General features: G+C 43.6%; 1 protein-coding gene across 2 annotated transcripts; it reads right to left on the bottom strand.

Annotated features, from left to right (window-relative positions):
• Positions 1-59,027: 59,027 nt before the first annotated feature.
• LOC146026512 (histo-blood group ABO system transferase 2-like) lies at positions 59,028-187,912 on the bottom strand. 2 transcript variants are annotated; one of them, XM_083157252.1, is made up of 4 exons: positions 187,728-187,912; positions 133,553-133,699; positions 116,502-116,630; positions 59,028-60,916 (listed from the first exon to the last, which is right to left on the bottom strand). In XM_083157252.1, exons 1-4 carry the CDS (start codon positions 187,793-187,795, stop codon positions 60,232-60,234), a joined length of 1,029 nt encoding a protein of 342 aa, XP_083013378.1. In that variant the 5' UTR covers positions 187,796-187,912; the 3' UTR covers positions 59,028-60,231. The 2 variants fall into 2 exon arrangements, with proteins under 2 accessions (XP_083013378.1, XP_083013377.1); XM_083157251.1 differs by lacking the exon at positions 59,028-60,916 and adding an exon at positions 80,210-81,539.
• Between the last annotated feature and the right edge of the window lie 100,446 nt (positions 187,913-288,358).

Below are 288,358 nucleotides of genomic sequence, written 5' to 3'. Positions count from 1 at the left end.
TCTCACCAGTCATGGTGATTAAGGGCTCTTATAAACTTTTGCTATTTGGCCTCCAAACATTTCGCTAGTAAGAAGTGAAACGCCATGCCCTCCAATACATACAATATAGAATAGAATTTGAAAAGATAAAAAAAGCTCACTTATTTAAACAATTCACCTGAACAATGCCCTTGATAATAGCAGCATCTATTCATCGTCAAAGGCGAGGTTATAAAACTGAGATAAGCAATGTACTGTGCGGTACTCACTTATTAGTTTCTAGGGCAAAAGCCTATTTATTCTTAGTCATTCTGGTCACTTCTGACCTTATTTTTATTCATCTTTTCTGTAACAAAAAAAAAATTCATTTTTGATATATTAAGAATAAAACAATCCCTTCAATAATTAGTATTCAAATGTATAATCTGTAAAGCAGCATGTTATAGAAGTATACAAATCTAAAACAAAATAGGCACTATCATTAACAACCTACAGACACAAATTAATACCCCTTTCACACCGCACTTGTTAAACGGTATTTTGCCGTTTTTTTTCCCATTTAAAAACGTTTAAGGCTGCAGTGGGAAAGCGCCAGAGTTGATTTACCGGTTAAAGATAACCGGTATTTCAAAACGTTTAAAAAGCAGAGTCCTACACGTTTCAGAGCCGTTGTTATGCAGTGAGAATAGCTCTGACATGGTATATAGTAAAAACAACAGATTACAGACCTGTGATAGGCTGGCCCCTGCATTCTGCCTTGAAACATGTTCAGGGGATTAAACGGGTTGACTGATGTGAATGGTATTTAAAACGGTAATCTACTGCAATGTGAAGGCTCAGACCCGTTTTAAATACCGTTTCAAAATACCGTTTTTTAGAACGTTTAGGCAGTGTGAAAGTGGTATAAAAGTAATATTCCTACTGTATGGAGAGTTTATTAAGATTAGATCCAGCTGTAAAAAAAAACTATACATTTTTGCCTCAATAATGAAAACTTATTTTTGTTCCATCTTAACTGTTCAATTAACTTGATTTATGATTCATTCCAAGCTGTGAATATTTTAATATTTTCCCATTTCTGGCTGTACACTGTATTGCAAAAACAATTTGAATGGCTAATGGGGTGACCTTTTGAAATGTTTTATTTGAATGCATCATTCCATAAATGAAAGTTTATTTTTACAAAAGACATTGTTAAAATCATGGTATCCCTCATCGATGGAAATAACAGTTTAAACAAGGGAAACAAAGTAATGTGTCTAAAAAGAATTGACCAATAAATATTTTACATAATCTCCCCATTTCCATATGTGTGTCAGCAGGGACTAAAAATACAAAAGTGTAGTATAACCAGTGCACACTTTCAGACAGTCTACAGATAACATCTAAATGCAATGTATGCCAGTTCCATAGCCTATACAGGTTTAGGGGGGTATTCAATCTTGGGCACTATTTCCGCCGGGGGAAATAGCGCCTGCTGCCTATTCGATGATACCGTTTCCGACTGGAAGGCAGATTTCGACAAAACATCCTACTTTTAAAACAGTCAGATCTGTTTTGTCGGAAAAAGCTAATTCACAGCCGTTTCTCGACAATCCATTTTCATCCCCTTATCGCCACGCCACAGGTGGAACATTGAATTTTGCCTGTCGAGTTGCAGGCGAGCTGGACAAAAATGGCCCAGGATTCTGACTTTTGGGACGTTCCGACAGTTGGAATCCCACATTGAGGGCAGGATGTATTAACATACATCAACGCCCCCGCCACGATGCTAGCGCTAGCGCATAGGTACTAACATATCTGGCTGGCATCGCGGTGAGGTGACGGAGGCCACCCGTGATACCTGTGATGTGGTGTCACCTCCTGGGCTCTGTGGCGGTACCCGGCGTCTCCTCCCCCCTGCAGCCAGAAGGACATCCCCGGCTATGACATGCTGCTGGGGGAGGGGGAGCAGCACGAAGGATGGGGAGGGGGGTAGGAGTCTGCGGCGGATGGCAGGCAGCGGGCGGCGATAGAAGCCCATAGGCTTCTATATGGTATCGCCACCCAAAGGTGGCGATACCCTGCCCTGCGATGACGTGGTGGCCGGGTATTAGTACATTTGAAAATGCGGTAAAACAGGGGCTGACCATATGGAACACCTGACTCCACAGACTATGGGCCTAATTCAGACCTGATCTGCTAAATTTCAGAGCCCTACAATCAAGCAATTACTGCCTATACAGAGTAAAATGCCGCCCTGTGAATTGATTTGCAAGGCTGCGAATGGCTTGCAAAAACTATGCAGATCTGCGATTAGCAGCAAATCCATACCCAAGCTGCTCACATTCTAATCATTTTTACTGTGTGCAGTCTGTAAGTAGCCCAGGATGTACTCGGTGGCTCCGATAGAAACAGACTGATCTGGGCTGGAGCTGACATCACAGGACTTCTCTTCAAATGCCTTGGCACGCCTGAGCGTTCCCTGACACTGCCAGAAAACGTCCGGTTAACAGCACCAAATGCCAGCTTCCTGCCAATCAACTTGCATACAGACAGCGATTTTATTGCAGTATGAGCCATACATATGTGTACAATGATCTATACGCATGCACTGTATATCGATAATCTCCGGGCCTGCGAATTTGCAGCTGTGTGATCAGGCCTGTTCAGGGTAAACAGGGATTGCACCACTAGCCGCACACACACACACACACACACACATCTCAGTGGGCCCAACCCAAGGACTCTCTAATTGTTAGGCCACACCCTCTCTGGAGACTGGCAACACCCCTAACCATATGCCCCTAGCATTGCATTCCCCGGTGGCCTCTTCTTGCCACAGTCCAACACCGCAAATAACCCCCATAAATATTTTTTAAAACTATAGAAAATAGGACTTTTCAGTCCCCTAAATGTGCTGTGGATACACATATTTTGTGCTGTTAATTAATACTAATGAGGGGATGTTTATTAACATTCATGAAAAAAAGTGCTAATTATTTCTTATCCAGATATCCATGTGCCAGAAAGCTATCCATCAATATGTGTGTGACTCTAGTGAGAGAATCCCTTCGCCCTTCCACAGATGTTTGTATTCCTGTTTAACTGTAATGTTGCATTGCTCATCAACCAATATTACTGTACAAGGAAGTTAGTTGTCAAGGCAACGGTATGGAATCGAATTATTAAAGCACCTAGGACCAAAATTTTTCTTCTAAAGCATATATACAGTGTGCACAATAATGTTAGAAATACGACATTCTCAAAACTATTTCAGTTGAATATTCCTCATTTTTACAATTGCCATTCTGTCATGATGGTTTAAAGTTTAATCAGGGTACAGAGCATTTTTGAGAGAATCGGGGTATGAATCACCCCCCAAAAAAGGCTGCTAGTCAGGCTTCTATTGCCAGTATTTAACGCCATGGCAACAGCAATTTGTACCCTTCTCCGTCAACTGAACTGACCCCAATATCTTCATTAAGCTACAGTAACTGTGTTCGTTGTTTTTTTCCCCTTTTTTTATTTATATTTTTTAGCACATACTTGAAGCACTAACCTAGAACCCTTGAAAGGCGCACTATAGTTTATAAAAAAAAATGAAACACTTCCTTTTTATTGTTTTTTGTTGTTTATCTAGGAACTTATATGGGATTCTCTTATAGCCTGGCCTTGAATGCTGCTGGCTTTTTGTCATTAAGACTTATGGGATTGGTGCACACACTGTATTACATCCACTTTTCAGTAGCGCATGCTGGGAGGTTACTAAGTACCAAGAAAATCCACCTAACAGGAAAATGGGTTGTCCGACGTTGAGTGGATCCAATTTTATAAAATATAGAACAGCCAGTGGCGTAACTATAAATTTTGCTCCCCCCTGCTAAAAAAATTGTGGCGCCCCTCCCACACACAAATATATATATATATATATATATATATATATATATATATATATATAACAACATAAAGAGAAAAGACATGGGAGAGAGAGGACAGTGGAGAGAGAGATAAGGACAGCAGAGAGAGAGAGAGATAAGGACAGCCGAGAGAGAGATAAAGACAGCCGAGAAAGAGATAAAGACAGCCGAGAGAGAGATAAGGACATCAGAGAGAGATGAGGACATCAGAGAGAGATGAGGACATCAGAGAGAGATAAAGACAGCAGAGAGAGATAAAGACAGCAGAGAGAGAGATAAGGACAGCAGAGAGAGATAAGGACAGCAGAGAGAGATAAGGACAGCAGAGAGAGATAAAGATAGCAGAGAGAGATATAAGGACAGCAATCATCATTTAGACAATCAGTGTACCGTAGAGGCAGCGGCCATTGTCCCGTGGAGGCTGCAGTGGGAAGCAGGGCATCACATTAGGGAGTGCAGGGCAGCAGCGACGGTGGGTCATGTGGACGGTGGAGGCATCAGCGGTGGGTTACACGGAGGCTGCAGCGGCAGGTCCAGAGCTGGGGAGCGGGCGAGCAGACCTTCCGGCGCCCTCCTTACGCCCCTGCTCCTGTGCCCCCTTCTCCTTCAGCAAGTGGCTGTGGGTCCCGGCTGCATCTTCTCCTGCCTCCTGTACTCTGCCGGCTCGGGATGTGACGTGCTGGCATCACACCGCGCTCTCCCCCGCCCTGCGCTGTACTGACTCAGGAGGAGTACAGCGCAGGGCGGGGGAGAGCATGGTGTGACGCCAGCACGTCACATCGTGAGCCGGCCAGAGCATTGATATGGGTGGGCTGAGCCAGCCACCAGCTGACTCGACGGGCGGTGGGTGCGCAAGATTTTCCGTTAAAGAAAGTGCTGGATGCCGGCGCCCACACAGACAGCGCTGCCACTCGCTCCCCCAAGCGGTGGCGGTGGCTGCCTTAGTGTAGTTACGCCCCTGAGAACAGCATTCTGTCACTGCCCCCTTCATTTTGGGACATCCCAACTGCCAAAGCAGCACATAGGGCCTTATTCTGGTTCACTCTTAGGGCCAGATGTACTAAGCTTGAAAAGTGATAAAATAGACAGTTACAAACCACCATCCAATTAGCACCTAACTGCCATGTCAAAGGCTATGTTTGATAAATGACAGGTAGCAGCTGATTGGCTGTTGGTTTATCACTCTCTATTTTATCACTTTTCAAGGCTTAGTACATCTCCCCCTCTGAGGCAAATTCTTCTTAAATGGACAAAACCATATGCACTGCAGGTGGGGCAGATATAACATGTACAGATAGAATTAGACTTTCTTCAAAGTGAGATCTTTATTGCAGTGTAGAAATAAAGCAGTCAGTATTTTCCCTGTACAGAAACATAACCAAATCTAATTCTATCTGCACATGCAGTGGCGTAGCTACGTTTTGGGCGCCCCCCCCCCCGTCGCCGCCCCGCCGAGCACCCCTACCCCGCCGCCCCGCCACCCATGCAAACCCCCCCTCAATCCCCCACAGCCTTACCTATCGTGCTGGTCCCGGCGGCTCCATTCTTCTGCTGAGGACCACCAGAAAATGGCCGCCCCCATACAGCAGACAGTTTCAGAGAACTGTGTGCTATATGGGGGCGGCCATTTTGTGGTGTCCTCAGCAGAAGAACGGAGCCGCCGGGACCAGCGAGATAGGTAAGTCTGCGGGGGATTGAGGGGGGGTTTAACTATAGCACCGCAGCCCCCGGCGCCCCCACATGCACAGCGCCCCCCGCGATGGCGGGGGCTGCGGTGCTATAGTTACGCCCCTGCCGTCCCTCTCTATCACTCTGGGAACTGCCTGTCAGCACCGCTATCTGCTCTGCCTGCTGCGTAGCTCTGCAATCTCCAAACTCTCTCCTCAGGACTCTTTTGGCCTTTAACAGCTCCTGCTATTTATAACTTTCTCCTTGCGCACCACACGATCTCCCGCTCTCTGCACAAGCTTAAAAACTTTATTCATGTGTCCATCATTAGCTTCCTTCAAATCCCCCTTTTGCCTCCATTTGGCAGTCTCTAGTTGGGGAGACACCAACCATACCCACAGGGGGGGGGGGGGGGATTTCAGTATATTAAATGAATAATAGATGTCTTGCTTTCAATGAAAGTCTCTATTGCCTTCTGTGGCAACAGTTACATATATTGCAGTCTGAAGTTCTCCCATGGGTACAGCACAAATGACCAACAAGAAGGGTACCTTATGTTAAGAGTGTTTGGTATGGCATCATATGCCTACAGTCTATTTTGTGCACCTGTAGAATCATAAACATTACATCTCTACCATTTATGGAGTTATCACACCTGTGCTTTAACCCCTTCCCGACATTTGACGTATATATACGTCATGGCCGGGATGTACTTCTATAGACGCGGTGACAGTTTAAACATGTCTGCTGTCCCTGACAGCAGACATGTCCCTGCATGCCCAGGGGGGGCGGCGATGCCTCCCCCCCGTCGGCGATCGCTGTGATTGGCTGTTCAATGTGAACAGCCAGTCGCAGCGTTTTCCTGTGTTACCGGCGAATCAGACGCTCGGTAACACAGGGATCAATCACCGCCGGGTGGGAGGGGGCGTGAGGGGGTCACCGGTGATGACCACACCTCACCCCACCTGCCCCCAAGGCTGTGATTGGTCCGTCGGACCGACGGACCAATCACAGCCATGGCGCGTGATTAAAACTAACGGTGACTGCGCTGCAGACGCCATTCCGGTCTGGAATTGCATGCAGAGCGGTCACCGTGCCAATCTGTTGTGATATACTGACCTGATCCTTGCCTGATACTTACCTGATCACCGCTGGTAGCGTGCTGCCAGCAGCTGGATGCTTCCTGGATCTTGTGACTTCCTGTGTGCTGCTGCTGCAGTGTCAAAGAGTCACAGATAGTGAGAGATAGTGAGAGATAGTGAGAGATAGTGACAGAGAGTGATAGAGAGTGCTATATTTTGTGTCTGCTGCCCCCCCTTTTGTGCTGATCAGTATATCTGTGCTGATCAGCAACTTTTTGGGGGTGCAGGTTTTTTTTTTATATATATATACCTGTCAGTTGCACCAAAGGTTGTGCTGCCTGTGCAACTGACTGCTGCCCCCCCTGCTGCCCCCCCTTTTGTGCTGATCAGTATAAACTAAGTGATCAGCACCTTTTTTGGGGTCCAGGGTTTTTTTTTTTTTATATATATATACCCTGTCAGGTTGGACCCACAGTTGTGTGCCTGCTGCCCCTCACTGCTAATCAGTGTTGCATCACTGCATCACTGATCTGCAGTTTTTTTTTTTTGGAGAGTGCAGTGGGGTTTTGTTTTTACACCCACGTTGCTTTTGTGGGTGTCCTGTGGCCGCTGAGCGCTGATCAGTGACATACATCACTGAACAGCATTTTTGGCACAGGGTTGATATAATTTTTTTTCTGCAGTTTTTTTAAATTGTTTTTTTTTTTTGGAGAGTGCTGTGGTTTATTTTTTTTAAATTGTTTTTACACCCACGTTGCTTTTGTGGGTGTCCTGTGGCCGCTGAGCGCTGATCAGTGACGTACATCACTGAACAGCATTTTTGGCACAGGGTTGATATAATTTTTTTTCTGCAGTTTTTTTAAATTGTTTTTTTTTTGGAGAGTGCTGTGGTTTATTTTTTTTTAAATTGTTTTTACACCCACGTTGCTTTTGTGGGTGTCCTGTGGCCGCTGAGCGCTGATCAGTGACGTACATCACTGAACAGCATTTTTGGCACAGGGTTGATATAATTTTTTTTCTGCAGTTTTTTTAAATTGTTTTTTTTTGGGAGAGTGCTGTGGTTTATTTTTTTTAAATTGTTTTTACACCCGCGTTGCTTTTGTGGGTGTCCTGTGGCCGCTGAGCGCTGATCAGTGACGTACATCACTGAACAGCATTTTTGGCACAGGGTTGATATAATTTTTTTTCTGCAGTTTTTTTAAATTGTTTTTTTTTTGGAGAGTGCTGTGGTTTATTTTTTTTTAAATTGTTTTTACACCCACGTTGCTTTTGTGGGTGTCCTGTGGCCGCTGAGCGCTGATCAGTGACGTACATCACTGAACAGCATTTTTGGCACAGGGTTGATATAATTTTTTTTCTGCAGTTTTTTTAAATTGTTTTTTTTTGGAGAGTGCTGTGGTTTATTTTTTTTAAATTGTTTTTACACCCACGTTGCTTTTGTGGGTGTCCTGTGGCCGCTGAGCGCTGATCAGTGACGTACATCACTGAACAGCATTTTTGGCACAGGGTTGATATAATTTTTTTTCTGCAGTTTTTTTAAATTGTTTTTTTTTTGGAGAGTGCTGTGGTTTATTTTTTTTAAATTGTTTTTACACCCACGTTGCTTTTGTGGGTGTCCTGTGGCCGCTGAGCGCTGATCAGTGACGTACATCACTGAACAGCATTTTTGGCACAGGGTTGATATAATTTTTTTTCTGCAGTTTTTTTAAATTGTTTTTTTTTTTGGAGAGTGCTGTGGTTTATTTTTTTTAAATTGTTTTTACACCCGCGTTGCTTTTGTGGGTGTCCTGTGGCCGCTGAGCGCTGATCAGTGACGTACATCACTGAACAGCATTTTTGGCACAGGGTTGATATAATTTTTTTTCTGCAGTTTTTTTAAATTGTTTTTTTTTTGGAGAGTGCTGTGGTTTATTTTTTTTAAATTGTTTTTACACCCACGTTGCTTTTGTGGGTGTCCTGTGGCCGCTGAGCGCTGATCAGTGACGTACATCACTGAACAGCATTTTTGGCACAGGGTTGATATAATTTTATTTCTGCAGTTTTTTTAAATTGTTTTTTTTTTGGAGAGTGCTGTGGTTTATTTTTTTTTATTGTTTTTACACCCACGTTGCTTTTGTGGGTGTCCTGTGGCCGCTGAGCGCTGATCAGTGACGTACATCACTGAACAGCATTTTCGGCACAGGGTTGATATAATTTTTTTTTTTTTTTATTGGGATCAAATTCCTGTATAAAGTATTTTTTTTTCTGCACTACATACACACTACACACTACATACCCCCGTGTTGAAATAAAGTTTGTACCCCCCCTACACTATACACGTGTTGAAACATTACACTTACAGAAACACAAAAATAAAAATGGCATCCCAAATGTCATCCCAAATGTCATCCCAGTCATCCAGAAGAATGTATTCAGCGGAGGAGGCATATGCCATGCTTGCCTCTGACTCTGACACAGCCAGTGATGCAAGCGGGGAATTTGAAGGATTCGTCTTAACCTCATCTTCCTCCTCTAGTGATGAGGGACCCCCTCAAAGACGCCCCCGTAGAGCAGCTGAGACCCCCCCCCCAAATGATTGATCCCGTATGGACCCCACCACCAGACAATTTAGAGCCCCAGGTTCCTGAGTTTTTGGCCATCCCAGGAATCCAATTTGATTCAACAGGTCTCAGAGAAATTGACTTTTTCAAATTATTTTTCTCTGATGATTTTATAAATTTAATGGTGGACCAAAGTAATTTATATGCCCAGCAGTTTATTGCTCAAAACCCCACGTCATCATTTGCTAGGTGGACCCCTGTAGATGCAGTAGAGATGATGACGTTTTGGGGTCTGGTGTTACATATGGGCATAGTAAAAAAGCCAGAAATTAGGCAATATTGGAGTACAGATGTTCTGTACAGCACCCCACTTTACCGTATGGCCATGACTCGGACTCGTTTTGAAACAATCCTTAAATTTTTACATTACACCGATAATGCACAGTGCCCACCCAGAGATGATCCCACCTTTGACCGGCTATTCAAAGTCAGGCCGGTCATTGATCATTTCAGTGCCAAATTTGCAGAGTTGTACATCCCTGAAAAATTTATTTGTATCGACGAGTCCCTTATACATTTTTAAGGAAGGGTTAAATTCCGCCAGTACCTTCCCAGTAAGAGGGCAAGGTATGGCATAAAAATGTATAAACTGTGTGAAATCACCTCAGGGTACACCCACAGGTTTAGGGTATATGAAGGGAAGGATTCAAGAATTGAACCGCCAGAATGCCCCCCCTCCCTCGTAGGTGTTAGTGGGAAAATTGTCTGGGATTTAGTGCACCCCTTCCTGGATAAAGGTTATCACCTCTATGTGGATAACTTTTACACTAGCATCCCCCTGTTTAAGGCCCTTGGTTCAAGAGGTACAGCAGCTTGCGGTACTGTGCGCAAGAACCAAAGAGGCCTCCCAAAAACGCACATTGCCCAAGTACTGAGAAGGGGTGAAAGCAGGGGAATATGCACCGAAAATATGTTGTTGGTCAAATATAAGGACAAGAGGGATGTCCTTATACTGACAACAATTCACGGAGACAGTACCACCTCCGTCCCTGTACGAGGTACCAGTACCCACACCTCAGAACCTAATTGTATCCAAGATTACAATAAGTACATGGGCGGTGTGGATCTTTCAGATCAGGTACTGAAGCCGTACAGTGCCCTGCGGAAAACAAAAATCTGGTACAAGAAGCTGGCCGTGTATATCATCCAGATGGCACTGTATAACGCTTACGTGCTATTCCGTTCTACCAGCCAGAGGGGGACATTTATGCACTTTCAAGAGGAAGTCATAAAGGGCCTAATATTTGGGAACCAGCAGGCAGAGGGCCCCAGTACTTCTAGTACTGGCCCCCGTATTGTACCTGGGCAGCATTTTCCTAACGAAATCCCCTCCACTGCAAAAAAGGGCAGGACACAAAAAAGGTGCAAAGTTTGCTATAAAAAGGGAATAAGAAAGGATACTATTTTCCACTGTGAAACTTGCCCCGACAAACCCGGCCTATGTATAAAGGAGTGTTTTAAAATATACCACACATCTATGGATTATTAGGTTCATCATTTCACCGTGCTTCGGGGGTCTTGCTAATGCCACATAGCACCCACCATTCATTCCACCAGAATCTGAGCTGCAAAATCCAAAAATCACTCCTTTAATTTAATTTTTCATTTTCACTGCCCAGTTGTACCACAATTGGTGAAACCCCTGGGGGTTTGAAATGTACACTATACCCCTAGATGAATTCCCTGAGGGGTGTAGTTTGCAAAATGGGGTCACTTGTGGGGGGGTTCCACTGTATTGGTGCTTTGGGGGTCTTGCTAATGCGACATAGCACCCACCAACATTCCACCAGAATCTGTGCTGCAAAATCCAAATATCACTCCTTCCCTTCTGAGTCCTGCCATGCACCCAAATGGTATTTTTTGGTCACATGTGAGGCATTGCCGTACTCGGGAGAAATTGGGGCACAGATTTTGGGGTGCTTTGTCTCCTTCATTCCTTGTGAAAATGAAAATTTTTGAGCCAGAACTGCATTTTTGTGTAAAAAAAATTATTTTTCATTTTCACTGCCCAGTTGTACCACAATTGGTGAAACCCCTGGGGGTTTGAAATGTACACTATACCCCTAGATGAATTCCCTGAGGGGTGTAGTTTGCAAAATGGGGTCACTTGTGGGGGGGTTCCACTGTATTGGTGCTTCGGGGGTCTTGCTAATGCGACATAGCACCCACCAACATTCCACCAGAATCTGAGCTGCAAAATCCAAAAATCACTCCTTCCCTTCTGAGTCCTGCCATGCACCCAACTGGTATTTTTTGGTCACATATGAGGCATTGCCATACTCGGGAGAAATTGGGGCACAGATTTTGGGGTGCTTTGTCTCCTTCATTCCTTGTGAAAATGAAAATTTTTGAGCCAGAACTGCATTTTTGTGTAAAAAATTTAATTTTTCATTTTCACTGCCCAGTTGTACCACAATTGGTGAAACCCCTGGGGGTTTGAAATGTACACTATAGCCCTAGATGAATTCCCTGAGGGGTGTAGTTTGCAAAATAGGGTCACTTGTGGGGGGGTTCCACTGTATTGGTGCTTTGGGGGTCTTGCTAATGCGACATAGCACCCACCAACATTCCACCAGAATCTGTGCTGCAAAATCCAAATATCACTCCTTCCCTTCTGAGTCCTGCCATTTTTTGGTCACACATGAGGCATTGCCGTACTCGGGAGAAATTGGGGCACAGATTTTGGGGTGCTTTTTCTCCTTCATACTTTGTGAAAATGAAAAATTTTGAGCCAGAACTGCATTTTTGTGTAAAAAAATGTAATTTTTCATTTGCACAGCCCAGTTGTATCAAAATTGGTGAAACCCCTGGGGGGTTGAAATGTACACTATGCCCCTAGATGAATTCCCTGAGGGGTGTAGTTTGCAAAATGGGGTCACTTGTTGGGGGGGTTCCACTGTATTGGTGCTTTGGGGGTCTTGCTAATGCGACATAGCACCCACCAACATTCCACCAGAATCTGTGCTGCAAAATCCAAATATCACTCCTTCCCTTCTGAGTCCTGCCATGCACCCAAATGGTATTTTTTGGTCACATGTGAGGCATTGCCGTACTCGGGAGAAATTGGGGCACAGATTTTGGGGTGCTTTGTCTCCTTCATTCATTGTGAAAATGAAAAATTTTGAGCCAGAACTGCATTTTTGTGTAAAAAATTTAATTTTTCATTTCCACTGCCCAGTTGTACCACAATTGGTGAAACCCCTGGGGGTTTGAAATGTACACTATACCCCTAGATGAATTCCCTGAGGGGTGTAGTTTGCAAAATGGGGTCACTTGTGGGGGGGTTCCACTGTATTGGTGCTTTGGGGGTCTTGCTAATGCGACATAGCACCCACCAACATTCCACCAGAATCTGTGCTGCAAAATCCAAATATCACTCCTTCCCTTCTGAGTCCTGCCATGCACCCAAATGGTATTTTTTGGTCACATGTGAGGCATTGCCGTACTCGGGAGAAATTGGGGCACAGATTTTGGGGTGCTTTGTCTCCTTCATTCCTTGTGAAAATGAAAAATTTTGAGCCAGAACTGCATTTTTGTGTAAAAAATTTAATTTTTCATTTTCACTGCCCAGTTGTACCACAATTGGTGAAACCCCTGGGGGTTTGAAATGTACACTATACCCCTAGATGAATTCCCTGAGGGGTGTAGTTTGCAAAATGGGGTCACTTGTGGGGGGGTTCCACTGTATTGGTGCTTTGGGGATCTTGCTAATGCGACATAGCACCCACCAACATTCCACCAGAATCTGTGCTGCAAAATCCAAATATCACTCCTTCCCTTCTGAGTCCTGCCATGCACCCAAATGGTATTTTTTGGTCACATGTGAGGCATTGCCGTACTCGGGAGAAATTGGGGCACAGATTTTGGGGTGCTTTGTCTCCTTCATTCCTTGTGAAAATGAAAATGTTTGAGCCAGAACTGCATTTTTGTGTAAAAAATTTAATTTTTCATTTTCACTGCCCAGTTGTACCACAATTGGTGAAACCCCTGGGGGTTTGAAATGTACACTATACCCCTAGATGAATTCCCTGAGGGGTGTAGTTTGCAAAATGGGGTCACTTGTGGGGGGTTTCCACTGTATTGGTGCTTCGGGGGTCTTGCTAATGCGACATAGCACCCACCAACATTCCACCAGAATCTGTGCTGCAAAATCCAAATATCACTCCTTCCCTTCTGAGTCCTGCCATGCACCCAAATGGTATTTTTTGGTCACATGTGAGGCATTGCCGTACTCGGGAGAAATTGGGGCACAGATTTTGGGGTGCTTTGTCTCCTTCATTCATTGTGAAAATGAAAAATTTTGAGCCAGAACTGCATTTTTGTGTAAAAAATTTTATTTTTCATTTTCACTGCCCAGTTGTACCACAATTGGTGAAACCCCTGGGGGTTTGAAATGTACACTATAGCCCTAGATGAATTCCCTGAGGGGTGTAGTTTGCAAAATGGGGTCACTTGTGGGGGGGTTCCACTGTATTGGTGCTTCGGGGGTCTTGCTAATGCGACATAGCACCCACCAACATTCCACCAGAATCTGTGCTACAAAATCCAAATATCACTCCTTCCCTTCCTAGTCCTGCCATGCACCCAAATGGTATTTTTTGGTCACATGTGAGGCATTGATGTACTCGGGAGAAATTGGGGCACAGATTTTGGGGTGCTTTGTCTCCTTCATTCCTTGTGAAAATGAAAAATTTTAGCCAGAACTGCATTTTTGTGTAAAAAATGTAATTTTTCATTTTCACAGCCCAGTTGTACAACAATTGGTGAAACCCCTGGGGGTTTGAAATGTACACTATAGCCCTAGATGAATTCCCTGAGGGGTGTAGTTTGCAAAATGGGGTCACTTGTGGGGGGGTTCCTAACTTTTAGCATCTTATGGTGCCTAGAAACCTACATGGTGCCTAAAAAATATTCTCATAAAAAGGAGGCTCCAAAATCAAGTAGGTGCTCCTTCTATTATGAAGCCTGTGGTTTGGTCAACGTGCACACTAGGGCCACATATAGGATATTTATGAAAACAAAAGAATTGCGGGAATCAATTTTTAGTCACATTTCTCTAGTAAAATCTACTGTGTTCCTTAGAAAAATGTATTAAAATTGAAAATCTGCTAAAAAAATGAAATTTTGAAATTTCACCTACACTTTGTTTTAATTCCTGTGAAACACCTAAAGGGTTAACAAACTTCCAAAATGCTTTTTTGAATACTGTGAGGGGTGCAGTTTTTGAAATGGCATCATTTATGGGGGTGTCTCACATACAAGTCCCTCAAAGTCACATCAGAACTGAACTGGTCCCTAAAAAAATCAGTGTTTGAAATTTTCTTGAAAATTTGAGAATTTGCTATTCATATTTTAAGCCTCCTAGTGTCCAAAAAAATTAAAAGGAGGTTGTAATAATGATGGAAACATAAAGTATACATATGGTCTATGTTAGTTATTAACTATTTTGAGTGGTATGATTATTTGTCTCACAAGCAGAAAATTTAACATTTTGAAAATTGCTAAATTTTCCATTTTTTTACGACATTTTGGTATTTTTCACAAAAATACACAGACTGTATTGACCCAAATTTACCACTAACTTGAAGTACAATGTGTCACGAGAAAACAATCTCAAAATCACTGGGATAAGTAAAAGCAAAAAAAAGTTATCCCCACTTAAGTGATACATGTCAGATTTGAAAAAAGGGCTCTGTCAGGAAGGCAAAAACAGGCTGCGGCGGGAAGAGGTTAACAAGCTTTATTTTTTTTATTTTTAGAGAGGGAGGAGGGCTTCCATCTTCATGAGAAGCTGAATCAACAGTCATTAACATAGGTCAAGACCTTAGCCTTTCCTTGCCACTTCCTGTTGTAAATAGCCTGTTGCCAAGTTACCGTTTCTCTGTAGATAGTTAAAATTGTATTTGGGTTATTAATTATTATTAAGTTTAGGTTGTTGGATTTTACCCTCTATGATATTGTGCATCGGCCTGAGCAGACAATGTTGATGGACTTGCACGTCAGTGTCATGACTGGTGCCAGTAGCTTCAGCACTAGTAGTAGGAATTGTTTCCTGATATTTTATTGTTTGTCCTCCATTCTGTATACTGAAATGTGAATGTGACAGAAAAAAATAAAATAAGACGCCTTACCCCCATACTCAAATGGGCAGGATGGAGGCAAAGTCAGATCCGCAATACTGTGTGCACTTACACACTGTAGTAAATCAACTCCTCATTAATGTCTTAATGCTACTTTCTGGTGTTACAGGTCCAGAAGACATATTTTTAAGATGACTACACTAAGGGCCCTATTCAGGTTGATTTGTTCGCTTACACACTCGCAAGCAGATGAGTGAATGGTCCGCACACCCACACGGGGAGTAAAGGCACGCCTATAAGGCCAGCAAACCCGTTCGTTCGGATCCACACACAAAGGGGAGTGGTGTGCTAATGCACGTATTCTAACGTGTTCATACAGATCTTAGCCTGTGCACTCAGACTTCCAGCATGTGGACGAGCGGACGGCCAGGCGAACAGGCCCTGCTGGTGTTTTAAACGCCACAGCACGAATCCGCTCAGAAGTAATGTTGAAACCATTGACCAACTACCAAAGTGTATGTTGTTTATTGCATTCAATTAACTAATTGCCTTTCCCAATTACACAACAAATTAACCCTTATTACATGTGTATTTCTTGTGTTCTGAATGTGGCATTTTCCTAAGTAACTCTCCTTTTTGACTGTTTCAAGAGACAAATCCTATTATAGAGGATCTTTTTATTCCTTCAAAGAATTGACGTTTGCAGCGCTACTTTCACATTGAACTGCTCATTTTCTGATAGGATTTTATATGTTGAATGTGTGTTTGTGAGTTACATAGTTACATAGTAGGTAAGGCTGAAAAAAGACTTGCGTCCATCTAGTTCAACCTGGTATAGATATCCATTGCTGATTTGGTAGGTTCTGGTATTTTACAGACAAATTATATTTCTTATTTGTACCCATGGATGTTTTTCTCCAGTAAATGTTTGTCCAACTTTGCCTTGAACGCATTTAATGAGCCAGCCATTACCACCTCTCTGGGAAGAGAGTTCCAGAGTTTGACTGTTCTGACCGTAAAGAAATTCTTTCTACTAGCTGAATGAAATCTTTTTTCTTCTAATCTATACTCATGCCCTCGCGTCCTAGATTCCTTTCTAGTAGAAAATAGGGTGTGTGACAGTTCCTTATATTGGCCCTTGATATACTTGTACATGTTGAGCATGTCCCCCCTTAAACGTCTCTTTTCTAATGTAAATAGTCCCAAATTGCTTAATCTCTCCCCGTAGCTTAAATTCTCCATTCCCCTAATAAGCTTTGTTGCTCGCCTTTGGACTTTTTCTAATTCTATGATGTCCTTTTTATAGTGTGGGGCCCAGAACTGTACTCCATACTCTAGGTGAGGTCTCACCAATGCTTTATATAGTGGCATAATTACCCTTGAGTCCCTAGTTTCCATTCCCCTCTTAATACATGCCAGAATTTTGTTGGCCTTTTTTGTAGCTACATTACAATGGGCACTACATCCTAGATTGCTGTCTATTTGGACTCCTAGATCCTTTTCAAGTATGGAATTACCCAGTTCCTCTCCGCTAAGGTTGTAACTTGCACACTGGTTGTGTCTCCCAAGGTGCATAACCTTACATTTATCTACATTGAACCTCATCTTCCATTTTTTAGCCCACTCATCTAGAATTGCAAGATCATTTTGAAGCATGGTGACATCTTCTGGTGATTTGATGACTTTGCTAAGTTTTGTATCGTCCGCAAAGATGGATACATTGCTGAGTAACCCTATCCCAATATCGTTAATAAAAATGTTAAACAAAATGGGCCCCAAAACCGAGCCCTGGGGCACTCCATTTAGTACCGGTATCATATCTGATACGGCACCATTCACAACCACTCTTTGTTCTCTATTACATAGCCAATTCCCTACCCATCTGCAGATATTTTCACCCAATCCTAGGTTCTCCATTTTATTAATCAATCTCTTGTGTGGGACAGTATCAAATGCTTTAGCGAAATCTAGGAAAATCACATCTACAGCATTTCCATTATCAAGGTTTTTGCTAACCTCTTCATAGAACCCTAGTAGATTAGTTTGGCATGAACGATTTTTCACGAACCCATGTTGGTTAGTACTGAGTAGACGGTGATTATCTAAATATTCCTGGATACCATCCCTTAAAAATCCTTCAAATAGTTTACCCACAATTGATGTTAAACTAACGGGTCTGTAATTAGCGGGATCTTCCTTTTTTCCTTTTTTGAATATTGGCACTACCTCTGCTATTCTCCAATCTTTTGGTACTATACCTGACGATAGTGACTTGCTAAAAATATAATGTAGGGGGGTAGCTAGTTCATCCCTTAATTCCATTAATACCCTCGGATGAATCCCATCTGGCCCTGGTGACTTATTTGTTTTGAGTTTGCTTAGCCTCAGTATTATTTCCTTCGGCGTGAAATCCACAATGAGATCTGGCTTATTTGTCCCGTTTGTGGTAAATGTTCGTTCCACAGTCTGCTCTCCCTTAGTAAATACTGATGAGAAGAACTCATTTAACAGTTTTGCTTTTCCCTTGTCCTCAGTAACACTTTTTCCACTAGTATCAGTTAGTGGGCCTATGTTTTCCTTAATTAAACGTTTACTATTTATGTATTTAAAAAACTTCTTTGGGTTGGTTTTGCTTTCAGTGGCTATGCACTCTTCATATAATATTTTAGCTGCTTTGATTACCCCTTTACAAGTTTTGTTTGATTCTTTGTATTTTGCGAACGCCTCCTCATTCAAGTTATTTTTATAGAATTTAAAGGCTCTGGTTTTATTGTTGATAGCTGACCTTACTTCTTTGTCCAACCATGGTGGCTTTTTTTTGTTGAATTTACCTTTAATTACTTTAGGAATGTATTCAATAGTTAGTGAATCAAGCACCTTTTTTAGAGTATCCCACATTTCCTCTGCATTTTTTCCCTCCATAACCGTTTCCCACCCAATTCCTGTAAGGGCTTCCCTGAATAATTCAAAGTTCGCTTTTCTGAAGTTTAGTATTTTGGCAGATCCTTTTTGATGTAATTTACTGAAGTTGATTTCCAGTGAAACCATATTGTGATCACTATTCCCTAATTGTTCAATTACTTTTGTGTTTGAAAGTAAGTCTGTGTTATTTGTTAATACTAAGTCCAAGAGCGCCTCATCACGAGTTGGAGTTTCTACCGTTTGTGTAATAAACTGGTCTTTAAGTAAGCTTAAGAACCCATTGCTTCTTGCTGATTTACCTGTTTCGTTTTCCCAATCAATGTCGGGTAAATTAAAATCCCCCATAATTAATACCTGACCCTGATTTGATGCTTGTTTGATTTGGTTTAAAAGAAGAGACTCTTCCCTTTCATTTATATTTGGTGGTCTATAGCATACCCCTATTATAAATTTGTTTTTTGGTTTCTTATTATTGTCGGTTATCTCTGCCCACACTGTCTCTGAGTTGTCGTCTTCCAGGTCTGTGCTCATATTTTTCTCACATGATGTTAAGTTATTATTTACATATAGGCACACACCCCCGCCCCTTCTATTTTCCCTGTCTTTCCTGTAGAGTGTATATCCCTCCATGTTTAATGCCCAGTCATGCGACTCATTACACCATGTTTCTGTAATACCAATGATGTCGTAGTCATCCCTACTGATCACCGTTTCAAGCTCCCCGATTTTACTCACTAAGCTTCTTGCATTAGCCAGTAAGCATTTTAATTTATGTTTATTTTTAGATATGGCTCTAATATTGTGATTAGTTTCACCCCAGGACCCATTTGAATTCTTTACTAGCTTCCTCTTTCCCCTCTCCCCTTCAATAGACTCTCTACAGGCCTCCCCACCATGCACACTGCCTGCCCTCTCCATAGTTCCGGGAATTCTTCCTCTGTCATTCCCTCCTTCCCGTATACTAAGATCATCTGTACCTAAGAACTGTAATGGGGTAACGTGATTTTTACAACATAACATTTTATTACATGACATTCCTGATGCACCCTGAGAGTTACCCCCGATTATACCCTTGTTATGTCCCAGGGCTTTGTCTATGTCTCCGTCCCCCCCCCCATCTCCTTCCCCCATATGATTCCTGATCCCAGTCCGGCTTCTCTCCCTGATGGTCCCATAATGTCTTGCTGCCCCCACCCCCCCGTCGCCTAGTTTAAAATCTCCTCCAACCCTCTAACCATCCTTCCCCCCAGCACCGCAGCCCCCTCCTCGTTCAGGTGCAATCCATCACGGCAAAAAAGTCTGTCTCAGTATATCGGTATTAGGCCACACACCCTCTCCCCTTTGTTTTCTTTCCAAGGATAACGGATTATTATTAGTTTATTGAGAAATAAATGTTTTTTATTCACTACAGAAAGTGTCAATGCGTTATTCCACTGGTATTAAGTGGTGAGGCTCGCGCATATTTTCCCTCCTCAGTTTTTCTCCACTGTAAGCTACAGGGTATTATGTAGTATACCCTAGGGAAGTGCCGCAGCATACAGATGGAGCTCCTCTCGCTCTTGCCCCGCCAGCACCAGAATCTGTCCGCTGGCGATCACCGGCAGAGAGGGGCTCCATCTGACTGAGACGCTCCATCTCACACGCACGCGCGTCTCAGTTTCCCGTCGGCGGGGGGGACGGGAACCCTCTCCGTCTCCACTGCAGGGAGACGGACAGGGTTGGGGGGGGGGGCGGCAAGGTGGCGGGGACCCTGGGCGACCCTCGGAGAGGCGGCGGGGACCCGGGGGAGCCCCATTGTAAGGCGACGCACGCGCATCTCGTGCGCGCGCATCCCCTTACGGCGGCTGGTGGGGGATGGCGGATGGCGAATCTTCCGCCATCCCCTGCATAGACGAGACCCGCTGCATCTGCATATTATACACATATTTGAACATGTATGTTTATATATGCTAAGTGGTTCCCCCTGCACGATGGGCCCAATTAAGACCTGATCGCTGCTATGCAAATTAGAAGTGGCCAGGAAAAAGGTCGATGCTGCCCCAATATAGTGAAATTCTGCCTTGCGAATTGATGTGCTTGCTTAGCGAATGGATGTGTACTGCTTGCAAAGACTTCGCAGCTAAGCGAAATGCCAAAATCAATGCGAAACAAGCACCGTGTAGACAAGGACTTACTTGGCGTCTGCGATGAATACAGGCTGATCGTGGTCCGAGTGGACATCACACGCTCTCTTCTAAAATGCTTGGGCACGCCTGCGTTTTCCTAGGCAAGCCTGTGTTTTTCTTAGCAGTCCCACTAAACCGCCGGGTAACACCCCAGATGCCTACTTCCTGTCAATCACCTTGAAAACGACTAGCGAAGAAGAAAGCAGCAGGTTTCGCAGTGTATCAATAACCGGCCAATGTGAGAGTTTGTACAGATGCATTCAGGTCTGAATCAGGCCCTGTGTGGTTGGCATTACAGCCGCTGCTCACAATTCCATTCTCATTCATTCACAAAAAGCAAGATAAACATGCTGCAGTAAACGGAAGAGAAGAGGTATGCCTCTATCTTTTATATATTATATCTATCTACTGTATATAGATAGATATATATCTATCTATATAGCAGGGACTGCCTGCTGACTCTCCTTTTAGATAAGCTAATCTCTCTTCCTCCAAACTTCATAATTAAAAAAAAAAAAAAAAAAAATTTTATATTGATATTTTTTTATACAGTATATGCATATTTTTCTAAATTTTCCTATGTCTTTGTTTTACTGTTTGTATCATTAAAACTCATGCTCTGCTATTGTGCACATTTTTTATAAATATTTTTTACCTTTTTACAAGAAAAATCTGGTGTACGGATAAAAAGTAGCTGAAACCCTATTGTTTGTTTTGCAATTTAGGGGGTACCTGATGCCCTAGAGCTAGAAGGGCATACCTGCACGTCTCTGTGGTCACCCTCTGTAAAATAACTCAGAGAGGATTGACAGCCTTATTGGGACACAAGTGGCGCCTTATATTCCTTTCTCTTTCATATCTATATATCTATATATACAGCATATAGATATATCTATATAGATAGATATATAGATATATCTATCTATATAGATAGATATATCTATATAGAAGTAATTCAGAGCACTCACCACTTCTTTGCAGATAAAAGGTTATTTATTTGTATCCTTTACATGGATGTAGCTGCCAATGTTTTGGGCCTCTGTAGGACCTTAGTCATGGCTCTGTTCATTGTGTGGGTGTGTGGGTGTGTGAATTGACTTTCTGTTAGCATCGATTGGCATGTTGTACAACCTGTACACCATGGGGACTTAATGAGAATAATTCATTAAAATGTTTCCTCTGAGAGACTCAGTTTTTGGGAACCCCCCCAAGATTTGGGATATCCCCAATGAAGAAATTGCTTAAATCTGCAAATAAACCAAAAATATGGAAAATATATAACCAACTACTGCAGTCGGATGGGGGGGGGATTGGACGACTTGAGAGAGAAATGGGAGGGTGACATAGGTCCAATAGCGAGCGAAGAGTGGGCCAGTGCGATGTCATCAGTATCAAAAGCTACAAACTCAACTAGAGTACAACAAGTACAACTGTTTGTGCTACATAGGGCATATCTAACAATGACAAGATTGAGGAAGTTTGGTGGAAGGGCCTCGGACAAATGTCCAAAGTGCCATAGAGCCGTGGGCTCATTTTATCATCTGGTATGGGAGTGCCCAGTAGTGCAGGAATTTTGGGAGAAAGTAAAACAATCTTTGGTTGATCTGGGGGTTAACAGGGAGTGCCTGACGCCGAAATGCTGTCTTCTGAACATATTAGGGGAAGGAAACGTAGGAAAGGAGGATAGATCCCTTATTATCAATATATGCGCCCTGGCCAAGGTAATGATTGCCAGGACCTGGCTGGCAGACAATGGCCCAGAGTTTGAAGGCTGGAAAAGGCTGGTAGAATACACAGTCACACACGAAAAATACGTATATATTCACAGGAACAAGATAAGTAAATTTAATAAAATATGGAATAGATGGATAAATAGTACTAGAAATACATAAATAGGACGCATAGAGTCACAGGTAGAAAACACTGTAATACACGGGCAAACGCACATATATACACAGAGATATGAAAAGCAAATTTAAAAGCACATTTATACACAGAAACAGGAAAAGTTAATAAAAAATAAAAAAAAGAAGAGTATGTACAAGGGATAAACTTTAAGGGAATTATTAATGGAAGATATAGATTCACATAAATTTGGGAAAAAGATAGTGATCTCTTTCTCCCTCTTAAGATTAGAAATAGAAACCACCGCCACTAAAAACACTAGGATATATAAGGAAAGAATTGATTTCCAGCTAGGTCAAGAACAAGAAGCCAGGCCATAAAGGCTGAATATTCCAACAATAGCCTAAAGCCATCAATAGGAAAGTGAAATTCAAATGACCCGGGCATTTATGGAACGGTAAAATCAGGGTCCACTCAGCTAAAACAAATATACAAAAGGGGCGAAGATATACAGGGAGCGGTAAATGGGCCTGTGGTTTGGGCATGGGAAGGGGAAGGGGGGGGAGCATGAGCGGGCAAGTTATGATGTATTGTTGTCAGCTATGATGTCTTAGGCCTCACTGCGTACTTGGGTCCGATATAAAATATATGTGCGATATTCATACTGAAGAGAAGAGAGAGAGAGAGAAAAATAGATAAATCACAGAGAGAGATTAGGGAAACATGATGATATGATATGATATCATAATGACATAGAGTTTTCTTATAATTGATTGTAGATCCAGTTAGATGGATCAACCGATTTTTTAATAGTGTGTATATGTTTGTATGTTTTTCCCATAACCACGATGAATAAGTGGTAAGCACACACAGGGCCGGCAACAGAAATCTTGGGGCCCCATACACTGATATTTCTGGGAGCCCCCACCCCCTCAAGCACTAGTAGTTGTGTGGAGCAGGGAGGAATGGTGGGCATATTGGTGGCAAGGAGTCCCATATAATTGCTGCCCCCAGCGCAGATAGTCTCACTTCTGAATTGACAACTAATACACATTATGCCACAAATCGTGATGCCTACTACATATTATACCACACACCTTAATGCCCATTAGACAATTGATGTTACGCACCATGGCAACCGCCGCACGATGATGATGCTAACCAGGGTTGCATCACCTTTCAAGTGGCGTGAGTTAAGGTAACCGGCAGGGTAGGATGACGTCATCAGCGGGCGCATCCACTCTGTACGGATGATGCGGGGGCGATGTTCTCACTGGTGCTGGTATGATAAAGGTATGTTATTTTTACCCGTGTATTATCCTGATGACGATGTGGTAAAATACATTGAAAACATTTGAACTTCAACTGCATGATTTCCTTCTTTCTTATCCATGTGCGGCCTTTGTGGAGTGTATGTATATATATATATATATATATATATATATATATATATATATATACACACACACACACACACAGACACACGTGTGTGACCAAATTCAGATATTTACTGCCAGTTTGAAGCCATACGTCCTTAGAGACCAATTCAAGTGCAGTATGTTAAATCAAAGCATTGACAAGAGACTGCTATCCAGACCTGAGCTAACACTAGACACGGCCCCGAGAAGCAGCAGTAGAGACCCAAAGTGCACCCCACATATAAAGATTTCTCACCTTAGATGCTGATGTTTATAATGAGCACCAACAATGGGCTGGGGACATTCGCCGGGACACGCAGCTCTTGGCTGCCGCGCAAACAGCCTGTGGATGGTCCGCCGGGACACGCAGCTTCCGGCCGCTGCTTAGAGACACTGACAGCACTGGCTCATGTCAGTGTGTGTAAGCGCCGGCGGCCGGAAGCTGTGTGTCCCGGCGGACCGTCCACAGGCTGTTTGCGCGGCAGCCAAGAGCTGCGTGTCCCGGCGAATGTCCCCAGGCAGCCCCCATGTACTGCAGGCTCAATTGTCTCAGCGGCACCACGGCCACGCTAACAGATGAGTGGCCCGGCGGACAAGCGGGGGCTGAACTTGGGGCCCCTCTGATACTCGGGGCCCGTCACAGCTGTACCCTTTGACCCCCCCTGTCGCCGGGCCTGAGCACACAATAGTGACATATATTTATAAGGTGAACTGGTTGGTATACTAGAGCATGGAGGATGCGACTAGGTCATTAATGAGGTGACCACAGGTGTAGATGATTCCTCATTAGGGATGCTATACATGTGGTGTAATGGTGGGTAGTAGTCAGATGCTGTTTGGTGCAGGAGATGTGAACAGAGCCATGACTAAGGTCCTACAGAGGCCTGAAATGTTGGCAGCTACATCCATGTAAAGGATACAAATAAATAACCTTTTATCTGCAAAGAAGTGGTGAGTGCTCTGAATTACTTCTATTTGGATTTTGTACCACAGAGGAATCGTGGGATACTGGAGCACCCCATGAAAGAAAAACAACCTGAACTGTGAGTGCAATATAAATTGGTATATATATATATATATATATATATATATATATATATATATATATATATATATATATATATCCATCTATTCCCCGACACTCAGTATCTGATGCATTCTCCTTGCTCCTGGTGCCATTTACAAGGGTAATAACCCCTCAAACACACAATCTCACAGAAAGAAGGCACTCAGGAGACTTTTAGATGAAAGTGAAAAAACTTGAAAAACTTCACTCACATTTAATTCAAACAATCATGTTTCGTGGACCGCATTCACATAGTCCTGAAGAAGTGAATGCGGTCCACGAAACGTTGACCTTCTGAATTAAATGTGAGTGAAGTTTTTTATTTATTTTTCACTTTCATCTAAAAGTCTCCTGAGTGCCTTCTTTCTGTGGGATTATTTATATCTATCTATCTATCTGTCTATCTATCTATCTATATATCTATATATCTATATATATATATATATATATATATATATAGGCAAACCAATAACAGGCGGCACTCCAAGGATTTTTTTATATATATATATATATATATATATATATATATATATGATATAGATATAGATATCATCACCCACATTGCCTTTGAGAAAGCTTTATGAGCGAAACGCGTTAGGGTGGTATCTAAGCCACAGTGGAGGAGGGCTACAAGCCCCAGTAGAATACAAACCTCAAACCAGCTGCCCGAACCAGCCTGGACGGACCAGAACCCTATTGCCCACCGAACAACATCAAAGGTGCAAGCCACACCGCAATTGGATATAAAAGGGACATTTGGACCAACTAAAGGAACAATCTCATCATCATTTGGATCCATGCTCCAATCCTACAGGTGGACGGTAAATATAACCACTCTAAACCATTATAGAGGTGGTCCATTGATTCTCCAGGCATTACTAGGAACGGCCAGTGAGGACATACAAATACCCACTTAAAGAGTCCCCCTACCACGTTTTTAGATGAGATCTACCGTGTTTTTTTTAAACAATGTTTTTATAGTTGTTTTTTTTGTGATATATGCCATACAAGTGTGTATTAAATTTACATGTATTTTAAGAAATATAAAAATTTGTAAAGTCAATCCAACATAATTGGTACATTTTTTTAAATCAGCTCTGCATACCTGTTCTTCTGTTTTTTTTTGTTTTCCCGTTCCAGGATTGACACACCTGGTTATTTGCAGCTGCTACTTAGTGTGGCAGCTCTTGTTTATTGCGCCCCTACGGGGACTCTCTCTGGCCTAGCCATAAAGTGGTACCCCAAAAACTCTTTTTGATATATATAGATATATGCTTTATTTATACTGTTTTTATATTTATTGTACACAAATCAAGATTGCTAACACATCAGCAATACAAATACATAACAGAATCTAATAACACAAGTGTGGTGTACATACAATTTTTGCAGAATCCCATGTCTTATACATACTTATAATTTCTATATATTGCCATTTTTATTGAGCGGGTATCTTTCATCTTTCAGTGGGGCATGACGAGAACAATTTGGGGCAGGGGGATTTGGTCAATCTTTTTTTTATGATTTCTTTATTTATTATTTTATAAACATAAAGCATAGTCCACATATATCACAATGATGTCAGATCAATGTTTCCATTATACGACCACAAACGGAGGTACAAACAAATAAGGGAGAAATATACATAATAGGTCTTCACCTTTACTGGAAACATAGTGATATAGTATGCAAGATGTGGAGATGGGAATAAACAAATCGATTATTTCCTTATTGTGGACAACAACGAAAACCAAAACATTAATGAGATATCTGACAAACAATTTCTGAAACGGGGAAGACAAAGGTAAAAAAGGGGGGAGGGAAGGAATAAGTTAGGTAGAAATGAAAATCATGCACTGAGGAAAAATCACAGAGCAAGGGTATCAGTGGTGTGTGATCTTGTCATAGGCTACCATAAGCTAGAAGGGTGCAAAGGCAGAGTAGGTTCTTGAGGTCTTAAATTCCATCCAGTTAAACCAGATGGAAGTATAGTTTTAGTGTTTCTCTAGTACTGTGAAGAAAATGTCTTCCATACACATGTACAAGTCTGGAATCATTCCCAGACTGTCGGTTTATCTGTAATGCACCAGTGCACTGGGAGGACAGCTCTTGCTCTTGCTGCATTATTTAGATGTTTCAAAAGAGATTTTTGATTTTTTTGCTAGGGGCATATTGGAGAAAGAGAGTAGCCAGAAGTCAGGGCCCTGTGGGACTGGGAGTCATAAAAACTTTCATTGACAGTTCCATAATCTTGTTGCAGAATGGGGTTATTAATGGGCAGTCCCACCAGATATGGATTAAAGGGCCTCTATCTTTACTGCATCTCCAACACAAGGGAGAGACCGAAGGGTAGAATTAATGTAATAAGGATGGGCTCCTATACAAGCGTGTCAGTAGTTTATATTGTGTTTCTACCACTTCAAGACTAGTGGAACAGCGAGCCATTGTTTCACTTAAGCTATTTTTTTATTTTACCTTAATTTAAATTTTTATACATACACACAGTAGATATGTTCCAAATATCCATTACATATCCACTGCATAACATTACATACAAATGAAACAAAAAAGTTACATAAAATCAGGGCTGGATTAAAGTCTTTGGGGGCCATGGACAAAAAATGTCTGTTGCCCCCCCCGATGGGGGCATCACCCCCCCTCCCCCAGATGGAGGCATCATCCTCCCCCACTCCCTCCGGATGGAGGCATCACCACCAGCCCCCCCAGCCCCCCCTCGAACAGAGGCATCATCCTCACCCCCGCCATACCTGGGCAGCGTGCGGATCCAGGAAGCGGGGTCTGTGTAGCACTGGCGGGCAGGGGGTTTCTGTGGCGTATGGGCAGTCAGTGGCGGGATCCCTGCGGTCGATGGGAAATAGAAGTGCTACTAGTTCCCATCTGCTGCATGGATCCCCTGCCCACCAGCGCTACCCGACCCCATGCTGCCAGACCTTGCAGCCTACCACCCACCCGCCACTGCAGCAGTGGGGTGGTGGGTGTGGGGGCCCCAGATGTGTGGGTGCCCCGGGGTGACCACCTCTGGCTTTTATGCAGTGGCTTATCCGCCACTGCATAAAATTCATCCTAACAACAAACATACATTCATCCTATTCCAGAAACTGTATTCTTTATTTCTTACAGGAAGTCAGATATTTATTACTATTTTCTCTGCCTTTTCTTGCCTATTCTTTCTATTTATAAACTCTCAAATTAGGTTCTCCTCTTCCACATACTTTTTCCTCATATTTTAGTTTATAATTAGCCTATTATTGTTAATCCAGTCTATTGTCTCCATTTATTTTATTTATTATTAATGTTTCAGGTGGAATTTGTTCTTGTTTCCAATATTGAGCTACAGTATAGCTGTTTTGTTGCTATAAAAATATGGTTTAAAAGGTATGTGGAAGTCGACTTATATTCTTTTGTGTATAATTCTCTAGATTAATATTTAACACCAATAGGTAATGCCTCCTCTCTGATTTTTATTTATGATCTTATTCATTTTATTATTAGGCAGCTGTTTCAGTGTATCGTCGGATGAGGAGAATTTGCTAAGTCAATTTCTAATCTGTAGATACTTATAGAATTCCTTTACCGGGATTCCACATGTCAGTTGTATCTGTGTAAAGGATATCAATACTTTATCCACTTATACATTTTCCAATGTTTTTGTACCTCTAGATATCCATAAATCACGACTGAGATCTGGGATATACTTAGTTATTGTCTGGATTTCTAGATATGTCAATGGAGTTGTAACTTGAGCTGGGGTATTCAAAAAGTGATACTTTAACCCCATGAGTGGTGGGTTTTGCTGGGGCAGGGCAAACCTACCAGGGCAGGTTTGCCCTGCCCCAGCAAAACCCACCACAGAGCATAGGCTCCCTGCACCCACTTGTCCGGGCACCCCCCTCACCTCCGATCTGGCGTTTGTATGCTGGAGGTCCTCTGTCACAGCAGTGACCAAGGCGGCAGGTTTTGGGATGTTTCGGGGAGGCTCGGGAGGACTCTGGCACCTGATTTCTTGAGTCCCCCTGAACATCCCTGAGCCTGCAGCCTGCTCCCTGCAAATAGTGGAGGCAGGGCCAGAGGCAGGGGAGCTCCGGCGTATGAACGCCGGTGCAGAGAGGTGAGGGGCAGCAATGGGAGGGGAAAGGAGGTGGGGGGTGCCTGGACAGGTGATGTGTCAGTGGTGCCCAGCTGCGGGCACCACTGGCGCACACCTTGATAATAGTGGTATGCCCAGAAAATTTCCGGGCATACCACTCAAGTGGTTAAGTGTATCCTTTATTGACTTGGAGATATCTTCAGATATTCTTCTATTATTCTGAGGGATCCAAACTAATTATTTTATATTACATTGTTCCAATAGAGGATGTTCTAATTGTACCCAAGGTTTATTACCATCGTTACTGATGCCCTCTGGGACTTGATTAAGTATACAAGAATGTTTATATAATTCTAAATTTGGGAGTGTTATTGATATAGGCCTCACTTAATATTTCTTTGCTATTTTGGGTTTTTTATTTTCCAAAAATATCTATTCATGATTGCAGTAAATATTCCTATCCAATATTTTGGGAGTAATCTCAGTATTGGCCTAAAGATTTAAACTATCTTGAGTAAGAAAAACATTTTACTTGTTGCTACTCTGCCCATTCCGGGAACTTTGTGGTTTATCCAATTTTAACTTTCTTCTATAGGTGTTTTAAAATTGGTATATTATCATAATCAATCAAATTCTCTTCTTTATCCACCAAGTTTATTCCCAAATATTTTAGTGTTTTAGTTTTCCAATTCAATTTATGCCTCATGCTTCTCTTTTAATAATAATAAGTCTACCAGTTTAACATTCATGGCTAATATCCCTGTTTTTTTTAATTTAATTTATAAATTCAAACTCTTGTATATCCATTTATAAAATGGACAAGGGTGGGTAGGGAGCTTTCAGGTGTGGTGAGTAAAAGAAGAACGTCATCAGCATATAATAGGGTTTTTATGTTGTACGTTATTACTTACAGGAGCTTCTATAGCCTGTGATCTACATATATTTTTTACGCAAAGGGTTCTATGGAAAGAACAAAGATAATTTACACTCTTGCAGGGTCCCATTCATAATTGGGAATCTAGAGGAAAAACATCCATTACAGTAGATGTGTGCATAGGGAGCTGAGTATAGGGCTAAGATTGCTTTCAGAAGTCTACCCCCCATCGTGAATTTCTTTAATACTGCCTCCATATAGCCTATCAAAGGCTTTTTTGTGGGTCAAGTGACATAACCATCAGGGGTTCTTCTTTGATTGCAAAGTGCTCCATTATATCTATTGCCCTACAGATATTCTCTGTTCCCTGTCTGTTGCTAACAAATCCTACCTGATCCAGGTTTACCAGGTCAGGCAAAAGTTGTTTCAGTTGGTTGGCAATAATCTTTGCATATATTTTAATGGCTGTATTTAACAGGGCAATATAGTTTTGTGTGCACTTTGGAGCTTTCCCCTCTTTAGTTGTTGTCACCAGATGCTCATCGAGCATTTCTGCTAGAAATGTCTCTCTTTCTATTGCCGCTTCAATGTATAAAACAGCAATGGGACTAATTTTTTCTGGAAGTTTTTAGAAAATTCATAAATAAACCGATCTGGGCCAGGTTTTAATTGTCTCTACTATGTCTTGGGATGTCAGTAGATTATTCAACTTTATACTTTGCTCTAGATCTAATTTGGGTGGGTTATTTTAGTTAAAAACGCATCTACAGTATCTCTCCCTTTGTAGGTTGAATAGTATATTTATCTATTCTAAGAGTATATACATGTTTATAATATTCAGCACAGATTTTCGGAACTTTCAATGGGTTTGAGACTTTGATCTCTTTCCTGGTTTTTTCCCTTTTAATTTTTCTTTATTCCCTTCACTGCTATAGTCTTTGTTGAAATCTCTCCATACTTCTTGTCAATTGTCTTTTATACTATTATTTTCAATCTCTTCCCTTACTTTAGTTAATTTTCCCTTATTTTGTCATCTTTGGGGTCATCTTTGGGGTTTTATTTATGTTTTTCTTCTAATTCTTTGGTTCTTGTGTAGTTTCACGGCGCCATGCTACTTCTGGGTTGGGTACGCTCACCAAACTATCTAAAATAAAGTAACTTAACTCCATGCCAACGTGGATAGTTCATACCCCCACTATCCACATTGGCATGGAGTTGATTTTAGATAGCGTGGCGAGCGTAGCGAGCCACTGAGCCCGCAGCGTGGGCGAGCGAAGCGAGCCCCGCAAGGGGACTCAGACGCACCATGCTGGCGCTGTGAAACTACACAAGTATCAATTCTTTTACCTGATTCTGCTGCTTTATCTTGTTTTTCCTTCTTCTTTTTTATTTGATAATTGCTTTGAGAGTATACCAAAAGTGTATTTGGTTTGTTTCTTCAAGGTGATTGTACCTGCCAAATTATTCTAAAGCTTCTTTTATTTGACGCCTACAGTAGTATTTATTTTCTTAAGTAAGTAAATAGTACAGTAGCTTCCGTGTATTATGTCTAGGCACTATAGCTGTATTGTCCCATGTTATTATTACTGGCGCATGGTCTGACCATGTTATTGGCAATATCTGTGCCTTTTTAATTTGTTGGAGGGTAATTCTATCAGACAATATGAAGTCCAATCTTGAATATGTTTTATGTGGATTTGGAAAGAACGTGTAATCTCTTATTGTTGGGTTTTTAACCCAGTGATGGGGAAAGAAAAGAGTGTCTTTTTTGTTGGCGCACAGAGGTAAGTTTTTAACCCTCCAGATGTCATAGAGCTACGCTTCTCCCATTAATATTCACTTTTTTTTAGGTATGTATGACTGTTTGGGATCTTTTAGTCTGTATAGTGCTAGATTTATCCATAAATGGGTCTAATGTAACATTAAAGTCACCCAACATATTAACTGTCTTTTTTTCCAATTTTCTCTAGTTCTTTCAATACTCTCTTAATAATTTTTTATTGTGTGGTATTAGGGCATATATTGTTAAAAGTGTTATTTCTTACACATTTATTAATCCATTCAACATAATATACCTGCCATCCTTATCCACTTTTTGTGGTTCTAGTTCAAAATGTATGTTTTTCTCAATAAAAGTAGGTACTCCTCTTTTCCTGGATTCAGTATGAAATCCCGGTGGTCGGGATCCCGGCGTTCAAAATCCCGACGCCGGAATCCCGACCGCTGAAATCCCGACAAGGGGGGACGTGGATCGCCCCCCCTTGCGGCCTCGCTGCGCTCGCCACGTGGATACCCCTGGAGGGAGAAAGTGTCGGGATTTCGGCGGTCGGGATTTCGGCGGTCGGGATTCCGGCGTCGGGATTCTGAACGCCGGGATCCCGATCGCCGGGATTTTAACTGCATCCCCTTTTCCTACATATATCATTTGCCATATATGTTTTGGTGTAACTATGATCCCCTAAATTAGAGGTTTATTCTTGAAATGTGTGTCTCTTGTACCACTGCTGTATATATTTTTTGGGAGTATAATTATTGTAGAACCCCTTTCCTCTTTTGTGGTAAATGTAGTCCCTTTGCATTGATAGTTAATATTTGTAGCATTTTATTTATTACCCTTTTTTTATAGTCTTCTTCTCTGCTCCTTTACCATCCGTAATATAACTGACTCCTGCATTTTTCTACTTTATGTAAAACCTGAAATATCTAATACTCACATCCTGACAACAATTCCTGCATACAAGAATACAAAACATTCAAAACATTTAACACGGTACTTGCTGGGTGCGATGAGATGTGCGCTCCCACACACATCTCATCACACAGCTCAAAAAGTATGTGCTGCACATATACATACATATCTAGATCTATTGTAAGAGCTTAATTGCTCTCTACATCTTGAGACGTTCATTTAATATTTAGGGGGTAGTGGTTAGTTTACCCATCACCTCATTTATTAACCCTTATTTTCTGCTTCTTTCAGAATTTTTTTTTTTCCAACCCATGATGGGAATAACAATAGCATTCTAAAGGGAAATACTATACTTAAGAGGTGTCAATTCATTTTTATCTAATCATCATAAAGAATATTTCCCCTACTAGGTCAATTACATTTTTATCCAATCAAAAGGATCCTTAATCCGGGCTGTGCTGTTTGGGGTCGCAGTTGATTGTAGCTCACCTATCTGAATTTTGGACTGTGCTGCAGTCCCACATCTGCAACTGCCACTGGCATGGATGTCCAGAAACAGAGCATCTTGTCCCTCCTGGAATGGGTCATGTTAGGAGGTATGTGTTGATGGGTTGCATAGTTTGGTAACAACCTCTGCATCCTCTGAGCTAGGCAACCTCGGCGCTAATGAGCCACGTCAGCCGCCCTGGAACATGTCAATCAGCAGAGGGTGAGCAGGCGGGTGCTGCACCAGTCGGGAACTCAGAGCCAGCGGTGCTCACATTTGGCTGGGAGGCATAGACCAATGCCCTAGGCAATTGCCTAGTCTGCCTATGCCTAGGGCCGGCTCTGCATTGTATCTATATCAATATCAGTATCTGGGGAATGAATCAATGCTACTAGTCACCCATTTGAAAAGGCTAGGTTTTCCAACTGAGTGTTAGCATACTCCTCTTTCCCCGAGAACAAGTCTATTAAATATCGAAGGTGTGAGGCTAAGCCGTTCAAAGTTTGGGAGATTAATTCCACTTTTCACTTTGGGCTGGTGGGGTTTACAGACTTATTCTAACCTTTTTCCCTTCCCAAATGAATGTTTATTTAACCAAACTAACTTATTTCCTTATTGGACAAGAAAACTGGGAGTGTCTGTATTTCAGGAATATCAGGAACGCAATCATCGGTACTTATGTAATATCTGGGCTCCCATTTTTCTTATGAGACCGCGTCTCCTCGCGGGGCTCTCTGCGCTCGCCATGCTTCGGGCACGGTGGCTCGCTGCGCTCGCCACACTATATAAAATCAACTCCATGCGTAGTTGGATAGTAGGGGTATGAAAAAATGGGGTGCATTTAACATGGGAGCCCAGATAATACATAAGTACCCAATCATCTTTATTAAGTTTATTTGTCCTATAAGAGATATCGGCAATTTAACTCACCCCTCGACTTCTCTTGCATAATTTTTAAAATTGCTACTTTCATATTGAGATCATATAGGAGCCTAAGATCTTTGGGGAGAATTACTGGTATGTCTCTCTCTAATAATCACATACAGGTAAAACATCACAGTAGTTGGAAGTGTCATTAGAGGAATGGCTGTATCTATAAATCACGTACAGGTAAAACATCACAGTACCTTGAAATGTCATTAGACGAATGGCTCTAGCTATTAATCACATACAGGTAAAACATCACAGTACCTGGAAATGTCATTAGAGGAATGGCTGTATCTAATAATCACATACAGGTAAAACATCACAGTACCTGGAAATTAGAGGAATGGCTGTATCTATAAATCAAGTACAGGGAAAACGTTACAGTATAAGGAAATGTGATTACTCCTGTATAAAGGTCCATTTCATTGTCCATCATGAAGGTTGCATTACGGTGATCAGTTCATAAACAAATGTTTCAAAACATTGTCACATTACTGTCAGAATAATGTACCATATATCTCCTCACAGTGTACATATTTTACACCTATCCGAATATGGCCAGATGAAGAAAGCATTCTAGGAAAGGAGTCACTTAGCCAATAGCATTTTTTAGTTCCTCACTTCATTGTGAATTTTATGAACAGCTAGGAACCGCCTCTTCTTTATAAATTCGCCATGGGGCAGATTGGTGTCCCACAGATATTCAGGAGACAGCACCTTGGTAGGTTTATTGTATACCAGATACCTGTTGAGGTGAGATTCCTCCTGCCACACAGCTTCTATAGACTTGATCTGGTCCTCTATGATGCCTTTCTGACAAGCCAGGCTGAGCTTGTAAATTTCTTCCACTTTTCCACCATATAAAGCTGCCATGTAATAGAAATCTCCTTGGCCAGGAGGTATGTATGCTGCAGAAATTGGTCGACGCTCATAAGTAAAGGACTCCAGTTTAGCGAGAAAGTATCCTGGGTGGAGAGTGGCTACAAGGTCACCAAGAATTTCAACTCCCATGTGATCATTAAACACCATATCCACATCGGCACATATCAAGTAGTCGATCTCTTTCGGCATTCGTTCCTTAGTGAAGATTGTGAGTGCCTCCATCCTTCTCATCGATACATCCTGCCAGCGTTGGTCGGCGGTGACCTCGTGAAGTTGTAAGATACGATCATTAGCCAGTTTGGGTTTAACCACATCGCTGACCTTGTCGGTGAACACATAATATGTGACTTTGTGGCCAACCATAAAGAAACGTTCTGCGGAATTCAGGAATGGCAGAAGGAACCGGATATACCTGGAAAGAAATACTTTATCATTGCTCAAAACATACTCAACTTACGACACCAAACAAACCCAGGAAACACTAGTGATCCACATTATATTAATGCTGTGATAGGGTCAGCGCCACTGCTGGTTATAAATGCGTTTACTTATGACCCTTGATAGCCTAGAGAAAGCATAGTGATAGAGATGTTACTTCATAATGTTTGTAGATGCTTGGTAGTGATAGCAGTCAATTAATAATTGACATTACACTACATGTTGAGCATCCCTTATCCAAATATCGGTTATCCAAATTATTCCGAACACCATAGTCTCCAAAATGTACTTTCATTTAGAAAAAAATTGCTAATATCCTACTGGCTATATCTGTAACTGGCACTACTGGGGAAATTGCATGTAACTGGCACTAAATATGTGCAAGGACATGAATGCTTGGCATTCAAATTCAGTGTCTGAGATTGTATACAAACTTTGTTCCATGTTTTAAAACCAAATTTCATGCACAAATAAGATAATACTGTGTGTATGTAATGTGTTTGATGTGCTTATACAACATAAATGCAACTTACCTGAAGATACCTCATTCAAATATTATTCCAAAATACGGAATAATCCGTTATCCAAAATTCTTCTGGTCCTGAGCGTTTTGGATAAGGGATACTCAACCTGTATTTGTACCAGTGGTGTATTTATAATGAGTACCAGAGGGGCCAACACCGCACACACTGCACCCATTTTATTTATACTTACCCTGCATATATCAGCGGCAGCAGGAGTGTTGCGGAAATCCCAGAAAAACTTGCGCTGTGCCCATTTTTCGGGGATTCGCACATGCGCAGTAGGATCTGAGCACTCTAGTGCTCAGACCCTACTACACAGCTACGCTGCTTCCAGCAGAGAGGAGAGGGCCTGGCAGGGAGGTTTCCTCCACATAAATGGAGCATGCAATAGGCTGCAATATATGTTGCACAGGTCAAACCAACAATTAATGTAAGGAGTTGGTTTAGACTAGTAAAGCAGTAATATAGTGGGTGGCATTTAGCCACCATCCTCTTCTCCAACGACTGGGTCACGCCAAGGAAGGGTCCCCCCAGACATGGGGGGAGGCAGTAGAGATTGCTGGTATCCCACAGCCCCTCCTTTGGCAACGGTTGAGAAGAGGTGAAGGGCACACATCTTAGAGGCACATAGATACTCTAATATACGGCCTCTCTTAAGGACACTAGAAGATATATGCCAGACAGCCCAATTTTTTTGTAAAACTGACAGACAGTCATAATAAATAGCCCTATCATGGACAAATATGTGGGCAAATCCCAAAAGGGCAGAAAAGGGAATACTTCTGCATGGTCAAAAGACAATAAAAATAAAGGTCAGTCCTTTAACAGCCCTTCATCATCTCTAATGGTTGAAGATATATCATAAGATATATCTGACTTCTAACAGTATAGTATGTCGTCTGTTTCAAAGGCACAGGAGATATCTGATATACTGTCCCCCTTATTGAACAAAAAAATGGCAGGCCTCAAGGAAGCCATAGACTCTGTGGTTGCACAACTTAAAGAATGTGGTGCACGCTTTGACGAAGCGGAGCAATGACGAGCCAGTGTAGACGAATATCCAGCAATAGCTAATGCTACTATAGCTGCTCAAGAAACATCTCTGACAGCTATACAATATAAATTGGAAGAGCTAGAAAATAAAAATCATCGAAATAATATACGCCTGATTGGCTTGCCTGAGTCAGTTAAAAACAAGGACCTGATGGAAATAGTCTCAAAGTGGCTTCCTAGAGAGTTACAATGTTTACCAACATGCGGCCACATTCTCATGGAAAGAGCACGTCTTATAGGCCCAGAACAACAACCAGATCGAAGCAGACCACGCCCAGGACTCTTTAAACTTCTGAATTTTACAGATAAAGTTATTATCATGGACGCATTCAGAAAAGCTTGTGACCTGGAATGCCAGGGGGGAAATTACTGCGGTTCCATGATTTCTCCAACTAAGTGGCAATGAGAAGAAAGGAATTTACACCTGTATGTAATTCATTGTATAAAGTACAATTTGCACTTCTATATCCTGCAAAGTTAAGGATACATCATAATGGGAAGCAATATGTTTTTGACACAGCTCCGCCAGCCCACTCCATTCTGGCTTCCTTGTCAGACAGGCAAACAGATCGTTCTGGGATTACGGACTTGCAGGGACATGCAAGTATAATTTCACTCACAAGAATTGATAATGAAAACTGACAAAAACCATCAATTGGTATACTATGTTGTTAGGTATATTCTTCTTTTCTCTTTTCTTTTATATTTCTCCCTTAGCCATTTAAGAGGGTATTGGTATCACTGCTGTCACTTACCAGAGTTGATAAAGAAGACTGATAAAAATCAACAATTGTTAAATCATGCTGCTAGACACTTTTTTCTCCTTACTATTATTGCTTCACAATGACATTATTAGTTAGGGTAAGACACACAAAAATTGAGAAAATACTAGTCACAGATCATGCCCCCACATGGTTAAGCAGGTGATTGACTGAGCCGCCCCCCCCCCACTCCCTCCTGGAGTTCGTCCCCCCCGTGCTGGTCATTGTCAGCGGCGGGGGTAGAGCCCACAGCAACCCTCCTGGGGCCCATACGGAGCCGCATCTCTAAGCCCCCCCCCCCAGCATCTCCCGCTACCAACTCTCCCCCCCTGTGCAGCCGTATCTCCCATCCCCCCTCCCATGGAGCGCGGTGGCAGGAGCCGAATCACCCAGCCCCCTCCCGTGGAGCGCAGTGGTGGCGGCGGCCGCATCACCCCCGCTGCCCGTGGAGTGTGTGAGCGCCAGGGCGCCCCTCCACCTTGGGTGCTCTGGTGCCTCGCACCGGCCCTGGTTACATCTAAACCAGTTCTTCGGGGTGATATCATAGCATATGTAGCAGCCAAACATCAGCAACTAAACAATGAACTTAGCAGAGAAGTCTCTATTTCATATTCTACTATGCTGGGTAATAATACATCTCACAAATCATATGTAGAAACAAAAGCATTGTATGATACACTCTGTACGGAGAAAGATCCAAATAATCTAGAATGCCCCCAAAAATCAATACTTTAGATGGAGGAATAAGGCGGTTAAGTTATTGGCCTCTTTAATTAGAAGCAAACGTCCAATAAAATGTATACCCAAACTAGTATTAGGGTCACAACAGCTAAATATGACAACTGATATTGCTAATTCTTTTTTAAAATATTATTCTCAAGTATATGAAGCACCTCCTTATAATCCCTCTCTGGGAATGGATTTTGTCAAAAGATCTAATGTCCCAAAGTTAATACAATCTGAAAATATGGATCTGACAAAACCTGTCTCAGACAAGGAAATAAGAACGGTCATTCGAAATTCTTCACCTACAGCTTTTTTGACAAATAACGGTATGAATACAACAGACTTTACCCTTTATCGGGGCACTAGGCAGGGTTGCCCCCTATCCCCTTTGTTATTTGACATACAGTAGAATTAGATCCATTGATAAGTCATTTTTATTCAAATGAATTATGGCAAGGTATACAAATTGGTCATAATATATTGGTATATAATATATTGAAGGTATCGGCATTCGCCGACGACCTCTTACTATATTTTACAAACCCACAAGAAGCAATCACAGGTGATCCGAATATTAGAAGAAATATTTTTAACGTGTTAAAGCTAGCACTTGGACCAGCGAAATGCATTGGTGCAAATCCGGATCACTGCTATCCCAATTTGGAATTCACCTGCTTATTGATCTGACCACTTGGTCCCACACACTGGATGTCTTTGGTGTTATATCCTGAAGAACTGGTCACATTTACTTGTGAGGTACAGAGTGGTCCACCATCCAAACACAGGACAGCTCCCTCTAGCGATTCCCAGGACTTATAGTGCCAGACGGACTCCTGTTAATTGGGACTGCTGCTATTGGACAGTGCAGATTATATAAACGTCCACCTTTGGGCTCATTATAATATAGCTTTTTGATCTGGATTCACTGTTGTTTCTTATTATAGATTTTTAATATTGTGATTTATATGTGTTTATTAAAAATGGTTATTTAATTTATTCACTTGGTATAGTTCATTTATGTGTGCTGTTTATCTGTTTTTCTTTTTTCTTTGTGATCCTAATATTATTTGATTGTGAACAAGTGTCAGGATTCAGGATAAAAAAAAACAAAAAACTAAGGCACTAGTATTACATACCAAACAGATACATTCAACAGATATATACAATATTACTAGGTAATTCATCGCTCCCTACGGGCGCTCTTCACACTGTCGTAAGGGGCTCTGCCCCATTAACCTGTGAATGTCTTTATTACATGAAATAGGGTTTGTGCAGGAGGGGCGGGTCTAGTATACTGTGCCCCCTTAACCTGTGAATGTCTTTATTGCTTTATTATATGGTTTGTGCGGGAGGGGCGGGTGGGGAAGTAGAGCAGGTGTGGGGGCGGCAGGTGTGGTGTTTCAACAGGTGGATGTGGTGCTGCTTTGGTTGGTTGAGTGCCCGGTGCGGTGTTGATGTGGGTGAGAGTTGGGTTCAAGGCTGCCGTGGGTGGGGGTGGTTGCAGGTGCGGGTGGGCTTCGTGTGGGTTGGTGGGGTGTACCGGTTGAGTGAGGGGCAGTTGAGGGGGTGCTTTAAGTGCGGTAACAATGGTGGTATGGCAGGGTAGGTATGGGAGCGTGTGTACTGAAAATGGGTGATGGGTGGGTGCTGGGTTGGTTTGGCTGGGTTGGGGGGTACTGCGGGTTGAGAAGGTCCGGGTGCAGGGGTGCCGTGGGTGAGTGCATTAGTAGGGCGGGTGGGAGAGCAGTGGGTGCTGAGTTGCTGCAGGTGGTGGAGAGTGTCCAGTGATGTTGTGGGTGTGGAAGGGGTGGGTGCGGGTGTGCTGCAGGTGGTGGAGTTGCACTAGCAGGGGTACTGTGGCTGGGGCAGGTGTGGTGGTGTTATGGGTGGGCGAGGAGCAATTGCAGGGATACTGCAGGTGGGTGAGGGTCAGGTGTGGTTGATTAGTGTGTGGGTGTGGGTGTGCTGCATGCGCAGTAGGTGTGGGTGCGGTTGGTGGGTGCAGTGTTACCGGCTTGGGGAGGAGCGGGTGTGTAACTGGTGTGTGCAGGGATGGCATGGGTGGGGGGGTGTTGTTTTCGGGGGTACTGCAGTTGTGTTTGGGTGAGGTGCAGAGTGGGCGCGGGTGGTGGGAGAGGTGTGTGCAAGTGTGCTGTGGGTGGGGAAGGGGTGGATGTGTTGCTGATGTGGGTGGGAGGTGTGTCCATGATTGCTGTTGGTGTGGGAGGTGCGGGAGTGGCAGATGCGCTATGGGCATGTGCAAGGGTAGTGTGGGTGTTGAGGGGCCGCTTTGGTGGGTTGTGGAGGTCCATACTGTGGTAGGGGAGTGGCAGGTGCCGTTCCAGGCTTTTTTTCCTGAGGGCAGCCTGTAGGATGTCTGTGAGCAGGCTGCAGTGAAGGGAGGATGGTGTGTAGTAAGTGGGGCAGGAGGGTAGATGATGTGCAGTCAGTGTGGCAGGAGGTAGAAGATTTGTGAATATTCAAACTATAATAGCTCGTATACTGGCAGATTTTAAATCCTGGAAATGCCTTCCTCTTTCCTTTATTGGGAGATGTCATTGGATCAAAATGGTGGCTTTTCCACATTTATTATATTCTATACAAATGCTACCGTTTATGCCCTGGGAGGAATAAATCTGCTTTGTATACGCAGCTATGTTCTGGCAGCCAACTATCGATATGCAATAGACTGGATAAATAATACCGATAATTATGAAAGCATTCTGCCCAGACATCCCACTAGTTTACTACTGTACATATGAGACCTTCTAAGTTTCCATCTAATGTCTCAGACAATCCATTATTGACCTCCACTTGTACTGCATGGAGATCCGCTCGCTCTAGGTTGGGGTTATCCTCGTACAAATCAATAAGAGCGGCAACAGCGGACTCCCGGAATAATATAGGGAATATACCCATCTGCATTACAGTGTCTGTGAATGTGACAGTCATGTACAGATGTAGCGGGGGTCATCTTTGCATGGCGGCCGGCTACCGCCAGGGGCGCGCACGCATGAGACACTTGCGTGCCCCTAGACAACGGAACCTGCCGTTGGTCCCCGACGCCTCCCCTGTCGTCGCCGACATTCTGAACTGAATTGTATGTAACAAAACATATTTAAAGTGTTACATGGTGTAAATTTTAACTGAAAAATTTCGGTACTCTTTACCTAGAAGGGCACCCGTCGTGGTGATCGCGGGCATCGCGGGCAGTACATTAACGGCCGCGACGCGATGCCCGCGATCACCGCGATTTCCCATAGGGTTCAATGTTAAATTTTGTGCTGACCGCAATTTTACATTCAATGCTTCAATGGCCGCGATTTGGCCATAGGAATCAATGTTAAATGGGCTACAGAGCCCAAATAGGCACAATTAACCCTTAAATGTCCCCCCAAATTTGTAACGCCACCCCACGATCCACGCCAACCCGAAGCGTGGCGAGCGCAGCGAGCCCGCGAGGGGCGGCGGTACGCGTCCTCCGACCTTTTCATGCCCTACTATCCACGTCGGCGTGGAGGTGAGAATAGAATAGTGTGGCGAGCCCGAAGCGTGGCGAGCGCAGCGAGCCCCGCGAGGGGACGCGGATACCTTCACAGTTATACGCGTCCCCTCGCGGGCTTTACAGGTGTCCGTGGCGACGCGGACACCTGTGAAGTCCGCGAAGGGACGCGTTTACCTGTGAAGGCATCCGCGTCCCCTCGCGGGGCTCGCTGCGCTCGCCACGATTCGGGCTCGGTGGCTCGCTGCGCTCGCCACACTATTCTATTCTCACCTCCACGCCGACGTGGATAGTAGGGCATGAAAAGGTCGGAGGACGCGTACCGCCGCCCCTCGCGGGCTCGCTGCGCTCGCCACGCTTCGGGTTGGCGTGGATCGTGGGGTGGCGTTAAAAATTTGGGGGGACATTTAAGGGTTAATTGTGCCTATTTGGGCTCTGTAGCCCATTTAACATTGATTCCTATGGTAAAATCGCGGGCATTGAGGCATTTTACAATAAAATCGCGGTCAATTATCCTTTTTAACATTGTTCCCTATGGGAAAATCGCGGTCATCGCGGGCAGCCGATTTTTATGTACCCGCGATTTACCCGCGATGCCCGCGATGACCGCGATTTTTTACCCCCGACGCCCGCGATTCCAATCGCGGGCGCCCTTCTAGGTAAAGAGTACCAAAATTTCTCAATAAAATATATATGGAAAAAAAAGAAGTGTCCTTCAGTCAGAGTATTGGAGGACAGAAAGATTAATACTCTTTGCGGGGTTGCAAGATTATACTTGAAGAGATGGCAGAAGTACCCTATACTTGTAGTTAATATTTTTGTTCAGACCATTTGGTGCTATGGTCTCCAGTTTAAAGATGACCTTTTTCTTTTGAGTAGTTCTTTGTTATTGACCGTGCCTCTGATTCCCATTTTAACCTTTTTTAAGGTAGAAGACTTTTAGATCATTGTAGATTCTGTGGTGCTCATAATGAAAGTATTTTGCAACCGTCGTTAGTTTTTTATGCCATTTCAGATATCTTGGTGCCATTTCGTATTGCTCTAAAATACATTGCTTTAGTGGTATTGAGGTCATCACTATGTACATAGTTTGGCAAGAACAGGTAATGCAGTAGGTTACATTATTGGTGTTGCACTTGAAAAGGTCCTTGATTTTAATTTCTTGATTGTATTTGTCTCTGATGGAGGTGATATCGTTCTTAACATGCTGGCATGCATTGCATGTTCCAAAATGTATTGTTACTGTTCTCTGTGTCTTCTTACGAGGTGGGCAGTAATGGCTTTGTACCAAAGTATCTCTTAGGTTTGGTGACCTTTCTTCTGTGTCTTTCTTCTTGAATACCAGGGTTTCTCTGTTGATTGTCAGGCATTGATGTTGGGCTAGTTTTATTGATCTTCTGTAGGAAAAGTGGACCAATCCCTATCCCAAATTCAAGATTTACAAAGAGAAAGTTTATTTGTCCTGAAGGAGAGAAGAGATGATCAAACTGACAAATTCAAATGGTCATTTGTAACCAACTATTCATCTCAACATAAAGACCTTAAAAATATAATTGGGAAACACTGGGGACAAATTGGGAAAATTATTGGTATAGAAATTCCACCAAAACCCGTGTGTATATTCATAAGGACCTAACTTAAAGTCAAACTTGTCAAGAGCTTATGTCCAGTGTCCCCGAAAAAATCCACGATCAATAGGCTTTTATCGCTGTGGAACATGCATGGGGTGCAAAGCAGTTACAAATAACTTCGGGTCAAAAATAACAGAGGTTATTATTAACGGAAAAAAACACGTCATTAAAGATTTCTTGACTTGTCATTCCTATAATGTAATTTGTGCCATCGAATGTGAGTGCAAAAAATTTTATATAGGAAGAACTAGTCGGCCCTTTAAAATCCGGATGAGCGAGCACTTACGGAACATCCGGAAAGGGCTTGAAACGCATGCCCTTTCGATGCAAGCTTACAGGGAAGCCTGTTACATACCATCCGCTTAATTGTCTACACTTGTGTTGTGGACCAACACACTCGGTGAGAGTCCATTGTGCTATACCCCAAATTTTATGATGTTATTTTATGAATAAAATACGGTACAGTCTTTTTCTTTATATATGCTCACTGGACAAGTCTAAAGCCTTCACGGTGACGTTATTGCCCCCTGAGGATGTGCTAATTGTCTACCCTAAAAAAAGTAGACCACCTTGTAAGAGTATGAGTCCAGTCAAATATAAATACTCTGGAAAAAGGGTTTTATTAGTGTGTCAAAGTGTATTACACTATTGTGTTCTCTTTTTTCCTTCTCTTTTGGGTTAAATTGAGAAACCTGGAAAAGTGAATTTGGTCAGCCCCCAGAAATTGTCAGTATCTCTTCTTGTTTTCACAGTAATGGCTTTGTACCAAAGTATCTCTTAGGTTTGGTGACCTTTCTTCTGTGTCTTTCTTCTTGAATACCAGGGTTTCTCTGTTGATTGTCAGTCATTGATTGGGCTAGTTTTATTGATCTTCTGTTGTATCCTTGCATCTTCAAACATCCTATGAGTTCCTTGCATTTTTATTATTTGTTTTGAAGTCTGAACAATTTCTCCTATATCTTTAGGCCAATACTGAGATTACGCCCAAATTATTGGATAGGAATATTTAATACAATCATGAATAGATATATTTGAAAAATTAAAAACCCAAAATAGCAAATAAATATTTAGTGCAGCCTAGATCAAGAGGAGTAATTTTCCCAAATTTAGAATGATATCAACATGCTTGTATACTTAATCAAGTCCCAGAGGGCATCAGTTAGGATGGTAATAAGCATTGGGTATAATTAGAACATTCTCTATTGAACCAATTTAATATAAAATAATTTGTTTGGATTCGTCAGAATAATAGAAGAATATCTGAAGTTATCTCTAAGTCAATAAAGGATACACTTAAAGTATGGAATCGCTTTTTGAATATCCAAGCTGGATTTACAAATCCATTGAAATATCTATAAATCCAGACAATAATCTATAATAATCTATAAAAGTATATCCCAGATCTCAAACGTGATTTATGGATATCTAGAGGTACAAAAACATTGGAAAACTTATAAGTGGATAAAGTATTGATATCCTTTACACAGATACAACTGAAATGTGGAATCCCGGTAAAGGAATTCTATAAGTATCTATAAATTAGAAATTGACTTAGTAAATTCTCCTCATCCAAAGATACACTGAAACAGCTGCCTAATAATATAATGAATAAAATCATAAATAAAAATCAGAGAGGAGGCATTACCTATTTCTGTTAAATATTAATCTAAAGAAAAAATGAAACTCAAAATTAGATGGGAACAAGAGCTGATTGTGTCCTTGGATGAAGGGGAATGGGCAAATTTGTTTAAAACAGTATACCTGTATAAGACATCTAAATCAATTTCACATTTTGAAAATATTATGAAGCTATCTATAGAACATATTTGACACCAGAGAAAATTTATCAATTCTGTCCTGATAAGATAAACTTATGTGGGAGATGTATGGAGGAAAGAGGAGAGTTGATGCACATTTTTTGGACATGTATTAAATTGAAAGATCTCTGGAGAGAAATCGAGAATTGAATCTTTCAAGTAATGGGGATTGAAATTAAATTATTACCCCAGATGGTATTACTTCACTTCAGTCGAATATGTCGACTTCCATATCCTTTTAAACCATATTTTTATAGCAACAAAACAGCTATACTGTAGCTCAATATGGAAACAAGACCAAATACCACCTGTATCATTAATAATAAATAAAATAAAATGGAGACAATAGACTGGATTAACAATAATAGGCTTATTATAAAATGGAATATGTGGAAAAGGTATGTGGAAAAGGAGAACCTAATTTGAGAGTTTATATATAGAAAAAATAGGCAATAAAAGGCAGAGAAAAAAGTAATAGATATCTGACTTCCTGTAAGAAATATAGAATACAGTTTCTGGAATAGGATGAATGAATGTATGATTGTTAGGATTAATTTTAAGTAACTTGTTCGTTTCAATTGTATGTAATTTATTGATTTGCAATGGATAGGTAATGGGTATTTGGAACATACTGTATCTACTGTGTGTATGTACAGCATGTATAAAAATTAAAAGTAAAGGGAAAAAAAAGATAGACCAAATTCCCTTGCCCACAAATGTTCTATTACATGCGCTGTTGAACGATAACCGCTCAATAAAAATGGCAAAATATAAATATTATAGATATGTTTAAGCCATGGGATTCTGAAAAAATTGTATGTACACCACACTTGTGTTATAACTTATTATATTCTGTTATGTATTTGTATTGCTAATGTGTTAGCAAATGCAACTTTTGTACAATAAAGATATTATATAAAATAATAGGTAGAGGCATACCTCTTCTCTTCTGTTTACTGCAGCATGTATCTTGCTTTTTGTGAATGAATAAGAATGGAATTGTGAGCAGAGACTTCAGTGCCAACCACATAGGGACCAATTCTGTGTCTTGCCCGCAATGTGTGTGCGCAATGCCAGCTATCGAAGAAATCCTGCTACTTTCTTCTTCGCTAGTCGTTCTCAAGGTGTTTGACAAGAAGTAGGCATCTGGGGTGTTACCAGGCAGTTTAGTGGGATTGCTAACAAAAATGTAGGAGTGCCAGAGAAAACGCTAAGTGTGCCTAGGAAAATGCAGGCGTGCTAAAGCGTTTTAGGGGAGAGTGTGTGAAGTTCGGGCTACGATCAGCCTATATTCAATGCAAATACAGAGTAAGTCTTTGTCTACACAGTGCTTACAATGAGTGGTGACCAGTGGAAAAATCATTAGATGCTGAGCTATATTCCCATGGATTTTGACATATTCACTCGGCTGCGAAGTCTTTGCTAGCAGTATACATTCATTCGCACATTAATTTGCATGGCAGAATTTCACTATATCGGGGAGGCATCTCCATTTTTGCTGGCTACTTCTAATTCACACAGCAGCGATCAGGTCTGAATCGGGCCCATAGTGCAGGGGGAAACCACTTAGCACTGGGGTAGCCAACCCTAGTCCTCGAGAGCTACCAACAGTGCATGTTTTGCAGGTCTCCTCACAGAATCACAAGTGAGCTGATTAGCTCCATCTGTGTATCTTTTCAAATGTGTCAGTGATTAATGAGTGCAGCTGTGCAGCAGCTAGGTTGTCTGGAAAATGTGAACTGTTGGTAGCTCTCGAGGGCTAGGGTTGGCTACCACTGCAGGCTTAGCACATATAAACATACATGTTCTGATGTATAGAATATATGTGCTGGCTGGTTCTTCTGGGATCAGCAGTGCTGGGTGCATTTGGTGAAGTGTGGCATCTGGGACTCTACATATGGCATCACACTCCTTGTAAGCACGCCCCCAGACTAGGCCAGTCCCAAGATTCTATCTACAGTATTATCATCTAGAATTTGCTAATTAAATAAGAAGTAGAACTCCCATCTTAGTAAACAAACCTCGTAGTGTCATCTGAACTGTGACACGAACAATACCCATTTGATTCTTATAGAGTAAACAAAATATTTTTATTGTTTAATCAAATTTAATCAAATGTATATACATACAGGGGTGTCAACAGCAGTGTAGACCCCTGGGTATAGCAATGTATTGGGGCCCCTACCGTTCCTCCAGCAGTAGGGGTGGGGGAAGCTTTGATGTCCCGCAGGTGGTAGGGGGTATTATATCAACCACTCAGCATGTAGGGCCTCGATTTCCACTAAATTACCCCTTTACTACACAGATGGTGGGAGAAGGGGGCATTGGGCTGAATGAAGGGGCCCTGACACATAACTTCCAGGGTGGTAGAGGATGTTTAATATGCAGAGGAGGGGTGTATAGTGAAGTGGGCTTATTATTCATAATTTTCTGGTGGGAGGACAGCTTGCTTGACTGCACATATCTCCTGTTCCCGGAAATAGATTTCTTAGATTTTTTAAAGGAATTAAAAACTAGAGAATCCCACCTACCAAATGGTATTGGGGACTAGGGGATCAGAGTTCAGGAGGCAGAGCAATCTGCCAACGAGTATATAAAACTACATACCAGGTGTGTGGAGCTGGAGCAGTAAAGAGCTGCTGGAAGGTTGATATCTCTGGTTCTGGGAACAGTAGAGACAAGCTACTAGTGTCCTTCAAAGGGGGAGAATCCCAGCTTTTGGAAAATACTCTCAGAAAAACTCAGACAAAACCCTAAATATCTGACTGGAAATAGCAATTAATAGACTTGGATGGGGATCACTGCTTCACTGCAAGTGCCAATTTTTTAAATCCTTGTACCCATGGAAAGAGGGGACCCTCAGCTTTCAGCCTAGGACCCTTAGACTCCTGGGGGATTTCTGGGTACTCAGAAACCCCCCTGCGTGCGCTACTGACCTGTCCTATTGAGGTAACCTGGACGTGGTGGACAAGCCTATAATAATGGCCATCATTATTCTAAGAACCTCAGAAATGCAATATAGCAATGATATTAAAAGGTCTAGCATTTATAGTTAGTGTGCACCTGCTTGCTGCACTCAGGAGGTAGCATCTCATATGTCCAGGGTGTGCAGTTTAGGGCCCCTCCCCCTATACTTCTTGTGATGTCAGCGGGTTATTCAACTTTATACTTTGCTCTAGATCTAATTTGGGAGGTTTATTTTAGTTAAAAAGGCACCTACCGTATTTCTCTTTTTGTAGGTTGAATAGTATCTTTGTCTATTCTAAGATTATATAAATGTTTATAATATTCAGAACAGATGTTCAGAACTTCGAAGGGGTTCGATACTATGACTCAGTGTACATTATACACTTCTTTAATCTCTTTCTTAGCTCTCTCCCCTTTGATTTTCCTAGCGAATAATCTTGACCCATTATTCCTTTCCCCAGTATAGTCTTTTTTTAAATCTCTCCATATTTCTTGTCAATTGTTTTATACTATTTTTTTCAATCTCTTCCCTTATTTTAGCTAATTTTACCCTTATTTTGTCATATTTGGGGTTCTAGTTATGTTTTTCTTCTAATTCCTTTACCTGCTTCTGAAGCTCTATTTGTTTTTTCCTTCTTTTTTATTCTAGAATTAGTTTGGATAATGTTACCTGTCAAAGCTGCTTTGAGAGTACACCAAAAGTATGTTTTGTTTGTTTCTTCAAGGTGATTGTTCCTACCAAATTCTTCTAATGCTTCTTCTATTTGTCGCCTAGTATCTCTTTTTTAAGTAAGTAAATAGCCATGTTTTATGTCTAGGCACTATAGCTGCATTGTCCCATATTATCATTACTAGCGCATGGTCTAACCATTTTATTGGTAATATCTGTGCCTTTTACATTTTTTGGAGGGTAATTCTATTAGACGTCCAACCTTGAATATGTTTTATGTGGATTTGAATAGAATGTGTAATCTCTTATTGTTGGGCTTTTAACCCTTCAGATGTCATAGAGCTACGCTTCTCCCAAAATGTTCTATTTTTTTAGGTATGTATGACTGTTTGGGAGCTTTTAGTCTGTATAGTGCTAGATTTATCCATAAATGGGTCTAATGTAAAATTAAGGTCACTCAACATATTAACTGTTTTTTCTTCCACTTTTCTCTAGTTCTTTCACTACTCTCCTAATAATTGTTATTGCGTGGTATTAGGGGCATGTACTTTATTGTTAAAAGTCTTATTTCTTGTCCATTTAATATTCCATTCAGTATACTATACCTGCCCTCCTTATCCACTTTTTGTGATTCTAGTGAAACATTTATGTTTTACATATATCATTTGCCCAATATGTTTTGGTGTAATTATGACCCCCTAACTTATGAGGTGGGGGGAGGGGGGGATTTATTCTTGAAAAGTGTGTCTCTTGTACCACTGCTATATCTATTTTTGTGAGTATAAATATTAAAGAATCCTTTTCCTATTTTGTAGTAAATTTAGTCCCTTTGCATTGATAGTTAATATTTTTAGAATTTTATTTATTACCCTTTTGTATAGTCTCCTCCTCTGCTCCTTTACCATCCGTAATATATCTGACTCCTGCAATTTTTCTACTTAATGTAAAACCTGCAATATCTAATATTCACATCCTGACAACAATTCCTGCATAACAAAATACAAAACTTATCATTTAAAACAATAATTAAAGAATCGGGTCCTAGCCATAAATTCTACATATTTACAATACACCAACTTTCTTTCCCATTCTGGATCCTATTTGTCTAGTGCTCCAGAACCAGAATACATTCCTACATAACAAAAAAAATTAAAACATATACATACATATCTACTGTAGCTCTATTGTAAGAAATTAATTGGTTTCTACACCAGTGGTTTCCAAACTGTGTGCAGGGGTGCCTCAGGTTGGTGATCCAGGATCATTTAAAATTAATTAGGGTCAATGTAATATGCAAAACCAATACTTGCGGCTAGAGCCGGCCCTAGCCTAAATGACACCCTAGTCGAGCATTTGGCTGGTGCCCCCTAGCACAGCCACTAGTTCCGCCTCTGACCCTGCTCCCCTTTCCCAGCACCATCAACCTTCATCATAGCAGTCATCATTTTGGTGCTCCTACCCACAATATTTTAAATAGAAACATAGAAACAGTGTACACATTCGGTGCGCAGCCCAAACAGGGGTGTGTTCTTGCTGGGAAGGCGCATGGCCACACAATAGGGCAACAACCCCAATTCAAATGATGCTACACAGTAGTGCAACTTTATTCCCATTATATCATGCGATGGTGTCCCTTATTCACGTTACATCACACAGTAGTACCACTTTACCTTATATACATTACTCCTCACATTATTCACATTATACCCTTAGAGAAAAAATCCTGAGAAAATATTGTATTTTAAGCACCTCCATGGCCACACTGCAACCCAGCACAAAGCAGTGTGTGCTGGGCAGAGGAGAAGAGGAGCAGCTGCTGCTGTCACTTAAGGGGAGGGGGCCCAGGGCCCCCACTGGGCCCTTCCATCAGACTTTGGCCTGGGTAATTTGTACCCCCTACCCCTTTCTCTCGGCACCCCTGATAATACCACACAGTAATACCCCTTACACATGACACACATTATTAATGTCCTTATAAACATAATGCCCCTTACACATTATACCAAACTTTATTAATGCCCTTCATACACATAATGACACACATAATGCCCCTTACATATATGTTGCACATTATTAATGCCCTTATACACATGACACACATAATGCCCATTACACATATTTTGCACTTTATTAATGCCCTTATACACAAGACACACATAATGCCTGTTACACAAATGTCGCACATTATTAATGCATTTTGCACATGACACACATAATGCCCCTTACACATATGCCGAACACTATTGCACAACCAACCCACCCGCAGACAGCACTCGCACAGCCGCTAACACTGTGACCTCTGCCTCGGCTTGGATACAGATGTTTCCTCATATATCTTGCCTCAATAGGCCATGCAGCTCCTTGCCAGTTCTGCTAATGTTGGGTGCATTCTTTGCAGAAAATTCATCTTTTTTTTTTTTTCAAATATGTTTATTGGAGTTTTTCAAATATAACAATCAATGACATAAAACATGACCATCAAGTATAGGCAATACAATTGGAAATGAGTCACTTGTAAATAGAACAACTATAAACGAGCCAATTGTGAGTGAAGTGACATACAGCTGGACTTATTGCAGTCCTAACATAGTAGAACATATAAAATGAGGTAGTAGAAAGCATCAAATTAGCCATCTAGAGAGTATAATATTATTGTCTAATGATCATGTATACATCAATATCTATAACCATGACATGAATTATGAATGAGGGGGGGGGGGGGGTTTGGGAGATTGGTATGGGTTGTCAGATGGAAAAGTAGAGGATAGGAGGGGGAAGGGGGGATGTCATTTATCTGCTATTCAAATTTTATTCTTCACAATTGTAAATAACAGTAGTAGTATTGACCTCTATGGACAATCCATCGTAATGTCAGTCCGTCATTTGTGGGAACAAGTTGCCTTGTACATTCATACATACTGTTCTTCCACTATGGGGTACCAGCGCTTCCAGAAGCCCGATGGGTTGGCTGTGTGCAGCTGAATATCATATCTATCATAACTAATACGGCGAGTGAGGTATTGTGTGAGTAAGGTCAACGAGGGGGGGTTATGGAACAGCCAGTTTTTCATAATTAGTATTTTAGCCACAGTGACTACAATTGTTAGGAATGGAATTGCCTTCTTGTCAAGTACACTTAATTCCCATGCATCAAAATTAGCTAACAAAAGGGGGAATGGGTGTACCGTCACCCTAGTGCCTAGAGTGGAGTTATTGTAATTCACTACTTTGTACCAAAACTTTTTTATCTTTCCGCAGGACCATAGATTATGAATTAGAGTCGCTGAGCCAGAGGCACATTTTGGGCATCTCCCCGTCTCTTCTTCTACGAAATGTCGCCGCTGTGCCGGTGATATATATGCACGATGTATTATTTTTATATGCGTTTCCTGCAAAACTGAGGAGCGCAGGATTCGAAGCGTTGTGTCAAAGTGCCTGAATATTATGTCCTCAGATGTTATTAAAGGGATGTCTCTAAGCCATTGTCTCTGGTTTGTTCATGTAGTATTTCTACTTTATGTGTTATGTATAGACCATATATGAATTTAGTTTTAAAGTTAGGTTTGGTGAATTTCTCCATCAGGGGATATAATTTGTTTTGTAGGGTTGGTTCCACGGGTGGTAAGGGGGGAAGGGATGACACATAGTGAAGCAACTGCATCATTGGGAATACACTTCGAGCATCTAAGTTGAATTGTATTTTCAGCTGTGTAAAGCTCATTATTTGTCCTCCTGGGTCAAAGACCTGCGAGGTCATTTTTATGCCTTTAGTGTATATTTGTCGAAATGCCGAATTGTCCATCCCTGGGGTAAACATTGGGTTGCCTCCTATCGGTAGCCATTTAGTGTGATGTGGGGAACTCCCCAGTAAGTTGCAAGTGTGCCACCATGCGTCGTAGGTGTCTCGAAAGATTAGGTGATGTAGTAGATGTTTGGGGAGTTGTGCCTTGGGTGTGTGCAAGAGTACCCCAGGGGAAAATGGGTAAAAAAGTGTGCAGTCTAATTCGTATATGGTGAAGTTGTTAGTTTCTAAGAGCCAGTCCATTGCATATCTGGTTAACAGTGCCCTAGAGTACAGCATTAGGTTGGGGAATCCCAGGCCCCCTTCTGCCTTCGGCAGTTGCAGTTTGGCCATAGAAATTCATGGTTTACCTGATTTCCAAATGAACCTAGTGCATAAACTCATCAGTGTTTTGATATCTGGGCGGGTAATTTTGCATGGCAGTAATTGTAATATATAAGTTAGCCTTGGGAGAATTATGGTTTTTATCATCTCGATCCTACCCAATAGGGACAGGAGAAGATCTTGCCATACTTCCATTTGTTGTTTTGCTTTTGCAATGGCTGGGGTAATATTGGCTTTGTATAGGGTTTCTGGTTTGTTAGTAATCTGGACCCAAAAGTATTTAATTTGGGATGATTGGTGTTTAATTGACTTCAGCTCCATAGAGGATGTTAAGTCTGGTGTGGGACCTCGCAGTATTAGTAGCTCTGATTTACTAACGTTTACTTTATATCTGGAAAAAGTGCTAATATGTCGTATTATGTTCATAGCCGTAGGGATAGAATGTTCCGGATGTGAGAGAAAAAGAAGCATGTCGTCAGCAAAGAGGGATACCCTCATGTCCACACCGCCCACACACACGCCCTGGTATAGTGGGGATTCTCTCAGAGCCACTGCCAGATGTTCCAAAGCTAGTGCAAAGAGCAGTGGGGACATGGGGCACCCCTGCCGCGTGCCACGCAGAATTGGGAAAGGTTCCAAAATACTCCCATTACATAGGATCCTAGAGGAAGAACCTGAATATAGTGTTGATAGCCAGTTTACAAATGTTTCTGGGATACCAAACTTTCTCAGGGTGTAGAAGAGGTGATCCCAGTGCACCATGTCGAAGGCATTTTCAGCATCTAGGGATAAGATCGATTTGGGCATGTTCGACACAGTACACTGGGAATCACACACCACAGAGAGGACCCGCCTTATATTAGTGACAGACTGCCTCCCCATCACAAAGCCTGTTTGATCTGGATGAACCAAGTCTGGGATAATTACTTTGAGACGTTCTGCTAATATTTTAGTTAAGAGCTTGTCATCAAGATTAAGCAGGGATTTTGGCCTGTAGGAGGCTGGGTCTAAGAGGTCTCTGCCTGGCTTGGGGAGGACGCGGATATTGGCCATGTTAAATTCATTTGGAATACTGGAGGCTTTTAATATTGAGTTAAAAACTTTTACTAAGCATGGGGCTATCTTGTGATTTAACAATTTGTAGTATTCTGACGTAAAACCGTCAGGGCCTGGTGCCTTTTGAGGTTTCAGTTTAGATATGGCCTCTTGCACCTCTTGGAGTGAGATATCCTTGATGAGGTTTAAGTTTCCTTCCATGGACAGTTGGGGCATCAATAAGTTTTCCCAAAAGGCCTCGCTCTGAGCAGTGTTTGAGGAGGGTTCTGAGTACAGGTTTTCATAAAAATAATTTAATATGTGGGCTATTTCTTGATTTGACGTTGTTTCAGTGGCATCTATTTTTTTCAGGGGGTGAATGATGGCAGGGGGTCGCTGACCTTGTAGGAGATTCTACATGAGTTTTCCTGACTTATTGCCATATTTATGAAATCTGAATTCCTTTTTAAAGGACTACCATGATTTCATTTTCGAGATTATCTTCTCGTAGTCATTTCTAGCCTGCACATAGGAAATTTTATTTGGCGTGGTAGGTGATGTTTTGAACATTTGAAATGCGGTTGTCAACCTGGATTGGGCCTCCAGGTAACTCCTCGCATCTTTACTTTTCTGAGAGGCCAAAAGGGATATGATTTTGCCTCTTATGGTCGCTTTTGAAGCTTGCCAGTATAGTATAGGGTCGTGATCTAGGGTTTCGCTATTATAGGTCTGGTAAGAGTCCCAGGTTTTCAGTATTTTATCCTGAAGTTTACGTGATGACGCCAAGGAGGATGGGCAACGCCAGGATATGTTCTCTGGTTAATCTAAGTTTAAACCACACCACAGCGTGGTCTGATATAGTTATTGGCAATATATTCACTTCTTCAATGTTGGGGAGAAGAATGGCAGACATGGGAATATAATCTATTCTTGATAATTGGCCTGTAGAGGCCGATAGGCATGTGAATTCCTTCTCAATTGGGTTAACTGTCTGCCATATATCTAATAATTGCAGCTGGGTTGCTAGAGCCTGCACTCCAAACTTAGGGAGCTTGGGTCTTCTGGAGTTTAGTATTTGTCTGTCTAAAATAGGGGATGATATTAGATTAAAGTACCCTCCCAGGATGATTGGGGTCTCAAGGTGCGATGTGAGTAGTGAGATTACCTTTAGAAAGAATGGCTTAGAGTACACATTGGGTGCATAGATGTTCATGCACATGAAAGATTGTTGTTCATATATCAAATGACACATTAAATATCTACCACCGGGGTCAGCCACCACATCTGTTACCATTATAGGCAAGTGCGATTTCACCAGCACTGCTAGGCCTCTGGCCTTAGAGTTGTAAGGGGCTGCTGCTGCCAGCCGCCAGCCCAGCGAGCCCAGCGAGCCCAGCTTCAATGACTCTGATGCACTCAGATGTGTCTCTTGTAGGAGAGCCACATCTAGTCGCAGTTTATTAAGGTACAATAGCACTTGTTTGCGTTTTCTGGGGGAATTAATGCCCCCTATGTTCCAGCTTCCCAATTTAAGAGCCATTCCCGTGTCTTAAAGAGATTAAGGCAATAGAACCAATCAGGATAGGTGTCAGATTAGGCGGAGACATCTTAATGAATCTATGTTGAGTTATCAATTGCAATGAAAGTATGAGGTAAGCAAATAAACTTCCTATATAGATATGTAAGGGGAAGTCAGAGGGGAAGAGGGGGAGAGGGATGGGGGAAAACAACAGAATAATAGTATAATTCAACTTCCGTGATATATCACGACAATTTTGGATCAATATAATCCAACATCAAAATGGAGAGGCCTGACTCCTAAGGTCGGCCGCCCATACTAATAAACTATAAAAATATCAACCGTATAACTTTTTTCTAACAATATCAATGTCAGAGTCCTGCAAATGAGATAGGCATCTGAAGGAGAGAGACATGAAAAATATACTTGCACAGGCCTGGGAAAATAAGTCCCGGGCGTCTAGGTGTGTAGAGCAATTTCTAGGCAATTCTTTACCATTACCGACATCATACTCTAGTGCCAAAATTCCCTGGGTAGACCAGACAGACCTTAAGGAAGTTAATTGCATATAGGATAGCGTGTGGTCTCACATATCATCTGGCAGCTTGTAAAGACTGGAATGCTGGACATTATGATTTAAATCAGGTAATAATAAAGCAAGCGGGTCCCCAAAAGAGTCATGATGGTACTGAGACATGTCTGGCAGCTGTAAAGTCCTCTGTAATGCTGAGACTTGCCTGAAAGGGTGTGTTTCCTCAGTCACAGTCTGACATGTGTGGGGGGTTCATGCAGGAGTTGCTGAGTTCCTTTTAGTAAGCCTCGGTGTCATGAACTGACATGAAGTCTTTGATCTGTGACCCCTCAAAGAGCCTTGCTGGGTATAGGAGAGCAAACGTTCGGCCATCCTGAATCAATTTTGTGCACAGGGGGGAAAAGTCTTTCCTTGCCTTGGTCAACTCTGCAGAGTAATCCTGGAAAAGTAATATCCTCTGCCCCTCCCATAAAATATCTCTCTTTTTCCTAGAAGCAGCCCAAAACAGTTCTTTATGCAAGTAATTTAAGGTTTTAAAAATCACTGCACGTGGCCGTGCGCCCTCTTGTGGTTTTAGGGGGCCAAGTCTGTGGGCTCTCTCGATCACAAGATCATTGCACCTGTCTTGTATATTTAGGAGATGTTAGGAAGCGTGATTTTGATGAAATCGTATAGCTCTTGTCCCTTGACTGTCTCTGGGAGCCCCACAATTCTCATATTATTCCATCTGGACCTGTTTTCAAGGTCCTGGACCTTATTCTGGAGTTGTTGAATGGTCTTAGTGTGATCCTCAGTAGTTTTCTTAATCTCAAATACCTCTGCAAATGTTTCACCCACTCTCTGCTCTGTCTCCAAGACCTGTTTCTGCAGTTGCGCTAGCTGTTTGTTAATATCTGCGGTTTGTTTTTCCAGCAGCGGGCTGACAGCAGCTCTCACTGCCATTATTAAGTCTCCATATAGCACAGGAGCTGTGGGGTCTGGGCCGGGGGCTGAGTAAAGCGGGTCTAGCATATTGTGCATGGTTGTAGGGGTAGTGCTGAGGGAGTGCGGTGTCGCATTTACCTGCGTGTCATCCGCCGTCTGTTCATCATCGTCAGATGCCTCAGTGCTGTGTACAGGGGAGTCTGTGAGAGGCACGCTGGCGGTGTCTGGTGGCGCCATCTTGGATTTTTTCTCTCTCCTCTCTCTCTCGCGTGTGGCGCGGCTCTTAGTGCTGGGCATGACAGTAAGATATCTGTCCATGCAGCGCCTGTGGTCTGCGGGTTGATTTGGAGGCTTTGTATTCAGTTAGCAATTAATAAGGTATAAAAACAATTGTAACAAACTATTAGTTAATATATTCGAGTGAAATGATTTGGGTTGTATACTTAGTGGTATGGAGTCCCGTATGGAGTCTCAATAGGAAATTCCTGGAGAAGGTAATGTTCCTTGGGCAGGTCCTTTCTTAGAGCAGGGTAAGTGTTGGGTCCATAAACGTTGCTGGATTTTGAGTTACGCTGGAGGACATGGTTGAACCCGGTTGGAATCGGGGTGTCCTCAACAATAATACGTACTTGTAATCTGCAGTTGTGCAGGTGGTGGAGTCCCAAAAGTTGTTGTATACAATGGTCTCTTTTGCCAGCTGGTAGCCCAGAATTGATGGTAGTAGAATGACCTGCATAGAGTAGGGTGTCCAATACCAACCAAAGCAGCCCAATAAGAATAAAATCAACAGGTGCTACCTGACATGTTTAGCTGCCTGGCTGACCGCTTTCTCAAAGGTTTTTATTCTTATTGGGCTGCTTTGATTGGAGGCCCAAGGAACATTACCTTCTCCAGGAATTTCCTATTGAGACTCCATACGGGACTCCATACCACTAAGTATACAACCCAAATCATTTTACTCCAATATATTAACAAATAGTTTGTTACAATTTTTTATACCTTATTAATTGCTAACTGAATACAATCCATTTAATAAATTAAATATACAGTTTTTTTTACAATTAACCAGTTGATCCATCTTTTTTAGCGCTCCACCCTCTTGTTTTTTTTTATATTTAAGAGGTGTCAATACATTTTTATCTAAGCATGATAAGGAATATTATATCTACTAGGTCAATTGCATTTTTATCAAATCAAAGGGATCCCCAATCTAGAGATCTCTATAAATGAAATAAGTAAATAAGTATATAATCATCCATAATAATATATATGACCTACTCTGACTATGCCCTTCTCTTTCCATCTCCTAAAGGGGTTGGCTGCCTGCTTGAAAGCCAGGATTATCTAGGAAGGTTAAAACTATAGAACTCTTAGAATTAATTTTAAATCTATGTCCAATGATGTGCCATGTTCTTCTCGTTGACATAAGTAATGGGTTCCCAATTGTATCTATATCAAGATCAGAATCTGGGGAGTGAATGAATGCTACTAGTCACCCATTTGAAAAGGCTAGGTTTTCCAAATGAGTGTTAGCGTACTCCTATTTCCCTGAGATCAAGTCCTTTATATATCAGAGGTGTGAGGCTAAGCCTTACCCTTCAAAGTTTGGGAGATTAACTCCCCATTGCACTCTGGGCTGGTGGAGTTTACATACTTATTCTAAGCTTTTTCCTTACCCAAATAAATGTATTAAATATTTAACCAAACTCACTTATATCCCTATTGGACAAGAGAAATGGGAGTGTCTGTAATAGGAATGGCCAACGTTGCCATTGCCATCGATAGTTGCCATCGATGGCAATTCTGCAACTGGGCATCGATAGTGCTAAACTATGCAATGGATGACCATCGATATTTTTACATATCGATGGTCATCCATTGTCTTTGATTGATTGACCTGTGCATCAATCAAAACGAGGGGGGGGGGGCGGTGGGGCTTAGTGGGTGCCGAGCTTTGCTCCGTGTCCCGGCACAAAAAAAGCAAAACATTGTTTTGCTGTTCCATCGATGGAGGGAAACTATGTGGTTCGCCCCCATCGATGGCAAAAATATTCGACATCGGCCATGAACCATCAATGATTTCGAATCAGCCATGGTCGATGGCCATCCCTAGTCTGTAAGGGGTATTGGAATTTCGGGAATGCGATCATCTTTATTACATTTATTTTTCCTGTAGGAGATATCGTCAATTTAATCCACCTCTCTTGCACATTTTTTAACATTGCTACTCTCATACTGAGATCATATAGGAGCCTAAGATCTTTGGGGAGAATTACTGGTATGTCTCTCTCTAATAATCACATACAGGTAAAACATCACAGTAACTGGAAATGTCATTAGAGGAATGGCTGTATCTATAAATCAAGTACAGGTAAAACATCACAGTACCTGGAAATGTCATTAGACGAATGGCTCTAGCTATTAATCACATACAGGTAAAACATCACAGTACCTGGAAATGTCATTAGAGGAATGTCTGTATCTATTAATCACATACAGGTAAAACATCACAGTACCTGGAAATGTCATTAGAGGAATGGCTGTATCTAATAATCACATACAGGTAAAACATCACAGTACCTAGAAATGTCATTAGAGGAATGGCTGTATCTATTAATCACATACAGGTAAAACATCACAGTACCTGGAAATGTCATTAGAGGAATGGCTGTATCTAATAATCACATACAGGTAAAACATCACAGTACCTGGAAATGTCATTAGAGGAATGGCTGTATCTAATAATCACATACAGGTAAAACATCACAGTACCTGGAAATGTCATCAGAGGAATGGCTGTATCTATTAATCACATACAGGTAAAACATCACAGTACCTGGAAATGTCATTAGACGAATGGCTCTAGCTATTAATCACATACAGGTAAAACATCACAGTACCTTGAAATGTCATTAGAGGAATGGCTGTATCTAATAATCACATACAGGTAAAACATCACAGTACCTGGAAATGTCATTAGAGGAATGGCTGTATCTATTAATCACATACAGGTAAAACATCACAGTACCTGGAAATGTCATTAGAGGAATGGCTGTATCTATAAATCACGTACAGGGAAAACGTTACAGTATAAGGAAATGTGATTACTCCTGTATAAAGGTCCATTTCATTGTCCATCATGAAGGATGGATTGCGGTGATCAGTTCATAAACAAATGTTTCACAACATTGTCACATTACTGTCAGAATAATGTACCATATATTTTCCTCACAGTGTACATATTTGACACCCATACTAATATGGGCAGATGAAAAAAGTATTCTAGGAAATTAGTCACTTAGCCAATAGCATTTTTTAGTTCCTCACTTCATTATGGTTTTTATGCACAGCTAGAAACCGCCTCTTCTTTATAAATTCGCCATGGGGCAGATTGGTGTCCCACAGATATTCAGGAGATAGCACCTTGGTAGGTTTATTGTATACCAGATACCTGTTCAAGTGAGATTCCTCCTGCCACACAGCTTCTATAGACTTCTTCTTGTCCTCTATGATGCCTTTCTGACAAGCCAGGCTGAGCTTGTAAATTTCTTCCACTTTTCCACCATATAAAGCTGCCATGTAATAGAAATCTCCTTGGCCAGGAGGTATGTATGCTGCAGAAATTGGTCGACGCTCATAAGAAAAGTGCTCCGGATTACCGAGAAAGTATCCTGGGTGGAGAGTGGCTACAAGGTCACCAAGAATTTCAACTCCCATGTGATCATTAAACACCATATCCACATCGGCACATATCAAGTAGTCGATCTCTTTCGGCATTCGTTCCTTAGTGAAGATTGTGAGGGCCTCCATCCTTCTCATCGATACATCCTGCCAGCGTTGGTCGGCGGTGACCTCGTGCAGTTGTAAGATACGATCATTAGCCAGTTTGGGTTTAACCACATCGCTGACCTTGTCGGTGAACACATAATATGTAACTTTGTGGCCAACCATAAAGAAACGTTCTGCGGACTCCAGGAAGGGCTGAAGGAACCGGATATATCTGGAAAGAAATACTTTATCATTGCTCAAAACATACTAAACTTATAACATCTAACAAACCCAGGAAACATTAGCAATCCACATTATGTTAATGCTGTGATAGGGTTATATGTTGCTGTTAAAAAAAATACTAAAATTCATAAACAATTTTAGGAAATCATTGTAATTCATTGCACCCATTCCCCAATATGCTAGGCTCTGTCCATTTGTCAACAATGAATGTTCACAGCATGTTGATTCCTGGGCATCATATGTGTTCAGCACCACTGCTGGTTATAAATATGTCTACTTATGACCCTTGATCGCACATAGAAAGCAAAGTGATAGAGATGTGACTGTGACTTCACAATGTTTGTAGTTGCTTGGTACTGATAGCAGTCAATTAAACATAGGAATGAGCGAGTTTGAATTGGGGGAATCTGGACACCCCCAATCCGAACAGCTTTTCGAGCCTGTTTGGGATTTCCCACCCAAGCTCACGAGATCCAGACTTATTGAAAGGGTGGGCGGACGGGCGCCATCTTCACTCCAGTCTCGGAGAGTGAAGGAGAGGCAGCGTCCTCTCTGTCGGCCTGCCCGCCTGCTGTCCCGCAGTCTCTAGTCCAGTCCAAATAGTGCTTATAGTCCAGTCCAGTGATAGTTCTGTTAGAAAGGGACAGGGTAAGGTTTGTCTCGATGTGGTGCACCAGAAGAGAAAAAAACGACGATATAATATTTTCCCTTTTAATTAATTATTGTTAAGACTGTGAAATATAAAACCAACACAAAACATATAACACAAACAAAGTGAATAAGTGCATGTTAAAAAAGCACATGCGGACTCGCCATGCGCCTAAAATAATCCTCCTTAAATTGGTTTAGTGTGTCGCAGATAGATGTGGGTCCCTTATAATACCTTGTCTTCCTTTGATAAATATGGCTTAATTGACTAATTCCCTACGAGAAAGGAGAATTCTGTACATCAGGGGCTTACTTACCTTATTTCAATGTGTTGCTGTGTGTTGGTCTTGCATTAAATGTAAATTGATCCCAGATTAGTAAGTATGTTGCCAATGCGGTGTGGGCCTGTTACTATGTTGCTATTAAACTATCTGCCTGCTGTCCTGGAGGTATTAACCGCAGACAGTACACATGTAGATTCAACACATTTAGCTCTTAATACCTTCACTATTTATAAGATATAATTGTAAGCCGCTCACTGGGTTCCTACCCTGGCTCTAGTGAGTGCCAGTATCGTGGTTGGGCCTGGTGCTGGTTCTTAAAATACAGGGGGACCCCTAGTAATTTTTTCCCCAAATTTGGGAACCAGTACCGGCCCTTGGGCCTGGTGCTGGTTTAAAAAAATCAGAGGAACCATATTCAAAATTTTTCCGGATTTTTTACAACCAGGACCGGCTCTGTGAGCCTGGACTGGTTACGGCCAAGGCGGGGTGGGGTTTTTTTCACAACGTTTAAATATTTATTCATTTTTCAATTTATTTTTTTTACACTGCAGATTGCATGGATCTGACTGATCCATGCAGGCTTCCTATACAAATTCATATTAGCGGCTGTATATACAGCCACTAATACAACTTGATAAGCCATCGGAAAATACAAAGCAGTCATATTTGACGGCTTTGTAAATTCCACTATGAAATACAAATTTGCATACGTCTATAACAGCCGTATTCATTTGTATTCATTCCTATTAAGTTTAAAAAATCGTATTCATATTCTTAATACATTTCCCCCTATTTATCTCACAAACAAATAATACTTACATTTGTAACATCATTTAGGGCCAGATGTACTAAGCTTCAAAAGTGATAAACTGGAGAGTGATATACAACCAACCAATCAGCTCCTGTCTGACATTTTTCAACCACATGTGACATGGCAGGTAGGAGCTGATTGGCTGGCTGTTTATCATAAGTGCAGAACAGAAGAAAGGTGCCAGAGTGGTATAAACATACATACCACTAAATAAGATGACAGCAGAGATAGCTACAGACTCGCTGGCTCCGCAGAGTGACTCGAATCATTCAGCTGAGCTGGTGAGTTGGGTCACTCACTGCTTACTGGGGCGAGTCAGCAGCACTGCAGCAGTAGCCCCACCCCCACCTCTCTCAGACTGACAGACTTGAGTCAGCATGAGCAGCGACTCCTTCCTCTCTGCGCCGGAGCCTGGCCGGGGGTGTGCTGTGCAGTCATGGCTACGCAGTTCCCCCCACATGTAACACAACAGTGTCCCCTCCTCTCTGGTCATAGCAGCACATATACTGGGGAGGCTGCAGCAACAGATCACCCCTTACCTCCCTGTCACACACACACACACACACACACACATACACACCAACAGTGATCAACTGGATTATGTAATAACATACATAACATGGAAATACAGCAGCATACAGCCACTGCCCCCTGTCACTTGGCAAGTGCTCCTTCCCATGTAACAATGTGCATCACTAACTGACATCATCCTGAACAGCAGCAGCCATGTTCACCGCTTAGGTAGATGGCCCTGGTACCTCAGTTTGGGAGTCAAAAGGGCGGGGGAGGAAGGGTGTGTGTTAGAGATGGGTCGTTCGTGAACGAACCGGTTCTTTTGAACGGATCCCATTCAAGAACGGGTGAGCCGCCAATCCCAAAAAGGTGATCCGTTTCAGTTTTGTTTTCCATTACAATGCATTTTCTTGATCTCAGTGCTGCCACCTGTGGCAGCTGAGATGTACTACCTCTGGTGGCTGAGTACAGTGCTTTGACTACAAGTGATAGAAAGATTAGCTGCTGCTGCCAGGGATGGCCATTGGTGCAGACGCCATCGATGGTTGCCATCGATGGCGATTCTGCACCCAGCCATCGATCAGTGTTTTTACTCGGCCATGTATATTCCCCTTCCCTTAAAAAGTGATCCGAGGATCAGTCTAAAAGATAGGTATCTTTTCACTGAGAGATCTGTCGGGTCCCGGCTCAGCTTAATGATCCGTTTTTGACCATCTCTAGTGTGTGTCACTGATGCAGGGCTACGGGCTGAGCTCATCTGTTATTGAACGGGCTAACCTGGCAGACACCCAGTGGGAGGGAGGCAGGGAGCGAGCAATTATTATTGGCTGGCAAACCTGGGAGGGAGACATCCAGGCCAGTGGGAGGGAGGCAGGGAGGGAGCAGCTGTTATTGGCCGGCAAATCTGGGAGGGATGATGGCTCACAACTCACTAGTGAGTCAGGGGCAGGGCTGCTGTGCCTGAACAAATCCCTGAGTCTGCCAGTGAGTTGAGATTGTTGTTCATCAGTTATTCAGTGACTGATCAGATTCATGCAGCAGTGCACTAGCCTTCACTAGATGGACCCCTGCAGTACACTCACTGCTCAGCTAACTGCTACTGCTAACTGTGACTGTGGCACACCCCTGCCCTGGAGGCTAGCAGTGGGTGATATAATAAATCTAATTATCCAAGCACACCAAAAAAAAAAGTAAGCAAAACAAAATTTCCCACAGGAGAGAGGAGTCCTGTATACTCACAGATGTTTTATGAGGAATTTAGCATTTTGCAGTTTTATTTGACTTAGTTCCAGACTGAGGGGTAGATTTATTAAGCTCGTGAAGTGATAAACTGTCTGTTTTTTATCACCAGCCAATCAGCTGATACCTGTGAAGTTACAGGCTTCGTTTGAAAAATGACATGCAGGAGTTGATTGGTCGATGATAAAATCCACACAATTTTTTACTTCATTGAGCTTAATGAATATACCCCTGAGTGATATGTGTTTCATGGCTGTTAAACTCTCTCCCCTCAGCCAGAGAAAATGTGCATATTCAGTAACTAAGATGCAACCAATGATTAGTAATAATCAGGGCTATTTTTGTGCAGGCTCCAGCAGGAACTGAGGCCCTTATTCTAGTTCACACTTTCAGACAAAATATTTCTTAGATGGACAAAACCATGTGAACTGCAGGTGAGGCAGGTGTTACTTGTGCAGAGATAATTAGATTTGGGTGGGGTTTTACACCTGCCTCACCTGCAGTGCACATGGTTTTGTCCATCTAAGAAATATTTTGTCAGAAAGAGTGAACTAGAATAAGGGCCTCAGTTTCTGCTGAAGCCTGCACAAAAATAGCCCTGGTAATAATATATCAACATAACACTGAATCTATGTTAGTATATTATTAGCATTCATTGCACTGTGTAGCTCGGCGGGTAGGTGTTCCCTGTGTGATAACTGTACTGTCTCTGCTTATATTGTTACCTACCTACCTACCTGGCTGCTGCAATGACCAGTGGCGCCACTGATGGCTGCCTAGGTGCTGTGCAGTTTGGCGGGTATGTGTTCCCTGTGTGATAACTGTACTGTCTCTGCTTATATTGTTACCTACCTACCTACCTGGCTGCTGCAATGGCCAGTGGTGCCTAGGTGCTGTGCAGCTTGCAGGGTATGTGTTCCCTGTGTGATAACTGTACTGTCTCTGCTTGCATTGTTACCTACCTGGCTGTTATTGCAATGACCAGTGGCGCCGCTGATGGCTGCCTAGGTGCTGTGCAGCTCGGCGGGTATGTGTTCCCTGTGTGATAACTGTACTATCTCTGCATGCAGTATTACCTACCTACCTGGCTGTTATTGCAATGACCAGTGGCGCTGTTGATGGCTGCCTAGGTGCTGTAAAGCTCGGCGGGTATGTGTTCCCTGTGTGATAACTGTACTGTCTCTGCTTGCATTATTACCTACCTGGCTGTTACTTGCAATGACTTGTGGTGCCACTGTTGGCTGCCTAGGCGCTGTGCAACTCAGTGAACATATGTTCCCTGCATCTACAATCCCCAGGGCACATCGAGCGTATACATGTATGTGTTATGTATATCTGTACTATCACTGTTTAACTGTCACCTAAACGGCTGTTGCACAGCAATCCAAATCAAATTCCTAGTATACGCAAGTATACCTGGCCAATAAAGCGGATTCTGATTTTGATAAGCCTCCCCCAGATGCACTGCACAATCAGTATTAAAGCTGGATAGCCAATCCACATGCATAGCATGGAGAGCAATAAGACCTAAATTACAAATCTTGAGCTCTGTATCTGTTTCTTTCATTATGGGGCAATCCCAATTTCACTCCTCATAAGATTTCCCTAATATTCCATTTGTGGTATAATGGAGGCCTACGAAATCTACATCATTTCCTTCAACAAAACACGATGACTCTCCATAAACATTCCCGTATAAAAGAAAAATATCCCTTACTAGATATTCCTATATTTCCGTTTTTGCAGGCTATAAGTTATGTGCAAATGACCATTTCTTCCCTGACAGAACTCGATAAAAAGAATGGCCTAGATGGGGCACTAAGACATAGAACAGAGAAAGGTTTTTCCACCTCATTAATATATGCCCACTCTCGATCACTGCTAAATATTGACGCTGGCACAGTGGGATTGCTACGGTCAACATAAAATGATACAAGTAGTTGGTGTCTGTCTCATATTCAAAAATGCATCATAACATTTTACACAGGTCCTACTACACACCAAAATTACAGTTTTTTATAGGAGATCCCTATAGGCTGCCTTTGGTCATATCCAAAGGTCCAAACATTATGGCATGACCTTCAGACTTATATTTAAAAGGATTTGAACATATCATTTCAAATTAACAAGATGTGGGCATTTTGGGGCATATACCCTAAAACTCTGTCCCCTACCCTATCTAAGGGCAACCGCATCTTACTTCATAAATTGGCTGCCGCAACCAAGAAAACCATTCTTTCTCAAAGAATTCAACCTGACTCGATCCCATTAACTGTAATGCATCCTTGAACTGCATATATGTTCTCTATGGACTGGACAGACACCACACTTCAGAAAGACAAATTGACAGTTTTTTTTTAAACAGGATTACCATATACAGTATACATACACTGTCATCACCTATTAAAGATGCACAGTGGCGGATTCAGGGGGGGGCACCTGGGCACGTGCCCCCCCTGTCATTAATTTTGTAGCTGAGGACCAGGGCTTTCCAACGAGCCCAGCCCCGTGTCTCTAGCCTCCCGGGAACCGGAGATATCGCCTGGCAAAGCTGTAACTTTTTTTCCCCATAGGATAATATGGGACCCGTCAATTCCGACCTCCCCACCCGGTTCCGGCGGCTGCCAGTTCCCCCCCTGGCATCGCAGAAGCTTGTGGTTGATCTCATTCCATTCCAAATCGCTGGGCCTTCAATATGATACCAGGCTGGTCCATATCGGTCAATCGGTTTCAGAGATATTGCATGTAAACCAATTTTTTTATTTTTGAAATGTAATTTCATGGCTGTTCATGTTCTTTGAGGGCAAATTACTCTGGAACCAAACATTCCAGTTTCACTGGACCAAAATCATTCAAAGCCCACTCAAAAGTTCTTCAATATGATATTTGTCTCATGTAAATGGGTCAGTTGGTTCCGAAGATATAGCCGGTTAAATTAGATAACTGGTTAAAGGGGGGAAGGGGTGGTTTTTTCTCCCCCTCACACCAGAAAATGCAGGGACTAGGCTGGTGTAAAAGGGGCCAACCTGGGAATGCATTTTCTGGTGTGAAAGGGGTATATTTTCAAATAGCCGGGACCTGCAGTGCTCTGAATACAGCCAGGCTCTGACACTGTCAGTGGCTATCACTTCTGCCTTGCGGCAGCTGTCCCCGTTTACCGCGAGCATGTTTTCCCCCTTGGCAATGAGCATGTAATCCCACATGGCAATGAGCATGGAACCTCTGGCAATGAGCATGGAACCCTTGGCAATGAGCATGTAGAGAAGCAGCACTTATGTAGCATAATTTTTAATAGGCATTATGGTGTTTGGCATAATACATAATGGACATAATAGCCTGTAACTTAACGTGTAATGGACATTATGGTGTAAATGTTTAATGCGCGCCTTTGGCGCACAATGTCCCTGTTTATGAAGCGTATTGTGAATTTTGGCTTAATCTGTGTGGCATTATGTGAATTCTGGCTCAATCCATTTGGCATTATGTGAATTTTGTCTCAATCCATTTGGCATTATGTGAATTTTGTCTCAATCCGTGTGGCATTATGTGAATTTTGGCTCATTCCATTTGGCATCATGTGTAAGGGGCAAGTATCATGGCAGTGGCGGAAGTTCGTCCCAGTTGCCCGGAGGCAAGATAAATATTGGTGCCCCCCTCCCCAACACACACACACCATCTTATATATGTATGTATGTATGTATGTTATGGATATTATGTTTAGAATAAAGAGTGTGTGACATCTATGGTCCTGCTAGGAGGAGGAGACAGCCACAGAAGTGATATCAATGGCTTTCAATTAACTGATTCAAACTCACAGTGGAGGAGAGGTGCCCTCTTTGGAGCAGGAGCCCGGCGGCAGATGACTCCATTGTCTCCCAGAGTTCTGCCTCTGTATCATGGGGTGTAGTATTTTGTTGCATAATGTGTAGAAGTTGTATATGGTGTTGTACACTACACTCAAGGACACGCCCCCTGTTGAGTGGCCACACCCCCTTTCCTGGAGCGCGCCTCCGGCGCGCGCACAATTGCATCCTTCACATTTGTCGCCATGGTGAGCCTGCGTACTTTAACTGCCAGGGCCTATTTTTAGTCCCATTCCCACCCTCTCTCTGCCACTCTCTTAGCATGTACACTGGCACCACTAACACTGCCCCTCCCCCACCTAAACCCTCTTTTATCATGGTGCCCCCCCTGTCATTTTATCCTGGATCCGCCCCTGAAGATGCACTTCATACATGCTTTCAACTTACCACTTGTATAACATGGAAGTGATTGCTGAAGGTATCCCATTTCGACCTGTTTAACAACCCATTTCAATTAATTTCATCTATTTTTTTTTTTCAGATTTCATGAAGGTCTGTTTTAGTCTTGTTTTATTAAGATCACACTTTGTCTTGTGTATATTTTATGTGATTACCAACATTTTATTATCACAATGTTTACATCAATGTCAACAATTTGTTGTACCCGTTTTGTGTCTTGGACATGTATTGCTAACATTTCTGTGATTATCTGTCAATAAAATTATTTAAAAAAAAAAGTTGGATAGCCAGCAGCAGTGAGCCGACTCCCAGAGAATTGTCACTGAATCACTTCCTGGTCTGCCAGCTCTCTGAGTGACTGAGTTTCTGCAATTCACTGAATGTGTTGTGAGCCATGGCTTTCTCGGGCGCAAAACCAAAAGAACCGTGACTCGATTCACTGAACTGAATTGGGCCATGTATCTCTGTGAAACACTTTGCCCATGACTGGATGGCTGTGGGAAATATTAAATATATACATACTATTACACTTCCTCTAATGTATATAGATTCTGGGGCCCGGGAATGGAGATGGGACTTCTGGGGTGAGATTTAATAGGATGAGAGATTCAAAAAGTGAGAGATTTGGTAAGAAATCTCCAGTTTTTTTAAAGCGGCAATCATTTACACTGCAAAACCAGTTTGATTTTGAAGTGTAAATGATTGCCGCTTTAAAAAAACTGGAGATTTCTTCCCAAATCTCTCACTTTCTGAATATCTCATCCTATTAAATCTCACCCCTGGTGTCATCAGATGCGGGTCACGTGGTCTGATAGCGCTAAAGAAAGCGGAAGTAGACTCAATAGAAGAGAAGCTGGAGACTAGCTGGTATTAGTTAAAATGCTACATCTTACTCCAAGAAGCAATTTGATAGGCTGGATGTAAATCAATAAATCGACAATCAGGGAGATAATGGGGGAACTTTACTAAGATGTGTATTCTACTTCACATGTGATGTTGCTATGAGCAACCAATCATATCCTGTCTACTATCTCCTAGAAGGTGCTAAATAACAAAGTAGATTCTGATTGGTTGTATTTTCCCTGCATAGAAACAAAATAACTCACCCAAATCTAAATCTCTATGCACATGTTACATCTGCCCCCCCCCCCCCTGCAGTGCACGTGGTTTTGTCCATTTGAGAAGGAATTTGCCTTTGCGAGTGAACCAGAATAACACACCTAGTGAGGAGGTTGATATGACGTGAGTGCAATTTTTTTTTTTTTTAATATCAAGGGATCTATATTGCAGCCAATGTGCTAAATTATATAGAGACCCAAACATAAGACCCCATGAGCATTATATAATATATGAGCGTGGGGAGAGTGTGAATTGTAGACCTAATACCCTATATTAACATACTATTTACAAACTGATGGGTCTCTCAAGGGCAAACTGGTCCAACTTGTCCTTAGGACAATTCAAAGCATTGTATGGGGGCCTTTACAGCCTTTAAATACCCCTTTCACACCGGGCACCCAGCAATTACCCTGCATTTTTAAATTCTGGGTAATTTTGCCTGAGTGCAGACGGACCCCATTCACACGACCCGCAAATTACCGGGTTAAAGCTTTTCAACCCGGTCATTTGACAAAAAAAAACAACAAGCGATTTTACAGGGTGTGATGCCATTTAATGTACTATACACTTGTATGACATACAATGGGATTTAGGCACCCCCCCACCCCACTATTTACGCCACCCCGAAGCGTGGCGAGCGCAGCGAGCCCCATGAGGGGTGGCGGAATGCGTCCCTCTGACCTTTTCATACCCCCACTATCCACGTCGGCATGGAGTTCATTTTATATGGTGTCACGGGCGCAGCAAACCACCTAGTCCGAAGCGTGGCGAGCGGACGTGGAATACATGTAATTTGCGTCCTCTAGCGGGGCTCACTGCGCTGGCCACACTTCGGACTCGGTGGCTCGCTATGCTCTCCACACTATAGAAAGTCAACTCCATGCCGACGTGGATAGTGGGGTTATGAAAAGGTCAGGAGGATGCGTTCCACCACCCCTCACAGGCCTCGCTGCGATCGCCACACTTCGGGGTGACGTGGATAGTGGGGGGGGGGGCCTAAATCCCACTGTATGTCATACACCCCATGGCACCCTATAAAATCGCATTCGATCGCATGCGATTTTATGTGCGGTGCGATCGCATGCGATGCGCTCATCGCACAGCCAAAAGGCCAGAGAGCAGTGAATAAATTACATAGAAAAATTGCATTGCCTCGCATGCGATCGCATTGCATGCAAAAACGCATGCGATGCGATTTTCTTGCGCAGAATCGCCCACTAAGCTATTTGCTTCATTGGGGGCCCGGCAAATACATAAGTACCACAGACTACCTAATATTCTAGCACAAAACCCAGGAATTTAACACACTCCCAGATAGCAGAGAATTAAAATTATTCTTGCAGAATAAGAAAAAAATCTGACAGCCACCTTGACATTTAAAAAAAAATTCTATCTTTTTGTAAGCACCCATGTTGATTTGTCGTATGATGTCATGATTTTAACCCCTAAAAATTTCACCTCAGCAAACAGTAGTTTGCAGGAATCTATGGCCTGCAAACTTTCTTTGTTCTAGGGAATAGGCTAGAGCATTATGTTGGGGTACACCAGGAGGTGATAAATTACGTTACCTGAGAGGCGATTATATTATGCAAATGAACAATCCTATTAAACAGCTGGAGATGAATAGCTGTGAGCGTATGCGATTCCAAATTGAGGCTTGGAACGCATGTGTTAAAATGGCCGCCGGAGCCTATAAATATACCCATCTGATACTGAGGCTTGGAACGCGAAACCAGGAAGTGGGGGCGCAATGAGAGCGCGAACGGGAGCGCTATAAAAATACACATCACTGATACATGGGCTCAAACTGAGGAAGCCGCCGAGCGTGTTTTCAGGCGGAGAAACGCGTATTGGAGTGAGCCCCATATTGCCTGATCCTGCATTTGTATTCTCAAAGTCACCAGCGCTATATGTGGATTACAAATACCCGAATTGGGGTGCCTGGAAGCAGGAGTAAATCTCCCATTGGAAAAGCTTATCCGGATACTTATCTGGTAATTAGAGAGACTGATCCTGTTTCCTATCCCACAAGCGTCTGACCTAATAAAAGGGTCCCTATTCAAGTGCAGGACTGGTAACTATTAATGCCTCATAGCCTCATATATTGTGAACTGCAATTATAGCCTCAAAGCAAAAATTATATGCAAAACTGCAGTCTCTATATGTTACTTGTTGTATGTCTAGTCTGTCTATGTTGATATTGTGCACAATTCTATAATGAAATAATAATATATGTTTCTTATATTTTAAATAAATATTTTTTCATTTTTTACTAAATATCACTGTGTCATAATTGCTGAGCAGAACTGCGCTTTTTAAAAGCAACATACACCTAGGTGTCGGTTGCTTATCCTCTATCTTCTAGGGAATAGGATTGCCACCTCGCAACAGCTGGTGGGTTAGGCTGGCAAGCCTCCCGACTGCGCGGAAAGGTAAAGTGAAAAGATTTTTCACTTACCTTTCCCCTGATCTAGGGAGTGGGTCCGGGCGCCGGGCGCGTGCACGTTTCTGGAGGAGGTCTGGGGTCCCTTGGAAACAGTCTCTGGAGAGGTCTAGAGGGATCTTGGGCCCCTTGCGCAACTGATTGACTAAAGGGAACCAGATCCTGGAGGGCCACACTGGGTAGACCAGGATTATGTGGGGTACTTTGTCTATCCTGATCTTTTGGAGGACTTTTAGCAGTAAGGCTGGAGGGGGAAATGCATATGGAAGGGAAAGGTCTGTCCATGGGAAGGACATGGCATCCATGTGTGATGCTTCCTTCGTCCATACCCTGGAGACAAAGGTAGGAACCTGTGCATTGGATGGGGTCGCAAAAAGGTCTATCCCCGGAATTTCCGAACGTTTTGATAATGTTCTGGAAAACCTTTGGTCTGAGGGATACCCTGTCTAAAGAGAGATGGTCCCGGGATAAAGAGTCTGCCAGTTCGTTTAATTCCCCCGGTATATAAACGGCTGTGAGGAGACTGTTCCTCTGGACTGCCCAATTCCAAATCTCTACTGCTTCTAGACAGAGGTGGAGAGATTTGGTGCCTCCCATCCTGTTCAGATACGAAACTGCCGTCCTGTTGTCTAAGCAGATCTGTATAGAGATCACCTGAGTGTGGGGAAGAATGAGGGAGTGTAGTGCTAGTTTGGCCGCCCTCAGCTCTAATAGATTTATGTGGAACCTGGTTTCCTGGGTGGACCAAACGCCTCTTATTGCTTTGTTCTGTGTGCATGCCCCCCAACCCATCAGGGAAGCATCTGAGGAAATTATTATGTTTGGTATTGGGTCTAATAGAGGTCTGGGCGTTGGTAAGGGAAGAATTGTCCAGTTCTCTATTTCTGTTCGAACTGGAGGGGTTAATTGGATTTTCTCTCTCCAGGAAAAACCTTTCCTGAGTAGGTTCCCTAGGAGGAACTGAGAAAATCTGCATAGGAGAGGAACTTGCAGAAATCCGGGACCCAGAGCTCTCATTTTCCCTATGAGTTTGGCTAAGTCTCTCATCGACAGCTGGCGATGGAGAGTACGAGAAATGACTCATTGTACTTCCGTCCATTTCTCTGGTGGGACTGCTATCGAGAAGGAGGTGGAGTCTATCAGGAATCCCAGGAATATTGACTGGCACGTGACCAGAATCGATTTGGGGTAGTTTATGGTGAAACCCAAATCTAGGAGAAGGGTTGTAGTCAGATTCTATTGCGAGAGGAGAGTCTCTCTGTCTGGGTGAACTACAAGTAGATCGTCCAGATATATTAGGCAACGGATCCCCTTCTGACGAAGGTGAGACACTACCGCCTTCATCAGGTGAGTAAATGTGTACGGTGCGTTCGACAGCCCGAAGACCATCACCGTTCATTGGTATAGTGTGTCCTTCCAGAAGAATCTTAGGAATCTTCTGTGGTTTTTGCAGACCCGTATTGAATAGAAGGCCTCCTTGAGGTCTACCTTGATACAATAGTCGCTTTGGGAAAGTAGGAATGGGACTTCTGGTAAGCCCTCCATCCTGAATGTGCATCTTTTTATGAAGCGATTTAGGTTTTTGACATTCAGGACGTGTCTGTAAGTGCCATCTGTTTTCCTTATAGGGAAAAGGTGGCTGATCCAACCTTTTTTGGTTTTGTCCGCTAATTCTATCTTGCCCTGCGCTAGTGCTAAGGACAACACTTCGTCTAGCAGCGGGCTGCAATTTCTTGTACAGGGAAATGCTTGGCGCGGAAAATGGATAAGAGGTACTGTAGTAATAGCCCTTTCTCTATAATTTTTATAATCCACTTGTCTGTGGAGATTGTTTTCCAAACTGTTATAGCTTGAGAGAGGCCAAGGTGGGGGGTTATGTCTACGGGACTTACCATAACCTGCATCTCTCCTTGAGGGGTTCCTGTTGTAGGACGTTCCACCTCTCGTGGGTCTTGTCCTGTAGGAGCCTCCTCTAGATCCACTGTAGTCTCGGGCCGAACCACTGGCTGACGCAGCTCGACCCTCTTGGGAAAAGGTCTTCTGGAGGATTCGGGGCCTTTTAGATCTGAGAAGGATCTGTGGGCCTTGTATCATATCTTAACCTCATTAATGAAGTCTAGACCAAATAGGTCTCCATCTACCAGGTTGGGTACCTCCACGGGCTTAGGGGCGAGGTTAGTTAAACCCACCTTTGTGAGCCAGCGTACTCTGCGGGTATTTGTTATATAATCGAAAGTTTGGTCAATCATTAAAGTGGCTCTGCTAATGGCCTTAAGGTGGACGTTCTTAGATGCTATTATGGAGTCTAGAGAACCCCCGCATTCTCCCTCTTTTTCTGCTTTATCCAGGATAAAAAGGAGGAGACAAGCTGCGTCTGACACTTTCAGCGGTATTTTTCTTAGAAGCTTGTCGTTAGCGTCACTTTGGGTTCTCTCCCCTATTAGTGAGCTGAGACCCGGGTCAATTTCGGGAGCAAATAGGGCTGGTATATCGGGTATGCCAGTATGGCATCCTCTTTCACCAGAGCAGTTCTGAATGCTAACTGGGCAAAATTGTAAACCTCTGAGCGTTCATTAAGTGCCCAATGAGAGGCGTATAATTTATTGGGTGGCGTTCTGCCTGCCAATTGTACCCTGGCCATCTGCAGGTTGCTGTACTCGCTCCTTTTAGAGGATGCGGACGTTCTAGTAACCTCCTCTGTCTCACAATAATCGTGAGGTTTTGGCAGCGCATGCTGCTTGCTAGAACCCTTATGGGACTGGGTTAGCAATTGCTGCCGTTCAGAGGCAGTGTGTTTGTGCTGGCCGTGGGCAGAAGATGGTGGTTTGTCACACACCATTTGGGTATTCCGGCTACGGGCAATACCCGGGAAAGAGACGTATTCTCCCGTACGGGCGTCTCTGTGAGAAACATTGTCTGTATGTTTCTTTTTCATGCTGTGTTTCCTCACCTTTTTCTGAGGAAACACTGAGGGAGACTGTTGCTGACCACCAGGTGGCTCCCTCTCAGGCTGAGAGCTGTCCCTGCTCTCCTCAGAGCTGACAGGGGCTGTGCACTTTTTTCTCTTAATAACAATGTCTTCTGAGGAGGAACTGTCCTCAGACACCTGTTGCCTCCTCTTTTTAGACATTTTGGGCCACTTGCTGACAGATAGGGACTGATAAAGTGTGTCTGTTGCAGAGACAGACACTGAGTCCTCCATCTCTGTCAGCGCTGAAGAAAAAACTAAAGCTAGGGGGCGGGATCCCGGGCTCAGGAGAGCGCGCACGTGCACGTGACCAGCATGCGCGCCCGGCGCGTGCACGTGCCCGGCGCCGGGACCCGCTCCCTAGATCAGGGGAAAGGTAAGTGAAACATCTTTTCACTTTACCTTTCCTCGCAGTCGGGAGGCTTGCCATCCTAACCCACCAGCTGTTGCTAGGTGGCAAGCCTCCCGACGAACAAAAGGAGGTTTTGGTTGCGATCCTATATATTAAAAGACCACAAGGATATCTTCTTCTTTGGTACTTGTTTCCTAGCACGGCGCCCGTTGCATCGCATACCATAAGGCATACGATGGTATGCGATGCGATGTTAGCCGATGTTATACAATTTTAAATTGTATACCATCGAATTGTATGCCATTGTATGGCATATACAATGGTATATGATTTTAAATTGTGTAAGCACCCTAATGGGTGTTTTCAATGTTAAATGTGAACCCAATGTTAAAAGCACCCCCATGCCACCCGTACTATCAACGCCAACCCGAAGCGTGGCAAGCGCAGCAAGTCCGCGAGGGGCGGCGGTACGCGTCCTCCGACATTTTCATACCCCCACTATCCACGTCGGCGTGGAGTTGATTTTATATAGTGTGGTGAGCCACCGAGCCCGAAGCATGGCGAGCGCAGCTAGCCCCGCGAGGGGACGCGGAATACATGTGAAGTCATGCGCGTCCCATCGGGGGGCTCGCTGCGCTCGCCACGCTTCGGGCTATATAGGTTCAACTCCATGCCGACAAGGATAGTGGGGGTATGAAAAGGTCGAAGGACGCGTACCGCCGCCCCTCGCGGGCTCGCTGTGCTCCCCACGCTTTGGGTTGGCGTTGATAGTGGCGGTGGCGTGGGGGTGCATTTAACATTGTAAGTACCTATTAAGGTGCTTATACAATTAAAAATCATATAGGGGGACCATTTAACATTGAAAAAACCCATTAGGGTGCTTATACAATTTATAATCGGATTGTATGCCAGATACCTTTATGAACACGGTGAAGTGAAATTCCCTGTGAGTTGGGTACGCATTTGGTGGTGGATGCTCATGTGATTATATATGTATTCGAATCTTTGCTAAAATATATATATCTGTACCTCTCCCCATACACGTGATATATGACTGGGGGAGCTGTATATAGGAACGACAAATCCACAGATGTCAAAGAAACCTTTATGAGAGACGAAAACTCGTTATTCTAGTGAGTACGGTGCATACCGGTTATCAATTTTATCCAGACACTGTTGGTGATCCTTTAAAGATACCTTTACACACGGGGGCTCATGATTAACCTTGTGAGTTCGGTACGCTTCTAAAATACCATTCTCAGTAGAGTTGTTCCACTTGATTTTTTGAATTTATCTGACATACATTATATTCCTTTTTCCATATTTGAACATTCTACCAACACACTCTAACGAAAATATTCGTATTGGAGTCAAGTGCCATCAGTGTCGTTCGCAGACCACAGTTTCCTTCCAAGGAGGACCTTCCAGTGACCCTCCATCTACACTGAGGCAGCAAGGACTTTAAAGATTGCGCCTTAGGATCTTCTATTCCATTTTTTTTCTCATTTTAATATTCTGTTTATTGGGTCTTTTTAACCCCTTTTAGCCTCATTCGTATTGCCAGATTTGAATAGACAGACAAACAACATTTAACATAGACATATTCACTAATTATACTAAAATGTATTTATCTATTTATCTACAGCCATATGTGTCCATGGAAATATAAATAATAATACAAACTAATCTAGTACAATTATTCGTTCAAAAAAATACAAGCATTAGTTGGTCTTTACACCTGAGTAATAATTTCCTTCTTACTCCATATACCGCCAGGCCCACTTTGTGGCCCTACATAAAAAAATTGGAGCTCTACAACACCAGCGCCTGTCAGGCACAAGTAGCGCCTTGGTCTATTACATTGTGGCAGCAACACAGTGATCATATCCAGTTACAATTACTGGTAAATGGAATGAAAGGACTCTTACCTGCAGACTAAGCATTGGCTTGAGGTGACCACACACACCCTTTCACAGCTGCAGGAGACCATTGACTGTGCAGGACTGGTAATTTTAATGAATCATATATTGCTTGACTAAAAGGAACTGTCGCATTACTATATGAAAGTATATTCAATCTTGAGCCTACACTAAGCCTCACTAAATATACTGATAGCTAGTAGTTTGTGTTGTATGTTGTCTGTCTTGTATGTGTTTTTATTATTATCATTATAATTGTTGTTGTGAAGTGAACTTCCATATTATGTACTAACATTTTTAATAAATGTATTGAATTTTATTTTATTATATCGGAATGTTAAATTATTTGTCCTGACAAGACTGCGCTTCTTAAAGCGACAGTGACCCTATATGGGCCAAAGTCACTTTCATTTGGTGCTATGGTCTCCAGTTTGAAGATGCGCTCTTTCTTTTAAGTAGTTCTTTGTTATTGTCCCTGAATCTGATTCACATTTTTACTCTTTAAAGGCAGAAGACTTTTAAATCATTGTTGGTTCTGTGGTGTTCATAATGAAAGTCGTTAGTTTTTTGTGTCGTTCCAGATATCTTGGTGCCATTTCGTATTGATCCTATATTCTCTAAAATACTTTGCTTTAGTGGTCGTGGGGTCATCTCTACGTACATAGTTTGGCAGAAACAGGTAATGCAGTAGATTACTTTCTTGGTGTTGCAATTGAAAAGGTTCTTGATTTTTTATATCATGATTGTATTTGTCTTTGACTGAGGTGACACCTATGGGGGGGGCAAGGGTTAGGCAGTGGGGCTGGGGGGTAAGTATACTCACCTAATCCCTGTTAGGATTCCCTCCTTCGGAATCCGGTGTCAGTATTCTGACCGCCGGCATCCTGAACGACTTTCATCCATTTATATCCCAAGTTAACCACTAAATTAGCTATAGGAAAGAAGAGACAGTTGACAAGTAGTTCAATGGAGTAGTCCCTTTAATGTGTATCCACCACAATTCAAGTATAAAATAAAATAAAAAAATATTTTGTTTACTCTATGTAGTAGTAGTAGTAGTACTTTTATTTAAGAGGTGCCACAAAGTGTCCGCATAGCAAACACAAACATAGCAAACATAGCATAGCAAGCACAAAAAAAAAAAAAAATTACAAGGTAACATACAGGGTGTGTTGATACAATACAGCATAAATAGGGTATAGCTGGTAGAACTAAAATCAGCATCAGTTCTGAAGTAGGTGTCGAAATTGTCGAGGAGACTGAAGATGAAGTAGAGGAAGGGAAGAACAGGGCAGGAGTACAGGTGAGGTTAAGAGGTAGGGTGAGTACGTGAGGAAGGAGGGCCCTACTCATAAGAGTTAACAGATTAAAAGGAGGTGGGTGGACGAACGAAAAACAATAGGATAAGTAGGAATGGATGGAGGGGTAGGGTAGGCAGGATAGGAGGAGCAAAAGAGGTTAGGAGGAGGAGGGATAGGCCAGTCGGAAGATGTGGGTTTTGAGGGAGCACTTGAAGGAGGTAAGAGAATCAGAAAGCCTGATGGGTGACGGGAGGTTGTTCCAGTGCAGGGGGGCAGCGCGGGAGAAGTTTTGGAAACAGGAGTGGGATGAGGTGATTAGGTGAGAGGTCAGTCGGCGGAGGGGCGAGGTGGGCGAGAGGTAGCCCAGAGAGAAGGATGTTGCCGTAGTCAAGGTGGGAGATGACAAGAGAGTGAATGAGAATTTTGGTTGCGTCAGTGGAGAGGAATGGTCTGTTGCGTGAGATGTTGCAGAGGTGAAAGCGGCAAGACTGCGAGAGAACACGAATGTGGGGGATGAAAGAGAGGGATGAGTCAATGATGACACCGAGGCAGCGCATTTGGTCAGTGGAGGTGATCTTGGTTTCACTAATACTGATGGAGATAGTTGGCGAAGAGGGGATGTTCGTGGGATGGAAGATTAGAAGTTCAGTTTTAGCCATGTTTAGTTTCAGGAAGCGTTGGGTCATCCAGGCTGAGATGGCCGTGAGGCATTTGGAGACCTTGGACAGGAGTGATGGGGATAGGTCAGGGGAGGAGAGATAGATTAAGGTATCATCAGCATAAAGGTGGTAATGGAAGCCATAGGAGCTGATGATGTTTCCCAGAGAGGTTGTGTAGAGGGAGAAGAGGGTAGAAGAAGAGGAGGAGCTCGGAGTGGAGACAGAGAAGGAGCGATCGGAGAGGTATGAGGTGAACCAGGAGAAGACTGTGCCAGTGATGCCAAAGGAGCGGAGGGTGTTGAGCAGGAGAGGGTGGTCAACAGTGTCAAAGGCAGCCGACAGATCAAGCTGGATGAGGATAGAGAAAAGGCCTTTGTATTTAGCCGATAGTAGATCGTTAGTGACTTTGCTCAGGGCAGTTTCAGTGGAATGTAAAGAACGGAACCTGAATTGGAGGGGGTCTAGAATGGAGTTAGCAGTAAAGTGGCTTAGGAGAAGATTATAGGCCAGACATTCTAGGAGCTTGGAGGCAAAAGGGAGGAGGGAGATGGGCCTGTAGTTGGGGTCCAGATTTGATTTCTTGAGAATTGGGGAGACAAGAGCATATTTGAAGGAGGAGGGGAAGATCCCAGAGGATAGGGAAAGATTAAGGAGGTGAGCCAGGTGAGAGCAGACTGACTGACTGAGATGATGGATAATATTGGAGGGGATAGGATCGAGCGGGCAGTTGGAGGGAGAAGCGGATCGAAGGATAGAATAGATTTCTACTACTTATTTATTTAGCAACTTCTAGATGATAATACTGTAGATAGAATCTGGGCTAGTCTGGGGGTGAGCTTACAAGGAGTGTGATGAATTATGTTGAATCCCTGATGCTGCACTTCGCCAGATGCACCCAGCACTGCTGATCCCAGAAGATTCAGCCAGCACATAACTTATATTAAATACAACAGAACATGCATGTTTATATGTGCTAAGTTGTTTCCCTCTACACTATGGGCCTGATTCAGACCTGATCACTGCTGTGCAAATTAGAAGTAGCCGATCGAACAGGTAGACGATACCCCGATATAGTAAAATCCGGCCTTAAATGTGCTCCCAATTAATGTTCTCCCTGTGCGAATAGATGTGCACGGCTAGAGAAGACTTTGCACCTGAGCAAATTTGTCAAGCAAAGAACTTACCCGGCGTCTGCGATGAATAAAGGCCTAATTGTGGCCGGAGAAGACGTCACACACCTCCCCTAAAATGCATTTTCCTAGGCACACCTAGCGTTTTTCCTTAGCAATCCCACTAAACCGCCAGTTAACACCATATATCTCCTTACTGTGTACATATTTACACCCATACAAAGATTGCACGATGAAGAAAGCATTCTAGGAAAAGAGTCACTTATCCAATAGCATTTTTTAGTTCCTCACTTCATTGTGATTTTTATGTACAGCTAGGAACCGCCTCTTCTTTATAAATTCGCCATTGGCCAGATTGGTGTCCCACAGATATTCAGGAGACAGCACCTTGGTAGGTTTATTGTATACCAGATACCTGTTCAGGTGAGATTCCTCCTGCCACACAGCTTCTATAGACTTCTTCTTGTCCTCTATGATGCCTTTCTGACAAGCCAGGCTGAGCTTGTAAATTTCTTCCACTTTTCCACCATATAAAGCTGCCATGTAATAGAAATCTCCTTGGCCAGGAGGTATGTATGCTGCAGAAATTGGTCGACGCTCATAAGAAAAGGACTCCGGCTCAGAGAGGAAAAATACGGGGTGGAGAGTGGCTACAAGGTCACCAAGAATTTCAACTCCCATGTGATCATTAAACACCATATCCACATCGGCACATATCAAGTAGTCGATCTCTTTCAGCATTCGTTCCTTAGTGAAGATTGTGAGGGCCTCCATCCTTCTCATCGATACATCCTGCCAGCGTTGGTCGGCAGTGACCTCATGCAGTTGTAAGATACGATCATTAGCCAGTTTGGGTTTAACGACATTGCTGACCTTGTCGGTGAACACATAATATGTGACTTTGTGGCCAACCATAAAGAAACGTTCTGCGGACTCCAGGAAGGGCTGAAGGAACCGAATATATCTGGAAAGAAATACTTTATCATTGCTCAAAACATACTCAACTTACAACACCTAACAAACCCAGTGAACACTAGTGATCCATCCACATTGTATTAATGCTGTGATAGGGTTATATGTGGCTGTAAAAAAATACAAATATTCATAAACAATTTAGCAAAATCATTGTCAAAAATAATTGTGGTCATTCCCCAACATGCTAGGCAGAGGCGTAACTAGAACTCTGTGGGCCCCATAGCAAAATGTTGAACAGGGCCCCCCTACTCTGTTTCAGCGATGTCAGCTGACTACATCTTGCCAGCCCCGGGAGCCGCAGCCATATACAAAGTATAGCAAAAATATCCTTGCCTGCACTGCCTATTTGGCAGGGCAATAGCGATGCTGCTGGGCTGCGTATCACTATTGCCCGCTGTGTACACATGGGGCAATTCAGGGAAACCTTCCAATCGATTTTAACAATGTAGTTATAATCGCTTGGAAGAATCACCCCAAGTGTATACCCCTTTAGGGTGGGGGCATTGTAGTGAGGAGCAAGATAGAGTAAGGGAGGTGTGAGAGAATGGCAGGGAGAGAGGGGAGCAAGAGAGTGAGAGGATGTAAGGGGGGATACAAGGGGCAGAATGTAATGTCTCCCAAGTTCAGTGACTGTGTGGGATGTCGGCCAAACTCTGTCTCTTTTTATTGAGGCAATCACAGGGCATGGGTTTTACCTTGTAAGTAACTGCTGGTATCCTGCTCAGCTGCCGAATTTGTGTGACATTACATTCTGCCCAGGGAGAGAGAGAAGGTGTCAGGAAGAGAAAGGGGGTAGATAGTGCCAGGTTGAGGGGGGAATAGAGAGAGGGGAAGGTGGGGAGGAGAGACATAAGGAAAAAGAGACTAGGGGCAGAGAGAAGGAGGAGTGAGAAAGAGGGGGAAAGAGAAAAAGAGTGCATGGGACTGAGAAAAAGAGAGAAGAAAGGGGGAGGGTAAAGACACAGGAGAGCGTGAGAGAAGGGGAGACGTTAAGAGAGGGAGAAGGGGAGACGTTAAGAGAGGGAGAAGGGGGAGACAGAAAGAGAGGAAGAAGGGGAGAAGAAAAGAGAGGGAGAGAGAGAAGGGGAGACAGAGAGAGATGGAGAGAGAGAGAGAGACGGAAGGGGAGAGGGGGAGACAGAGGGAGGGAGAGACGGGGAGTGAAAGGGAAAGAGAGGGAGAGGGGAGATGGAGAGAGGGAAAGAGAGAGGGAGGGGGAGACAGAGAGAGAGGGGGGGAGACAGAGAGAGGGAAAGAGAGAGGGGGGGGGAGACGGAGAGAGAGGGAAAGACAAAGGGGGGAGACTGAGAGAAGGAAAGAGAGGGGGATACGGAGAGAGAGGGAAAGAGAGGGAGGGGGAGACAGAGAGAGAGGGAAAGACAGAGGGGGGGAGACTGAGAGAAGGAAAGAGAGGGAGGGGGAGACAGAGAGAGGGAAAAAGAGAGGGAGGGGGAGACAGAGAGGGAAAGAGAGAGGGAGGGGGAGACGGAGAGAGGAAAAGAGAGAGGGAGAGAGAGGGGGGGAGACAGAGAGAGGGAAAGAGAGAGGGGGAGACAGAGAAATGGAAAGAGAGAGGGAGGGAGAGGGAGGGGGAGACAGAGAGAGGGAAAGAGAGAGGGAGGGGAGACAGAGAGAGGGAAAGAGAGAGGGAGGGGAGACAGAGAGAGGGAAAGAGAGAGGGAGGGGGAGACAGAGAGGGAAAGAGAGAGGGAGGGGGGAGACGGAGAGAGGGAGGGGGGAGACGGAGAGAGGGAAAGAGAGAGGGAGGGGGAGAGGGAAAGAGAGGGGGGAGACAGAGATAGGGAAAGAGAGAGGGGGGAGACAGAGAAATGGAAAGAGAAAGGGAGGGGGAGACGGAGAGAGAGGGAAAGACAGAGGGGGGGAGACTGAGAGAAGGAAAGAGAGGGGGATACGGAGAGAGAGGGAAAGAGAGCGGGAGGGGGAGACGGAGAGAGGGAAAGAGAGAGGGAGGGGAGAGACGGAAAGAGAGAAAGAGAGAGGGAGGGGGGAGACGGAGAGAGGGAAAGAGAGAGGGAGGGGGGACGGGGAGAGAGGAAAAGAGAGAGGGAGGGGGGAGATGGAGAGAGGGGAAGAGAGGGAGGGGAAGACAGAGAGGGAAAGAGAGGGAGGGGGAGACAGAGAGGGAAAGAGAGAGGGAGGGGGAGACGGAGATAGGGAAAGAGAGAGGGAGGGGAGACGGAGAGAGAGGGGGAAACGGAGAGAGGGAAAGGAGAGAGGGGGAGATGGAGAGAAGGAAAGAGAGAGGGGGACACGGAGAGAGGAAAAGAGAGGGGGACACGGAGAGAGGGAAAGAGAGGGAGGGGGAGACGAGAGAGGGAGGGGGAGACGGAGAGAGAGGGGGAGATGGAGAGAAGGAAAGAGAGAGGGGGGACACGGAGAGAGGTAAAGAGAGGGAGGGGGAGACGGAGAGAGGGAAAGAGACGGAGAGAGGGAAAGAGAGAGGGAAAGAGACAGAGAGAGGGAAAGAGAGAGGGAGGGGGAGATGGAGAGAGGGAAAGAGAGAGGGAGGGGGAGACGGAGAGAGGGGGAGATGGAGAGAGGGGGAAATAGAGAGAGAGGGAGACGGAGAGAGGGGGAAAGAGAGAGGGGGAGACGGAGAGAGGGGGAAAGAGAGAGGGAGGGGGAGACGGACAGAGGAAAACAGAGAGAGAGAGGGGGGAGATGGAGAGAGGGAAAGAGAGAGAGATGGAAAGAGAGAAGGGGAGACAAAGAGAGGGAAAGAGAGAAGGGGAGACAAAGAGAGGGAAAGAGAGAAGGGGAGACAAAGAGAGGGAAAGAGAGAGAAAAAAGGGGAGAGAAAAGGGGAGACAGAGAGTGAGTGAAGTCAGCCAGGACTTGAAAAGGAATGTGACAGTGGCAACAATTTATACCTCATAATCCCATACCATAATCCAATCCCTGTTCCAGTAAATTAAAGGAGGGAGAGGGGGTGAGAGAGGGAGAGGGGGGTCACTTATACCTTGCTCTGCTCCCTCCCCTCCCACTTTCCCTTTACTGTACCTCCAGCAGCGTCGGGTCTCCAGGGACAGGTCCCCCGTCGGATCTCCGGGGCCTCCCCTCCCGCCTGGGAGACAGGATCTCCGGGGACGGGCCTCCTGTCTGCGTGCGCGGGTTCCATGGATTAGTTTCGCGCGGATGTAGTGACGCGCATCACTGTCAGCACAGTGCTAATGCGGGGGCAGCAGTTTAGTTTACAAGCCGGGGCTGGTCACTAGGTTGTGACGTGGAGCCCCGGCACCAGTAGTACTCAGGGAAGGGGAGAGGAGAGCCTGGATCAACAGGCCCTCCTCCCCTTCATTGTAACGTGCACTGTGCAGCCCGCCACTGCCACCGTTCGGGTCAGCACTGCAGTAGTGTACAAATTCAAGAGGGTGCAGGGGGCTTGCTGCGTCCCCGGGCCCCCCCAACCCGCCGGGCCCCGGAGCAGCTGCACCCCCTGCACCCTCTATAGTTACGCCACTGATGCTAGGCTCATCTGTCAACAATGAAATTGGCATTGTGTTCTGACAAGTAGGACCACAGGGCAGAGGGGTGCCGGACAGGGTCCCGACAGTCAGGATCCCAACTGTTAAAACACAGACAGACGGGTTCCCGATGGCCACCGGCTATTCTCCCTCGTGGGGGTCCACGACCCCCATAGAGGGAGAATAAAATAGGTGGCAAGCATAGCAAGCCATCGGATCCCGAAGGTCGGTCAAATGACTGTCGGGATCCCGACTGTCGGAACCCTATACCACACCCAGGGCAGAGAGGGGAGTTCACTTGTGTTTCATTCTTTTACCACTTACAATACTACAAATATTCTCTGTAAAGTGCTGTGGAATATGTGTGGGCTAAATAAAAATCTGATGATAATAAAAATACATAGAGTTACCTGTATACTCAAACACATACAGTACATACACACTTCAATATTTAAAAAATTGGGATGGTATGCACATACATACTGTACATACATACTATCCAATATATAGTCATACTCATACCTATATATTATTATTTATTTATTTATTAACAGTTTCTTATATAGCATACATATTCCGCAGTGCTTTACAGAGAATTTTTGAACAGTCACCTCGGCTCCCGTGCCCGCCATCTTCACTCCAGTCTAGGAGCAGGTTGGGAGAGGGTGTGTTGGTGCTGCTGCTGGGGCTTGAACTGAATTTGTCTGCTGGGGCCTGTCTCCCTCAGTGCTGCTGTGTACTCTGTCCTCCTCTCTGCTTAGGGTGGAATCACCCTAGCAAGGAGGATAGTCAGCTGTGTAACAGTGAGACCCTAGCAAGGAGGACAGTCAGCTGTGTAACAGTGAGAACTTATTCTGCTGTGTGCCAACCTGTGTACTTGTAGCACTACTGTCTCCTCTGTGCTGGGGCCTACCTCTGGTGCTGTGCTCAGCTGTACATAATAATATATATATATATATATATATATATATATATATATATATATATATATATATGTCTTCCAATAGTGGAAAGGCGCCTATAATACAGAAACACAGTCCATAAGTGATAATTCTTTTTCAATGATGCAACGAGGATTTCATCCAATATTAGTTTTTATTTTGTCCTTCAATGGAGAGTCAATAGTACAATCAGATGTATAAAAAACGTTCCAACGCATTTCGTCTTTAAAAAGACTTCATCAGGGGTACCATAATACAATCTTCTGGCCACTGTGGAAAGTTCACAATGAATAGAACTGAAATATTCCTTTGTTCTATCCGAAATATGAAAAAAATTCTTAATAGTAAATAAACCGTGAAATATGAAAGTGAAACCTAATGGGACTCTCCCAAAAGTACTGTTTACTCTCACCTAAGATATTAACAGAATATTAATAAGAAGTTTATACTTGGGTGGTTGGTAAGGATAGCAAACAACCTCTGCAAATAGCCTCTGTCTCCTACAACTGTGGTCAGCAGCGACTGCTGACGCGTTGGGACGTTTTTGGGACGTTTTTTATACATCTGATTGTACTATTGACTCTCCATTGAAGGACAAAATAAAAACTAATATTGGATGAAATCCTCGTTGCATCATTGAAAAAGAATTATCACTTATGGACTGTGTTTTTGTATTATAGGCGCCTTTCCACTATTGGAAAACATTTTGTGGGCTTTATTCCTTGAACCCTCGGGGAATTTTGTGGTCAGGCAGCCAAGTCACGATTGTTTTAACTTGTATACCTTGTTATATTTGCATTTCTGGTAGCGCGTTTAGGAATATTGGGGATTATATTTATATATATATATATATATTTGCAATGTCGCCCGGCACTCCACGGAGTATAGCCTGTATTAATTACCCGGTGCCTTCCTCTCTGGACCCATAGGACCCGGTATGTAGAAGATATCGATCAGGCGGCACTCTCGGAGTTTGGTGAATAACAAATGAGGTTTATTTCTCCAACATGTTTCGGGCTATTGCCCGTCCTCAGGGAACAACCAAATACACTCTGTGGTACAATATATATAGTGCAATGCAAAACGAAAAAGTAACACCCCCTTCCGGTAAATTCCCGCCCTGTAACACTTACCAGCGGCTTCCCAGCCTGTATCTCCCTTTCCGCCATTGATACGCCGTGCTGCGCTGCGGGGAATCGTTCTGGGGCACACCATCACTTCCGGCTCTGTCGGTTCAGCCCTCTGACGCACTTCCCCCGTCCTGCACTGCGCTCCAGGCTTCCGGGTTCCAAGCCAAAACTCCAATGCTGCATCTGGTCTCTCCAGAGAAGGCCAGTAGAATCTGGCCTTCTCTGGAGAGACCAGATGCAGCATTGGAGTTCTTTTACCATATCCTGGATGATTGACCTACCATTCACATTATAGGTAAAAATAATTTGCGCGAGAGGAGGCCAACTGGATTATTTTTATCCATTAATCTTTTAGGCATTATATTGCCATCTTTTTAATTGCACAGTAAGAATTAGACATATTAATTTGGATATATCAAGCCTTAAACAGATAGAGGCACTGGAGAAAAATAAGGAGTTAATCACTTCACCCAGTCGCTTTAATCTTACACAAAAAGACTAATGTTTTCTCTGATGAAGTCTCTGTGAGACGAAACGCGTTGGGAACTGTCTACTCGTTGATTTTACTCAGATAATTCTCTGAAGACCAATAAATAAGTGCTGGAAGATTCCTCTTATGTGCTTCATTGGATACGATTGTGTTATTTGGACATTTACATTATAATTGTTGGCGCCATACCACTATTGGGTAAAAGTGTTGTGGTCTGTTTGTTCCCTACCCCTCAGGGAGCATAGTGGTGAGGCTGCCTGATATCTATTAACTAAGTGGGTTAAACAGGCTATTAGCGCGATTTGGAATCTTGGGGATATATATATATTAGAGGCTAATAAACTTGAAGTTCTTCATCAGAACCTGCTGCAGTGACGTGTTTAATCCCTGGAGGATTCCTGCTTGGTATATATATATATATATATATATATATATATATATGCAAAGGGGGGTTAAGCCGGCACTCCGCTGAAAACAAAAGGGCTGGGTGCCTTCCTGGGAGAAAACGATGTACTCCAATATAGCAGCTGGCAGGTGGGTGGCACTCCAAAGAACAAACGACTCAGAAGCCAATGAGGTTACCGACGTTTCAAATGTATTATCACATTTTTCATCAGGGTGTCCTGATGAAAAACGTGATAATACATTTGAAACATCGGTAACCTCATTGGCTTCTGAGTCGTTTGTTCTTTGGAGTGCCACCCACCTGCCAGCTGCTATATATATATATATAAATATATATATATATATATATATATATATATATATACTAGGTGATTCATCGCGCCCTACGGGCGCTCTTCACACCGTCGTAAGGGGCTGCGCCCCCTTAATTTGTGAACGTTTGTATATGAGAAAGATGGTTAGAATTGTATGAAAGATGCCTGCATTGCAACTTGAGTTATAGGTGAAATGTGTTAAATAGAGAGCATATGATGTGGAAGGGGGTGTGTATTGTTTTGTTTAATTAAAAAGCGGTTACAGGGTAAGATGTACATTGATAGTGTGGATGGTACCGTGACATTTGTGGGTGTGTGTGTGTGTTGTTTAGGTGTGTGTGTGCAATAGTATAGTAGGGTGTTTCTGAGTCAGCGGCTCCCCACTGGCGGAGGTCACGACACAGGAAAACAGGAGGCTGGGTAGTGATAGGGGTGTGTGGGCATAAGGGGGACTAAAGAGGAGGGTGGGAGATACTGTGCAGCTTCTGCAAGTGGGTGAGGGTCCAGCGTGGCAGTACAGGAGTACAGGATGGTGGCCCTTAGTCAGTGTCTCCTCCTACTGGGTGGGAGTTCGGGTGCATGAGAGCAGGAGGCTGGGCTATGAGGCATGATAGGGGCATGTGGGCAAAACAGCGTCAGCGACTCCCCAGTGGTGGAAGTTACGGTTCAGGAGAGCAGGAAGCTGGGTAGTGATAGGGGTGTGTGAGTATACGGGGGACTAAAGAGGGGCTTAGGGGTGCTGCCGTGGGTGGATGCCGTGAATTGCGGGAGGGGGGGGTCGCGGGGAGGGGTGTGTGGGTACCGCGAATTGTGGGAGGGGGGGGCGCGGGGGGTTGCAGTGAATCACGGGAGGGTGGGTCGCGGGGGGTTGCCGCAATGACAGGAGGGGGGGGTCAGGGGTGGGGAATCGCGGTAGGGGGGTCGTGGGGGGCACCGTGAACAGCAGGAGGGGGGGCCCGGGGGGTTGGCGCGAATCGTGGGAGGGGGGGTCGCGGGGTGCCGCAATCGCAGGAGGGGGGGGTGTCACGGGGTGGGGCCGCAATCGCAGGTGGGGGGGGTGTGTCACGGGGTGGGGCCGCAATCGCAGGTGGGGGGGTGTCACGGGGTGGAGCCGCGAATCGCAGGAGTCACCTGGGGTGCCGCGAATTGCGGGGTGTGTGCTGCAAATCGCGGGAGGGGGGTCGCGGGGGGTGCCGCGAATCGCCACAAGAAAAAATCAACACAGAAAGTTCAACACATGTAAATGTTGAAATAAGTGTGGCACTTCATCGGTGTCCATGTCGACACATGAGAATGAATATAAAAACATAAAAAAAAAGAAAAATAAATCTTCAAAAACTCATGTCAACCTTTTTCATTGGCGACCATAGCCGTGCCAGTGTTTTGCATGTGCCATTTAATCCTGGGGTTGCCGTGAATCGCGCGCGGGGGTGGGGGGGAGGGAGGAGGTGAGGGGTGTCCGCGAATCACGGGAGGAGGGGTCGTGGGTGGATGCCGTGAATTGCGGGAGGGGGGGGGCGCGGGGGGTTTCAGTGAATCGCGGGAGGGTGGGTCGCGGGGGCGGGGGGTTGCCGCAATGACAGGAGGGGGGGTCAGGGGTGGGGAATAGCAGTAGGGGGGGTCGTGGGGGGCACCGTGAACCGCGGGAGGGGGGGCCCGGGGGGTTGGAGCGAATCATGGGAGGGGGGGTCGCGGGGTGCCGCGAATCGCAGGAGGGGAGGGTGTCACGGGGTGGGGCCGCGAATCGTGGGAGTCACCGGGGGTGCCGCGAATTGCGGGGGGTGTGCTGCAAATCGCGGGAGGGGGGTCGCGGGGGGTGCCGCGAATCGCCACAAGAAAAAATCAACACAGAAAGTTCAACACATGTAAATGTTGACATAAGTGTGGCACTTCATCGGTGTCCATGTCGACACATGAGAATGAATATGAAAACATAAAAAAAAATAAAAAAAATCTTCAAAAACTCATGTCAACCTTTTTCATTGTCGACCATAGCGGTGCCAGTGTTTTGCATGCGCCATTTAATCCTGGGGTTGCCGTGAATCGCGCGCGGGGGGGAGGGAGGAGGTGAGGGGTGTCCTCGAATCACGGGAGGAGGGGTCGTGGGTGGATGCCGTGAATTGCGGGAGGGGGGGTCGCGGGGGGGTGTGGGTGCTGCGAATTGTGGGAGGGGGGGGCGCGGGGGGTAGCAGTGAATCGCGGGAGGGTTGGTCGCGGGGGCGGGGGGTTGCCGCAATGACAGGAGGGGGGGTCAGGGGTGGGGAATCGCGGTAGGGGGGGTCGTGGGGGGCACCGTGAACCGCGGGAGGGGGGGCCCGGGGGATTGGCGCGAATCAGTGGAGGGGGGGTCGCGGGGTGCCGCGAATCGCAGGAGGGGAGGGTGTCACGGGGTGGGGCCGCGAATCGCGGGAGTCACCGGGGGTGCCGCGAATTGCGGGGGGTGTGCTGCAAATCGCGGGAGGGGGGTCGCGGGGGGTGCCGCGAATTGCCACAAGAAAAAATCAACACAGAAAGGTCAACACATGTAAATGTTGAAATAAGTGTGGCACTTCATTGGTGTCCATGTCGACACATGAGAATGAATATGAAAACATTGAAAAAGTGAAAAATAAATCTTGTCAACCTTTTTCATTGTCGACCATAGCCATGTCAGTGTTTTGCATGTGCCATTTAATCGTGGGGATGCCGTGAATGGGGGGGGGGAGGGAGGTGCATACCTCCCAACATGACCCTTTCCAGGAGGGACACATTGCTCTGTTTCTGGACTTTCTTCTTAATTTATGGATTACCATCACCTGTGCTTAAACACCTTTCTTATCAATTACCCTGTTTAAAACAGGTGATGACAATCATAAATTAAGATGGAAGTCCACAACCCAGCGTTACAGCTCCAGACACACTTTGAGTGACAGATGTAGCCAAATATATAAGAGATATGCTATGGATAAAAGGCGCCACTTGTGCTAATTGCGTATAAAAAACAATAATATTCCCTTTGGTTATATAGGGTGTCTGCCACTCTTTAAATAAAAGTAAGGGTATGTTACTCAAAAATGAAATAAAAAGTAATGTATAAAGATATCGGCGACTAATTATTGTAAAAGAGCTAAAATATCTATATATATATATAAAAGCGGGTTTAAAGATATAAAAATTTTTTTTTATTATTAGTTGACAAATTCGGTATAAAAGAGAAACAAGTAAACAATGATAGCTTTAAAAAAAAAAAAAAATTTTTAAAAACTTTTTGGTAAAAAAAATAAATAAATAATTTTTTAGTAAAAAGACAGGATTCTAAAATAAAATAGAGAAAGGTGCTTATCTTTGGAGTAGGAAGGATTGCCCAACGCATTTCGTCTATGTGACTTCTTCAAGGGGTAGGAGACAAATGAGACAGGGCTGATATTTATACCTATGTACCTGCTCAGATACTTGGTGACATCACTTCCTGTAATTAACAGGTCGGCAGCTGTCTCTTTGTGCAATGATGTAATTGCAATAAACCCTTTTTTTCTTCACCTACTACCGTGTGCCGGCTCCAATCCTTTCTGCTTTCTATTAACCACATTATGTGCCTGGCACCGGAACAGTTTTTTTATCTTTAACCAGAGTGCCAACCTGAGAACCCAACTCTCTCTCTCTCTCTCTCTCTCTATATATATATATATATATATATATATATATATATATATATATATATATATATATATACAGTCCACTCTATGTCAGCATTATACTCGATCCATAAGATCCATAAAGACCCCATTAGACCACCAGGGCGGCCTATAATATCGGCCAGGGACTCTTTGTTACAACCGGCTTCGATTCTGTTGGATAGTATCCTGCAACCTTTGCTTCCTTTACAGCCCACCTTTTTAAAGGACACTACAACATTCCTTTTGAAAATAGAGGCATTGGGTACAGTGCCGGAAGGCACCCTCATGTGCTGTCTGGACGTGTGCAGTCTGTACACGTCGATACCACATGAGGGTGGCCTAAGGGCCATGCAGGAGTTTTTGGTACAGAATTTAGATAATGCGGTATTTAGCCATCGATTGTTTCTGTCTCTGTTAGAACTCACACTATGTAGGAACTATTTCCTGTTTGATAGTGAGTTTTTTGTCCAGCGTAGGGGGTGTGCCATGGCATCTTCCGTGGCACCCTCCTACGCTAATGTGTACATGTTTAAAACAGAGCATGATTTATTTTTTGCAGATGAATCCATCAGTGAGTCGATACTCTTGTTTACTAGATACATCGATGATGTTTTCTTATTGTGGACGGGGGGGATGGAAAGCTTTATGCAACTCATGTCTAACATCAATGAAGTCAGTCCGTTCATTAAATTTACTTATGCAGCCAGTCCTACCAAAGCCAACTTCCTGGACGTAGAATTGAACATGGTGGATGGAAAAATCTCCACCAGTGTTTTTAGCAAACCCACAGACCGCAACACCCTGTTGCAAGCAGCTAGCTACCACCCTCCTGCCCTTAAAAAGGGACTGCCACTGTCGCAAATTATTCGGATGGCCCGGATCACGAGTGACAGGCGGCTAGTTCCTGAACAACTTGATAAAGTGGTAGATAGATTTAAATCTATGGGGTATCCGATTGAAGCATTACTTAAGACCAAAGAGCAGGTATTGAAGTTAAACAGATGGGATCTGCTTAAACCCAGAGTAAAGCAAGAGGGGGAGTCTATCCCTCTTGTCTATAAATTTGATACATCTAACCCCATTATACAAAGGGCCACTAAAGCACTCTGGCCCATTGTCAGTACTGACAAGGACCTGCCAGGATTCTGGAAAACTAGACCCATTGTGGCATACTCAAGGGGCAGGAATCTGCGAGATAGGCTGGTAAAAACTGACATCTCTGACATGAATAAAAGTAAATGCCCCAATACGTATACCAAACAACCTGGTTGCTACAAGTGTAGCGATTGTGCTACTTGTAAGTTAATGTTACCCTGTAAAAATTTTAAACATCCACACTCAAACAAAAGATATGACATCCGGTATGTTCTGAGTTGTGGATCCTCATACGTAGTGTACATTGCGACCTGCCCGTGTGGGCTTTACTACGTAGGGCAAACTACATGTAAATTTAAGGAGAGGATGGGGGGACACAGATCGTCCATTAATTTGGCACTGCGCGGGAGGGAGACAGATCAACCAGTCGCCCGCCATTTTAAACGAATGAATCATCCAATTGAATCACTTCGATATTTCATGATCGACCGTGTACCTCCATCTATACATGGAGGTGACAGGGCTAAAAAATTGTTGATCAAGGAATCCCAGTGGATTGTTCGTTTAGGTACCACCAATCCGGGTGGCCTAAACGAAAAAATTAACTGGAACAGCCTGATGTAGTTAATTCTATGAATTCTAATACCTCTGATTAGTGTTTGTTACCCATAACTTTCAGTCTGTAAAGTATCAGCACATGTATATATATTCCTTTGAATATTTTGTATGTTTATTTATAGATGTTTCCCATATCTGTAAATTGCTGTTAGCACAGAATTGTTGCATGTACTGCGCTATGTTTTTAGTAGTGCATTTGTGTGTTTTTTGTACAGTGAAGTGTCTTTGTTCTTTTCCATTAGGGTGCCGACGCACATTCATAATAGGAGTCAGTCTCCTAGGCGACAGGTGAATCGCAAGCTGCAGTGTTAGTGGAACGCATGAAGCTTCCTGACGCCGGAGAGATGCGTCACCCGGAATCCGGGAGATGACGACATCCGGTGGGACGGCGGCCGGTGCCCGGCAGGGAATGGAGCGGACCACACTGCCTGGGGTATTTAGGTGGGGTAAGTTGTTTGTATGTTTGTTGTTTACAGCCATGTTCTAAACTTCCGCCTCAAAGCCTCTTTTATTTTTTGTTGATATCCGAGTGCCTCTGAATTTGGAGGTTATATATATATATATCTATATCTATATCTATATCTATATCTATATATATATATATATATATATATATATATATATATAGATATATATATATATATATATATATATATATATATAGATATATATGCAGAAGAAAAAACCAGAGAGCGCACGATGTGATTATAAACGTAAAGAGCACTTTTACTGTAATAATATAGTCACATACATGTAAAGTTTAAAACAGCAGGCATGCAAAGGTATATTAAACCCGGAGAAGCAGGTCAGGCATCCACACGGATAGCGCGGCAGCAGCTGAGAACTCCAAGCCAGGACCAAGAACAGATCAGTAGACGATCACAGCGTCAACACGTCATTAAGGACCGCCCCAACGCGTTTCGTCATTAGATGACTTCGTCAGGAGGCGTATCCCAACATTATCATGGCAGCACTTAAATACCTTCAACTCAATAATTTGCATGAGGTCAAATTTACATTTAAAGTGACCGTGCATAAAAATAGCAGATAGTGTGCAACATACCGCAATACAATAATACATGGATTCACAATTCCATACAAAATATACAAACATATACAAATTATTTACAAGAAATACATATATATATATATATATATATATATATATATATATATATATATAAAAAATACAAAAATACAATTATACAAATATACAAAAATACAAAAAAGTGAAAGAAATATGCATAAAAAATTCCAGCAAAGATAAAATCGATGGATGCCGACACAGAAACCACACGCCAGAGGTCACCATCTACAGACTATAGCTAGGATAAAGTGGTGACAACCCAACAACAGTATCCAGCCAATCTAGAGACGGATTGCAATGGTTCAGTGTAGAAAAGGGACTATGTCGACACCCTCGTTCAGACCGGCTAGGGACATGGTATTCATAGTAAAAATCCAGTAAGTCTCCCTCTGGCTCAATTTATTTAAAACATCACCACCTCTTTCTTCAAGGGTGACATGTTCCAACGCTTTAAAAGAAAAGAAATCAAGATTAGAATTACAACATAATGCAAAGTGTCTAGGAACACTATGTAAAACAGACTTGTTTCGAATACTCCTTGTATGCTCAAGTATTCTTAACTTAAGAGGGCGCTTAGTCTTCCCAATATATCTCTTGCCACATCGACAGGACAACATATAGACAACACAGGATGTCAAACATGTCATTCTGCTCTTAATGACCCAATTTTTAGTACCATCATTACTATGAAATTTATAATGGTCTTTGTTCACATATTGGCACATCTTGCATTTGTTGCAAGGAAAAAAAACATTTAAATTTTTTAACCAACTATCACTAACAGTGGCAATGTCTTTTACCTTGCTAGGAGCCAACATCGATCTTAAAGAGGAAGCCTTCCTAAACACAACTTGAGGTTTAGGGGGTAACAGATCTTTCAAAAGGGGGTCTAACAATAAAATGTCCCAATGTCTACCAAGTATATCTCTAATGGCAGAGCTCTTGGAATTAAATTTTGTCACAAATGGAACAAAGTTTTCAGTTTTGTTTTCACGGCTTTTATACTGTAAGAGTTCATTACGATCTCTTTCACGAGCTTTCCTCTGACAGTTATCAACCAGTTTTGGAGGATATTTTTTATCGATGAACCGTCTGCTATAAATAGCAGACGGTTTATCGAATTTTTCAAGGCTGGCACAATTTCTCCGAACTCTAACAAATTGGGAATATGGGATATTGTTTACCCATTACCCAAAATGGCAGCTATTAAAATGAACATAACTATTACTATCGACCTGTTTGATGAAAGTAGAAGTCTCTATTCTTTTTGCAACAGGCCAATCAGAGGAATCAAGGAACAGATCTAAAAATTCAATCTTATTTTCATGGATCTTGGAAGTGAAACGGAGGTTATAAGAATTAGTATTAATATCACACACAAATTGATTGAATAATTCCTCATCGCCATCCCAGACGATAAGGATATCGTCGATGTATCTATGGAATGATACGATGTTATCGCGATAAGTATGATTAATCTCATTACTGAGTTCCTCCCACTTTCCAAGATACAGGTTTGCCACATGAGATTTAACAAAGTCTTTGAGACTGGTCTCAGTGAGCTGAATAGTAAATCACTAGATGGTGTTGATGATAACAATCTAGATAGCATGTGTGCACAACTAGAAAAACTTCTCATTAAAGAAATGAAATACACCTGGGAAGTAACTACGCTTGAGAATTATATTGAATCCAAGCGTATACCCAGAGGATTGAGACTAATCAAGAACCCCACATTTGGGAATGATAAAAATGAATTTATTGACGCATGGTTTAAAATCTTAGACGAGAGTTTATTTCAATTAATGCTACTTATAATCAAAGAAAGGAAACAAGATATTAAGAATCTAGGCACTGAGATCGATAATTTAGAACTAAAATTAAAACCTGTAAATGACACAAAAGATTTTTTGGAACTAAAAAAACTCAGTGATATTAAAATAGACAAAATTGAGGACGAAGTGGTTGACATTAAAGTTAAAAAATTTAAAAAAGACTTACAAGACTATAGGGATGGCAACATCCATAAATGGTCTTCCAATGGTAATGATAGAGACAGAAATACGGGTTATGTCTATAACAAACAGAAGTCCTTTAACAATTACCAGAATCGAAAAGAGTGGCAGACCGTTCCACAAAGAATGTACAAACCACTAATTACAACAGACCGAATATGCCACATGATAATCGATCCAGGTATGAAGTGCCTTTATCTAATAGGTATCAGGTGTTTAATACCCCTAATAGACCAAATCGGGATGATTTTTTAGAGAGACCCCAGTGAAGGGGAACGCAGGAAACCGAACCTGGTCTCAGTAAACAGCCCTGTAATTTCCACAAAAAGGAAACAAAATACATTAGACGTGGAAAAAGAGGAGGGAAGAGAAAAAATAAGAAAATACCGACATTAAAAGAGTTAGGGATATTTAATCTCCCTAAACATCACTTATCGAGTGATGAAATTTCTCTCTTGAAGAAAGGTTTATCCTTCGCTCCTAAAAATGGCCCAAATGCTTTCGATCTATTTATCGAAAGGAAGGCACTTAAAAATCTTGAAGATAACCATCAAATCGTAATAAGGATGGCCGATAAAGGGGGGGGGGGTATTGTTGTTTTAAATCATGATGATTATTTTGAAGAAGCTTTCCGATTGTTGAATGATTCTGTCACATATGCACAGGTTAAAGTAGACGCTACTCTACTAATTGTTGAAAAGGTCAAAACTCTTATGAATGAGGGTTTTCTAAAAAACTTTGTGACTATCAACGAGAGTAAATACATTGTTAATGAGTTTCCACCTTTAGCAATTTTTCATTATTTGCTGAAGATTCGTAAACGATTGGACCGACCACCAGGTCGGCCCATTATTGCCGGAATTAATTCTGCCACTTCACGGCTTTTCGAATACATTGATTTGTTTATCCAAAAGTTTGTTGTTAATTTAAAATCATATACCAAAGACTCGACACAAATTTTACTTTTTTTGAGAGATTTTGAATGGCGCCCTACATACAAATGGTGTACCATTGATGATGAGGCGTTGTATACGTCTATCCCCCATGAGGGGGGTTTAGAATCCATTTAATCTTTTTTGGATAAAGACGTTAACATCAAGTCTGATTATAAAGAGTTTTTTATCAATTGCATTAAGGTGGTGATGTATAACAATGTGTTTACTTTCCATGGTGAATTTTTCATTCAACAGTGTGGGGTCGCGATGGGGACCCCATACGCACCTAGTCTGGCAAACCTGTATCTTGGAAAGTGGGAGGAACTCAGTAATGAGATTAATCATACTTATCGCGATAACATCGTATCATTCCATAGATACATCGACGATATCCTTATCGTCTGGGATGGCGATGAGGAATTATTCAATCAATTTGTGTGTGATATTAATACTAATTCTTATAACCTCCGTTTCACTTCCAAGATCCATGAAAATAAGATTGAATTTTTAGATCTGTTCCTTGATTCCTCTGATTGGCCTGTTGCAAAAAGAATAGAGACTTCTACTTTCATCAAACAGGTCGATAGTAATAGTTATGTTCATTTTAATAGCTGCCATTTTGGGTAATGGGTAAACAATATCCCATATTCCCAATTTGTTAGAGTTCGGAGGAATTGTGCCAGCCTTGAAAAATTCGATGAACCGTCTGCTATTTATAGCAGACGGTTCATCGATAAAAAATATCCTCCAAAACTGGTTGATAACTGTCAGAGGAAAGCTCGTGAAAGAGATCGTAATGAACTCTTACAGTATAAAAGCCGTGAAAACAAAACTGAAAACTTTGTTCCATTTGTGACAAAATTTAATTCCAAGAGCTCTGCCATTAGAGATATCCTTGGTAGACATTGGGACATTTTATTGTTAAACCCCCTTTTGAAAGATCTGTTACCCCCTAAACCTCAAGTTGTGTTTAGGAAGGCTTCCTCTTTAAGATCGATGTTGGCTCCTAGCAAGGTAAAAGACATTGCCACTGTTAGTGATAGTTGGTTAAAAAATGTTAATGGTTTTTTTCCTTGCAACAAATGCAAGATGTGCCAATATGTGGACAAAGACTATTATAAATTTCATAGTAATGATGGTAATAAAAATTGGGTCATTAAGAGCAGAATGACATGTTTGACATCCTGTGTTGTCTATATGTTGTCCTGTCGATGTGGCAAGAGATATATTGGGAAGACTAAGCGCCCTCTTAAGTTAGGAATACTTGAGCATACAAGGAGTATTCGAAACAAGTCTGTTTTACATAGTGTTCCTAGACACTTTGCATTATGTTGTAATTCTAATCTTGATTTCTTTTCTTTTAAAGCATTGGAACATGTCACCCTTGAAGAAAGAGGTGGTGATGTTTTAAATAAATTGAGCCGTAGGGAGACTTACTGGATTTTTACTATGAATACCATGTCCCCAGCCGGTCTGAACGAGGTGTCACCCCTTTATCCTAGCTATAGTCTGTAGATGGTGACCTCTGGCGTGTGGTTTCTGTGTCGGCATCCATCGTTTTTATCTTTGCTGGAATTTTTTATGCATATTTCTTTCACTTTCTTGTATTTTTGTATATTTGTATATTTGTATTTTTGTATTTTATATATATATATATATATATATATATATATATATATATATATATATATATATATATGTATTTCTTGTAAATTATTTGTATATGTTTGTATATTTTGTATGGAATTGTGAATCCATGTATTATTGTATTGCGGTATGTTGCACACTATCTGCTATTTTTATGCACGGTCACTTTAAATGTAAATTTGACCTCATGCAAATTATTGAGTTGAAGGTATTTAAGTGCTGCCATGATTATGTTGGGATACGCCTCCTGACGAAGTCATCTAATGACGAAACGCGTTGGGGAGGTCCTTAATGACGTGTTGACGCTGTGATCGTCTACTGATCTGTTCTTGGTCCCGGCTTGGAGTTCTCAGCTGCTGCCGCGCTATCCGTGTGAGCGTGTGGATGCCTGACCTGCTTCTCCGGGTTAATATACCTTTGCATGCCTGCTGTTTTAAACTTTACATGTATGTGACTATATTATTACAGTAAAAGTGCTCTTTACGTTTATAATCACATCGTGCGCTCTCTGTTTTTTTCTTCTGCATGTACTCCTTCTTGAGGTTTTGGTGTTACCTCTCGCCAGAATACTATATATATATATATATATATAGAGATTCCTGAGGCGGCACTCCAAATTGGCTTGGCTGTAAACAGGTTGATGGCTGGTGCCTTCCTGAAGGAGCGGTGTCCCGGTCCTAATGTACACAGGTCGGTGGGGGCGGCGGCACTCACGCAATAATAACACAGAAACCAGCAAATATCTTGCCAACGTTTCAAAGCCGTGTGGCTTCTTTATCAAGGCATCGATCACATATACGTGCGGCACTAGAAGGAAAATCCGTTGACCAGCCAGTGGCCAGACATTACAAAGATTTCCACCACTCCATTACCAACATCAAATGTAAAATGATCGATTGGGTACCCCCCAGCCGTAGGGGAGGTGACAGAGGAAGAATCTTGCTACAGCGTGAAACCTTTTGGATTCACAAACTACAAACTATCCACCCGGCTGGTCTCAATGAAATGCTTTCATTTTCTCCGTTTCTATAGATCGGTAGCCTGATCTCCGAGCCATCAGCTCATTGAACTGTGTGCACACCCTAGTAATTGTCTGATAGATTGCTTCCGACATCATTATAGAATTATTCACAGTAATTGATTAATTAACTAGTTACATTGTCGTTCAATTGATTGACGCGCTCTCTGTGCACGGATGAAGTCTGGTTTCTTTATACTACAACACGTTTTCGTTTGAGTATAACCCTGTCTGACACAGCACAGTTTGCTTTATATGATAATCTGGCCGAATGTTTTTATTGTTATTCATATATTGTTATTTCACTTATTCCACAGTGTGTTGGTTGCCACCCAATTTAACAGCCAGTCTGCGAGAAGTCTAGCCGTCTTTGTGATCTGCTGACGGCCAAAGCAACATTCGGGTTGACGGGCACAGATACGCCCACTTCCCCATGGCAACCACAGACGCCGGTGAGAACACGCCCCCCTATGATGCAGGGCCGTCAGCGCTGATGCGCAGTAATGACGTCACCTGACTCCGGGACCGTGCGTGGTTGGTGAGAGGTGCACCAGTTTGTGAGTATGTCTATATATGTTCTGTTTGTATTACACTGCTTTATGTCTTGATAAAAGTGATAAGATCACTGAAACGTTGACTACACACCTTGTGTCGCCTACTCATTATTGGAAGCAGAGTGCCACCCGCCTTTTGGACGTATACATTTCTACTTTGGAAAGGCACCTGCACCGCTGCTATATTACTGGAGTGCCGGTCTTTTGGATATATATATATATATATATATATATAGTGCATGTATCTACACAGATTCCCATTCAGGTCCCAGGTAGAAGAAGAGGCGGCACTCAAACGGACTTTTTTAAATCAAGGTGAAGCTTGTATTAAATCATGAATATAAAAGGCAGTTCGACGACGTTTCAAGACCAATACAACGGTCTTTTCATCAGGTCCATACAATAATTACATAGTGCAAAATGTGGTCACAAAAGTATCTTCCCTCCAAGGAGACTTTTATAGTGATCAATGTGAAGTAGCGTGCATGCAAGACGCCAGCACCCGGTACACAGGACTTCCGGTAAGGCGGACCTCACGGAGCCGCCTCCGATGGGGAGTGTCCACTCGACGTCACTGTGACGAGGCTGCAGGCGAAAGAGCATAGTGAAAAAAATTTGTGAATGAAAGCGTGAGAAAAGCTGTCAAAATCAAACCAGAGTGAACCGTAAAATACGTGATGAGTGAGCTACTGTTGAGAGAGGGTTACGTGATCAGAAAGGAACGGGAAAAAAAACTTTAAAAACAAACATAGATATGACATTATACACCGGCTCAAAAAACAGGTTGAACAATTAAGTAATTATTTAGTTGCTGTTTCAACTAAGGTTCACGTCAGAAACGTAATTACATGAATGTCGCATGATAATCTCTTACCGTGTGGCAGACTATATAGGTGCTCAAGCCACCCAAATATTTTGGTAGCTATTCTCTACGTGATTAACCTTGTATTAAAATACTATTGTTAAACCGATGGGGTATGGATCACAAACGCTCAGGGTGCGTCCAATTCTATACTGGTTGCCCAATATCAAATGTATATTTTCCTATGGGACGCATATATATATATATATATATATAGTCCAGAGAGAGGCCGGCACTCAGGTCTTAGGGGTGGATGCCCAAAGGTACTGGCTCCGGTGCCTTCTTAGCCAGAGGAGAAGGCTCCTCAGGAAATATGCAGAGTAAGAGAAATCAGCGGCACTCAGAGACTGGGAAATCAGGTGAAGAAAACTGGAATCTTTATTCCATGTGCGGTAGAAAACGTTTCGGAGCTCGATGGCTCCGTCGTCAGTTCAAAGTAAGCACAATTACATTTACAAACAAGGTGACATATATAGGAGACTTACCCGCCCCCTGTGCGTCCCGTCCGTGTTCTCCTGCAGTGGCTTCCGGGTGGGCGCCGTCTCTGTGACGCTGCGGGCGCAACTCCGATGGTCGCGATGGTCGCGATGGTTGCGTCCGGCCCCGTCAGTGATGCGCGCTCCCGGCTGCCAGCTCCCGGATCACGTGGGGCGGCTGTGCGCTGTAGTGAAAATAACAATCATGAGTGTCACAGTATACAAACGATCACTTCTATAAAACAGTGCTCCAACTCCTGTTTCCGTGCAAGTACAATCTTAAGGGAAACAAGTTACAACAAGTGAAGAAAAAACATGATCTGTGACGTAGCTATGCATAACTAGTGGTCTGATGCTGCCATCTACTGGGCAGCATGTGATATTATTATGTAAAAAAGGACATGAATATACATAACAAATTAAAAATGCGGACAGCATGAGGGGACTGTCCCTATCATTGGCACACCACCTTGTATATGAGCCTAGGCAGATCACTGCCCCTGTGTCAAACATGTCTGTTCTAGACTGGGAACCTGTGCTAGACCGGGGACCTGTATGGTCGCATCCTGCTGGTTAACAGATGAAGTGGCTTCATATGGGGGTGTGCAGTCAGACATGGGGGTATCATAATAGGTTATCCTCTGTCTTGGAGGGGCAGGAGAGGGATAGTCTCCTGTGTTGCAAAAGGATTCCACTTAGGGAATGGACTAGATGGTCGGGTCCTGTGGGACAGCTCATGTCCAGTTAGCTGATAGGCCTGTACCTCTATGGGGTGTGTGGCTGAATGGATAAAATGTATATAAACATCCAGCCCTAAGGACAACGTGCCCATGCGGGCATCACTAGAGGGAGGCAACCATCGTGGATTATAAAAAGTTATGTAGGCCCAAGTTCTCGTTGAGGCCTTTGGGTTGTAGGGAGTTCAGTTTAAAAATCCATTCGGATTCTAGCTGTAACAATTTGCGGGATCTGTTGCCGCCTCGGATAGAGAACGGCACATGGTCCACTATTTTGTATTGCAGGGTGGCCATGCTATGTTTGAGCGTGGCAAAGTGGCGAGCCACTGGCTGCTCACTTTTGCCGGAAATCAGGGCTGCTCGGATGGCACATCGGTGCTGGGCCATCCTCACTTTCAGTGTACAATCGGTCTTCCCTACGTAATATAATCCGCAGGGACAGGAAATTACATATATGATGAATTGAGACGTGCACGTTAAAGGCCAACGGATTTTAAACTTTTGCCCGGTATATGGGTGTTGTATGGTCGTACTCGGAGTTAGGGAGCTGCACGTGGTGCAGCCCAGGCAGCGGTAGCACCCGTTTTTCCGCTGTCTGGTGCCAGGTGGAGTTGAATTAAAGGCAGTGATGTCTAGTTTAACTAAACGATCTTTTAAGTTATAACTGCGTTTATAACTGGGCAGTAATCTGGTTTGTTTTAAACTCTTGAGATCCGGGTCTGATGCTATAATGGGCCACCAGCTCTTGGCAAGTTTGGTAGTGCCTACGCTGGTTGTGGAATATTCATTGACCCATGGAATGGCTGGAAGTTGCTGTTTTTTGGGTCGTGCACTAGCTATTAGTGACTGTCTGTCTTGTGCCAGTGCTTTGGCTTTGGCCTTATTTAGGCTAGCCTTTGGGTACCCACGTTGCGTAAATTTTTCCAACATCTCCTCCACTTGCTGTGAGCGCAGCTGGGGATCTGATGTGATCCTACATGTGCGGAGGAACTGTGAGTAAGGCAGTCCCTCTATTGTAGAACGTGGGTGAAAGCTATTGTGCCGCAGGATGGTATTCCGGTCTGTTGGTTTAACATACAGTGCTGTGTGAAATTGCTCCTGTACTATCCTAATGTGTACGTCCAGAAAGTGTATTTCCTGTGTGCTGGAGGTGAGCGACAGTTTAATAGGATGATTCGAGGCATTCTGCGTTTTAATCAAGTCCTCTAGAATTGCGGGGGGCCCTGTCCATATAATCAAAAGGTCATCTATATAACGAGTATATAGATCCAGATGTTTGCGTATGGGCTCCTCCCGTAAGAATAAACACTGTTCCACCTCCCACATATAGGCATTTGCAAAGGACGGGGCGACAGAAGAACCCATTGCACACCCCGTCCTTTGCAAATAAAACCTTCCATTGAACAGAAAAAAATTGTGTGTTAACGTATATTCTAATAAACGTAAAAAGAACACTGGATCTGGCCCATGATACAGTGGGTGACCACTGATCAGGTGACTAACCGCCCGTAAGCCTTCCCCGTGGGGGATACACGTATACAAGCTTGATACGTCTAGGGTGGCTAGTGTGGTGCCATCAGGCACACGATTGTAGGTGGACAAAATGCCCAGTAACGCATTAGTGTCCTTCAGATGGGTGGGTAATGCTTGTATACACGGTTGTAGGTAGGTATCGAGGTACACTGAAATAGGCTCACACAGCGACCCCCTGGCAGAGATGATGGGTCTCCCAGGGGGACGCTGCGTGTCCTTATGGATTTTCGGAATGGCATAAAATATAGGCACCACAGGGAACTCAACAGTAAGTTTTTTGCAAATGTTATTAGAAATGATGTTATCGTTGACTGCTTGTGTTAACAAAGCGTCCAGCGTTTTCTTATAGTCCCTAGTGGGGTCCTGTGCCAATGGGGTGTAAGTAAGAGTGTCATTGAGCAGACGATAACATTCCTCCGTGTACAAGCTGGTGTCCATAACCACGATGGCCCCACCCTTGTCTGCCCCTCTAATGATAATATCTTGCCGTTTGCTGAGCTCAGCAAGCGCTGTACGTTCAGCGGCCGTGAGGTTGGAATGTACCTGGGGGGGTGGATCGGGTAAAGCACCGTCTAGAAGCCGATGAAAGGTCTTGATGGCTGCATTGGTGGTCTGTGGGTCAAAGCGAGACGGAGGGCCCAAACGTTGTATGGCTGTAGGTAAAGGTTCCACGTTGGTTTGTTGAGCTGTCCGTCCAAAGAATTCCTTAAGTTTCAGCGTCCGCTGAAATTTGAAAGAGTCCACTTTCCATTTGAACTTATCCGGGGGGTGAGTGGGCACAAAAGAGAGTCCCTTACTGAGGAGGCGCATCTCGGACTGGGTAAGGGGTGTTTTGGACAAATTGAATATCAAGTCCTGCTCCCCTTGGGGGGTTTTTTGCCTTTGGCGGAGGCACTGGCCCCCCCGGCGGGTAGGTCTTGTACGAGGGGTAGTTTGGCAGATCGGGTGTGTACCCCTAAAGGGCCACGACCGCGGGTGGAAGAGGGAGTACCCCTAGTGAAAGATTCCGCGTCGCTACCAGAAGTACTGGTCTGTGCAGGTTTGGCTCTGCGATATCGGTATCCTTGCCGAAAAGGTTTCTGTGGTGGCCGGGTGGAAGTGGTGCCAAGCCACGGGTACACAGTGTGTTGCTCGTAATCCCCTTGGACCTTTTTGAGTTTTTCTTTCTTGTAGCGAAGCAATTCAACTCTGTAAGCTTCCACTTGTGTCTGTAGCTTATCCAGCCACTTGGTCGAGGTGTCCGCCCTCAGAGTAGGAATATGGGCTTCCTCGTAACTTTTGATTTTTTCTTCAGTGGCCAGCTGCTCACGTGTTGCTTCTTCGATGACTAATAAAATAAGGTCCATAGAACATTTATTTAGTATTGCCACCCAGCGCTTGCAGAAAGGGATACTATGTCTCCCTATGGTAGGGGAGTTATGCACGCGGAACCCGCGAGGGATCTGTTTGTTCCTGTAATAGTCCGAGAGTGTCCGTCCGTGGTATAGGAAGTCAATTTCCCGTTTCTTCAATTTAAAAAGATCACGGTAGATGTCGTCATTGGAGCTGCGGTAGTCGTCATCAAAGGCTGAGCGTTTATGCAGAATCTTTTCAACCTCTGTTTCGGAATAGCTGTAAGCGTCCGAATGGTCACATTGCAACACATGTGAAAATGCTGCAGCTGTATCAGGTTCGTCTTGTGACATCCCACCTACAGAACGTAGATGCCGGCACCAACCGTTGTCCTTATGTCTGTGACGTGCCGCTTGTGATGTATAGCCAATGATAGAAACAGTGCTGCACTATGTAGTGCTGCTGCAGGTATGTAGATACCTATAGAGAAGAAGGTGGCTTGCCAGGTGCCTTGTCTGCCAGTTCACACGTCTGTCCCAATGATGGGTGGTGTGTTCTGTGCTGTACAGTCCAGAGAGAGGCCGGCACTCAGGTCTTAGGGGTGGATGCCCAAAGGTACTGGCTCCGGTGCCTTCTTAGCCAGAGGAGAAGGCTCCTCAGGAAATATGCAGAGTAAGAGAAATCAGCGGCACTCAGAGACTGGGAAATCAGGTGAAGAAAACTGGAATCTTTATTCCATGTGCGGTAGAAAACGTTTCGGAGCTCGATGGCTCCGTCGTCAGTTCAAAGTAAGCACAATTACATTTACAAACAAGGTGACATATATAGGAGACTTACCCGCCCCCTGTGCGTCCCGTCCGTGTTCTCCTGCAGTGGCTTCCGGGTGGGCGCCGTCTCTGTGACGCTGCGGGCGCAACTCCGATGGTCGCGATGGTCGCGATGGTTGCGTCCGGCCCCGTCAGTGATGCGCGCTCCCGGCTGCCAGCTCCCGGATCACGTGGGGCGGCTGTGCGCTGTAGTGAAAATAACAATCATGAGTGTCACAGTATACAAACGATCACTTCTATAAAACAGTGCTCCAACTCCTGTTTCCGTGCAAGTACAATCTTAAGGGAAACAAGTTACAACAAGTGAAGAAAAAACATGATCTGTGACGTAGCTATGCATAACTAGTGGTCTGATGCTGCCATCTACTGGGCAGCATGTGATATTATTATGTAAAAAAGGACATGAATATACATAACAAATTAAAAATGCGGACAGCATGAGGGGACTGTCCCTATCATTGGCACACCACCTTGTATATGAGCCTAGGCAGATCACTGCCCCTGTGTCAAACATGTCTGTTCTAGACTGGGAACCTGTGCTAGACCGGGGACCTGTATGGTCGCATCCTGCTGGTTAACAGATGAAGTGGCTTCATATGGGGGTGTGCAGTCAGACATGGGGGTATCATAATAGGTTATCCTCTGTCTTGGAGGGGCAGGAGAGGGATAGTCTCCTGTGTTGCAAAAGGATTCCACTTAGGGAATGGACTAGATGGTCGGGTCCTGTGGGACAGCTCCCTAACTCCGAGTACGACCATACAACACCCATATACCGGGCAAAAGTTTAAAATCCGTTGGCCTTTAACGTGCACGTCTCAATTCATCATATATGTAATTTCCTGTCCCTGCGGATTATATTACGTAGGGAAGACCGATTGTACACTGAAAGTGAGGATGGCCCAGCACCGATGTGCCATCCGAGCAGCCCTGATTTCCGGCAAAAGTGAGCAGCCAGTGGCTCGCCACTTTGCCACGCTCAAACATAGCATGGCCACCCTGCAATACAAAATAGTGGACCATGTGCCGTTCTCTATCCGAGGCGGCAACAGATCCCGCAAATTGTTACAGCTAGAATCCGAATGGATTTTTAAACTGAACTCCCTACAACCCAAAGGCCTCAACGAGAACTTGGGCCTACATAACTTTTTATAATCCACGATGGTTGCCTCCCTCTAGTGATGCCCGCATGGGCACGTTGTCCTTAGGGCTGGATGTTTATATACATTTTATCCATTCAGCCACACACCCCATAGAGGTACAGGCCTATCAGCTAACTGGACATGAGCTGTCCCACAGGACCCGACCATCTAGTCCATTCCCTAAGTGGAATCCTTTTGCAACACAGGAGACTATCCCTCTCCTGCCCCTCCAAGACAGAGGATAACCTATTATGATACCCCCATGTCTGACTGCACACCCCCATATGAAGCCACTTCATCTGTTAACCAGCAGGATGCGACCATACAGGTCCCCGGTCTAGCACAGGTTCCCAGTCTAGAACAGACATGTTTGACACAGGGGCAGTGATCTGCCTAGGCTCATATACAAGGTGGTGTGCCAATGATAGGGACAGTCCCCTCATGCTGTCCGCATTTTTAATTTGTTATGTATATTCATGTCCTTTTTTACATAATAATATCACATGCTGCCCAGTAGATGGCAGCATCAGACCACTAGTTATGCATAGCTACGTCACAGATCATGTTTTTTCTTCACTTGTTGTAACTTGTTTCCCTTAAGATTGTACTTGCACGGAAACAGGAGTTGGAGCACTGTTTTATAGAAGTGATCGTTTGTATACTGTGACACTCATGATTGTTATTTTCACTACAGCGCACAGCCGCCCCACGTGATCCGGGAGCTGGCAGCCGGGAGCGCGCATCACTGACGGGGCCGGACGCAACCATCGCGACCATCGCGACCATCGGAGTTGCGCCCGCAGCGTCACAGAGACGGCGCCCACCCGGAAGCCACTGCAGGAGAACACGGACGGGACGCACAGGGGGCGGGTAAGTCTCCTATATATGTCACCTTGTTTGTAAATGTAATTGTGCTTACTTTGAACTGACGACGGAGCCATCGAGCTCCGAAACGTTTTCTACCGCACATGGAATAAAGATTCCAGTTTTCTTCACCTGATTTCCCAGTCTCTGAGTGCCGCTGATTTCTCTTACTCTATATATATATATATATATATATGGCAAACAAGTAACAAAGTGCGCCCTAATCGGAAATGTCCACCACCATAGGAAGAATTTGTGACAATATAAATCACAATACAACAAATTTATTATAAAAGTCTGGTCTAGCAATTGATTTCCTAGCACAACGTTATTGAGGATTTGGTTACTACAAATAAGGAGTTATCTGAACTTCATCTGGATATTCCCTCATTCTTTTTCCTGTTCTATATGGAAATTGACTATGTTTTAGATGCAGTTTGGCATCAGGATTGAGATCTACAAAGGGTCCTCTCCTCTCCCTCATAGTTGTTTATTGAGTCTTATTGAAAGCCTTATTACACTGAGAAGGAAACATCTTTTTCCAAAGGTTAGGCTGCCTGCGGACGGTTACCCCTGAGGAAGTCGTTTTTAACGACGAAACGTGTTGGGTTTCCATATACTGTTGACCGTTGTTGAAATTATGACTCCGCACAGATGAAACGAAGTGTTTTATTGTCATTTTATTCATTTTATAATAAATTTGTTGTATTGTGATTTATATTGTCACAAATTCTTCCTATGGTGGTGGACATTTCCGATTAGGGCGCACTTTGTTACTTGTTTGCCATTTTTCTCTTTTTCCCCCACTAACAGGGGGGACATACTTAGTTGCTGCCCACCCTTTATATTTCAGCGCATTGAAAGGGTACCCCCTCTACTGATATATATATATATATATAGGAGGGGAATGGCAGCGGCACTCAGGACTTAATCAAACTGACAAACGACTCATAGCCAAGACCAGTGACGTTTCAGCCCTTCAGGGCTTTTATCAAAAAACAGCTTACACTGGGCTTTTGATAAAAGCCCTGAAGGGCTGAAACGTCACTGGTCTTGGCTATGAGTCGTTTGTCAGTTTGATTAAGTCCTGAGTGCCGCTGCCATTCCCCTCCTGCATGTGGGTTCCTGCGTTGGCGTTACCCTGCTGAAGGCACCAGGCTCAAAGTATTATTTTTGGTGATTAGAGTGCCAGCCTATCGCGCTATGTATATATATATATATATATATGATTACAGTGGGAATATAAACCATATATGGTATCTACTCAGACAACCCATCCACTAACACCGTTAGGCTTATGGCCTGGGAGTCCGCATTATCCGCGGCTGTCATCGTTTGTGGTGCACCCGCATATCCTATATATTTAAATTTAAATTTCATAGGCTTGCAGCAGCTCAGTTATGTTTTAGCACTTCTTTATCTGTATCTGTATATTTATGATACTCTCATTTCAGCACGAGTGTTTACCACTGCTGCATTTTCATTGGTTCTTAGCGGCCAAGCCTCTCTCCGTGCGCCCCGCACGTCCTGTGAATGAGTGTGACGTCATCTCTCAGCGCCGCCTGGCCGGAGCGTGTGGGATACACGGACGGAGCTGACTGCTATATAGGTAAGATTTACATCTTTGTAACTTGTTCTCACCATAGCACCTTGATAAAAAAAAGCCCACGGGCTTTTGAAACGTCGGTACACTACACCGCTTGCCTCCTGTCGTTTTTCTGAGTGCCGCCGCATCCCCAAGCACCATATATATATATATATATATATATATATATATATTTGTAAAAAAAACAGAGAAGAGACGCACCAAATGATAACACATTTACTGATCAATAAAGCTCACATACATTGCAGTTTAAAATGATGTGCTTGCCACCGCAGACCCCTCCGACCATGTACACAGAACACCGCCACTCAGCCGCAGACCACTGGATCCTAGACCAAGACGCCGGAGCCCCTCACACGGACGATCAGGAACAAGCAGGACTTCAGGTGGAAAATGGACGTCACTACGTCAACAAGAATAAGCCACGCCCAACGCGTTTCGACTACGGTCTTCGTCATTCTGCTGGTGCATAGTATTGCCGTATCTACCGGCTGGTGCCTACTACTGCTGCATCTACCTGTCTTGTGCCTAGTACTGCTGTATCTACCTGTCTGGTGCCTGGTACTGCTGTATCTACTGTCTGGTGCCCACTGCCAGTGCTACTGCCTACCTAGTAGTTTCTACCTAGGCTGTTATATTTAATTAAAAAATAATACCTGTCCTGCAGTGCTGTAACTGTAATAAATAATTCCATGCTGCTGGTGCCCTGCCAAGCAGTACCTATTGTAATATAATTATTATAATATCATTCTGCTGGTGCCTAGTATTGCTGTATCTACCGGCTGGTGCCTACTACTGCCGCATCTACCTGTCTTGTGCTTAGTACTGCCATATCTACCTGTCTGGTGCCTGGTACTGCTGTATCTACCATCTGGTGCCCACTGCCGTATCTGTAATACCTGCCTGCTGGTGCATTCCTACTGAAGTATTATAATTGCACTCCAGTGGTGCTGTCCTGTGACATAACTCCACAAAAATAATGGAGATCCAAAATATGGAGGATAAAAAAATAGGTAAAGATGAAGATTCACTTCCTCATAGTTCTGAAGCTGATGCCACTATTCATGACATAGACAATGAAATGCCAACAACGTCGTCTGAAAGCAGAGGGCATGTACAATCAAAACCAAAGTTCAGTAGAAGGATTCGAAAAAGTAAATGTAAATCATTGGAAGAGAAACGTAAACTTGCCAATATGCCATTTACGACACAGTGGCAAGGAACGGCTAAGGCCATGGCCTAAGTTCATGACTAGTGGTTCAGCTTCACATGACGATCAAAGTCCTCCTCCTCTCCCCCCGCCCTATAGTAAATTTTTGAGAGTTAGGCTGACACCGACTAAAAAAACTCAGAAAACAACTCTGCCTTCTAAAGACATATCCCAAATCCCCAAGGAGAGTCCAAGGGTGTCGGTGGTTGTGATGCCGGACCTTCCCATCACTGTACGTGAAGAGGTGGATCCTTCCACTATTTGCAGTACGCCCTCTGCATATGCTGGAAGGATCACCCACAGTCTAGTTCCAGATTTTAATAATGAAGGTGATGTTGTACACCAGGATATTGATGTAGCTGGTGCTGAGGAGGAAGTTGACGAGGAGGATGCAGAGGTGGTTTGCTTAAATGATGCACCAGGGGGGAATGAGGCACTGGGGGGGGGGGGGGAGTTGTTGTCCATGGGATGAAAAAGCCCATCGTCATGCCTGGGCAGGGGACCAATAAATCCACCTCTACGGTCTTGAATTTTTTTATCCGAATCCGGACAACAAATATATTGCCATTTGTAGCTTATGTAAAACTCTAATAAGCAGGGGTAAGGATCTTGCCCACCTAGGCACATCCTCCCTTATACGTCACCTGAACACCCTTCATAAATCAGTGTTTTGTTCCGGAAATGCGGCTAGCAGTCCAGGGACACCAATATCCCTTGGTCCTCCTTTTGGAGCCAAGCGCCTAAAAAGAACACCACCAACTCCCTCATCATCAAATTCCTCCTCGATCTGGATTGGGTGGAGTCCTGCAGGCCATGTCACCTGCATGACTGACTCCATAGATTCCTCCGGAGGATCCTGCAGCGTTACGCCTACTACTGCCGATGCTGAGGGGAAGTCGTAAGACCACTACATATTTCACTAAGCAATTGACCGTCCAACAGTAGTTTGCCATGAGGACGAAATACGACAGCAGTCATTCTATGGCAAAGCGGATAACTGCAGCCTTGACAGCTTTGTTGGTGTTAGACGTGCGTCCGGTGTCCTCCATCAGTGGAGTGTTTAGATGGTTGATGGAGGAATTGTGTCCCCGGTACCAAATCCCGTCTAGATTCCACTTTACTAGGCAGGCGATACTTGTGATGTACAGAAAAAGTGTCCTCAGTACCCTGAAAAATGCGGCTGTACCCACTCTCAACTTAACTATGGACATGTGGAAAAGTGGATCAGGGCAAACTAAGGACTATATGATTGTGACAGCCCGCTGGGTAGATGCATCGCCTTCCACAGCAGCATCTCCTGCATGCCAGCTCCTTCCAAGGCAGGCTCCACTGTGTATCACCGGTTTCAGGAAGAGGCACAATGCCAACAACCTCTTAGAGAAACTGAGGAAAATCATCTCCCAGTGGCTTACCCCCCTTAGACTCTCGGACAACGCCAGTAACATTGTGCAGGGCAATTTCTAGCATGTGCCATGTTTTGCCCACACAATACATTTGGTGGTGCAGCATTTAATAAAAAATGACAGGAGCGTGCAGGAGATGCTTGCGGTTGCCCGCAAAATTTGCGGACACTTTCGTCATTCTGCCACTGCCTGCCGAAGACTGGAGCGGGATTAAAAACTCTGCAACCTGCCCTGCCATCAGCTTAAACAAGAGGTGGTGACGTGCTGGAACTCCACCCTCTATATGCTGCAGAGGATGGAGGAGCAGCAAAAGGCCATTCAAACCTACACGGCCATCAACGACATAGGCAGAGGAGCGGGGCTGCACCTGACTCAAGCTCAGTGGAGGCTGATTTCCATGTTGTGCAAGGTTCTCCAGCCGTTTGCATAATAATAATATAAAAATATCTTTATTGTCATAAAATGCCCACATACAATGAACATTAAATGAAAATCAAGTGTAAGCAGTACAGGACAAAGACAATAGAAAAAAGTAATGTTGGAGTACAATGCAGCCAATGCAGCTCACACCCTGCATTACACAACCAGATGCCGTCCGAAGACTGCCTAAGTGACAGGAGCGTTTCTGCCACTGCCTGCAGAATGCTGCCGAATCGCCCACTGCTCCTCAGTTGATGGAAAACAACACGATCAAGCCAGATAGGGGTCTTATTGGGTATTTAACTGAACATGTACGATTAGTAAGGAAGACTGGTAATAATCCTAGAGTTTAGCAATCAGATTAAATGTATTGTAAAATATTTTTATTATATTTTCTAAGCAAAACAAGTAAAACATTTAAAAAACAAACATGACCATTAAATACAGTGACTTTTTTTTAACAGTTATCGGGATATAAAAAAAAAGAAAAAAAAATACTGCATTTTGACGTTGTCAGCATTTGGATTTTGGCATTTTGACCATGTCCGTATTTTGGCCATTGGCCAATGGTGGTCGGTATTTTAGCCATCGGGATTTTGACTTAGGTAAATAATACTGAACTCGAAAAAAGGCTGTCTTAACAAGTCAGCAAGGATGGCAAGGATGACCCAAAGATGGGTGAAGTTATAAATTCTATTCCCATGGGATTCCCTCCGGGGGCTCCGGTTTCCTCCCACAATCCAAAATGGGGTGAGGTGAAGGGGCGAGAGGAGTTTTGGTGACAGGGGTGAGGTGATGGATGGCAAAATGAGAAGGGGTAATGGGGCAAGAGGGGGTGAGGTGACATAAGGGGGAGGAGGTGAGGTGATGGAGACGAGAGGAGGAAGGTGACATGGGGGGAGGAGGTGAGGTGATGGGGCGAGAGGTGGTAAAGTGAAGGGGCAACAGGGACTGAGGTGATGGGGGCAATAGGAGATGATGGGGTGAGGTGGGGGGAGAGGAGAGGGTGGAGAGAGGAGGGTCTAGTTCTTACTGGTATCACCGGGCCTCCCGTTCACTGGTGCTGGGCTCTCACGCTTCTCTGCAGTGGGCTGTGTGTGATCTCCCAGGTGCCTGCCAGTGCCAGGCTCCACTGTTCAGCTCCTTGTGTTCCAGCGCCAGCTGCTGCTTCTACAGGCCTGGCCACTGCTGCTGTAGACTCTCCTCACCCAGCGCTAGCTGCCGCTGCAACTCCTCCTCTCCCAGTCGCTGAAGCTCCTTGTCTCCAGGGCCACTGCTTCTCCCTGTCTCACAGCGCCACAGCTCCTGTCGGATCCAGCACAGCGCGTACCCAGGGACCCTCTCATTTTGTTAAAGTGGGTCCCCAGTGCACAATGTAAGTAGGCTAAAATGCAGCCTACTATAGTGCCTCAGTGACAGGGGTGTACTTTCATATAGGCAGAAAGCACGTCCCAGTCACTGAGGCACTGCTATAGGTGCCGCCTATACTGCTATTTTTAATGGACATTCCCAGCCTGCAGCTTGGCCCCACCCCATGCCCGACCCCTGTTTCTGAAATGTTTACAGTGACAGCCAGAGGCACTTCTCTAGGTGCCTCCGAAACGAATATAAAAAGGGGGTAAAATGATTAAAATAATATAAAGCATATACTTATGACACATAAGTATTTTATTTATATTATTTTATTCTGGTAATCATTAATGACAGGGGAGGCACTGCCTCCCCTGACTGCACGTCCCTGGGTACCAGCAGTCCTGTTCCCTATTGCAGGTGTTAGCAGGGCTCCTGCGACAGAACTGATTAACTCTGCAGCAGCACTGAGAGCACCACAAAGCCCTTTGGAAGAGCTGTGGTCACAAGGTACCACTGTGAACAAGCAGTTTCCCCTTTAGGGCTTGAAGCCCAGAGGCAGGAGTCTCCATTGCCACTGGGGGTTATGCCTCTGGAACACAGGGCCCAATTCAGACCTGATCGATGGGCTGCGAGTTTTCAGAGCCCAGCGATCGGGTAAACACCGGCCCGCCGCCCCACTAGATGCACTCCCCCAATCCATGTGCATGGCTACGAATGCGCTCGCAGCCATGCACATCAGGGGTAAACCATTGAAAATCACACAAAATTGAATGGTTTTCCTCTTTGTTTGCCATGCCGAGTAAGCCAGGAGGAGGCCTTAGATGACATCGGTGGCCCTACCAATGGCGAGGAAACACCTATGTTTTTGGGAAACTCCCAGAAAATGCATGGTTACCACCAGGGCCGGTAACAGAAATCTTGGGGCCTGGTACACTGATCTAAATGAGCCTCCCAACCCTATGCCACACCCACATACAAAATGACAGATGCCCCTCTCCCCAAACGCGAACCTAGATATTCTTGGGCCACATAGCAAACGTTTATAAGGGCCCCCTATTTAGCAACTGATGGTGATAAATATATGTAAAACATATTACTTAGACAACAAAGATGGGCCCCCTTCAGCTCTGGGCCCCATAGCAGCTGCACCCCTTGCACCTATGGTAGTTACGCCCTTGCCTCTCCCCCTATATCCTCCACACTGACCATTACACCCATAATAATAACTTGCTATGCCGGATGCTGCAGCTGGAAACACTCTGCATTCCCTCTGTCTGTAGGGTCACAGGAATTATGCTAGGAGTAAGGGGCTTTCTGCAAACTGCTTGCAACTATACAAGTGTAATCACTATCAGCAATGTTTGCTTACTCTTGTAAAGTGGCAAGAAGTTTGTTGACTGTCCCTTCCTCCCCGCCATGCTGAACACTCCATTTTAAGGAAGAAAAAAAAAACATGTCAGAAATGACAGAGGGTCACAGGCTACTGCCTGGGCCCTTTTGACCCTTGGGGCCCGTCACATGTGTCCCCCTTGACCCCCCTGTCCCCGGGCCTGGTTACCACCCTCAAAAGCCCTCAGGGTGCCAATCATCAGCCCGACTGGTGACGGGATCGCACGAATCGCCACAATGTGGCGATTGGCACGGCAACAATGATCGTGGCTACATCTGTATGACCAAACTGCAAAACTAATGTTGTTGTTTTATTGCATTGTTCATCCTGAAGTTTCTGTGGAAGAGCTATGAGAGGAAATGTTAGCTGCTCTCTTCTCTGTAGCCTCAATTACTTCACAGATACTTACTTTTTCACAGCAAATACAAACAGTCCTATCCGTGTATCCTTATATTGGTTATTTAAGATGTTAAGGTCATATGTTCCATCCCAGATAATCGGGGCAAGCCACGGAGTGAGGACATTGAGTCCTGCTTTCCTACAGAAGAAAAGACAAGTGCAATATTAGAACAGTCAAATTATATCATATTATTTTTTTTGTAGTCAATATCAAGTGAAGATAGAAAGCCATCATAGACAATTGCATATTTATGGTGATATCCTATTATTCACGATAAACATCAGGTGCGGGAACATTTTTTGCTATTTTTCTAAAATGTTTTTACTGTGAGAGTGTGTGTGAGTAGGGCATTATGGGGGGGTTATTCTGGATTACTCAAAAGGCTATGAATTTGCAGCCTTGCCAGTCCGCCCGGGCAACCATCAAATGATGGTGAAGGTGCACGCATATAAAAGTGACTCTCAAGTCACTTACATATGCTTGGGAGGAAGTGGGTGGGCAGATGAAATCCGGTGATGTCAGCTGGCCACCCCCGTACTCGTTTCATGAGACATTTGCATGAGAACACCCATGAAATGCTGGGCCCAGGCCGCTGCCTCCCACCCGCACACTTGGGTGCATGTGCCCTCTCCTCCTCTGGCTGTCCGCTGCTGGATCCCTGACACATGCAGTATAAGTGAAAAAAAAAACATTTAAAACAGGAGCTCGGGAAGGGGGGTCTAGCTGCGCCGCAGGGACTCAGAGCCTCTGTCCCTTACAAAAACCCTCTGCCCCTTCAAAATTGTGCGCTATCTTAAAGGAGACAAACGCTACAGGTTCTCCTGTACCTCTAGCTTTTGTCAGGCCGACCAAGTGTGGATACCGGGAGCACTGTTGCACACCTGGGAAATGTGCATGTAATCCCTTCTGGGCAACAAATATGTAACACCCCTGGGTAACAAGCATGTAACCCCTCATGACAACAAAAATGAAACCCTTGACAACAAGCATGTAACTTCAGGCAACAAGCATGTAGGCATAATATGCAATAGGTATTGCGCTGTGTGTGGTATAATATGTTATAGGCATTACAGTGTGTGGTATAATATGTAATGGGCATCACTGTGTGTGACATAATGCTAAATGGGCATTACGGTGTGTGGTACAATATGTAATGGGCATTAAAATGTGGGGTGTAATGTATAATGAACATAATGTTGTGTGATATAATTTGTAATGAGCATTATGAAATCCTGGCGCAGTGTATCCAAGGGATTCTACCTGGCACAGTAAGCGTAAGGAACGCTAGTTGGCGCAATGTGTATAAGTGGCACTACTGCCTGGTATAATGTGAGTAATGCACACTACTGTGTGGTGTAATGTGAATTGGTACTATTATGAGGCTGTGCCCTTCCCCATGCAGTCACGCTCTAAATTTGATGCGTGCCTTTGGCACGCACTGTCCTTGGTTTTAGTGTGTGTTGTGGTGATGGCACTAATTGCTTTTCTGTCTAGTTACAGCAATGCTACTACTAGTCACATATATATACCCTATTTTTTCAGCGTGCGCCTTCGACACACGCTGACTCTTTGTAACATATTAGAGGGCGCAAATTCATAGTTTGCAGAAGGGCACCGAACACTCTAGCACCGGCCCTGTTGAACGCAAAGCTAGACACAGATCATACTGATCTGTGCAGGCTTTGAATTTTAAAAGTTGGTTAGTGCTAACTGCAAAGGTCCCACCATAATTTTAATGGGAATTTCTCCTAAAAGTATTGGCAGCTCAGCTTAAGTCAGCCAATCAGGGAGCGCCACTAAATGGCACACCTGGGGATTCAGCAGTCGAGAGAGGGAGGGGGTTCTCTTCAGTCCATTTTCATTCAGTTAATTTTTACATGGAAAAAAGAGGACCGACCTACACTAGATATAGGTGAGTATTGTTTCATATTTTTACAAGTACCCTATGGATCTACTGGACAAGAGGACTGAAGGGCCACATTTGAATTTAGGTTAGTATGTGAGGGTGTAAGTGTAACTGTGTGGTTAATACATTTTCTTTCACTGTGTGTTTGTGTGTTTATTTTAATATTTGTTTTACCTGTGAAAGTACAATTTACAGTCTGCCCTTTAATGCCCAGGTCTGGCTTTGCTTAGGAGGGGGGACCCCACAGTATTTTGATTTTTTTCATTTAAATTGTTTCTTTTACTTTAACACACGGATCTCACTGATCTATTTGTGCTTTATGTTTGGTAGTGTTTGGCTGCCCGCAAACTCAGCAGACAAACACAAATTACTTCACCATCAGAAAATATGAATTCTCAGAACACTTAGTAAATAAGTTGCTTTTATCACACAAAACAGACCCACCATTGCAGCTTATTAAATGTACTCTTTAATGTATGACTTGTTCTAAAGGTTTTGACAATATGAGTAATTAGAGAAAAAAATCCCAATATCTGCGCTAATATTTCATGAGGTGCAATATGACTGAATCACTGCCTTACACAATTTAAATCAATTAATGTTTTTAATAAAATATTAAAATATCAAATAACAGTAAACATAATTCACAACTTGAATCAATAAAAATATTTATAAGCTATTGCTCGTATATAATTTAGATGGCCACCTATTTTTCACAATCATATACTGATTGGTTATATCAGGCATTCCCATCCACGGTCCTCAAGGCACACCAACAGTGCAGGTTTTGTAGATATCCAGGCTTGAGCACAGGTGACTTAATTAGTATCTGAGGGATTCTGATAAAACCATCTGTGCTGAAGCCTGGATATCAATAAAACCTGCACCATGGTTGGGAATGCCTGGATTATAGCATGCATTGATTTAATTATGTATGAGCTTTTTCAAAGAGTACGTTTTTTCATACTCTTTGAAAAAGCTCATACTAGAGCGAAACGCATTAGCGGATCCGGCACCACTGGAGACAAAGGATATTTTTGGAGTCCACCAGCTTCTCCACATATGTGCCCCAACTTTGGCTGACACCGCTAGACGCATTGGACTTACAAACGATACTACACGGACGCTGAACTGCAGCAATACTGTTGACGGCGGTGCAGCGGGTAAGAGACGCGGCTCGGCCTGACACACAGGCACCCGTATCAGCTGGAGGTGAGACCACCCACTGCTGCGTGTGAGAGACGCGGCAGTACCGGACTGACAACATACTGCTGGACACAGGTTGGTCTCTTTCCCGGCATCTCACCTTGCACTATCATTCAAATGAGCAGGTAGTAGTACTGAGGGCAGTGGAGTCTACACAGAATAGCCCCTCAGTCTCCCTGCATTCCCCATTCCGTCATACACCATATGTATTGGTGTCCGTGAGTATTGCGCTAAGTGGAGCATTTTTTACCCATTGAAAGACACTTGGATAACAGTATATTGGTATACTAAGTGGACATCCTTTTCCCAGACAAAAAAACGGAAAAGTATCATCCCGGGGTCTCTTATACACATGTATATCTCCTATATATTTGGCTACATCTGTCACTCAAAGTGGGTGTCTGTGTCTATAACGCTCTGTTCCTGGACTTTCCTCTTAATGTGTGATTGCCTTCATCTGTGCTGAACACCTTTCTGAGAAATTAACCTGTTTAAAACAGGTGATGGCAATCATACATTAAGGGGAAGTCTAGAAACAGAGCATTGTGTCCCTCCTGGAGAGGGTCATGTTGGGAGGTATGTGAAAGAGAACCAGCCCAGTGAGCCCACAGACAGTGCCAGACACCCACTGCCTTCCCATGTTGCCCAGCACTGCTACTCCACAGCCACCAGGTGAGCGCCCCCCTCCCGCGATTTGCGGCAAAACCTCCCCCCCCCCGCGCGCCCCCCCCCCTCCCGCGATTCGCGGCAAAAACACCCGCTCCCCCGTGACCCCCCCGCGACCCCCCTTGCACGATTGGCGGCTCCCCCCCTGCGACCCCCCTCTCGCGATTCGCGGCACACACACCCCCCCCCCCCGCAATTCGCAGCAGCCCCAGGATTAAATGGCACATGCAAAACACTGACATGGCTATGGTCGACAATGAAAAAGGTTGACATGAGTTTTTAAAGATTTATTTTTAATTTTTTAAATTTTTTCATATTCATTGTCATGTGTCGACATGGACACCAATGAAGTGGCACACTTATGTCAACATTTACATGTGTTGACCTTTCTGTGTTGATTTTTTCTTGTGGCGATTCGCGTCACACCCCCCCGCAACCCCCCCTCCCGCGATTCGCGGCACCCCCCGTGACCCCCCACCTCCCGCAATTCGCGGCAACCCCCCACCGGAACCCCTGTGAACCCCGCCCTCCCGCGATTCGCGGCACCCACCCCCGCGACCCCCCCTCCCGCAATTCGCGGCACCCCCCTGTGATTCGCGGCAGCTCCAGAATTAAATTGCACATGGAAAACACTGACATGGCTATGGTCGACAATGAAAAAGGTTGAAATGAGTTTTTGAAGTTTTTTTGTCATTTTTTGAATATTTTCATATTCATTCTCATGGGTCGACATGGACACCAATGAAGTGCCACACTTATGTCAACATTTACATGTGTTGACCTTTCTGTGTTGATTTTTTTCTTGTGGCGATTCGCGTCACACCCCCCCCCGCAACCCCCCCTCCGGCGATTCGCGGCACCCCGGCACCCCCCCGCGACCCCCCCCCTCCCGCAATTCGCGGCAACCCCCCGCCGGAACCCCATGAACCCCGCTCTCCCGCGATTCGCGGCACCCACCCCCCGCAACCCCCCCCCTCCCGCAAATCGCGGCACCCCCCCCCCCCCCCCGCGATTCGCGGCAGCCCCAGGATTAAATGGCACATGCAAAACACTGGCACGGCTATGGTCGACAATGAAAAAGGTTGACATGAGTTTTTGAAGATTTATTTCATTTTTTGAATGTTTTCATATTCATTGTCATGTGTCAACATGGACACCAATGAAGTGGCACACTTATGTCAACATTTACATGTGTTGACCTTTCTGTGTTGATTTTTTCTTGTGGCGATTCGCGTCACACCCCCCCGCAACCCCCCCCCCCCGCGATTCGCGGCACCCCACCTCCCGCAATTCGCGGCAACCCCCCACCGGAACCCCTGTGAACCCCGCCCTCCCGCGATTCGCGGCACCCAACCCCGCGACCCCCCCCTCCCGCAATTCGCGGCAGCTCCAGAATTAAATTGCACATGGAAAACACTGACATGGCTATGGTCGACAATGAAAAAGGTTGACATGAGTTTTTGAAGTTTTTTTTTTAATTTTTTGAATATTTTCATATTCATTCTCATGTGTCGACATGGACACCAATGAAGTGCCACACTTATGTCAACATTTACATGTGTTGACCTTTCTGTGTTGATTTTTTCTTGTGGAGATTTGCGTCACACACCCCCCACCCCCCCCCCCACAACCCCCACTCCCGCGATTCACGGCACACACACACACCTCCCCCGCGATTCTCGGCACCCCACCCCTTGACCCCCCCTCCCGTGATTAACAGCACACCCCCGCGACCCCCCCTCCCATGATTCGCCGCAACCCCCGCCCCGTAACCCCCCTCCCGCGATTCGCGGCACCCACCCCCGCGACCCCCCACCCCCGCGACCCCCCCTCCCGCAATTCGCGGCAGATCCAGAATTAAATTGCACATGGAAAACACTGACATGGCTATGGTCGACAATGAAAAAGGTTGACATGAGTTTTTTTGAAGTTTTTTTTTTCATTTTTTGAATGTTTTCATATTCATTCTCATGTGTCGACATGGACACCAATGAAGTGCCACACTTATGTCAACATTTACATGTGTTGACCTTTCTGTGTTGATTTTTTCTTGTGGCGATTCGCGTCACCCCCCCCCGCAACCCCCACTCCCGCGATTCACGGCACACACACCCCCCCCCGCGATTCTCGGCACCCCACCCCGTGACCCCCCCTCCCGTGATTCACGGCACACCCCCTGCGACCCCCCCTACCATGATACGCCGCAACCCCCGCCCCCTAACCCCCCTCCCGCGATTTGCGGCAACCCACCCCGTGACCCCCCTCCCGCGATTCTCTGCAATCCCTCCCCTCCCGCGATTCGCAGCATCCACCCCCCCACAACCCCCCCCCCTCCTGCAATTCGCGGCACCCCCCGCGACCCCCCCTCCCGCGATTCGCGGACACCTAAGTTGCAATACAGGGCATCTTTCATACAATTCTAACCATATTTCTCATATACAAACGTTCACAAATTAAGGGGGCGCAGCCCCTTACGATGGTGTGAAGAGCGCCCGTAGGGCGCGATGAATCACCTAGTTTTATATAATCAGTTATAAATCAGTTCTATCATACATAATTAAATGCATGCTATAATCAGTACAGTATATGATTGTGAAAAATAGGTGGCCACCAAATTAAATACGAGCAATAGCTTATAAATATTTTTATTGATTCAAGTTGTGAATTATGTTTACTGTAATTTGATATTTTTATATTTTATTAAAAACATTGATTTAAATTGTGTAAGGCAGTGATTCAGTCATATTGCACCTCATAAAATATTAGCGCAGATATTGGGATTTTTTTCTCTGGTTGTCTTGTAGAAGGTGCCCTACTTTTGTGTAGGTGAAAACCTTCTAATTAGGTGTGATTACCCAGTCACACCACCCCACCTGCAGCTCAACGAGTACTCGTGTTCAATTTTTTTATTATTTATTTTTATTCACATCTGTACTTCTCATTTTTAATTCTTTGGTTAGATAATTAGAAAATCTACATTTGCATTCATATTTATAAAATCCATAAAAATTAGTAATATCATGTATATATGGTCGTAGACAATTATCAGTTTGATCTAAAATGATTGCATAAAATACACAGTATTTCATGGATATAACGACACTTAGAAAATCGAGTCATTATGTACATAGATACTGACTGTACTGTTTTGATTTGTGTTTTTTTGTATATATCTCATCATTTGAGTCGAGCTTCACCCTATATTTTTTAGTGGGCTTTATATCAGCATATTTATACATCAAATTCTTTATTGTCGCTGTATATACAACGTATTCTACCTAGGTGGCGCTAACACGATTTGCGTTCCACCTGCGGTTTAAATGGCCGCCATCATTGCCTTTTTTTCGAAATTACGTATGATCACACTATTCCATTCTAAATATGCTGGAGCAGATTGGATATATATCTGCTTGCTGCCCGCTTCAATATTACTTGATTCTTCATGATAGCCCCGAGCCTACAACACATTGCCGGTTTTTCCGGCCAATGTGCGGCTCATCTGTACGTTCCACCGGAGTCACTTCCGGGTGACGCACTTCCGGCACGACCGGAAGTGCGTGAACGCCACTATCGCTGATTAAAAAATTGGTGCCAATTGACTCCCCTTAGCCTCATTCCCTCAGGTATATAAGCCCGACCCGGACAGCCCTGTGATGTAGCTGTCTCCATTTCCTCCAGGGCTGAGGTGAATGCTATATTATACGTTGATGATCCATCTGAAAAATATGTTATCTTTTTAACTTATGTGATTTATGCACTCTAGATGTTTTTGCTGTATGGTGTGTTGGCATACATCTAGATGTAATTGATTATACACATATATTGTATAATAGGCTCCTTGAGAAAGGTCCGATTGTGGACCGAAACGTCGGGGCATGATGGAATTTACCAAATTGGAATAAAAAGACAACAAATGTGATTTTACACAAAACCAGTGACTTTTATTCATTATTGTTAATAAGGAGAGTGTTCAAATCCCACCTAGAGCGTGGAGGGATAATTGGAATATATATATATATATATATATATATATATATATATATTCATAATTTATACAGCAACTAATTGGAGGCCAACCTCAAGAAAATATGAGTAATTAATGTTTTCTAAATTTCCCTTATTTAGAGTCATTTAAATCTGATTTTGTAGTTCCTGTATCCTAAATGTAAAAGTCTCATGATTTTCTGAAACTTTCAGTTATATGTTTCTGCGTCAGGCATCATTAACCATATCTGCTATTTAAGGTTTATGTGCTTTAGAAATTAAGGGGGAGATTCTCTAAGAATCTCCGCCCCCCTTCACCGCCCATCGCATTTATAATTATCGCATATGTTCTAACATATGCGATAATTATAGCAAAGGACAGCTCTTGCTTTAAGAGCTGTCCTTTGCGGTGAGAGTCGCCGGGTCCCAGCAGGTCCCGGCGGCTCCCCTTTCCCTCACACACCCGGCGCTGCTGCTGCTGCGGGGGAGGGGATCTTAGAATCTACACCCTATTTTCATGTTGTGCCATCATGGTGGGACTTGTAGTTGTGCAAAGAAAAAGACGGTGCAGAGGCACACTCCACATTAATAAGGTTCTTAGCATATTAATTGGCCAATAAATATTTGCCCACCACCCAGTAGTGACTGGATTATGCCGGCTTTCTTGGGTCCCGCACCCAAACTTAGTATTAGGGACCCAGCAGAGATACGAGGTCACCGTGAAGTGGGTTGATGGGCAAATATTTCTTGGCCAATTAATATACCAAGAAACTCTATTATTGATTAATAACGTGGAGTGTGCATCTGTGCCATGTGTGTTTTCTTTGCGGGTCTGCACATTTGCAAGCGCGTATTTGCGCATGTGCAGACCCTGGCAACGAACTGCCTTGGCGAGTTACAGCCGCCCGCCCCATCTAAGTCCGGGCGCACACAAACAAAAGTCAGTTTTCACTGACTTCTACTTGTGAAAGCAAGATAAATAATTTGATTTTGGAGGCATGTGAGAGGATGTGTTTTCGTTACACATTCCCTTGCATGTTACCGAGGGGAATTGGCAGTGGCAGGGGGTGGGCTTTCGGACGGGGGGCGTCTCTGGTGCTTGGTAAGCTGCAATGTTTTCAGCTTACTGAGCAAACCTGAATCAGGGATAATGGCCCTTATTCAGATCTGATTGCAGTACAAATTTGTTCTCAAAATGGGCAAAATCATGTGCACTGCAGGTGGGGCAGATGTAACATGTGCAGACAGAGTTAGATTCGGGTGAGTTATTTTGTTTCTGTGCAGGGTACTACCGAGTGTCATAATTTTGACTGTCGGGATCCCGACGTCGGAGTAATGACTGTCGGGAGCCCGACTGTCGGGAAACTGTCCGGCACCCGTGACATACTGTAGGGCCTTATTCTTGTTCACTCTCAGAGGCAAATTCCTACTCAAATGGACAAAACCATGTGCACTGCGAGGGGGGGGGGGGGCAGATATAACATGTGCAGACAGAATTAGATTTGGGTGGGGTTTTTCTTCAAAGTAAGATCTTTATTGCCGTGTAAAAATAAAGCAGTCAGTATTTTCCCTGCACAGAAACAAAATAACACACCAAATCTAATTCTCTCTGCAAAGGTTACATCTGCCCCACCTGCAGTGCACATGGTTTTGCCTATTTTGAGAACAAATTTGCACCTCGATCAGATCTGAATAAGGGCCAATGTTTGTTGAAACCAAGTTTCAGCTCACCAGTCTATCACTATCCTTATGTTAGACAAATCTATACAGTTGCAATAAAAAGTTATCTGCTTTTGCTCAAATTTGTAACCCACCAAGAGCAAATAAAAGAAGACAATTTGAGACTGAATGCACAGGGCAAACTCCAAAGGCATCATCCTCTATATAGGCAGATACAATAAAAGAAAAAAATAATAGATAAAGAAGATTATCTATTAACTATATATATCTCAAAGATCAAAGGTTACAGTATATTTAAAAGGTTGCTTGTACAATAATGGGGAAGCATGGAACCACAATACAGTTCTTCCCCAAATGCACATAAAGGGCTTGATGTAATAGAGTCCCATCATATTTTAATTGTGCACCGGTGTGTTGGGATGAATAATAAGTCTGCGCTCTGGGACCTGATTTGTTGAGCGCACCGGAGGCAATCGGGGGAAGGGGGGCTGTTGCGGTGGCCAAAATGAGCTGCCCGGGCCGTTCCGGGGGCCAGGGCCCGGGGCGGCTGTGCCCACAGCACCCCCCTAGTGGCGGCCCTGGGGATCAGTGCTGAGTGATGGTGAACCAGTGATGTGCTTGAAGCGAGATGGCTGTATGAACTGTAGTTCCTCCACATAATAGAAAGGGTATAAGATCGACAAACAAAAGGTCGACATGCATTGGATCAACCACTGAAGGTCGACATGGCTTAGGTCGACACCTGAAATAGGTCGACATGCTTAAGGATCGACATGGTTGGAAGCTCCTTACAAGCATTAGGTCTACAATTAAAAGGTTGACATGGGTTTTTCACTTTTTTGAGCCGGCATGTGCCGACAGGCGGTATTTCATGCCCTACCATCCACTAGGGCAGAGTGGGAGGGGAATAGAATAGTGTTCCAAGTGTAGCGAGGCACCGTGCCTCAATCATGCGCTACACCAATACGGTGTCCATTTCGACATTTGAGAAAAAATAAAGTGAAAACCCCATGTAGACCTTTTGACACTGTTGACCTAGGATTCAGTACTGAATCCCGGCGGTCGGGATCCCGGCGTTCAGAATCCCGACGCCGGAATCCCGACAGCCGAAATGCCGACAAGGGGGGGACGTGGATCGCCCCCCCCTTGCGGGCTCGCTGCGCTCGCCACGCAGCGGGCCCGGTGCCTCGCTACGCTCGGCACACTAATTTATTCTCCCTCCAGGGGTGTCGTGGACACCCACGGAGGGAGAATGTGTCGGTATTTCGGCGGTCGTGATTCCGGCGTCGGGATTCTGAACGCCGGGATCCCGACCGCCGGGATATTAACTGCATCCCTTGACCTAATGTTTGTGTCAACCTTCCATCCATGTCGAGCTATTTGAGGTGTCAACCTAAGCCATGTTGACCTTCTGTGATTGACCTAATGCATGTCGAGCTTTAGTGGGTCGACCCAATGACCCATACCCATAGAAAGACTGAGGTGCGAGACAAGGAAAACTCTCAGGATACATGACAGAGCTGGGATGCAAAGCAGAACCAGCTTCTCAGGATACATGAATAGAGCGGAGTTGTGGAATAGTGGAGTTGAGAGGAGCCCGCTCCCCCATTGCCGGGAGCCAGGCAGTGGGGAGATAGATGACAGTCTACCTCTGCATCACAGCTTCTCTCTCCAGCTCAGCACTTTCTGCTCAGTGCTGTGTGCTGAGCTAGGGAGAGGACAGCTGCATCGGCAGCCAGCCATCTCTCTCCCTCTCATTTTTTTTCTTGGAGGCGTGACCATGCCATCTGGTGGCCCCCTCCATTTTATCGAGGCTCGGGCAACCTGTCAGCACCCCTGCTCAGGATACATGAATATTGCTGGAATGTGGAGCAGAGACAGGATATTCAGGATGCACAGATATTGCTGGAAGGCAGATCACAGCAACACCGAAACAGCTTCTCCAGAGCTCAGGAACAAGGCTCATATGCAGAGCAGTGACTTGAAGCACTGATAACCTAATGATGGATTTCGCCCTTTTTATCGCCGGATAGGGATTGGTGACGATACAGTAGTCAGCTGATCTTCAGACCTGCCTTGCGTTGTCCACTCTCAGATCATGTGATCTTAGACAATACGGTAAACAGTAAAAAAAAGCCATACCGAACTATATTGCATGAATCTCATAGTGGAGGAATCTGAGACAGTCTTTAACATAGAGAGTATCAGTGTCCGTGACATGCCTAAAGATTCTCTGAGGAGCATGAGGATAAACCGCTCGCCCTCACAAAGGTAAGACACGTAGTCTAAATAATTTTTTGGTGACCCATACAAACATCTTAGCTTTTCCAGGGTTCTTAATATGGAAAGCTTTTATCAATTGTGGTGCATGGACATCAAATGCATCAATCCATGGTCTCTCTTCAGGACCATCAACATTCCAATTAATGAGGTACTGCAAGTGACCGAATTTGATACGAGAATCCAAAATTTTGTTAACCTCGAACTCTGTTCCTCCATTTGTACTCTAGGCACCTTTGGTAGAATTGCCTGAAAACTATTGAAAATTAAAGGCTTGAGCAAGGATTAGGTGGTAACTTGAGTTTATGGGCCAGGAGAAGTAAAACTATCTTGATGGTAAAAGGCCCAATATACTACTGTATATGGCATACTTCTTGGTCAGCAGTCCTATTCTTATGTTTTTTGTTAAAGCCATACCAAGACTCCACTCACATACAATTAAAAATGGGGTCTGGGGGGCCATTTCACATATGAAACAGGCATCTGGGTGCCTTAACATATTAAAATCGCGGCAAATCGCGGTAAATCGCGGTAAATCGCGGCAAATCGCATTGCATGCAATCTGATTGTATGCAATGCGATTTGACGCGATTTTTAGGTGCGATGAAGAAAATCGGGCACCCAGATAAGTCACAAGTACCGGATTTTTTTCTCTGGTTGTCTTGTAGAAGGTGCCCTACTTTTGTGTATGTGAAAACCTTTTAATTAGGTGTGATTACACAGTCACACCACCCCACCTGCAGCTGAACGAGTACTAGTGTTCAATTTTTTTATTATTTATTTTTATTCACATCTGTACTTCTCATTTTTAATTCTTTGGTTAGATAATAAAGGTGCCCACACACGCACCGATCCTGGCGGTGCGATGCTATACGATGGGGTGCGCGCTCCCGCGGCACCTCATCGCACAGTACAAAAAGTATGTGCTGCACATACTTTTTGTACTAGCTTTTTCTAGCATAGCATCGCATCGCATGCACATCATATGCACAAGGCATACAATGCAATGCTATTGTCTTCTGTTGGCAAAACATTTGTAATGGCCGGAAGCTTTGAATAAAGATTGTCATACAGATTCCAACATCAGGATCCCATTGAGTGAGCGATGGGTGAAAAGTTGGGAAGATGTGGATGAAGACCAAATATCATGAAGAATGAAATGGACTGTGAGGAAGTATGATAACAATAAAGCTGAAGTAATATTTCCAGGTCTTGGTTAACTCTTTCTGTTTGACTTTTAGATGGTTAGTTATATGCATAAGAAATGTTTTTACTTGACTTGAGAGCTTTCCAAGATCTGTCAACAAACTTCATCCCTCTGTCAGATAGGGGTACCTTGGAGACAAAAAATTGTACGAATGACCAACTGCACCAGCTAGGGAGCTGATGGCATTCCAGATGAGGGAACAAAATGAGCCATCTTGGAAAATCAGTTAAGGATGACCCATATCATGTTAAATAACTTGTAGGATGGAAGATCAGAGATGCGTCGATGGGCGACTGGGAGTAGCAAATGGAAGAAGTTGTCATGGTGGCAACTGTCTTAGAGTTTTATGTTGAACATAAGATATACAGGAAGCAATACAAGCATCAATATCCATCTTTATAGATGGCCCCCAATTCGTCCACTTTAGGCGATTCAACGTTTTTTTTCTGCCATTCCTAGCATGTCCAGCAAAGTGAGTGGCATGCCCTCAAGATAAAAACTTCCTTAATGCAGGAGTGACAAAAGTCTTCCCAGGTGGAGTGGACCTGGTTCTTTGGGTAAGTCTTGGATAAAAAAAAATACAGGGTAAAATTGACTGCAGTCCCCCTGTATTTTAACAACCAGCACCGGATATGGGATATGGGTGTATTGCCTGTATTTTCTCTTTCATCCACTAGTTGACACTGGAGATTAGTACACTGGGTATAGAGGTGTGGTAAGTGAAAGCTGGGTACTTTTAGAATGTAAAAGTGTGATGTTCCTCCCCCTCTATTCACCAGCAACCTGCAATTAGAAAAATGTGCCAGGGAACCCTATACCACTTGAATTGAAATTTGGCAACATGAAATACTGTATGTCAGGAAGAGCTGTCAGGGCTTCAGCTAAAAGGAAATATCTACAGGGATTGGATACCCATCATTGTCATGATAGAGGTGTGAGCAGAACCAAAAATCGATTTCTGCCTATGATTAGATGTTACAGGTAACTTTTCAGCTCATGGAATTCCACCCCTGAACTATGGCCAGATCTCCTGAGTTGGTGCAGGCAGGCGGACAGGAGCTCCATCTGACAGGGAGGTGTAAGCGTCTCACAAGCTGGTGCGTCAGCATCCCTGCCCATCTTCGCTTCAGGGAGATGGGAACGGCAAGTAGGGGGTACGGGCAGCTACAGAGGAGGACGGGAAAGCAGCGGGGAGCCTTTGGAGGGCGGTGGCGGGCTCTGTCAGAACAGGGCACACAATGTCTCCTGTGCGCGAGCCCCCTTCTGGTGGCTGGGGTGATGTGAGCTGCTCAATCTGTTAGGTGAATGCAAATAGTTTGCATACTGAACCAATGTAAGAATGCAGCCTATCAGTTCACTCTGACCTGGTGACATCACTGAGGCACAGACAGCAATGGGTCTGAATGAGAAGTAACACTTAGAACTGGGGTCCTAGGCAAGACATCAGTTTGGGGACCAGCGCCCTACAACAATCCGTAGTACTATATATTTGCTGCTGATTGCAGACGGCATCGATCAAGTCTCTTGGCTCGTGCAGTCTACCGATAAATGGTCAGCTGTGTGAACATCGGCATTGCCTGCAAATCTGTATCAAGCTCTAGGTCTTTTGGAATACCTGTGTCACATTTAAAGTAAACTGACTGCATGTTTTATCCTATCAAAGAACTTCAAAGGGATTTTAAATGTGGGCAGGTCCAAGTGATGTCATAATGTCATGTGGTAGTCATGCAATGCTCCTCTGGGAATGTTTTTTGACGGTCAGGATATCTTCATTGGGCCCCTTGGGACCACCTGGGCCCTAGGCGGGAGCCTAGGTTAACTGGTGGAATATTTGCCTCTGCTCAAACTAGAGATGTGCATGTTCTGATTTACTCAGATTTACTCTGATTTCAAAGCACGATCTTATTGGCTATCACCTGTCAACAACTGTCATGTGATGTGGGATAGCCAATAAGATCCTGCTTTGAAATCAGAGTAAATCACAGTAAATCAGAACTTGCACACCTCGAGTTTTGTGCCATATTCCCATGGCAGGCAGATTGGCTGTGACAGCCTTTGCAGCTTCAACTACTTTCTGGCCCTTATTTAGATCTGATCACAGTACAAATTTGTTCTCAAAATGGGCAAAACCATGTGCAGGTGGGGCAGATGTAACATCTGCATAGAGAGTTAGATTTGTGTGAGTTATTTTGTTTCTGTGCAGGGTAAATACTGGCTGCATTATTTTTACACTGCAATTTAGATTTCAGTTTCAACACCCCCCCACCCAAATCTAACTCTCTCTGTATGTTACATCTGCCCCACCTGCAGTGCACATGGTTTTGCCCATTTCGAGAACAAATTTGGGTACTTGTTTCCTAGCACGGCGCCCACGATTTTGATTGTAGTACATCTTATACAGTCGCAATATAGCGGCATGCGATGCAATTCAATTTTTTATTGTATAAGCACCCTGATGGGTGATTACAATGTTAAATGCACCCCCATTGTAAACGCCACCCCCACTATCAACGCCAACCCGAAGCGTGACGAGGCGCAGTGAGCCCGCGATGGGCGGCGGTACGCGTCCTCCGACCTTTTCATACCCCCACTATCCACGTCAGAGTGGAGTTGTTTCTAAATAGTGTGGTGAGCGCAGCCACATTAAATACATTTAAAGTAATCTGTGTCCGCTTGCCACGCTTCGGGTTTGGTGGCCCGCTGTGCTCGCCACACTATCTACAATCAACTCCACGCCGACGTGGATAGTGGGGGTATGAAAAGGTCGGAGGACACGTACCGCGTATGCGCTTGCCAAGCTTGGGGGTGCATTTAACATTGTAAGCACCCATGAGGGTGCTTGTACAATTAAAAATCGCATCGCATTGGATGCCATTTGCTGGCATGCAATGCTATGCAATGCATTGTACAAGCAATCCTGTTAATTTAACAGGAATATCGAATTTAACAGGAATATCGCATCGCACATATCACACACCACTAAGTATGGTATGCAATGGGCACCGTGCTAGGAAACAAGTACCCAAATTTGTACTGCGATCAGATCTGAATAAGGGCCTCTGTCCCCAGGGCCGTCTTAACAGCAGTGTGGGCCCCTGGGCAAAGCAATGCACTGGGGCCCTTACCCATTCTCCCCTCCTAGGGGTGGGGGGTGCTATCAGCAGAAGCTTTGATGTCCCACGGGTGGCAGGGGGGGCTCTATCTTCCATTCAACATGTAGGACCTGGAGCAGTAACTTCTGCTAATTACTCCTTTACTGCACAGGTGGTGGGAGGGAGAACACTAACGTGTCAAAGGGGGCACTGAGCTGAATGAAGGGTCCCTTGTAAATGACTTCCAGGGAGGTAGGGGGTGTTTTATACGCAGGGGAGGGTTGGATAATGGAGTGGACTTAATATTCGTCATGTTCCGGTGGAATGGCAGCTTGTTTGACTGCAGATATCGCCATTATCTGGAAATAGATTTCTTAGCCTTCAATAGTATTAAAGCCTAGAGTCCCAACTTTCAGGAGGTGCTGGGAATTGGGGATCAGAGATCAGGAGCCAGAGCAATCCATTGACAAAAATATAAAACTGTACACCAGACATTTGGAGCTGGAGCAGGGACCGGCTGCTGGAAGGCTGATATCTCTGGTTCTGGGCATGATAGAGACAAGCCGCTAGTTTTGACAGAAAGGGAATAGTCCCAGCTTTTGGAATATACTCTCAGAAAAACTCTAAGTCAGAGAGAACATGAGAAATATGACTGGGAATTGCAATTAACAGGTTGGATGTAGACTGCTGTTTTGAAGTTGGATATCTCCAGTTCCCCAGGGCAGATTTTCAAAATTCTGGTATTCCTGGAAAAAGGGGATCCTCAGCTATCAGCATAGGTCACTTATACACCTGGGGCCCCTGGGCAAGTGCCCATTAAGCCCATACGAAAAGACAGCCCTGTCTGTCCCTGAATCAGGTCATATGTTAATAATTACTTGTCATTTAGCAAGTTGCACCTTCATAAATGTTGACAGAATAGCAGACCCCCTTGTGTCTAGGAGACAGATAATACACATACATTTTTTACTCTTCACATTGAAAAAAAGAGACATGACTGTTACACAAACACATTATCATATATATCAGGAAAGCCTACCTAAAACTAACGCTGTTTAGAAGCTGTCTTCTCTCACAGTGCGCCAACTCTATGGAGTGTTCAATGGCTATTTGTGTCCAATTATACGTCACTTCTTGCTTTGGTTGCTCTTGCTTTGATTGAAACATTAGCACTGGGTTCTGGAAGCTGTAAAACAGAAATGAGGTTACTTTTGAGATGACCTGATTAATAACAACCTCAAAAGTACGTGTAGCAATTAGTGTAATGAATTTCTTTTATTACAAGTCTAAGCATTGACAATTAGGGTGGCAATAGGAATTTTTAATTTAGTTATACTTGTATTCAGGGCATGGGAGAGCCTGGCTGGAACCAGGTACTTTTCAGGGAGTGTGACCTAATATTGGGAGGTGAGGCCATGCATACTTAAAATACAGAAAAAATTGTACGTTAAGCACCTCCCTTCACTTCAGCCCAGCATACTCCAGCATGTATTGGGTTGAGAGAAGCTGATGCCAGGTAATGGGGGCCCCTTCATCAGGCCTGAGCCTGGGCAATTAGTAAGGTTCAGTAATGGATATCCTATGCACCTAAGCAAGGTCCAGTAATAGATTCCCTATATGCACATCAGCAAAGCTCAGTAATGGATTCCCTATGCACCTCAGTGTACGCACTTAGGGACTTATTCTGGTTCACTCTCAGAGCCAAATTCCTTCTCAAATGGACAAAACCATGTGCACTGCAGGGGGAGCATATGTAATATGTGCAGAGAGAATTAGATTTGGGTGAGTTATTTTGTTTCTGTGCAGGGAAAATACTGACTGCTTTATTTTTACACTGCAATATAGATCTCACTTTGAAGAAAAACCCCACCCAAATCTAATTCTGTCTGCACATGTTATATCTGCCCCCCCCCCCCTCGCAGTGCACATGGTTTTGTCCATTTGAGTAGGAATTTTCCTCTGAGAGTGAACAAGAATAAGGCCCTACAGTATGTCAGGGTGCCGGACAGTTTCCCGACAGTCGGGATCCTGACAATCATTACTCCGACGTCGGGATCCCGACAGTCAAAACCATGACACTCGGGGTCCCGACGGCCACCGGCTATCCTCCCTCGTTAGGGTTCCACGACCCCCATAGAGGGAGAATATGATGTTTATGGTACATATACATACACAAGTTTTCAGTAACACAGGCAGGGGGGGGGGGGGCTAGGTGCCACTGCAGCACAGCCTCTTAAGTGGCCACCACTTATCTATAATTCCCCCTAGACCACCAGGCGTTCGGGCGTTAGGCCCGTGGGTGCGTTCAGGCCCTCCTGGCCTGTGCCCAGTAGTCAGGCCCTTACGGCCTGTTTCCTCACCTCCTACCTGGCCCCATTGATTCAGGCCTCTGGCCTGGCCCCATTGATTCAGGCCTCTGGCCTGGCCCCATTGATTCATGCCTCCTGCCTGGCCCCATTGATTCAGGGCTCTGGCCTGGCCCCATTGATTCAGGCCTCCTGCCTGTGGTTACATAATCAGGCCTCCTGTCTGTGCACCTATCATCAGGCCTCCTGCCTGTGCGCACATATAATCAGGCCTCCTGCCTGTGCACACATATTCAGGCCTCTTGCCTGTGCCTTACAGTACTGACACCAGGCCTGATCCCCATTGCAGCCATTTTAGGCCTGTCGACCATTTTGGGATTCCCATTCACTTATAAGGGAGGAGTGATATACAGTTCCCTCCTGAAAGAGCCTGGGTCCTATGAACGGTGGGCTTTGCGGCAGCTCTACTGGGGCGCAGGTTGGAGTAAGGGGAGGAGCAATTGCAGTTTCTTCTGTATGTTCATAGAGGGAAAGGGGGGTATTTTGTGAGTCCCATTTCACAGGTCCTGAAACTGGGATAGACGACTGTCTACCCAGGCACCTGTGACTGTCCCAAGGGTGCCCTGTACCCGGCAGGTCGCACTTTACATCCCGAGGGTTCAATACCATTCACACATACACACACATCCTGGTGTAATTTGATAACATTCTTGTCAGTGATTGATTGTTTCTTTGCATGCCTTGTTGTTAGTTAGAGTACTGTAAGAACTGTTTGTTATTGTGAGATCGGACTAGTTTGTTATTGTGTTATAGCAGGGACAGGTTAGTCCTAGTTACGCTAGTGTAGGGTTGTAGAGAGGCTGTTGTTTTGTTCTTGTTCTCCAGGTGCAGGGACACTCCAGCAAGTTGACAAGGATTGCTTAAGTAAGTTCCTTCACTGTGTGTGTGTCTCGTCCCTGAGTGCTGGTCCATGGATCTCCCGTGAGAGAGCAATACGTACCACCTATGTGCGAAAGTGGGAATAGTTGAAGTTAGGGTGGCTGAGGCCTCGCGCCGATGATGACTTTTGCCTAACCGGCGAAGCTCGCAGCCACCCGTGGGTGTTCACAGCAACCCCCGTTCCGCGTCGAGGCCAGATTGAGGTTTACAGGGATCTTTTCTTTCTAGTTACATCCCGGGTCTCATCGGGCCCCTGGAGGCGGTCCTTTCTGTGACGGACAGTGCTCGGGTGTCGAGAGGCTCACCTGAAACCTAAGTGAATTCACGGCAGTTTCACATTTTGCGTAGTCGTTCATAGGATATTTTGCTTTTGAGCTCTCTTATTTTCAGAACAGTATCTAAACCTTAATATACATAAGAATTAGTGTTCAAGTATATGGAACAAAATTCTTGTGCCACAAAATAAGTTCCACATCTAGAATCTCTGCTGTTGTCTAAATTAAGGTCCATACACACTGGACGATTTTGCCCAGCATGTATGGACAGCAATGATTCGAAATTCTCTGGTCTAAAAATAGCTCAGTGCATACACACTAAGCAATTTTTCCCCGTTTTAGTCATCAGCGCTCATTGCTGTCCTGTACACACTGGGCGGCTTTTGAGATCAAAGCAGCTCAAACAGCAAAACTATAGCTCAAAATCGGCAAGTGTGTATGGGTCTTTTAGACTTAAATATTTCGAGCAGAAAAATTTATTGAATTTCTCAGGTTAAACAGGATATTACCTTTGCAAGTGGTTCATCATTGATATTTTCTATCAATGGTTCTAGGATAGTCATTAGTTTATTTGCCTCATTAATAGATCCTCAGTATACAGCAATTAGCATGCCCTTTTTACAAGGACATTGGTAGTTTTTTTCATGGATTTTTATGTTATGTGGTCCATAGGTCGACAGTGTCTAGGTCAATCCCTATTGGTCAATAGGCAATTGGTTCTCACCAGTGAACACTGGCCCTAACAGATCGCTCAGCACACAGCTGGCACATCGCCTGTGTGCTGAGTGATCTACATTACTCAGATCACTCAGCAGTGTAGGCCCCATAAGGGCTATTTGACATGCTCCGACTCCTGCCGGACTGTGAAATTCCGCACGACGAACAGCCATGCCGCACAATGTAGTTAATAATGGACACAATTGTGTCCATTTACACGGGACGGCCACGGCCCGGCAGCCCGGTAGCAGCCGGATCACACCACTGGAAGTGACGGCTGCCCCCCTCTGCCTGACGGTGGCCATCCCCTCTATTGTAAACTACTGTGTGCGGCACGGCTTCCTGGTCGTGCGGGATTTCGCCGCCCGGCAGGAGCCGGAGCGTGTGAAATAGCCCTCACTCAGACAAGAGAAAACAGTACATTTATTTAAAATGTATTGCATACTTGCCTACCTGACCATCTCCATGAGGGAGATAATGCTCTGTTCCTGGGCTTCCCTGGTAATGTATGATTTCCATCACCTGTGGGGAGCTAGGTAATTTATAAGAAAGGTGTTACACCATAGGTGCTGGCAATCATACATTACCAGGGAAGTCCAGGAACAGAGCATTTTCTCCCTCATGGAGAGGGTCAGCTAGGCAAGTATGTCCTAAACCAGTGATGGCTAACCTTGACACTCCAGGTGTTTTTGAACTACACATCCCAGCATGCTCTGCATCAGATTTGGCATGGCCAAATAGCAAAACTGAAGCAGAGCATGCTGAGATGTGTAGTTCAACAACATCTGGAGTGTCAACAAAAAAGAGACAGTATTATCCTTTACTTCAGGGGTTCTCAAACTCAGTCCTAAGAACCCCACACAGTTAACATTTTCCAGGTCACCCGGAAGGTGCACAGGTGAATTCATTAATCATTGACACATTTTAAAATTATAGCTAATTATTTCACTTTAATAAAGTGCCCAGCATGTTAATACAGGTTATTTAGGGCAACATGTAGTTAGATTCCATATTTCCATAGGAAATTAGTGGTTTGAAAGCCATCATTAAAGCTGCGTACAGCTTATCATTAAAGCTGTTATCAATGCAAATATTTTTAATAAATGGTTTGTATACCAATTAGTGTCATGTGTTCTGATGTTGTACGTCTTTATCAAACAATCTCATCTTTATTGGAGGGTTCCTGATTTCTAGTGTCTGCTTGTTGGGGATACACTTGCAACAATTAGATACATAGGGGAAATTTACTAAAGGAAATTTGTAAAAAAATAGGTGTATTTGTATCCAGAAATACACTTATTTTTGACATTTACTATCCCGAAAATACAGCAATTCGTAGTCGTATTGATGTGTTATCAATACGAATACGAATTGCCGTATTTTCAGGATAGTAAATGTCAAATACACCTATTTTTTACAAATTTCCTTTAGTAAATTTCCCCCTATTATAGTGCTGGTCTCTGGTATGATAATCTGTAATTGTTGCAGAAATGTATCCTTCGACCTAGTTGTAATTCCTAGGAACCACTGTGGCTGGTCTGAGTGTCTTACTCTATACTGGATATTTAGATTAGCCACATTAATTCCTAAGGGTCTTAATGACTGTGTAGAACTCAATAATATATAATTTAAGGTATAGAATTTCTGTATGTATAACCCCCTGTGACACATGGTTTGGCATGCCAAACATATCTTTTTCTTTTCCTCCCTTCTTTCTCACCCTATTGATCCATGTACATTGTTCCCTATTAGATGATGCAAGAATTGATGTTAACATTATTATTATCTTTATTATTATTGTTTTTTAATATCCAGAATATATCTGAAAATATCTCTCTTCCCAGTGTGTGACACATTATGTGTCATGTTTTGACAATTAAAAATTATTAAAACTGATAATAAATTAGTTCATTAATAACAGTATGTTAGAAAGAATTATTAATTACTGCTATACTCTGCGTAAAATAAATTAATTAATTATGATCAAGACAATTATTGTGACTATCTAATAAAAACAACATAAATATATATAAATAAGTAAATGCAATAATGGCGACATTCCTATGATAAAAGTAAGATTTTAATTCATTTTATTGTGCTAGATTAGTGTAAATTTGTGTGTGTATACATGGTTTTTCTATGTATATAAAAATATTTTTTTTTTTTTTTTTTTTTTCCTTTGAGATCATGTTAGTGTGCTTTCAATTCCATATATATTTCTAAAAATTCTCATCTGTGAATTATTTTATTCATGTATATATACATCTGCTTAATTAATATATATATATATATATATATATATAAAAAAACGGACTGAAAAAGCTGCATATAATATTCTTTATACAAAATAGAAGTGGCACACATGACTTTTAATCCATCAATGTGAATCCTCATATGAAAACGAGGTGTGAGTGTATAAAAATACACATATGATTTTCAAAGGCGCTTACCAAACGAACACTTCCGCATTTGCGAAAACGAGGTGTGAGCGTGAATGGAACGCAATATGGACGCTTGGCGCGTCTGAACGAAAACGAGGCTTGGAGAAGTCCAAACAGCGCAAGCGCACACTAAGCCCTGAACGCCATAAAATCTGAGCGACGGGGGCGCACTACATCTACGTCCTTCTGATGAAGCGGCCGAGCGTGACAGGCCGAGAAACGCGTTAAGGAGACCAGACGCTGACCGCTACTTCATTGTGCCTTCCTGCATTGTGTCTTCCTGCATATTCCCTACCTCCGCTACCGCACCCCCGTCTGTGGACCCAACACTGGGAGCTGTTTTGCATCTACCGCAAGGAATAAACAGCTGGATACAAAAATCCCCCCACAGACTGACTGAGTGACCGAACCGGAGGAGAGCAGGTTATAGCTCAATTGAGCACCATTCATTCCCTCCATGTTTTCTTACCATTTAACCCATTCTAACCATAAAAGCATGCATGCCATAACTTACTAACCTGGACTAAGCTGTGAGAGAGCTAACTGTTCATTATTCATTAACAAATACATCTATACTAAAACTGGAGTGAAAGAGAGTGGATTACCATTCACTGCAGCAAGCCACTAACCAATTGTATCACGTATTATTACTATTATTTTCTTTTATTGTGTGATTTAAATGTGTATTTTCTTATATATTTGAAGTACCGGCCGGTATCTGAATACAAAATTGTATTTATTGTTCCATAATAAATTTTAAATGATCATTTGAATCAGCGCTGCCTCTGAAACTTTTTTCTTCTTTGCACCTGTGTCTAAGGGGCTGGGGTGTCCCCTTATCAGAGACAGCAGCAGATTCAATTATATATAGATTAGCGCTCTGCCACTTCTTTTTTCTTGTTCCTTGGCTAAACTACCCCAGGCAAGAGCTGCGAATCTATCTCTTAGGATGTCGCCACTGTTATGCATGTCTGAGAGAATGGAAAGGAGAACTTCCTACCTAAAGGGTAACCAAACCAAGGGAATGGTGCCCTTGGACAATGATAGTACAGACATGCATAGATTGTTCAATAAACTAGAGAATTTGTGTATCGCAGAGACTAGACACTGGTGGGATCAGATCACCCTACAAAAATATTTGGACGGTGATCTGATCCCACGGGGTCTGAGGATTCTAAAGTCCTCAACATTCAAAGATGATTCCCAATTTACTGGGGAGTGGAATTCAATCCTAGATAACTGCTCAAAAGGGCTTATGAAGCTCCTTATAAAATACAGAGAGCAAAAGGTAACTGAGCTCCAAGGAGAGATAGAAAAGGTATATGGATTACTTAAAGCCTTTGAAAAGACCCAAGAATACAAGGAGAGAGATGTGAAAGTAAACCAAAATATAAAGGAATTTGAACATGAACTTATATACCGAAAGGAAAATAAATTAACTAGAGATGTACAGGACTATGAGAGAGGAGAGGTACATAGTTACAACAGAAATACTATGAGAACATCAGAAAATTATAATAGAACAAGGAATACATATAGAAAGAACTACAGGGAAACAGATAAAAAAGCAAGATTTGGAGGCGAAAGAGGGAGAGAAAGTACAAACTATACACCCAATAGGTATAAAGAAAAACCTCAACAACAACAACAAAAAAATAGGTCAAACGGTAGGAATAGAGATTTCCAATACACAAGTGGGAGTAGATTCGAGCCACTGAGAGATGCACAATCTCCATATAATAAATATATAACTAGAAACAGAAGATTAGAGAGTGCACCTACAGACACAGATGATGAGTGGACAGCATCCCCCAACCAGGATTTTTTAGGGGCGCACCAAATAGGTCCCCTAATCGGTTCTCTAAAAAGAATAAGAAGAGAAGAAGAGGCAGCAGGGGAGGAAAACAGGTCAACAAAAAGCCAATGCATAAGATAAGTCCAAAAATGAAGGGCATCTTCAACCTCCCTTCAAAAAAATTGACAACAGATGAAATTAAACTTTTAGAAAGAGGATTGAATTTCGCACCTTCATCCAAACCGAATCTATTTAAACTTTTTGTAGACCTCAATAGGTACACACGAACCCTTAGCAGGAAACGTTTCTTTGCTACACAAACCATGAAACAAAAAAAGATTGAGGGTACCCCAATTACGCTAGATCTGGATGATAAAATAGCTCTAGAAATGTTGGAATCTCTAGAGAACGAACAAATAAGTGGAGAAGATTCGGTAGACACACAAATCAAAATATACGATTCTAAAAGAACATCAAAATTCAAATGTCAATCAGAGTTTTACCCTTTACAGTACAAAGGACCATTTGTGGAAAGCTTTTATAGGACAACTTTAGACCAATTTAAAAAATTATGTGATAAAGCGGACAAACAAAGTACAAAAGATAACTTAAATTCAGGAGAATGAAGGGCCCTAAAATGCCTATATGCAGACAAAAGTATTATTATTAAACAGGCTGACAAGGGCGGTGGGGTTGTTATACTCAACAATGTGGACTATATAGAAGAGTCGTATAGACAATTAAATAACAGCGAATTCTACAGTTTGTTGAGTAGCAACCCCACCGCCCAATATCAGAAAGCCCTGCGTGATTTATTAGATTCAGCTCTGGCCGGGGGCGCTATTACCAAAGATACCTTTCACTTTCTGTATAATTCACATCCTGTCACACCCACGTTTTACTTTTTGCCCAAAATCCACAAATCCCTGCACAAACCCCCTGGGAGACCAATTATTTCAGGTGTTGGGTCCCTCACTAATAATTTATCCGCTTTTGTTGATTATTATTTACAGGGTCACGTGGAGGGTCTGAGGTCTTATATAAGAGATACACAACAATTTTTGAACTTAATAAATACGGTAATATGGAATGAGCGCTATACATTAGTAACATGTGATGTAGAGGCACTATATTCAAACATACCCCACAAACTGGGTGTACAGACCATACAAAAATATCTGGAAAAAGACACCTCTATCTCCGACCCTCTGCGTGAGCTTATAATTAATGCAATTTACTTTATTCTTGAGCACAATTATTTTTTGTTTAATGCACAATATTATTTACAGACACGGGGGACGGCGATGGGGACCAGGTTCGCGCCGAGCTTTGCGAACCTCTACATTGGTGCCTTCGAGGAGGAGCATGTTTGGTGTGAGCGGTTCGGTGCGAACCTGGTCCTCTACGCATGTTTTATTGATGATTTGTTTATAATTTGGGATGGGGATCTAATTTCACTTAATAATTTTTTTGATAATTTGAATCTTAACACATATGGTTTAAAATTCACCTGTAGTCACCACCCTACACAAATTAATTTCCTGGATATAGCGCTCTCGGCCAATAAAAATGAAAACAAGCTGGACACAGAAACTTATATAAAACCTGTTGACCAAAGTAGATATTTAGAATTTACAAGTTCACATGCCACACAATGGAAAACTAATATTCCTAAAAGCCAAATGGTAAGAATTAGACGTAACTGCTCGACCGAACAAGCCTTCCATAAACAAGCCAAAGGGCTAATTAATTCATTTAAAGATCAAGGGTACCCAAATCAATTGTTAGATCAGGCCTATGAAGAGGTAAAACAGATAGACAGAGAAAATTTATTAATAGATAGAGAAAACAAAAAAACTGGTAAAAATAGAAAAAATTCCTCCCGTGAAGAATATCAGAATAATGAGAGAAGTGTATCATTCGTGACACAATATAACAGCTTTGCTTATGAGATCAAAAAAATTGTAAATAGAAATAGTAAAATTCTATTGCAAGACAACCTTTTGAAGGATGTAATAGAACAAGGCGGAAAAGTTATCTTCCGCAAAGCTGAAAACTTGAAATCCAAACTAGTGTCAAGTCACTTCTCCATGCCAAAAACCCCGTCTATAGAACCTAATATAAGAAACTGGCTCCCACCATTACCTGAAGGTTATCATAAATGCGGTAACCATAAATGCTACACATGCCAGGCAGCAGGAAATAAAAAGAGTATTGAATTTGAGTCCTATGAAACTAAAGAAAAATTCAAAATCAAAGGACATCTTAACTGCAGATCCACATTCGTAGTCTATGTAATAGACTGCGCCTGTGGACTGCAGTATGTGGGGCGTACCACGAGAAGCCTACATACTAGATACCTCGAACATAGAAGGAACATATTGGGAGGTATCCGTACGCACCCTCTTTCCAAACACATCTCCTCTTGTCAAGAAAATTGTGTAAATAAAATACAAATAAAAGCTATAGAACAAATAAAGAAAACAATAAGAGGAGGAGATAGGTTTGGAAACCTGTGTCGTAGGGAGGCGTACTGGATATTTAGATTAGCCACATTAATTCCTAAGGGTCTTAATGACTGTGTAGAACTCAATAATATATGATTTAAGGTATAGAATTTCTGTATGTATAACCCCCTGTGACACATGGTTTGGCATGCCAAACATATCTTTTTCTTTTCCTCCCTTCTTTCTCACCCTATTGATCCATGTACATTGTTCCCTATTAGATGATGCAAGAATTGATGTTAACATTATTATTATCTTTATTATTATTGTTTTTTAATATCCAGAATATATCTGAAAATATCTCTCTTCCCAGTGTGTGACACATTATGTGTCATGTTTTGACAATTAAAAATTATTAAAACTGATAATAAATTAGTTCATTAATAACAGTATGTTAGAAAGAATTATTAATTACTGCTATACTCTGCGTAAAATAAATTAATTAATTATGATCAAGACAATTATTGTGACTATCTAATAAAAACAACATAAATATATATAAATAAGTAAATGCAATAATGGCGACATTCCTATGATAAAAGTAAGATTTTAATTCATTTTATTGTGCTAGATTAGTGTAAATTTGTGTGTGTATACATGGTTTTTCTATGTATATAAAAATATATTTTTTTTTTTCCTTTGAGATCATGTTAGTGTGCTTTCAATTCCATATATATTTCTAAAAATTCTCATCTGTGAATTATTTAATTCATGTATATATACATCTGCTTAATTAATATATATATATATATAAAAACGGACTGAAAAAGCTGCATATAATATTCTTTATACAAAATAGAAGTGGCACACGTGACTTTTAATCCATCAATGTGAATACTCATATGAAAACGAGGTGTGAGTGTATAAAAATACACATATGATTTTCAAAGGCGCTTACCAAACGAACACTTCCGCATTTGCGAAAACGAGGTGTGAGCGTGAATGGAACGCAATATGGACGCTTGGCGCGTCTGAACGAAAACGAGGCTTGGAGAAGTCCAAACAGCGCAAGCGCACACTAAGCCCTGAACGCCATAAAATCTGAGCGACGGGGGCGCACTACATCTACGTCCTTCTGATGAAGCGGCCGAGCGTGACAGGCCGAGAAACGCGTTAAGGAGACCAGACGCTGACCGCTACTTCATTGTGCCTTCCTGCATTGTGTCTTCCTGCATATTCCCTACCTCCGCTACCGCACCCCCGCCTGTGGACCCAACACTGGGAGCTGTTTTGCATCTACCGCAAGGAATAAACAGCTGGATACAAAAATCCCCCCACAGACTGACTGAGTGACCGAACCGGAGGAGAGCAGGTTATAGCTCAATTGAGCACCATTCATTCCCTCCATGTTTTCTTACCATTTAACCCATTCTAACCATAAAAGCATGCATGCCATAACTTACTAACCTGGACTAAGCTGTGAGAGAGCTAACTGTTCATTATTCATTAACAAATACATCTATACTAAAACTGGAGTGAAAGAGAGTGGATTACCATTCACTGCAGCAAGCCACTAACCAATTGTATCACGTATTATTACTATTATTTTCTTTTATTGTGTGATTTAAATGTGTATTTTTTTATATATTTGAAGTACCGGCCGGTATCTGAATACAAAATTGTATTTATTGTTCCATAATAAATTTTAAATGATCATTTGAATCAGCGCTGCCTCTGAAACTTTTTTCTTCTTTGCACCTGTGTCTAAGGGGCTGGGGTGTCCCCTTATCAGAGACAGCAGCAGATTCAATTATATATAGATTAGCGCTCTGCCACTTCTTTTTTCTTACTCTATGCAGTGTGTATCTATCCAAACTGAAAAAGGAAACCTTTACATGTATATGCTTAGTTCAGGTTGGTGTATAGTTGAGGCTGGGGTCTTTATTGCATCATATAGTGGTATCGTATACTTAGGATGTTGTAAGTAGGTAGGAAGATGTTATTAATAATCACCCCCTACTGGTACTGGGGACCAATCCCTGGGATCCCACGTATTGAAGTTATTTGTAGCATATTATTTATTTAGCCACATCTGATGCTTGACATATATGTTCAAATGCAAACCGGCAGTAAACCTGCCGTGCAGGCTAGTAGACTGCCCTTTGCGTGTGAGCCCTGCTTGTTAAGTATACACTCACATACACACTGCACAATATCGTTTAGCGGTGTTTATATAGGCAGACGTCGGTGCACTAATAGAGCGCTGGCCGGGTTAGGTAAACCAAACAGTATTAGGGAATTGATCCCTTTCTTAGACGTGTGAATCGGCGCCTCTTATTGCATGCTATGTGTGCATCATGGTGCCTTATACACACAAAAGCCGGTGTGCTATTAAAAGCTATCCGGAATCTAAGAGCACACACTGTTGTTAAGCGGTATTTATATGGGCAGACGCCGGTACACTTGTGGAGCGCTGGCCGGGCTCCGTGAACAGAAAAATATCAGGGATCTGATCCCTCTCTTACACAAGTGAGTCGGCGCCTCTTATTGCATGCTAAGTATTAGTCGTGGTGCCTCATACACACAGAGGCCGGTGCTCTATGGAGTGCTAGCCGGACTCTAAGAGCACACGCTGTCAGGGATCATATCCATCTCTTATGCGTTTGTGTCAGCGCTTCTAATGCGCACTCGTCTGCTGGCAACACCGCTCAGACTACAAGGTACAGGATTACATTAACAACATTTACACAGACATATATTTTGCATTGAGAAGATATACAACGGTTTTACAGAGCAAGAATGCCGATGCGCATTTCGCCACGTCGGCTTTTTCAAGGCTAGACCTAGTTAACTGGCCTGCCCTTAGTGGGCTCTATTTATAGGGTACAGGTTCTAGTGAGAGTTAATTTTTGAGAACCAATCCGTTCCCTTACTTGTTTGTTTCCAAAAAGATGAAGACTAATGATTGGTTCATGCAGTTCTGACAGCTGAATATGGTTTTCAAAGGTCATCCAATGCAACCATCTTTTCATTTTACACAGAAAACGGGAAGACTAAATAAATACAAGATTTTTTATTAAATATCTTGCTGTTGTGGTATTAATACAGCATTTTCAGTATGTGTCCGGTATTTCTGTGATAACTTATCAGTGTCCTATACATCATGTGCGATCTTATAATTCTGCATAATTAAGGTTCTCTCATCAAGGGAAAACATGCCCAGAAATATTATTATACGAGTGTAGGTGACTAATACTGTGGTTCTCCTACTTCCCATTGGGATAGGCTGTCATTGAATATTCATGCATATAAATTATGACTGCTAAGCATCAGTATGCTTTTTGTATTAGTTTTGTATTAGTGTTTTATTATGGGGCAGAACATACCATGTCCCCTCCTGTGTTCAAATTTGTTACAATTCTGTAGGGTTATATTTGATATTACCCTTAGTGGTTATATGCATGTTCATTATCTATTCCTAATGTATCTGTATAGAAACCTTCTTGCTATATGTATCATCATAGCTTAATAATACTACTAAAAATGGCTGTCTGTGTGATTTGAACTTCAACTGGTATTAAAAGGTACAGGAAGAGATTGTCGTCGATTTAGAGATATTGGGGGAAATTTACTAAAGGAAATTTGTAAAAAATAGGTGTATTTGTATCCAGAAATACACTTATTTTTGACATTTACTATCCCGAAAATACGGCAATTCGTATTCGTGTGGATAGCACATCAATACGAATACGAATTGCCGTATTTTCGGGATAGTAAATGTCAAAAATAAGTGTATTTCTGGATACAAATACACCTATTTTTTACAAATTTCCTTTAGCAAATTTCCCCCATTATGCTTTATGTGTAATGGTCTGAAAAGATCTTCTGGAATATGTACATCATACTGCTTATGGTTGAGTCCCTTTATTCCATCTCATAGGATTAGGGACTGTTCCCGATTATAGAAATGCAGAATACTGGATGTCTTCATTCAGTCCGTTTGGTTTTAAACTGTTCATGAGGAAGATGTGTTTCGAATCTTTTTTCAGAAGTTCTTGTGTTATGTTGCCTCCTCGGATTCCCAGCGTCACTTTCTCCAGGCTTATTGCTTTGAGACCTTGGGGATTGCTAAGGTGATATCTTAAAAAGTGTCCGGCTATGCTGGTTATTTTTTACATTTTGTCCAGATCATTTGGTGGGTTCTTGATATTGCCCACATGTTCAAGAATTCTTCTCTTCCATGGTCTCTTAGTCATCCCTATATATTTCAGATCACAGGGACATATGAGGCGGTGACTACTCCTTGCGATTCGCAGATTATAAACTCACGAATTCTGGTGGTTCGGCCATATCTGTTGGTGAATTGTTTTGTTTCGGTCACATATTCACAGGCTTTGCACCTACCACATTTGTGGCGCCCCGTTGTAGTGGGTGTTTTTTTGTGTTTTCTGACAAAATGACTTTGTGTCAGTTGATTTTTCAAATTGGGTGATTTTCTCCAACTGCTGTGAATACGATCTCCCATTGCCACTCTGAGGTCTTCATCTATTGTAAGAATATGTTGATGTCTGGTTAGGATCTTATTGATTTCCCTCTAGTCTGTACAATACGTGCTAATGAATCTGGGAACAGATTCACATGTCTTTTTGGGCTTTGGTGTTAGTAACATTGCCCTGGGCATGTTTTTTGCTGTCAGATAGACTTGTTTGAGAAGTTTGTTGCTATATCCTCTCAAGAGTAGTCTCTGTCATAGTTCTTGAGTTCAAACGTCTCATCCTCCGAGCAGTTGCGTCTCAGGCGAATATACTCCCCTTTAGGTATCCCTTTCAGGGTGGCTGGGAAATGTAAACTGGTCTCATGAAGGATACTGTTAGTCGCGGTCTCAGTGTCTCAGCTTGCTCAGAGTCTCCTTTTCATCTGCCGGGGGAGCCGCAGAGGGAGTCAGCTCGAGCTTAAGGGGCTACGTCATCAAGCCCCGCCCCCAGCACTGAACCCCCCCCCCCGATTTGCAGGACCTCAAGGAGGGGGCGGGACTACATGGCATGATTTGCATATTTAGCCCCACCCCTCCACGCGGAAAAGCCAAATCGCAGTAATTCAAGGAGACAGCCAGGCAGATTGTGGAGGGCGAGGGAGAATCCGGGAGGAATGCCCACCTTTCCGGGGGGGCCGGGAGGGGGACACGATTTTCGGGATCCTCCCGGCCAATCCGGGAGGGTAGGCAACCCTGGGTTGAATTTATAGTATGTTTATGAATAAAATGGTTCCAGAGGCAATACTGACTACTTTGTACTTTATGCTGGCACATGCTTGTTCAGGAGAAGCTAATGGGGCATACACATGTAGCAATAAAGGCCTATTTTCTAAGCGATCTGACTAGATTTCACTAGATCACTTAGAAATGAAGCACACATTGCTGTGTGTGTAGGGCCCATAGTGCTAGCAATGCGCGGCCCCACACGTCGCTATTGCCGGGAGTTGTATATCATGCATGCAGTATAAATCTAGTGAGATCGATTAGCTATAGACTGCACAGTCCCGTGTTTTGTGAAGTGAGCAATAGCGATCAGCGATTCTACTTCACCTTTTTTTTCCTAGCTTAACTTGAAATCGCCTCTTCCTTATCGCTTAGCACAATTGCTGGTGCACGTCGCTGGCACTTTCTGAGCGATCTACTGTAGATTCTGAGAAGCTCAAGGGAATTTGCCCAGGCAAAATCACTGGCCAAAATCGATGGCGCAAATCACTATGTGTGTGTAGGCCCCATAAGCATTTTTTTTACAGTACTTGAATCCACAGGTACACTCAATCATCACATAATGACATTCATACAGTATAACGGCACGTAATGAAACATACTTTTACATTTAGATTTCCAAATATGTTACTAATACACATTTCTGAACACATAGACATTCACTGAATATCCACGATTATAAAGGCCAATTATATGATTACCAGGGACTTGCAGTGAGGTAAATGGATGAGGTGTCCCTGGCAAGTACCAGAGTCAGATTTGCACACAATTTATGAGCCATGGGGTACATGTGGGCATTATACACATGTGCAGCAGTATATACTGCTGAAGATTCGCTGAGTTCTGATAAGAGATGTGCAGAAAAGGTATCCAGGTGAGGCACTCCCTCACCTGCCATAGACTTTTTACTCCAGAGTTTTGACTATAAAAATTATTAGAATAATAAAAATAATATTTTTATAGATTTTTTGTATTTTTTACATTCTTTATAAACTCAAAACTCCGGCGTATGTTAGTATGACAGGAAAGGCTGTGCCCCACCTGCCTCTCCCCGCCGCACGTCACTGATGTTTACACAATGAGCAGTTATCTTTATAGCAATCTATATTGTTTATATCAGCCAGGGAATTTTTATGATCATTCTATTTTCTGAAAACAATATCAGGCTTAATTTTTAATTAAAAATTAAATGAGATCATCTCAGAGGATATTTGTTTATAAATTGCTTCAGGTAATTTTATGTGACAATTAAGCACTTGCATATTGTATTTATGTGCATGCCAAAAAAAAAAATGATGAATTAAAGAAAATAAAATAGTAGGTATTAAAAATATGAGCAAAGATATTGACTTTTGATGTTTACAACTCCTTTTGGAGTAAGTGGAGGTTTTTTTCCAGCGGGGTATTTGGTGGATTGCAATTTGATGAAATAGCGGAGTTCGTCGTGAGGGTGGGTGGTCAGCGGTATTCAGGAGGGTATGGATCCCCTATCTGTCCCTAACCTTACCTCTCCTCCAGTTGTTCTTGGATAGTGGCGCCTTCTCCGTCTTCTTGTTTCGTTTGCATGCTGCTTGTTCCGAGTCCAGAAGTCGCAGTCCGTGCTTCCGGTGGCGGCGGTGTTCTGTTCTCACGTCTCCCCTCTCTCCATCTCTCCAACGCGTTTCGAGGCACTAGGCCTCTTTGTCAAGGATAGTGGCTGATTGATTGAGCCTTTAGTTTTATAGCGTTGTAGCGTAGAAAAAACTTTTTTTCCCTTAAAAAAACTTTATTGTTAAAAGCGGAAGTCAAACTTGTTTTGGCGGCATGCACATGGTACTGAATAGGGTGGAAGTCTTCAATGGGATTTCTAAAAGGGATATGTATATTTAGAAAGGTTATTTACAGGTATTATGTATATATATATGTGAAAGAAAAAATTGTATTTGTGTATTATAACGGCGCACATCGCATCGCATACCACTAATTAAGGTATGCGATGGGACCCGATTTTCGGGTCCAAAGAACTGCACTGTACAATAAAATATCGCATTGCATGCCAATCAAATGGCATGCGATGCGATGTGATGTGATTTTAAATTGTACAAGCACCCTGATGGGTGATTACTATGTTAAATGCACCCCCATTGTTAACGCCACCCCCACTATCAACGCCAACCTGAAGCATGGCGAGCACCGCGAGCCTGCGAGGGGCGGCGGTATGCATCCTCTGACCTTTTCATACCCCCACTATCCACGTCAGTGTGGAGTAGAATTTAGATAGTGTGGCGAGTGCAGCGAGCCGCCGAGCCCGAAGCGTGACGAGCGCAGCGAGCCCCACAAGGGGGCGCAGGTTACATTTGAAGTAATCCGCGGCCGCTCGCGGGGCTCGCTGTGCTCGCTACACTATCTAAAATCAACTCCATGCCGACGTGGATATTGGGGGTATGAAAAGGTCGGAGGATGCGTACCGCCGCTTCTCGCGGGCTCGCTGCTCTCGCCACGCTTCGAGTTGGTGTTGTTAGTTGGGTGCATTTAACATAGTAATCACCCATCAGGGTGCCTGTACAATTAAAAATCGGGTCAATTCACATCGCATGCAATCGGATCGCTTGCGATGCGATGCGACCAATACGATGTCGTACGATGGAAATCAATGGCCATCCAGCATGCAGAGCCAGATTAAGGTGTGGCTCTGGGGGGTCAGTATCCCAAGCCCTCCCTCTCTGAAATCCCCTACTAACAGCCTTTGATCGAATCTCTGTTAGCAATTCATTCCGTGGCACTGCTCCACCCCCTCCCCCCCACCACCACCACCACTGATAGCCCTCACAGCCAGCAGCACTGCAGCGCAAGCATGGGCTGTGATGCCTGGCTTCTCAATATATCAACAATGAACCATGGTGGTGTGCTGGCTGCAAAGAAGGAGAGAGGACCCAGCCATCACATGCAGCCCACCAGGCCATGGCCCTGACACCAACCCAGCCGTTGCCTTGCCACCCGACCGGCCATCGCCATCACCAGCTGCCCCCCGCATGCCTTGCCATTGCCTGCCGCCCACCTGCTGTCCCATAAGAGGTTAGAAAATGTGCAGATTTGGTAAGAAAGTACCTATGTTTTTCTGATGATCGGTTTCTACCACACGCCAATTTTTCGTTTCTTTTTTTTTATGGTAAATACCTGGTTTGCAAACGAACCAAAGCTCCGTCAAGATTGACTTTATGAAATATTCCCCCAAGAGTCAGCTTAAACAAGATTGTCTTTGTCCACAAAAGGGAAGCTGGATAAAGGTCCCCGTACAGCATACCATTTTTAAGGATGCTAGAGGAGGCCTGCGCCTCAAAAATGGTCTGCAGTACGGGGGCAGCCATTTTCTAAGTGTCAGTTTTCATTGCCCCCCCGGCGCCCTCACTTACTTAGCGCCTCCCCGCCACTGCTGGGGCTGCGGGGCTCTAGTTACGCCACTGGTTATATTGCAAGATCATTTAAAATTTACAAACTGGGACATAAGCATTCTTGGTAACAGGTTACTAAAACTGTTGTATTGAGATTATCACAGTGTGGAAGTAAATTAAAGTGTTCTCTAATGAGAAACCCTGGCTAGATGGCATTCCTTGCTTAGAGCTCAAGATAGGGTCTTTATATCTGAAGGCGTATTGGAGTTTAGGAAACCAAAGTTAGCTTTCAGCAAATATTGAAGCACAGAGCAATCACTCTAATAATCCGAGAGGTATGTGGCAGGTGATTCTGGAAATCGTGGGTTATAAGGAAAAGAAGGTAGAGGTGGGAGGTGGAAGGGTCTGTTGGCTGAGGATTTACATTTATTTTATTTTAGGTTTGACAATGATAATAATGTGTCCATCCTGCCCAAAACTGCTCAGGAGGGTGATTCCACTATTATCCATGATGGGACAACAGTGAATAAATGTTGACACCAAATAGACTCAAAAACATCTGCTAGCACAAATGGGGTATGGGGTAGTGTGCTTAGAGGGTGTGCAGATCAGATAGGAGGGATATTAACAATATTGTTTAATCAGTCCCTCCTAAAATGCATAGATCCAAAGTACTTTAACACCTCAACTATTGTTCCAGTCCCTAAGAAAGGTATTCCTAAATGCTTGACTGACTACCATCCAATTGCCCTGACTTCACTGGTGATTAAATGTTTAGAGCGATTGGTAACGAGGCACATTCAATCATTTGTTCTAGCAGACTTTGACCCTTCTTAGTTTGTATATAGAATAAATCAATACACTGACAACGCGTCGGCAACCGTTGTGTATTCTACCTTAAACCATATAGAACATAAGGCAGCTTATGTTAGGATTATTTTGGTAGATTTTTAGCCCCTCTTCTAAACACGTCACTGATATCCAAATTGTTTGATTTAGGATTATGTGGTTATATTTGTGATTGGATTTTAGACTTCTAACCGACAGATGGTTAGAATGGGGAGTGCTGAGTCGGAGATGAGAATGATAAAAATGCAGTACCCCAGGGATGTGTTCTCAGCCCCTTATTGTACTCGCTGTCCACTCACAACTGCGTGTCATCCTCCATCCATCCTGATGACATTGCAGTCGTGGGGTTGATTAATGATGTAGATGAGACTTATTATAGGCAAGAAGAAGCAAGGCTAGTTGCGTGAAGTGGAGCAAACATCTTGTTATTAAATGAAGGAAAAACCAAGGAACTAGGTTTTAGAAAGCAGGTGTCAAAACTACCAGTGGAGTAGATGTTGGAATAGTAATGTCAGCTAAATTTTGGGGGGATTCAGGTGACAGGAGATTTGACGTGGTCCTGCAATATAACATCTCAAATTAAAAGAGCTCATCAACATCTCTTTTTCTTGAGGCATCTAAGGGCGACAGGTGTGAGCAAACCGCTTATGGTAAATTTTTACAGATGCTCCATTGAGAGTATTTTGACCTTTGGGGCCAAATGTAATAGGGTGAGAGTTTCAGAAAGTGAGAGATTTTGGGAGAGTTTTTTAAAGCAGCAATCAATTATATGGCAAAATCAACCTGGTTTTGCAGTGTAATTAATTGTTTTAAAAAAAACATGGGAAAACTCTCCAAAAATCTCTAAATTTCTGAAACTCTCACCCTATTACATTTGGCCCTTGGTATTACTGTATGGTTTGCCAACTGTACTGTTAAAGGAATGCTCAGGAATGCTCAGAATTAGAGCAACTAGTAAATTTTGCAAGTAAAATCATTGGAATGCAGTTTCCAACCATTTAGGATCTGTACAGGTCTAGGGTTCAAAGAAGAACAAACAACATTTTACTGGACCCCTTGTTATGGGTTCTTTGAGAAGCTTCCCTCTCATATAAGGTTTAGGAGTTTGAGAGCACGTACAAACTGTTTACATAATAGCTTTCTTCCATCTGTTGCCTGCATGTTAATTGTATGAGTGGGTATAGGAAACTTAGGGTGCACTTCCTGTTTTTTGTTATGTATGTTTTATAGTCTGGTTAACTTTTTATTTGCTGTTGTACTAGTAGTTTCGTACAATGTCATTTCGTCTGTGAATTTTTTTTATTTTATTGATGACAGTCAATTGAAACTGAATTACACCTTTTTTTATTTTTTACAACAACTGTAAGTAAGACAATAAGTTTAGAGCATATATGAGCCACAGTTCTAACACTGGCAAAAACACATCTACCATAATCATTTATATTTTCCTATCTGCTGTCACCACTACAAGTGATAGTCCCAGTAGTAGGATTTGTTCCCCTCTGGACACAGACTTTGGCATTCTCCAAGCAGAAGTGCTGGTGAGCAATCTCTAACTAATGTTGTTCAATAGAGAAACCTGCCCAATACTGCATAAAGGGTTGATGGCCCACAGGGGTACAGGAGAAACCCTGGCTGGGTTAAGTATTTACTATATACAGGGGTTAAAGTGAGGGGGAACGGGGTGGAACTGAAAAGCATTCTAGTTTGCAGGGAGGGGGAGGGGGGTGACCAAAACCCTACCACTGGTCCTGTCTCTGCCAAATGAGGGGAGGAGAGGGGGTGTAATTAGGTGGCATAGAGAAATGAGTTCCCCCACCTCTGCATGACCACTTTATGCCCTGACTATATATATTTATCTGACTCTCTCTAGTGGTTAGCCAAACCTTGTTAGCAACTGGCCACACCCCTAACCAATGGTTGCTATCACTGCTTTTTCCCAGTGTGCACTTCATGCCCCTGTCCAACACTGACTGTATAACTCTTGGTAAACATGTCTTTAAAATTAGCTGCATACTGCCAGCAGTAGGAAGTCAACATAAGTTCAGAGTGTCCAATGCTGGTCATACATCAGACCGACCTTCTTCCAACCATCCAACTAATGCTGGCCATTCATCAGACCAACCTTCTTCCAGCCATCCAACTAATGCTCATCATACATCAGACCAACCTTCTTCTAACCATCCAGCTAATGCTGGCCATACATCAGACCAACCTTCTTCCAGCCATCCCTGGCCATACATAAGACCAACCTTCTTCCAACCATCCAACTAAGGCTGGCCATACATCAGACCGACCTTCTTCCAACCATCTAACTAAGGCTGGCCATAAATTAGACCAACATTCTTCCAGCCATCCAACTTACTGTAGTAACCTGTCCACCTTCTCTGTCCAACTAAAACACCACCTACAGTTCACACCTAACATCCATTTTTATCAGACCAGCCACCCTGGCAACATTTTCTTCAGACCGCCAACTTCTCTCCAACTTGTGGAGTCACAGAAGTAATCGGACATGTTTTTAATAATAAAAAAAAAATGTAAGCATGTCTCAATAAAACTAGAATATTTTTATTTCATATATTTTACAGTTAACTACAGCAAAGGGATCTGCATCGTATGGAGAAGTGTAGAAAGCTATCCAACATGTTTCCCAATGTGTTGGGTAACTGCACATTTCTACATGATGATCAGATAAGCAGATTCTAATTGAATTCGAATGAGTCCATTACTTGCCAGTTTTTTTCTTATGATTAAAATAACCCCCTTAAAAAAAAAAATCAAACCATATGGCACTATAAGATTTCTTCACTGTGGCTAGTCCTCTTTTGGTTTTAAGGCTGAGTTTTTGATGTTCACAGAGAACAGCAGACAGCCACCAGAAAGATCATATACACAGTATGTCCTAATTATCGTCTGTGGTGCTTCTTGGGCCTAATTCAGCATGGATTACTACTCAGAGAATTTGCAGTGGACTGGGAGGAGAAACTCGCTGCCCAGTCTGAAAGCAGAAACGCGATGTAAAAAATTGCAAGGGAATTGCATCACTAATCAAGATCCATTCACAAATATATACACAATTCCCGAAACATAAAAGAAGCTTTGCCATCTGTACAAATATGAGTAGGTCTGAACCTTCCCCTAACATGCAACAGAGACAGGCTGGAAGTGGTCATCACAGACCCTCCTCTATCTCTCTAAAGAAGCCACTGATGACTTAGCAGAGGCAGTGAAACGCGTAAGTGGCTCGCTTGCTGAAATATAACACGGACCCAGGGCCGGCGCCACCACAAAGCAGCTTTAGGCATTTGCCTGGGGTGCCAGCCATTTTAGGGCGGCACTTGGGACGGAGCAGTTGTACCCCCCACCTTGGAGCCAGGTGAGCTGCTGCAGCTCCCAGCGGCGCTATGCAGGAACTCTCCCGGGTGGTGATTGACAGTGGGGAAGGAAGCGCTGCTCTGCTATGATGGTGCCATCCTGCTCTCCTTACTAGTGGCACTGCAGGGATCTGACTGAACGGTGCACTGGTAACGGACACACACCACGTGGGGACACTGAACTTGCGCTGTCTCCTCACACTATCAACACAAGCTTCTCCCCTCATGCTGGGTAGACTGTCACTCACTCTGGGCGTGCTATCCTTTCTAACTGACACAGAACGCAGGGCTTTGACCATATACATCAGGACAGGGAGCGTAAACAGACACCCCTTCCCCCGTGGAGCGACCCGGTGGTGGTGGCCACATCACCCACCCACCCTTCCTCCACCTGGGGTGCTGCAATGACTTGCACTGGCCCTGCACGGACCTACTTAGCACGAGATCTTAACCAATCCCTGGAAAGCCGGACCTGTACAGCTGAGTGGAACTCTTGAAATCGCTGCATCACATCCAGGTTAAGCACCAGCAGCTGGGAGACATTGAATAAGGCAGTGCTGTATATGAACAGTACTGAAAGGTACTGGTGACAGTGCGATTCATATATGTGTGACCAGAACCAAAATGTGGACATATAACTAACAACATGCCAATTAACAAAATAACTTTGTGAACACTTGCGATTAACTACCATTGGCAGGGGATGCATATTACCATTCAGAGGCGGAACTAATGAATTGTGGGCCCAAGTGCAAAAATATGCTATGCCCCTCCCCCCCACTTAGGGCCTGATTCAGACCTCTTCGCTAGGCTGCGTATGTTTGCTGTCTAGTGACCAAGTAAACGCCGCCCAGCTGGACATCTGACCCCAACTTGCAAATCCCCTCAGTAGCATGCAAAGGGATGTATACGCTAACACATCCCTTGCATGCAGGCGCCTGGGGGAAAACCATTCAATATTCGCTCACCATCAAATTATTTCTTTCTACATTCGTAATGAAATGTCAACCTGGACTGACTTTTCATTCAATGATGTCCTCTGAAATCGGGGTGGGTTTCTTTGTGTGATGTCAGGTCTTTTACCAACTGTACCAACACCTTGGTGAGTTTGAAACTCACCAAAGGTGTTCGCACAGGGGGTTTGCACATTCGCATATTATATATAGTAGACAACAGAGCACCTTTGGGGGAGCGGTAACGTCACTGTGAAGTCAAACCAATTTTAGTTCAGGATATGCCATAGAAGAGAAAAACTTAATATGGTGCAATACAGTTTTTAGTGATAAAAAAATATACAGTGAAAAAGAACCTAAGTGATCATCTACTTTTACAAGAAGAATGAGCCCTTTTGGAGAAAGCTTTAAAATTCTGCCCCTCAACCCCAGCAAATCAGTTTGATTGAGTTTTTGAGAAAACTACTCTTAAAAAATTCTTCCATGACAAAAAACCGGAAGAAGGTTATGATTCCAATACGATCAATTTTAAACAAAATTTTAAACAAAAGTCCAAATTTTACCCATCCGATTTGAAAGGATGTTTCCTAGACTCCTTCAACACCTTAGGGATGGATGATATAAGGAAATTAAATAACAAAAAAGTAATTAATAATTTGACCTCTAAAGAAAGAAAAGGGTTAAAAACCCTCCTAGATGATAAAAACTTGGTGATCAAACCAAGTGATAAAGGTGGAGGAATTATGCTTTTAAACAAAAAGGACTATGAGGGTGCAATAATTAAACAATTGGAAGATGGAGATATGTATAAAAAATTAAGAAGTGACTCAACATCAAAAATAACTAATCTTTTAAAAACCCTGACTGAAAAATACAACAAAAAAGGCACAATAACTGAAGTCAATAAGTTTTTAAATGTAGATTGTCCAATTGTACCTACAATTTATATACTCCCTAAAGTCCACAAGGACCTGATATGTCCCCAGGAAGGCCTATAATATTGGGGGTAGAATCGGTAACATCTAACCTCTCTCTCTATATAGATGTGCAATTACAACCATTGGTCTTGAAAAATCCTTCACATCTAAAGGACAGGACTAGTTCTATAGTTTTTTTTTTTTTTCTAAAAACTATAGAACTATAGAATGGCAAAAGGACTATTATTACTGCAGATGTACTGTATCATCACTCTTCATAATTATTGATCATGGAGAGGGTGTAGAGGATTGAAATCTTAGATAAATAAAGATCTAAAAGCCTTCATAATAGAAGGAATAGAACTCATTTTATACAACAATTACTTCATATTTAAGGAAGATTACTATATGCAGAGGAGAGGCATTGCCATGGGCACCAGGTTTGCCCCAAGCTATGCAAACATTTTTATGGGTGAGTGGGAGGCCGAATACATCTGGTCCCACCACCCATATGGAGCAAGCCTGGTGTCGTGGCGTCGCTATGTTGACAATATCCTCTTTATGTGGAGAGGTGACAGAGAGGAACTCAATTCCTTTTGCCAATATCTAAACCATAATGATAGGGGCATCAATCTAACATTTAATATAAGTCAAGAAAGCATACTGTACATGTCTTTGACATTTTCATTATATAAAGGAAAATTTACTAAAAACAAAAAATTATATAAAGCCAACAGACTCACAGGCCTATATTGATAGGAATAGTTGTCATCAGGACAGATGGCTTGAAACTATCCCAGTGGGTCAGATTAAACATTTGCACAAACAAGCGGAAGACATGAAAGAACATTTTCTAAGAAGCGGCTATGAAGAAACTAAAATTAATCAATCATTGATGGAAGTACAAAATCTTGATAGACGAATACTTCTTAAGCCGAAGGAGAAAACTGTCGATTCAACAGACAGATTCAAATGGTCTTTCACCACCAATTTCTCTTCTCAACACAAGGATATTAGAAAAATACTTCAGAAACATTGGGGATTACTTAAGAAAGATCCGATAACACTAGCCAACAAAAAAATATATAGATATTTTAATGAATTAAGGGTAATTTGATGGTACTGATTCCAAATATGCCATTAGTTTTCCCATATTGGCTCTAGTATTTGAGATATTGCATATACCCTAAAAATTGAACATTCTGCTATTTTCCCATATTGGCTCTAGTTTTTGAGATATTGCCTATACCCTGAAATTGAACATAAACGCTTTAGACCTTCTTGTCTTTTACCTAGGCACTCAATTCCAGGCAAGTAATTACAATAGACACACTCTGATTAGTTATCAATTTAACACAAGGACACCATGTATCTCTCACTAGGGTGATTTACCCAATTTTCATTTCACCATACCATTAAAAAATATCTTTACAGAGCCAATAAAAGGATACAGCTTTTTTTTAAGTGTAGTTTTTCACATAATTTTTCACGATTTATTTCACAGTGTATATTTTGATACATTGGTATTGGTATGGAGAAGACACTTTATTCAGACAATGTACATAATGTATTTGTTCCCTTCCTTTTTTATATGAATTTCTGTCCCGCCCATTCTCTATATGACAATATATCCATTCTCACGTACTCACATGTAGATAATGTCAGTACGCATACCATTCAGCCAGTGAACGGCTGACTATAAAGACTGTCTCTACCTATGTCTCAGACTTCACAATAAAAGAGGACCCAGGGCCAGTGTAAGGCTTCTCAGCACCCTAGGCAAAACTTCAACCTACTGAATCCCCCCCTATACTGCCACCAATAACCACTTTCCAACCCCCAAAGGCATACTTGACTAACATTCCGGAATGGCAGGGGGCTCACAAAAATTGATTGGTCCTCCCAGCCCAGTACAAGGAGGAGGGGAAGCAAAGTAGGGAAGTATGCCTCAAGGGAAAGTATGGAAAAGAGTTCTTAGAAGTTCCAGAGCAGACGCCTGCATTAAGTACAGGGATCCTCAGAAACATCCTTGATTTTTGATTGGCAGACTTGGTGGCACCCCCCCATCCCCCCCTCAGAGCCTGGCGCCCTAGGCAACTGCCTAAAGCTGCCTAATGGTAGAGCCGGCCCTGGGAGGACCTACAACCTTATCCACACTTCACTTCTTAGAAGTGATCGCTAATGATTTACTGGAGATACTGATAAGTTAAGCTAGTAATGTAGACTAGCATACATCGATTCCTCTATACAAAACCACATTTGAGACCATCATTTATACGATATATACGCACAATTCAGTCAGGGTTTGGCCGACCACCATGAGTATTTCTGACTGGATTAGGGGATGAAAAATTTTTTTCAAAACCTGTCAATCTCCTCAAATCATCACCATTCACATCCAATTTTTTAAGTAATCTCCAGCCTTCCAATGGAAGACACCGTCCAGCCCAATTCAGTAAAGGTCAAATACATATAATAAATCTCTATATCCTGTCACAATTTGCTGAACAGAATATTCAGTTCTCCTAAGAACCAGAAATATGTATACATTATATACATAGCACAACAAGAATTAATTATCACCTTGCACTATCCAGCCACTGAGGGATCAGTAAATACCAAAGAGCACGTGTATCTCAGTTTTTTTGAGTAATCGATAGTGACTTATTGGAGACACTGCTAAGTCCAGTCAGCAAATGGACAATCATATATTGAATCCCTTTATATTCTATCTGGATCTAATTAAATCTCACTTCAGACAATCGTTTACATCTAATACATACCATACAAGCATGCGCATAATTCAGCCAGGGATTGGCAGATCACCAAAAGTGTATCTGACAAAATCAGGAATTTATACTCAAAATCGGTCAGTCTCCTTAAAACATTACCATCCATATTTTTTATTTCAAGTGATCTCCAGGGATTTATTGCAGATACCATCTTGCACAATTTGGCAGTGGCCAAACACAGATAAATATTTCCATCTATCCTGTCATGATTGTTTAAACACAACATCTAATGATATTAAGATCATGATATATGTATATCAGAGCAATAAGCATTTCTTTATACCAGCCGGCCACCTGAGGGATTAGTAAACATCAAATATCGCCTTCATCTCAGTATGATGACATTGCTTGAAATGTACCCTCTTAATTTACATATTATGAATATTCATAAGACGGATGGTACTTAATGAGCTTCCGCATGCCCGTCGGGTGGTCCTGATGAAGCTAAACTTGCGAAGCGTACGCGGACCACAAACCTAGTGTGTGAACCCCACTACCTCTTCCCCACATACCAATGTATTTTTGATCTGTAATAGGCCAGTAACACAAATCCGGGTCTCCGCTGTACACGGATTCCCGCAAATAGTGACGTGGTATCTGGCGCCAGATTCTGCCTTCAGTCTGACTGTTCCCAGTGACTGAGGCGGTGCACACCAGCACACCTCGGACTCTGCCCCACAGCAGGAAGATCACTGAGTGGGGAACAGGAGCGGCCCCAGTAGCTGATGGCTGTGCTGGGACGGGATCATCACCCATACTCGTCACAGACTAGGAAGTGCATCAGTATGATAGAGCACAGGCTGCACAATAAGAGAGCGCGTCAGTGTGATAAAGCGAGGTCGCATGGTGAGGGAGCGCGTCAGTGTGATAGAGCACAGGCTGCCCAATAAGGGAGCGTGTCAGTGTGAGAGTGCAGGCCGCATGGTGAGGGAGCGCGTCAGTGTATTACATCTGCACCACCTGCAGTGCACATAATTTTGTGCATTTTCCAAACAAATTTGAACTGAGCTCAGATCTGAATAAGGCCCATAGTGTAAGGTGCATTACGGTGTCTGGCATTTAGTGTAAGGGGCATTATGGTGTGGTGTATAGTGTAAGTGGCATTAAGGTGTGTGGCATATAGTGTAAGGTGCATTATGGTGTGTGGCAAGGGACATTTTGGTGTGGCATATAGAGTAAGGGGCATTACAATGTGTGGTGTATAGTGTAAGGGGCATTATGGTGTGGTATGTAATGTAAGGGGCATTTTGGTGTGTAGCATATAGTGTTGGGGGCATTATGATGTGTTATGTATAGTGTAAGTGGCATTACTATGTGTGTGGGGGGAGTATAGTGTAAATGGCAGGGTAAATGGCATTACAGTGTGTGGCGTATAGTGTAAACTGAATTACGGTGTGGTGTTTAGTGTACGCCCACTACTAAGTTTATAGTTACGCCCACTACTATGTTTCTGGAAAAATAGGTCCAGGAACTCCAGGTCTGGGGGTGGATCAATTAAATAAAAAATAATATATATAATAAAGAGAGGGAGGGAGAGATAGATTTATATATTGTATTTAGAAACAAAGGCACTCACAGATGACTTTTAAATAAAACTTTTCTTATGGAAAGTACATTTTTAGTTCCTGATATTTAATTAGAGGTTCAGGAACTTGATTTCCTGTTGGTTCCTGCTGAAAAATAGCACTGGTTACGCCACTTGTGGGGAGTAGGTATGCGTTATGTGTTTCTCTGTATACAGTATAACACTGTTCCTTTGTTTTGGTTCACTAGACAGACCAGTATGATGACACTTGTTTCTTTGTACTTATCTACTGATTTTACAATTATGGTTTTCAAATGTGGGAGACATTTACCTGATTCTTCTATGCCTTTACATGTTTCCTTGAAAAGTTCAGACCTGCACCATCTATTTACATTTTAATGTTTACTTTATACATGCTAATACAGAAATTAAATCTCTCACTTTCGGCTACATGGAATGAGATGTTAATTAACTTGCTGAACCAGATTGTGAAGCTAACCAAGATCAGAGAAAACCTTTCTTTAACTTTATTAACCCTTTATTAGCCCATTATTGACAAGCGGTTTATGCTGTTAGATTACAAATAATGTCAAGACCGTAACCAACGCCTCACTAGATCATATAATGACAGGTAATTACTGGAAATCAGTATAAAATTGACATGCGAATGCTGACCTTGAATATACAGCCACCATGAATGTAAGGATTGGCTGCAATAAATGTAAATATTCACCTAGGAAGTACTTCGAACAATCAGGGCAGTACAAGTGATCAAGCCCGTTGCGGGTGAAACACATTTTCTAGGTGGTCCAAGATGTCAGTTCGGTAGACATAGCAGATGAGACCTAGCGATCTATCGTTCTGATAGACAGAGAACTCGATAACATCTGGGCAAACAACCCCCTCGGAGCGAATCTGGTGTCCTATGCACGGTACATAGATGACATTTTCTTTGTGTGGAGGGGAGATCAAAATACCCTCAAAACATTCTGTGCTACACTAAATAACAACAATTTAAATATTAAAATTACGTTCGACATCCAGATGGTAGAAATCAACTTTCTGGATATCACAGTGTATGTGGAAAATGGTTCTCTTAAATTCAAAAATTATGTGAAACCCACAGATTTGGGGACTTACATCCCATACACAAGTTGCCACCACGACCATTGGCTCAATTCTGTGCCAACCGGGCAATTTAAAAGATTATAGAGAAATTGCAAAGATGATAAGGTTTTCTCCGAACAGGCGGGCCAAATGAAAAATAAATTTTTATCTTGTGGTTATAGAGAAGACATAGTGGAAAAGGGAATGGAGGCAGCCATATATCACCAACAGGCTCCTCCAAACCAAAACCAAAATCAACTGTGTAAGACCAATGAAGGAAAAAATGACTATGCATACGCCTTCATTACCACATATTCTGTGGAACATAAAAAGATAGAACACATCTTTCGAAAACATTGGAACATAATCCTTAAAGACCCTATTCTAGGGAAAGTTGTTCCAAAATGTCCCAAACACATTTATCGCAGAGCACCAAATTTGCGTAATGACTTAGTAGGAGGCAGTTTTTGTACAAAGACCCCAACAAATGGAATTACATCTAAGGGGTTTTACAGATGTGGCAGCTGCCTTGCATGCAAAAATACTAAGAGCCTGGGCAATAACAAAAGACAAGATTATTCGTTCAATGGGTATAACATCAAAGTAAAATAATTTATATCCTGCAATTCTAGAAATGTTGTCTACATGGTGAAGTGCAGCTGCAATAAATATTATATCGGGAGGACATCCAGACCCCTGAAAACCCGTTTAGGGGAACATCTCAGGAACATTAAAAAAGGGTTAGAGACCCATGCCCTGGCACTGCACTTCAAACAGGTTCACAACAGCTCCACCAATGAGATTATCGATTTTGGTGGTTTGAAATTGGTTAAAGGCAGTCTAAGACAACCAGACTGCTCAACTATCTTAGCCAAAGCAGAAATGAACCTGATTTTTAATTGCAGTACCCTTATGCCCAATGGGCTCAATAGTGATTTCGAGCTCAAGTGTTTTTTATAACCACGGGGCTCCATACATATCCATTGCAAAATGTCACTGCCTTGTACTTCCATGTCTGGCGCTCTGCGTGCTTTTCCTGTCACATTTACAAATATTGAAACAGGAATATATTGTATATGGGAAAAGAATTGTGATACATATGTAAAGTGTAATATTGGCACAGTCTGTAATTTTGTAACACCGCCTGCATTATATCTCATGCTTTGTTTATATACTTCACAGGATGTGGATGTTCGTTGCCATGGCGACAATATAAGCTCCGTGTCCTTTTGAGCATACTACGTCTGCTTCATGCGGTTCACAGCGTCACCATCCTATCCAAATATCGCTTCCTAGTAAACCCCTACAGCGGAGGAAATAGATGGACGCTGTGCGTTCCACCAGCAACCTATCAGGAGAAAGGAGTTCCGGCGGCGTGCGTGTCACCACCGGAGCATGGACTTCCGGGTACACGGAGCTACCAACAACTACGCTCTTTCTGACGCATTTACAGAACTCCCGGCCACCTGAACATAAGCGCTGACATCGCGCTGTTCCCCTGCACTTTCTGATGTGTCTAAAAATTTATATCAGACATTTTATGGGACACTCTGAACGGAAGCCTAATACGTTTCCATGGCAACGGACTTTGACATCTGCTCTTTTGGTCCTATATGTGTATTTGGGTTCATAATTTCTTTCAGGCCCCTATGTGGGATCACTTTAGCCTATTCAAGTGTTTTTATACTTATGGTCCTATTGTAAAAAGATAATTTTTAAATTGTATAAATATATTATCTGACATCACTTCCTGTAAACTGATGATTGGCTGTTCACCAGTTAAATATCGGCTTCTCACTTCATCTTGAGAAAGGTCCTTGACCGAAACGCGTTGATGCTATTGGAGAGGAGTGAACAGCCACCACCCCCCGGATGTATGTATCAGACTTAGTTCTGCTTTTGTTTTTAAATTGTGTTTTTACACCATCTTGGTGTTCTATTGGACTGTTTTTAATGTTTTGAGGCCTTCATGGGTTTTTTGCTCTATTTGGATGTATTGGATTAAAGCTTTTTTCACGCATTTAAAAAAAAAACGTTTATCGGTATCCGTTATTGGAAAGTTATAAAGAAACCACTACAGGCGTGGTGCCGCCACCTAAAGTGGTGAGTAAGGTACGCCAAGAGTCTTTGGCTTATCTGATATCCATATATATTAGAAACAATATCTACATTGGGGATATACTTTCTCTTTATATGTGCCCTGGATGACATACACTCAACTCCATGCCTTGGTGAAATAAAAGAAACCTTTATGAGTGGACTACCCAGCACACAAGTGTGAGTTAGGGTACGCCCGCCCCATACATTTGTTTCCAATTTTAATTGAATATTGTGTAGTTTTGATATTCTCTGATACTTGGTATACCAAACTTTCCTCCGAGATAAACTGGGAGATCTCCATACAGCAACCTGAGGAGACAAAGATACCCTTACGTGCCTGAATAACATCTTAAACACCGTGAGTTGGGGTACGCCCATTTTTTCAATAAAGAAACCTTTATATATTTATCATTCTTCACTGGGGCAGATGTATTAAGCTTTAACAAGAGATAAATCCAAGGGTGATAAGGAGAGATAAAGGTCCAGCCAATCACCTGCTAACTGACATGTTGCAGCCTGTGTTTGAAAAAAGTCAGCAAGAAGCTGATTGGCTGGACATTTATCTCTCCTTATCACACTTGCATTTATCTCTTGTTAAGGCTTAATACATATGCCCCACTATTTGGTGAGTGAGGTACGCTAATCCAGCTCCTCACACATAATTCCCACGTTTTTGCACATGACAAATCTACACATGTTGCACTTTCTTTCTTTTTTTTCTATCTTGAGCACACCTTGAAAGAAATATCTTCTGCTTCAAGCGAAATATCTTCTGCTTCAAGCAAATTCTTTCGGAACACCACCAAAAGATACCTTTATAAGCTTCATATCAGCGTAAACAAGCGTGAGTTTGGTACGCATACGTCACTTTGATCTTTCATTAAAATATATCTATTCTAAAGAAATAATTGAATCACACACTGTTCACATTGTAAAAATTCTTTATTGTTTTGTTTATCCTTTGGGATCACTATACATCGGCAACGGGCAAAAACGGTCCGGACCCCAATACCACTGAAAAGGGATACTACCAACAATGGAGGACTATACCCTGTTGGATTTCTAAGTATTTTTGCGCCTTACTGTATATCAGCTTCACAATTTTCTTTGTCTGTAGAGAATCTGAAAGGTTCATATTCAGCATGGCTCAGAAAAAAGTCGTGCCTGAATCACCTTCTATGACCAACTTTCCACTCTACAACGGTCCAAGTAGCCAGTGCAGGTGATGAAGCGACTGAGATACTTTTACTTTTGGGCTAAGTGATCAGCGCGGCAGATGAGCGGTTGATCCCTTTTATTCACGGCACATCTTGCAGGGATTCCCCTCTCCAACCATCTCTCCACTACACAGTAAGATGATTTCTGTCCACTCTCACTGCCGGTACCGCATCACTGCAATGTCTTTTGAAAATGGGATACGGTTGCTAGGTCGATAGTATGAAAGTGAAAAACTTATGTCGACCTTTTGACTGTCGACATTCCCATTGTAGACCTAATGCTTGTGTTGGCCTTCTGTCCCTGTTGACCTCTTTCATGTGTCGACCTAAGCCCTGTAGACCTTTAGTGGTTGACCTAATGTATGTCGACCTTCATACTGTCAACCCTATGACTTCAGTAGCAGGACAATCTATTCTTTTTTCCTTCCCTATATGCACTCTCATCTGCCATCCTCTGATTGCCAAGACAGCAAGACAGCAGAAGCAAAGAGTTTTACAAAAGGGAACCTGTACTCTTATCCATCTACTCATTACTGGTTGTTGTGTTTTTATGCCTCCTTACAGTATATACGTCTCTGCAATAATACTTCTTATGGCTCTGACCTATTTTTTCCTATTTTATTTTCGTTTCAATACAGACAAAATAAACGAGAGAACTGTAGTAGCCATCTACAGGCACTAATAGACCTTTGGAGCTGATTCAGACCCGTTCCTTCGTGTCCAAATTCGGCCCCTAGTCCGAAGGTGGGTGTTTTCTGCATGATGCTAATCCCGGTAGCGTTCGCTCCAGAGGGGGAGGGTGGGGGTGGACACAGGGCTGGAGCAGAGGCAAGCCTAGCGTTTTATGGGTGTCCCCATAAAAGTGCTGGGCGTTCCCCTGGGAATGTCTAGGCTACTGCAGAAGTGCCCCCACCACCTCCAATGGTTTCACTCATATTCAGCTAAATATCTGTTTGCAGTCCTGGCAATAGCGGTAACAGCTGTAGCTCTCACAGGATCGCCTTGGTGATACCAACAATCCCAGCAGGCACCGCTGCTCCCACAGTTCATGGGGGAAATCTCACGAGACCTTGTACAGACTCAACATTAGCACCACCTGGAAGCGCTGCCATCCCACGCATTGTATTGTGCAGGTGTTGCACCCACCCAGGACCCAGCCCTCTAGGCTGCAGCCTATTGGTTAATCAGACCCTGAATATATTCACGCCTGGGAGAGTGAGGGCTATTTCACACACTCCGGCTCCTGCCGGGTGGCGAAAACCTGCACGGCCAGGAAGCCGTGCAGCACACAGCAGTTTAGAATGGAGGGGATGGCTGCAACCGGGCGGCCGGGCCGTGGCTGTCCTGTCTGAATGGACACAATCATGTGCATTAGTAACTACTTTGCACGGCACGGCTACTGGCCGTGCGGGATTTCGCCGCCCAGCAGGAGCCGGAGTGTGTGAAATAGTCCTGAGGGGTAAATTTACTAAGATCAGATGGATCGGCTGACTCGACTGATTACAAATGGGATAAAGGTTTGATTTATGTTCAGACAAGTAGCTTATTTACTAAGCGACCGTGTTCTCAGGATTCATATTATCCAATGGTGAAGTGATTCGTGTCAGGCTGCCAAACATGAAGCACTCACAGATCTGAATGAAGCCCGGGGCTATTCCCGGCACCCCTAGGCTTTGGGTGCTGAGTTAATAGCTTTTTGGTGTACAATGAGAAATAATATTGTGTTTACTGTGGAACTTAAAGCTTCAGCAAGCCTCCTTGGCATGCTGGTAGTTGGAGAATCACAAGTTCCAGCATACTTGCCTACTTTTAAAAAACTAGTTTCAGGGAGATTAGAATTGGTAGTAGAATTTTTCACAGTGCCCACTTAAAGGGCGTGTCTAGTTCCATATATGTGGGTACAGAACGAGGCCACTCTCCAGACTGAGATTCAAATGCAAGTAATAATTGTATTTGATTACGCTGCCATCACTCTGGTCAACGTTTTGACCCAAATCAGGGCCTTTATCGAGACTTGTTGACAGCCATCAGTTATACATCAAGTGAAAAAAAAAACACCTTGCAGTGTATAAGCTTAGCAACATGACCTGTTGCACGTGCCAACGCCGTGTTCCATATATGGAGAGATTGTGATTAGAGATTGTGAACGTGGCACCTAGAAGCATTGGTTGTGTACTGCTACATCTGAGAGGAATCTTTTAAAATGACTTATATCCAAATGTAGATGAGCCCAAAGCAGTTAGTAAGAGCTATTACACTTGTTAAAGTGCTGGGAAATGGCGCTGATGATTCACTGTAAATGTATCTGTCTCTCATTCCTTTTTTTCTCCAAAAACAGTGTAATGTGGACTAGGTGAAATGAGGGCTATTGCTGGACTAATGAGGGAGAGAGGGAGATTGCTGCTATTTCAGGGAGTCTCCTGCAGAATGCAGGAGGGTAGGTGAAGGGTTAATCAGCCATCTTGTTTCTCTGTCTTATAATTTCTGTCCCTGCTTATCTCAAGAAGTTATGTTCTGGCTTGTTTCCAGTACTCGCTTGCTATCCCGTACTCTGTAACTTTCCTCAGAAACCGTACATTCTGTGATTTCTCATAACTTTGCTACATACTCCCCTACAAGGCGACGTATAAACTAACAGATGCTGTTATTCCCCTACCTCTGCACCAAATATTAACCAATCATGTAATTGGACCGGCGCCGTATGTATAAATATGTTGTTTTGTCATAATTAAATCAGAGTTAACCTTGTGTCTGTGGTCCTCGTTACTGGTCATATCATATGAGGTTACACTCTCACGGAGCTCTAAGGGGTTTTCACACTGAGGTCAAATAAGGTAATTAATATATGAGGAAATCGATACATCGGCGCATGATCGATTCTCCTTCAAGCTGGGGGCTCGGCCGCGGGATTCGAAGTTCATTCCTACACGGTCGTCAGCAGACTCCAAAAGTCTACTCTGAGACCGCTGTGAGGTTACGGACAAACTCGATCCTGAACCTATGACTCTATCCCCGGGGGATATCGGATGTCAGTTCATAGAAGTTAAAATCTTCTATCTTTGTTTTGTGTACACACTGATCTAGGATCAGATACCGTACTTGGAGTACGAAGAGACCAGGGGTCTTTATCCAAATAGAACCTCATTTTGAACACCCACTATTTCATTGGCCAAATTTTCTTACTATGTTTAGTTTAAAGTATAAGTTTTTCTTGTTTCAATATCCTTGTGTGATTGGTAAGTATACACACTTGTGATATCTGTATTTCTTTGTAAACCGTGCGGCTGGTAAGTTGACGCACAATAACCCCTTTCAATAGTCTCATTGATTACTGTATGCCAACAGACTTGCGGACTTTATGCTCCCTCACTCTTAAGGGTAACGCAACGTGAGGCTTCATATACAGTATTCACATAACAACAAGACTCTGTCCACCGTCACGTAGACGGTCTGTTGTTTCACTAACATTTTGTACTTTTATATTTAATGGGATGTATCTAGAGGAAATATAGTTCATATAATATTCAGATAAAGACCAACCCTCACAGTCTGCTGCCACAGGTCCCGACCTGCCTGACTGAAGACGGTGCCCCTGGTCTGGGTATTAAGAACTTTCCACGCTCCCATTCATAGTCAGAAATATTGATACACAATCATACCCCGACATGGGTGGAAATAATAGTAAGAATAAAACAGTCTATCCACCCCCATTATCTAGTGAAATATGTAAGGAATATGTTGCCCACAAATTATTACCTTGTTAATCCATGAGGTGGACAATATAATAGATGGGACTGGAATCAAGTCCCCAGTATTAATACCCCGATCCCTGCAATATAGTAAACAGCTGCAGATTATCCCCTTAACAAAGCACAGGAGATAACTGACATGTGGAATGAAATCACCGTACACCAGTTCAGCTTTGAAAGATCTATTTTCTGTTGAGCTCTCAGGGTGTACGGCGGATTCCTGCTAGGCTTCTGTGTCTTTGCTGGAAGAGGGGGGGTTTGAGGGGGAAGCTGCAGTATTGGTCTCTCTCTCCCTAGCACTGAACATCGCTGCCTATTGCAGTTTCATGTAAATAGAAACCTACAGTCACTGAATTTTGGAAGAGATTTAAAAGATGCTGGACTGAGGAAGCGGGACTATTTCTTGAAATATTCCCTTTACTCATTTCCACCTTTATCAATAACCTACACCCCTCCATTTCCACGCCAGTTAAACAAAGTGTCTCTTCCCGGACTTCAGACACCCTCCAGGAATTTGAGACCCATTTGTATGAAAAGGAGGCAGCTGGATGTTTTGACATGAAAAAGACAATTGTCACAACACACAGTTATCAACAAGACAACAGGGGCCCACCAAATAGACAGAGTAGGGCACCCCAATATGGTCAAAGGAAACCCTTCAGACCATCACAAGGCCCACCACACCAACATCATCGGGCCCCTCCATATAACAGGGATTATAATAACACTGGCACAGTCCCTAAACAGACAACTTGTTTTAACTGTGGCCAAAACACACACACTGGGCTAGGAACTGTCCATTCCCTTCCCAGAAACCACAACAACTTTACACACAAAGGCCCCAACAAGGACTGTCCCGATCAGGTTCTACACCAGTTCAAGACCATGTGCGATTCAGAATGGACTGGTCTGACCCTACCCATTGACGGGGCCCGGAGGAGGGTATCCCATCTTTTGCACAGTTCACTACTCATTGGGAAGATTCGCCCCTCATCACATTATATGTAGATGATAAAAGACTGTCTTTTCTAGTGGACAGCGGGGCCACCACCAGCGTTTTGTGCTCTCTTAACTATGATGGTGAACTGCAAAAGACTACTCCTTCAATGGGAATCAACGGGATACCCACAGACACTTACCTGACTGACCCAGTTATCATACGCTCTGACAAGGGAAAACATTTAGGTATACACCAATTCAGGATCATCCCAGAATGTCCTGTTAACTTACTAGGCCGTGACTTGTTTAGTAAATTCCACATCTCCATCTCACCCTCTCCACAAGGGAGTGGGCTCCAAGTCACCTCCCCACACTTTGTGTCACTACAAAATACTCTGGACAACTCACTTGATCAAATTGATGATAGAATTTGGGCCACTGGCCCTTATGACACTGGTTTCGTACCATGCACACCCTACAAAGCCAAACTCAAACCAGACACACAGCCAGTGTTCTCTAGACAATACCCACTCTCATCTGAGAAAATAGAAGGTCTTAGACCCATGATACAAGAATTTCTTAAACAAGGCATACTGCGATACGTCATCTCACCTTACTCGACACCCATCAACCCCGTTTTCAAGGCTGATGGTGCTGTCAGATTCATACAGGACTTGAGAAAAGTAAATGACCTCCTTGTCCCTATTGCACCTATAGCACCAGATGTAAACTCACTCATCTCAGCAATCCCTGCAAACGCAACCCACTTTAGTGTCATAGACTTGAAAAATGCGTTTTTTAGCATTTCTATAGACACAGAGACCCAATTACTATTTGCCTTTTCCTTTGAAGGTAAACAATTAACGTGGTGTCGTTTACCCCAAGGCTATATTGACTCTCCCGTGGTCTATAGCATAGTCCTCCAAGCCACATTGGCTCCATGGCACCCCCCCATAGTTCTGTCCTGCTACAGTATGCAGATGATCTGCTTCTCTGTAGTGTCACCGAGGAGGCCAGCCGGTTAGATGGAATTTCATTGTTAAACTGGTTAGCAGAATGTGGACACAAGGTGTCAAGAGCAAAATTGCAATGGTGTAAAACGCATGTCAATTACCTGGGTTTTGTACTCTCTGAGGGGGAAAGGAAAATCAGTCCACAACGCATACAGTCTGTATTGGGCCTGGTCACCCCAACTACCCAGAAGGATATGCTGTCTTTCTTGGGTATGGTAAATTACTGCAGACAGTGGATTTCTGATTGTTCCTATTATAATAATATCTTGAGACAATGCACACTCAAAGACAAACCCAAGGTTATACAATGGTCAGATGAAATGTATTCTGCATTTGAAAAGTTGAAAGAAATGTTAGTACAGAGTCCCGCGCTTGGTCTCCCGGACTATATGTTATCATTTCACTTGTTTGCAAGGGACACATGTACAACTATGGCGGGCGTACTAACCCAACTTCATGGAGGCAAAATGCGCCCTGTCGCATTCTTTTCAAAAGTAATGCCTGTCACTGTGCAAGGAATGCCGGCTTGTCTTCGAGCCCTGGCTGCCTGTGCAATGGTTGTTGAGATGTCTACCACACTGACATTAGGACATCCCACTGTGTTACATACCACACATAATGTCCTCTCCATCCTCAAAGGTCTACACACACAACACATGTCTGCCCAAAGACTCAGCGGCTATGAAGTACTCCTACTAGGGAACCCTTCTCTCACTGTAAAATACGCAACAAACTCAGAAGGACCTGTCCCTGTACTAAACGCACTTTTAGGTCTTAAAGGACCTGACGACGAGGCGCCGCCTCAACATGACTGTACTCTGACAAATGACTCAGAAACTTCACCCAGACAAGACATGTCGACTGTGCCTATCCCCGATGCCGACATAATATTTGTTGACGGCTCCTGCAGCCGTCCCAATGACAACACGTACCAGGCAGGATATGCAGTGGTTAAACTTCCAAACACCACCCTTGAAGCAAAGACAATCCCCTTACAGTCAGCACAGGCTGCAGAACTCATTGCACTCACTCGAGCTTGTCACATTTACAAAGACAAACCTGTCACAATTTACACAGACTCCAAATACGCTTACGGAGTTGTTCATGATCATGGTATGATCTGGCAACGCCGAGGCTTCACTGGCGCTGATGGGAAAGGCATATCACATGCGCAACTCATCACAGATCTCTTACACGCAATTACATTACCATCTCAAATTGCCATCCTTCATTGTAAAGCACACACTGGAGGAAAGGATGATATCAGCAAAGGCAACGCTCTCGCTGATACCGCTGCTAAACGTGCTGCCACTACAGCAACATATAACCTCACTCTTGCTGTCATCTCGCCTCCTTCGTTAGATGATACATACCTACTGACAGAATTACAGGCTGCTGCCTCTAATTCAGATCTATCCGATTGGACATATCCAATACTGCAGAAGAATCCACGGACTGGATTAATCTGCAAAGAGGGGAAACCATGTATACCCCAAACCAGTGCATCATTGTTCATAGCACATTACCACGGAGTAGGACACCATAGTATAGTAACAACTACTTTACTCCTCTCCAATGATTTCTACATTACTAATGCCAAAGAACTTGTAAAACAGTACATCAGTAGATGTATAGTGTGTCTTAGAAACAACCCAAACAACCCAAATAAAGCAAGACACCAACATCTAGAATACCCAACCACACCATTCACACATCTTCAAATAGATTTTACACATATCAATAATGCAGGAAGACAGGAATATGCCCTGGTCATTGTCGACCTTTCCCCACTCCCTGGGCAAGGAAACCTTTAGTTACCACAGAAGGAGACTTAGAAATAATAAGAGAAGAGTACGTCAGATCCCTAATACAGAAACTTAATGAAGTTGAACAAAATGTTATCTTTAAGAATCCTTCTCATCCACAGATACCCACTCACCCATTTAGGGTTGGAGACAAGGTCGTTGTAAAGATCCTACCCAGAAATAAGCATCCAGGAGACTTCACCTACGGTCCAGAAACAGAAGTGGTCGCGGTTACCAGGACGGCTGTCCTCACCGACGAAGGACCAACGTGGATCCATGCATCCAGAGTGAAGAAAATTCCACCTCCACCACACGTCAACACAGAGGTCGACACCGATCCCGAGACTGACACAGACGGGACGAGAGAGGTAATAACGGGGGCCAGTGGCTCTGACCTCCAACCTGGAGAAGACCTGCCGGCTGGAGGTGACGAGGAATCAGAAATACAACATTCTGAAGCCGAGGACAACGACACAGGATATGACTCCCCCCACCTTAGCCCTAGTGATTTTACTCGGACTTGTTCTTTATAATTGTTTTGCTGAAGTTGATATAACCCAAAATGATGGACGCTTTACCTTCTGGTATAATTCTTCTAGCACGACTGTCGCTACTTTTATATTTTCTTATTGTGATATTGTACTTTGTTCAAATAATCAAGGCGGGAATCGAGGAGAACCACCGCTGCCCTGGCTGTGTAACATCCACCACACACCACACGCTGTAAGTCACGTATATATCTGTGTCACTAGTACTTACTGGGGAGATTCTTGCAACTCATGGGGGGCTGTTGGGTGGAACACTAGAGCAGATACCACTGTCTTTGAGAGCAGCCAAAACTGGGGATATCGCCCCGATGTTGGCCTCCAGAAATGGTCCCATGGTCGATCCTTACTAACCCGTATGTCCCTACGAAAAAAGGGCACTTGCAATAGCCAATTTATCATTAACATAGAAAACCCGGCCCCCGGCGATGCCGGACTATATGTCATGGGTAAATATCAATCAGGAAAAAGCGGGGGCCCAAGGGGAAGATTCCATTTAAAGGACATGTATGATAACCCAGAATACACCGCCCTCAAAACCACTGTAAAACCTAAAACACCATCATCATTCTTTAAACCACATGTCACTACTTTTAATGAAATGTTAGCCATTAACAACCCCACTTACGAAGACACTATATCCATAGAAACTGGATTATCTGACGTAAATTATTGGCTAGAATGGATGAAATATAATGCACGTAAAGTTAATCAAACTGATTGTTATGTGTGTGGAAAATCCAGACCCCACTTGGGTACGGTGCCCATACACATACCTTCAGACCAAGATAAATGTTTCTTTAGCCTGTATACTGATACTATTGTAGAAGAAACTAAATGTGAACAATGGAAGAAAGAATATCCCATAATGGTAAAGAATACCAATCCTGGTAGTACCATAACCATTTATCCTGGTAATTATACATGTTATTACTCAAACAGCACTGCACAAAACACTGTAGATCTGAAATTGTTTCCTGATGGGTATTGTGCTGAACGAAGACATATCAGTGTACCCACCATGAAAAAATCATTAGGAGACATTTATTTTATTTGTGGAGACATGAGACTCAGGACAAAGCTGGACAATCCTTGGAAAGGAGAGTGTGCCCTGGCAAAGATCATTATGCCCATACACATTCTCCCAGCCGATTTGCCTGAGCCTCCTCCCACAGATAAACCTAACACAAACTCCAGAAACAAAAGAGAAGCTCCAAAGGAAAGCTTCGATCCACACATATACATAGACACTATTGGTGTTCCCCGGGGAGTTCCTAAAGAATTTAAGGCTCGTGATGAGGTCGCTGCCGGCTTCGAGTCCCTGTTTCCCCAGGTAACCATCAATAAAAATGTGAACTGGATAAATTACATATATTATAATCAACAGCGCTTCGTTAATGATACTAGGGACGCTTTGAAAGGTATTGCTGAACAGTTGGAAGCTACATCACAAATGACATTTCAGAATCGCATGGCTTTAGATATGATGCTTGCCGAGAAAGGAGGAACCTGTGTGTACATAGGTAAGGTTGATGGATGCTGTACTTATATCCCAGACAACACAGGTCCTAATGGGAAAACTACCCTAGCTATTAAACATCTAGAAGATTTATCCATCGAACTCAAGAAGAACTCAGGTGTCACGGACCCCTGGAGTAGCTGGTTTGGATGGTTAAATGATTGGAAACACGCACTAACACAAATAGGCATATTTATTCTCATTGTAATTATCGTACTTATGATAGTAGGATATTGTGTCTTTCCCATATGCAAGAAGATTGGTTCCAAGTACCTGGATAATGTAACACCTGCTATGTACACTGATCTCGCCAAAAGCCCTCCCTCACCAGAAGATTATGGTGAATATGTCAAAATTCACCGTACCAAACAAGATGCCATCTACAAGAATCAAATTGTCTAAAAAGGACATTGATTCTAAGAGGGGATTGAAGGGTTAATCAGCCATCTTGTTTCTCTGTCTTATAATTTCTGTCCCTGCTTATCTCAAGAAGTTATGTTCTGGCTTGTTTCCAGTACTCGCTTGCTATCCCGTACTCTGTAACTTTCCTCAGAAACCGTACATTCTGTGATTTCTCATAACTTTGCTACATACTCCCCTACAAGGCGACGTATAAGCTAACAGATGCTGTTATTCCCCTACCTCTGCACCAAATATTAACCAATCATGTAATTGGACCGGCGCCGTATGTATAAATATGTTGTTTTGTCATAATTAAATCAGAGTTAACCTTGTGTCTGTGGTCCTCGTTACTGGTCATATCATATGAGGTTACACTCTCACGGAGCTCTAAGGGGTTTTCACACTGAGGTCAAATAAGGTAATTAATATATGAGGAAATCGATACATCGGCGCATGATCGATTCTCCTTCAGTAGGTAAGTATGAGTTCCAGCATGTGGGGCATTAAAGGCACAATGCTGGGTTTTTTTTTAACCCTTTCTTTATATCTTAAATATAGAAGCACTGCTCAGATATGGGCATGCTTCTACAAACTCAGCTGACAAAAGGTGGTCAGCGCCCTCCCCCCCCAATAAATGAACCAGTTTTGCGGGAGGACCCACGGGCAGCCTCTCCCCCCCCCCCTCGCGCCCCCTCCAGCCTGGACTGGCCACAGTGCACAGGGGAGCAGTGTGAGCCGTTTTCCCAATCGCTTTCACACCGCAAACCTGCTTTAGACCAGGTATTTAGATGCGGTGTGAAAGGGGGTAAACTTCCTCTGACACGTTTTAAAAAATGTTTTAAATACCTGGTCTAAAGCAGGTTTTGCGGTGTGAAAGCAGCATAAGTCAGTCAGAACCTGAAACATCTGACTGGGAAGAGCAATTAACAGGCTTGAATGGGGTCCACTGCTTTGAAGTCAGATATCTCTGGTTCCCAAGGGCCAATTTTTTAAATTCTTGTACCCATGGAAAGAGGGGACTTTCAGCTTTCAGTTGCCTTAGACTCCTGGGGGAGTCTCTGGGTACTCAGAACCACCCCCCCCCCCCCCCCCCCCCTGCGTGCAACACTGAATTTTTGGGTATAGTCGATTTACGATGTAGATTTTGCAGCCGAGATTTTCTGATTCTTAACCTTCTGAGCTTAGTAATTTTCCCCTTATTGTACATTATTATATAAGTAATATTTAATAAATTAGTTTACATAGTATTTTATTATTTGTGTCTATTTGTGCTTCTGGTAGCATAACCTGATGTGTTTGTATTGGTATTCTTTTTATAAGAGGACTGGCACTAGTCTTTTCAGGTTGGGCTGCTGCTAATTTTACATATACATTTAGACATATTGTATATATATTGGTTTTGGGTTGACACAGTTTGGCACTAGGATTTTTGATTTATATTACACGGACATGCAGTCAGTCATTGGGTAGCTGCGGGCTTGGGGTCTGTGGGGAATATTGCTATACCACTGCCGGGACCCGAAGTCATGTTGCATCTGCCCCCATTGAAAATGGCCCTCCCAAAATGACCACTGCATGTGGGAGACAGGTTTTAAGGATGATAGAGAAAACATGGCCATTTTGATAAGGATTTTTTAATGGGAGCAGAATGGACAGACTTGTCAGTGTTGGCTGGAGAGGGGGTGGTCTAAAGCAGGTTTGCGGTGTGAAAGCGATTGTGAAAACCGCTCACACTGCTCCCCTGTGCACTGATAATGAGCAAACCCCCCTGACAATGAGTGCAAAGGTGGCAGACAGCGGTGGGACCTACAATGAGCAGGTACCATGAAGGAATGGGAGGACTTGCCAGAACTTGTTTAGCAGGGGGGGTGGGCACCGGGTTTCTAGTTACACCACTGCAGACAGTGCCTGTGCTAGGGTGTTCAGCACCCTCCTGCAAACTATAAATGTACGCCCTCCCGTACTTTACAAAGGTACATCGCACACCAAAAGAAAGACAAGTGGTCTCACAAGGAAGGGGCATGCCACACAATAGTACTCCCATTGCAAATTATACCAAACAGTAGTACAATCTTATTCACATTACACAGCACCAGTGCCTTAACTCGACATTTTGCTGACCTGTGCCAGAAAGGGAATTGGTGACTGCACTACCACCACAGGCAAAATAGGGAGAGTGTGCGCCGAATAATAAAAAATATAGGAGCATGGCTTCATGGGGAAGGGTAGTGGCCATATAAAAGTACCAAATTGCCATTACACATTATGCTACACACCGTAATGCCCATTACACATACCACACACAGTAATGCCCATTATGCATTATGCCACACATCATGATGCCCCTTACACAATATGCAACACACTGTAATGCCCATTACACATTATGCTAGACACCGTATTTATGCCACACACCATAATGCCCATTTGACATGACACATATTATGCTACACGTTATGCACCAAGTACATATGCCTACACCAGTTGCAGACAGTAGCAGTAGCCTGTACATATGCCCATACCAGTTGCCAACGGTAGTAATGCTACCTGTACATATAACCATACCAGTTGCTAACAGTATTTATTTATTCATTTAGTTTTTTTTATAGCGCAGCATATTCCGTTTGCACTTGACAGTAGTAGCACTGCCTGTACATATGCCCACACCAGTTGTCAATGGCAGTAGCACTGCCTGTACATTTGCCCTCACCAGTTGTCAATGGCAGTAGCACTGCCTGTACATATGCCCACACCAGTTGCCAGTGGTAGTAGCACTGCCTATACATATGCCCACACCAGATGCCGATGCAAGTAGCACTGCCTATACATATGCCCACACCAGTTGCCGACAGTAGTAGCGCTGCCCTTACATATGCCCACACCAGTTGGCAACAGTAGTAGCATTTCCTATACATATGCCCAAACCAGTTGTCGATGCAAGCAGCGCTGCTATACATATGTCTACACCAGTTGCCAAAACTAGTAGTGCTGCCCATACATATGCCCACACCAGTTGCTGACTACAGTAGTGCAGCCCATACATATACCCACACCAGTTCCAAAGGTAGTAGCGCTGCCTATACATATGCCCACACCAGTTGCCGACACAAGTAGTGCTGCCTATATATATGCCCACACCAGTTGCCAACAGTTTTAGCACTGCCTATACATATGCTGACACCAGTTGCTGACAGTAGTAGTGCTGCCAATATACATGCTCACACCAGTTGCGGACAGCAGTTGTGCTGCCTATACATATGCCCACACCAGTTGCCAGCAGTAGTATGCCCATAAGTTACTGACCTAGTTCAGGCTGGCAGCTCATCCTCTCCTGCTTCCATTTTTTTCATCAGACAAGCTCCCCCTGTAGCTCCTCCCCTTCTGCCCCATGTAGCCCTGCCGCCTTTCTGTCCCTGCTGATGATCAGGTGATTAGGAGCCTGGAGGGAGCTCTGTGTGCTGTCGGTGCCGCTGCCTGTCATGTATGTAAGGTATGACAGGCGCAGCAGCAGGCAGCCCGGCAGCCACAGAGGACAGCAGGGCTGGGAGAGCGCCTCTCCTGCCCTGGACCTCCCTGCCTTGCATCTCCTGCTGAGAGGGTAGCGCCGGCCCTGACTGCAGACAGATACTGACACACAGACACACTGACGCTGTCACATGGGCCGAAGCTGAGAAATGGATACACAGGCACGGACACATAGGGGGTTATTCTGGTTAATTCGCAAGGCTGTGAATTCGCAGCCTTGCGAGTTCACCAAACCCCACCCAGCGAACGACCGCCCCCCCCCCCCCGCCGCCCCCTCAAAGTGCGGCTTCGCCCGAACAGCTGCGAATGGATGTTTTGCATAAACATCCATTCGCATGGCTCGGGTAACCGCCCACATCTTTCGATGGTCACCGACCATCGAATGATGTTTAGCGTGCACGCATTTATAAGTGACTTTTTAGTTACTTACATTTGTGTGCACGCTGGCGTGGATATGGGTGGATATGGGCGCCCAGCGTTCTCATGGGAATGCCAATGGAACGCTGAGCGTTCCCATATGGTAATGGAGCAACCCGGTGCCCCCGCCCATCTCCGCAAAACGCCGCCATGGTTTTACCTATCACATTGACTATAAGCAATTTGATCTGGTCCTGGACCACCAACTCATGGTACCCTGTATGTGCCCCGCTGCAGCCAGTTTTGGAACCATTGCCTTATAACGTTCTGAAAGTAGCTGTCTAGTGTTTTTTGCACTATATGGCGTGAGACACTTGGCATTATACAGACATCCATCATGATCCCGGAACTTTCATACTTTTTCTAGAATTTTGTGTCATACTGTATTTGCATCGTTGCCAAGGGCATAGGTTCATCTCAGTCGCCAGGAGGAAAGTTGGATATGTATATGTGTGTATATCATGTCAGAGTCCAGCACCATCACTTGCATGTCAATAGTCTCATACAGTAATAATGTCATTAGTTTGCAGTAATAAAACAAGCATCCTGTCACTCTATAAAGGGAAAGGCTGCTTACATCTTTATTACTGAGTACTTAAACAAACTTTACATTCAGCATTACATCTTGTTAAAGCTACAGTTTACCTGCTCTCTGTAATTTTCAGCCATAAAATGTAATGTGTGCGCACAGGGACATTTTACAGGCTCTTCCTTCTAGCAGAACATGGCACCTTCTTCCTAAAGACATCTCCATACCTCCCAACACTCCCGATTTCAGCGGGACAGTCCCGATTACCGGGTCCTGTCCCGCTGTCCCACCCGCGGCCGGAGGTGTCCTGCTGCGGGGGGGCAGTTGGGAGCCCCCCCAATTTAACAGAATAGACGCTGTGCGCATGCGCACAGCGTCTATTCCCGGCCCGAAAACGGGGACGCGGCTCATTTGCATAAGCTGCGCCCCTCATTTACATAAACCACGTCCCCTTTTGGAGGCTCGCGTCCAAAAGGGTCCCTCTTTCTGCAGCTACAAAGTTGGGAGGTATGCATCTCTACTGCGCATGTGCAAATCAACATGAAAATGTCCACTGCACCATTTTCCCAGAGATTTCTGTCTGCAGCTGAATTCCAAAGGGGTAATTTGAATTTTCTGGGTGCAGCGTGCGTGATGTAGGTCCCTCTAGATCCAGGGACCCATGTGCACCGCAAACCTTAAACTCATTATAGATGTGCCAATTTTTATGCATACTGAAATGATGTTTACTGTATGTCATACTGCATCAACAGTGGCATAATAATAGCACCACAGCCCAAACAGTGGCTTGGGGGAGCTGGTGCTGTTGGAGCACATGGTCTCTGCAGATTCAAATGAGTCCCTCCAAAAATGGAGGAGGTCTTGCTGGACAGATCAGATGGAAAGATGCTAGAGGTCCTACACGGTAGCGTATATTGTGTACTTGTTTCTTAGCAGGGCGCCCAGTTTTCTTACGTACGCTACCGTAGCAAAATCACATTGCATTGCAAAATTGCATGAGATTTTATAGGGTGCGATGCCATGCCATTAGATATACACTTGTATGGCATTCAATGAGGTTTCACTGACCCCCCCCCCCCACTATCCAATGCAATGGTTTTGTCCATCTAAGAAGGATTTTGTCAGAAAGAGTGAACTAGAATAACCCCATATATATATATATATATGAAGTCCAGGAGACTGGCACATCCATTGCACATACGCTGTAGAGAATTAGCTGGGTGCCCACAATAAGCAATTTCAACAAACAATTTTTGGTGGTGCGGCACTCCCCGCATATTAACCAGACAGGAAACCGGTTTAAATATATATATATATACCTATGGCAGGGCTCGACAAAACCCAGGCAACAGGTCGCCATGGCGACCAGATTCTGCTTCCTGGCGACCAGATTTGCCAGAAAGCAGAACCCCCGGGCACAGTGGTTGGTTGATTTAAGAGTGGTGCACAGCTCACCCGGCTGCCGCTTTATCAGAGCAGATCCGCAGCGCGCTTCTTTCAAAACTGGAGCACGGAGCTGCAGTGGTAGCTCCTGATTGGCTCGAAATCCACCCTGAAATTTAAATAGTCGCGTCATGGACTCCGATATAGCGGCAGCCGGGAGAGTTGTGCACCCTTCTGATGTCTGTATACAGTTTAACACACCGCGGGGCCCGCTGCTTACGATGCTGCAGTCCCTGGAGATGCTGTTCAGCGCCCGGAGCCGGGTGTGTGTGTATGACTGTAGGAGCTGGTCTGCATGAAACCCGCTGTCACCAGCCCATGGCGACCACCCCCACCCGGCAGTCCGGCCGGCGTAGCAGCATGAGCACCCTGCTCGGCTCGACCAGACCTCATTCTCCAGACCAGAGCCTGGAAAATGAGAACAGAGTGTTGCTGCTGCAGTTTTTTTTAAAGTGTATATAAGAAACTGTTAATAATAAAGTGTCATGACAGGGAGCATAGACACCCACGCCCCCCGACACCCACGAAGCCCCACCTACATGTTTTGATTGGCCCACAGGCCAATCACTCAAACATAACAGATGACCATCGATATGTAAAACTATTGATGGTCACCCATTGCATAGTTTTACACTATCGATGGCCATGTGCACTTTTGCCACCGATGGCAAAGGCACTGATGGAGATCCCTATCACTGAGCGGGAGGAAGTGTGCAGCCTGGAGGTCAGTGGCTTAAAGGAGCTCTACGAGACCGAGCTGCTGGACACCCGGCAGATCCTGAACAACACTGCCCGGGTGAGAGCCCCTGGCTGAGCATGTAACCCCTTTACAACGAGCAGGCTAACCCCATGGCAACGAGCATTTACCCCTGGCAGACCAGGTTAACCCCATAACAACAAGCATTTACCCCTTGAAAATTAGCAGGTTAACCCCTGGCAGACCATGGTAACCCCATAGCAACAACCATGTACCCCTGGCAGACCATGGTAACCCCATAGTGGCAGACTATGGCCGATAGTGCGTAATGGACATTATGGCATGTGGTATATGTAATGGGCATTATGGCGTGTGTACATTTTTTGGGGCATGCCTTCGCCGCCCACTGTTCCTACTATTAGTTTATTTGGCGCCTACATTTTCATCCTGGCTCCTAGATTTTAAAGAAATTTGTCGAGCCCTGACCTATGGCATTGAGAATGTAACCCCATGGTAATGGGCAAGTGACTCTCTGGCAATAAGCATGTACCTCTAGGGTAATTACCCACTGGTAACCAGCGGGAAAAAAAAACACTGGCACTGAATAAGAAGCCCCTGAAATCGAGCATATAACCCTTGGAAATGAGCATGTAACCCATGGCAACGAGCATGGGAAACCCTGGCAACTAGCATGTAACCCCTGGCTACAAGCATGAAATCTCTATCATTGAGCTTTTAGGTAAAAAAAAAAATATTATAATAAATATATGAGGGTGGGAGTCACCAGAATTTGTTTTTTTGAGAGGGAAGAAGGCACTGTGTATCCATCTTGCCTTTGTTGCCAACTCTGCATAGGTAACTAATTCCTGAAGAGTTTAGCAATCTCCCTGCTGCCAGTCCATGCATGTTGGCATTATCAGTCTCTGCCTACCATAGAGTTCGGGTAGAAGAATGAGAAGGGAGGGGAGGGGGTGTTCCTAAACAGTTGCTTCTTGCCCTAGGACATGTGGGCAAAAACTACTCTAATGAACGTGACATTCTTTTGCTTTTATTTTATAAGGGAAAAAAAAAACAATTGTAAAGCTAAAAACTACTTTTCCAGTTTCCAGTTTGTGGCTTCCCTTTTTTTTTTATTTTGCATTTTCATATAATCTTTTACTGTCATTTTAAATTGCAAGCTTCATGTCCTAACCTTAAGTGTGTAATTTGTTGTACTCGTTTCTGTCTCTCCCCATCGGTGACGCTGCTACTGTAGATCAACTAAACTCCAAACCACAAATATCCTGCTTAGATAGCTTATGATAAATTACTCATCTGAACTAGCCGTAACTTAATTTGTAATTTCTGTACATTTCTTGGTTCTCTCAAGCAAAGGTTACATGCATAAATGCATAAAGGAATTTTAGAACACCCTAGTCAGGTGAATGTTTGCACAGCAAATAACCCATTCCTTGTCTGTCATTCATGCATTAGCAAGTCATAATGGGCATGGTGCAGGTGTGTGAATGGATGTTTGCGTGGGTGCCAGATGATTCACTGATAGCTGGGTTCCAATGGTCAGAATCCCAACTTACACAGGCTATTTTCCTTAGTGGGAGTCCATGACCCCCATAGAGGGAGATCAGCGTAGGTGGCACGACCCCCATAGAGGGAGAACAGGTCAGCGCTGCCCTGCTGAATGCCGAGAATACAATTTTACCAATAAAATGGCCCACTAAAATACATACCTTTGCTCATCATACCCATTATATTAAAATATAATGAACTAATATAATCAATTTCTCCTTCTTCTTCACTTTGACTACCCCAAATATATAACAGAATTTCTTGTGCCATTCTAGGAAATAAAGTTTAGAACAATGTGTATTGGGGTATGGGTAAAAACTGGACCAGGACAAGACCCCCGGACTGCCGGACTGGACCCTGTCACCAGTGAGAGGAAGAAGGGGATAATAAAGCCTCCCCGTTTGGTCCAGGCATGTAGCAAAAACTGGAACGGTCCGGACCACACGGGGAGGCTGTAATCTCCCCTTCCCCATGTCCCTGGTGAAAGCTATCACAGGCATCCCCCCGTACAGGAAACTCCTAGGACGGAACACACCCAGGGCCGGCGCTACCCACTCAGCAGCTAAAGCTTCCTCAGCCCTCACTGTCACTGCCTCCTGCACGCTGCCCGCAGCGCCTGTCTGACAGCGGGCGGGCGGCAGTATAAAGAGCTGCTCCCTGCACTGCGAGTGCACACAGCCTGCACGCTGCCCGCAGTGCCCGTCTGACAGCTGGCGGCAGTATGGAGAGGCTGAGCATCTCCCTGCACCCATCACACACTGTCCTCCTCCTGTGACCTGCCCCCTCTTCCTTACGGACACTTGTGCTGAGGCATGTAGCGCTGTCTGTGAATGCCTGGATGACATGTCATGTCCGGATCTGCCCCCTACCCATTGCTCCCTGCGCCTGTCAGCTGTCAATCAAATGACGAACAGGCAGCAGCGCCACATCCCCTTCCTTCCCTCTTCTCAGTGTGCTGTGCCATTGCCATTGCCAGTCCTCAACACTCCGCCCCCTCTATCTCCTCCCCTCTTCTTCCATCTCCTCCTTCTGTCCCCTCCATTGCCCCTCAGTCACGAGAGGGGTGTAATGGCGTCCTCAGCGTCCTGCCTACGCAGATAGAAGAGGAGGGGCTGCACAAGAGTTAAACAGCAAAAGAACAGTGAGTCTTTTATTAGTAGAGATGTGCAGGTTCTGATTTACTCTGATTTACTCTGATTTCAAAGCAGGATATTATTGGCTATCTCAAATCACATAATTGCAGATTTGGTACTTGTGTATTATCTGGGCGCCCGATTTTTTGAAAGTATGCCTTAACTTAAGGCATACAATCAGATGCAAAGGACCCGATTTTTTCAGAAAAGATTTTTACATTGGATCCAATGTTAAATGGTCCCTGAGACCCGATTTTACATTGGGTCCAATGTAAAATGCCCCCCAGACCCCATTTTCTATTGTATACCCACCCTGTTCATACCCCCACTATCCAAGTGGGCATGGAGTTGAATTTATATAGTGTGGCGAGCGCAGCGAGCCACCGAGCCCGAAGCATGGCGAGAGCAACGTGCCCCGCGAGGGGACGCGGATTACTTAACATTTATTCTGCGTCCCCTCGCAGGGCTCACTGTGCTCGCCACGCTTTGGGCACGGTGGCTCGCTGCGCTCGCCACACTATATAAAATCAGCTCCATACCCACTTGGACCCAATGTAAAATCAGGTCTCAGGCACCATTTAACATTGGATCCAATGTAAAAATCGGGTCGATCGCATCGCATGCGATTTGGTTGCATGCGATGCGATCTACCAGATTTTTCCGACCCGATAAAAAAATCGGGCGCACAGATATTACACAAGTACCGTAGATTTTTTTATATTAATTTAGACACTTTTAAAATAATGGGCTAGGTTATGTGCCTAAAGGTGGCCATGCACGCTGCAATAGCAGCGTGCGATGCAATGTGCGCTCCTGCGGGCATCGCACAGTACAAAAAGTATGTGCTGCACATAATTTGTACTGCTTTCGGATCGCATCACACACACATTGCATGCATGCTGTGCGATGCGATCTAGCCCATAATGTATGCGATTCTCGCAGCGTGTATGGACACTTGTAGTGCCTGCAACATTTTGCAGACACAGCACTGAGATGGTGTATGCATACATGTACATGCACCCGAGATCCTCCATAGGATCGCATATTGCATACGCTCCCACAATCGGGCTGCAGATTGTTGCAATAGCAATGTGAAAGGGCGCAAAATTTATGGTTTGCAGGAGGGCGCCGGATACCCTAGCACCGGCCCTGGACACACCCCCGGACTGGACACTACAAGCTCCACACTGCAGATTTTGAAGTCCGGTCCGTCGGTCCAGGGTCTTGTCCAGGGTCTTGTCCGGGTCTGGTTTTTTGTTTTTTTTTGCATTGCACATGGAAAGAATGTATTTCTTTAAAACTAGAAATCCAAACATTTCACAGTAAAGGGGTGTACACACGGAGCTAATATGTGCTATTTTCTAAGCAATCTGACTAGAGGGTTGTATGCCCCTTAAACAAAAGAACACATTAAATAATACATGATTAATAATACCGTCTGGTTATTATATCGTATTAGGCATATAAAGAAGTAAAAGTTGAAGTCAAGAATTAATATGTGAAAAAAAAAAAACACAAAACCACAGCAAATAAAACATACAACTTACCAGAATCCTACAATAAACACAACCGTCACAAATACAGTTCCAATGACGTAAGGTCTGGACGGCAACATTTTCTTCTTACTGAGTAGTTATAAAGTCCGTGCAAGGGAGACAGGTGCAGCTTTTTTCCAGCTGAAGAAAAACATATGCAATCCTCATAGAATAGTTAGAGATCGCAAGTTGTCTGGGGCACGATTATTACAGCAATGACAAAAATAGCAGTATTCAGCATAGGCAGCTACTGACAGCTTGTGCTTTTTTTTTCCTGATGAACCCATTGGAAGGTTTTCAGATGAGAGACTGAAGGGTGTAACCTATCTATGTACCTCCTGCTGCTAATGTTTCACAGGATTTTCCCTAGCTACATGAAGGTACACACATTCTTCCAGGGACGTGCGGTGAGGTAAATGGATGAGGTGTCCCTGGGAAGTACCAGAGTCAGATTTGCACACAATTTATGAGCCATGGGATACATGTAGGCATTATACACATGTGCAGCAGTATACACTGCTGGAGATTTGATGAGTTTTAATAAGAGATGCGCAGCAAAGGTAGCCAGGTGAGGCACTGCCTCACCTGCTATAGACTTTTTATACTCCAGAGTTTTGACTATAAAAATGATTAAAATAATAAAAATAAGATTTTTTTTATATATTCTTTGTATTTTTGACATACTTCAAAAACTCCAAACTCCGGCATATACGTTAGTATGACAGGAAAGGCTGTGCCTCACCTGCCTCACCCCACCGCACGCCACTGCATTCTTCCCAATAGATGTCATTCCTTTCATCCTGTTCTTTGACATAGTAACAAGTATATATGAAATTGTTTTTGATGATACATACATCTGAGTATGGCACATTGGGTCGGCAATGCATTGGTTCGGCCACTGAAGGTCAACGTGACTTACTGTAGGTCGATACCTGAAATAGGTTGACATGCCCAAGGTTGACATGGATGGAAGGGTGACACAAGCATTAGGTCGACACTTTTTTTGGTCCCGATTGTCAACATGGACACCGCGTCCCTTCGCCTGGCTCGCTGCACTGACCAAGCTTCGGACTATTCTATTCTCCCTCTGTGCCTTAGTGGATGGTAGGGCATGAAATACCAACTGTTGGCACGTCAGCTCAATTTTTTTTGAGTTGCTACTCATAGTAAGAGATGTTTTTTCTTCCATTTAAAGTCACGCTACCACCCTGCGGCTGTGACCAACCCCCTGTGTCTACACACTCCCCCCCCACTCTTCCACCCAATGGCTGTTACATCTTTCTGTGTGTTGGTGTCTATAGCGGGCCATACACTTGTTCGATTTGGGAACTTTCACCCGATTCCGAATGGTTGGGCTGAGAAATCGGGTGAAAAGTGGGCAAATCACATGTGTTTGAAATTTGATACCTGTCCCATGAGCAATCAGATAGGAGTTGGATTTTCTTGCAGGTCCAACCTCCGACAGCCAAATCGAATTGCATGCGATATATCGTGTTGAGATATATATATATATATATATATATATATATATATATATATATATGTATATATATATATATATATATATATATATATATATATATATATATATATATACACTAAACATCGGCACTCACCTTTCCTAGCTCTAACGCGCTATATATAGGCACGCATGCTGAAAGTTATATAAACAATGCTTTTTTTGCTAGAAGCACTCAGCATCACCATATTATACAGTCACCTGGAGAGCCTCTCGCACTGGGTTAGTTAGTCTGATAAATTGTTATACTGTCACGGCTCATTGATTAATGTATGCATGTATGACAGGCTGCAATTATGTAATGTACAGGCAGCTCACTAACGTGATCCCAGACTACCCATAGCGGTTTCCCCATTTTAAATTCCCTATACACAAGCACCTAGTCACTTTATCTTTACGCACTTTGGCCCTCATTCAGGTTCATGCGCTCGTATGCACATTCGCAAGCACTCTTACGGAAAAAACCACACGCACGCATCGGGCGAAGGCACACCTACAGTGCTTGCGAAATCATTCGCACGCAACCATACAAAGAAGGGGGGTGGTCTATCACTGTGCGTACGTGTAAATGGTCGCACGCGCCCACACATTTGCGCACGCACACTCACCTCAAGCTGCTAACGAACATGCTCTACTCCCCAAATGTTAGCAAACCAAATACTAGTATGCACATGTGTTGTGTTGTAAAGGAAGTATCTGATATCTATGTTGCATGTGAGGTGACACATGTCGACTAATGTTGACAGGGGCAACATGCTAAATATAGCAGAGTAGAAATGACAATAGTGGTGGTATGTTACATAAGGCAAATTTATAAGGGTGGGATTTGTTTGGTTTTAGCGCATTGGTTTGGTCAAAATAACTTTAGCAACAGAAGAAGTTTGTATCTGCTAACACTTGATTGCTGGTGGTATGCAATCAGAAGTTGTGCTGAGGTAATTGTCTCATGAAATCAACCATGTATTGGTGTCAATAGTGTGCAGGTGCCATTGATTTACCCATTGATTTAGCCATTTCGTGCGTGTGTTTGCTCCGTACGAATGAGCACATTACAGGGAGCAAGGTGTGCGAAACGACAAACCTGCTTTGAGCTGGCGAAAAGTTTTGCGTTGGAGGGGAACAATCCCTCTTGCACTCATGCGAAAGCACACCCACCACTCATAGTGTACGCCCATGTGTACGCCCATGTGTACGCCCACTTTTGCTCATTATAATGGTCGCGCCCATGCTAACGCCCACTGCACGCCTACTACCGATGCACTCGTTCGCACGGAGAAATCTCCGCGAAAGTTTGCTTGCGAGTATTTTTTAATGACATTGCACATGCGCAGTGCGCTTGCTGCACATGCGCAATGGGGGTTGCAGGGTGAAACGTGCGAATTCGCATGCGTACGTGCCAATGTGAATAAGGGCCTATATCCAGCTAATATTGTCTTTTTAGAGTATGTGCGCCACTGTACTTGATACAGGTTTTAACGCACTCTGACTGTTTTTGTCCCCACTTCTTGCCGTAGGCCAACGGGAATAGACGCCGGCGCGTTACCGTGGCAAGGGACCAACGTCACGCAGCCACGTGACAACGCTGCCGGAAGACAGCCCCGCGGCCCAGCGCTCACAGGTGATCACGTAAGTGTGCTCTTGTATTTAAATCTGGTTTTAGCACTGATTCCTTGTTCTCTGCACTTTAGTTTTGATGCTACGCTTTGTTATGTTGCACAGTCAGCAGTCCTGAGGAAGGGGCGCAAGCCTCGAAACTGTCGACATGCTAATGCTGACACCACCTTTGCTGTGATTTTTTGCACTATGCTCTTCATGTTTTGAATACAAGTTTGTTGCCTTTTGAGAGTGCCGCCTCCAGTCTTCATTTATTTTGAAACACTACCACTATACTTATATTGTGGAAGGCACCTCCTTGTTGCCAGCTATTGTACCAAGTGCCGGTCATCACCCATCGATATATATATATATACAGAAGATCCCTAGAGCTTGGGGTCCCCAAAGAAACAGGCGGCACTCTCTGCACATTTTACATCTGCCCCCCTGCAGTGCACATGGTTTTGTCCATCTAAGAAGGATTTTGTCTCAAAGAGTGAGACGTACGTACGGTCCGTTTCACCGTACGTTTCCCGTACGCGGACGGTGAGCGAAATTCCACCCACAAAACATCCGCATACGGACGGTCACAAACACCGACAAAGGGGAGTGGCATACACTTGAGCGTACGCCACCGCGCACGGACGGATCTCCTCTTAGACACCGATAACTGGCGTACAACAGAGCATACGCCACCGATTACGGACGTCTCTCGTCCATTTTCCCACCGACATCTTACAGCTATCTGAGCGTACGCCACCGTGCACGGACGGGTCTCCACTGTTTTCAATGGAAAACTCAGCGTATGTCACCGATCATGAGAGTGAGCGTACGTCCCTGCACGCTGGCAAACCCTTCACATATATGGCCCTGCTAATCTAGCCTTTCAACTATGATTAAGGTAATTAAATGAATTATTCTAATTGTTATTCAATTACTGTTTTCTATTACCTCAATTGTCTACTTTAATGAACACCCTAATAAAAATAAATTTTAACCCTCCTTAGATGTATATTTATTATGTTCTAATGTTGCATTTGGTACTTGTTTCCTAGCACGGCCACAATCGCGGGCATCGTGTGTCATTTTTAGTGGTATACGACGCGACCGACGCGATGCCCCCGATTTTCCCATTGAAATGCATTGAAAATAGTCAAAATCGCGTCGGTCGCGTTGTATGCGGCTAAAAAACCCTTAAATGGTCCAGACGCGATGCCCACGATTTCCCCATAGGAAACAATGTTAAATGGCTCAATGTACCCGCGATGCCCCCGATTTCTCATAGGGAACAATGTTAAATACCTCAATTTCACCAAATCATCATAGGGAACAATGGTAAATGGGCCAGAAAGCCCCAAAAACACCCCAGAACAGTGAAATGTCCCCCCAAAAGTACTTTACGCCACCCCACGATCAACGCGAACCCGAAGCGTGGCGAGCGCAGCGAGCCCGCGAGGGGCGGCGGTACGCGTCCTCCGACCTTTTCATACCCCCACTATCCACTAGGGCGTGGAGTTGAGAATAGAATAGTGTGGCGAGCGTAGCGAGCCACCGAGCCTGAAGCGTGGCGAGCAGACGCGGATACCTTCACAGGTAAACGCGTCCCTTCGCGGGCTTCACAGGTATCCGCGTCCGCTCGCCACGCTTCGGGCTCGGTGGCTCGCTGCGCACGCCACACTATTCTATTCTCAACTCCACGCCCTAGTGGATAGTGGGGGTATGAAAAGGTCGGAGGACGCGTACCGCCGCCCCTCGCGGGCTCGCTGCCCTCGCCACGCTTCGGGTTCGCGTTGATCGTGGGGTGGCGTAAAGTACTTTTGGGGGGACATTTCACTGTTCAGGGGTGTTTTGGGGGGTTTATGGCCCATTTAACATTGTTCCCTATGATGATTTGGGTAAATTGACCCATTTAACATTGTTTCCTATGGAAAATCGGGGGTATTGCGGCTAAATTGAGGCATTTAACATTGTTCCCTATGGGGAAATCGCGGGCATCGCGTCGCGACCATCGCACCCGATTTTTTTAGTGCTTGCGATGGCCGCGATTCCCGCGATGCCCCCGATTTTTCCTCACGATGCCCACGATCATGATCGTTGTGGCCGTGCTAGGAAACAAGTACCGAATTTTTTTCTCAATCCGTGTGTTATTGTGTGAATTTTGGCTCAATCCGTGTGGCAATATGTGAATTTTGACACAATCCATGTGGCATTATTTAAATTTTGTCTCAATCCATGTGGCATTATGTGAATTTTGGCTCATTCCATTTGGCATCATGTGTAAGGGGCAAGTATAATGGGGTCTAATATTTTGTTGCATACTGTGTAGAAGTTGTATATGGTGTGGTACACTACACTCAAGGACAAGCCCCCTGTAGAGTGGCCACACCCCTCTTTTCCTTCGGCGTGCGCACAACTGCATGCTTCGCTTTTGTCGCCATGGTGGGCCTGCGTACTTTAAATGCCAGGGCCTATTTTTAATCCCATTCTCACCCTCTCTCTGCCGCTCTCTTAGCATGTACACTGGCACCACTAACACCGCCCCTCCACCACCCAACCCTCTTTTATAATGGTGCCCACCCCTGTCACCTGGCCCACATTACACTGTTATATATTTGGGGAAAATAGGAATGAGAGATAGATTCAGTTACATTGAATCATCAGCACCATTTCCCAGCACTTTACCAAGTATAGTAGCTCTTACTAACTGCTTTGGGGCTCAGCTACATTTGGATATCAGTCATTTTAAAAGATTCCTCTCAGATGTAGCAGTGCACACCCACGCTTCTAGGTGCCACGTTCACAATCGCTATGGAACTAGCCACACCCTGCGCAAAATTGTATTACCAACTATAATCTCCCTGAAACTAGTTTTCAAAAGTAGGCAAGTATGGTTCTGTTTCTTTATATTCTTGCACTATATTTCTATATATATGCACTATGCACATCTAGCAGCCAACTCACTTTTTAGTTTATATATTGTAGTGTGACCACTTGTTTATATCTAGAATGTTTTCGCTGCTGGTCTTATTGTTTTGATGTCCCACCACAGAGCCAGGGAAGACACGCTACCAGCATCCTGTATATCCTAGCAACGGCTCCAGCACACAGCGGAGCGGAGCTGCGATCCCGGAAGCCGGCGTCTGTGAGTGGTACTGTAAATTCTGAGCTGCCAGATAAAGGTACTGTAAGAGAGCACAATGCTCCTTTTCTCTACAAAGCACCTTATGCACTTTATTTGTCTCCATGTCCTCATGACAAAGCCGCACCGGCTTTGAAACGTCGACTAGAACATGTATATGTATCACTAAATTAATGTGACTGGCTCGGAAGGTCGACACAAGTATTAGGTCGACAGTGAAATGGTGGACATGAGTTTTTCATCTTTTTTTTTAGCCAACTTGTGCTGGCATGCGGTATTTCATACCCTACCATCCACTAGTGCATGGAGGAAGTATATAACGAGGGAATGAGCACAGTGAACCATGTGAGGGAATGCAGTACACTGATACGGTGACCATGTTGGTTTATCTCTTTTGACTGTCGACCTTCCCATTGTCGACTTGCATGTGTGGACCTTCATCGTGCATATAAGGGATGCAGTTAGCATCCCGGCAGTTAGGTTGATGGGGTTCAGTATACCATCATCGTCACTGGATCTCCGAAAGGTTCGGGATGGTTATACCAGACTTCCGACAACTGGTATCCCGATTGATGAGTATACAGGGTTTGATAGGGTCAGGCCGGTCAAGGTGGTGGTAGGGTTAGACTGTGAGGAATGGAAGGTAAGGGTTAGGCTGTGGGTCATGGGTGTTAGGTTTAGACACTAGTGGGGGGACCGTGAGGAAGGCAAGGACCCACGACCCACAGCCTAACCCTTACCTTCCATTCCTCGCAGTCTTAACCCTTGTTAAGCTGTGGGTAGATTTAGGCACTAGCAGTTTAGGGTCAGTTTGCAGAGGGAGGGTTGCGCTGCTACAAAGGAGGGTTAGGTGGGGCAGTGGGAGGGCTACTTACTTGACCCCGTACGTATTCCCTCCAGGCTGCCGGAATCATGATTGTGAGTGACTGCCAGCAACTTGACTGCCATTTACTCTGTATGCATCTTGTATATAGGGGGTTATTCTTGTTCGTTCGCATGGGGGAGCGATGTTTGGCATTTGCATGTATGTGCATAAGCAGATGCTTGGTGTGAAAGGGCATGACAAACTGCTAGTTCGCCGTCCTGTTCGCACCTAGCAATGCGGATGGGGAGCGGCAGCGATGGGAACGCCCAACATTTCATGGGCGTTCCAGTGAAAACGCTGGGCATTTCCATGCTAATGCACCCGCAGGGAGGGGGGGGCAGCTTATGAGCAGCGGATGTCAGCTGCCCGCCCGTTTCATGTATCAGGGACGTGCGGTGAGGTAAATGGCTAAGAAATCCCTGGCAGGTACCAGAGCCATAGACTTTTTACTCCAGAGTTTTGACTATAAAAATTATTAGAATAATAAAGTTTTTTTATATACTGTATAGTCTTTTATATAGTCTTTTATATATAGATTTTGTATTTTTGACATACTTTATAAACTCAAAACTCAGTATGACAGGAAATCGCCACCACAACAGCAGCACTCGGCAAGAATGATACAGGAAACAGCTGCGTAGACTGATTGTGTTTATTAGCTTCTTCATCAGGACATAAAAACAGTACAACAATAAATATATTTATAGGTTCAAATACTGTATGTGCACACCCTGTAAGGTGGGCATCTGAGCATGTCGTCATTTCTACGCAACTGCACCCACGTCCATTTGTCTCCATGCCGCCTTGATCACCATGGAGACATTGCAAAACGTCACACAGCCCCGAGCACCACCAACGGATGCTCGTTGCTAAGGACGTGCAGGCCTGACATAACATTAAAAAGCATTACAATAGAAAATGTACAAAAAGTAGAGATGTGCGGACTCGGATTCCAGAGATCCGAGCCCCCACGAACGTCATCAATCCGAGCACGGTTGCGAGCAGCGCTCGGAGATTTCCGCCTGACTCGGGTCCGGCCGCGCGGGCAAAACGTGGAGTGATACACAGTGGGGCGCAACAATGCACAGTGGTGATAAACAATAAAATATAAACAGTACAGAGGGTTTGAAGGGTAACCTCTGACTTAGCTGCTAACAGGCTGGAGTCTCCTACAACCACCCGAAGGTGATAGGATCAGACAAGGCTGGACAGGCACAGGAACCCAGGAACCAGTAACACTATCCGACAGGGCAAACTTACAGAAGCTATTCCCAGCAGACGCCGGCTATTAATTCAAAACTGGTGCCCGCCGGCTGTGACGTCAGCTGCTGACACCGAGAGCCGCCGGGCGGAAGTTCGGGGACGTTGCAGAGCAACGCCCCGACGCCCAGACTGAAAGGGAGGCTTGGGACGTTGCCCGGCAACATCCCCAGCGCTCTGCTGCCGCCTGACATCCGCCGACTGTCCGGGATCTCCAGCACCCGGACGACGGCATCTAACAGCTGCATGACTGACTCCATAGATTCCTCCGGAGGATCCTGCAGCGCTACGCCTACTACTACTGCCGCTGCTGCTGTTGCTGCACCTGGAAGTCATTCATCATCCCAGAGGGGAAGTCGTAAGACTGCTACGTCTTTTACTAAGCAATTGACCATCCAACAGTTGTTTTCCATGAGGATGAAATACGACAGCAGTCACCCTATGGCAAAGCGGATAACTGCGGCCTTGACAGCTATGTTGGTGTTAGATGTGCGTCCGGTGTCCACCATCAATGGAGTGGGATTTAGACGGTTGATGGAGGTATTGTGTCCCAGATACCAAATCCCATCTACTGTAGATTCCACTTCACTAGGCAGGCGATACCCGCAATGTACAGGGACGTCAGAAAAAGTTTCCTCAGTGCCCTGAAAAATGCAGCTGTACCCACTGTCCACTTAATTATGTACATGTGGACAAGTGGATCAGGGCAAACTAAGGACTATATGACTGTGACAGCCCACTGGGTAGATACATCGCCTTCCGCAGCAGCAGCATCTCCTGCATGCCAGCTCCTTCCAAGGCAGGCTACGCTGTGTATCACCGGTTTCAGGAAGAGGCACAATGCCAACAACCTCTTAAAGAAACTGAGGGAAATCATCTCCCAGTGGCTTACCCCCCTTAGACTCTCCTGGGGATTTGTGGTGCCGGACAACACCAGTAACATTGTATGGGCATTAAACATGGGCAATTTCCAGCACGTGCCATGCTTTGCCCACAAAATAAATTTGGTGGTGCAGCATTTCATCAAAAATGACAGGAGCGAGCAGGAGATGCTTGCGTTGGCCCGCAAAATTTGCTGACACTTTCAGCATTCTGCCACTGCCTGCCGAAGGCTGGAGCGGGAGCAAAAACTCCTCAACCTGCCCTGCCATCATCTTAAACAAGAGGTGGTGATGCGCTGGAACTCCACCCTCTATATGCTGCAGAGGATGGAGGAGCAGCAAAAGGCCATTCAAGCCTACATGGCCACCTACAACATAGGCAGAGGAGCGGGGCTGCACCTGACTCAAGCGCAGTGGAGGCTGATTTCCGTGTTGTGCAAGGTTCTCCAGCCATTTGAACTAGCCACATGTGAAGTCAGTTCCGACACTGCCTGCATTAGTCAGGTGATTCCCCTGATCAGGCTGTTGCAAAAGCAGCTGGAGGAAGTGAAGGAGGAGCTAAAGTGTAGCGATCCCGCAAAGCATGACGCTCTTGTGGATGAAGTCCTCCATACGCTTTGCCAGGATACGAGGGTGGTCAGTCTGTTAAAGTCAGAGGAATACATCTTGGCCACCGTGCTCGATCCTCGGTTTAAAGCGTATGTTGTGTCTCTGTTTTCGGCGGACACAAGTCTACAAAGGTTCAAAGACCTGCTGGTCAGGAGATTGTCATCTGAAGGGGACTGTGACACGGCCCCAGCTCCTCCTTCATTTTCTCCCCACCTGTGCCTGTGAGGAAACAGCTGCAATTTCCCACACAACCCGCTGGCAGGGATGCAGGGCAGGCAGGAGGGAGTTTGGACATCCGGTCCGGACTAAAGGACCTTCCAACGATTGCTGACATGTCTACTGTCGGTGCATTGGATGCTGTCACCATTGAAAAAATGGTGGAGGATTACTTTGCTGACAGCATCCAAGTAGACATCTCAGACAGTCCTTACCTGTTTTGGCAGGGGGAAAAAGGCAGTTTGGAAGCCCCTGTAGAAACTGGCTCTATTTTACCTGATTTGTCCCCCCTCCAGTGTGTACTCCGAAAGAGTTTTTAGTGTAGTGGGGAACCTGGTCAATGAGCGGCAAAGGAGGTTGCTTCCGAAAAATGACGAGAAAATGATGTTTACAAAAAATGAATTATCAATTATTCAATGAAGACCAGGATTTGCCCCCAGAGATTATAATGGGACCTGTGACTGTGGAGTCCAGCGAGGACAAATTGATAATCTGTGAGGATGAGGAAATACACACTGAAGGGGGAGAGGAATCAGAGGAGGAGGAGGAGAATGACGAGTGACGATGACATCTTGTCGCTGTAGAGCCAGTTTATACAGGGAGATATTATGAATTGTTTTTTTTGTGTGGGGGCCCATACAAACCAATCATTTCAGCCACAGTTTTATAGGCCCTGTCGCTGAAATGTTTGGTTTTTTAAAGTACGCATGTCCTATTTTCGCAACATAAGGGTGGGTGGGAGGGCCCAGGGACAATTCCATCTTGCATCACCATTCATTATTCCTACTGTTGAGAGTCATTCATATGTGGGACTTGTCTTTTCAATGCATACAACTGTTTGCATTCCACTAATGAGAGTAATTGATTGCTGCACCAATCGTCCACTGCCCACTGCTGGTTGCAGCTCTCACCCTGCATTAATGTTGGAGTCTGCCAATGCAGCTCTCACCCTGCATTAATTCTGGGAGTCTGCCACTGCGGCTCTCACCCTGCATTATTCCGGGAGTCTGCCACTGCCGCTCTCACCCTGCATTATTTTGGGCCTTGACAGCTATGTTGGTGTAAGACGTGCGTCCAGTGTCTGCCATCAGTGGAGTGGGATTTAGACAGTTAATGTAGGTATGGTGTCCCTGGTACCAAATCACATCTAGATTCCACTTCACTAGGCAGGCGATACCAGCTCTCGCCCTGCATTCATTCTTGGAGTCTGCCACTGCAGCTCTCGCCCTGCGTTCATTCTAGGAGTCTGCCACTGCAGCTCTCACCCTGCATTAATGTGGGAGTCTCGTAAATGTAAGGTATGGTACAGCTTGGAGCAAGTTCATAAACAAAATGTGAGTTGTTCAGATTTAAAACAACATTTATTACAGAAATAAAATTATACATACAAAGTGCATATGGACACTTTAGTTCATAACCGGATACATTCTTTGCATACAATGATAAAAGAATACCTCACCCTGATGTGTGGTTGCGGTGGGCTATGACTTAAGTGGTAAGCTCTGCGGCACCACCGCAGAAGGTATAGGGTAGAGGTCCCGGTAGAAAGTGCAAATGCGTCCTTTCTGGAAAGTGTCCAAGTGCCAAAAGAGGTGCAAATTCACCAGCATAGTACAGCAACGTGTTTCGGAGAGTAATCTCCTTCCTCAGGCTGTGTAGGTTAGGTTAAACGTAGGTACGGTCCATCTCACCGTACTTTTTCCGTACGCAAGCGGTGAGCGAAAGCCCACCCACAGAACAGCCGCACACGGACGGTCACAAACACCGACAATGGGAAGTGGCGTACACTTGAGCGTACGCCACCGCGTACAGACGGATCTCCCTCTTAGCCACCGATACCTGGCGTACATCAAAACGGACGCCAAAGTGTTCGGACGGATCTCGTCCGTTTTCACACCGACACCTTCCGTATATCTGAGCGTACGCCACAGTGTAAGTAGAAATTGAGTCCAAAAACATCATTGTTGCTCTTAGAAGTGGTTTATGTGTCTTTTTCCATATAAAAAACTGGTATGTTTGTGCTACAGTGAAAAAGTTGACACATGTCGACTTCTGTGAATTGAGTGTCCTGCTTTTTAATGTATACAAAAACACTTTCTGAATGGGTGTAGATCAGGGATGTCAAACTCAAATTCATCGGGGGCCGCATCAGCAGTTTGGTCACCCTCAAAGGGCCGGTTGTATCTGTAGGTCCCCCTGTAAAATTATAATGTCATGACACCACAGGCTGCTCCCCCTGTATAATATAAAATGAATGCCATGACACCACAGGCTGCTCCCCCTGTATAATAATAATGTCATGACACCACAGACTGCTCCCCCTGTATAATATAATAAAAGTAATGCCATGACACATAAATGATTATACAGGAGGAGCAGCCTGTGGTGTCATGGCATTATTATTATTATTATTATACACGGGGACACCTCAGGAAACAGCAGATATATATATTTTTTTTTATTGTGAGTGTGATCCTCATCCTCACTTACTGTTTCTCCGTCTGTCCTGCAGATGCTGCGGCTTCCAGCTTTTCTTCACTGCTTGCTGCGGCCACACTGTCCCCGACTCCCGGTCCAGCTTCCCTGCCTGCTCCTACTTCTCTACAGACGCATGGGCGGGCGGCGTCATCGTCATGACGTCCCCACCCAGTGTCTGTCACTGCCGGGCATCAGAGGGAACAGGCGGCCGGGCCCTCCTCCACGTAGCCGTGGAGGCCGGCGGCCATGTTTCTGTAGCCGCATACATATGTGCCTACAGGAACATGGCCGCCGACAGTGGAGGGACAGGTAAGGTGGCCGCGGACGTGGACGCGGCCCGCAGCACTCCTGTTTTAGACACACTGCCCCTGCGTGCTGTCTCCTCGCGCAGGCCACATGACGAGGTCTGGCGGGCCGGATTTGGCCCGCGGGCCTTGTGTTTGACACCCGTGGTGTAGATGGTTATAAAATAACTACCTTGACATATATAAGCAGGTCTTAGAATAAATCTTACCTAAAGTTAAACCAACCTTTACATGTTGAAGAGTAGAAAGATATGCTTCCAATGTGTTTGAGTGCTGTGTGTGGCTTGCAGGTAGTAAAATAATGGTTTTCACTTAATAGCCTGCAGCATTGCTTATTACATTCAGGTGTATGTGTTTGAGTAGTAATCAGCGTTAATTAGCAGACTCAGGCGTCCGCTCTCATGCGGTATCTCTAGGGGTGGTCTGGAGCTATCTTTGGCGTCCGCCTGGTTTTGGTCCAAAATGCACTGTGCGTTCGCCGATCGAGGCGGTTGTGGCACCGTGCATTTTGTGTGCACACCCCCGTGTACGCCCATGTTTACGCCAAGTTTTCCTCATTATGCCGGCGGCTCCCATAAAAACTCCCACATGCCCTTGCGGACAGGTTTTTTCGTACGGAGAGACCCATCCGTGAGCGGTGTGAGGTCGCCACACATGCGCATTTTGAAAGCTACGCATGCACAGATGAAAAAAAACCTCAGATCCGCCCGTTTACGGTCCCACCGTACCAAACAGAATAAACCCCCATGTCTCAAGGGAAAGTATGGACCTGAGGTCTTAGAAGTTCCACAGCAGCCACCTGCATTCAATTACAACAAGGATCCTCATAAACATCCTTGATGTTTTCATTTTCAGACTTGGTGGTGCCCCCCCCCCAGATCCCGGTGCCCTAGGCAGCTGCTTAAAGCTGCCTAATGGTAGAGCCAGCTCTGTATACTGTATATGTCTAGTGCTGTGAGTCTCTGAAACACTGACATCTGCTTGCAGAGTGTGAAACTAAATCTCTTTCTCACACATGCACAAACAAAGAAGGTAGCAAACTAGCTTTCAAAGTTTTTGCTTTGGGTGGGCTTACTAGTTAGAAATAACTTTACTATTAAAAGCAGATCACATACACTGTGGTTAGCAGCAGTGAATATGAATACACAGTCACCAGATCACAGCATCAGTATGACAGGAGTTCGACTCAGCAGTCAAGCTCACAGAAGGCACTCTCTGGACTGGTTCAGACAAAATGCATACGTTGGCATCGGAGGCCACGCCCAACGTTTCATTTGATTCTACTTCATCAAGGGGTGTTGGCTTTCATCTCTAGTGTGATTTAAATACCACCTAGGGACATATCCTTTACTTAATTAATCAGAGACCTGTCAGAGACATGTTTACACAGGTACATATACTGAATGGCATGCAATCAGTGTATCACAAAAGTACAAGAATTATACAATATATAATTATTACAAAACATCTGATGAATCTGAAATAGAAATATACTATATATATATATATATATATATATATATATATATATATATATATATATATATATATATATATATATATATATATATATACTCCCCCAATTCTGACAGATCAGGCTGAGATATCGGGCCAAATTGCATTTGTTTGAAATCCCATCCGATCTGAGGTGTGGTCCCAGTGGGATGTAGGGGGGTTACATCAACTGTCAGTGAGTCCAGGATAGTGATGTTTGGGGTGGCTCCCCTTTTTGAATATTGGACTGTGCTGCAGGCTCACATCTGTAACTGCCACTGGCAGGGAAGTCCAGGAACAGAACAGTTTGTACCTAATGGAATGGGTCATGTTGGAGGGTATGAGATAGTAGACAGGATCTGATTGGTTGCCCTTAGCAACATCACATGTAAAGTAGAATACACATCTTAGTAAATTTCCCCCTCAGTGCTTAGTTGTGAAGCACACATATATGTAGGGGTGATGTGTCCTGAACTCTATCAGCAGGCAGGGGCATAACTAGAACCTTGTGGACCCTATAGCAAAATCTTAATACCCCCCCCCCCCCCCCCCTGACTCTGTCAGCTGCTCTATGTATACTCCACTCCTCAGCGGGCCATGCTCACACCTCATTCCCGCCTCCTGCCTCCCTCGCGCTACTACTGACTGTATGATTGACAGCCTGTGAAGTAACTAGTACTTTCTCCCACTGTCACCAACGTATGTAGTAATTGATTGAACCCTAAAATAACTGCCACAAATGAATATAGGTATTTATAGACTTCAGCTTCTCCCTATGCCACATATATAATTTAGCCAATATATGTTCAGAAATATATACATACCTGTACATGAAATACATAAATTCCTATATTTACACATGGATTTAATATTTAACCCCTTCATGGGGTTACAGTTCTGCTTACATATGTCAATTTAACCCTTTATCAGGGTTACACCAGTTTGGGCCTCTTATTCTTCCATATGTATCTATTAATAACCCTATTGAATCTATATAACCAAAATTTAGGTAACATTCAAGGAATTGCTCTAAACAAATAAAGAATTTAAATCATTGCAATCCCAGTGGCGCACTCAGGGGTTTCTCTGGGGTAGATTTATTAAGCTCGGTGAAGTGATAAAGTGTCTGGGCTTTATCACCGGCCAATAACATCCTACCTGTCATTTTTCAAACCAAGCCTGTAACTTCACAGTTAGGAGCTGATTGGCCGGTGATAAAGTACCAGCCACATTATCACTTCACCAAGCTTAATAAATCTGCCGCTCTGTACCCAGAGACACCCCCCCCCCCCCCCCCCCCCCCTGAAGACAAGTTGTCGTTTTTTTTTTCCTTTTTAGGCAGAGGCAGATCTTCCGCCTTCTGCCTGGAAGATGGCTGAGGGGAGCAGCAGGAAATAATCTGTAGCGGTAGCAGCAAGCAGCGAAGGGGGAGATGTGCATCTGCAGCCCTGCAGGGACCATGACAGACGCTAATAAATAGCTAGGGTAGGCGACCAGCCACGAGCTGAGGGACTTCGGCCGGTGCGGCTAGCCGTGAGCTGAGGAACTTCAGTGGTAGTAATTGGCAGTAGCATGCAGGGAGGGGCCCAGTTGGGAGCTAGGGTCTTCAGCCCTGTTGGAAACTCAAGCAGCAGGGCGAGAGGAGGCAGGGCAGCTATGTGAGCTATGGCCTGATGCTATCGGCCAGGACAGGTGACATGGGCACAGCTCTTCACACAGCACGATTAACAGGGGAGCTGTTGTGGCTCATGTTGTGTAGCTCCTCACAGCACAGCAGCACTAAGGAGCCTGACTGCAGGTGAGTGTCTCCGTGCACTCTTATCTCTGGCGCTGGGTGGCAGATGAGGAGGCAAGAACCTATCTGGAAACCCCCATGCATTCCCTACCTGCTGGGTACAAACATGTTTTGGTTATCGGGTACAGCATGTAATATGCAGCACAATCTTTGTTACACATTTCACAGGACTGCTGTCAGCTTCTTCAAACAGTTATGCATATTTTCTTCCAATGGTCCTATTTCTGGAATCAGAATAAACACACTTTTATGCAGAATGCTGGTCTAACTTGTTCTGTGCTTGATTGATTAATCTGCTAAAAAAAACAATGAAACATCAATGAACTTTTTCTTTAAAAGAAGTGATACTGACAATTCAACTGAGGGAACCTGTGCCAGAAAGCTTTAAGTATCAGGCCCATGGTTCCCTAATCTCGGTCCTTTGCATATACACTGAAATGTTTTTTAAATAGCACAGGGGAGCGGATCTATTAGTATTATTCTTAATAACATAATGGGAAAAGGGGAGTTTTCACCCCCTTTTTGGATTAATTTAGTTTCACTTTAAATGTATTAAATGGATTTTGGAGCAGTGTTCATATAAAAATCTACTCCAAACCCTTTCATTCACTTTCTAGCTTCAGATCACATTTCTCATACTGGAAATAGGAAATGTGATCTTGCTTAATTTAAAAAAAAAAAATTTGTGCACTGGTGGAGGCAGGAGTAAGGGGGTCTTGACAAAGGTCTATGCTTAGACCGAAACGTTGACCATGCCCACTATCACCTGAAATTATCGGCTGTGGTATGTAAATAAACACCTGCATTTGGAAAAAGACCGGTGAGTGCACCCATTTTTCTTTGTGGATATTCTGTGGAAGCGCTTGAATAATTTGGGACTTTCTGGTTTTGTGGCACCCTGGCAGCTGGCTGTATGTAAGGAGTGTGCTGTCCTACCTGCATGGATGAAAAGATATTAGAGATATCCCTGTGATAATAAGGCTTTCCTGAGATAGTGTTAACCACAGGTTGCCTCCGGTAACTGGCTCCGTTCTCCACTCTGTCAGGCAGAGCGGAGTTGGGAGTTCCTGTGGTCAGCTATGTGTGTCTAATAAGACCACAGGCTGATCATCCTTTTTTCTGTCAGAGACAGATTTTTTGCAAGATCTCTCCCAGCACACAATAATTGATACATGCATGTAATCAATTATTGCAGTGTGGATTGGGGGCGATTTTATCTCATCACATCCACATCTGACAATGAGGAAATCCGCACACCAAAGACAGATCTTTATCTGAATTGTCACCTGTATTGTGGCACTGTGGTTACCTTTCACCTACAGTATTACACATTGTGTAACTCTAATTTATGTGTGCAACCCCCCCCCCCCCCCCTTTAACCCTTAAAGTGAGTTTAGATTACCAATAACCTTGGCACAAATGGACGCAGACCCTTAACCTGCTGTTAAAGGGTTGTGCTTATTGAATATCATCAGTGCCTCCACCCAAGTATTGGTAAGTATTATGGGCCTACTTTGGAAAGACCATTGGATAAAGGACATGTCTGTGTCTCTGGTCTCATTGGGTAAATTATAGTAGCATAGTATAAAGTATTCACCCACTTACGCTTAATATTGACTTACACTGCAGCTCCAGAAAATAAAATCTCTCCGGTACACCTATCTCCAGTGTTGGACTGGGGCATGAAGGGTCCACTAGGAAAAAGCAATGGTAGAGGTCCATTCTTACAGGATTGGCTAACCGTTAGTGTATGATCTGGACCCCTTGATAAATTGATATAGTTCATACTGCTATTGCATGCATGGTAATGTAACAGATTGCTAGTGTAGAAGATACACCATAGTATTGTGCAGTATAATGAGCCTGGATCCGGATCCTTAGAGGTGGGGGTGAGTCCCCAGGCAGTGGGGCCCACCGGAGGTTTCTCCTGTACCCCTGTGGTCCAGTCTGGCCCTGCTTCTCTCCACTTATCATTAATTACAACAATTTTATTTAAATTAGTAAGTGACATAAACAGTAATATCTTAACTTCCATGCATATCATTTTAATTACAACTATTATGGGCAGTATTCAATTAGAGTCGGATCCATTCCAGTATTCATTTGTCGGAATGGATCCGACAAGCCCTATTCAATGAGCTGCCAAATCCACTATCAGATTCCTGTGTCCCATCGTGTTTCTGTCAGCAGCTCCCCATGTGTGAAATCACAGGAAAAAAAGGAGAAAGAGAAAAGATTGTCTTCTTTTTTTGGCGCACAGAAGAAAAAGAAAGATTCAAGTATTATTGTAGTGGTTTTTTTATTTTATTTAACTTTTAATTTGTCTGTTTTAAAACTGCTTGTTCCGTGAAATATTGGTGCAGTAAACAAAAATTAATTTAAAAACCGGTGTCAGTGTGTCTTTACTTGATCCTCTAATTTGGTTTTATCCAGAGATGTGTGTTGGAATTATTTTAAACATCCAAATACAATATCTGATCATGTGTACCCTTGCAGAAAAATCCTGCGGGTGTTGATACAATGTTTCCTTAATGGGTTATAATTGTATCAAATTCCCTCTCATTTATTGTTCCTCTATAAGTATATTTGTATTCATCAGAGGATAAGGGAATATACAATATCTGATCATGTGTACCCTTGCAGAAAAATCCTGCAGGTGTTGACACAATATTTACTTAATGGGCTATAATTGTGTAAAATTCCCTCTTACCTTTTATTCCTCTATAAATATATTTGTATATATTGTCAGAGGATAAGGGGATACGGACAGACAGGTTTTATGTGTTTTGACTGTCTTGTCTTATTTTACACATGTGATAGTGTATATAATTGACTAGGTGATTCATCGCGCCCTACGGGCGCTCTTCACACCGTCGTGAGGGGCTGTGCCCCCTTCATTTGTGAACATTTGTATATGAGAAAGATGGTTAGAATTGTATGAAAGATGGCCTGTATTACAACTTGAGTTATAGGTGAAATGTTTTAAATAGAGAGCATATGATTTGGAAGGGGGTGTGTATTGTTTTGTTTAATTAAAAAGCGGTTACAGAGTAAGATGTACATTGATAGTGTGGATGGTACAGTGACATATGTGGATGTGGGGGGGGGGGGCTGTGTGTGCATGTTGTTTAGGTGTGTGTGTGCAATAGTATAGTAAGGTGTTTTTGAGTCAGCGGCTCCCCACTGGCGGAGGTCACGACACAGGAAAACAGGATGCTGGGTAGTGATAGGGGTGTGTGGGCATAAGGGGGACTAAAGAGGAGGGTGGGAGATACTGTGCAGCTTCTGCCAGTGGTTGAGGGTCCAGCGTGGCAGTACAGGAGTACAGGATGGTGGCCCTGAGTCAGTGTCTCCTCCTACTGGGTGGGAGTTAGGGTGCATGAGAGCAGGAGGCTGGGCTATGTGGCATGATGGGGGCATGTGGCCAAAACAGCGTCAGCGACTCCCCAGTGGTGAAAGTTACGATTCAGGAGAGCAGGAAGCTGGGTAGTGATAGGGGTGTGTGAGTATACGGGGGACTAAAGAGGGGCTTAGGGGTGCCGTGAATTGTGGGAGGAGCACGGGGGGTGCCGTGAATCAAGGGAGGGAGGGGGCGCAGGTGTCCGCGAATCGCGGGAGAGTGCGGGGGTCCGCAAAGCGTGGGAGGGGGTGTGAATCGCGCGAGGGGGGTTGCGAATTGCGGGAGAGGGGGTGCGCGGGGGGTGACGTGAATCATGGGAGGGGGGTGTGAATCTCAGGAGGGAGGGGCGCGATGAATCACCTAGTTGGTTATATATTCTTGTAGAAGGATGGTAGGATGTTGCTGTCATTCAGAATGCATTTACATAAACAGTAATAGTAGCAGTAAAAGGTCTGACTTAAAACACCTACAGTAAAACAGAACAGGTGTTATATATTATACAAAGAATTGGTTGATGATGTGTAGGTTGACGTGCACATAGTTCATAGTTGTCACTGGAAAAAAAATGCTACAAGAAAAAATCAACACAGAAAGTTCAACACATGTAAATGTTGACATAAGTGTGGCACTTCATCGGTGTCCATGTCGACACATGAGAATGAATATGAAAACATTCAAAAAAAGAAAAATAAATCTTCAAAAACTCATGTTAACCTTTTTCATTGTCGACCATAGCCGTGCCAGTGTTTTGCATGTGCCATTTAATCCTGGGGTTGCCGTGAATCACGCGCGGGGGTGAGGGGGGAGGAGGTGAGGGGTGTCCGCGAATCACGGGAGGAGGGGTCGTGGGTGGATGCCGTGAAATGCGGGAGGGGGGGTCGCGGGGGGGGGGTGTGGGTGCCGCGAATCGTGGGATGAGGGGGCGCGGGGGTTGCAGTGAATCGCGGGAGGGTGGGTCGCGGGGGCGGGGGGTTGCCGCAATGACAGGAGGGGGGGTCAGGGGTGGGGAATCGCGGTAAGGGGGGTCGTGGGAGGCACCGTGAAGCACGGGAGGGGGGGCCCGGGGGGTTGGCGCGAATCGTGGGAGGGGGGGTCGCGGGGTGCCGCGAATTGCAGGAGGGGGGTGTCACGGGGTTGGGCCGCGAATCGCTAGAGTCACCGGGGGTGCCGCGAATTGCGAGGGGTGTGCTGCAAATCGCGGGAGGGGAGTCGCGGGGGGTGCCGCGAATCGCCACAAGAAAAAATCAACACAGAAAGGTCAACACATGTAAATGTTGACATAAGTGTGGCACTTCATTGGTGTCCATGTCGACACATGAGAATGAATATGAAAACATTGAAAAAGTGAAAAATAAATCTTGTCAACCTTTTTCATTGTCGACCATAGCCATGTCAGTGTTTTGCATGTGCCATTTAATCGTGGGGATGCCGTGAATGGGGGGGGGGGGAGGGATGTGCATACCCAACATGACCCTCTCCAGGAGGGACACATTGCTCTGTTTCTGGACTTTCTTCTTAATTTATGGATTACCATCACCTGTGCTTAAACACCTTATCAATTACCCTGTTTAAAATGACAGGTGATGACAATCATAAATTAAGATGGAAGTCAACAAACAGAGCATTCTGTCCCTCCTGGAGAGGGTCATGTTGGGAGGTATGGAGGTGTGGGGCGCTCACCTGGTGTGTCTGGTGAGTAGCTGTGTCTTTGCTGTGTAACATGGAGAGGCAGAGGGTGTCTGGCACTGTCTGTGGGCTCACTGGGCTGGTTCTCTGTCATGTGAGTCAGTCATGTGAGTCAGAGGCTCCACCCAGCGTTATAGCTCCAGACACACTTTGAGTGACAGATGTAGCCAAATATATAAGAGATTCTGTTTAGCAACACATAACTCTGGTTTTAGTTTGAATGTTAATTCTTAGTTTGGGATTTATGACCTTTTCAGCATCTATATTGTTCAGCGCTCGTAGGTTTATGTAGCGTGAGTACAATGTTACCATTGACTCAATAATCTTCCGCTAATCCTTCAATATAATCTATCCCTGTATTTTTGAATTATAATGTCGATTGAATAATTGAATCCAACTGTGGCCTTTAAATACTGTTCATAGGAATTGTGAACTGGAAATTCCCTAAAGTGTAGAGTTTATTTACCCTGCCATGGGTGTAACTAACTTTATGTTAGACTGCTCCTTCCAATAGATTCTGTGTTGCGGTTGCCATAAAACAATAATTTCAGGTAAATATAATGTGATAGTTCACAGCTACAAATGCATCCAGTTCCAGAAGGCTAGTTCCTTGCTGTCTATCACACTGAAAAGTTACATTTGTAAACAATGTAAATGTTAAGCACTACCGTCAGCTGTCATTCACTGTTGCACAGTCTCTAGCTACATATAACATGGGGTTGCTGACTCTAAGAATCTCCTCTCCGTGAGAAGCTCGGAGTGTAGACTTTCAGCAGCAGTTCTGGGGCGGAGCTTGAGCGTGGCGTCATTAAGCCCTGCACCCAGGATGCAAAAATAGCGAATTCACGGATGTCTGTGGAGGGGGCGGGGCTAAAATGATGCGATTGTGACATTTTTGCTCCACCCCCTCCTCAGAGACCCGCGGATTGCGGCATTTAAATGCCGTTTTCGGGGGAAGACGGCCACGATCGGGGGGCGCAGTGGGGGTACCCCTGAATCTGGGAGAGTTACCCACCTTTCTAGGGGGCCCGGAGGGGGACCCGATTTTTTGGAGACTCCCGGCCATTCCGGGAGGGTAGGCAACCCTGATATAACACCCAGTGCCAGATTATGGTCCACAAGGGCCTGGAGCTGAAATGTATAAATGACCTATTGTGTGTTAATGCGAGGATGTAACAAGTGCTGCGACAGAGTGACTAATGTGTGCAGAGGGCGTGGCCTGTGGTGTGGTTGTGGCTATCTCGTTTTATAGTGAAGCTCTAAAAATATTTTTTTGTCTGTGAAAGGGTGAGCACTGTATTGTTTGATTTTTCATGAGTTCTAGAATAGTTTAAATTACAACAAAAATCCCATATTGTTCCCTGGTAATTGAGACCAGCTCCAGTCAATGGTGCTAAACATGGCGGCGACTGAAACGCCCCAATCCATAACACCCCCTATCGTGAGGTACAGCCCGTGCTGTGATGGCTTCCAACCCTTTCTATGGCATGGCGAGGACACTTCCAGGAAGTGTCCAATGTCCCCCGCAGAGGCAGGACTCGCCAGCCATCCTGGCAAATGGGAAGGGGGCAATACTGCACAGCGACCACCTGACACCTCACCTGACCGCTGGTCGAGAGCGTCTTCTCAACGATTTTAACTAAAGTTATAGAAGCCGAATTTAGGTGATAGCCCAAAGGCCAGGTAGCATAGGGATGGAAAGGGAATAGGGAGGGTGGGGTTCCAGACACAAATATGAAGTCACTTCCTCCAGACTTCTATACCCCTTTCTAAACTAATGCCCCTAAGCTATCTGGTTGGCCATATCACCTGCCACTCAACTGCCTGAGCTTTTCCTGGGTAATCTGCTTTCTTCAATAACTTTATTTAAACAATCACTAAATTCACAGGCTCTTAAATGCACTTGAGCCTATGCAGCCCTCGTTCTATCAAATTATCCATTCCCTTTATTAGCTTTGTGGCTCTTTGGATTTTTTCCAGTTCTATGATGTCCTTTTTATAGTGTGGGGCCCAGAATTGAACTCCATATTCAAGATGTGGTCTAACCAATGCTTTGTACAGTGGCATAATTACTTTTGAGTTCCTAGTTTCCATACCCCTTTTTATACATGCTATTATCCTGTTTGCCTTATTTGTTGCTATGTGACATTGAGCACTATACCTAAATTTGTTATATATTTGGACTCCTAGATCCTTTTCAAGTTCTGAATTACTCAGTGCCTCCCCGCTTAGCAGAGGCAGAACTCTGGGAGGCATTGAAGTCATCTGCCACCGGGCTCCTCTCCTCTCCTGCCATTTTAAATCCATTAATGGAAAGCCATTGATATCACTTCTGAGCTCCGAAATATGTGTTCTCTCCCTCTTTCTCTCTGTCTATCTATCAATCTATCTATCTAAAACAAGAAAAAATATGGAACAGCGCTGTGCTGAATATTAAGAATTTTATTTAAAAAATATAACAATATTGTGGCCAACAATAGACAAACAAGACTTACAACATATAGAATTGGTTAGTCCATTCCCATCTTTTTAAGAACTGGTTAGTACTTAGTTGTATGCAAACTGTAACTTTGTAACTTTGTATCCAGTGAATTATAAATCTCACAGTCCTCACTTGCTGTGCACATACAAGATTTAAGGAATACTTATGGTTGCAGCTTTGGAGTAGTGATGGGGTGTTTGGGGCTGTAGATACCGCGATGCTTCTCCGACCAATGTTATATGGTCATATCCGAGATTGGATCGTTGGTGGTGTCTAGTGATAGCCAGGAGCGTCCCCTCTGTCCTCAACGCGTTTCTCCTCCTAAAATAGCTTTCAGCGGCTTCCTCAGGAGTGGTACCACTCCTGAGGAAGCCGCTGAAAGATATTTTTAGGCGGAGAAACGCGTTAAGGACAGAGGGGACGCTCCTGGCTATCACTAGACACCACCAACGATCCAATCTCGGATATGACCATATAACATTGGTGCAGCACTAGACATCTGCAGATGCTGTGGGCCTATTTTTGAGGTTTATTTGCAACTAATAGGATGCTGATTTTTAAATAAATAAGTTAAAAATTACTTTTGTTATTATTTAATGTAGCATATTTTAACACTTTTCATGCATATTTTAAGTATTTTTCATGCATATTTGCATGCATATTTCAAGCTTTTTATATTGCATATAATCCTGTCTCTAGTTATATAGTATGTAATGGGCATTACGGTTTGTTATATAGTATGTAATAGGCATAATGTGTGGCCTTATGTGTAATTGGCATTACAGCATGTGCATTTATGTGTAATGGGTATTACAAAGTTTGCTAAAATGTGCAATGGACGTTACGGTGTGTGGTATAATGTTAGGCAGCAACCCCTTTTTGCCACGCAAGAACCCCGCCTACTACAAATCAAGGGGGGGAATCATGCCCTTTCTCCGGGCACCATGGCACCTAGCTACACCACTGCCCATTATAATGTGCCATACCAAAACAAAGCCCTTAAATGCACAATCACACATACTCCACACTTATATCGGCCTACTTACCCATTTCGAATTTTTCACAGGGACATCACAACAACTGCCGCAAATATCACAACAACAACAACAAATGGTGGAAGACGACACAGAAATCATTCTTGTCCCAGTGACATTCTTGTCACCACCTGAGGAGGAAAACACACAGCCAACCGTCACTCAAAGGCCATTAAATGGGGTGACACCCAAAAACCACCACCCACCCAACCACGTCCTTTACCATCAACATCATCTGATAAAATAGCACGCTCTTTATATTCCTTTAAACCAGTGGTGGCCAAACCTGTCCTCAAGATCTACCATTGGTACATGTTTTCCAGGCAACCTGTGGATCTATAGTAGGAATGAATGCAGCATGTTTTAAAATGTGACAGTTAGTAATGACTACAGCTGTGCACCAGCTACGTAACGTGGAAAACGTGGACCGTTGGTAGATCTTGAGGACCGGTTTGGCCACCCCAGCTTTAAACTAACAAATTATGTTCATGGAGACACAAAGCCATCAAATGGGCAACATGCAAGGTTACCTAAGATACACGTAGCTAGTGGCAGGTACTCAGTTAGTTTAGTAATACCATTCAGGTGCATGGGAGGAGGGGTAATACTGAGTAAGTAACAATACATGGTTTCTCCCAGCTCACTGAATTAGTAACCAGTCTAGGACACTACATGATAATAGAATTCAGAGATATTGGTTACATATATTTGCGCAAATTTATGTGTACTCCCCCAAACCGTCGTCACCTAAGAAATCAGCCATTCTAACTTGTGTGCCCACACTTACACGGGCACTGCTACCCACTTTTTTCAGTTGCTGAAAGATGTTTCTTAGGTAACCTAAGAAACATCTTTCAGCAACTGAAAAAAGTGGGTAGCAGTGCCCGTGTAAGTGTGGGCACACAAGTTAGAATGGCTGATTTCTGGGTGAAGTCAGCCAGGCCCTTAGGGTACAAAATTATAATACAGCCATACTAACTGAAAGTGTAAATGTGCAAACACAAGCTGTAACAGCCCAAACCAGTGCTTTGGTCTCCCTGCAGAGCCAATTAAATGCCAACGAGCTAAATTTATTAGGGGCAGCCACATCCACAATTAGCAGAGTGTCAAGTACACCAATGAGTAGTTCACCCACTTCACCCCCATGTAGGAGTGTGTGAACCAGGGGTGGGCTTAGGACAGGGGCTAAGGGGGGCTGTGCACGGGCACAGATGAAAAAAGAGTGAACTTTAATTATACACATGTTATGTGTTGATTCCAAAGTTATGTTTGTACTATAGGTACATACCTTAGTAAACCTTAGTAAACACGTTCATTTATGGTAACATGTGTCTGTGGTTTTTTACATCTTAATTAAGAGTAATATTGGGTTGTTTTACCTAACATGGTTTGTGTTTGTGGTTTAAAATATAGAGGTTGCTATGTAATTTATTGTCATGATGTATTACTGTATATACATATAGTTACCAGCATGTTGACACCAAAGAACACCTCAGGTTTCCTATCATTCCTCAGAGGGGTTGAATTACTCCCCTAAACAATGGTTATATCAGTGGTTCCAAAACTGTGCGCCTAGGCTCCCTGGGGTGCCTCGGAACACTTGCAGGGGTGCCGCAGGTTGGTGGTCCAGAACCATTTCCAATTATTTATGGTCAATGAAATAGGCATAATCAGCGCTTGTGATATGTGGCAATGTTGTGTAGCATGCAGCAAGCCTGGACGATCACCACTACTTTTGCTTTTGTGGTAAAGCAGTATACCTGATCTCTCCAAACACCTAAAATGACATTTCATCACCCAGAAGGTGCGTTCCACAACATTGCGGGTGGCAACATTAGTTGTCCTTAGTGACATCACCTTTGTAAGTGTTTTTGGGCCACATGCATTCCTAGGCCACCTCAATACACTAGTCAAACACTGCAAAGGATTGCAGACACATAACACATATATTGTTCAAAAATAATCACATACCCAACAGTGTACTTACCAAGTAACCAGCCCTCCGGCTTCTGGTGGTCCTGAAAGCGGTCCCAGAGGGCTGAGTGATGCAGAATATAGGCAACATGGCAGTTTACAGGATAGCCTGTTACCACACTGAGTATCCTCAGGTTGGCATCACATACCAATTGTATGTTCAGGGAGTGCCGCCCACGCCAATTGACATAGACGTGTCCAATAATGTGTGGGGCCCGAAGCCCAATGTGGGTGCAATCTATGGCTCCCAGAACAATAGGAATTCTGAGAGGCCATACAACGCCACCTTAAGGTCCTGCCACTCGGCCTCACAACGTGGGAACTTGATATATGTACACCACATCTTCTTAAAAGCATTTTTAACACTTGAGAAAAATGTTTTGAGAAAGTGGCTTGTGAGACCCCCAACGACCATGTGGTCACAGACTGAGTGGAACCTGTTGCCAAGAAGTAGAGGGCAAATATTAATTTCTGCAGCCCAGATACTGCATAGTTGGCACCACCACAAGGGTCCAAATCATCACCCGCTCATATAAGTCCAACAGGTTATTGCGGTTCAGCTGAAACATCCCCACAACCTGTTGTTCAGAGAGGCAGTCCAGGTGCACCCTAGCACGATATCTACATGAAGCATGCAGTAATCGGGGTACCTGGATCTGGTGCGCAGCTTTCTCCTTCCTCCTGCGCAGCTCCTCCAAACGACCAAAGTCACACACAGCCAGCTCCCCACCACTCTGCACAATTTCCATCTCTAAAACCCTCACGGGTGGCCTTAATGATGTTTGGGTATATGTAGGGGAGTTTATGATTATGAACAGACAGAAATGATTCCCGCACCAGTCTTCATGTTTTATATTAGTAAAAGGACTCATCTCCTCTAATGCGAGTCTTTTCAAGGGATAGTGTCCCACAATTTAAAAATGGAGGTGCTACCTACGTACTACTTAATTATAGACACACATCATAAAATATAATGTAATTTTCAATAAAATTGGTGAAATATTAAAATATAATAGAAAGAAATAAAGAACAGAAGATATTAGATTTAAAATATAAATGACCACAGCTCAACTATGTCCTCAATTTGCAGGGTTAAATTGTCCCTGTATGTTTTTTAATGTGTTGCAATAAGACACTTTCTCTCTGAGTATTGTGTCAGTTAGAATTGTTACTTTTTTGTATTGTTTCTGTTACAAAAAGAGTAGGTGATATTATCTTTTTATTTTATTTCACTATCACTTAGGTTAAATGATTCTTCAGTACGTTTAATACATCTTAAATAAATCAGAGCTTTATGTGTTATATAGATACAATCTTTGTCCTGGTACTTGTTACACGGTTAGTGTTTTTCTGATTACATGTGTTTATTGTGTCACCATGTTTGGGGATTCTGTCTCGTTCCTTTTATTAATATTACATTATCTGGAGTCCACACTTATAACAGATGCGTATATTCGTTCACAGGTACTGTATGTTCATGTATTTTCACTTGTAATTTGTTCCAATAGTAATAGTATATTTTGAACAGTAGAGAAATGCTGATATTCAGGAATGGATTCACGCTGTATCAGCATATAAATCTCTTATGGTGTGTACACACGGTCAGATGTGCCTTCCGATTCGATGTTCGATTAGATGTTTAGTTCGATTTTTACTTTTCCCCTTTTTTTATTTTTTCTCTACTTCTGTCAGATCTGCTTTAAGACTTTCACTTTTTACCATAAGATTTACTATGTGATTTACTATGTGATTTACTATCAGATGGAACATCGGATCTGAAGGACATACTATGCATGCGATCTCCTTCAGATTTCCACTAAAAAGTCTTGCCTGCCCTCTCTATTTACGATCCGATTTCAGAGGACACGGGAGCGCGCATCGCCCTCAAATCGGAGCCTGAAGCCCTAAAAAACATACAACCTACATCCGATTTATATCCAATTCCGATCCGATGTTGACTATAACGTCAACATGGGAAACGAAATAGGACCGTGTGTACACACTATTAGATCTACAGCATGTGCTATTATAATACCCCACTGAAATAGTGCAGTTGCAGGCACAATGTATCTATTTAAGTCAGTTATGCAGCTGTCCCCATAATTGGCTGCTGAGCTGTATTAAATGCCTGCCTTACACTATTACTGTTCGCATTAACAACACATATTATCGCTCATAACATTTCTTAACACACATTATTAAACATAGACATGGTAGCTGCGGTCATTGCTGCCAACGACCGTTTCACCAAAGCTTCCTCAGGGCTGCCTGATAATATGTGTTGTTAATGCGAACAGTAGTAGTGGCAGGCAGGCAGTTAGTTAGTAAAAGAGATGGCGTGAGTGTCATAGCCGACTCACAGCCGTATCATGCCCTTGATACACGGACATTGTATGCGGACATCCGACCAGCGGCATTCTCACATAGCCTCTTGGTAGCAGTGGGAGCGGCTCACAGCAGCCGTGCGATACACGGTTGTCAGTCTTAGCATCCGGCTAGCAGCACTGATATAGCTGCGTCATACAGCCGCTTTATCAGAGCGGCAGACAGCAGCCGAGATAAGTGATGTACAATAATTAACCAAATTTAATTTTAGAGCGCCTATATATGGGTTGTCACTTTAATAAGCAGCAGCTTTTGGGGATGGTCTGTCCCCAGGAAAAATGGAAAACAAAAACAACAAGAAAAGCAGCTCTAAAAAATATCATGAAAGTATATGCATCAATGAATGAAAAGTAAATTTTAATAGCACATTAAAAACACATGTATAAAATACATAATAAATGAATAATAGGATGATTGGAGTAATATAGTCACCACTGATGGGTTGATTAGACCTGCACTGATCAAGACTTGCATCCAAGTTTGTTCAGAAGAAGTCCGTCTTCTAGAACAATTAGAACAATTTTTGGGCCGATTGGCCGAATCCGATATATCGTCCGATGTTTACCGATAATCGGTCGAAAATCGGCTGATTTTGGTCCGATGCGCACTCCCGTGGATCTTTAGCTGAATCTTCTGATCTTATGTGCTGCACAAAAGATCAGAAGATTTAACAAAAGATCCATAGGAACGCACACGGGATCTTGAGAAAAATCTTTGGTAACAGTGGCGTAACTCCCGAAAGCAATGGAGACTTTTGCCGCCGGGCGTTAGCCATCAGGTGGGCGAGTGACAGGAGAACCCCCGCTCTGTACGGGTCTCCTGTCACTGAGGCCCCAATGCTCTCCAAGTCCATACTGTAATACACACTGACTGCACACACTCGGCATCCCGTCAGATGATGGTGCCGCTGCTGCAGAGCTAGTAATGTGGACAGCTGCGCAACGGCTCAGCTGTCCAATGATAATTGATCCTGCGGCACCCTGATTGGCTGCCCGGAGGAGGAAGGACGTGGATCCCTGTGCGCAGCATACTCAGTGATGGCACGCAGCGGCAGCGCTGAGTTTGCTCTGTGCACACACACAGGGATCCACGTCCTTCCTCCTCCGGGCAGTCAATCATGGTGCCTCAAGTTCAATTACCATTGCTGTCCACACTAGCTCTGCAGCAGGGGGACCACCATGGAAATGTCTAGATTGTGATACTATCAATAGTTTCTACTCTCTATTTACTAAAATGTGGGTTCAGTTCAAGATGGAATGTTATGGGCAAATAAGAAGTAGATTCTGATTGGTGCTTTGGGCAACTTCCCATCTTCAAAGGAACTCCCTTATCTTAGTAAATAAGCTTCTATGTGACATTGGCCCTTATTCTGGTTCACTCGCAAAGGCAAATTCCTTCTCAAATAGACAAAACCATGTGCTCTGTAGGCGGGGGTGGGGGCAGATGTAACTTGTGCATAGAGCATTAGATTTGGGTGAGTTATTTTGTTTCTGTGCAAGGTAAACACTGACTGCTTTATTTTTACACTGCAATATAGTTCTCACTTTGAAGTAAAACCCCACCCAAATCTAACTCTCTGCACATGTTACATCTAACCCCCCTCCCCCCTGCAGTGCACATGGTTTTGTCCATTTGAGCAGGAATTTGTCTTTGCGAGTAAACCAGAATAATGGACACTGTGTGAAAGAGTTCTGTCTGTAGAACTGACATTTACTGTCACCTGCAGGAGACTGCAGCTGCTATGTAGCATGGGTCTTTGGGGTCCCCATGACCCTGTGTGCAATCTCCTGCGCCCTTTTATTCATAGTTACATAGTTATATAGTATTTAAGGCTGAATAAAGACTCACGTCAATCCAGTTCAACCTTGGTGTATTACTTCCTCCCTTGCTATACCTAGTGTACATTGATATATTCAAGGAAAGATCATGAATATTGCTTGTACCCCTGTATGTTTTTAACCAATAGATATTTATCCAACCTTATTTTAAACATATTTATTGTGTCTGCCGACACCACATCTCCAGGAAGAGAGTTCCATATTTTGTCTGCCCTTACTGCAAAAAAATGTTTTCTTCTAAGGGAAAGAAATCTTCTTTCCTCTAATCTAAACTCGTGTCCTCGTGTCCTTGAGTCCTTCAGTAAAAAGGGCATCTGACAATTCCTTATATTGGCCCCTGATATATGATAAGCATGTTAAGCATGTCTCCCCTTAAACATCTCTTTTCCCCTTAAACGTCTCTTTTCTAGCATAAACAATCCTAAATGGTTCAATCTATCTTCATAACTTAAATTCTCCATTCCCTTTATTAGTTTTGTTGCGTCCTTTTTAAAGTGAGGGGCCCAGAATTGTACTCCAAATTCCAGATGTGGTCTAACCAATGCTTTGTACAGTGGCATACTTACATTTGCGTTTCTAGTCTCCATGCCACTTTTTATACATGCTAGTATCCTGTTGGCCTTATTTGTTGCTATATTACATTGAGCACTACACCCTAGTTTGTTATCTATTTGGACTCCGCCAGCAACACGGCGCTCCATCTGACTGAGACGCGCGTGCAACCCCCACGCACGCGCGTCTCAGTATCCGGGTGGTGGGGCGGCGAGGCGGACGCAATACTGTCCGCCTCCCGCTCGATAGTGCTGGGGGGGACCCGAGGAGGCTGCGGAGGGTGTGGTCGCCCGGTGTGGGCAACGGGCGACCGAGGGCAGCACCGTCGGAAGGGGGGGGGGCGCACGCACCTCGTGCGCGTGCGTCCCCTTCCGGCATACAGAAGGCGGGGATGCAGGTGATGGCGAGATGAATCCCGATACATCTGTAGGTCCTTTTCAAGTTGTGAATTACCCAGTGCCTCCCCACTTAGGTTATAGCTAGCATATGGGTTATGTTTACCAAGATGCATAACCTTGCATTTTCCACATTGAACCTCATTTTCCACTTTTTAGCCCACTCGTCTAATTTATTAAGATCACGCTGAAGTTGATCTAATTACTCTGCTCAGATTTGTGTCATCAACAAAGATGGAAACATTGCTGAGTATACCCACCTCAATTTTATTAATAAATATATTAAATAAAAGGGGCCCTAGCACCGACCCCTGTGGCACTCCTCTTAGTACTGGTATCATATTTGATACTGCTCCATTTACAACCACTCTCTGTTCTCTATTTCGCAGCCAGTTCCTTAGCCATCTACAAATTCTTACCCCTAGTCCCAGATCTTCCATTTTATTTATCAACCTCTTGTGTGGAACCGTGTCAAAGCCATAGCAAAATCTAGGAAGACCATGTCTTCTGCTTTTCCATTATCAAGGTTGTTGCTGACTTCCTCATAAAAGCCTAGTAAATTTGTTTGGCATGATCGATTCTTCACAAACCCATGTTGGTTAATACTGACTGTGAAGCTCCCTTAAAAATTCCTCCAATAATTTACCTACTATTGAAGTTAAACTCACAGGTCTGTAATTAGATGGGTCATCCATTTTTCCTTTTTTGAATATTGGTACTACCTCTGCTATTCTCCATTCTTTTGGTACCTAAAAAAAAGTGTTGAAAACATAATACAGAGGGGTTGCTAATTCCTCCCTTCATTCCATTAGTACCCTAGGATGAATCCAATCTGGTCCTTGGGATTTGTTTGTTTTGATTTTGCTGAGCCGTAATGTTATCTCATCTGTCGTGAAAGTGATTTCAAGATCTGTCTTGCTCGTCCCATTTGTGGTACCTGTATGCTCCACTGTCTGTTCTTGCTTAGTAAACACCGAGAAAAGCTCATTTAACAATTCTGCTTTTCCCTTATCCTCTGTAAAGCTATTACCGTTGATATTGGTTAATGGGCCTATGTTCTCTCTAAATATTCGTTTACTATTGATGTATTTGAAAAAAATTTAAGTAATGCCGCATGAGCAGTATCGGTGTGCTGTTCCCCCTTCCCCTTCCCTGTCAGCGGCAGTGCTTTGTGTATTGAAGGGAGAAGTCAGCCAGCTTCCCCCTCCCCTCTCTGATGCTGTTGGGGCTCGACATCACTATCTAGTGACCAGCACCGATGAGAACAGTGCTGTCCAGTAGACCGGGAGCTGCCTGCTGAAGAGACGGCAAAGCTGGGACAGGCTGCAGCAGCTAAAAATATAGAAATTATAAAGACAGGTGTTATTGCCTCACTTCCAGGACCAGGTTATTTATACAATGAGCTGACTACTTTCCACCATCACCCTTCAAAACTGCCAAATGGAGTGTTTCAATGGCTGCCATGACCAGATTGGTCTTGAACATTGGCACCCCCTCTCTGGATAGCCTTCGGCGGCCTTGAGAGAACATTGGGGTTCACCAGGATACCTTCATCTGGCGGGTTTTGTATCCTTACTAGAAAGGACTCTGGTACCCCCTTGGGGGCTTCAACCACACTGCCCTAGCAGTGAAGCAATTACAGCAATGTATGGTAAAGTGCACTTACCTATTCATCCAACAATCTCCCTGTAACCTGGATGCTCTATCACCCCTACCTGACAGTGAGGCCTATTTTTTAAAATGTTTTATTAACAACTTCTAAGTGGCAAGTTTTTGTCTAACAAGTAAAGTTTTGCATTTAACAATTAACCTGCATTTTATGTTCTTTATTGTATTAGTAGCGCTGCTAAAATCTTTTCTTGTTGACATTCCTTGTAGGGATGGACTACCCCTACCTTTTAGGAACCCAGATTAATGGTTCAGTTCTGTTTTGTGTTCTGTTCAGTTTGTGTTTGGCATTTGACTTTCTGGTGGCCTCCAGTGGTAGGTCTGTGCCATTACAGCTCAATATTCTGTGATCTTAATTTATTCACAAGTCTGTGAGGTAAGGAGCTCATTATTACAGCTTGGGAGCTGTCTGGATCTCTCTCAGCTGAATAATCACTTGAGCTGTTCATAGGGAATTCTCTTTAGCTCTGCCCTGCCAGTGATAGCTTAAGTTCCTGAGTCCTAGCTTCCTGTTCCTTTTGCAGTTAGTTGCTAGTTCCTGTTTCCTGCTGGCCCTCTGTCAGGTTACTGCTCTGTTAGGAGCTCACCAGCCATCTGCTGGTCATTAGTTAACTTATCCCTGCACTCAGCACAGTGTGCAGCCTTTCTGGCCTTTGCCAGTTCCAGCCTGCTTACTTTCAGTAGCAGAACCCTGTTTGTCTGCTCCAGTCTGTCCCAGCCTGCTCTTTACTATCATGAGCTGCTGGATGTTCCACTGTCCTGCTGTGCCTGTTCCAGGTCATGTAAGTGCTCCAGTGGAGCCTGGTTTTGTTCCTTGTTTTTTTTATAAAGTACTGGCAGGCTGCCATATTCCTTCTCAGCACCAGTGCCGGTGTTAGCATCTCAGACGCTCGGCTGCTGGGGGGCTGGTGCACAGAGGGTGCACACAGCGCTTCCGCCGGGCTCAGCCGAGCGTCCGTCTGTCACTTCCGCCCGGCGGAGTGACAGGACTTCCGCCCGGCACGGGCGCGTGGCTCAGGGCTCTCGGCGTTCCCCTGCAGCCGATCAGCGGTTGCCTGGCAACAAGGGACGCCGAGGGTCTCGCGCTCGGTCATCCTGACATTCAGTTCTTCCGGAGGCCAGGTGTGTATGGCGCCATTGATTGGCTGCACCATCCTTCTTTAGGGATGGGCGCAGGCAGCATGGCGCTGGTTATAGCTTTCCATAGCTGTTCCTGGTCACGCTTCCAGCCTCCCGGTCATTGTCTCCCAGAGGCTCTGGTTTAGGAGTCTTGGTGCCTCAATTCTTCTTTCCAGCTCCCTCTCCTAGGGCCACGTAAGATGCTCCTGTGGAGCCTGGTTATTTTTCAGTATCTTTTCGGTGGCAGATTGCCCTTATTTCTGTTATCATATTTCTGGCTGCCCAGCCCATCTCTTTTGTTTAGGGATAGGTCCCTGCATTCCCTATCAGCCCTTCTGGTCTCCGTTAGCAGTGGGGCTGGTTCAGGATTTCTGTAGATACTCTCCCACCTTGGGGGGGTCCTCGTTACACAGGGTATTGTTCCTGTTATTATTCTAGTTGTTTTGGTGAATTCATTGTTTTGGTTTTCAGTCTTTGTGGTGATTCCCCATATCCTTCCTCTAGTGATTGCGACTGGGTCGCATACCCGTTCTCAGCCTGGTGCCGGCAGACAGGGTGTCATCTCCAGTTAGGCCCAGTAGTCAGTTTACCTCTTGAGAATACCTCTGACACTAGCCCTTTGTCCCCACATAAGACCTAGCTGCATCGGGGTTGGAGCGGGCCTAAATCGCTCCTTCGAACGCGGCGGCCACAGGTGAACACTAGCACTCGCAGGGGCTTGACATCTGCCAGAGATACTCAACAGAGTGAGTGGGCATCCTAACCGGCGGTCCCAGCTACGGGCTCACGCCTGACGTTCTGTACCCAGCCTCCTGGCATAACAGCCTGTCAGCGCCAGAGAATTCTTCCCTGTGGTGGTTCCCTGTCTCTTCCTGGTCTCATGTGTACCCCTTCTAGGGGCCTGAGTTATTTCATCATTTCTTGTGACTCTCCTGAGCATATTGTTATTTACCCACCCTATGCTTGGTTTGCAAAGGTGTCCTTTTTAAGCCTAACCTTCAAAGCTTTTTTGTTAATATGGAAAACAAGAATGGGGGGCGGTGAACCCAATTTAGCGCTTGCCTATTATGGACACCCAGTGTAATAATGTTAAAGTAATGATACTTCCTTTTTACTGTAATTCTGTTGGTAACTGTCATTCTTTTGTTGCCTCTATGTGCAGTGGTAGAAATCACCCGCCACTGGTCTTGATCCGGACAAGGTCCAGTGCTGGTGATGACAAGCTACACGCAGATCTTACCCTAAATCCTTCCTTAAAATCAAAGAAAAAAAAAGTAGTCAGCTTCCTTAGATCTTCCTTAGCTAGATTACCTTTTGACTGTACCCTTAGGGGGTCCCCGGTTCTTTGTCCTCTCAAAGCACTTGGCTGCACCGGAGCTAGGGCGGGCTTAACTCGCTCTTTCAAACATGGCAGCTACAGGTGAAGCTTAGCATCTGCAGGAACCGGTCACCATAGTGAGGGGGTCAACAGAGTCAGCATAGGGTCTCGCCGTGGCTGTCCTAAACAACATTCCCAGCTGCGGGTTCACACCCGAAACTAACACTACCCATTAGCAGCTGCTTATTGGGAATCAGTTCATATTTTGTCAAAGTGTACCCCCCTCCGTCTAACCTCTCTCTTATCTCTCTCTCTCTCTCTCTCTCTCCTGCTCTCTCTACACCCCTTCCCCCTCTATCTGTCCTCTTTCTCTCTCTATCCTGCACTCTCTACCCTCCATTTAACCTCTCCCCCTCTCTCTCCCTTATACTCCATCTAACCTTTCTATCTCTCCTGCACTCTTTACCCCACCTCACACTCCCTCTCCATTCACCTCTCTCCTATTTCTGTCTCTCTCTCTCCTGCTCTCTGTCCCCCACCTCCCAGCCCCTCCATCTATCCCCTTTCCCTTTCTCTATCCTGCACTCTCTCCCCTCTCCATCTGACCTCTCCCTCCTTCTGCTTCATCTAACCTTTCTATCTCTCCTACACTTTTTACCCCCACCTCTTTCTCCCTCTCCACCATCACTCTTCTATTTCTGTCTCTCTCTCCTGCTCTCTCTACCCCCCCTCACCTCTAACCCCTCCATCTATCCACTCCCTCCTTCCTTCATCTAACCTCTCCCTTTCTCTCCATCTAACCTTTCTATCTCTCCTATACTCTTTACCCCCACCTCTCACTTCCTCTCCATCCACCACTCTCCTATTATTGTCTCTCTCTCCTGCTCTCTCTACCCCATCCCCCCCCACACACACACACCTCTCACCCCTCTATCTATCCTCTTTCTCTCTCTCTATCCTGCACTCTTTCCCTCTCCATCTACCCACTCCCCCTCTCTTCCCCCTTCTACTCCATCTAACCTTTCTATCTCTCTCTAGTGCACTCTTTGTCCCCACCTCTCACTCCCTCTACATCTAACCTGCCTCTCTTCTCTTTCTCTATATCTCTTCTAGAATCTCTTCTATATCTCTTCTAGAATCTGTCCGCAGGCGTCTCCCTAAAGAGATGGCAGGTAATTCATCCCTTTAGGGAGACGCCCGCGGACACGGCGAGGAAACGCCGTAGGAAGTACACTCGACGAGGGGGCCAATGCACGAGGACGCGGCCGGGGCAAGAGAGGGAGACCTCCTCTTCCCAGGAACCAGTAATTAACTTATCCTCCCGCTTGCTTTCCCCTGATGAGACTAATGTTTTAGGACGTGGACTCTCCTTTGTGCCCACCTGTCAATTCAAACCCTTTGACTGGGAAATCGAAAAAAAAATTTTTAATCGTCAACTGCGGCTTCACGAACATTTCCATCGTTCCCCTTCTGTTAGGAGTCCCTTTGGACCGCACGACAGGTATAATTGCTGGAGGCACAGACAGACAGAGGCAGGATGGATGGAACTCACTGCTTTATCGTAGATCAGGAACAGGTACACGGTACAGGATACAATTACAGGAACAGATGAAAACACACGATTACAGGACTCAGGATACAGGACAAAAACATGATTACAGGACTCAGGATACAGGACTCAGGACTCAGGATACAGGACTCAGGATACAGGACTCAGGATACAGGACATGGCATAAGAAAGCTCTCAGCAAACTAACAGGAAGCTAACAAACAGAGAACTATCAAAGGCCCTGAGCTCAGGGCCAATGCCTCTTTTAAAGGCAGCCCAGACCAATGGCTGCAGCACATAGAGACAAACCCACAATTATTCACATGTGCTGCAGCTGGGGATGGCACTCTGAGAACAGCCCAGCCCAGCTGATTACACCAGCTGGGACTGTCCTCAGAAACCACAACCCTGCATGCAGGGCCAAACAGCAGCACCTCTGGCCACACAGAGGTACTGCAGGATGCAAATAATAACAGCAGCACCTCTGAGTAACCAGAGGCACTGCAGACCACACAAGACCCAAATGGCAGTGCTGACATAACATAATGCCCCCCTTGAGAAGGCAGATTCCAGACGCCTTTAGGAAAGTTCACGCTGATGCCTCTTTTAATGGGAATAGCAACAGTCTCTTTGAGAACGACAAGTACATCATATGTAGACAGGACCTCCGCAATGACAGACACCGGCAAGATCTTGTTCCCTTCGAAAAAAAAAATTCCCGGAATGACGGCCACCGTGACGGCTCTCCAGACAGACGGGACCTCATGCCCGTAGGCAAGGGCAGAAAGAACCCCTCCTGGGTCTATGATGCAAGGACCCCCTTCTGGGGCTGGACCACCACGGACCTCTGGCATGGCAGGCGTGCACTAAAAGAAAGAACATTGCGACTGACAGCCGACACAGCGGCTCTCAACTTATGATCAATGACATGGGCATTAACGGACTCAGGCCTGGAGGCCGCGGAGGCAACAGACTCAGGCCCGGAGGCCGCGGAGGCAACAGACTCACGCCCGGAGGCCGCGGAGGCAACAGACTCAGGCCCGGAGGCCGCGAAGGCAACAGACTCAGGCCCGGAGGCCGCGGAGGCAACAGACTCAGGCCCGGAGGCCGCGGAGGCAACAGACTCAGGCCCGGAGGCCGCGGAGGCAACAGACTCAGACCCGGAGGCCGCGGAGGCAACAGACTCAGGCCCGGAGGCCGCGGAGGCAACAGACTCAGGCCCGGAGGCCGCGAAGGCAACAGACTCAGGCCCGGAGGCCACGAAGGCAACAGCGTCCTCAGGCGCGGAGGCCAGGGCAATAGCGTCCTCTGACCCGGAGGCCAGGGCAATAGCGTCCTCTGACCCGGAGGCCAGGGCAATAACGTCCTCTGACCCGAAAACCAGGGCAATAACGTCCTCTGACCCGGAGGCCAGGGCAATAGCAACCCCCTCCCGGGGCTGGATAGGACCCCCTCCTGGGTCTAGAGAGACGGAAACCCCTCCTGGGGCTAACCAGACGGAACCCCCTCCTGGGGCTAACCAGACGGAACCCCCTCCTGGGGCTAGACAGACGGAACCCCCTCCTGGGGCTAGACAGACGGAACCCCCTCCTGGGGCTAGACAGACGGAACCCCCTCCTGGGGCTAGACAGACGGAACCCCCTCCTGGGGCTAGAACATCGGGCTCCTTGGCAGGGACCGGATCATCGGGCTCCTTGGTGGGGACCGGATCATCGGGCTCCTTGGTGGGGACCGGGACATCGGACCCTCTGGCGGAGACCGGGACATCGGACCCTCTGGCGGAGACCGGGACATCGGACCCTCTGGCGGAGACCGGGACATCGGACCCTCTGGCGGAGACCGGGACATCGGACCCTCTGGCGGAGACCGGGACATCGGACCCTCTGGCGGAGACCGGGACATCGGACCCTCTGGCGGAGACCGGGACATCGGACCCTCTGGCGGAGACCGGGACATCGGACCCTCTGGGATACACGCCATCGGCTATGACATCGGCCACCTCTCCTGGGAACACACCATCGGCTACGGGATCGGCCACCTCTCCTGGGGGCACACCATCGGCTGAGGCATCGGATGCAGCTTTGCGGGTTTGCACATTGGACACCGCTTTGGGGGGCTGCACCTTCCGATACAAGTCCGACAGGGCACGAGTCAAGGCCATGATCTGATCTGCCAGGACTTGATTGCGGTTAACAGGCTCCATAACAAGATAGGGCAAAAGTTACACTGTTCCCTCTCCAGCAATTCGGTATGGCCTTTGATAATGTTAGGAGTCCCTTTGGACCGCACGACAGGTATAATTGCTGGAGGCACAGACAGACAGAGGCAGGATGGATGGAACTCACTGCTTTATCGTAGATCAGGAACAGGTACACGGTACAGGATACAATTACAGGAACAGATGAAAACACACGATTACAGGACTCAGGATACAGGACAAAAACATGATTACAGGACTCAGGATACAGGACTCAGGACTCAGGATACAGGACTCAGGATACAGGACTCAGGATACAGGACTCAGGATACAGGACATGGCATAAGAAAGCTCTCAGCAAACTAACAGGAAGCTAACAAACAGAGAACTATCAAAGGCCCTGAGCTCAGGGCCAATGCCTCTTTTAAAGGCAGCCCAGACCAATGGCTGCAGCACATAGAGACAAACCCACAATTATTCACATGTGCTGCAGCTGGGGATGGCACTCTGAGAACAGCCCAGCCCAGCTGATTACACCAGCTGGGACTGTCCTCAGAAACCACAACCCTGCATGCAGGGCCAAACAGCAGCAACTCTGGCCACACAGAGGTACTGCAGGATGCAAATAATAACAGCAGCACCTCTGAGTAACCAGAGGCACTGCAGACCACACAAGACCCAAATGGCAGTGCTGACATAACACCTTCACCCACTCAGGACACTGTGATTCCCCCACAGTTATGTAGATTATTGAGTAAATCCACTTTTGAACCTAACTCTTCTAATATGTCTATAAATACTTTTTCCCGTATGCTGGACTCTGACTTACATAAGCAAATTGCTATTGGGTCATCCAAGAAGGAATATAATAATTTACCCAATAAAGAATTTTTGGCTTTACCAAAAAATTCTTTTTTGATTCACGGCACCCTAGAGAATCAGAATTTTTTTCACGGCACCCCTAGGTCCAAAAAAAATTAATTTGATTGGGTTTATATGCGATTCTTAGTGGCAGTTATGTGGTAAAGGGCAGGATTTGCTTCTGTTTGTACACATTCTATGATTGGCAGCCACCAGCACTGGTTTTGCTCATAAATAATTAACCATTAATAATTTGAGTTGGTCCTGGACCACCAAGCCGCGGCACCCCTGCATATGTCCCGAGGCACCCCAGGGAGCCACAGCACACAGTTTGGGAACCACTGACTTATAGTGATATTGTGATCCGTCTCGCCGACAAAGGCAGGGCGGTTGTCGTTCAAAATGTTGGTGATTATAGGGCTGAATTACAGCGTCAGTTGTCTGATACTAATGTATATCGGGCCCTCGATTGTGATCCGACGGCATCCTTTAAACAGCGCTTGGAGCAGAGGTTGTCTCTGGCGGTCAATGAGGGGCTGATTGATAGGGAACTTGCATCAGCGTTGGTACCCCAACACCCTGTTGTTCCCCTGATTTGTAGCCTACCTAAGGTTTATAAGAGCATAGAGCACCCTCCGGGTCGCCCTATCATTGCCGCCCGGGGGTCCCTGTTCCAGAACTGTGCAGTATATATCGATACATTATTGCAACCGTGTATTGTTAACTATGAACATCATCTTGTTGATACCACCTCATTTTTGAATAAGCTTGCTGTCATTGCTGATATTCCTCCTGACTGCATGTTATGCAGTATCGATATTAGCAGCTTGTACACGGTAATACCAAATGATCATGGTATACAAGCCGTACATGACCTTATTACTGGGCACCCTGCCTACAAGGGACACGATGCTTCTCTGATTTGTGACCTATTGTTGATGATTTTGACGTCCAATTATTTTCTGTTTGATAAAAAGTTCTTCCTCCAGGTGTCTGGGTGTGCGATGGGGTCCAATGTGGCCCCATCGTACGCCAACACCTATATGATGTGTGCCGAACGAGAGATTTTCTTTGACAATCCCTTAGCTGAGGGATGTGTGAAATTTTTCGTTTGATACATCGATGATGTCTTTTTATTGTGGTCTGGGGGTAAAGAACGATTTATTCATTTCATCGATAGTCACAACAAATCTGATAGCCCCATTAAGCTCACCTTCTGTATTGACGACCGGACAGTCAATTATTTGGATGTTGCTGTCTCTTTAAGAGATGGCATATTTCACACTACTTTATTCCAGAAAAGCACTGACCGCAACACTATCTTGCATTCATCCAGCTTTCATCCCAGGCCACTTAAAGATGGATTGCCGTTCTCGCAATTTTTGCGGGCACGGCGAATCTGTAGCACCAATGCTGAAGCCATCACTCAGATCAATAAAATGACATCCAAATTTAAGGACAGGGGTTATGCTGTTGGCCTTCTTGAAGCTGCTAAAACCATAGTTATGGCCATTCCTCGACAACAATTGCTGGTTAAAAAGATCAAGTCGACTGGTCCCAAAAAATTACCTTGGGTGAATCATTTTAATGTGTCTAGTTTGGCTGTTAATAAAACATGCAAAAAATTGTGGCCAATTGCACAATCTGACCCTGAACTTGGCCTTAATTCCACTAGAATCATGCCCTGCTACACTAGGGGGCGGAATATCCGGGACTGGGTGATGCATGCCGACATTTCTCAAAATGTCGACAGTACCGGTGCTTCCTTCCTGGGAAGGAAGAATGGTTGCTTTCGCTGCCTCAAATGTACCACTTGCCGCTCTTTGGTGGTGGGTGATAGTTTTCACCACCCCTACAGCGCCAAACGGTACCAGATCAGACATAGGGTGACCTGTACCACGAGTCATGTGGTCTACATGATCACCTGTCCATGTGGTCTTAGCTGTACCTGCGGGTACGAATGGCAGCCCATCGCCATGCGATACGGAATGCTATCGCCACTGGACAGAGTGATCAGCCGGTCGCCCGGCATTTTATGTCTGCTGGGCATAGTCTTGCCACATTACGGTACATGATCATCGATCATGTGCCGTTTAATATCAGGGGTGGCAATCGCTCATTGAAATTACTGCAAACTGAATCCAGATGGATATTCCGTCTGGATACATTAGCACCACGGGGGCTCAATTAATATTTGGGTTTACACTCATTTCTATAGGGTGTCAGCCCCATAAGCTGAGGCTGCCGTGAATGTATAGATATGTGCATTCTGATGCTTTTCTGTAGATGGTTTGTATCATGTACTTGTATTTTTCTTTATATTATGCTTTCTGTCAGTTGCCCGTGTATCAGTAACTATTTTCTATCTATTGTCTATTTATACCCTTATGTATTATTGTTTAACTGTATTGTTTAACTGTATTGTATGACATTGACTGTATCCATGTATACATAGATGGTTATCTTGTATCTGCCTTAGGTGTATTGTTTTTAAACGGGTGTTAGCGTCGACCTGGTTTCCAGGACAACGTGTGGTTGAGGCGGATGACGTCACCAGGTGTGCGCCTGCCTCCCGCCGCTGATCCAGGACGCCGGACGCACGTGCTTTTACAGTATGTGGGGATATAAGGTGAGCTTTTTGTAATGTAACATTTGCTTGAAGATGATGTATCATTAAACATCAAAACGTTGCAGCTCTTGGTTCTGTTTCCTATTATTTGATGAGTGCCGCCGCTACGTATGCTATATATATATATTTTATAAGCCGGCTAAATAAGCTCAATCAATAAACAGCCTATGCTAATTACACATCATATACGTATACAATACAGAGAGAAAACATAAACTAAATTCATTTAACATATTCCAACTGGTAGCACAAAGATTCGCCCCAGCTGAAGTTACATACATACAATAGTAAAAACATATATATATATATATATATATATATATATATAAAATATTTAATTCAATTTAATAACAATACAGTATATATTACAAGATAAATATATGAAAAAATACGTAAATATATATATATATATAAAATACATATACATGAAAAATAAAGAAATACATAAAAAAGCATTTAAATGATGCTATATTAAAATATACATATATTTATAATGAGTAAGGCACATATCATTTTAGAATCTATGGCTAACACTCAAAAATAAGGAGATGAATATTGAAGGGAAAAGAAGAAACGAGAAAGAAGAACAATATTGTATAATACAACATATAATCACACGTCAATGTCAGAGATATAGCAGCAAACAGTTTATAGCCACTGATATATAAATGTACAAATCACTACAGGATGAAATAAAGTGGAAATACAAATCCTTACAGTTAAATAACATATAACAGAACAAGGGAAGAGTACACTGCTCTGCACAGACTTAATGTCAAGGCACCCGCACTAAAGGCACCGTGAAGGGGCAAAAACCCAACAACAACACGGAGCCAGTGCAAGCACCCTACACACGGAGCCATTCAGTGCAAAAACGGTACAATGTCCACCCCCTCGTTCAGACCCATCGGAGACATGGTATTGAGGGTATAAATCCAAAATGTCTCCCTCTTACTCAGTTTAGTTAAAATGTCACCCCCTTTCATCGAGGGTAATATGGGGTTATCAGGGGTAAATGAGGATCTGAATGGTGAAAAATATATATATGCCGTAAGTGAAATGATTTAACATCTATACATATGAATGTTTATAAGTACTTACGGCATATATATATATTTTTCACCATTCAGATCCTCATTTACCCCTGATGAAGTCCTAAGGGACGAAACGCGTAGGGTTTCGTATTCTAAGAAGTTTGCATGTCTTGAAGTTGGATCTTTTTTGGCATTCACTTGAACAAAACTATATCTGAATCTGTAATCTACATCGAATTCTGTACAAACTTATTTTTTATTGAAAATTTTTTTTTTCCCATTGTAAAGAAAACCAGAATAAATATATATTTTATGCACCAATGTATGATTATTAAGGTACAAAAGTGGTGAACAGAGCGCACATCTATCTCTTCTTCCTTCTATCTTTCCCACCTGGTACCTATATTAACAGCTAGGTACGATAGAAGTGCAGCTCACAAACCGGCGCGGAAAAAGGATCACAACCCCCCCCCCCCCCCCACTTCTGAAATCTACTTGCTGTTAAAGTGGTCCTTATCTGCAGCCAGAATGCCATTTTAGGACAGATCTAAAAGATCAGCTAAAGCAAAAAATATTTTTGCGGAGGAGGAACACGTGATTGAAATGGATGGAGGTGACTATTATAGTTATTTAAATTCAGCGGAAAAACTGACTATGAGAGAACTTAAAAATTGGTACGATATCATCACACTAGAAAAATATTTGGAGGTGGGTCGTATCCCGAGGGTATTAAGAATTAACAAAACACCTACAATGGGTGGTAACAATGAAGCTTTCATAACCAATTGGAACAGCATTTTAGATGAGTGTTCGGCCAAATTAATTACATTGATCATAAATGAAAGAAAGAATGAGATCACCAAAATTGAAGAGGAACTCATCAAAATTGTCAAACATATAGAGAAATTCCAAAATAGTGAGGAATTTAAACGGGATGTGGCAAATCTACAACGTAAACTGGAAGATGAAGAAAATGAGATTATACATAGAAAACAGAAAAAATATATCCAAGACAAAAATGATTATGCAAATGGAAAAATACGGAACTGGAGCAACTTTGAGAGACGGACAGAATATAACAATACCCAATATAGACCAGAGAGAAAAGACCGCTATGATGGACCGAGACGATATAATCGACAATGGAATGAGGGCCATAGTAGATGGCAACAACCGGTTTATAGAAATGATAATCAAGGATATTCTACACACCGTAGAAACGCAAGAGAGAGATCAGGACCCCGAAACTTTCGAGATCATTAAGGTCCCAGAATCCGAAGGGACTACTCAGGCCCAAGAAAACAACCCCAACATTGGGAGAGAAATGGATCAGATCACAACTACACGAGATGTTTTATATCACCTTCACCTAACCAATACCATACAAAACATTTTTTAGATGGGAGAGGATCTCACAATCAACCTATCCTACAAAGGGAAGAGGATTTATTCGAACAGATAGATTCTCCCCAAGGAATAAAGAGAATATTCAATGGAGAAGACGTGGCTCCAGAGGGGGGAGAAAGAAGCCCCAACAAAAAAAGAAAAGCAACATTCAGCCAAATACCACAGAAACAGGGGTTGTTGACCTCTCTGAAAGGCAACTACCTCAAACACAGATCTCAATTTTAAGTAAAGGCTTGAAATTCGCTCCCGACTCCCATGCTAATAAATTCGACCTTTATATTGATTTAAATAAATTCACTAGAAATCTGACCTTACAGAGGCACTTCCTTCAGAACCCCATCCCTGGATCAATGGAAAACACAAGAATTCCACCTCGAGTAGCCCCACCGTCAAAATTTTACCCAGTGGAGTCAAGGGGAAGCTACATCGATATATTCTATGACTCCGTCTGTGAAGATTTCAGAAAAATGAAAATAATCAATAATAAGTATAACAACAATTTAAGCGTCAAAGAAAAACAAGCTATAAAAACCATCAAAAAAGACAAAGAGCTTATAGTAAAAGGAGCTGATAAAGGAGGAGCCGTGGTTTTACAAACTAAAGAAGCCTATCTAAAGGAAGCAGCAAACATACTCAATGACCCTGATACATACATTAAGTTCCAAGAAGATCCTACTACTAAATACCACGAAGAACTTAATGTAATCCTCACGGAAGCTGTAAAAAATAATTTAATCTCTAAAATTGAATTTGACTATCTGTATGTAAAATTTCCTCTAATGCCAATATTTTATCATATACCTAAAATCCATAAAAACAAACAATCACCTCCTGGAAGGCCGATTGTAGCAGGCATACAATCCTTGAGTGCAAATCTATCACACTTAATAGATCTCCTGTTACAACCTTATGTAATCTTAAACAAGTCACATCTTAGGGATTCTACCAGTGTGTTACAAAAACTTGAGAAAATGATCTGGCAAGAAGACTTTTTCTGGATAACTGTAGACGTACAGGCCCTTTATTCCTCCATCCCCCATCAGAAGAGAATGCAGGCTGTTAACAGGCTGTTGACCCTCAAATGTCAGAACAAGAACGGAATTTCATCATTACGTGCATCAGATACATCCTTACGCACAATTGTTTTGAATTCAATGGAGATTTTTATCTTCAAAAAAACGGAACCGCGATGGGGACTAAATTTGCTCCATCGTATGCGAACCTGCTGATGGGAGTCTGGGAAGACACCTACATTTATGGCTCCAAATTTAAACAACACGTTAATTTTTTCCAACGCTATATAGAGGATTTAATCTTTATTTGGCACGGAGATCTATCAAGTATCACTGAATTCCAAGAATACCTTCAGAATAATGATTTCAACTTAAAATTTACTACTAAGGTTGACAAAATGGAGATTGACTTCCTAGACTTATCACTAAAGGGAACATCTGGAGAATTCATCAGTACAAAGACCTACTTCAAGGAAGTGGATGCCAACAGCTTCATACCTTCTAATAGTTGTCATCACCCCAGATGAATTAATGGAGTACCATATGCCCAATTTGTCCGACTGAGAAGAAACTGTTCCGACCTGGAAGTATACTGGCTACAATCAAAGATCTTGGCGAATAGATTTACAGAACGTGGCTACGACCCTGAAAAAGTTAAAGATGCTAGGATAAAAGCAGCACACCTGGACAGAAAGGAGAACAAACAACAGATTCGTCCATTTATAACGCAATTCAACAAAGAGAATCATCTTATTAAAAAAATCATGGACAAGCATTGGAGCATCTTATTAAAAGATCCCATCTTAGGACCTACACTACCTCCACAACCGAATATCGTCCATCGACGAGCACCTAATCTGAAGAGCATAGTGGCACCTAGTCAATTGCGGTCCGACAATCCCGAACCAAAGAAACATTTCCTAAACAACACTATGAAATGCAGCCCGTGCACTAAATGCATCTGTTGCAAATTTATTGAGAAACAAACATTCAGCTAGAAAACTACGGAGAATAAAACATATTCCCTCAATCATCCGTGCACATGTAATTCAAAATTCATCATATACAGAATAACCTGTGGATGCGGCATGTATTACATAGGTAAAACGAAACAAATGCTCAAGTTGAGAATCCAGGAGCACTTAAGAAATATTAAAAACAAACTGAGGTCACATAATTTACCCCGACATTATCTGGAAAAGCATAATGCTACACCAGATATTAAGAATTTTGCGTTCACGGCCCTGGAACATGTTCCGCCAAACCCAAGAGGAGGGAATAGGGAACTCCAGTTATCCAAACGTGAGACCTTTTGGATATATACAATGCATTCATTATCACCGAAAAGGACTCAACGAAAATATAGATATAGTCTCTTTTCTGTAACTGGCTAACTGGCTCTTTTGCATAATTTCTCCCTCATCTGGATTTAGGATAATGTTCTTGTTCCATCCTTTCCTATATTCTCTTAACACTCTAGAGATGAGAAAGATATATGCTAAAGGCCTAGGACTTATCATCATCAGGGCTGCCAAGAGAAATCCTGGGCCCCGGTACATCAACTTTCCAGGGCCCCCATGGGAGGTGTGTAGGGTTACCACCTTTTTGTTGAGAGATTCCCGGACAGTGGCCCGCCCCTTGACACACCCCCAGCCTCACCCCTTGATCCACCCCAGCCCCGCCCCTTGACCTGCCTTATCATGTTTTTTAACCTTTCCTTTCATTATATTATTGATTTTGCACACCGTAATGCCCCTTACATGTTATACCACACACCGTGATGCCCATTACACGTTAAGCCACACCACAATGCCCATTACACATGCCAGGACTCGACAATAAAAAAAAAAATCTAGGAGCCAAGATGAAAGTGTAATGCTAGACAAATTAAAACGAGGGAAAGTGCGCACCAAAGGCGCACCAAATATTTCCACTGTAATGCCTATTATGTCACAAACCCATTGCATATTATACCCCATGCAATAATGCCAATTACACATTATGTCACACACCGTAATGCCCATTACACATGCCACACACCATAATACCTATTATATATTACATCACATTCCGTAATGCCCATTACACATTGTGCACACACACACACACACACACTGTGATGCCCATTACACTTTACATCACACACACCGTGATGCCCATTACATGTTATGTCACACACCGTGTTGCCCATTACACGTTAGGCCACACACCGTGATGCCCATTACATGTTACATCACACACCATGATGCCCATCACAAGTTACATCACACACTGTGATGCCCACTAAACTTTACGTCACACACTGTGATGCCCATTACATGTTACGTCACACACTGTGATGCCCATTACACGTTACGTCACACACTGTTAAGCTCATTACACTTTACGCCACACACCTGATGCCCATTATTCGTTACGTCAGCGAAGGCAGCACACGGTCAGGAATAAAGATGAACGAGCAGGTAACTTCAAGCAACGTTCACCTTGAAGTTACCTCCTCGTTCATCTTTATTCCTGACCATGTGCTGCCTTCGCTGCTTTGCCAGCGTGACGACTCTCTATTTGCCCGTGACAAGGCTATTGGTATGCACCGGGACGTTTGTATCTCCAGTGGATGTGCTTGGCCGTAGGACATTGTATATATTTATATATATATATATATATATATATATATATATATATATATATATATATATATATATATATATATATATATATATAGTGGAGTCACTCACTGGTTCCAAAGGACTGGCGTCTGTGAATTTACATTGACAACCATTTCTACATATACATATATGTAATATATATATATATATATATATATATATATATATATATATATATATATATAGTATATAGGGAGAAAAATTAACTAATAAGCCAGGCAGGGCAGAAAAAAAAATGAACTTACAGTACAGGGCAGAGTCAGACAGATTCAGGAGCTCCTGTGGTTTCAGCCTCCCGACTGCACTGACTGTCCCCATCCACACTTTCCCCTCACGGCATGCTGTGCAAGGCAGGCAAGCTGCTGCAGTCTGTAGACACACAGACTCGCGAGATAATGAAAGCATCATCTCGCGAGATTGTCTCTACAGATGCTCCGCAGCGGTGGACGCCGGCCTCTACCGCTGACACTGTGTGCAAACAGCAGTCAGTGTCACAGTGAGTGAGAGACGAGTGACACAGGCTGCCGCTCCTGACCCGCTCTCCCCGGCGCCCGGCAAGCTGCCACCCAACAACCCACCCCCCCCCCCCCCCCCCTCGGCGATGGCACCCGTGTTCCCGCAACACCGCTGCCTTTAAAAGATTTTTTTTTTTAAAGGAATGTGTCATTGTGTCCCCGGGCCCCCCTGACAGGCCCGGGCCCAGGTAAAATGTACCCGCCCCCCCTGCCTCTCGGCGGCCCTGATCATCATTGTGAAAATTGAAATATGTATGTAAAATATGGGGCCTTATTCTGGTCTGTGCGTACTTTCCCGAACTCTTTCGGATGGCGTTTTTTTAGCCGTCTGCGCATGCGTGGGAAACGCTATGCGCATGTGCCACGCAAGGTCTCTGTACTTGTTCTCACCAATACCGTACAGAAATGTGCACCGCATTCACTCGTAAAATATTGGCGTATTATGGGCGTCATTCGGAAGTACACAGGGGCGTAGATATCTCCTATATATTTGGCTACATCTGTCACTCAAAGTGGGTGTCTGTGTCTATAACGCTCTGTTCCTGGACTTTCCTCTTAATGTGTGATTGCCTTCATCTGTGCTGAACACCTTTCTGAGAAATTAACCTGTTTAAAACAGGTGATGGCAATCATACATTAAGGGGAAGTCTAGAAACAGAGCATTGTGTCCCTCCTGGAGAGGGTCATGTTGGGAGGTATGTGACAGAGAACCAGCCCAGTGAGCCCACAGACAGTGCCAGACACCCACTGCCTTCCCATGTTGCCCAGCACTGCTACTCCACAGCCACCAGGTGAGCGCCCCCCTCCCGCGATTTGCGGCAAAACCTCCCCCCCGCGCGCCCCCCCCCCCCCTCCCGCGATTCACGGCAAAAACACCCGCTCCCCCGCGACCCCCCCTACCGCGATTCGCAGCAAAAACACCCCCCGCGACCCCCCCTCCCGCGATTCGCTGCAAAAAGACCCCCCCCCACGACCCCTCCCGCAATTCGGGGCTGCGACCCCCCTCCCGCGATTCGCGGAACCCCCCCCCCCCCCCCCGCAATTCGCAGCAGCCCCAGGATTAAATGGCACATGCAAAACACTGACATGGCTATGGTCGACAATGAAAAAGGTTGACATGAGTTTTTGAAGATTTATTTTAAATTTTTTTAATTTTTTCATATTCTTTGTCATGTGTCGACATGGACACCAATGAAGTGGCACACTTATGTCAACATTTACATGTGTTAACCTTTCTGTGTTGATTTTTTCTTGTGGCGATTCGCGTCACACCCCCCCGCAACCCCCCCTCCCGCGATTCGCGGCAACCCCCGTGACCCCACACCTCCCGCAATTTGCGGCAACCCCCCACCGGAACCCCTGTTAACCCCGCCCTCCCGCGATTCGCGGCACCCACCCCCGCGAACCCCCCTCCCGCAATTCGCGGCACCCCCCCCGTGATTCGCGGCAGCTCCAGAATTAAATTGCACATGGAAAACACTGACATGGCTATGGTCGACAATGAAAAAGGTTGACATGAGTTTTTGAAGTTTTTTTTTTCATTTTTTGAATATTTTCATATTCATTCTCATGTGTCGACATGGATACCAATGAAGTGCCACACTTATGTCAACATTTACATGTGTTGACCTTTCTGTGTTGATTTTTTCTTGTGGCGATTTGCGTCACACCCCCCCACCCCGCACCCCCCCCCCCACAACCCCCACTCCCGCGATTCACGGCACACACACACACACCTCCCCCGCGATTCTCGGCACCCCACCCCGTGACCCCCCTTCCCGTGATTCACGGCACACCCCCGCGACCCCCCCTCCCATGATTCGCCACAACCCCCGCCCCGTAACCCCCCCTCCCGCGATTCGCGGCACCCACCCCCGCGACCCAGCCTCCCGCAATTCGCGGCACCCCCCCCCCCCCCCGCGATTCGCAGCAGCTCCAGAATTAAATTGCACATGGAAAACACTGACATGGCTATGGTCGACAATGAAAAAGGTTGACATGAGTTTTTGAAGTTTTTTTTCATTTTTTGAATGTTTTCACATTCATTCTCATGTGTCGACATGGACACCAATGAAGTGCCACACTTTGTCAACATTTACATGTGTTGACCTTTCTGTGTTGATTTTTTCTTGTGGCGATTCGCGCCACACCCCCCCGGAACCCCCACTCCCGCGATTCTCGGCACCCCACCCGTGACCCCCCCTCCCGTGATTCACGGCACACCCCCCGCGACCCCCCCTACCATGATTCGCCGCAACCCCCGCCCCCGTAACCCCCCTCCCGCGATTCGCAGCATCCACCCCCCACAACCCCCCCTCCTGCAATTCGCGGCACCCCCCGCGACCCCCACTCCTGCAATTCGCGGCACCCTCCGCGACCCCCCCTCCCGCGATTCGCGGACACCTAAGTTGCAATACAGGGCATCTTTCATACAATTCTAACCATATTTCTCATATACAAACGTTCACAAATTAAGGGGGCGCAGCCCCTTACGACGGTGTGAAGAGCGCCCGTAGGGCGCGATGAATCACCTAGTACACAAATATATGCTCAAAGCACGGCTGCATTTGTTACACACATTTACACTGCAAGCAATGGACAGAACTTGCTATCACTAATATAAATATACATGTCACTTTTACATTCACCAATAACATTGGTGCGTACGGGCAGGTTCCCGTCCGTTCTGACGCGGTAAGACCGTGCATACGCTGTAAGACCGTGCAGAATATGTGTGTGTCCACCGCACACGCAAAGGTTTGGATGTCGTCCGTAAACACACCCTCTTCTTAAAGAGTGAGTCCGTCCGAATGCGGAGGACTGGTGGGCGGTTCTTCGTACAATGTCCGCACAGCGTGGCGTGCGGACCGCTCCAAAATAATTCGGAAATATACGCACCAACCAGAATAACCTCCATTGTTATTGTACATATGGGACCAATTTAGCTATAAACCTAAAACACTATACATCAGTGGTGGCCAACCCGTAGCTCTTGAGCCTCATGCGGCTCGCCCCCTTGTAAAGTGTGGCTCCTGCTCCCACTGCTGCCCGCCGCCCACCGTCCGTCCCAGTCCCCCCTGCTGCCGCTTCCTTGAATCCCTTCTCCTTCTGAGGGGAGGAGAGCGCGTATCGCGCATCTCTCCTACCCCTTACTGTGCATCCTTGTGACTGGGCCGTCCGCCAATTAGAGCTCGCGGGCCAGCAGCCAGTCAGGAGCCGGCCAGTGAGCTTTGATTGGTGGCCGTCCAGTCACAGGGAAGTGAGGGGGAAGGAGACGCGCGGTGTGCTGTGCTCTCCTCCCATCGGTGACATGACAGGAGGACTGCAGGGGGACACCAGACTGTCCTCTTCCCGCCTGGCAGCAGCCGCAACAATGGTGAGTGCTGCTGCTGCTGGGAAATTTGCACTGTGGGGGCATAGCAGTTTGTGGCACTGTGGGGGCATAGCAGTTTGTGGCACTGTGGGGGCATAGCAGTTTGTGGCACTGTGGGGGCATAGCAGTTTGTGGCACTGTGGGGGCATAGCAATTTGTGGCACTGTGGGGGCATATCAGCTTTTTGGCACTGTGGGGGCATACCAGCTTTCTGGCACCATAGGGGCATACCTGGCACCGTGTGGGGGGCATATGTGTATCTGGCACTATTGGGGGCATATGTATATATGGCACTGCACTATTGGAGGCATATTTGTATTACACCCACCCAAGGGGTCAAAATAGACTACGCCCCTTTTTTTGGCGCATGCGCCTTCGGCGCACGCATGATGTCTGCTCTTTAGCTTGACTACCAATATTTTTCGGCTCTTTACCTCTGACCGGTTGGCCACCCCTGCTATACATCAAGAGTACCACTACTCTTGATGTTATCACGATAATCTTCAACACCACCCATGCGCTGATGGGATTCACAGTTAGCATATGGGCTAATAAATAGCAGAACCATTATCACCATTAGCAGCATTCACATCACTCTTAAGGTAGTTTAGCACCTTCACTTAGCACCTTCACATAAGCTATTGAGCCCCTTAAATCTATAGGGCCCCCTAAGCACATAATAGCACCCCCATCCCAGGAGATTATCTAGAGATTGGGGATCATATCAGACCCCATGTATTGTAACACATCCACACAGCCCATTTTAGATTAAATAATAAACACAATATTAATTAATATATATCCTCATTCCCTAGCTAATTAAGTCCACATGTAATAACATGGTTCTAATACATTTAAAAAATAACCCAGTCACTACCATGTAATTATTCTAGCTATTACACCCTATTATTTAGCAATATAGCAATAAATATTTATATACACTATTGAGAATTAGCCTAGCAATTACACCCCATTATATATTCACATAGTAAATAAACGTATATATGACTCTTGCCCAGTTAAGTAGCCAGCTAGTCCTAAGTCTTTATTATTCATAAGAGCCCAAGTACCACTATATTTCTATTACTAGGTGATTCATCGCACCCTACGGGCGCTCTTCACACCGTCGTAAGGGGCTGCGCCCCCTTAATTTGTGAACATTTGTATATGAGAAAGATGGTTAGAATTGTATGAAAGATGCCTGTATTGCAACTTCAGTTATAGGTGAAATGTGTTAAATAGAGAGCATATGATGTGGAAGGGGGTGTGTATTGTTTTGTTTAATTAAAAAGCGGTTACAGAGTAAGATGTACATTGATAGTGTGGCTGGTACAGTGACATTTGTGGGTGTGGGGGGGGGGGGCTGTGTGTGCATGTTGTTTAGTTGTGTGTGTGTGTGTGCAATAGTATAGTAGGGTGTTTCTGAGTCAGCGGCTCCCCACTGGCGGAGGTCACCACACAGGAAAACAGGAGGCTGGGTAGTGATAGGGGTGTGTGGGAATAAGGGGGACTAAAGAGGAGGGTAGGAGATACTGTGCTGCTTCTGCCAGTGGGTGAGGGTCCAGCGTGGCAGCACAGGAGTACAGGATGGTGGCCCTTAGTCAGTGTCTCCTCCTACTGGGTGGGAGTTTGGGTGCATGAGAGCAGGAGGCTGGGCTATGAGGCATGATAGGGGCATGTGGGCAAAACAGCGTCAGCGACTCCCCAGTGGTGGAAGTTACGGTTCAGGAGAGCAGGAAGCTGGGTAGTTATAGGGGTGTGTGAGTATACGGGGAATAAAGAGGGGCTTAGGGGTGCCGTGAATTGCGGGAAGGGCGCGGGGGTGCCGTGAATCAAGGGAGGGAGGGGGCACAGGTGTCGGCGAATCGCGGGAGAGGGCGGGGGTCCGCAAAGCGTGGGAGGGGTGTGAATTGCACGAGGGGGGGTGCGCGGGGGGTCCGTGAATTGCGGGAGGGGGGGGCACGGGGCGCGATGAGTCACCTAGTTGGTTATATATTCTTGTAGAAGGATGGTAGGATGTTGCTGTCATTCAGAATGCATTTACATAAACAGTAATAGTAGCAGTAAAAGGTCTGACTTAAAAGACCTACAGTAAAACAGAACAGGTGTTATATATTATACAAAGAATTGGTTGATGATGTGTAGGTTGACGTGCACATAGTTCATAGTTGTCACTGGAAAAAAATTGCTACAAGAAAAAATCAACACAGAAAGTTCAACACATGTAAATGTTGACATAAGTGTGGCACTTCATCGGTGTCCATGTCGACACATGAGAATGAATATGAAAACATTCAAAAAAAGAAAAATAAATTTTCAAAAACTCATGTCAACCTTTTTCATTGTCGACCATAGCCGTGCCAGTGTTTTGCATGTGCCATTTAATCCTGGGGTTGCCGTGAATCACGCGCGGGGGAGGAGGTGAGGGGTGTCCGCGAATCACGGGAGGAGGGGTCGTGGGTGGTCTATGGCTAACACTCAAAAATAAGGAGATGAATATTGAAGGGAAAAGAAGAAACGAGAAAGAAGAACAATATTGTATAATACAACATATAATCACACGTCAATGTCAGAGATATAACAGCAAACAGTTTATAGCCACTGATATATAAATGTACAAATCACTACAGGATGAAATAAAGTGGAAATATAAATCCTTACAGTTAAATAACATATAACAGAACAAGGGAAGAGTACACTGCTCTGCACAGACTTAATGTCAAGGCACCCGCACTAAAGGCACCGTGAAGGGGCAAAAACCCAACAACAACACGGAGCCAGTGCAAGCGCCCTACACACAGAGCCATTCAGTGCAAAAACGGTACAATGTCCACCCCCTCGTTCAGACCCATCGGAGACATGGTATTGAGGGTATAAATCCAAAATGTCTCCCTCTTACTCAGTTTAGTTAAAATGTCACCCCCCCTTTCATCGAGGGTAATATGGGGTAATCAGGGGTAAATGAGGATCTGAATGGTGAAAAATATATATATGCCGTAAGTGATATGATTTAACATCTATACATATGTATGTTTATAAGTACTTACGGCATATATATATTTTTCACCATTAAGATCCTCATTTACCCCTGATGAAGTCCTAAGGGACGAAACGCGTAGGGGTTCGTATTCTAAGAAGTTTGCATGTCTTCAAGTTGGATCTTTTTTGTCATTCACTTGAACAAAACTATATCTGAATCTGTAATCTACATTGAATTCTGTACAAACATATTTTTTATTGAAAAAAAAAAAATTCCCATTGTAAAGAAAACCAGAATAAATATATATTTTATGCACCAATGTATGATTATTAAGGTACAAAAGTGGTGAACAGAGCGCACATCTATCTCTTCTTCCTTCTATCTTTCCCACCTGGTACCTATATTAACAGCTAGGTACGATAGAAGTGCAGCTCACATGTTGCTGTCTCTTTAAGAGATGGCATATTTCACACTACTTTATTCCAGAAAAGCACTGACCGCAACACTATCTTGCATTCATCCAGCTTTCATCCCAGGCCATGATCACCTGTCCATGTGGTCTTAGCTATATCGGTAAAACCGATTGTACCCTGCGGGTACGAATGGCAGCCCATCGCCATGCGATACGGAATGCTATCGCCACTGGACAGAGTGATCAGCCGGTCGCCCGGCATTTTATGTCTGCTGGGCATAGTCTTGCCACATTACGGTACATGATCATCGATCATGTGCCGTTTAATATCAGGGGTGGCAATCGCTCATTGAAATTACTGCAAACTGAATACAGATGGATATTCCGTCTGGATACATTAGCACCACGAGGGCTCAATGAATATTTGGGTTTACACTCATTTCTATAGGGTGTCAGCCCCATATGCTGAGCCTGCCATGAATGTATAGATATGTGCATTCTGATGCTTTTCTGTAGATGGTTTGTATCATGTACTTGTATTTTTCTTTATATTATGCTTTCTGTCAGTTGCCCGTGTATCAGTAACTATTTTCTATCTATTGTCTATTTACACCCTTATGTATTATTGTTTAACTGTATTGTTTAACTGTATTGTATGACATTGACTGTATGCATGTATACATAGATGGTTATCTTGTATCTGCCTTAGGTGTATTGTTTTTAAACAGGTGTTAGCGACCTGGTTTCCAGGACAATGTGTGGTTGAGGCGGATGACGTCACCAGGTGTGCGCCTGCCTCCCGCCGCTGATCCAGGACGCCGGACGCACGTGCTTTTACAGTATGTGGGGATATAAGGTGAGCTTTTTGTAATGTAACATTTGCCTGAAGATGATGTATCATTAAACATCGAAACGTTGCAGCTCTTGGTTCTGTTTCCTATTATTTGATGAGTGCCGCCGCTACGTTTGCTATATATATATTTTATAAGCCGGCTAAATAAGCTCAATCAATAAACAGCCTATGCTAATTACACATCATATACGTATACAATACAGAGAGAAAACATAAACTAAATTCATTTAACATATTCCAACTGGCAGCACAAAGATTCGCCCCAGCTGAAGTTACATGCATAAAATAGTAAAAACATATATATATATATATATATAAAAAATATTTCATTCAATTTAATAACAATATATATTACAAGATAAATATATGAAAAAATACGTAAATATATATAAATATATATATATATATATATATATATATATATAAAATACATATACATGAAAAATAAAGAAATACATAAAAAAGCATTTAAATGATGCTATATTAAAATATACATATATTTATAATGAGTAAGGCACATATCATTTTAGAATCTATGGCTAACACTCAAAAATAAGGAGATGAATATTGAAGGGAAAAGAAGAAACGAGAAAGAAGAACAATATTGTATAATACAACATATAATCACACGTCAATGTCAGAGATATAGCAGCAAACAGTTTATAGCCACTGATATATAAATGTACAAATCACTACAGGATGAAATAAAGTGGAAATACAAATCCTTACAGTTAAATAACATATAACAGAACAAGGGAAGAGTACACTGCTCTGCACAGACTTAATGTCAAGGCACCCGCACTAAAGGCACCGTGAAGGGGCAAAAACCCAACAACAACACGGAGCCAGTGCAAGCACCCTACACACGGAGCCATTCAGTGCAAAAACGGTACAATGTCCACCCCCTCGTTCAGACCCATCGGAGACATGGTATTGAGGGTATAAATCCAAAATGTCTCCCTCTTACTCAGTTTAGTTAAAATGTCACCCCCTTTCATCGAGGGTAATATGGGGTTATCAGGGGTAAATGAGGATCTGAATGGTGAAAAATATATATATGCCGTAAGTGAAATGATTTAACATCTATACATATGAATGTTTATAAGTACTTACGGCATATATATATATTTTTCACCATTCAGATCCTCATTTACCCCTGATGAAGTCCTAAATGACGAAACGCGTAGGGTTTTGTATTCTAAGAAGTTTGCATGTCTTGAAGTTGGATCTTTTTTGGCATTCACTTGAACAAAACTATATCTGAATCTGTAATCTACATCGAATTCTGTACAAACTTATTTTTTATTGAACATTTTTTTTTCCCATTGTAAAGAAAACCAGAATAAATATATATTTTATGCACCAATGTATGATTATTAAGGTACAAAAGTGGTGAACAGAGCGCACATCTATCTCTTCTTCCTTCTATCTTTCCCACCTGGTACCTATATTAACAGCTAGGTACGATAGAAGTGCAGCTCACAAACCGGCGCGGAAAAAGGATCACAAACCCCCCCCCACTTCTGAAATCTACTTGCTGTTAAAGTGGTCCTTATCTGCAGCCAGAATGCCGTTTTAGGACAGATCTAAAAGATCAGCTAAAGCAAAAAATATTTTTGCGGAGGAGGAACACGTGATTGAAATGGATGGAGGTGACTATTATAGTTATTTAAATTCAGCGGAAAAACTGACTATGAGAGAACTTAAAAATTGGTACGATATCATCACACTAGAAAAATATTTGGAGGTGGGTCGTATCCCGAGGGTATTAAGAATTAACAAAACACCTACAATGGGTGGTAACAATGAAGCTTTCATAACCAATTGGAACAGCATTTTAGATGAGTGTTCGGCCAAATTAATTACATTGATCATAAATGAAAGAAAGAATGAGATCACCAAAATTGAAGAGGAACTCATCAAAATTGTCAGAAATTCCAAAATAGTGAGGAATTTAAACGGGATGTGGCAGATCTACATAGATTATACATAGAAAACAGAAAAATTTTATCCAAGACAAAAATGATTATGCAAATGGAAAAATACGTAACTGGAGCAACTTTGAGAGACGGACAGAATATAACAATACCCAATATAGACCAGAGAGAAAAGACCGCTATGATGGACCGAGACGATATAATCGACAATGGAATGAGGGCCATAGTAGATGGCAACAACCGGTTTATAGAAATGATAATCAAGGATATTCTACACACCGTAGAAACGCAAGAGAGAGATCAGGACCCCGAAACTTTCGAGATCATTCAGGTCCCAGAATCCGAAGGGACTACTCAGGCCCAAGAAAACAACCCCAACATTGGGAGAGAAATGGATCAGATCACAACTACACGAGAGGTTTTAGATCACCTTAACCTAACCAATACCATACAAAACATTTTTTAGATGGGAGAGGATCTCACAATCGACCTATCCTACAAAGGGAAGAGGATTTATTCGAACAGATAGATTCTCCCCAAGGAATAAAGAGAATATTCAATGGAGAAGACGTGGCTCCAGAGGGGGGAGAAAGAAGCCCCAACAAAAAAAGAAAAGCAACATTCAGCCAAATACCACAGAAACAGGGGTTGTTGACCTCTCTGAAAGGCAACTACCTCAAACACAGATCTCAATTTTAAGTAAAGGCTTGAAATTCGCTCCCGACTCCCATGCTAATAAATTCGACCTTTATATTGATTTAAATAAATTCACTAGAAATCTGACCTTACAGAGGCACTTCCTTCAGAACCCCATCCCTGGATCAATGGAAAACACAAGAATTCCACCTCGAGTAGCCCCACCGTCAAAATTTTACCCAGTGGAGTCAAGGGGAAGCTACATCGATATATTCTATGACTCCGTCTGTGAAGATTTCAGAAAAATGAAAATAATCAATAATAAGTATAACAACAATTTAAGCGTCAAAGAAAAACAAGCTATAAAAACCATCAAAAAAGACAAAGAGCTTATAGTAAAAGGAGCCGATAAAGGAGGAGCCGTGGTTTTACAAACTAAAGAAGCCTATCTAAAGGAAGCAGCAAACATACTCAATGACCCTGATACATACATTAAGTTCCAAGAAGATCCTACTACTAAATACCACGAAGAACTTAATGTAATCCTCACGGAAGCTGTAAAAAATAATTTAATCTCTAAAATTGAATTCGACTATCTGTATGTAAAATTTCCTCTAATGCCAATATTTTATCATATACCTAAAATCCATAAAAACAAACAATCACCTCCTGGAAGGCCGATTGTAGCAGGCATACAATCCTTGAGTGCAAATCTATCACACTTCATAGATCTCCTGTTACAACCTTATGTAATCTTAAACAAGTCACATCTTAGGGATTCTACCAGTGTGTTACAAAAACTTGAGAAAATGATCTGGCAAGAAGACTTTTTCTGGATAACTGTAGACGTACAGGCCCTTTATTCCTCCATCCCCCATCAGAAGGGAATGCAGGCTGTTAACAGGCTGTTGACCCTCAAATGTCAGAACAAGAACGGAATTTCATCATTACGTGCATCAGATACATCCTTACGCACAATTGTTTTGAATTCAATGGAGATTTTTATCTTCAAAAAAACGGAACCGCGATGGGGACTAAATTTGCTCCATCGTATGCGAACCTGCTGATGGGAGTCTGGGAAGACACCTACATTTATGGCTCCAAATTTAAACAACACGTTAATTTTTTCCAACGCTATATAGAGGATTTAATCTTTATTTGGCACGGAGATCTATCAAGTATCACTGAATTCCAAGAATACCTTCAGAATAATGATTTCAACTTAAAATTTACTACTAAGGTTGACAAAATGGAGATTGACTTCCTAGACTTATCACTAAAGGGAACATCTGGAGAATTCATCAGTACAAAGACCTACTTCAAGGAAGTGGATGCCAACAGCTTCATACCTTCTAATAGTTGTCATCACCCCAGATGAATTAATGGAGTACCATATGCCCAATTTGTCCGACTGAGAAGAAACTGTTCCGACCTGGAAGTATACTGGCTACAATCAAAGATCTTGGCGAATAGATTTACAGAACGTGGCTACGACCCTGAAAAAGTTAAAGATGCTAGGATAAAAGCAGCACACCTGGACAGAAAAGAGATCTTACGTAACAAAGAACACAAGGAGAACAAACAACAGATTCGTCCATTTATAACGCAATTCAACAAAGAGAATCATCTTATTAAAAAAATCTTGGACAAGCATTGGAGCATCTTAATAAAAGATCCCATCTTAGGACCTACACTACCTCCACAACCGAATATCGTCCATCGACGAGCACCTAATCTGAAGAGCATAGTGGCACCTAGTCAATTGCGGTCCGACAATCCCGAACCAAAGAAACATTTCCTAAACAACACTATGAAATGCAGCCCGTGCACTAAATGCATCTGTTGCAAATTTATTGAGAAACAAACATTCAGCTGGAAAACTACGGAGAATAAAACATATTCCCTCAATCATCCGTGCACATGTAATTCAAAATTCATCATATACAGAATAACCTGTGGATGCGGCATGTATTACATAGGTAAAACCAAACAAATGCTCAAGTTGAGAATCCAGGAGCACTTAAGAAATATTAAAAACAAACTGAGGTCACATAATTTACCCCGACATTATCTGGAAAAGCATAATGCTACACCAGATATTAAGAATTTTGCGTTCACGGCCCTGGAACATGTTCCGCCAAACCCAAGAGGAGGGAATAGGGAACTCCAGTTATCCAAACGTGAGACCTTTTGGATATATACAATGCATTCATTATCACCGAAAAGGACTCAACGAAAATATAGATATAGTCTCTTTTCTGTAACTGGCTAACTGGCTCTTTTGCATAATTTCTCCCTCATCTGGATTTAGGATAATGTTCTTGTTCCATCCTTTCCTATATTCTCTTAACACTCTAGAGATGAGAAAGATATATGCTAAAGGCCTAGGACTTATCATCATTGTGAAAATTGAAATATGTATGTAAAATATGGGGCCTTATTCTGGTCTGTGCGTACTTTCCCGAACTCTTTCGGATGGCGTTTTTTTAGCCGTCTGCGCATGCGTGGGAAACGCTATGCGCATGTGCCACGCAAGGTCTCCGTACTTGTTCTCACCAATACCGTACAGAAATGTGCACCGCATTCACTCGTGAAATATTGGCGTATTATGGGCGTCATTCGGAAGTACACAGGGGCGTAGATATACACAAATATATGCTCAAAGCACGGCTGCATTTGTTACACACATTTACACTGCAAGCAATGGACAGAACTTGCTATCACTAATATAAATATACATGTCACTTTTACATTCACCAATAACATTGGTGCGTACGGGCAGGTTCCCGTCCGTTCTGACGCGGTAAGACCGTGCATACGCTGTAAGACCGTGCAGAATATGTGTGTGTCCACCGCACACGCAAAGGTTTGGATGTCATCCGTAAACACACCCTCTTCTTAAAGAGTGAGTCCGTCCGAATGCGGAGGACTGGTGGGCGGTTCTTCGTATAATGTCCGCACAGCGTGGCGTGCGGACCGCTCCAAAATAATTCGGAAATATACGCACCAACCAGAATAACCTCCATTGTTATTGTACATATTCGACCAATTTAGCTATAAACCTAAAACACTATACATCAGTGGTGGCCAACCCGTAGCTCTTGAGCCTCATGCGGCTCGCCCCCTTGTAAAGTGTGGCTCCTGCTCCCACTGCTGCCCGCCGCCCACCGTCCGTCCCAGTTCCCCCTGCTGCCGGTTCCTTGAATCCCTTCTCCTTCTGAGGGGAGGAGAGCGCGTATCGCGCATCTCTCCTACCCCTTACTGTGCATCCTTGTGACTGGGCCGTCCGCCAATTAGAGCTCGCGGGCCAGCAGCCAGTCATGAGCCGGCCAGCGAGCTTTGATTGGTGGCCGTCCAGTCACAGGGAAGTGAGGGGGAAGGAGACGCGCGGTGTGCTGTGCTCTCCTCCCATCGGTGACATGACAGGAGGACTGCAGGGGGACACCAGACTGTCCTCTTCCCGCCTGGCAGCAGCCGCAACAATGGTGAGTGCTGCTGCTGCTGGGAAATTTGCACTGTGGGGGCATAGCAGTTTGTGGCACTGTGGGGGCATAGAAGTTTGTGGCACTGTGGGGGCATAGCAGTTTGTGGCACTGTGGGGGCATAGCAATTTGTGGCACTGTGGGGGCATATCAGCTTTTTGGCACTGTGGGGGCATACCAGCTTTCTGGCACCATAGGGGCATACCTGGCACCGTGTGGGGGGCATATGTGTATCTGGCACTATTGGGGGCATATGTATATATGGCACTGCACTATTGGAGGCATATTTGTATTACACCCACCCAAGGGGTCAAAATAGACTACGCCCCTTTTTTTGGCGCATGCGCCTTCGGCGCACGCATGATGTCGGCTCTTTAGCTTGACTACCAATATTTTTCGGCTCTTTACCTCTGACCGGTTGGCCACCCCTGCTATACATCAAGAGTACCACTACTCTTGATGTTATCACGATAATCTTCAACACCACCCATGCACTGATGGGATTCACAGTTAGCATATGGGCTAATAAATAGCAGAACCATTATCACCATTAGCAGCATTCACATCACTCTTAAGGTAGTTTAGCACCTTCACTTAGCACCTTCACATAAGCTATTGAGCCCCTTAAATCTATAGGGCCCCCTAAGCACATAATAGCACCCCCATCCCAGGAGATTATCTAGAGATTGGGGATCATATCAGACCCCATGTATTGTAGCACATCCACACAGCCCATTTTAGATTAAATAATAAACACAATATTAATTAATATATATCCTCATTCCCTAGCTAATTAAGTCCACATGTAATAACATGGTTCTAATACATTTAAAAATAACCTAGTCACTACCATGTAATTATTCTAGCTATTACACCCTATTATGTAGCAATATAGCAATAAATATTTATATACACTATTGAGAATTAGCCTAGCAATTACACCCCATTATATATTCACATAGTAAATAAACGTATATATGACTCTTGCCCAGTTAAGTAGCCAGCTAGTCCTAAGTCTTTAATATTCATAAGAGCCCAAGTACCACTATATTTCTATTACTAGGTGATTCATCGCACCCTACGGGCGCTCTTCACACCGTCGTAAGGGGCTGCGCCCCCTTAATTTGTGAACATTTGTATATGAGAAAGATGGTTAGAATTGTATGAAAGATGCCTGTATTGCAACTTCAGTTATAGGTGAAATGTGTTAAATAGAGAGCATATGATGTGGAAGGGGGTGTGTATTGTTTTGTTTAATTAAAAAGCGGTTACAGAGTAAGATGTACATTGATAGTGTGGCTGGTACAGTGACATTTGTGGGTGTGGGGGGGGGCTGTGTGTGCATGTTGTTTAGGTGTGTGTGTGTGTGTGTGTGTGCAATAGTATAGTAGGGTGTTTCTGAGTCAGCGGCTCCCCACTGGCGGAGGTCACCACACAGGAAAACAGGAGGCTGGGTAGTGATAGGGGTGTGTGCGAATAAGGGGGACTAAAGAGGAGGGTGGGAGATACTGTGCTGCTTCTGCCAGTGGGTGAGGGTCCAGCGTGGCAGCACAGGAGTACAGGATGGTGGCCCTTAGTCAGTGTCTCCTCCTACTGGGTGGGAGTTCGGGTGCATGAGAGCAGGAGGCTGGGCTATGAGGCATGATAGGGGCATGTGGGCAAAACAGCGTCAGCGACTCCCCAGTGGTGGAAGTTACGGTTCAGGAGAGCAGGAAGCTGGGTAGTTATAGGGGTGTGTGAGTATACGGGGAATAAAGAGGGGCTTAGGGGTGCCGTGAATTGAGGGAAGGGCGCGGGGGTGCCGTGAATCAAGGGAGGGAGGGGGCGCAGGTGTCGGCGAATCGCGGGAGAGGGCGGGGGTCCGCAAAGCGTGGGAGGGGTGTGAATTGCACGAGGGGGGGTGTGCGGGGGGTCCGTGAATTGCGGGAGGGGGGGGCACGGGGCGCGATGAATCACCTAGTTGGTTATATATTCTTGTAAAAGGATGGTAGGATGTTGCTGTCATTCAGAATGCATTTACATAAACAGTAATAGTAGCAGTAAAAGGTCTGACTTAAAACACCTACAGTAAAAGAGAACAGGTGTTACTGTATATATTATACAAAGAATTGGTTGATGTTGTGTAGGTTGACGTGCACATAGTTCATAGTTGTCACTGGAAAAAAATTGCTACAAGAAAAAATCAACACAGAAAGTTCAACACATGTAAATGTTGACATAAGTGTGGCACTTCATCGGTGTCCATGTCGACACATGAGAATGAATATGAAAACATTCAAAAAAAGAAAAATAAATTTTCAAAAACTCATGTCAACCTTTTTCATTGTCCACCATAGCCGTGCCAGTGTTTTGCATGTGCCATTTTATCCTGGGGTTGCCGTGAATCACGCGCGGGGGAGGGAGGAGGTGAGGGGTGTCCGCGAATCACGGGAGGAGGGGTCGTGGGTGGTCTATGGCTAACACTCAAAAATAAGGAGATGAATATTGAAGGGAAAAGAAGAAACGAGAAAGAAGAACAATATTGTATAATACAACATATAATCACACGTCAATGTCAGAGATATAGCAGCAAACAGTTTATAGCCACTGATATATAAATGTACAAATCACTACAGGATGAAATAAAGTGGAAATATAAATCCTTACAGTTAAATAACATATAACAGAACAAGGGAAGAGTACACTGCTCTGCACAGACTTAATGTCAAGGCACCCGCACTAAAGGCACCGTGAAGGGGCAAAAACCCAACAACAACACGGAGCCAGTGCAAGCGCCCTACACACAGAGCCATTCAGTGCAAAAACGGTACAATGTCCACCCCCTCGTTCAGACCCATCGGAGACATGGTATTGAGGGTATAAATCCAAAATGTCTCCCTCTTACTCAGTTTAGTTAAAATGTCACCCCCCCTTTCATCGAGGGTAATATGGGGTAATCAGGGGTAAATGAGGATCTGAATGGTGAAAAATATATATATGCCGTAAGTGATATGATTTAACATCTATACATATGTATGTTTATAAGTACTTACGGCATATATATATTTTTCACCATTAAGATCCTCATTTACCCCTGATGAAGTCCTAAGGGACGAAACGCGTAGGGGTTCGTATTCTAAGAAGTTTGCATGTCTTCAAGTTGGATCTTTTTTGTCATTCACTTGAACAAAACTATATCTGAATCTGTAATCTACATTGAATTCTGTACAAACATATTTTTTATTGAAAAAAAAAATTTTTCCCATTGTAAAGAAAACCAGAATAAATATATATTTTATGCACCAATGTATGATTATTAAGTTACAAAAGTGGTGAACAGAGCGCACATCTATCTCTTCTTCCTTCTATCTTTCCCACCTGGTACCTATATTAACAGCTAGGTACGATAGAAGTGCAGCTCACATGTTGCTGTCTCTTTAAGAGATGGCATATTTCACACTACTTTATTCCAGAAAAGCACTGACCGCAACACTACCTTGCATTCATCCAGCTTACATCCCAGGCCATGATCACCTGTCCATGTGGTCTTAGCTATATCGGTAAAACCGATTGTACCCCGCGGGTACGAATGGCAGCCCATCGCCATGCGATACGGAATACTATCGCCACTGGACAGAGTGATCAGCCGGTCGCCCGGCATTTTATGTCTGCTGGGCATAGTCTTGCCACATTACGGTACATGATCATCGATCATGTGCCGTTTAATATCAGGGGTGGCAATCGCTCATTGAAATTACTGCAAACTGAATACAGATGGATATTCCGTCTGGATACATTAGCACCACGAGGGCTCAATGAATATTTGGGTTTACACTCATTTCTATAGGGTGTCAGCCCCATATGCTGAGCCTGCCGTGAATGTATAGATATGTGCATTCTGATGCTTTTCTGTAGATGGTTTGTATCATGTACTTGTATTTTTCTTTATATTATGCTTTCTGTCAGTTGCCCGTGTATCAGTAACTATTTTCTATCTATTGTCTATTTACACCCTTATGTATTATTGTTTAACTGTATTGTTTAACTGTATTGTATGACATTGACTGTATCCATGTATACATAAATGGTTATCTTGTATCTGCCTTAGGTGTATTGTTTTTAAACGGGTGTTAGCATCGACCTGGTTTCCAGGACAACGTGTGGTTGAGGCGGATGACGTCACCAGGTGTGCGCCTGCCTCCCGCCACTGATCCAGGACGCCGGACGCACGTGCTTTTACAGTATGTGGGGATATAAGGTGAGCTTTTTGTAATGTAACATTTGCCTGAAGATGATGTATCATTAAACATCGAAACGTTGCAGCTCTTGGTTCTGTTTCCTATTATTTGATGAGTGCCGCCGCTACGTTTGCTATATATATATTTTATAAGCCGGCTAAATAAGCTCAATCAATAAACAGCCTATGCTAATTACACATAATATACGTATACAATACAGAGAGAAAACATAAACTAAATTCATTTAACATATTCCAACTGGTAGCACAAAGATTCGCCCCAGCTGAAGTTACATACATACAATAGTAAAAACATATATATATATATATATATATATATATATATATATATATATATATATAAAATATTTCATTCAATTTAATAACAATATATATTACAAGATAAATATATGAAAAAATACGTTAATATATATATATATATATATATATATATATATATATATATATATAAAATAATAAAATACATATACATGAAAAATAAAGAAATACATAAAAAAGCATTTAAATGATGCTATATTAAAATATACATATATTTATAATGAGTAAGGCACATATCATTTTAGAATCTATGGCTAACACTCAAAAATAAGGAGATGAATATTGAAGGGAAAAGAAGAAACGAGAAAGAAGAACAATATTGTATAATACAACATATAATCACACGTCAATGTCAGAGATATAGCAGCAAACAGTTTATAGCCACTGATATATAAATGTACAAATCACTCCAGGATGAAATAAAGTGGAAATACAAATCCTTACAGTTAAATAACATATAACAGAACAAGGGAAGAGTACACTGCTCTGCACAGACTTAATGTCAAGGCACCCGCACTAAAGGCACCGTGAAGGGGCAAAAACCCAACAACAACACGGAGCCAGTGCAAGCGCCCTACACACGGAGCATTCAGTGCAAAAATGGTACAATGTCCACCATCTCGTTCAGACCCATCGGAGACATGGTATTGAGGGTATAAATCCAAAATGTCTCCCTCTTACTCAGTTTAGTTAAAATGTCACCCCCCTTCATCGAGGGTAATATGGGGTAATCAGGGGTAAATGAGGATCTGAATGGTGAAAAATATATATATGCCGTAAGTGAAATGATTTAACATCTATACATATGTATGTTTATAAGTACTTACGGCATATATATATATTTTTCACCATTCAGATCCTCATTTACCCCTGATGAAGTCCTAAGGGACGAAACGCGCAGGGTTTCGTATTCTAAGAAGTTTGCATGTCTTGAAGTTGGATCTTTTTTGGCATTCACTTGAACAAAACTATATCTGAATCTGTAATCTACATCGAATTCTGTACAAACTTATTTTATATTGAAAATTTTTTTTTTTCCCATTGTAAAGAAAACCAGAATAAATACATATTTTATGCACCAATGTATGATTATTAAGGTACAAAAGTGGTGAACAGAGCGCACATCTATCTCTTCTTCCTTCTATCTTTCCCACCTGGTACCTATATTAACAGCTAGGTACGAAAGAAGTGCAGCTCACAAACCGGCGCGGAAAAAGGATCACAAACCCCCCCCCCCCCCACTTCTGAAATCTACTTGCTGTTAAAGTGGTCCTTATCTGCAGCCAGAATGCCGTTTTAGGACAGATCTAAAAGATCAGCTAAAGCAAATAATATTTTTGCGGAGGAGGAACACGTGATTGAAATGGATGGAGGTGACTATTATAGTTATTTAAATTCAGCGGAAAAACTGACTATGAGAGAACTTAAAAATTGGTACGATATCATCACACTAGAAAAATATTTGGAGGTGGGTCGTATCCCGAGGGTCTTAAGAATTAACAAAACACCTACAATGGGTGGTAACAATGAAGCTTTCATAACCAATTGGAACAGCATTTTAGATGAGTGTTCGGCCAAATTAATTACATTGATCATAAATGAAAGAAAGAATGAGATCACCAAAATTGAAGAGGAACTCATTAAAATTGTCAAACATATAGAGAAATTCCAAAATAGTGAGGAATTTAAACGGGATGTGGCAGATCTACAACGTAAACTGGAAGATGAAGAAAATGAGATTATACATAGAAAACAGAAAAAAATTATCCAAGACAAAAATGATTATGCAAATCGAAAAATACGGAACTGGAGCAACTTTGAGAGACGGACAGAATATAACAATACCCAATATAGACCAGAGAGAAAAGACCGCTATGATGGACCGAGACGATATAATCGACAATGGAATGAGGGCCATAGTAGATGGCAACAACCGGTTTATAGAAATGATAATCAAGGATATTCTACACACCGTAGAAACGCAAGAGAGAGATCAGGACCCCGAAACTTTCGAGATCATTCAGGTCCCAGAATCCGAAGGGACTACTCAGGCACAAGAAAACAACCCCAACATTGGGAGAGAAATGGATCAGATCACAACTACACGAGAGGTTTTAGATCACCTTCACCTAACCAAACACAGATCTCAATTTTAAGTAAAGGCTTGAAATTCGCTCCCGACTCCCATGCTAATAAATTCGACCTTTATATTGATTTAAATAAATTCACTAGAAATCTGACCTTACAGAGGCACTTCCTTAAGAACCCCATCCCTGGATCAATGGAAAACACAAGAATTCCACCTCGAGTAGCCCCACCGTCAAAATTTTGCCCAGTGGAGTCAAGGGGAAGCTACATCGATATATTCTATGACTCCGTCTGTGAAGATTTCAGAAAAATGAAAATAATCAATAATAAGTATAACAACAATTTAAGTGTCAAAGAAAAACAAGCTATAAAAACCATCAAAAAAGACAAAGAGCTTATAGTAAAAGGAGCTGATAAAGGAGGAGCCGTGGTTTTACAAACTAAAGAAGCCTATCTAAAGGAAGCAGCAAACATACTCAATGACCCTGATACATACATTAAGTTACAAGAAGATCCTACTACTAAATACCACGAAGAACTTAATGTAATCCTCACGGAAGCTGTAACAAATAATTTAATCTCTAAAATTGAATTTGACTATCTGTATGTAAAATTTCCTCTAATGCCAATATTTTATCATATACCTAAAATCCATAAAAACAAACAATCACCTCCTGGAAGGCCGATTGTAGCAGGCATACAATCCTTGAGTGCAAATCTATCACACTTAATAGATCTCCTGTTACAACCTTATGTAATCTTAAACAAGTCACATCTTAGGGATTCTACCAGTGTGTTACAAAAACTTGAGAAAATGATCTGGCAAGAAGACTTTTTCTGGATAACTGTAAACGTTCAGGCCCTTTATTCCTCCATCCCCCATCAGAAGGGAATGCAGGCTGTTAACAGGCTGTTGACCCTCAAATGTCAGAACAAGAACGGAATTTCATCATTACGTGCATCAGATACATCCTTACGCACAATTGTTTTGAATTCAATGGAGATTTTTATCTTCAAAAAAACGGAACCGCGATGGGGACTAAATTCGCCCCATCGTATGCGAACCTGCTGATGGGAGTCTGGGAAGACACCTACATTTATGGCTCCAAATTTGAACAACACGTTAATTTTTTCCAACGCTATATAGAGGATTTAATCTTTATTTGGCACGGAGATCTATCAAGTATCAATGAATTCCAAGAATACCTTCAGAATAATGATTTCAACTTAAAATTTACTACTAAGGTTGACAAAATGGAGATTGACTTCCTAGACTTATCACTAAAGGGAACATCTGGAGAATTCATCAGTACAAAGAACTACTTCAATGAAGTGGATGCCAACAGCTTCATACCTTCTAATAGTTGTCATCACCCCAGATGGATTAATGGAGTACCGTATGCCCAATTTGTCCGACTGAGAAGAAACTGTTCCGACCTGGAAGTATACTGGCTACAATCAAAGATCTTGGCGAATAGATTTACAGAACGTGGCTACGACCCTGAAAAAGTTAAAGATGCTAGGATAAAAGCAGCACACCTGGACAGAAAAGAGATCTTACGTAACAAAGAACACAAGGAGAACAAACAATAGATTCGTCCATTTATAACGCAATTCAACAAAGAGAATCATCTTATTAAAAAATCTTGGACAAGCATTGGAGCATCTTATTAAAAAATCCCATCTTAGGACCTACACTACCTCCACAACCGAATATCGTCCATCGACAAGCACCTAATCTGAAGAGCATAGTGGCACCTAGTCAATTGCGGTCCGACAATCCCGAACCAAAGAAACATTTCCTAAACAACACTATGAAATGCAGCCCGTGCACTAAATGCATCTGTTGCAAATTTATTGAGAAACAAACATTCAGCTGGAAAACTACAGAGAATAAAACATATTCCCTCAATCATCCGTGCACATGTAAGTCAAAATTCATCATATACAGAATAACCTGTGGATGCGGCATGTATTACATAGGTAAAACCAAACAAATGCTCAAGTTGAGAATCCAGGAGCACTTAAGAAATATTAAAAACAAACTGAGGTCACATAATTTACCCCGACATTATCTGGAAAAGCATAATGCTACACCAGATATTAAGAATTTTGCGTTCACGGCCCTGGAACATGCTCCGCCAAACCCAAGAGGAGGGAAAAGGGAACTCCAGTTATCCAAACGTGAGACCTTTTGGATATATACAATGCATTCATTATCACCGAAAAGGACTCAACGAAAATATAGATATAGTCTCTTTTCTGTAACTGGCTAACTGGCTCTTTTGCATAATTTCTCCCTCATCTGGATTTAGGATAATGTTCTTGTTCCATCCTTTCCTATATTCTCTTAACACTCTAGAGATGAGAAAGATATATGCTAAAGGCCTAGGACTTATAATCATTGTGAAAATTGAAATATGTATGTAAAATATGGGGCCTTATTCTGGTCTGTGCGTACTTTCCCGAACTCTTTTGGATGGCGTTTTTTAGCCGTCTGCGCATGCGTGGGCAACGCTATGCGCATGTGCCACGCAAGGTCTCCGTACTTGTTCTCACCAATACCGTACAGAAATGTGCACCGCATTCACTCGTGAAATATTGGCGTATTATGGGCATCATTCGGAAGTACACAGGGGCGTAGATATACACAAATATATGCTCAAAGCACGGCTGCATTTGTTACACACATTTACACTGCAAGAAATGGACAGAACTTGCTATCACTAATATAAATATACATGTCACTTTTACATTCACCAATACCATCGGTGCGTACGGGCAGGTTCCCGTCCGTTCTGACGCAGTAAGACCGTGCATACGCTGTAAGACCGTGCAGAATATGTGTGTGTCCACCGCACACACAAAGGTTTGGATGTCGTCCGTAAACACACCCTCTTCTTAAAGAGTGAGTCCGTCCGAATGCGGAGGACTGGTGGGCGGTTCTTCGTACAATGTCCGCACAGCGTGGCGTGCAGACCGCTCCAAAATAATTCGGAAATATAAGCACCAACCAGAATAACCTCCATTGTTATTGTACATATGGGACCAATTTAGCTATAAACCTCAAACACTATACATCAAGAGTACCACTACTCTTGAAGTTATCACGATAATCTTCAACACCACCCATGCGCTGATGGGATTCACAGTTAGCATATGGGCTAATAAATAGCAGAACCATTATCACCATTAGCAGCATTCACATCACTCTTAAGGTAGTTTAGCACCTTCACTTAGCACCTTCACATAAGCTATTGAGCCCCTTAAATCTATAGGGCCCCCTAAGAACATAATAGCACCCCCATCCCAGGAGATTATCTAGAGATTGGGGATCATATCAGACCCCATGTATTGTAACACATCCACACAGCCCATTTTAGATTAAATAATAAACACAATATTAATTAATATATATCCTCATTCCCTAGCTAATTAAGTCCACATGTAATAACATGGTTCTAATACATTTAAAAATAACCTAGTCACTACCATGTAATTATTCTAGCTATTACACCCTATTATGTAGCAATATAGCAATAAATATTTATATACACTATTGAGAATTAGCCTAGCAATTACACCCCATTATATATTCACATAGTAAATAAACGTATATATGACTCTTGCCCAGTTAAGTAGCCAGCTAGTCCTAAGTCTTTATTATTCATAAGAGCCCAAGTACCACTATATTTCTATTACTAGGTGATTCATCGCACCCTACGGGCGCTCTTCACACCGTCGTAAGGGGCTGCGCCCCCTTAATTTGTGAACATTTGTATATGAGAAAGATGGTTAGAATTGTATGAAAGATGCCTGTATTGCAACTTCAGTTATAGGTGAAATGTGTTAAATAGAGAGCATATGATGTGGAAGGGGGTGTGTATTGTTTTGTTTAATTAAAAAGCGGTTACAGAGTAAGATGTACATTGATAGTGTGGCTGGTACAGTGACATTTGTGGGTGTGGGGGGGGGGCTGTGTGTGCATGTTGTTTAGTTGTGTGTGTGTGTGTGCAATAGTATAGTAGGGTGTTTCTGAGTCAGCGGCTCCCCACTGGCGGAGGTCACCACACAGGAAAACAGGAGGCTGGGTAGTGATAGGGGTGTGTGGGAATAAGGGGGACTAAAGAGGAGGGTAGGAGATACTGTGCTGCTTCTGCCAGTGGGTGAGGGTCCAGCGTGGCAGCACAGGAGTACAGGATGGTGGCCCTTAGTCAGTGTCTCCTCCTACTGGGTGGGAGTTCGGGTGCATGAGAGCAGGAGGCTGGGCTATGAGGCATGATAGGGGCATGTGGGCAAAACAGCGTCAGTGACTCCCCAGTGGTGGAAGTTACGGTTCAGGAGAGCAGGAAGCTGGGTAGTTATAGGGTTGTGTGAGTATACGGGGAATAAAGAGGGGCTTAGGGGTGCCGTGAATTGCGGGAAGGGCGCGGGGGTGCCGTGAATCAAGGGAGGGAGGGGGCACAGGTGTCGGCGAATCGCGGGAGAGGGCGGGGGTCCGCAAAGCGTGGGAGGGGTGTGAATTGCACGAGGGGGGGTGCGCGGGGGGTCCGTGAATTGCGGGAGGGGGGGGCACGGGGCGCGATGAATCACCTAGTTGGTTATATATTCTTGTAGAAGGATGGTAGGATGTTGCTGTCATTCAGAATGCATTTACATAAACAGTAATAGTAGCAGTAAAAGGTCTGACTTAAAAGACCTACAGTAAAACAGAACAGGTGTTATATATTATACAAAGAATTGGTTGATGATGTGTAGGTTGACGTGCACATAGTTCATAGTTGTCACTGGGAAAAAAATTGCTACAAGAAAAAATCAACACAGAAAGTTCAACACATGTAAATGTTGACATAAGTGTGGCACTTCATCGGTGTCCATGTCGACACATGAGAATGAATATGAAAACATTCAAAAAAAGAAAAATAAATTTTCAAAAACTCATGTCAACCTTTTTCATTGTCGACCATAGCCGTGCCAGTGTTTTGCATGTGCCATTTAATCCTGGGGTTGCCGTGAATCACGCGCGGGGGAGGGAGGAGGTGAGGGGTGTCCGCGAATCACGGGAGGAGGGGTCGTGGGTGGTCTATGGCTAACACTCAAAAATAAGGAGATGAATATTGAAGGGAAAAGAAGAAACGAGAAAGAAGAACAATATTGTATAATACAACATATAATCACACGTCAATGTCAGAGATATAACAGCAAACAGTTTATAGCCACTGATATATAAATGTACAAATCACTACAGGATGAAATAAAGTGGAAATATAAATCCTTACAGTTAAATAACATATAACAGAACAAGGGAAGAGTACACTGCTCTGCACAGACTTAATGTCAAGGCACCCGCACTAAAGGCACCGTGAAGGGGCAAAAACCCAACAACAACACGGAGCCAGTGCAAGCGCCCTACACACAGAGCCATTCAGTGCAAAAACGGTACAATGTCCACCCCCTCGTTCAGACCCATCGGAGACATGGTATTGAGGGTATAAATCCAAAATGTCTCCCTCTTACTCAGTTTAGTTAAAATGTCACCCCCCCTTTCATCGAGGGTAATATGGGGTAATCAGGGGTAAATGAGGATCTGAATGGTGAAAAATATATATATGCCGTAAGTGATATGATTTAACATCTATACATATGTATGTTTATAAGTACTTACGGCATATATATATTTTTCACCATTAAGATCCTCATTTACCCCTGATTAGGGTGGCCAATCCCGGGATCGGGATCGGCGGGATCCCGGGATTTGGCCCTAAAAACACCGGGATTTCAATCCCGGGATTGGACTCTCCAATCCCGGGATTTCGGTATTAGACTGCGCATGCGCAGTCTAATGCCGGGCAGCGTCTGAGACCCTGCTCAGACGCTGCCCGGCTTCTCCCGTGCCCGGCAGAGCGTCTCTGCGCAGCGTGACTATGTCAGAGGTCACGCTGCGCAGGTCGCACAGCACACCACGCTGATCGTACGGTTGCCCAGCTCCCGGAGGACCAGCCCACCCTACACGCCGCCTGCCCAGCTCAGCTCCCGGAGGAGCAGCCCACCCTACCCGCCACCTGCCGAGCTCCCGGAGAAGCAGCCCACCCTACCCGTCGCCTGCCCAGCTCCCGGAGGACCAGCCCACCCTACCCGGCCGCACCCGCCACACATGTAAGTGGATATGCGGGGCGGCCGGGGCATTTTTTTTAATCAGGGAAGCCAATCCCGGGATCCCGGGAATCCCGGGATTGAGCATTTTTCAATCCCGATACCCGGGATTGAAAAAGTGTCCCGGGATTGGCTTCCCTACCCCTGATGAAGTCCTAAGGGACGAAACGCATAGGGGTTCGTATTCTAAGAAGTTTGCATGTCTTCAAGTTGGATCTTTTTTGTCATTCACTTGAACAAAACTATATCTGAATCTGTAATCTACATTGAATTCTGTACAAACATATTTTTTATTGAAAAAAAAAAATTTCCCATTGTAAAGAAAACCAGAATAAATATATATTTTATGCACCAATGTATGATTATTAAGGTACAAAAGTGGTGAACAGAGCGCACATCTATCTCTTCTTCCTTCTATCTTTCCCACCTGGTACCTATATTAACAGCTAGGTACGATAGAAGTGCAGCTCACATGTTGCTGTCTCTTTAAGAGATGGCATATTTCACACTACTTTATTCCAGAAAAGCACTGACCGCAACACTATCTTGCATTCATCCAGCTTTCATCCCAGGCCATGATCACCTGTCCATGTGGTCTTAGCTATATCGGTAAAACCGATTGTACCCTGCGGGTACGAATGGCAGCCCATCGCCATGCGATACAGAATACTATCGCCACTGGACAGAGTGATCAGCCGGTCGCCCGGCATTTTATGTCTGCTGGGCATAGTCTTGCCACATTACGGTACATGATCATCGATCATGTGCCGTTTAATATCAGGGGTGGCAATCGCTCATTGAAATTACTGCAAACTGAATACAGATGGATATTCCGTCTGGATACATTAGCACCACGAGGGCTCAATGAATATTTGGGTTTACACTCATTTCTATAGGGTGTCAGCCCCATATGCTGAGCCTGCCGTGAATGTATAGATATGTGCATTCTGATGCTTTTCTGTAGATGGTTTGTATCATGTACTTGTATTTTTCTTTATATTATGCTTTCTGTCAGTTGCCCGTGTATCAGTAACTATTTTCTATCTATTGTCTATTTACACCCTTATGTATTATTGTTTAACTGTATTGTTTAACTGTATTGTATGACATTGACTGTATGCATGTATACATAGATGGTTATCTTGTATCTGCCTTAGGTGTATTGTTTTTAAACGGGTGTTAGCATCGACCTGGTTTCCAGGACAATGTGTGGTTGAGGCGGATGACGTCACCAGGTGTGCGCCTGCCTCCCGCCGCTGATCCAGGACGCCGGACGCACGTGCTTTTACAGTATGTGGGGATATAAGGTGAGCTTTTTGTAATGTAACATTTGCCTGAAGATGATGTATCATTAAACATCGAAACGTTGCAGCTCTTGGTTCTGTTTCCTATTATTTGATGAGTGCCGCCGCTACGTTTGCTATACTGTATATATATATTATAAGCCGGCTAAATAAGCTCAATCAATAAACAGCCTATGCTAATTACACATCATATACATATACAATACAGAGAGAAAACATAAACTAAATTCATTTAACATATTCCAACTGGCAGCACAAAGATTCGCCCCAGCTGAAGTTACATGCATACAATAGTAAAAACATATATATATATATATATATATAAAAAAAAATATTTCATTCAATTTAATAACAATATATATTACAAGATAAATATATGAAAAAATACGTAAATATATATAATATATATATATATATATATATATATATATATATATATAAAATACATATACATGAAAAATAAAGAAATACATAAAAAAGCATTTAAATGATGCTATATTAAAATATACATATATTTATAATGAGTAATGCACATATCATTTTAGAATCTATGGCTAACAATCAAAAATAAGGAGATGAATATTGAAGGGAAAAGAAGAAACGAGAAAGAAGAACAATATTGTATAATACAACATATAATCACACGTCAATGTCAGAGATATAACAGCAAACAGTTTATAGCCACTGATATATAAATGTACAAATCACTACAGGATGAAATAAAGTGGAAATATAAATCCTTACAGTTAAATAACATATAACAGAACAAGGGAAGAGTACACTGCTCTGCACAGACTTAATGTCAAGGCACCCGCACTAAAGGCACCGTGAAGGGGCAAAAACCCAACAACTACACAGAGCCAGTGCAAGCGCCCTACACACGGAGCCATTCAGTGCAAAAACGGTACAATGTCCACCCCCTTGTTCAGACCCATCGGAGACATGGTATTGAGGGTATAAATCCAAAATGTCTCCCTCTTACTCAGTTTAGTTAAAATGTCACCCCCTTTCATCGAGGGTAATATTGGGTAATCAGGGGTAAATGAGGATCTGAATGGTGAAAAATATATATATGCCGTAAGTGAAATGATTTAACATCTATACATATGTATGTTTATAAGTACTTACGGCATATATATATATTTTTCACCATTCAGATCCTCATTTACCCCTGATGAAGTCCTAAATGACGAAACGCGTAGGGTTTTGTATTCTAAGAAGTTTGCATGTCTTGAAGTTGGATCTTTTTTGGCATTCACTTGAACAAAACTATATCTGAATCTGTAATCTACATCGAATTCTGTACAAACTTATTTTTTTATTGAAAATTTTTTTTTCCCATTGTAAAGAAAACCAGAATAAATATATATTTTATGCACCAATGTATGATTATTAAGGTACAAAAGTGGTGAACAGAGCGCACATCTATCTCTTCTTCCTTCTATCTTTCCCACCTGGTACCTATATTAACAGCTAGGTACGATAGAAGTGCAGCTCACAAACCGGCGCGGAAAAAGGATCACAAACCCCCCCCCCCACACTTCTGAAATCTACTTGCTGTTAAAGTGGTCCTTATCTGCAGCCAGAATGCCGTTTTAGGACAGATCTAAAAGATCAGCTAAAGCAAAAAATATTTTTGCGGAGGAGGAACACGTGATTGAAATGGATGGAGGTGACTATTATAGTTATTTAAAGTCAGCGGAAAAACTGACTATGGGAGAACTTAAAAATTGGTACGATATCATCACACTAGAAAAATATTTGGAGGTGGGTCGTATCCCGAGGGTATTAAGAATTAACAAAACACCTACAATGGGTGGTAACAATGAAGCTTTCATAACCAATTGGAACAGCATTTTAGATGAGTGTTCGGCCAAATTAATTACATTGATCATAAATGAAGAAAGAATGAGATCACCAAAATTGAAGAGGAACTCATCAAAATTGTCAAACATATAGAGAAATTCCAAAATAGTGAGGAATTTAAACGGGATGTGGCAGATCTACATAGATTATACATAGAAAACAGAAAAATTTTATCCAAGACAAAAATGATTATGCAAATGGAAAAATACGGAACTGGAGCAACTTTGAGAGACGGACAGAATATAACAATACCCAATATAGACCAGAGAGAAAAGACCGCTATGATGGACCGAGACGATATAATCGACAATGGAATGAGGGCCATAGTAGATGGCAACAACCGGTTTATAGAAATGATAATCAAGGATATTCTACACACCGTAGAAACGCAAGAGAGAGATCAGGACCCCGAAACTTTCGAGATCATTCAGGTCCCAGAATCCGAAGGGACTACTCAGGCCCAAGAAAACAACCCCAACATTGGGAGAGAAATGGATCAGATCACAACTACACGAGAGGTTTTAGATCACCTTCACCTAACCAATACCATACAAAACATTTTTTAGATGGGAGAGGATCTCACAATCGACCTATCCTACAAAGGGAAGAGGATTTATTCGAACAGATAGATTCTCCCCAAGGAATAAAGAGAATATTCAATGGAGAAGACGTGGCTCCAGAGGGGGGAGAAAGAAGCCCCAACAAAAAAAGAAAAGCAACATTCAGCCAAATACCACAGAAACAGGGGTTGTTGACCTCTCTGAAAGGCAACTACCTCAAACACAGATCTCAATTTTAAGTAAAGGCTTGAAATTCGCTCCCGACTCCCATGCTAATAAATTCGACCTTTATATTGATTTAAATAAATTCACTAGAAATCTGACTTTACAGAGGCACTTCCTTCAGAACCCCATCCCTGGATCAATGGAAAACACAAGAATTCCACCTCGAGTAGCCCCACCGTCAAAATTTTACCCAGTGGAGTCAAGGGGAAGCTACATCGATATATTCTATGACTCCGTCTGTGAAGATTTCAGAAAAATGAAAATAATCAATAATAAGTATAACAACAATTTAAGCGTCAAAGAAAAACAAGCTATAAAAACCATCAAAAAAGACAAAGAGCTTATAGTAAAAGGAGCTGATAAAGGAGGAGCCGTGGTTTTACAAACTAAAGAAGCCTATCTAAAGGAAGCAGCAAACATACTCAATGACCCTGATACATACATTAAGTTCCAAGAAGATCCTACTACTAAATACCACGAAGAACTTAATGTAATCCTCACGGAAGCTGTAAAAAATAATTTAATCTCTAAAATTGAATTTGACTATCTGTATGTAAAATTTCCTCTAATGCCAATATGTTATCATATACCTAAAATCCATAAAAACAAACAATCACCTCCTGGAAGGCCGATTGTAGCAGGCATACAATCCTTGAGTGCAAATCTATCACACTTCATAGATCTCCTGTTACAACCTTATGTAATCTTAAACAAGTCACATTTTAGGGATTCTACCAGTGTGTTACAAAAACTTGAGAAAATGATCTGGCAAGAAGACTTTTTCTGGATAACTGTAGACGTACAGGCCCTTTATTCCTCCATCCCCCATCAGAAGGGAATGCAGGCTGTTAACAGGCTGTTGACCCTCAAATGTCAGAACAAGAACGGAATTTCATCATTACGTGCATCAGATACATCCTTACGCACAATTGTTTTGAATTCAATGGAGATTTTTATCTTCAAAAAAACGGAACCGCGATGTGGACTAAATTTGCTCCATCGTATGCGAACCTGCTGATGGGAGTCTGGGAAGACACCTACATTTATGGCTCCAAATTTGAACAACACGTTAATTTTTTCCAACGCTATATAGAGGATTTAATCTTTATTTGGCACGGAGATCTATCAAGTATCACTGAATTCCAAGAATACCTTCAGAATAATGATTTCAACTTAAAATTTACTACTAAGGTTGACAAAATGGAGATTGACTTCCTAGACTTATCACTAAAGGGAACATCTGGAGAATTCATCAGTACAAAGACCTACTTCAAGGAAGTGGATGCCAACAGCTTCATACCTTCTACTAGTTGTCATCACCCCAGATGGATTAATGGAGTACCGTATGCCCAATTTGTCCGACTGAGAAGAAACTGTTCCGACCTGGAAGTATACTGGCTACAATCAAAGATCTTGGCGAATAGATTTACAGAACGTGGCTACGACCCTGAAAAAGTTAAAGATGCTAGGATAAAAGCAGCACACCTGGACAGAAAAGAGATCTTACGTAACAAAGAACACAAGGAGAACAAACAACAGATTCGTCCATTTATAACGCAATTCAACAAAGAGAACCATCTTATTAAAAAAATCTTGGACAAGCATTGGAGCATCTTATTAAAAGATCCCATCTTAGGACCTACACTACCTCCACAACCGAATATCGTCCATCGACGAGCACCTAATCTGAAGAGCATAGTGGCACCTAGTCAATTGCGGTCCGACAATCCTGAACCAAAGAAACATTTCCTAAACAACACTATGAAATGCAGCCCGTGCACTAAATGCATCTGTTGCAAATTTATTGAGAAACAAACATTCAGCTGGAAAACTACGGAGAATAAAACATATTCCCTCAATCATCCGTGCACATGTAATTCAAAATTCATCATATACAGAATAACCTGTGGATGCGGCATGTATTACATAGGTAAAACCAAACAAATGCTCAAGTTTAGAATCCAGGAGCACTTAAGAAATATTAAAAACAAACTGAGGTCACATAATTTACCCCGACATTATCTGGAAAAGCATAATGCTACACCAGATATTAAGAATTTTGCGTTCACGGCCCTGGAACATGTTCCGCCAAACCCAAGAGGAGGGAATAGGGAACTTCAGTTATCCAAACGTGAGACCTTTTGGATATATACAATGCATTCATTATCACCGAAAAGGACTCAACGAAAATATAGATATAGTCTCTTTTCTGTAACTGGCTAACTGGCTCTTTTGCATAATTTCTCCCTCATCTGGATTTAGGATAATGTTCTTGTTCCATCCTTTCCTATATTCTCTTAACACTGTAGAGATGAGAAAGATATATGCTAAAGGCCTAGGACTTATCATCATTGTGAAAATTGAAATATGTATGTAAAATATGGGGCCTTATTCTGGTCTGTGCGTACTTTCCCGAACTCTTTCGGATGGCGTTTTTTAGCCGTCTGCGCATGCGTGGGCAACGCTATGCGCATGTGCCACGCAAGGTCTCTGTACTTGTTCTCACCAATACCGTACCGAAATGTGCACCGCATTCACTCGTGAAATATTGGCGTATTATGGGCGTCATTCGGAAGTACACAGGGGCGTAGATATACACAAATATATGCTCAAAGCACGGCTGCATTTGTTACACACATTTACACTGCAAGCAATGGACAGAACTTGCTATCACTAATATAAATACACATGTCACTTTTACATTCACCAATAACATCGGTGCGTACGGGCAGGTTCCCGTCCGTTCTGACGCGGTAAGACCGTGCATACGCTGTAAGACCGTGCAGAATATGTGTGTGTCCACCGCACACGCAAAGGTTTGGATGTCGTCCGTAAACACACCCTCTTCTTAAAGAGTGAGTCCGTCCGAATGCGGAGGACTGGTGGGCGGTTCTTCGTACAATGTCCGCACAGCGTGGCGTGCGGACCGCTCCAAAATAATTCGGAAATATACGCACCAACCAGAGTAACCTCCATTGTTATAGTACATATGGGACCAATTTAGCTATAAACCTAAAACACTATACATCAAGAGTACCACTACTCTTGAAGTTATCACGATAATCTTCAACACCACCCATGCGCTGATGGGATTCACAGTTAGCATATGGGCTAATAAATAGCAGAACCATTATCACCATTAGCAGCATTCACATCACTCTTAAGGTAGTTTAGCACCTTCACTTAGCACCTTCACATAAGCTATTGAGCCCCTTAAATCTATAGGGCCCCCTAAGCACATAATAGCACCCCCATCCCAGGAGATTATCTAGAGATTGGGGATCATATCAGACCCCATGTATTGTAACACATCCACACAGCCCATTTTAGATTAAATAATAAACACAATATTAATTAATATATATCCTCATTCCCTAGCTAATTAAGTCCACATGTAATAACATGGTTCTAATACATTTCAAAATAACCCAGTCACTACCATGTAATTATTCTAGCTATTACACCCTATTATGTAGCAATATAGCAATAAATATTTATATACACTATTGAGAATTAGCCTAGCAATTACACCCCATTATATATTCACATAGTAAATAAACGTATATATGACTCTTGCCCAGTTAAGTAGCCAGCTAGTCCTAAGTCTTTAATATTCATAAGAGCCCAAGTACCACTATATTTCTATTACTAGGTGATTCATCGCACCCTACGGGCGCTCTTCACACCGTCGTAAGGGGCTGCGCCCCCTTAATTTGTGAACATTTGTATATGAGAAAGATGGTTAGAATTGTATGAAAGATGGCCTGTATTGCAACTTCATTTATACTGTAGGTGAAATGTGTTAAATAGAGAGCATATGATGTGGAAGGGGGTGTGTATTGTTTTGTTTAATTAAAAAGCGGTTACAGAGTAAGATGTACATTGATAGTGTGGCTGGTACAGTGACATTTGTGGGTGTGGGGGGGGGCTGTGTGTGCATGTTGTTTAGGTGTGTGTGTGTGCAATAGTATAGTTGGGTGTTTCTGAGTCAGCGGCTCCCCACTGGCGGAGGTCACCACACAGGAAAACAGGAGGCTGGGTAGTGATAGGGGTGTGTGGGAATAAGGGGGACTAAAGAGGAGGGTGGGAGATACTGTGCTGCTTCTGCCAGTGGGTGAGGGTCCAGCGTGGCAGCACAGGAGTACAGGATGGTGGCCCTTAGTCAGTGTCTCCTCCTACTGGGTGGGAGTTCGGGTGCATGAGAGCAGGAGGCTGGGCTATGAGGCATGATAGGGGCATGTGGGCAAAACAGCGTCAGCGACTCCCCAGTGGTGGAAGTTACGGTTCAGGAGAGCAGGAAGCTAGGTAGTTATAGGGTTGTGTGAGTATACGGGGAATAAAGAGGGGCTTAGGGGTGCCGTGAATTGCGGGAAGGGAGCGGGGGTGCCGTGAATCAAGGGAGGGAGGGGGCGCAGGTGTCGGCAAATCGCGGGAGAGGGCGGGGGTCCGCAAAGCGTGGGAGGGGTGTGAATTGCATGAGGGGGGGTGCGCGGGGGTCCGTGAATTGCGGGAGGGGGGGGGCACGGGGCGCGATGAATCACCTAGTTGGTTATATATTCTTGTAGAAGGATGGTAGGATGTTGCTGTCATTCAGAATGCATTTACATAAACAGTAATAGTAGCAGTAAAAGGTCTGACTTAAAACACCTACAGTAAAACAGAACAGGTGTTATATATTATACAAAGAATTGGTTGATGATGTGTAGGTTGACGTGCACATAGTTCATAGTTGTCACTGGAAAAAAATTGCTACAAGAAAAAATCAACACAGAAAGTTCAACACATGTAAATGTTGACATAAGTGTGGCACTTCATCGGTGTCCATGTCGACACATGAGAATGAATATGAAAACATTCAAAAAAAGAAAAATAAATTTTCAAAAACTCATGTCAACCTTTTTCATTGTCGACCATAGCCGTGCCAGTGTTTTGCATGTGCCATTTAATCCTGGGGTTGCCGTGAATCACGCGCGGGGGAGGGAGGAAGTGAGGGGTGTCCGCGAATCACGGGAGGAGGGGTCGTGGGTGGATGCCGTGAATTGCGGGAGGATGGGTCGCGGGGGGGGGGGCGCGAATCGTGGGATGGGGGGGCCCGGGGGTTGGCCGCAATTACAGGAGGGGGGGTCAGGGGTGGGGAATCGCGGTAGGGGGGGTCATGGGGGGCAGCGTGAACCTCGGTAGGGGGGGTCGTGGGGGGCACCGTGAACCGCGGGAGGGGGGTCCGGGGGTTGGCGCGAATTGCAGGAGAGGGGGTGTCGCAGGGTGGGGCCGCGAATCGCGGGAGTCACCGGGGGTGCCGCGAAATTGCGGGGGGTGTGCTGCAAATCGCGGGAGGGGGGTCGCGGGGGTCCGCGAATCGCCACAAGAAAAAAATCAACACAGAAAGGTCAACACATGTAAATGTTGACATAAGTGTGGCACTTCATTGGTGTCCATGTCGACACATGAGAATGAATATGAAAACATTGAAAAAGTGAAAAATAAATCTTGTCAACCTTTTTCATTGTCGACCATAGCCATGTCAGTGTTTTGCATGTGCCATTTAATCGTGGGGATGCCGTGAATGGGGGGGGGGAGGGAGGTGCATACCCAACATGACCCTCTCCAGGAGTGACACATTGCTCTGTTTCTGGACTTTCTTCTTAATTTATGGATTACCATCACCTGTGCTTAAACACCTTTCTTATCAATTACCCTGTTTAAAATGACAGGTGATGACAATCATAAATTAAGATGGAAGTCCACAAACATAGCATTCTGTCCCTCCTGGAGAGGGTCATGTTGGGAGGTATGGAGGTGTGGGGCGCTCACCTGGTGTGTCTGGTGTGTAGCTGTGTCTTTGCTGTGTAACATGGAGAGGCAGAGGGTGTCTGGCACTGTCTGTGGGCTCACTGGGCTGGTTCTCTGTCATGTGAGTCAGAGGCTCCACCCAGGGTTATATCTCCAGACAAACTTTGAGTGACAGATGTAGCCAAATATATAAGAGATATAACACCTTAAGTATTTTCTAAAACACTTAAATAGAACCCGATGATTATAGTCAGTGTATTCATATACAGTGAGTATCCATCTTATCATTAGGTAGGAACCCTTCTTAATAGGAACCCCATTTAAGTGCACTGAGTTCTATGAGGAAGGGTTTAATAGCAGCCCGTATGAAAGCCCAGACCGGAAGTCATGTTCCTTATCAGCCCAGCGCAGATCGGCGCTGTATCATCTAGAATTACCCCACACTATCGGTAAGCTTATTTATATACATAAACGGCGGTGGCAGAACTGATCTACAGGAATTAGATCCCTGGAACTCAGTATGGTTCCATCAGACGCGGCCAGCTGACCGGATATCCAGAGTGAGGAAGTGGAACGCACAGCGTCCCGGAAATGCGTTCCACGGACGCAATTAGCCCCACAATTTGTTCTAAACATTCCCCACACCCCCAATGTTGGTCAGTGCATGGAATACAGGTATATGCCGTTATCATTTGTCATCTACAGAGAAAGGGACACGTTAGAAACCCCAGGTAACGATTTTACCTTAGTGGAGTCACACAGGAAGTGATGTCAGGATAGATGAGGGTATTTAAACCCATGCAGGTGTACCAGCAGATCTCGCTGCACACCCACAGTGCAGTTAGATAATATACCTCTACCGGTAGGTTGCTCTTTATTGGTCCCATATACTATGTGGAATGTTGCCCTATGTATACTTTGTACATTATGTTTGATATTTGTTGCACTACTATTGTATTGGTATGATGCTACATTTACATTTTGCCAGATAGGTCTGGTAATGACCATATGTTGCACTGGAATATCATTCCAGACACATTAAGGTTGAAAATATAAATATATGTAGAATTTCCCCTTGTTCATGAATTTTGCTCAAAATTGGTATTATGTGCCATTAAGAATAGTAACATGTCATAGGTTGCCATTATGCATTAGTTATTATGTACACCAGTCATGTACTATAATTGTAATCTGCTACATACCATAGGCAGCACCGATTACCTTCAGACACTGGCATATATCTGATTATAGGCCTGCTACAAATCTGGTCTTATATTAATTATGACATGTGGTTACACTGTATTGTATTATCATGTATTAATATGTCATCATCTGAACAGTGTTGTACATCATCTCACACTATGTAATTGTATTTAATAGTGTATAACAGCCAGTATCCGAAAACCCGTTAGTGGTTTTAATAACTTTATAAAAATCTGCTCCTGTATAAATGTAATTCACATAAAACATGGAAATTTCCAGCCATGCATGGAGCATTATGTCCATTTTTAATATGAACATTCAATGAAAGGATTGTTTACTAAGTACTACATTCATTTATTTTTAGTATTTTTTAACCACACATACGTGGAAGAGACCTCTGTGGTTGAGCAGTTTACTTCAAGCTATTTTCGGCAGAAATCGGTATGTGCACCCCCAGGGTATGATCCCCACCCATAATAATATATAAAAAAATTACATGTACCAGTGGTGACAGAACTAACGATTATTATATTTATCTATAGGGCTTTTTGAAGTCCTATACCTCTGCAGGACAGAGGTTTTATCAGAACTGATGTGGTCAGTAATCCTATATACCTAGTATTTGTCGTTGGAAGAAACCTATCTGTATGGTACAATTCAGATTGGGTATGTAGAGTACACACCCCTTTCCTCCTTCACTATTAAGGTGTTACAATGGATATCACATTGAATAGATTATCAGCACAGCTACTTTAACACCTTCAACTGTACCCATACGTGATATTTAACAGCAGTGTCTGTTTGGCAATGATCATAGTTACTCTGTTGGAGTAACCCTATATTTGTATAATCTCATTCGTAGGTGGCAACTAATTGATATGTGTACACTCTAACTAGGTGCAATTAATAGCACACAAGGGGAATTTTTTCCCCATTTGTTCTCTTGGTCAATCTATTGAACTACACTAGTCTTGAACCCCCACTAAATCGGTTCCTACAGAAGAAAAGAATTCCCAATTCGGGGCACTCATTCAACTGATTTAAATTATGTTGTTTTAGTTTGAGAGTTTCCACCGACAAAAAATAGAGTTTAAAATATACCTTTTATTCAGATCATTTTAAAATGCTGCAAGCCAGCGAAGTATAGACAAACAAGTATTTGTACAGAATCAAAGAAAATAAAGTGTATCGCCGAATAAACACACAAATCATTAACACTGCTTTGTGACATCAGAACATTGTACTAAGCATGTGAAAATACCCATGCGCTAAACTACAGTTATATGTGATTAATATTAAACGCAGTGACTTCTCTCCCAGTACACGTGGGACCGTTTTATTGGATGGTGTGTACCCTGGAATAAAAAAAAGGGTGTCAATATTGCTGCAGCATTATAAATTAAATAAAATATCAATATATGATTTAGTCCATGTTTATTAGCAGCGTTTGACTGGTAAATTAATTCACCTACTCTGACACAGTCATTCCGATAGAGTGACCTTACAATCGTCACACTTACTGAATAGGTGGAAAGGAATTGGATAGTGTGTATTTAGGTGCAATTAATAGCACCATTATTTGGCAAACACACTAAGGATATTTAAGACGCCTATTTGCCTACTTAGGTGATCTGTACCAACATGACGCCCACTGTATTAAGAGTCAATTATTTGGAATATATATCCTCCAAATATTAATTACATAATATCGGGCACGGCTGTTTTACAATAAGATACTGCTGTAAATGCGCTCAGTGACTCATGCGCTAAAATTACAGCAATAAATTGTACAACGCTGGACACAGAGAACTTGTTTCCAGCATATGTGGGGCCAATTTATTGGACAATGTGTACCCTGTAATAAAAGTGTTCAATTATCAGCACAGCTACTTTAACATCTTCAACTGTACCCATACGTGATATTTAACAGCAGTGTCTGTTTGGCAATGATCATAGTTACTTTGTTGGAGTAACCCTATATTTGTATAATCTCATTCGTAGGTGGCAACTGATTGATATGTGTACACTCTAACTAGGTGCAATTAATAGCACCAATTTTTGACAACTCATTACCACATTTAAGAAGCCTATATGTCAACCTGCAGGCTTGCACTTGATCATAACAGAGACGTTTTGACGTCAATTTGATGAATTGTATCAAAGTAATTCTTTCATAGCATCTTATCAACATTGTTTCAACTGTCAGCAACTTGTTTGCAAAGTATTGAAAAATATATTCTAAGTGGCTTTTCAGATTGATACGTACACAAGAACAGAATAATCAACACACACAGTGCAATATTTGAATCACTTTATTTTCTTATTTTCTTTGATTCTGCACAAATACTTGTTTGTCTATACTTCGCTGGCTTGCAGCATTTTAAAATGATCTGAATAAAAGGTATATTTTAAACTCTATTTTTTGTCGGTGGAAACTCTCAAACTAAAACAACATAATTTAAATCAGTTGAATGAGTGCCCCGAATTGGGAATTCTTTTCTTCTTTTGTCAAGTTTCTGCAAACACATTCCCAGGGAGCACCTCCAGAACCTAAAGACATATAATACATATCTATGGCCCTTATTCTGGTTGGTGCGGCCGGAGCCGCATATGCGGCTCCGACCGTGCAGGCGAATCCCCGCCTTCCATACGGATCGCCACGGCCGTCCGTACGTGGATATGTGGCGATCCGCATGAAATTGGACGGGGATACGCCTCCTCCATGGTGGGAGCAGCCCCTGCATTCGATGGTCGCCGAACATCGAATGCAGGGCCGCACGCTCCACCAGGTCCCGCAACACAAGACCACACGGACACTTGTCCGTGTGAAATCATGTATGGGGGCGGGCAGCTGACATCCGGCGATGTCAGATGCCCGCCCCGTACCAACGCGTCACGGCCTCATTACCATGCATACGCCCCGCGTTTGCATGGGAACGCCCATGAAACGCGGGGCGTATGCATAGGGTAATGAGGATAAGTAGCCCCTCACGCCCCTCTACGCCCCCTGTGCGGCGTATAGAGAATCCTTGCGGCGAAATCGCCTGCACATGCGCAGAGTGACCTGCACATGCGCAGAGTGACCTCTGCACATGCGCAGACGATCAACATCGGCGGCCCGTACGCAAACAGGAATATCCGCACCAACCAGAATAAGGGCCTCTATATCTAAATAAGAACCATATATCTGGAAAACTGAAATAGATAAAAATATCAGTCTGTGCGGACAACCATAATTCTGCTTAAACTCTTTGTAAATCGTAATTATTTCGGTTGTATACAACCATTGGCACACCCGACTTACTCTGGACCTCTTTTTGGTAACCCCATATTGATCTGGATCACGTTACTTTTCAATTTGTCTCTTTTCCTCTCGTTTCCTCTTTTTCACCATCTCATCGGATTTCTCTCACCTCCATCCTCCTCCCTCCTCCCCCAATTTGATGTCATATGTCCCTAATTATAATCCTCTCAAAGGGACTTATAAACATACATATGTATAGATGTTAAATTATATCACTTACGGCATATATATATTTTTCACCATTCAGATCTTCATTTACCCCTGATGAAGTCCTAAGGGACGAAACGCGTAGGGTTTCGTATTCTAAGAAGTTTGCATGTCTTGAAGTTGGATCTTGTTTTGTCATTCACTTGAACAAAACTATATCTGAATCTGTAATCTACATTGAATTCTGTACAGAACTTATTTTTTATAAAAAAAAAAAAATTCCCATTGTAAAGAAAACCAGAATAAATATATATTTTATGCACCAATGTATGATTATTAAGGTACAAAAGTGGTGAACAGAGCGCACATCTATCTCTTCTTCCATATATATATATATATATATATATATATATATATTTATATATATATATATATATATATATATATATATATATTAGAAGGAAGCCAGCACATCCAATTTTCATTTGCAGAAAAAGTTTATATTCCAATATAGAGATCAATCCATACCAATGAACAGGGACTCCATGGAATAAACAACATCAAATCCAGACACAGGTAAGCATTTACAGGTCACAGGAATACCATGCCATGGTGGTCCAGAGTGGATTACTTATGCCCGGATATATATACGTTAGAAGAATAGCGGCACTCCCCAGGTTGAAAAAAACAGTTAAAAATCCTTTATTGGCGCCCACCGGCGATTCGGGGTATCTCCCCCCGTCTTCAGGGACTTCAGGAACAAACAGTGCAATACTGTACATACAAACATTTATATAGCCAGTGTGATACCATCAAACAATTAAAATGGGCTTTCTCACCTGTCCGGCATCGCCGCCCGCTCCAGGTGCTCCAAGGTGGATTCCCCCGTCATGTCCAATACACGTAGGACGGCAGCGCCGCACAGTGACGTCACCCCAGCCTGGACTCTCCGTTGCTAGGCAGCCTGTGGACGCTGAAAGCGTACATAAACAAATAGCGGCCATGATTATACTTAACAGAGATGCCGGTACATTTAAAAACAGGTGAAACAACAATAACAACACATTTAAAAGATTAAGAACTTGGACAGCAGAAATTACATAATCTCATTATGCCATGTGTTGGATAACTGTAACGCAGAGGATTATATTTAGTTATAATGATAATAAACACCTCTGTGGATAGATTTACCCTACCAGAGGCTATTAGTAACCACACTAAGAAATGAGTTTATGCAATACAATAATATCATATATTTTATAGGAAACACTGCAATTGGAGGGCCTCGTTAAGTCATAGTTGCCGACTTTTACACTGCCCTCTCCGGGAGAGGGCAGCCAGTCAGCTCACTGAAGTAGGGGGGCGGGGTCATCACCGGGAGGGGAGAGGGTGGTTCGGGGGTGGAGCCACATGCAGGCTGCTCTATCGGGGGGCGTGGCTATAGCAAACACCTCATTTTAGCCCCGCCCCCCGCAGTGCAATGTCGGTATTTCAGTCATTGCACTGCGGGGGGCGGGGCTAAAATGACGCGCGGACACACCCACCCACCCCCGCCGGGTGGGGGTTCACGGGCGATGTGGGGATATGCGTGAGGGTTGCCCCCCTTTTCGGGGGGCCGGGAGGGGGACCCGATTTCCGGGACCCTTCCGGCCATTCCGGGAGGGTTGGCAACCCTGCGATAAGTCCTCTGGGAGCAATGGTATCCAGAGAATATATCCATTTGCTTTCCCTCTGTAGCAGTATTTTTCCTCTATTACCGCCCCTTAATGTTATTAACATTAAGGGGCGGGATGGGATCTATTATAATAGCCCTGATGCTAGGGATGCTATGCTTTTGGTTGGCAAAATGCCTAGCTACGGGCTGTTCGCTAGAACCACTGCTAAGCGCTTGTTTAATTGCACTACGATGTTGTGCCATGCGCTCTCGGAATTGCCTTTGGGTCTTACCCACATATGACGATCCACATGGACATGTCAACATGTATATAACATACGCAGTGGTACAGGTGACTGCTTGTTTGATATTAATCCGCCTACCTGTATGGGGATGATTGAATGTTTTACTGGTTGTCAGCATGTTACAGGTTGTACACCCCAGACATCTAAAGCATCCTGTTTTTTGGGTAAGGAAATGGGTATATTGTTTTTTGAGGAGTGGGGTTACATCCAATTTGACAACCTTGTCTCGGATATTACTTCCCCTGGTATAACAGCAAAAATACTGCTACAGAGGGAAAGCAAATGGATATATTCTCTGGATACCATTGCTCCCAGAGGACTTAACGAGTCCCTCGGATTGCAGTGTTTCCTCTAAAATATATGATTCGTACACCTGTTATTGCATGAACTCATTTCTTAGTGTGGTTACTAATAGCCTCTGGTAGGGTAAATCTATCCACAGAGGTGTTTATTATCATTATAACTAAATATAATCCTCTGCGTTATAGTTAATGAGTTTATGTCATTTCTGCTGTTAAAGTTCTTAATCTTTTAAATGTGTTGTTATTGTTGTTTCACCCAAATGTACCGGCATCTCTGTTAAGTATAATCATGGCCGCTATTTATTTATGTACGCTTTCAGCGTCCACAGGCTGCCTAGCAACGGAGAGTCCCGGCTGGGGTGACGTCACTGTGCGGCGCTGCCGTCCTACGTGTATTGGACATGATGGGGGAATCCAGCATGGAGCACCCGGAGCAGGCAGCGACGCCGGACAGGTGAGAACGCCCATTTTAATTGTTTGATGGTATTACACTGGCTATATAAATGTTTGTAAGTATTGCACTGTTTGTTCCCGAAGTCCCTGAAGACGGGGGGTTTACCCCGAAACGCCGGTGGGCGCCAATAAAGGATTTTTTAATCTTTTATTCAGCCTGGGAGTGCCGCTATTCTTCTAACGTCTATTTGGACCTGCAATGGCCTTATGAATGCACCCTCAGCAAGGCAATATTGGAGAATTTGAGTGCCAGGCATCACCCTTGCATATATATATATATATATATATATATATATATATATATATATATATACACAGACCAATAATCCAATCGCGCTAGATACAGAAAGAATTAGACTATTGGCAGCCTTACCACAGTGTCCCTAGAGGGTTAGGGGACAAATACAACAATCTAAACACACAATTGTGGTATGGCGCCTAAAATTGTGTTAGTTTCAAGTCCATAAATGGTGTTTATCCAAATTGACAATCAATGAAACTGCTGTTTTTCTCCAGATATTGTTTTATTGTTTCTTAGAAGTTCACAGGAAACAGGTAAAATACTCCCGACGCGTTTCGTCTAGCAAGACTTCATCAGGGGAATACAATATACATCTAAAAATACATAAGTACTGAGTTTTAATACAATGTAAAAAAACATTAAAAAACTGTTTTTTTAAAAAACTTTTTTACATATATTGTATACAGCGGTTTCACTTATCAGGTAAAAGATTATTACAAAAGAAAAGCTATTACCAAGAAGAAATGGAAAAAAGGAAAACGAGTGGTGGTGATGATGATGAAAAGGATCAGAAAAATTTATATAATAATTTATATAATAAAAGTGTGAAAAATTATATATATATATATATATATATATATATATATACAGCAGCAAATAAGTGGCACTCGGAGGCTTGTAAAGGAGGTGAAAATAGCAGGAATATTTATTCCTAGTGCAGGGAAAACGTTTCGGAGCACGGAGGCCCCGTCGTCAGTTCAGCCTCCGTGTGCATTACCTGAACTGACGACGGGGCCTCCGTGCTCCGAAACGTTTTCCCTGCACTAGGAATAAATATTCCTGCTATTTTCACCTCCTTTACAAGCCTCCGAGTGCCACTTATTTGCTGCTGTATGCTACTTAAGGACACCCCTTTTGAAAGAGGGCACCGGAGCAAGCTATCGGCATCCATCTTTAGACCTGAGTGCCGGCCTCATCGCTGTATATATATATATATATATATATATATTTCTATTGTAGTTGAGGTAAGTGTACCTTCGTGGTGTCTAAAGGGTGTTTCCATATGTTAGTGCACCGTGGGTTTTTTTTTTTTTTTAACTATTATTATTATACAATCCATCGTGTGTCAAAACACAATAATAATAATAATAATAATACATACCGTTCTGAGTGTGTGTTTATTAATTAACACGTAGAAAAAAGATTTTTTTAAGGTGCTTTGATCACCTTAGTGCATGAGACCTACAAATATATACATATACAAATTAGAACTAGAGAAGATGTACTCATAATTTAGAAATACATAAAATTAAAACGATAGAAATTGATAAATATCCTACCATTAAAAATAATTGAAGACTAATTGTCTTCCCCAGTGGTATAATATCCAACAGAATCCTATAATGAGGTATTCACATGTAAATATAGTTGTACTTTTTTACACGGTTGTAATTATACATAACTGTAATGACACATACCCAAGAGAAGGTGTGGTGAATTCTCCTTTGCACTTGGGCTGGGATTATCGTCTACAATTATAATATCATCATATTAAAAATTATTGTTTTAAATTAAATACAAATATAATTAACTCATGCATATATGAACAAAGAAGAAGGGGAGAACGAAATATTTAGGTCTTTTTCCATAAGAACAAGTATACAGCTTTTAGTCCTACAGGTATAGAAATCCTGGAGTAGCATTATCCCTTACCTCTCTCTGGTGTGTCCTACTTCAACTGGGGAAGGCAGCTGAATGAGTGAGAGATCTGGAGGGGTATATATAGTGATTAGATGGTGACCTCACTTCCTCTACAAATTGATTGGTTGGCAGTGTTATAGGTTAATTAGTAGCCATTTAGAGTGGTATTTATTCATTACTTTATATGCATCCTTCCTATTGTTGAAAGTGTCGTATCTAAATGGTCCCCCACTATATTATATTCTCTGCATATCCTTATTAAGTGCTAAATCTACCATTACCCATAATCCATCAGGTTTACCCATAATTCCTTACGTGGGACGGGTGTAAATAAATAATATCCAAAATCCCTGGAGGAAACTGTATTAGTATAAAAGGAGAGCTCCAAATGTAAAGGGGATGGCGGGGAACCTACTCCCCTGAGTTGAATTGTGTACCTCACTCTCTGATCTTAGATCCGAGAGGAGCACAGTGTAGCGTTAAACCGCTATACTAGCGGCCGCTTACTTCCGGCTTGCGTTTCACCTAGCCGGATATGCGGTCCAAACGGTGGCCATTTTAGGTCGCTACGTGACCGTCTTTTAGAAGCCGGCTGGAAGTTATCTTCAGGCTTGCGTTCCACCTCAATAGATATGCGGTTCAAGCCGAATCCCTATTAGACAGCGGAAAAATTAGTGTTTCATAGGTACTGTGGTGCGTTCTACCCATTCTTAAAATGCTGTAAATGGCTGTATCAATGATGTATAGCTGGAAAAAGGCTTCAACATGTTAAATTTAGGATGATAGGAAATATTAAGAGATAATAATTACTCTCATTCATACCTGTAGTACTTTACAAATTAATCATGTTATATCACTTTGCACATAATATACATATATATATATATGGAGTACAGCATCAAGTAATAAAATAGTAGTGATTGAGTCTAAATCAATACAGAATCCATAAAGTCCTTTGATCTTAGTTTAGCACATTATAGTATATTGGCTAATTTTTTAAAACTACACAGTGGATCTAGTAAAGGTTTTTCAATAGGCTATTTATATTATAATCCGAATTTTAAAGGAAGGCCGTCATTTCTATTGTCTCATTCAGACCATTCGGAATCAAAGAGTTTAGCGAATAGATCCAAAATGATTCCCTCCTAATAAGCCTTAAATCTCTATCCCCTCCTCTGGAGTCTTGTTTTACATGTTCTAAGGCGATAAACGTAAGGTCTTTAATATCGGAGTTATGTACTTTTTGAAAATGGCGGGGAACACTATGGTTATGTACTTTATTTTTAATGTTCCGCATATGCTCCTGAATTCTCAATTTGAGGTTCCTCTTGGTTTTTCCCACATACACTAGGTTACAGCTGCATCTCAGTAAATACACTATATGCGTGGATTCGCAGGTTACTATATCGGTACAGCTTGGAAGGTTCTTAAAGTTGGATTTGACCCAATTGTACAGTCCTCTGTCGATGTGCTTGCAGCATATGCACCTATTACAAGGGTAGATTCCAGTACGTTTACCCAGGAACTGCTGTTTCGGTGGTATCGTGGGTCCTGGTTGGGGTTTAAGTTTGCTAGGTGCCAACATATTTTTCAAATTGTTGGCCCTTTTAAAGATCACTGGTGGTTTCCCTGGTAGATGCGGCCCCAAAATAGGGTCCTTAAGTAGGAGATGCCAATGTGCATCTAAGCATTTTCTTATTTTCACATGTTCCTGATTGTATGTTGTTATGAATGGTTTATGCTCTGAGAAGACAGTTGATGAAGTTTTCACTTTATCAGCCAGTAAAAATTCTCTTTCCTGGGTTGATGCCCTAAGTCTGTCCTTTTCTATTAGTGTCTTGTCATATCCTTTTTCTAAAAATTTGGTTAGTAATGAATAGGATTGTTCCCAATAAGAGTCTATAGTGCTACAATTCTTTCTTAAACGTAGAAATTGAGAATAAGGTACTGACTTCTTCCATTGGTTAAGGTGGCAGCTATCCACTGGGATGTAGCTGTTGGCATCTGTCGGTTTAAAAAATGTTCTCGTGATGATATTGTCCTCATTATTTGCTGTTAATACCAGATCCAAGTAATCAATTTCGATCTCATTCTGTTTATAGGTGAATTTGAGATTAAACTCATTGTTCTGGATCCCTTCCACGAATCGATCTGCGCTGGTCTTATCCCCATTCCAGATTAGAATGAGGTCGTCAATATACCGTTTGTAATAGACGATTTCAGGATATTTGAATCCGCTATCTAAATAGAGGGACTCTTCCTCCCAACTGTTCATATATATATTAGCGTATGAGGGGGCTACTTTAGTCCCCATAGCGGTTCCACAGCGCTGCAGGTAATAGTGACCTTCAAATTCAAAATAATTATGGTCAAGTATAAATTCTATTCCCTCCAAAATGAATCCACTTTCCACCTCTGTTATTTGGTCATCTTCCTTTAGAACATCATTGATTGCTCTTAGGCCATTTTTATGTGGGATGCAGGTATATAGGGCTTGTACGTCAATCGTCAACCATCTGAAAGTGTCCCGCCACTGTAATTCTTTCATCTCCCTTAGGAGTTGGGTGGAATCCTTCAAGTGGGAGCGTTGATTCTTGACATATTTCTGTAGTTTCAGATCAAGGTAATTACCTTGATCTGAAACTACAGAAATATGTCAAGAATCAACGCTCCCACTTTCAGATGGTTGACGATTGACGTACAAGCCCTATATACCTGCATCCCACATAAAAATGGCCTAAGAGCAATCAATGATGTTCTAAAGAAAGATGACCAAATAACAGAGGTGGAAAGTGGATTCATTTTGGAGGGAATAGAATTTATACTTGACCATAATTATTTTGAATTTGAAGGTCACTATTACCTGCAGCGCTGTGGAACCGCTATGGGGACTAAAGTAGCCCCCTCATACGCTAATATATATATGAACAGTTGGGAGGAAGAGTCCCTCTATTTAGATAGCGGATTCAAATATCCTGAAATCGTCTATTACAAACGGTATATTGACGACCTCATTCTAATCTGGAATGGGGATAAGACCAGCGCAGATCGATTCGTGGAAGGGATCCAGAACAATGAGTTTAATCTCAAATTCACCTATAAACAGAATGAGATCGAAATTGATTACTTGGATCTGGTATTAACAGCAAATAATGAGGACAATATCATCACGAGAACATTTTTTAAACCGACAGATGCCAACAGCTACATCCCAGTGGATAGCTGCCACCTTAACCAATGGAAGAAGTCAGTACCTTATTCTCAATTTCTACGTTTAAGAAAGAATTGTAGCACTATAGACTCTTATTGGGAACAATCCTATTCATTACTAACCAAATTTTTAGAAAAAGGATATGACAAGACACTAATAGAAAAGGACAGACTTAGGGCATCAACCCAGGAAAGAGAATTTTTACTGGCTGATAAAGTGAAAACTTCATCAACTGTCTTCTCAGAGCATAAACCATTCATAACAACATACAATCAGGAACATGTGAAAATAAGAAAATGCTTAGATGCACATTGGCATCTCCTACTTAAGGACCCTATTTTGGGGCCGCATCTACCAGGGAAACCACCAGTGATCTTTAAAAGGGCCAACAATTTGAAAAATATGTTGGCACCTAGCAAACTTAAACCCCAACCAGGACCCACGATACCACCGAAACAGCAGTTCCTGGGTAAACGTACTGGAATCTACCCTTGTAATAGGTGCATATGCTGCAAGCACATCGACAGAGGACTGTACAATTGGGTCAAATCCAACTTTAAGAACCTTCCAAGCTGTACCGATATAGTAACCTGCGAATCCACGCATATAGTGTATTTACTGAGATGCAGCTGTAACCTAGTGTATGTGGGAAAAACCAAGAGGAACCTCAAATTGAGAATTCAGGAGCATATGCGGAACATTAAAAATAAAGTACATAACCATAGTGTTCCCCGCCATTTTCAAAAAGTACATAACTCCGATATTAAAGACCTTACGTTTATCGCCTTAGAACATGTAAAACAAGACTCCAGAGGAGGGGATAGAGATTTAAGGCTTATTAGGAGGGAATCATTTTGGATCTATTCGCTAAACTCTTTGATTCCGAATGGTCTGAATGAGACAATAGAAATGACGGCCTTCCTTTAAAATTCGGATTATAATATAAATAGCCTATTGAAAAACCTTTATTAGATCCACTGTGTAGTTTTCAAAAATTAGCCAATATACTATAATGTGCTAAACTAAGATCAAAGGACTTTATGGATTCTGTATTGATTTAGACTCAATCACTACTATTTTATTACTTGATGCTGTACTCCATATATATATATATATATGTATATTATGTGCAAAGTGATATAACATGATTAATTTGTAAAGTACTACAGGTATGAATGAGAGTAATTATTATCTCTTAATATTTCCTATCATCCTAAATTTAACATGTTGAAGCCTTTTTCCAGCTATACATCATTGATACAGCCATTTACAGCATTTTAAGAATGGGTAGAACGCACCACAGTACCTATGAAACACTAATTTTTCCGCTGTCTAATAGGGATTCGGCTTGAACCGCATATCTATTGAGGTGGAACGCAAGCCTGAAGATAACTTCCAGCCGGCTTCTAAAAGACGGTCACGTAGCGACCTAAAATGGCCACCGTTTGGACCGCATATCCGGCTAGGTGAAACGCAAGCCGGAAGTAAGCGGCCGCTAGTATAGCGGTTTAACGCTACACTGTGCTCCTCTCGGATCTAAGATCAGAGAGTGAGGTACACAATTCAACTCAGGGGAGTAGGTTCCCCGCCATCCCCTTTACATTTGGAGCTCTCCTTTTATACTAATACAGTTTCCTCCAGGGATTTTGGATATTATTTATTTACACCCGTCCCACGTAAGGAATTATGGGTAAACCTGATGGATTATGGGTAATGGTAGATTTAGCACTTAATAAGGATATGCAGAGAATATAATATAGTGGGGGACCATTTAGATACGACACTTTCAACAATAGGAAGGATGCATATAAAGTAATGAATAAATACCACTCTAAATGGCTACTAATTAACCTATAACACTGCCAACCAATCAATTTGTAGAGGAAGTGAGGTCACCATCTAATCACTATATATACCCCTCCAGATCTCTCACTCATTCAGCTGCCTTCCCCAGTTGAAGTAGGACACACCAGAGAGAGGTAAGGGATAATGCTACTCCAGGATTTCTATACCTGTAGGACTAAAAGCTGTA

This window comes from Crinia signifera, chromosome 8 (assembly GCF_055691185.1).
Source record: "Crinia signifera chromosome 8, ASM5569118v1, whole genome shotgun sequence".
NCBI lineage: Eukaryota > Metazoa > Chordata > Amphibia > Anura > Myobatrachidae > Crinia > Crinia signifera.
The sequence above is the reverse complement of the archived record's forward strand: the minus strand, read 5'-3'. Positions and strand labels throughout refer to the sequence as shown.

Bases quoted from the DNA above. Each gene is read 5' to 3' on its own strand.
- LOC146026512 (XM_083157252.1), bottom strand. From the start codon at position 187,795: ATGTTGCCGTCCAGACCTTACGTCATTGGAACTGTATTTGTGACGGTT. The intron at 133,700-187,727 runs GTAAGTTGTATG...TCTGTTTTACAG, and splicing joins GTGTTTATTGTAGGATTCTG to CTTCCAGAACCCAGTGCTAA. The intron at 116,631-133,552 runs GTAGGCTTTCCT...TTTCTTCTGTAG, and splicing joins CTAAACAGCGTTAGTTTTAG to GAAAGCAGGACTCAATGTCC.